We start from the raw sequence: 282,963 nt of genomic DNA on the forward strand, positions 1-282,963 counted from the left end.
TACATTGGAGCTAGTAACAGTGGGAGCCATTGCCAACATTATGTCCACAGCACAAGGGGAAGAAGCAAACAGGAGAGTCTGGAAAGAGCTGATGGGGGGCGCATTTGATGAGAGCGGCTACATGTATGTACACAATCACCCACCAATCCGTGGCAGCGTAGACTGAGAGCCAGCTCACGATTTCCGGTCTGGCGCGTTCCCTGTTAGCTTGGTTTCCCAGGGTTGCTGTAGCCAAGTACGGCAGCCTGCGTGGCTTAAAGCAACAGAATGTTATTCTCAGCGCTGGAGGCTAGAAGTCTGAAATCAAGGTGTCTGCAGGTTGGTTTCTTCTTGGAGAGGCTCAGAGGGAGAATGTGTTCCATGTGTCTCTCCTAGTTTCTGGCGATCGCAGGAGTCCTTGGCATCCCTTGGCTTGTCGCCACGTAACTCCAGTCTCTGCCTTCATCGTCCCCCAGCCATCTTCCCCTGTATCTGCCTGCCTCCATATTTCTTCTCCTCTTATAAGGACACCAGTCATCTTGGATTTAGGGCTCCCCTTATCCAGTATGATCTAATCTTAACCTATACCATCAGCCGTGAACCTCTTTCTAAATCAGGTCACATTCTGAGGTTCCGGGAAGGACGTCAGTAGGGTAGGGGGCACTATTCAAGCCAGGATACCTACTTCTTTGCAAAGCATTAACTTTGCAAAGTGTCTTTGTCATCTTCTCTTTCAGGGTGCCCTTCATTCCATTTGAATCCCCCACTCCTGCTGTATTATGGATTTGGAACATACGATTGAGCAGTATAATCACTTGAAGAAGCTAGGATTATCTTAATGAGACGCCATGACACACGGATCAGATTGGCAACAATTTTAGAGTGTAATTGACAATCAGCTGCTGGGGAGGATGTGGAGTAACGGGAATGGTCATGCATTGCTGGTGAGGATGTAAACTGGTACCATCACCTTAGGATAAAGTCGTTAGTATCTAGTAAAGCTGAAGAGGAGCATGTCCTATTGCCCTCCTTGGTTACATATGCTATAAAATGTATGCTAGCGTGCATCAGGATACATGCACAAGAATGAGAAGCCCTGTTGATAATAATCCCCAAACGAAAACAACTCAAATATCCATGGACAGTAGAATAAGTAAACAAGTTATGGGTAAAATATAATAGAGTACTGTATAGCAATGAAACCAGAATGAATTATACACACAACACAGGTGAATCTTAAAGCATAATAATGAACAAAAGAAGCCAAATACCATAAATAGAGACAATTCCATTTATATGAAGTTCAAAACCAGGCAAAATTAAACCATACTATTTAAGGATGTGTGATCAGGTAACAATGCTTACAGAAAAGCAAGGAATGAGTAACGTGAAAGTCGGGATAGTGTTTATACTTGCAGGGAAGGAAAGGATGTGATTGGGCAAAGGACTCACCCAGGCGTGGGCTTCTGAGACGCTAGTAATTTTCATTTTACAACAATTTATTTGTTACGTTGTATTTAGACTTTTAGCACTTTTCTGTACGCTTGTTACATTTCACACACACACACACACACACACACACACACACACACACGTGAAATATGGAGGAGGAGCACCTGGGCTTTAGAACCAGACAAAGAGGCTACTTAGTAGCTGTTTGACTCTGGACACACTGCTAAAGGGGTAAAACCATCTAAGACCCTCTAGGGGAAAAGAGATATGAAACAAACAAACAACAACAACAAAAAAGTGTATCTCCTTTTAAGAAAGGAATTCATTTTTAATTGAAGGGAAATTGAAAAAAAAAAAACTTCCTGGAATCTGAAAGACCTTATTTATGCAGGTGCTGTGCTATAAAATATTCTAATCTGCGTTGTTAATGAAGCTGGATTTAGAACCTAGCAAACTAAATAAAGAGCTTATGTTTAGCTGAGTAACCGGTTGAGGGTGACATCTGACTACTTAAGTGACAGCTTTCACTTTTTCATTTTTCTTCTATTTAGTGTAAAAAGATGCTAGCTCCCTTGCTGTGAAATTGCTTTATTACAAGATTCTGTCTTTACCCATTTGAAGTGCAAACTTCATGTTTGTAAAACCTGTTCCATGCAGTGGGAAGTCCCAGCCGTAATGACAGTGACTTACAGAAAGAGTTCCAGTTAGGAACCAAGTGCTACTTTAGGCAGTTTGGAGTCACAAAAACATTTTGACATGACATTGTTAACCTCTGAGGACTTCCTTACTCTGTGACACAAGAAGACGTTCCAGGGTCATCTCCTATTTGCCTGATCCAGCCCTGGAGCCTCGGTCATTTTTCTCAGGAGTCCTGGTATTTAGAAGCCAAAAGCTAGGCTTGCTTATTGCTACTGATGTGTCGTTGTTGATTGGTTGATTGATTGATTGATTGATTAATAGGTTTCACGTCCAGTGTGGAGCCCAACATGGGGCTTGAACTCACAACCCTGAAATCAAGACCTGGGCTGAGATCTAGAGTCGGACAGTTAACCAGCTGAGCCCCCCAGGTGCCTGGTGTCGTTGTTTTAGACCCTCTCCTCAGACAGAATCAGGAAATACATGCACATATATTCATATTTATCTCTATTATATTAAATACCATGAGCTCATACCAATACATTCAATTCCAATCCAACAGCAATGGGTTCTTGCAAGGCTTCCCCCATTCCATGTTTGTAACTCCCTTCTCCAGCATTGGGACATCTATTTTTAATCTTTTCAAGCATTAACTAAGTTTACAATGAATGTATTGCTGTTTTTCTTTAATGTATGTGTTCCACATTTGTATTGGTCTTTGTTCTCTGAGAGCTATAAAAAACTCCAGAGTTTTCATTTCTTTTATTCATTCAACCAACACGTATTTATCAAGCCAACATTATGTGTCAAATAATGTTCTAGCAGTGGGGATACAGCAGTGAATAAAACACCGTGTTGGGAAAGGAACCATGGAAAGAGAGAAAAATAGATACAAGGCTAGGAAATGGCAAAGCTGGGATCTGAACCCAGACAGCTTGGCTCCAGAATTCATGCTATTCCCATCTGCCTCTGGTTGCTTTTGTAAGTTGCTCTCTGCCTTCTACAAAAGTTTACAACTCTCTGGAAACCAATCAAAATGCCTCTGTCAGTTTCTAAATCTACACGACGTGGAGACTTCTGCATCTTCCCATACGACTTCTCTGAGACTCCGTTTCCAAATTTGTGAAAGTGAAGATACTAATTTCAACCTGCTATGAGGATAAATGGAATTATATGAGATGACTGGTGCTATTTGTGACACATCATAGGTATTTAGTGAAGTTAATTTTTTTTTTCTTTTCAACACAAATGCTACACTATACAATACCCCCAGAATGGTTTTTTGTTTTGTTTTAAGTAGGCTCCACACCCAACATGGGGCTTGAACTCATGACCCTGAGATCAAGAGTCCCAGGTTTACTGACTAAGCCAGCCAGGTGCTCTGAGAGATTTTTTTCTCTAATTCATTCAATCAGTCATCCATTTGTACACTAATTCATTCTTACATCCATGCGAAAAGCATTTATTGAGAATCCGACATATACCAGGCTCTCTGCTAGTCATTGGGGATACAAAAATGGCACAGGCCTCATTCTCAAAGAGCTCCCAGTCACATCTAAGAGATACACAGAGAATTACAATACAATCTGATATGTAGCTCAGGATAGAGCTAGAAGAAGGGGTGGTCATGGAAGGAAGCCCTCCTGAAGGAAGGGGCTCTGTCATGGCAAGGATCGGTACAGCAGTTCTGTTAAAGTTGCCAAGAATAAATGAATAAATTAACGGGTGAATGAATTCAATTCAGTTCAACAAGCACTTGGTAGAAGATCATACCGTCCAAGGCGTTGTGCTCTCAACAGGGAGCGTGCCGATGAAGAAGGGGCAGCTCAGGCCCATAATGAGCTTCTAGCTTTACTGGCAGATACAAACATCTATAAAGAGATGTTTCAATAGAATGGAGAGAATTCTATGGTGTAGGCAGGCTACTTGGACAGTAAGGAGATAGAGGGGGCTCTACCCTCTATTAGTGGATGAAGGGGGGCTCTAAGATCTATTAGTGTGGGCTTCCTAGAATGAACTCCTCGAGTCCTGGATATATATGGAATGTCATTGACAGCTCCTAATTAGGATTGATATGGTCAAATTTGTATTTGTTGGTAGGATAGGGAATGCAAACGGGGAAGGAAGGCTAAAACCAACGCCACCAGCAAGGAGGCTGAACTATGAATAGGAGGCGTGAGGTAGACGTTTGATCTGGAGATAGAATTTGTAACTGGTTGCAATTACGCAGAGAGATTATGTAGAGGAAAAAGAGGATTGGTGGACTCCTTGGAACCCACACTCTTTAAGCATTTGGCAGAGAAAAAGCAACCCTGGAAGGGCACTTCAAGACTGGAGTCGGGAGCAGAACTAGGAAACATTGTGTCCTGGGAGTCCGATGAATAAAGAGAAGGCAGAGGCAAGGCGGACCAGGAAGGAGGGGGCAGCTGTGTCCAGCGCTGTGCAGAGGTCCGAAAGCATCCCTTTGATCTGGCCTAGGTGACCTTCGCCAGAGCAGTTTCCGTGGTAGTGGTGCAGGCGGGAGTCCCACTGCAATCAACGAGTGAATGAGGGAGTAGAAACAGTGAAGTGAGTACATGAATGAATAAATCAAGCGCTCTGCCCTCACTTGCCCTGGGAATTTCCAGGGCCAACGTCAGGAGCTGGTGCGGAGGAAGGGCCTTCCCGACAGAGCTCTGGATGCCGCCCGGGAAGTCATCAGCCTTGCAGCCCTCAGGTAGGCGCGGCTCCAAGGTCAGGGTCACCTCGGGCCTCCAGGCAACCCGTCACCCTGACGACCAACTAAAAAAAAAAAAAAAACCACCCGGAAAGGGCGGAAGCATTCAGATCATCCCGCGATATCTGGCAGGCCGGCGCCGGCCTTCCGGGCATGGAACCCGCGGCCGGCTCTCGCGAGATTTGCCTGGAGTCGGAGCGCGGGGCCCGACCTTAAGGAAAGCGGGAGCTGCGGGTGGGGAACATGTCGGATTCAGAGCTCGGCAGGAAGTGGGACCGGTGCATGGCGGATGCGGTCGTGAAGATAGGTAAGGGGCCTCTCGCCCCTGGCATTCCCCGCCCGAAGGCGGGCGGCCGGCTCCAGGCCCCGCTGACCAGGCGGGCGGAAGGGAAGCCCCGGGGGAGGTCAGGCCGACCGGCCTGATCCAGCCCCTCGGGCCAGGGCGAGCTGCCCGAGCCGGGCGGGAGGTCACTCGGGCGGCGGTGGGGGACGGGCCGGCGGACCCTGGGCCCCCGCGCGAGGTGGGGGGGAAGGAGTCGCCGCTCTGGGGGCGGGGGGCGGTCGGGCTGGCAGGTGGCAGGAGAGGTGCAGAGCACCTCGAGTAGAAAGCGGTCTGCAGGGGCGCCTGGGTGGCACAGCGGTTAAGCCTCTGCCTTTGGCTCAGGGCGTGATCCCGGCGTTATGGGATCGAGCCCCACGTCGGGCTCCTCCGCTGGGAGCCTGCTTCTTCCTCTCCCACTCCCCCTGCTTGTGTTCCCTCTCTCGCTGGCTGTCTCTATCTCTGTTGAATAAATAAATAAAATCTTAAAAAAAAAAAAAAAGAAAGAAAGAAAGCGGTCTGCAGGGCACAACCTCGTGCCAGAGGCTGGACATTCTCCTCCCCGGTGCCACATTTCCCGCACGGGGCGTTGAGCCCGGTCAGGGGTCACAGTGCTTGCCGGCTGAAACAAGTGCCTTCTAAAGAAGGTCATGGGGAGCGTTTTATAGGCCCTGCCAGGCCCCAGCGAGCGTTGCTGTCATTCCCGAGTCGTAACTCGATTTATTGGCCTCAGCGTAGTCTGCGGCCTGAAATTGGAGACACAGTGATCCGAAATGAGAATTAACCAGGGAAGTAAGAGACCGGACACTTTTTGTTCCTTAGTATAACTCCGCGGAGCCTTTTAACACGTGCTCAGTGACGACACAAATTATGAAGTCACTGCATGGAGGGGAGCGGAGAGATGGAAGCTCATTTCTGGAGCGTATACTAAGTGCCAGACACTGTGTTAGGTGTGCAGCTCAATACATTCTCATTCAGGTCGTGAAATTGAGAGTCAGGTGAACGGATTTGTGCAGGATCGAATAAGTGACAAAAGTTGCTCAGAAATGGCACAGTTGGAAATTTAACTCAGGTTTTCTGGCTTCCACCCCCATGCTTTTTCTTTGATACTAATTCTTATCCAAATTTAATAGTTTAGTATGGAAAACGTGAGTATTCAGGGGTATTTAGAATTGTGCCCATTGAATGATGGTGTTGGAAAAGAATGAAGATTGGAAACACCGTGAGAGCGGGGATGCTTTTTGGTGTATTCACTGCTGTATCCCCAGGCCCTTTCTCCGTTTTCTTGTGCTTAATAAAAATTGTTGAGAAGGAGTTAATAAGAGGAATACTTACTTGATCACAGCCGTAGCTTCACTCTTGAATTTACTTACCAGCTGTGTGATTTGGGGCAAGTTGTTGAACCCCTCCATCCCTCTGTTTCCTCATTTGTAAATTGACAGTAGTAATTATTATCTCACAGAGTTGTTAGGATTACCAGTTAAAGTAAAGGCTTGGGTATGACTTACTTCTTAAGAATGGGTTATTCTGTAAGTGAGCGAAGAAATACAGGTTTTGTTATTGTAAACAGCTCACATTTAGGAGAGAAGATTTAACATGTCCATATTAAATGACCACAGTAAGTACTAAGCAACATGGTGGCAGTAGTTAAGAGTGGGAGGCAGAGGGCTGAGTTTGAAGTCACCACTCTGGCTCTTCACCCCCATCCTCACTAGCTTTGTAGCTTTGGGTAGGCTGTCTTCCATTACTCTGAAATGGGGACGAAAAGACAGATTTACCTAAAAGGGTTAGGAAGATTGAAGGATAGTAAAACACATAGGAACCTGAGCACTGTGACTGGTAGTTACGTGGTTAGCAAATGGTGGTCATGATAATTGTTGATATTAATATTGTGCCACTGAGGATCACCTGAGGGAGTGAGTAGCGTGGCTGTCGTTCGTGAGTGGACATTGGTGTGGGGGGGGTATACGGGAAATAATGAAATGAGGCACAATGAATACATGATTACAGATAAAAGTTGAAATGAGTGATTCCGGCTGCTTCCGTTGTAGAGTTGTTATAAATGCAGTCAGTGTGGTGATGGGCTAAGGTCATCCAGTGGGAGTTTGCAAGGAAAATGGGCCTTCATCTGACCTTTGGAGAATGACTTGGACTTGGATAGTCAGGGAGGGTGGGAAGACTGGAATGAGGCCCATTTGAACTTTTGTAGAACAGGAGATTGAGGCATGGAGAGGTTAAGAAGCTAGACATGGAGGAGCATGGGTTAGAACCCAGACATTCTAAATCCAGTACCCCTACTCTCTGAAGAAGGCTGGTTTGGGTGGAGTCAGAATTGTGAAATGTCTTAGAGAAATTCCGCGTTATCTTAATGGCTCTTGAGTTGCCTTTGGCTTTTACTCATGCATGGTGCATATTCAACGTGGCTGTCCTAAAGACCTATTTCTGCTTCTCAGGCTCATTAGGTCTAAACTGGTGGGGAATCATGGGATGGTTTTAAGCAACAAATATTTATTGAATTCTGGGCCAGTCCGTGGGCAAATAGAGAAGCAGAAGGCATTTCATTTCCCTCAACAGGGAACTGATGTGATATAAATGGAATTTTGGTATGATTGTTCTGGCAGTGTTTTATACAGAACAGGTCAGGAGTCGGGGAGGCCAGCGGTGCTGTGAATGTGAAGTGATGAAAGCCTGCTCTGTTAGACTAGAGAGGAATGGGTGTATTTGAGAAACGTCCAGCTTTGTTCCCCATTTATAAAATGGAGATAGTAATTCCCACCTCCTAGGCTAGAACAGTGCCAAGTTCATAGTAGAAACTCAGTAAATGCAATTTTCTTCATCTTTCTCTCCAGCTGGTTAACTTTGCTTCATTCCATTTCTTACAGAGATGACCCCAAGGTTAGAATGTGGTTATAAGGGGTGATTCACTGGTGGGAACTTGGACATAAAACAGGAGGGGGGGGTGTGCACCTCGTTTACACGAAGTACGGAAAGACTAGAAACTGATCATGGGGGATGGCGGGAGAAAGACCAAGGAGAACAGTGATCATGATTTTGGTCACTTTGCTGCTTACGTGATTGAATTGTTTGAGAGTGATAATGAAGTTGAGTAGGGAGTTTTAATTTTGTGGGAGAAGCTGACTTCAGACTTGGAGGGCGTTGTCCCTTTAGTAGTGGACTTAGAGAAAGGGCATAAGAGTGATGAAGCCCAGAAGTGTTATTCGGGGAGCCTTTAGTCTTTGAGACAGTGAAGAGGGGCACACTCTGTAGTGAGCGTATTGGTTCCCATTCCCGTCGGCGGAGAGGTTAATGGGACTCTTCAGACCTCCTTGGCCGCCTGCTGCCTGGTGCTTCAGAATGGAGGTGGAGACAGAGTGGCTGCCTGCCAGAAGATAGATAGAGGTTTTGTCGAGATGTAGGCGGGGAAGAAGGGACCAGCGCAGGCTTTCAGCTACGTATTGGTAATTTCATTCCCTGGCTTGACAGAGACCGAAGGGAAGCCAAGGTGAGTGGACAGCTCCCTTTGTGAGCTCTTCTCTGCGTTTGACTGCCTTAAACCTGAAGTGTGTGTTTGTTCTTTTCCCACTGGCTTGCTGAAAAATGACTTATTTTCATTGCTCATGTTTAGCTAGAGGTAGTACAGCTGAGTTAACGAGCATATGAGCTTGTGCTTAGACAGTAGTTCTTTAAAAACAACAACGACTGCTCTTCATGGATCTCTTACTCCGAAGCTTGAGCAATGTGTCAATAGAAAATTCTCCTGTGATTTTTGTCCTGTAGGAAGAGCTACATTTATCCATAAATACCTTTTCCCTGCCCTTCGCTGTCATAAGAAAAGCAGTTTTATTTCCCTCATTAATTTTGGTTTTAAAATATCTATTTATTTTGTGTGTAATAGCGTGGTAGGATAGGTGGTTTCTAATATGGTTTGACCTAATATATCAAGCCCATGAATCAAACAAAACAAAACAAAACACATGCCTCCCTGTAATAGACACAATAGGCCATTGTTCCTAACACATCTGTTTCTCTCTTTCAGCTCCTGGGCCTTTCTTTCCCTTTCTCCCCCTCACATTCTTACCCTTCTCTTTGGCCTGTGTTCTTATGCCTGCCACTCATATGCATTTGCTTAGTTTCTCTGTAAAGTTTGAGATTAATGTAGCTTAAAAAAAAAAAAAAAAAACTTGTTAGCATTGTGTAAGTTCCTAGGTGTTCTGTTTATTGTCCATCACATCACTAATTTTTCTTAATAGCACATGGCATCATCTGAAATTCGCGATTTGTTTCTTTACTTGCTTGTCCCTCCTCGCTAGAATGTGAACTCTTGAGACCCAGAGGCTTCTGTTCACTGTTGATCCCCTAGCCCCTGGCACAGAGGAGGCATACGATAATTACTGATTAATGAATGAATGACATGTATTGCTGAGAATTTTGCAGACTACATTCTCTGCCCATATTTGCTCTTCAGTGTGTGTTTATTAACGGAATGAATTAGCATTTAAATTAAAAAGCCTAGTCAGGTAGATTTCATGTGAATGTCTGCCAGCTCACGTGTTTGATCCTGTGTCCCTGTAATCTTGGGACTTTTACCAACTTTTTATTTCATCTGGGGACGTAAATTGTTGTCAGTAGATATTCATAATAAAGTAGTATTAGAAATGTTTGGGAGTAGTCAGCTAAGAAACATGAACCAGAGAGCACTTTTGTGTTTAAACAAGTAGAGGGTGATGTTGGTTTAAGTGGTAGTGCCAAAGCCTTATTGCAGGAAATTAAAAAGGAGTGAAGAATATTACATTTTATGAATGGCATGTTCCATTAGTTTTTATGTGAATGCGTCATTAATGGTTTTTTGCTAATTTTATGGATTTACTTTTAAGTTTTATCAGATTTATTGAATGCTCTGGTTTTCTTTCTGCACTCAGTTCACGGGCTGTGCCATTCGTTTTCCTTGTACATACCGAATAATTTGTCTTGTGTGTACCCACATGAATAAATAACACCTTCTTGTTAATGAGAATAGAAGGCAAGGTATCTTGCCAAAATAGAAGGCTTAAAAGCTCTGGGACAGAGCTGGTGCCCTCAGCTTGTGCTTGTCGCTCTGGACTGGATAGGCGGTTATATCTGCGTTCTATTTCCCTGGAAAATAAGATTCCAGGAGATGAGAAAAACCCAGCTAAGACTTCAGGAGGTGCTTGCCTGTGATTTGAGAATTTCTAAGCTGTGCAAGTGTGGGTCATGGAAGCACTGCCATTGTTCTCAGAGCCTTATTATAACTCCCTCTTGAATGCTGGAGGTCCATGCTGGCTGGCTCTGACCTCATGACCAAGTCGGTGTCTGTGACAGTGTCCAGGGCCTAGAGTTGCAGATTTGCCCAAGGAGGCTTAAGAGGAAAATCTGATCCCAGTACCTCCTGGATTCATGCTAGGGTCCTGGAATCCCTAATGTGACTTTCAAAGTGGTGCAATGGACTGTGTCCCTTTTCCCGGCATTTTGCTCCCACTGGGATGCCAGAGTCCAGAATATCTAGTCTTACTATCTTGTGAATTGGCCAGGAGATCCAAAAGAGGGGAAGAAGATGTCATGGTTGGGGCTTGGGCTACCCAAAGCTGTGGTGCTTTCCAGAAAAAAGGCTGTCTCTGCAAGCCAGGTATATTCAGCACAGCATGGTTTTTCATTTTCTTGGAAACAAGGAAAAGTGCAAGCCATGAACATTGGGAAGCAGCCCTATCAGTGTGTTGCATTCATTGGGCTCCGGGGCATTCACAGTGCTTTCCTTTTCTTTTCCCTGGCTCAGTTGGTAGAGTGTGTGACTCTTGATCTCGGGGTCCTGAGTTTGAGCCCCACATTAGGCATGGAGTTTACTTGGAAGAAAATCAGTCAATCAATCAATCAATCAATAAGTACCTCTTTGTGCCTCAGTTTCCTCATCTATAGAATGGTAGTATCTTCCTCAAGGGGTTGTTACAAGTAAGGATAAAATGAGATATTCTCTACAGAGCAATCAGGGCATTACCTGTACGTGGTAAATATTAGCTGCAGGCATGTGAATGAAAGCTGGCCGTCATAAGTTAAAATAATTATCACATTTGCTTTTGTCTTGCTGCTGTGGGTAGTATGGAAGCCTGATGATCAGTATTCCAGTTGATACATGTAATAGTAATCGTTAATGTATACTCCTCCCCCCCAAATTTAATGCCAGGCATTATGGAGAGCCTGGGGGGTGCAGTGCACAAATAATCGGCACTAGCCTTACCCTGGAGGGCCTTACTTCTGGAGGAATGTGCAAAGAAGGTGGTGATGTTGAAGTTCCACCTTGGAGAATGTGTAGGCGGACCAGGTGGAGGACTGCATTCTGGACCTTGGAAACTGTCCAGATGGTGTCCCAGAGGACAGAGAGGCTTTGGCTTCTGCAGGGAATGATGATAGTGGCTGCCATTTATCGAGCACTTAGTGTGTGCTGCCAGATACTGGCATTTTCCATTTTATATACATTATTGCATTTAAGCCCTATAGCCTTATGGGGTATTTCCCCAATTTTTTTTTATTGCGATAAAATACACATAACAAAATTTACCATCTGAACCATTTAAAAATGTACAGGTAAATGACAGTACGTTCGTAGTGCTGGCGGTTACTGCCACCATCCATCTCCGTAACTCTTCGTCTTGTGAAACTGAAACTCTGTACCCATTTAACACTAACTCCCCATTCCTGCCTCCCCCCCAGCCCCTGGCAACCTCTGTTCTACTTTCTGTCTCTGATTTTGACTTCTCTAAGTACCTTCTGGAAGTAGAGTCCTACAGTCCTTGTCTTTTTGAAACTGACTTATTTCAGTTTGCGTAATGCCCTCAAGGTTCATCTGTGTTATAGCATATATCAGAATTTCCTCCGCTTTAAATCTGTGTGTGTACATGTGTGTGTAACACGTTTTGCTTATTCGTTCACCTGTGGACAGTTGATGCTATTGCGAATAGCGCTGCTGTGAACACAGGTACGCACCTGTCTTTTGGAGACCTTGCTTCTGGTTCTTTTGGGTTCATACCCAGAAGTGACATTGTTGGATCATATTGTAAATCAATGTTTAACATTTTGAGGATCTGCCACACCGTTTTCCACAGCAGCTGGACGTTTTACATTTTACATTCCCACCTGGAGTGCACCAGAGTCTGTCCCCATTATTTCACATCCTCACCAACAATTGTTATTTCCTTCCTGCCTTTTTTTGGTAGTAGCCATCCCAGGGGGTGTAAGCTAGTATCTCATTGTAGTTTTGATTTGCATATTCCTAATGATTAGTGATGTTGAACATCTTTTCATGTGCTCGCTGGCCATTTGTATATCTTCTTTGGAGAAATGTGTGGTCAAGTCCTTTGTCCATTTTTGAAGTGGTTTATTGCTGTGTTTTAGGAATTCTATCTATAGTCTGGATATGAACCTCTTGTCAGATATATGATTTGCAAATATTTTCATTTATTTATTTGAGAGAGAGAGAGCAAGGGGAGAGGCAGAGGGAGAGGGAGAGAGAGTATTCCAGGCAGACTCCCTGCTGAGCACGGAGCCCAATTTGGGACTTGATCCTGTGATGCTGAGATCATGACCTGAGCCGAAACCAATAGTTGGACACTTAACCAACTGAGCCACCCAGGCTCTCCTATCATGGGATTTTGGTAAGGATTGCACTGAATTTGTAGATTGTTTTGGATAGTATTGACCTGTATTAACAAATAGAATACGGTTAATTAGTTTCTAATACTATTTATATTAATGATATTTATATTAACAGTTAGTATTAATACTGTTTGTTCTGTTACCATAGAATACTACAATATGGATATACCACATTTTGTTTATCCATTTACTAGTTGATGGACATTTAGAGAGAGCACAAGCGGCGAGGGCAGGGTAATGGGGGCTCGATCCCAGGACCCTGGGATCATGACCTGAGCCGAAGGCAAACGCTTAACCAACTGAGCCACCCAGGTGCTCAGTCGTTTGTACTTTTTGGCCATTATGAATAATGCTGCTATGATCATATATACAAGTTTTTATGTGGAGGCCTGTTTTCGTTTCTCTTGGGTACATATATACCTAGGGGTGGAATTGCTGGGTTGTGTGGCGACTCATTGGGGATCATTGAGAAAAACCATGGAGTGTGAAGGTGAAGAGTGACATGGTTGGATGTCTGACTTCAGAAAGATCACTGAAGTAGCATGAGGAGAATGAACTAGAAAGGACCAGGATGAAGACAGGGAGGTTGGTTAGTATGTTATTGCAAATTCATGCTAAAGATGAGGTGATCTGATTAGAGGAAACCAAAACTAAGATGGGGGCAGAGGAGTGGAATGGAGACAGATGTCATGGTGCTGTGCAGTGGTCCTATTTATGGAACTTGAAATGCTCACGAGTGGGAGGGTCGGGATGATGCCACGTCTATGTAAATGGAGAATGGTGTTGCCCTTGACAAATAGGAGAGGCAGGAGGGGAGTCCAAGCAACATTTTGCAGTTTATTAATTTCTGGTACGTCTTGGGATAGGTCGCTGGTTATATGCAGCTCAGTCAACAGAGATGAAATTGCTTTGCCATGCATTCATTTTCATGAAAAGAAAGGGTTTGTCCTTGTTTCTTCCTTGTTTAGAAAGTAGGACGGTAAATGACTTAGCAGGTGACCTGCCTTAGAATTAACCAGCAGATTTTGTATATTCATCCAATAATCAATTACGTGTTGTTAAATTAATTGTGAAGGCCATTTTCATGTCAAAAAAATACTATACTGAAAGAGGCCATTGAATAAGGTCATGGAAAAAGAAAGCAAATTATTGTTTGTCTTTAAATATCAGTTCATCTGATCAGTGTGGGTTACCACAAAGTATTGGTGGCTCACCAAAAATTGGCTTTTGGTAGCCTGTGTTTGCAAACTGATACGTCTCCATTTTATGGAGTGATATCACTTAGGCTAAACTAAAATACTTCAAAGGTTTTTGGCTGTTTATAGGTTTGGGTTTCAAATTAGTACATGTTAATTGTTGAATTAGTAGCCATATTTGTTTGTTATATGTATTTCTAAACAGTTTTTGAGAGCAAAAATACTTTTTCCATCTGCGGGCAGCGATATGAATAATGGAACATTGTGATCTTGCTAGAGGAGAATTTTGTTAGTATTATAGAATAATGTAATTAGGCACTCTATGGAACTTGAAAACATATTTAAATTTTTGTTCTGGCTGTGGTTTTATGCTTTCCTAAAATGTGGCCTGAAACAGTTTATTAGTAAATATGCTGAGTTGCTTTCTCTGGCAAGTGCATTTCAGTATTGAATCCAAGTGGAAATACAAATATTTACTTATAAAAGTCTTTTTGGTGTGGTAATATTTTCACTGTGGCCGTTGACCCACTAGTAAAATGTGAGGGCATTGCTAGATTGGATCTTGTTTATTTAAAGACCAAGAGAGGGAAAGAGAGAGGAAGCTAACTTTAAGTGAGTGCCTGGTATCTGCCACCGTACTTGGTACACGAGTATCCCCTTTTTACCCTCCTAGCGACTCAGTGAGGAAGTTTATAGTCTCTCTCTTTTTCTAGCATAACAATGCTCAGAGATATTTATAGAAATTGAGAAGCTGATTTTTAAATCTGTATTAAAGTGTAAACAATCCAAAGTCACGAGAGCAGTTTTTAAAATGAAAAACATAATTGGAAAAGTAACATTACCTGACATCAAGACTTCTAGTAAAGCTACAGTAAATGAGACAGTGGTATTGGAGAAGGGGGACACATCTAGATCGGTGTCTAGAAATAGACCCATCAGGGGTGCCTGGGTGGCTCAGTCGTTAAGCGTCTGCCTTTTGCTCAGGTCATGATTTCAGGGTCTGGGATCGAGCCCGGCATCGGGCTCCCTGCTCAGCGGGAAGCCTGCTTCTCCCTCTCCCACTCCCCCTGCTTGTGTTCCCTCTCTCACTGTGTCTCTCTCTGTCAAATAAATAAAATCTTTAAAAAGAAATAAAAAAAAAAGGCCCATCAGTAGATAGTCAGTTAAAGATGCCAAGGCAGTTTAATGGGGAACGGAAAATCTTTCCAACAAATTGTGCTAGAATAGCTGGGTATCCATATAGAGAAAAAAAAATAAACCTCATTATTGTGCATAAAAATTAACTCGAAAGAATCGCAGACCTAAATGTAAAAGCTAAAATTATAAAACCTCAAGAAGAAAACATAGAAAAATCTCTGCGACCTTGAGTTCAGGAAAGATTTCTTAGGTCACAGCAAAAGTCACAAAGGAAAAAATTGGTATACGGGATTTGATCAAAATCTAAAACTTTACTCTTTGAAAGACACCATTAAAAGCACGAAAAGGCAAGACACAGAATGGGAGAAAATATTTGCAGTACATATATCTGACAAAGGACTTGTTTCCGTAATAAATAAAGAACTCTTGGGGTGCCTGGGTGGCTCAGTCAGTTGAGCATCTGCCTTGGTGAGCCCAGGATCCAGCCCTGTGTCAGGCTCCCTGCTCAGTGGGGAGTCTGCTGCTTCCTTGGCTTCTGCCCTTCCCCCCCCCCACCCCCCATGTGCTCTTGTGTGCTCTCTCTCTCTCTCAGATAAATAAATGAAATCTTAAAAAAAAAAAATAAAGAACTCTTAAACTTAATGGTAAGAAGACAACCCATTTGAGAAAATGGGTGAGGGCGCCTGGGTGGCTCAGTTGGTTAAACATCTGCCTTTGACTCAGGTCATGATCCCATGGTCCTGGGATTGAGCCTGAGTCCGGCTCCCTGCTCAGTGGGGAGTCTGCTTCTCCCTCTCCCTCTACCCCTTCCCCCTGCTCATGCTTTCTCTCTCTCTCCCTCTCAGATAAAGAAATAAAATCTCAAAAAAAGGGTAAAATGTTTGATTCTTCACAAAAGAAATTATACTAATGGCAAAGAAGCATATGAAAGGATGTTCAATATTATTGGTCATTAGGGAAATGCAAATTTCAATCATAATGAGAATACCCTTCCACACCTATTAAAATAGTTAAAAAGACAGAGCATGCTGAAGTTCCACTAGGATGTGGAGCAGCTGGAATTCTCCTGTTCATGGGGTTGTGTAATAGTACAACCACTTTGTAAAACTGTTTAGTAGTTTTTTATAAATATACAATCTCGTCATTCCACTCATAGGTATCCACCCAAGAGAAACGAAAACATTTGTTCACATCAAGTCTTATATATGAATATTCATAGCAGCTCTACTCACAATGCCCCCAGACTGGAAAGAACCCAGAAGTCCATGAATAGGTGAATGCATAAACAAAATCTAGACTGTCCATAAAGTGGACTATTCATTAATAAAAGCAAATTCTAATACATACAACCACATATGTACATTTCAAAATCATTATGTTGAGTAGCAAGCTAGACACAAAAGAGTGTATACTGTATTCCATTAAAAAATGTTTTTTTTAAGTAGGGTCCACACCCAGTGTGGGGCTTGAACTCACAACGCTGAAATTAAGAGTCACATGCTCTACTGACTGAGCCAGCCAGGCGCCCCTACTGTATTCCATTTATATGATGCCATTTGTATATAAAATTCTAGAAAATGCAAACCAGTCTGTAATGACAAAGTAGAGAAGTGGTTGCCTGGGGCAAAGGGTGGAGGGAATGGTGGACTGCAAAAGAACACAAGGAAACTTCTAGGGGTGACAGCAGTGTTCTGTTTCACTATTGGAGTGGTGGTTTCACAGGTATATACACTTGTCAAACACGTTAAGTGGCTGCAGTTTATTCTACAGAAATTATACTTCCAAAAGTTACTTAAAACCAAAAATACTCCGTGTTGGTGAGAATAAAAGCAACCAGAAGCCTCAGACTGCCTGTGGGAGTATTAATCGGTGAACCGCTTTGGAAAACTGGCAGTACCGACTAAAGCTAACCGTATGTGTGCCGTGTGACACAACAGTTTCATGCCTTGGTATCTACCCAGCAGACATGCATCCATGTGTTCACCAGATGACTTACACCGGACTGTTCATAGAACACGGTTCATACTTGCACCGACGGGAAGCTACCCAAGTGCCCGTCCGCACAGAAGGGCTGAGTGGATGGTGGTGCGCTGCTGTGATGGACTGCTCTGCGGCAGTGATAATGAACGACCTACAACTGTTCCCAGGTGTTCGGCTGACGGACTCACTGTGTGATTCCATTTATAGGAGCTGAGAAGCAGGCAGAACTACTCTGTATTTGTAGAAGTCAGAAAGAAGACGATTGCCCTCGGATGGAGAGCTTTGAAAAAGGGAGCCCAAGGCAGGCTTCTGCGGATGTTGGTCATCCTCTGCGTCTTGCTCTGGCTGCTGGTACCGTGGGTGTTTTAAGTCTGAAAATACACCTCGTGGTGCACGTAATTGTGCAGCTTTCTGTCTGTAGGTTGTATTTCAAAAAGTTTTTAAAAGACGTGCTGTTGGGCCGCCTAGGTGGCTTAGTCGGTTCAGTGTCCGCCTCTTGATTTCGGCTCTGGTCATGGTCTCAGGGTCATGGGACCGAGCCCGTGTGGGGCTCCGCACTCAGTGGGGAATCTGCTTGGGATTCTCCATCCTTCTCTCCTTCTGCCCCTCCCCTTGTGCGCACGCGTGCTCTCTCTCGCTCTCTCTCTCTCTCTCTCGTGCGTGCATGCACGCTCTCTCCAAAATAATAAATAAATCTTAGAAAAAAAGACGTACTGTCACAGAATGGTGTCCTTGATAATTATAAAGTGAGAAAAGCAAGTTGTAAAACATGCATGATGTGTGATCCCATTTATATAAATGGAATGATAAACAATAAACTTAATCCAAATTATCTCTTGGGAATGCTGATGATGCTAGGTGGGGAGGATCATTAACTTTGCTGTTTTTATAGTGTAAGCAAATAAACACATAAGAACAGTTTCTGTTTAAAAAAGTTATCTAGGGGCAGGCTGCTCAGCTGGTGGAGCGTGAGACTTGATCGCGGGGTTGTAAGTTTGAGCCCCATGTTGAGTGTAGAGATTACTTAAAAAGAAAATCTTTGAAAAAATGTTTTTAAGTTATTTAGGGAGTCCATTTGGTTCCTGTACTTGAGGATTATGAATAATCTTTAAATGAATATGTTAAGTCTAGTTTTGTTATTTAACAGGTTAGTACTTTAAAGTGAAAATCTTTTTAAGCTTGTTGCCAACTTTGAAATTATATTTGTGTCTATTAATGGAGTTTCTCATTGGGTGACCTGTTAAGGGGTTTGCTTTTGGTGGATGTGATGGTCCATTGTTGCCTTGGACGTCTCTGAATTCATAAACTTAAGGGTGTGGAAGCTGAGGGCCTTTAGCTGGAGAAGCAGTGCAGGATAGTGAAAAGCCAAATGGGCTTGGGACAGTTACGGGCTGTCTCTGAGCCTCAATTTCCTAGTCTGTAAACTTGGTTGTCTTTTTTTTTTTTTTTTTTTTTAAGTAGGCTCCACACTCAGTGTGGGGCTCAGACTCAACCCTGAGATCAAGAGTCACATGCTGTACTCACTGACCCAGCCAGATGCCCCTCCTTGTCTGTACGCTTGGGATGCTAGTCCCTACATGGTTTTGATGAGGCTCAGGATAAGATAATGATCTGAATGGACGTGAAAGCACTTTATAAATTGTAAACTCCTAGACCAGTGGTTCTCCACCGGGAGTTATTTACCGCTACCTCCTACCCCCTGGGGACATTTGGCAATGTCTGGCGACTTGCATGGTTGCCAAATAGGGGATGGGAGAGTGGGAACGCTACTGACATCTAGTAGGTAGGGGACAGGAACGCTGCCAGACATCCTACAATGTGCAGAACAGCACCAAAGGATTGTACACCCTAAATGTCAGTAGTAGAGGTTGAAAAACCTTGCCCTAGGCTTATGTAACTTCCCTCAAGTTCATACTCCCCGTGGCTCCCCTGCCACAGTCTTTCAGACTAATACTCGCATGACACAGGCCATATATTCATATATCTATATATGCACATACTTTTTCAGCAACTGAAATCGAGGTGAGAAATGAAGTGAAGAAAAAAAAAGGAACACACAGAATAAAATGATTTTAAAGAAGCATAGGCCATTATTTTTAGGGCCTTAAAAAAAACCCACCACATGCATGCATATGAGAAGGATATGGGATATGAGAATATGAGTCAGTATTAATGAATGACAACGGGGAGCCGAGTAGCAAAATGGTGTGAGGCACAGCTGTTGAGAGCGGGCAGATCGCAGTGCTTTTTGGAAACTATACAGACTTTCCAAAGTTGCTTCAGTTGGGTATCTTAGGTAGAATTTAGAGCTATTTGAGTCATAGTTAACGGTGTATATGGGAGGAATTGAAATCCACTACGTTTATGTCAAGTTTCTTTATCCAACCTAAAGCTGCATTAGAATGCTTAGGATAATTTATAATTATTGTAACACTCTGACATAATTGTTGACAGATTTGTAGACTTACTTTGACAAATGTTTACGAGTTAGAACAAATGTTTCTGATTGTCAGAACCTGCACGTGTAAACCACTCACAATTTCTGTCTGATAGATTTTAAATGATTAACTGAAGCGAATGACTTAAGCAACGTAACTGAGCTTTTACCAGGAAGCGGTCCTAAGAAAGCTGCCACTTTCTTGGCATCATCTCAGATGATTAAATCGAAATCCATGAGTTGTAGGGTTTTTTTTTTTAACCATTTTAGTATAGGCCTGTATGTGACAAACCCTGAATTAATGAGCTCATCAATATCCCATTCTGATTAAAGCAAAAATACAGTATATTACTGCTCTTGTCATGCATTGTCTTGACTTTAGAATATATGCTACTAATCTGACCAGTTCCCAGAAAAGATTGGCTGTGACCATCAAAAACTCACAACTTATTTTTCTTCTTGTTCCCACTACAACTTGAAATTCATTTTATTTCAGCTCATAACTTCTGTTTTAGAAGACTTTTTTTTTTCTTTACTCAGTTTATGAAAATTGAATTCTTGGTTTCTTTATGTGTGCAAGTCCAGTGATTTGGAGAGGTTTGTTCTTGGGGCTTTGTAGAGTAATGATGCCTTTCAGAAAGACTGTGGGCTTCTACGGGAACATACAGTCAGCTGGGTGCTGTCGCCTCTCTGGGGCCCCTTATTAGAGCCAGATTTGAGTAGCAGAGAAAAAGTCGCTTGCTCACAGAGGCCCTGAAATTCAGGTGAATCCTTCTAACACCTTTGCAAATGCTGATTTGGGATATTCCCCATTTGCACCAACAATAATGCAAATGGTTTTAAATGCAAAACCATTGGTATAGTTTTCAAATATTTGAGCCCCTTTTCTATCTCTGTTTAGCTTTGTCCGTGACTGTGTCTTAAGGACGCCGTACTTTAGAGTCGTCCCTGAGCATGGTCGCTCCCACTGCTCACAAGTTCCTAACCCCTGACCAGAGTCACGCTGTAACGTGTGCTGCTCACCTTTCGGTTCTGCCTAGCAGGGGGTACAGGGGAGGCAGAGGCGGGGCTGTTGAGGAGAGACCCCAGTATGTAAGATACCATTTTGCAGTCAGATGGACAGAAGAGAGTCTGTGGTCTGGACCTGTCTCCCACTTGGGCTACTGTGATGGCTTTCTCCTTCACCCCCATCTCTGATGAGGGCCTCTTCACATCTGTCCCCATTGCTGCCAGAGCAAGCCCGTTGTCAAGTGCTCATTGGATGTTGTTTCCCCGATTAATTCCCCCCCCCTTTTTTTAAAGATTTTATTTATTTATTTGACGGAGACAGAGACAGCCAGCGAGAGAGGGAACACAAGCAGGGGGAGTGGGAGAGGAAGAAGCAGGCTCCCAGCGGAGGAGCCTGATGTGGGGCTCGATCCCATAACGCCGGGACCACACCCTGAGCCGAAAGCAGACGCTTAACCGCTGTGCCACCCCGGCGCCCCTAATTCCCTTTTTTGCTTCCCTCCTGCTTACAGTAGAGGCCTGGGGCCCTTTGTGTGTCATGAGAGACTTGCTCCATCTGCCTCAGACTCATAATTTGGCACCAAGGAGCTCCTGGGAGCCCCTTTCCTTTGCCCCTTCTCTAGCCCTCCCGAATGGTTTGGGTATCCTCCCAGTGCTTTTCGTGCATCCTGTTTCCGTCATTGTACCTCGCACCTCGAGTTTCTGGTTACAGTCAGTTCCAGCACTGGACCGGGAACTTACCGGCTGCCCGGCCTAGCACAGCCGCCGCCCAGGGCAGGTCCTCAGCTCCTCTGATTAAGGGAATGCTCACGCATGGTGTTGGCCAGGATGAATTTGGGAAAGTATTCCGTTTCCTTTGGGGAGTCAAAATTATTATAATAGCTTTGTGTATCTGTGAGGGGGGTGATCAAGGACCAGGCCTTTGGAGTCAGGCTGCCTGGGTTCAAATCCCAGATGTGTGACCTGGGGCAAGGTACGTAACCATTCTGTGTCTCCATTTCTTGGCCTGTAAGATGGGGCTAATAAAAGAAGTTTATCGTCAGGATTAAATGAGATAATGGGCTCCTGAAGCTTAAGTGTTTAGTGAATGCTTTTCACTTAATGCCATACAGTGTTCCTGAAAACATTGTAGAGGCTCCTTTTTTTTTTTAAGGATCTTATTTATTTATTTTAGACAGCATGAGTGGGGGGGAGGAGCAGAGGGAGAGGGACAAGCAGACTCCATGCTGAGCTCAGAGCCTGACATGGGGCTCGGTCCCATGACCCCGAGATCATGACCTGAGCCGAAATCAAGAGTCTGAGCCTCAACTGATGGAGCCACCTAGGCGCCCCTGGATGTTGCAGTTTTATAAACCCAGTTGTATTTTAGATAAAGGGAATTTGGTATTAAAAGGTTATTTGATGAATGTTCTAAATAGCACCCATGTTTTTCTAGTTATCCAGATAGGTGTTCTCAGCATTTTCTTTGACAGCCTGCCCCACTACAGCCCCCAAACCCCAGACCCGCATACACATAGTCAGTTGTTACGTCCTGTAAATTCTGCCAACAGAATGTCTCTTCCTTTCCAAGGGATCCTACATACCTTAGATGAATCTTACTAAAGCAGAGCTTCGGTCAGGTGACATACTTTAGAATACTCTTTAGGACGGCCTCCTGCCTGCTAGATTAAGTGCCGTCATGTTTTGGGGCCTTCAGAATGGCCCCATCCCTTTCTAGCCTTATCTCCTGCTCTCCCGGACATGCCTCATGCTTCAGACAGGCTGCCCCCTCCCCCGCCCCACAGTTTCCCTGCACGAGCCTTGGGTGGAGCACGTGCCCCTCAGTAGCTGTTGAGTCTACTCTTTAGCACAACTCAGATGACCCCTCTTTCTTATTTTTTTTTAAGATTTTATTTATTTATTAGACAGAGATAGAGACAGCCGGCGAGAGAGGGAACACAAGCAGGGGGAGTGGGAGAGGAAGAAGCAGGCTCATAGCGGAGGAGCCTGATGTGGGGCTCGATCCCATAACGCCGGGATCACGCCCTGAGCCGAAGGCAGACGCTCAACAACTGCGCCACCCAGGCGCCCCTCTTGAGTATTTTAAAAAAATCTTCCCAGCTAAGTGTGTCCCTCTTCCTCTGGACCAGCAGAACATGGTCCCTCCGAGTTTTCTGGATACCTGACTTATTCTCCTTTCCTGATCACAAGCTCCCCAGGGAAGAGGCTCTGTCTTATTTATTTCTGACCTGTGTTGAGCCCCGGACTCTTGTAAATATTTGAACTTTTGATTTGTTCTTGAACAATCTTCCCACCTTCTCCCCGCTCCCTTCTCTAACCCGCCAGGATGGTTTGGCTGGTTGGGAGAGGAAGGGGACGGCAGTTACAGTGTGTGGTGCACTGTTCTTCCGGGCTTTTTACACTTGTTCTGCTGTGTCATCCTCACTGTTTCCCAGTCGGGCACAGGTACTTTTAGTATTCCTGATTTCCATATGAAGAAACGGATGCTGGGAGGAGTTCTATCATTTGCCCAAGGACTGAGACACACAACTAATAAGAAACCTACTGGTATTCTCCTTCACATTTAACCCGTCTTACCCCCAAGTCCACACAACCTTATCACTGAAGTAGAACGCCGTGTAACAATTCCCACCTTCAAAGAAGAAACACCTGTGCCTTCTACTTAATAAATGCTCATAAATGTAGCTCGAGTAAATGTATAAGGAAGAGAAATTATTGGTTCTTGTTTCTCCATTGAGTTTTTCATTTGAATCCGGAGTAGATGACAACATAATCTCTGTAATGATAGACATGTCTATCATTAGACACGATATCCCAGGTTCTTATATTTCCTTTCCCAAAGGCGAGAATCCAGTTATTATATTGATGGGGATGGGCTAGAAGGTTTGGGGCTATGGGGAGGGAAGGGACTCACTGGAAGATATCCTTCTGAGCAGTTTGGATGAATTTGGATTCGTTTTATCAGCTCTCAGCCCATTTGGATTCATCTGATGTCCAGCCAGTGCACAGAGGGAAGTACTTCCCAGTTTGGGTTGTGGACTCTTTCTCATTGATTCTGAGTAATTTCAGGTTTTTGTTACCACTCCTGAAAAGTCAGACTTCCGTGGTTTCTGTTGTTTTCTTGAGGGACTGAAGAGTAACATAGCCATAAACTACCTGCCACAATGCAGAAAACACTTTGTTCTCATATGTAACATTAGACCAGTTGCCCTGCTGTTCTGCTCAACCCTCCATGAAGTTTACCCCTGTGTCTGGGAAAGAGCCTTGACTTTGGAGTCAGACAGCCTGGGTTTGAATTCTACTTTTTTAGTTGTGTGTACTTGGGTAAGTCAGGTCCACTAAATTGTTTCCTCTTCTGGGAGACAGGATCATAGTACACCTTACAAGGTGGTTCTGTGGATCAAATGAAATAATGCATAGAAACAATATGCAGGGCCTGACAGCGTAAATGTTAGTACGTCCACTGCACCCGCCCCCCCAGTAAGTGTAATGCGTTGTGTCTTACTGTGTTTATTGAGACTTAGCAATTCTGCTTTTTTTTTCAGTCACCCTTAAATTACTCTTCAGAGCGTTTTCTCCTTTTCCTACATGCTCTGCCCGCATGTGAATTTATTAGCTAATTATATGTTAGTACAACGTGTACCAAACCTGTTTCTTCCTTTGTACCTTCTTGGAAAGTCGTGTGGCTGTCAGAATTCCGGAAGTTGGATCACGTGCTACACGCACTCATTTAAAAGGACCCTTGTAGTGAGTTTGGCTTTTCTTGAAGCGGAGCACCCCAGTAATGACTCGGCATTTCCCTTCCCTGTCTTCACTGTTTTCTGCTGGCTGGCTGGCTTGTTCTGAGCAGGATCCCGGGAATTGATGTCCACCCGAGAAATCCCTGCTGACGTTCCAGCCTGCGTCTAGTCCGGGTAGCCGCAGGAGGGTGGAGGTCTCGCACAGTAGCCACCTTCTGCGTCCGCTTCCTCCGTACCCCCAGCGATGCTGACTTTTGAGAGGCTGGAGAACACAGACTGAATTTACAGTCTCTGGGTCTTTGGTCCGGCCCACTTTCTTGGGTAGTTCACATGACTTGGCATTTACACGTGGACACCTGGACAGTCTGTCTTTGCCTCAGAGCATTAAGTAACACACTTTGGAGCTGACTTAAAACTTTTTTTTTCCCTCCTAAATTGGGCCCTGAGCATCTTTCATAAATCAGGAATGTTTCTTGGAAATGTAACTCTCACTAAACTCAGTCCCAAGGGTACTTCTCTATAAAAGCGCATTCGTGTTTGTTCTGTCATAACAAATGCATTTGATGATTGTAATAGCATTGATCGAAACCTGATTGAACAAGAACGTGTGCCCATTATAAATAGATCAGTTTGATATTAATCCATGTTCAAAGCATGAATAGAGCTTTATGAAACACCAGATAGCCCCAGGAAAATTTTTATCATATTTTAAACGTTCTAGTCAGCCATGAGTCTGAGGGAATCCCCTGTTTTTAAGAAGAACGTCTGTCAAAACCTGAGGTGTTCCTATAAACAGTTGCTGATCCCCACACAGAGTTGGGGGGGAGGTCGTGACTTTCAGCCATGGTTCACGCACAGTGTGATCCTAGGCAAGCCAGTGGGTTGTATTTTAATAGAGGAATAACTATTACATGACACTTTTGACCTATTTTGAGTTTGATTAGAGAAATAACAGAACTTACGACCACTTGAGTTCTTTCCCAGACACTGCCAGATGCCTTCCGTTTTCCTGAAACAGCAACCCTGTGAGATTGTGTTTACTCTATAGCCTAGCGGGCTGAGGCCAGGTGACCTCAGTAATGGACGTGCGGTCAGAGAGCTAGCGGCCGAACAGTGGTTGACATAGGCCCATCTCGTGATGACACCAGTCCTCTTGCCATGCCACTTGGTGGGAGACTAAAGCCCTCCTTGCTTTAGAACTTTTCTGTTTTCTTTCAGACATTTATGAATAAAGTTGCTTGGCACGTGGCTTCTAGGGATCTGAAAGACTTGCTTGGAATTCCTGAAGCTTCTCATATTCACAAAATTGCCAGTGCAGTGGTACTTAAGTTTTTACTCCTACATTTCGATATAAGTTATAGAAATTAAAATGGAGTTGCTTTGCATTTTTACTTAATTTTTAGATACAGGTCAGATTTTAGCGTTGATAACTATACATTAGGCTCATAAATTTATTAGGAGCTTTGTTTAACGTGTGAAATATAAGTCCACTTCTCATGGCAAGCACTGAGTAATGTAGAGAATTGTTGAAACCACTGTATTGTGCACCTGAAACTAATATGACATCTGTTAACTATACTGGAATTAAAATTAAAAACTTAATAAAAATGAAAAATCAAAAATAAATAAAAATAAAATGGTAAACATAAGCTGGAAGGAGAACTTAATATTGTATAATAAAGTTATTAATAAAATGGGCCCATGGTCTCCCCCCCCCCCCCGTGATCTTTCCTGGAAATGTTAGTTCTAAGTGACTTGATGAGGATTTTTTTTCTGTGCCCCTCTAAACAGTGAGTGCCGCCTCCTGGCCCTACAAGTCCGTTGGCAAGTGCAGCTTTTACCAAGTCGGTTCCGCAAGAGCGTGGATTGCTCCAACTTGTTCTGCGTAGGGGCTCACGTCCAAAGTACACTTCTACCCCGAGACTGCAATCCGACTGTGTAGCCTGCTTGTTAAATCTTGCCGATTATGCTTGCTTCTTAATGATCAGCAGTGAAGTAAAGCGTTATGCTGGGTGGCATGGCAAGAGCTAAGATTTTTCTAAATAAAGTTGGAACCGGAAGTTGTCCACATGTCACAGTAATGGCCGTCAACATATATTTATTTCCTCCCCTTCCTTACACAGAACGTGGCTTAAGGCGTACACGGATGGACTGCTTTGGGTTGCTATTCTTTTAAATCTGTTACAAAACCCGCTTGGGCATAAGCTACGGCAATATTGTACATGTATTTTATGTGTCGCTAGTGGGAGTGAGTGAGTTCTTGTTTTCTTATTAAAATAGTATCAGATGAACTGCTAAGGAATTGGTCCTTCCTAAAAATTTGTGTTTCTGTCCTAGCCAGCTTTATGATGTCCTTTTGGGCACTAAGCGTGCACTGAAGTGCAGGATTAGATTGATTTGGAGTCCTTTCTTTTTGAAAGAGTTTGTGCCAATTCTTTTTCCTTTCCAAAAGAAATGGTTTCAGAGCATGGGCTCCTTGCCTAATGTCAATTCCATAAGGCTCCTCTGGGTGTGTGTGTGTGTGTGTGTGTGTGTGTGTGTGCTTGCCTTGCCCCCTCCTTCCCCTCATAACTGTGGACTTTGCCATGGGGAAGATGTGTACCTATCATCAGGCATTTCTTTCCTTTAGGGTGATTTGTCATTCCAGACAGAGCAAAAGAACAGGCTTGAGTGGGGGGAAGGCGAAGTTATATAAACTTTATTCATAGTTAAATATTTGCTTCCAGGGAAGGTGAAAAATGCTTTGTACTTTTTCCTTTGGCTTTTTTCCTCTAAGAGAGCTTGTCATGCAACAACACAAAAAAGTGGCCAAAGGCGGAGAAAGCTCTTCTCTTTTCCATGTTGGTTTGTTTTTATTGTAAGACAAACCTTTCATGTTTTATTGTTACGAAGTTTAAATGTGGCCTAGAGGTGCCAATCTTTAGTGGAAACAGCTGCAGAGTGGGTGTCCCCGGATCAGGTGGGACTTTCTTTGAAGCAGCATGTTGCCTTTTAAAAGAAATCCAGCATGTGAGAACTTGAGCCTGTAAAACTCATCAGCGGCTCCGCCGTTGCTAATCTCTCAAATAACCGAGATAGCTAAGTTTAAATAAAACATGGGCATTGAAAAAATCAGTTTCTGTATTACTTTTTTCTGAGGAGAACAGTCTTGTTATTTTGTGTCTTAAAAACACAGAAATGGAGGGGGGAAAATCACTCTTAAGAATTGAAGAGGTAGCAGCCCAGTTGAAGGCCGTCGAGCACCCTCCATCTTTTGCTCAGTCTGAACTGGGATTTGGAGCTCAGATGTGCGGGTAGGTGCCTTTGCTGGGAGCAGAACTCGGTGTTGGGCATATACCTGAGCTTAAGTGTCTGGGGTAAAGCTTTCCTGTGTTGCATTGATTGATGCCGAGACATTTCTCGTCTCTGTGGTGAGTGATGCTGGTAACAGTGGGTTACCATCATTCTTGGTCTACTACTTGGAAAAGTTGAGCTTCTGAGAGCTTTCTTTCCTTGGGGAAAAATAGGAGAGACAGGCATGGAGTCAGAAGGATAAGAAAAATGCTGAAATATTTTCCTTTTGGGCTTTTGATTTGTTTGCCAAAAAATTGCCTTCCAGATGGAGAAGACCAAAAGCTCTGATTGTAAGCCATTATGTTTTTACTGGCCTACCTCCCCATCCCATTGCCTGGTTTGAAATCTGTAAGCCAGTCCAAATCCTTTACCTCATTTTCTACTACCAATTTACTGTCTTACTCATCTTCCAGCTGCAAGGGGGTGAGGCAAGTTGCTTTGAAATAGAACCCAGTGCCATTTTATAAGCTGGGCGACAGCAGATTCTCGCCAAGGAGTATCAATCGTGATAGCTTTCATTTCTCTGAAGCTCTTTTTTTTTTTTTAAGATTTTTTTTTTAATTTATTTATTCGACAGAGATAGAGACAGCCAGCGAGAGAGGGAACACAAGCAGGGGGAGTGGGAGAGGAAGAAGCAGGCTCCCAGCGGAGGAGCCTGATGCGGGGCTCGATCCCAGAACGCCGGGATCACGCCCTGAGCCGAAGGCAGACGCTTAACCGCTGTGCCACCCAGGCGCCCCTAATTTCTCTGAAGCTCTTGAATCTCACCTACCAGGTGGACTTCTGTCTGTGACGTGTGCAGTAGGATTAGTCTGGGAATGGATCTGAACAAGCCCTTTGGCCTTGTGCAGACTTGTTACTGCCCCGGTTGCTGAGCGTTCTGGGCTGTTGCATGGGAAGCACAATTTGGTTTTTGGCTGTATCTTACTTCAGTGGCAGTAGAAATCTTGACACTCCAGTTTTCCCTTGGAAGCTAGTGATTGTGTCAGGGTTGAAATTGTAGGGGACTCCAGTGTCAAGACATAGCGGGTAGAGTGGCTTTGGAGTCTGGCAGACCTGGGCCCCGTTCACTGCTCTACCACTAACTGAACAGAGTACCCTTGAGCAGATTATTTTTTGCATCTGAAAAATGGGGGATGATACTGTATCAGATTGTCGTTTGGTTTGAAAGAGAATTTGGGGGCAGGGAGGGGGAGAGAATGGTGGGTAGTCATGGGAAGTACCAAAATGTTAATTCCTTTTTCTTCAGATGATGTCAGCCTTGAACAGGTTTAACTATTGTGGTCTATCTGGCTTCCCACCATGTTATAAATTATATGGACATTGGGGTGACACGAGTGATTTTGAGATACTGCATTTTGTTTGTTTTTTTAAAGATTTTATTTATTCATCTGACAGAGAGAGCCAGCGAGAGAGGGAACACAAGCAGGGGGAGCGGGAGAGGAAGAAGCAGGCTCATAGCAGAGGAGCCTGATGTGGGGCTCGATCCCAGAACGCTGGGATCACGCCCTGAGCCGAAGGCAGATGCTTAACGACTGCGCCACCCAGGCGCCCCTGAGATACTGCATTTTGAAGTTGAGCACTAAACCTAATGCAGGGTCTGTTGGACGGGGCTAAGTCATGATTTTTAATGAAAAGTCACATTTGTATAGGATGCAATCATAGGAGAGAAACCTGTACACCATGGCCGCATATGTGTGGGGAGTGGTCAGAAATCATTCTGAGTAAGTGGCCTTAATACTTTCTTCAGGCCTCCTTCAGCTGGCTGGTTGCATGGGTGGATGAAAACTGGTGTTTTAGCTTGCTTGTGCCGAAGTTCTGTGTCTAGAGCAGAGAGGTCAGGCTGCTGACCGGGGAAGGACTTCGAGTGTTTACACTGCAGTAGCCTAAAATCATGGTTAGACGGAGAAGCTCTCAGAATTCCAACAGCCAAAATTGGAAAAGTATTAAGGCAAAGTGAGACTCGGGACTTTTTTGTGGTGCTTAATTGTAAAGAGGTTGGCTGGACCCTGGAGTAGACACTTCGTGAAGAGCCTCAGAATACTCTGAAAGGTCTGAAAACAATTGTCAAGTCTCAAAAACAAATATAAAATCAGACCTTGGCACTCTTTCTTGGTGTGTATAACTTTTTCGATAATGGAAAAATGACTTCAGAGTTTGGGACATGTATCACTATAGTTCGGGGGTGGTGATTTTTTTCCCCCTAAAATGGTACCACAGACCAAAAAAAAAAATTCTTTTAATGGTTTTACATTCATTTTAACACATTTTTAAAAAGATTTTATGTATGTATTCACACGAGATAGAGAGAGAGAGGCAGAGGGAGAGGGAGAAGCAGACTGCCCACTGAGCAAGGAGCCCGATGTGGGGCTCGATCCCAGAACCCTGGGATCATGACCCAAGCCGAAGGCAGGCGCTTAACCAACTGAGCCACCCAGGCGCCCCTCATTTTAACACATCTTATGAAAAAGATATAACTAGCACTCAAAGCTATGATTACACCAATATTATTTAAGTTCAGGCCAAATTCATTTAATGAAATATGTGCATTGATTTTCTTGTCTTTTTTTTTTTTTAATGATTAAGTAATTGTGAAGGTAATGTAGATTTAGCAAAAATTGTGATGGCAGCACTAGAATAACCAAGGTTTGAGAAATACTGGTAAAAATGAGGATCTAGTCTTTTTCCCCCACAAGCTTAGGTTCCTGTGAGGTTTGATTGAAAATTAGGTATTTAATTTTTTTTTTCCTACCAGACCATTAAAATAGGCTTGCATTTGTTCTTTTATTTTGAAAGATAGTGGTTGAAGATGCCCTATGAGTGAAAACAAGGGAAGGAGACTAATCTTCACATTCGGGGCTTTTGAGGGAACACTTTCCCTCTGAGGACTCTGACTTGTGTCTGACCTGTGACAGCCTTTGCGAACTTTCTGGATCACTCCTTTCCCTATTCCTCAAAAAGTTGCCATCACGCAAAGTGCGAAAATGACAAGGGGAGCTTCCAGCTGACGTTGCTTCCAGTCTGACGTCCCGGCCCCGGCACCCTACGGAAGAGGGCTCGGAGTGCCCGAGATGCCGGACACTGTTTGCGAGTGGGGCCCAGAGCATCGACTCAAGAACTGTCTCTTGGCTCGCTCCCCTACCCCGCCAGACTTGTCTAGACGGAATTGGGAATAAAGTTTCCCTCCCCTGTTGCAGGCAGAAGGACCAAAGGCATCTGTACAGCCTCTGAGATGAGAAAATCAACTCAATACCAAATTATTTAAGACAAAATTTGTTTTCTAGATGTTCACATTTATGAAATATTCATTTTGTTTTTGTTAAGTTACTGTTAATAAGATTTAACCTGTTTTTCCTCCCTCTTTGTAGGTACTGGTTTTGGATTAGGACTTGTTTTCTCACTTACGTTCTTTAAAAGTAAGTGTGACTTTACTACCTTTTCAGCATAATGTCCTCATGCGCGTGCACACACACACACACACACACACACCCAGAGCAGCCGCACTTCTGGAGGGCACAGCTACGTGGTTGCCACCCCATCCGTTTATGGGTGTAGGTAGGCCACTGTCGAAGGTGCTAGACAGACAGTGTGGACTCAGAGAAGGTCAAAGTGGGTTGGGCATCTCCAGAGTTCCCCCTGGGCGTTGAGTCAGGGTGCTTGATATCTTCAATATGATATCATCTGAAAAGCCTGTACTTTATGCCAGTGAGTCATTTGGCCAAATCTGCATGCTCCGATAGTTCTAATTAATTATAATTTTTTCTAAAGGAACTTGAAAGTGAGTCTTGCTGGTCATAAAAACAAGTGGACGAGAAATACACATGCTTTTTGGCCAGAAATTCTCCTGAGCAAAGGGCGAGCAATGTCCCTTTCATTCTGTGGAAGAAATTCTGAAGTTTGGTTATTGAATAGAAGCCAGAGGGGTCGCTTTGACCCCTCTCTGTGAAGAATGGGTAGGGCATACATTACCAGAGAATCATATTATACAGCGTTGATACCAAATAATCACTTACCGTATTGGCATAAAGAAGCTTTATGACTTACCGCAGTCAGAATTCACTTGATTCCATTTAAAATTCAAGCACCTTCCTGAAAGTGCTGTTTCTGATAGGGCTAAGACATTAGTTAAAATGAGCAAATGATGAAAATAGAAGTATGAAAATTAAAACGTTCAGCCGTGTCTGCTGTTTTCATATGCACCACTTGTTAAGACCTCGCACCTAGCAGGATAGGTACTTAATAAGTATTTGCTGAATTAATAAATTCAGTAGTAGACTCCCTTTGCTCGTCTTTCACTGTGGATTAAACATCGATAGAAATGTGTGGCATGTTGCAGTCATCAGTAGGGTGTATGTTGAATATTTATTGAATCCTAAGCAAATGTATTTGAGCCAAAGAAAAAGCTTTTATCTTCTCTCATTGGTTCCCTATTGGGATTTTCCTTTTTGTGCTCACTAGGAAGAATGTGGCCATTAGCCTTCGGTTCTGGCATGGGATTGGGAATGGCCTACTCCAACTGTCAGCATGATTTCCAGGCTCCATATCTTCTACACGGAAAATATGTCAAAGTACGTACAGAATTGATATTTGTCCCCCTTTTAAAAGACAAAGAATTTCTCCAGAGTCCCTGAGGAATTCTTTGGAGCTCATTTGATTAGTAAATGGTGTGTGTCGTCGTGGCACCACTGAGCTCCTCGTCGCTCTTTGGCCTGTAGTGGTGTTGACACCGCTTCGGTGCCAGAAGCCTGTCCCTTCCGCTGTAGCTTGAGGCGCAGCTGTGCTCTCGCGGGTACACTCCCACGTTAGCGGGTGGGACTGACGCTGCCTGGGGAGGCCTGTTGTAGGACAGCAGGTCTGTCTCAAGTATCTGGAAGCAGCGCTTACGTTCACGATCGCAGAGTGCCCCGTCGACCTCTCACACGTGCTCCAGCTGGGCCTCAGCATTCTTCTGCTTTTTGTTGAAGAGGGTACGTTCTGGACTCTTAAGTCCCATGTGATTCTGCTGGTGTCCTTGTCTGCAGATGGGTTTGTAGTAATGTGGACGGGATGAGACCCTGCGGCCCACGCCTCAGCGGGGAGCAGGTAGCCCACATCTCCTGGGGTTCTTCCCGTGGCCTTACTTTAGATGATTGATTACCGTGGGGTTTGGGGGAAAGGATCGTGGGAGGCTGGGTGCTCAAGGACAAGGGTGGTATTTATATTTGTATGCCCAGGGCCAGGAACAAAGTAGACACTCAAATAAATAGGAAATGACCGAGTGAAGTACACTGTCTACCCTGCTAGGTGTGTTTGTGGCCTCGGGCTCGCTGAGGCAAGGTCTTTGTAGCGACACCAGCTTCAGGGCCGAGCGTCCCGTTGCCAAGAGGTGCAGAACCCTCTCCTTTCTGGGTCACCCTTGAGCTAGAGTCACTGTGATCTGGGCAGCAGCAGCAGCAGGGGACGAGGGGGAAGAGCCCAGAAGCCAGGAGACCGGAGGGTGGGTCCTGGGCCACCCACCACTTGCCTCCCGTGTGATCTTGAGTTTTTCACTTCTGAGGTTCTGGCTTCTGTCTGTAAAATGAGGGTAAGAATTCCCGCCTGCATGGTTGCTGTGGGAGTTCAGTGTGAAGATGATTTTACGCTGCGAGGTGCTAGATCGATAGGAACGTTGGCGGTCATAGTCGAGGCCAGCCCGGAAAGGGTGATTGACTCCCCCATCTTGCCACCGAAATCACAAGTAGAGCAGAAGATGTGCTACTGTCAAGCGTCCCCATTCTGGTCAAAAGCTGGAGCCACAAGGGTCACCAAATCTCAAACGATGGTCCCCACCACAGCTCAGTAGCCTCTCTCTTAGAACCCGCTCAGACCGCCCGCTGCCTGCCGGGCCCCCCGCCCGCGCGTGCCCGAGAGGCCTGGGAGCAGGGGGAGCTGTCCGGCCCAGGAGCCGGGCCACCCTCCCGCCGCCGTCCGCGCTAGTGACCGTCCCTGCGCCGGAGCCCGAGAGGCCCTCACAGGGACAAGAAGAGGCACAGCCGCGTGGCACCAGAGCTGGCGACGGGCAGTTTCCGCCGCTCCCTGGTCCTTTGCTTTCTTGGCACCGCGGCTGGATTTGGGGAGAGGAGCTTCAGGTCTTCTAATTGCTCAGAATGTTTTCATTGTTCCAGACTGAGTTGTCGCGGACAGTGGCTCAGGGGTGACTCTGTGCGTGTTCTGCATTTCATGGCTGGGAGCTGCTGTGGAAAATACCGTTCCTTTTTAACAGCCGTGTGTGTACTGCTCCAGAGTGGCCTTGTAACCGTGTGTGGACTTGAGTCTGTGCCTCTGTGTGGTCACCCTCCATTCTCTGCGGAGAGCAGCACAGCGCAGGGCTCTTCCAAGGTAGTCGTCGCACGGTCGTTGCCTGCCGAGGGCCTGCTGCGCTCTGGGGGCCCTCCTGGGTGCCTTGCCTTCCTGTTCTTTCTCGAGACCTCCCTCCCAGTACGTGAGCGGGAGAGCTTTTCCTTGCCCTCCTTCAGCAGGCGAGGACGCGGTCGTACCGGCGGTGGTCGGCTGTTGGGTCCCAGAGCCGCGCCGCGTCCTCTCACCTGTGAGACAGCCGTTTTCTGAGTTTTAGGAACAGTGGTCCGGATACTGACTGTCGAGTGCTCCCCCCAAGATTAGGGAGCCACTCTTGAGGCCCTGGGTGGGGGGTGTTCACAGCTCTCCCGGGAGACTGTCGTAAAGGAAACAGGGCGTCAAGGTTTGGGGCGCATGGGTTCGGTGGGTCGGAGATGGTTGTCCAAGTGCCGTGTGCACACTTCTCACCAGAGTGTCCTCACTTCGCAGGAGCCGGAGCAGTGACTTACACCCGAGAACATCCCAGTGGGAGGAGAAGAGAACTCACGTTTATTCCTCAGGAATACTGCCGTGCCCTGGAGTAAGCCGACATTCTTCTGTAACAATGTTATCAGTATCGCTTTAAACTCCAGCGCACTGTTTATGTATTGGAAACGAAGTCTGTTTCTTGTTTTGTATTTTCTCTCTGGAAATTGCAAGGAGGTGGTCTTAAAAGAAATAAATTAAAAATAGGCAGCCCAGTGCATCGCCTGCGTTTCTTTGCCTTGGGTCTTTGAGCCTCAGGAAGACTGTGTTTGAACTGCCAGTCGCTGTAACCTCCTGGTCCCCGCCTCACAGAGCCTTCCCGAAACCACAGCCGTTGCGCGTCCCGCCCCCTCGTCCCCTGACGGGGCGTGTTCGGAGCTGCTTCCACGTCCCTCAGGTAGTGTCGGAGGCGGCTGCCGTGTTGTGAGCTGACGGTGACAGACGCCTTGAGGAGCCTTGTCTTGCCGTAACAGCTCTGTAAGATCCGCGTGTCGCCCTTACCATAGCCCCGGTGGGACACGTTTCAGCCGTGCCTGCTGCACAAGGCCGGCCGGCCGGCTGTGTGGACGGGGGAACACATGAGCTGCGTCGAGGGCTCACTCCACCCGCGTCACGGTTCCCTGCAGCTTCGTGGGGCCGGACACAGCCCAGGCTTCACCTCGGGGGGCTTCGTGTTGGGGGGGAGAGCTCGTGGCATACCCACCCAGCTGGCTGGAAGGCCACGTTTGGGGTGATTTTATCTTCACGCAGCAGCTGAAGGTGCACACCCCTCTGTGAGTTTATTCCTTCGGCTTCACTGGGGAGTGAAACATGTGAGACCAAAGGAAGAATTCCACTACACTTGGAACCAGGGAGGCTGGACGCAGAAGTAATAGTGTGGCAATTTCTCCTGAAAGTGTACGGAAACCTGCAGGAGGCTCAGTCTTTCCTGTGGTGTTTCTCTCTCTGTAATAACATGAGGATGGGCAGAGCTTGATTCCACTGGGCCCTTTATCCTGTGCATGTGGGTTGAGCATCTCATGTGAGCCAGGCACTGTTCCAGGCCACAGAGAAAGACGGAAAGGTAAGACACAGCCCCTGCCCTCGAGCTGCTTAGAGTGTGCTGGAAAGCTGGGCCTGCAGACTCTTGACACCGAAGCGGAGGGGGAAGCGGAGGGGTGTAGGAGACGTGCAGTGAGAACCAAGGAGAAGGAGCAGATGGCCTGGTGGAGGAGGGATACCATGGACCGGTACTTGAAGTTGACAGGGACACTCGAGCCAGACGAGGAAGAGCCGGAAGGTGCTTATGTGAAGGCACAGGGTCACGCAGTGCATGTGGTCATTGGGGAATGACAAGGAGGTCCACAGGGGCCAGGAGAGGTGTGGAGGGTGAGGCCAGGCACTGGGGAGGAATAGTGTCTGACTCCAGTTCTGGAACATTGATTAGACGGTTCCTGCAAGTATCGTAATGAGTAGATTCTGGGTAGAAGTCCTCTTTTTTCCCTCCGTCATCCTTCACCCCACCCCTCTTTCCAGAAAGGGTTGCTCAGCTCTGGACCAGAACAGACAGCAGTGGCTCTCTGCCCTGCAAACTGTCCAGACTCTTCTGCTCTCTGGGCCTTTTTGTTGATTTGAATCCCTTAAAACCCAAAGTGGGCCTGATCCCAGGACTAGAAGTCACAGCCGTGGCTCCCCAGAGCCATTCTGCTGTTTTTCACTCTGCCCCCTTCATTCTGTGATCAAGACAACCCGTATCATTAAAAGAAAAAATACCTTTGCAACCTGTTTCATCCCTTACTCTCGTCTTCATATTTGCTTTAAAAGTTATTATTTCCCTCCAATTTTTCTGTCTTTATTCAGGCAGAGAGAAGAATAACAGGTCCCTTTCCAAAAAAGAAAACAGAAAACACAGCGTGCGCTCTGCTTCTCTGGGTAGTGTCCGAAGACTACGGAGTGGAAATGGACACTGGAAGCAGGCTTCCCTATCTCGCTTTGGTTACTGGCTTGGGCATGATGTGTGGAGGGTCCCTTTGCCCAGCAACTTTGAAACGCCACTTCTGTGTTTGAGAAACTGGTCGGCTCTGTGAGGGAATGATTCGGGCAAAGGCCAGCCAAAGGAAGCATTGGCTGTTTGCTTTAATTCCAGAGCACTTTGTATTCCTGCCTTGTAGCTCTTAGCAGAGACTGGCCCGAAGCACAGTGCTCAGTCTTGTCCCCACTCCCTGCCCCCATCTCAAATCAACCTTCAGAAAGTTCCAGCTCGTTGGCAAAGACACACATTCTGTTCTACTTTAAGTTTCATTAGAAATTCAAGTCCTCCGGGGCTCTTTTCCCTTGTGGGGCTGTGAAACTTTGACTTTGCCTCTTGTCTGCCCTTCTGGAACCAAATACAAGGAAATTCGTGGGTTTGGGGAGAGAGTGATGGGAACCCAACTGGGCACAGGATACTAGGAGAAGGCTGTGGCGCCCCGAAAGTGGCCTGCTCTGCCAACATATATAAATTCATACAGTCTGAGCTTGACACTGTATAATTTGGCCCAGAACAATATGTATTTTGAACTCATTTAGGTGAATGGCTTTGGCATTCCAAGCACCCACTGGGGGAGCCTTTATCAGGCTGCGTTCGCCTTATGCAGAAGTAGGCATTTGTTCTGAGAAATGGCCTCAGAACGCACTCTGTTGAGCTGTCTCCTTAACTGAGTGTCATCCCCTCTCATCCATTTCAGAAGATCCCAGGGCGCAGTCTTGAAATCATGCTTAGAGGAAACGCAGAGATTGGGAATGAAGGAGATATCTATGTAGATTTGCTTTTAGTTTTCCCAAGCCTCACTGTTTACATTTTTTTTTTTATGTAACCAAGCCATAATTACATTTTACTTGTCGTGGTTCAATCTGATTGTATTGTTGAAGGACTATTTTTGAACCTGTCCAAATAAACTCTGCAAAGTATTTCCGCAAGGATGTGCTCCATGGGGCTGGAACAGCCTTCATCCTGAGTGGTCCGGAGACACAAACAAGTTGCCTGTTGCATGCTTTCTAATTACATAAATGCGAAAGGGTGGAAGGGAGAAAGTGGAAATTCTAAGTACCAAAATGAATGTTAAGTTTAGAATAACAAGCTCATCTGGAAGCTATCGCCACTTTTTTCTTTAAGTGTGCTGCAAGCCCCGCTTCCCCTCAGACACCAAAGGATGAGGTCGGGGTGAACACCGACCTGGGCAGGAGTGGGCTGGAGGCTCCTGCGTTCGCTGAGCAGCCCCTGTGTGGAGCCTGTGTGAGAGGCAGTGATCACCTTTACAGCCAGAAAGTTCCTCGAAGGAAGAGGACCGGTGGGGAGCAAGGAAGAGGTCGGAAGACTATACGGGAAAGAGCATGGGATTTGGAGTCAGAGGAGCTGGGCCCAAGTTCCCATTCCACCACTTACTCGCTGAATAACTCCCTTCTCTGTAGAGGGGGGAAAAAAGAATTCCTACCTTTATAGGCTTCGAGAGTCAAATATATGCGCTAACACAAGTATTAAAAAGGGGTTGTTGCTCTTTGAATCGGAATGGAGTATGTGGTATTACTAAGGGGGGGGTAGAGGACTGTTCTAGAACAGAAAGGGCATGATCCTTGGGCTCAAGGAGTCTGGTTCTTAGAGTCTAAATGAGCAAGAGCTGAGCGAGAGAGCATGGATGTCTCAAAGGAGTTTTTTGTAATAAACTAGAAGTAGTTAGCAAACACTGCATCTTCATGAGTATGAACGCCATTTGTTTTCTCTCTGCTCCATTGAGATGCGCACGCGTACAGCCACTGTGGCATCTCCCCTTCCGACACGACCCGAGCTAAAACTCAGTTACTCGCTGAGCACACAGTACGCAGCAGGGGCAGGGGGACAGGGGACACGAAGGAGATAGAACGGGAACGTGACCTCCTCGCGGAGCTTCGGGCATGGTGGGAAACAGCACCACTAGTGAACGTTTGTATTCAGGATAATTGGCTTCAATTGTGCGATCCTCACTTCGGAGCTCGGAGCCAGGAGATGTAAGTGGGGGAAGGCGATGTCAAGAATTCTTGGAGGAATTCGCGAGTGGGCAGAAGAGTCTTTAATAGGGAAGAAACTGGGACGAGAAAAAGGAGCTCATTATCAACTGCCAGCCACGTCATCTTTCCCTCTTCCTGGTCCAGCCAGTCTGAGTCAGGCAGAACTTAATTTGATCACTTCGAGTGAATATATAATAAATAGGATTTATGGGGCACATGCTTGTTGCCGGTTACTGTTCTTAGGCTTTATGTATGTCGTGATGCTTCATTTTTGTAACTCTCTATGAGAGAAGTACTCTTATCCTCTTTTATAGATGAGGAAACAGATTGGGAAAGGATAAATTAACATGCCCAAGGACAAACAGCTAAGAAGTGATACAGGCAGGGTTTTTATCTGATTCCAGAACCCAAGCTCTTAACTACTCAGTTGAAAACTGTTGAAACTGGGAAGGGTCATTCAAAGGAGCTTGACCCACTTTACGTCTGATTTGACGCCCTTGAACTTGTTGAAATTGATCAGTTTCATTGAGTTTAAACTGATACGAACTGGGGCACCTGGGTGGTTCAGTCGGTGGGTGTGTCTGTCTTTGGCTTGGATCGCGATCCTGGGGTCCTGGGATTGAGCCCCACGTCGGGCTGCTCAGGGAGCCTGCTTCTCCCCCTCCCTCCGCCTACACCCCCTGCTTGTGCTCTCTCTCTGTGTCAAATAAATAAAGATGAAATCTTAAAAAAAAAAAAAAAACTCATAAGAACAAGTTGATTCAATTTCAAATCAGCTGTATTTATCTAAAAAACATTTCTTACGTTTATTAATCAGAAACATAATTGTCCATCAGAGCTTCAGGTCAGTGTTAACTGACGTGTTTTGCTAAATCCTTGCACATGTGATAGATAAAGCATCATGACACTTTATTGACCTCTGCATCTGAAAAACTACACTTTTCGATTAGGTTTTTTTCTAAAGACACAATTTACAAATACTAAAATGCACCCATCCCCTAGTTCAAAAATGAAAACCCTTTTATAATGTATACCTTTATATTTTACTTTTCAGAGGCTAAATATTTTTGTAACTTGATTTGATATAATTTTACATTTACAGAAAAGTTGTGAAAATAAGCCCCTTCGGAGCCTTACCCATGCTTATTACTCACACTTTACCCCATCTGCTATACCACTCTTCGTATCTCTCGGTGTGTGTATGGTATTTTTGAGCCGTACGAGAGTAAGATGGAGACGTCATGTCCACTGACACAAATATTTCAGTGTATGTTTTCTAAGAATAAGGACATTCTTAGATAAACACAGTACAGTTACCTAACTCAGGGAATTAACGGGCGCCTGGCTGGTTTCGTCAGTAGAGCATGTGACTCGATCTCAAGAGTCCTGAGTTTGAGCCCCACATTGGGTGTAGAGATGATTTAAAAATAGAATCTTTAAAAACAATTGGGGGTGCTTGGGTGGCTCAGTCGGTTAAACACCCGACTCTTGATTTCAGCTCAGGTGGTGATCTCAGAGTTATGAGATAAAGCCCTGTGTGAGGCTCCGTGCTGAGCATGGGGTCTGCTTGAGATTCTCTCCCTCTACCCCTCCCCCTGCTCCCATGCATGCATGTGCTCTCTCTCTCTCAAATAAATAAATGCAATCTTTTTTTTTTTTTAAGATTTTATTTATTAGAGACACAGTGAGAGAGGGAACACAAGCAGGGGGAGTGGGGGAGGGAGAAGCAGGCTTTCCGCTGAGCAAGAAGCCCAATGCGGGGCTGGATCCCAGGATCCCGGGATCATGACGTGAGCCGAAGGCAGACACTTAACGGCTGAGCCCCCCGGGCACCCCAGAAATAAATGCAATCTTCAAATAAAAGCAGTAAGTTAGGGAATTAACACTGATAGAATAGTATCATCTAATCCAGGTACATATGCCAGTTTTGTTGGTTGTTGGAACAGTACGCCGCCCTGCTCTTTGCCCGTCCAGGCTCACGCACGGTCGTTAGTTATCAAGTCTCTTCCTTTAATCCAGAACCGTGCACTGGCCTTTCCTCTTGCTCTTGACATTTGCGAGGCGTACAAGCCAGTGATTCTGTAGGGGGTTTCTCAGTTTGGGTTTGTCTGGTATGTTTACTCACGGTTACATTCAGGTTTTGCAGTTTGGGGGGAGATGAGTCTGTTTCAGTGCCCAGGAGGTCCATGTGTGTCAGCGGTAGTGGTGTGAACTTTGGTGACCTGGTGTGAGTGCTGCTTGCCCGGTTTCTCCAGTGTACATTGTGCTAATTTTTCTTTGTAATTAATAAACAAATTGTGGGAAGATGCTTCTGAGACTGTGACTATCTTGTTCCTTATCAAGCCATGGTGAGTTTTAGCATCTGGTGCCGATTTTCAGAATTCATTATTCCTTTTGACTTGGCGTCACTATGAGGAAGAACTTTGCCCTCCTCCCAACATGTTTGTTCCTTTATTTCTGTCATTATGGACTCAGGGATTCTCATTTTATGAAATTGATTCTAATCCATGATTGTCAATATTTATTACTCAGATTGTCCAGATATGCCTGTTAGGAGCTCTTCCCAGCTGACACCTAGTTTCCTTAAGATGCACCCATTCCATTCTTTAAGGACAAGATAGTCCAGACCCTTCCAGTGTTTTCTTTACCCCAGCCTTAGAATCCTGCCATTTCTCCGGGGAGCCCTCTTTCCTTTTAGAGGAGAGTGGTAGTCCAAAACCAAGATTCGCAAGTTCATGCATTGCTGTCCACGGCATTGCTCAGCAGAACTAGCAAACAGGTGTGTGTGTCCACACACTTGCGTGCATGTCTGTAACCTTGAGTTCGTACTGATAACCGAAGCCCAAAACCTAGGGTTTTGTCTGGCTTTAGCCCATCCTGGTTTGTAACTCCCGTATCGAACAGTGAGAAACCTGGCTTGGGGATTTAATTTCTAGAGAGCAGTATTATCGGTGAGATCCACTTGGCTCCTGTGTGCAGGTGTAAAGATGAGTGGACATACGCTGCAGTTCTTTGGGAGGGAGTCGGAGCGTGAGTGCCCCCTGGCCTCTCGGCCTGTCTTCCGGTTCCTCTTTCCCTCCTCCTACCTCTTCTGCTGTCTACACCCCTGGGTGCCGTCAAGGCCCAGGGCGCATTTTTCCTGTCGTGGTGTTTATGAAGCAGTTTCATCCTTACTAGCTTTCAGTTAGGTAGTTGAGTTTAATATTTCGTGTATTTTCAAAACCCCTAAATTAACTTGCTTTTTAAGTGGGTGGCCCTGACTGATCATTTGTATGGGTCAGTGGCTTTGAATGGGAAGAAAGGCTTTCCCCAAATAGGGTGTCCTCTGTTCTCTTCTGAGCTGCTTCCCTGGGTCACTGTGTCATCATGAGAAGGTCACTCGATTTCTCTGGGGCTCATTGTAAGACGGTTGTAATGATCCCTTCCTGCCACACTGTACAAAATGTGAGGTCGCACACCCTGTGATTTTGGAGAAAAGTGGAACGGTCAGCTGAATATTATTTTATGGTATAATCAACATGTAACAAATTATGAGCAAATGAATCATTTTCCCACTTAAAATGGAGGTCTATCAATTGTGACATCACACGACAGACTCTTACAGCACAGAAAGAAAGAAAAGGCCCACCCCAGTTGCAGACTTCACTTCCTTTTCTCTCTATGGAGGACTTTGTGCATAAAATTCAAAGTCCCACTTACTCTACCAGGAAAAGTCCTCCTGCCGAGGGGTATAATTACAGATCCTTCCTCGATCCGTTTAGATACCCTTCTTAAGGACCAGGAGATAGAGCCATAGAAGGAGAACGTTAGAACATGGCAGGCGGTAGTCACATCCCTCCAGGTTTCTTGGCTCCTCTCCCTGGGCCCTAGAAACCAGCCATAAAGCTGCTTTTTGGGCCCAAAGCTGTGATCTGCGAAGCCTTGTTCAGTCAAGGCAGGGGAGTCTTGGGGATTTCTTTTACCTCACCAGAATCTCTCTAACACTTTCGGTGGCCTCTCAGCCTCCAGCCTCACCTTCTCCCCCGCTCCAGCTTTTTTAGTTTTTGTTTTTGTTTTTGTTTTTTTTTTTTAAGATTTTATTTTTGAGTAATCTCTACACCCAACATGGGGTTCACAATTACAACCCCGAGGAGGTGCTGGGTGGCTCAGTGGGAAGAGGGCGCCACTCTTGACCTCAGGGCTGTGAGTTCAAGCCCTGGAGGTTACTCTGGCCAAGTCTTGCTTTCCTTTTTTTTTTTTTAAAGATTTTATTTATTTATTTGACAGAGATAGAGACAGCCAGCGAGAGAGGGAACACAAGCAGGGGGAGTGGGAGAGGAAGAAGCAGGCTCATAGCGGAGGAGCCTGATGTGGGGCTCGATCCCATGACGCCGGGACCACGCCCTGAGCCGAAGGCAGACGCTCAACGACTGCGCCACCCAGGCGTCCCATGCCTTGCTTCCTCATCTGTAAATGGGAACGATGATGATTCCTTCAGAAGGTTATTATGAGAATAAATTCATCCACATACGACTTCATTTCTATAAAAGAAACCTTTTACCACGGTGCCTGATCTGTAGTAACGTTGGATTACATCATTATTTCCCCCCTTTATGCCCCACACAGCAGCCAGTGTTAAAACATAAATTGCATATGTCAGTCATCTGCTCAAAACCTTCCAGTGGCCTTTTGTCCCATTTTGGAGAAAAAGCCAAAGTCAATCCAGTGGACTCCAAAGACCTTGCGAGTTCTGGCCCTCCCCGTACCTGTCTGCCCTTGACTCTTCCCACCCTCTCCCTGGCTCCCCTGCTCCAGTCCTCCTGTCCTCGCTGTGGCCAAACACACTGGCACTTTCCCACCTTGGGGCCTTTAGACTGGCTGTCCTCAGCTTGTGACCTCTGACCTCTCCTCGCCCAGGTAACCCCAACGCTCACACCCTCGTCTCCTTCCAGTCTCTACTCAGTGTCTCCTGCTCAGTGAGATCTTCCTTGACCACTCTGGTCTTTCTAACCCTACACCCACTCTAACCCCCCTCTCTGCATGATTTTTCTCTCCGGCATTCCCCACAATCTTGCCACGGTCCGTATCTTTACCCGCATGTTCTGTTGGTTGACTGTGTCCTCTCACTAGAATGTAAGCTCCCTGAGGGCAGGGGTTGCAATTCGTTTGCTTTACTGTCGTATCCTGAGCACCGGAACAGAGCCGGCACACGGTGGGTACTCAATAAACGTTTGCTGACTAAGTGAATAGTAGTCTACGGACTCTGTTTCAGTCAAACTGGTTATTTATTCCTGAGTCACATTTTCCGAAGGGGTGATACGTTCATTGAACCAAGGTTCATCTCACAAGCGCAGTGTATCCATTAGGTGGTGACTGTCCAGAGCGGCTGTGTTAAGGAGGGTTCTGGGGCCATGTCTTGCCCATCCAGCCGCGTCATGTTACTGTTGTCCGCTGGAGCGCTGGGGAGGCCCGCGGGCCACGTGTTGGTCGAATATAAACCCCTTCCCCTCGCTCTTTCTTTCTTTCTTTCTTTCTTTCTCTTTCTTTCTTTCTTTTTTTTATTTATTTTTTTTTTTTAAAGATTTTATTTATTTATGTGACAGAGAGACAGCCAGCGAGAGAGGGAACACAGCAGGGGGAGTGGGAGAGGAAGAAGCAGGCTCATAGCGGAAGAGCCTGATGTGGGACTCGATCCCGGATCACCAGGATCACGCCCTGAGCCGAAGGCAGACGCTTTAACGACTGCGCTACCCAGGCGCCCCTCTTTCTTTCTTTCCTTTCTTTCTTTCTTTCTTTCTTTCTTTCTTTCTTTCTTTCTTTCTTTCTTTCTTCTTTCTCTTTCTTTCTTTCAAGATCTTATTTATTTATTTGACAGAGAGAGAGACAGGCAACGAGAGAGGGAACACAAGCAGGGGGAGTGGGAGTGGAAGAAGCAGGCTCCAGCAGAGCAGAGAGCCCGATGCGGGGCTCGATCCCAGGACCCTGGGATCACACCCTGAGCTGAAGGCAGACGCTTAACGACTGAGCCACCCAGGTGCCCCATCGCTTTTTCTTTCTTAGTATGGACAGCTGTCCTGACTTGCTCAAGTCTTGCTCGTATCTCAAGGCCCTGTTCAAGTCCTGTCTCCTCCAGCGACCCTCTCCTAGGCTCATCAGCTCCCTGGGACTTTGCTTCTTCTCATTGCCTATGTGTCTGCCCTTTTCCCTTCCCTTTCCGCCTTATTCTGTCCCTAGTGCCTGCCACTGTGCTGGACACTTAGGAAGGGGTCGCAGAAAGGCATCGTTTCAATCAGACTTTGGGGGAGGTAAATGGTAAACTTCTGCAAATTAGCTTAAGATGGTAAGACACTTGAGAAACTCAGAGATTCCAAGGACAGGTGACTGTCAAGGATGTACAAGAACCAAGCCCTTGTCGGCCTCTTCAGGAGCCCAGAGTTCTCTAGAATCCCCCTCTGACTGGGATTCAACTGCCCAGCACGGCCCCCGGGCCTTACAGTTCAGATTCCTCAGAGAGCATTTGATTGGCACAGCCTGGGCCAGCTGTCCACTCCGGTCCCACCGCTCTGGCCAGGAGGGCAGGTTCCAGGAGAACCGCTCACTGCCAGAGAACCCTGTTTATTTGTAGGTTTGGTCGGAGGCCGTCGCCTTGGTAGAGGGGCTGGACAGACACTCACCCAGATGATAGTCTTTTGTGTCTTTTTCTCCCCCAATCCCCACGTTCCTAAAAAGGGGATTTTTCCTTTTTTAAAAAAATTAATTTATTTGAGAGAGAGACAGAGAGAGCACAATCGGGGGAGAGGGAGAAGTAGGCTCCCCACTGAGCAGGGAGCCCACCGTGGGGCTCCATCCCAGGACCCTGGGATCATGAGCTGAACCGAAGGCAGACACTTCACCGACTGAGCCACCCAGGCTCCCCAAAAGGGGATTTTTCAAGGGATTTATCTAGAGCACAAAAACCTTAAGAAAAAAAAGCTGTTGTGTGGGATATGAAATATGCATCAACACTTGAGGAGGGAGAAGAGCTCTGTTCTCTGCGGATATGTGTGGCCACTGGGTGCTGAGCAGCGGAAGAAACACTGTAAGATAACAATGGACAGGTGACACTGTCAAGGAGTTGACGCGCCTAGTGTGCCCCCCCCCCCCCCCCCCGGCAACCTTGTTCAGTGCTTAGCGTGAGCAGCAGGCTGAGACTCGCAGGCCCCTTTCCGGACAGCCCAGCTCTTGTGCTGCCACAGGGGGGTGGCGGTTTGGGGAAGGGGGTGAAGGGAGGGAGGAAGCAGACAAAAGAGGGGCAAGGGGATGGTTGGGGACAGCCCCTGGCACCCCACCGCTGGCAACATCAGGGTGCTCACTGTTCGAGCTGAGTGAACAGCATGACCGCCATGCTAGGCCGGCCCTCCCGCGTGGAAAGGGACAACCATGGGGGTCAGATGGGTGTGGGCTGAAATTTCTACTCCAACATTCCCAGAATTCAGTTCTCGTCTCTCACTCTCTTCTCTCCCCTCCTCTCCCCCAGCCTTGGCCCTTGATCCCTCTTTTTGATTCTGGGCCTCCCACCCCTGCCTACAAAGGGTATTTCAGATTTGTCCCCCGGGGCCTCATCCATGCTCTCCAGGCCAGCCAAGGCCACACCTCCGCACCGGACAGTCGTGCATCGCCACCTTCTCCTCCCGCTTTCTCTGAACCCAGGTGGGGCCCAGAGCCCTCCTGAGCCTCTGGAGACAGGGTGAGGAAGAGGCAAGCGGACACAGCCCAGGGGGCGGGCTCAGAGTCAGAATATCCGACTCTGCTCAAACTTAGGCAAATCCTTTTCCTCCACGGGAGAGAAGAACACCCGAGCAGCTCCCACTTCCCGGGAGGGGAGCGCGTGCCAGGCTCTGTGCCTCGTGTGCACGGCTCAGTAAGCCTGCGGTTGGGCACGGTTGGAAGTCCTATTTCACAGATGAAGAAACTGAGGCTCAGGAAGTCAGACGGGAGGAAGCTTTGTGCTCAAGCTAAGATGTGGTCCAGGGACGCGGACCCCCGCCTCTCCTCTGCTATATACGAACCTTCCTAAGATAGCTTTCAATTTCTGGAGCGCGCGCGCTGTTTTCCAGAAACCGTGCCAAGCACTTTGCATCCATTTATCTCCTTGAGTCCTGGCTCCTCACCACAGCCTTACCTTCGACATCCCCTCTGAGCCGTCTTCTGCGGCTCCTCTCATTCCCATCCCTCCCTCTGGCTTACTTTGCTCCTTCAGACCACTTGATGGTGAGAAACCCATTCATCTGTTCACTCGGACTCTGCTCCCTGTTCCGGAACACACGCATGTCAAGGGCTGGGACCTTATCGGTCTAGGCTGCTGTTGCGTCCTGACACTCTGCGCCTGTCTGGCACGCACAGTAGGCACGATCAGTACCTGTTGAATAAATGAATGCATCCTGACCAACAACCCTGTGGAGTACCATGACCAGCCGCACCTTGCAGAGAATGAAACCGAGGCCCAGGCAGGAAACAGCTTGCACGGAGTCTCAGAGTCAGCGGGGATGGAGCAAGGATTCTGACCCAAGCAGGAAGACTCTAGAACCTTCTGTGATGAGCCCTAGTGGCCCCTCCCAACTGCAAACGTGGACGTGTGGAAATGCTTGGTCTTTATCTCATTGAAGAGGGAGGGACAGTGCTGCTCCCTGGGGGCCCCAGTACCAACCGTCTGATTGAGTGGGCTGGACTGGGAAGGAAGGCCTTTTGCTTGTTTTCACTCTCCAGGGGAGTGCAGAGGTTTGCACCCCTGTCGAGGCCGAGCTGACGGGATTAGAGGAAACAGCTGGCCCGAGCCTGTGCCCTGCGGGAGGGAGCTCACATTCCCGTGGCTCAGGGAGGGAGCAGCTCCCCACAGCCCAGCCACATTCCAGGTCGGTCATTTTCTTGAGCCCAGATGTTTGCTAATGAGCTGGGGAGAGAGGCTTTCAGCCCTCTACCCCAGCTCTGGGCCCCACATTACTCGGCCCCAAGAGGCTGGCCCGGGGCCAGCAGGCTCTGGCTTCAGGCCCGTGCCCTGTGCCAGCCAGGCCTGTCGGGGCGACTGGTGCGCCGCTGCCAACCAGGTGCATCTCCGTGAGCTTGGGGACTCCGGCGTGAAAGGTCCTGCCTTTCCTGCAGGGGCTCTGGCACCCTGGCTCCCAGTGGGGTAGCATCCTCCCGACAGCCTGATGGGGAGAGGCCCTGAGGCAGCCAAGAGGGTGTGGCGGGCGAAGGAGCCCAGGCTTCGGACTTGTCGGGTCTGGGTTCAAGTTCGACTCCGTCAGTCACTAGTTTTGTGATCTTGGGCAGGTCACTCCACTTTTTGAGGCCTCGATTTTTCTCACCTCTAAAAGAGGGATGATGAGGAGACTGCGGTGAGGATTCGATACGATAAAGCGGGCCCAGTGCTCGGCATGATACCTGCCACATAATGGGAGCTGTGGGTGTTATTGACAAGTCACTTTCCAGACCCTCTGCCCGCACTGCAGTCCTTCTGTGATGACCAGTCTTCCCCAGACAGGGGTGACTCAACACCAAGCCCCGTGTCCTTGATTAGGTGGGTTGGGATTGTTCTAGAACCTCCCCGTGTTGGAGAGGGTCATGGCCCAACTGTCAAGGGCTACTAGCCCCGGCATGTCTATGATCTGACAAGCTATGAGGCTACACAGTTAGCTTCCGATAGGGCTGGAGTGGCTTCTTTCCGAATGCACACGTCCACCACCTACGCCGCCCAGAGTCTGCATGGACAATGGTCAGCACAGCGGTAGAGATTGCCTGGTGCCTAGGCTTTGCGGGACTCAGTCATCCAACAGACAGTAGCTGGCTTCATCTGCTGTGCGTGACTTTAGGCCAGTTCCTTAACCTCTCTGTAGGTTTTGCTTCCTTCCGTTATACAATGGGGACAACAGTACAGTTTATCTTACAGAATTATTGTGCCGGTGGCAAGTGCCTGGAATGGGAGTAGCACCCACTGAGGTGCTCAGGAGGCGTGAGCTATTCGGATTGTTATTATCCACACAAATACACGTCGTGAGATAACATATATTGGACGATTGTTATTCTTGTCATTCTCCTGGGAACACTTATCTATGGCGCTTAATAATTACTTCCCTTCAGCCAAATGCATCCTACACGTCCTTCGGCCCTGGGGACACTGAAATAGACAGGTTATCGCTGCCCTCAAGGAGCTGTCGGTCTAATGGAGGAAAGAGAGGTGCACAAGCAGCTTAGAGGGAAATTGGCACTGCCAGAGGTCTGTGTTCATGCTCCAGGATCCCATCCGAGAAGAGAGAGGTTTATGGTACCCGAGAGTCTTGGGAAGTCTTTCCAATCTGGTGCTTAAAGAACGCCTTTACCAGGAGAGGAAAGGAGAAGGGAACTCCAGGCAGAGGGAACAGCATGAACAGGAGCTAGGAGGCACGGGGACACGTCTGGGTTTGGAGCCGTGGGAGCACACCTTGGAGTTAGCAGCAGGCCACTAGGAGCCCCCCCAGGTTGCTCAGCCACCAGGCACACGGATCCTTCCGGGGTAAAACACACGGACACGCACAACTCTGATAGAAAGCAAAATCTACAAGTCCCCCGATTGTGTCTACTACTTTCCAGGAGCAAAGCTGTTTCCTCATTCCACCGAGAGCACGCAGAACAGAGAGGGCGCAGCCGCCACCCACCCCAGTGCGGACTGCTCAGCGGGACCGCCGAGGCGACGCGGGGCGCAGGGCCTGCCTTCTGCCCTTCCCGAGAGCCAGAGAAGTGAGTCCGTGGGCCGGCGCGCCCGTCCTGTAGAGTCCTTCCGGGGCTCTCACACCCATCTCCGGATGCCGAGACCCGTGCCTGAGCTGAGAGGAGGCTGGGCGGAGGGCGAGGCACACGGGGGTCCCAAGAGCCGGACCTGACCCGGGTCGTGCCCCAGAGCGCATAGGTTGCGCGCACCGCGGGCCTGCGGAGCCGGTACGGTCGCCTGGTGCCGGGACTCGGTGGACTGGAGCGCCACAGCCTCGGAGCAAGCCCGCGGCGCCCGCGGCGCCCGGTCCCCACAAAAGGGAAGACCTCCATCTTTGTCACCCCGAGGCCTGGCCAGTGTCGAGAAAAGTTAGGCGGAGGGGAGTTCGAAGCGCGGAGAAAGCCGGCGGAGGGCGCTTTAGAACCGCCCGGGGCGCCGGGCTCTCTGCCCGATGCCCGGGGCGCCGGCCGGGGCGGCCCCGCAGCTCCGCTGCGCCGTCGGATCGCCGCGAAGGCCGGCCCGAGCCTCGCAGGCGGGGAGAAGGGCCGGGCCGGGCGGCCGGGGCGCCCCCTCCCGCGAGCCCGGAGGGAGCGGCCGTGCGCGCCCGCCCGCTCTTTCTTTTTCGCGTCCCTCCCTCCGCTGCCCCCGCCCTCGCTCCCTATTTGGAGCGGAGACACCCCTGACGTCGGAGCAGCTCGGCTCGCCGCTCCCCCGCACCGCGCGCCCGCCCGGGGCCGCAGACGGCGCGCAGCGCAGCCCAGCCGAGCCTCGCGGGGCCGCCGCCAGCCCTGCCGGCCGCCTCCCGAGCCTCCCGGGGGCACCGGGCCTGCCGCCCCCGCGGCCCGCAGACAGCTCCGCAGGAACCGGCGGGCGCGCCGCGCTCCCCGCCGCCGCTGCCGCCGCGCGCGCGGTAAGTCCCGCCCGGGCCGGCACGCGGGCGCCCGGCTTCCAGAGGCTTCGGCCGCAGGGGCAGCGCCGCGCCCCCGGCCCGTCCCGCGGCCCCGGGGCACGGTGCGGAGGCGCCTCCGGACGCTGGGGCTGGGGACGTGGGCGCGGTGCGGGGTGGCTGGGCGCACCGCTGCGCCCCGAGCCCGTCCCGGGACTCGCCCGGGGGTTTCCATCGCTCGGTGAGAGTTTCGGCGGCCGGGAGAGAAAGGGAGGGAGGTGCGTGGCTAGCGCACGCCGGGCGGGTCGAGGGCGGGTCGGGCCGCGCGGGCGCCGGGGCAGCGGCCGCAGCTCGGCCGCGGGGCTCGCGCGTCTCCCCGGCTCTGCCCGGGCCTCGCCGCGCTGCGAGCCGCTCCGGTCGGGTACGTTTCTGCCTCCTTTTTGTCTCGCCCCCTGTCTTTCTGTCTCCCCATCCGACTGCCCGTGTCTCTCGTCTCTCTGTTTCCGTCCCCCTCTGTGTTCGGTCCCTTTCTTTCTGTTTCTTCTCCCCTTTGCCTTCGTGTTCAGTCTCCCTGGGTTTGTGCCTCTGCCTTTATGTTCTCTCTGTCTCTCCGTTCTGCCCCTCTGGGGGAGTCCCTCTGTGTCTTTGCATCTCCCTGACCCCCCCCCAAATTTAGACAATCCCCCAGTGTCGGAGGCACGAGCCCCCCCATTGGGGTTCATGAATAGTTTCCTAGACCCGGTAAAAGAAGCGAAACCCTCCCCCTACCTTCCGCCTGCCCCCGGGGCCTGGCCCGGGTCATCCCCCTGGAATTGAGTCTGGGGCAGGGGGAGCCAGCCTTTCCGGGGGCTCAGTTTTCTTAAGAATTCCACCCCCGCGAGGCGGCCTGGACAACGGGGCCCCGCTGCCGGCCACCTGCCCGCCCCGCTGCCTGGGCGGGGCGATTCTGATCTTTTACAAGCGGCAGTAAAGGGGGCAGCTGCCTGCCTTGGCGTGGCCAGGGGGTTGGCAGGCATCAGGGGAGAAGGGCACATTTTCAGGCTTTCTGAGGCCCTCGCCCAGCTGGAGGACACCAGCCTGTAACTACGGGAACCCCAGGAAAACAGAGGTCAGGGCTGGAGGCCAAAGGCTGGGCGCTGCCTGGGGAGGGGGGTGGGGAAGCAATTTGTCAACAAGGAGCCCCTCACCCTTTGTTACTGTGGAAACCACCAGCCTCCAGAAACTCCCCCAGATGCTGGAACTGCTTGGGTGTGGTTTGCCTTTAGTTGGCGGCCAAAGAAAAGGCGAGACTGGAGCATTTCCTTGGTGACCCTTGCCCCTCCCCCCCACCCCTGCAAGCTGCACCTCTTTCTCCTGGGCCTGCACCGTTGGAGGCGTGGTTGGGGGGACTAGGTGGTCTACATTAGCCACGGGTATATCCTCATTCTTTTAAAGTGAGATTTCAGACTGTGTGGCTCTTTCTCCCCACCCCCAGCGCCAAGGGTCGGAGGCTGCAGAGTGGGCAGGGATGCTGGTGAGGTCTGCAGCGGGACTTCTGCTGAGCAGATGTGCGGCGGGCCCTGCAGCAGCTCATTAGCATAGATTTGTTTTGGAGACAGTTTTTGGTCTGGGGGCAGGAGGGTCTGCAGGTGGGAGAGCCATGGCCTGGGTCTGGGGGCCGGAGCCCGGACGCTGGACCCGCCTGGCAGAGGCAGGCAGGCCTTTGGCGCACGGGCCTGGCCCTGTGTGTCTGCCCCCCGGACACTTAGTTCATGCTCTGCCAGCGCTGACGGCCGAGGGGAGGAAGGAAGCCACCCTGCGGTGAGACTGGGGTCATGGAATCACAGTGGCCTTAAGCCACACACTGGAGCCAGACTGCCCTTGAGGGAATCCGCTGAAACGGACATTCCCAGGCCATGCTCCGTCTTCTAGAAGGGGCAAACGTGAGGCTCAGGGAGACAAAGCAAATGTTCAGCGGCTCTGTCTGTGACTATAGGCTCTCCCGAGCCCAGGCACACAGTGAGTCAGTGGATGAGCTTGGGCCTGAACTTGTCCTTGGACCCCAGAGTGGGCCCGGGAGAGCCTGCCGAGCAGAGCAGGGCTGGGGTCTGATGCCTCCTGGCCTGCGTCCCAGAGCGACCTTTCCAGCTGTACCATTCAAGGAAGTCCCTGCGCTCATTCCAGGACCTGCAGGGACTGCCCCACCCCGGCTGAGCCCAAGCCTGGGGCTGCGGCCACGGTGGCCACGCCCTCCACACCCGCAGCGGGGACAGCCTGGCAGCCAGGCCCAGCCTGTTTTCTCCAGGCTGGGTCCTGGGGGCTGATCACTCCAAGACCCTGTCCCTCAGTCAGGGGCCCCAGGGTGAGGGGCTGAGTGGGTTCTTCCTCTCGGCACCCACCCTGGCAAGTCCGTGTGTGGGGCAACCCTCGACAGTTGATAAAACCCTTTCTGAGCCATCATCTCATATGGTTGGGTTTGCCCTAAATCCACTTTGATCAGGGCAGTCGCAGACCCAGATTTAGATATTTTCAGGACCCGCCCAGGATCTGGTGGGAGGAGGTGAGGGAGAGGGGAGGGCGAGGGGCATCGTGTGGAAGGCGGGGGTGGGGGGTGGGGGCAGAGTTCGGGGACCCCAGGCTGGCCCTAGGGGTGACATTACTGAGGCTTTATCCCGTAGCAGCTGCCCTCTGCAGACCTTTCCACGCACTCCGTGTGCCCACCTTACAGATGAGGAAATTGAGGCACGGAAAATTTAAGTTGGCTGAAGGAGGATGTGAGCCTGGGTCTGTGGCAGTCAGTGGTGGGGAACCCAGAGCTTGCCCTGTGTGTATGTGGACAGGAAAAGCGGGAGAGGGGGGCTGGGGTCGTGTGGTCTGATCAGTTCGAGAACAACACACCACAAAGGCCACGTACTTGCTGTGCCGGGACGCCGGGCCCCCAGCAGGTCTCCATCCGATTCCGGTGGGGCCCTACGTGGGAAGGGCGCCCAGGGGGGGTTACGGAAGCAGGAGCTGAAGTTGGGGAGAGGCTGCCTTTGCCACCTAAGATTTCCAGCCCTCCCTCACCTGCTTCCACACCAGGCTGGTTGGGTGATGCCACAGGCCTGGGTATATGTGTGACTGCTGGTGAGTGGACCATTCTAGCAAGCCAATCCTGGTGAACGTGGCCTGAATATTCAGCTTTGCCCCAAAGAGGAAACGGGCCACGTTTGTTCACTTCTTACACAAAACAGACTCTGCTCTACGCAGGGTTTCATGGTGGGGGTGGGTGGGCTGGAGGTCTCCCTTGAGATCAAAGCCCCTCCCGTGACTCGAAGACTTCATTCCGGGCCCTAGAATCCAGGCAGTGGGATGGGTGGCTCCCGTCAGCAGTGCTGTTATGAGGACCCCTTCCCTGGGGAGTCTGGGGGGCCTCAGAATCATGTGGGAGTGCTGGTAGCTGATGCCCAGGCCACAGCCTGGACCTACACGGTCTGAATTTCCAGGGCTGGGGCCCGGGCGTCTGGGTTTTGGCAAGCATCTCCTGGAAGATGCTAGGGTCTGGGAGGTGTGCAAACAGAGAGAGAGGACCCCGAAGGCCCAGCCATGACGCCTGTTCTTGCTGCCCCACCCCTAAGCCTCCCCAGGGACCTTCTGAACCAAGGATCCCAAGAAAGCCCCCCAGCGGCTCTCCTGTGTTTGTCCCCTGCCCTCTTCGCTGATGTGAGAGAGCTGGGTGTTCACCTCCTTGGTCTGTGCCTCAGTTTCCATGGTGCTGGCAAGGGTCAGCCAGCATCCCCTCCCCTCCCCCAGGGAACTTTCTTGCTGTGTTGTTGGCAGCCTCAGGATGTGTCTGATGTTCACATGAGGCCTCTGAGGATCTGGGGGGTTTGGATTTGGGAGTGGCCATGGGGTGGTGAGAAGGCACCCACCCCGTGCTGAGGATGCCCCCACTGAAATCTTTCCAGGACTCTGAGGCAGAGCTGTATCGGACCTTTCCCGAGGCTCCAAGGACCCAGGGGTTGGCCTTGGCTGCATGTTTGTCAGTGTGTGGGAGGGGGATTGGGGGATGGGGTGGGGGATGGTGTCTCATGAGCAGAGGGGTCTCGTGGGCAGTGGAGTCAGGAGTGAGACTTGAACTCTGCTCCCAGGTAGTGTGACTAAGGATAAGAGACGCAGGCTGCTGGCGTAGGGAGCCCCAGGCCTCTTGCCAACTCTGGACCCTTCCCTGGATTCCCTGGACACCTTCTCTTTCTCCGTTACTGGCTTTTTCCTCTGGGAGCCTTAACATCTGCAAAGGTAGCTGGTGCTTACCTTGCGACTGTCCATGTTCAAATCGTGAGGCTAGTCAGTCCGAATTTTGTAAGCTTGAACAAAACTCTTAAGCTCCCCATGCCTCAGTTTCTTCATCTGTAGAATGGAGGAGAGAGTAGTGTCTATCTCATGGGGTTGTTGTAAGGACCGCATAAGTGCATCTATGTAAAGCACCCAGAATAGCGCCTAGTCCGCGGTGAGCACGAGCTCTTGCTCCGGTGAGACAGGCAGGGAATGTGCTGGGCTTTGAGCGTTGAAGCCCCTCTCCTTGCCTTTGCCCATGTGGTCCCTTCAGCCAGGAGCTCCCTCCTCTCCCCATCATTGGTAACTCACTGCAGTCCTGAATTAAATCCAGAATTAAGGGGGTGCCTGGGTGGCTCAGTCCGTGAAGCCTCTGCCTTTGGCTCAGATCATGATCCCAGGGTCCTGGGTTCGAGCCCTGCTTCAGGCTCCCTGCTTAGAGGGGAGCCTGCTTTTCCCTCTTCCTCTGCTGCTCTCTCTGCTTGTGCGCTCTCCCTCTCAAATGAATAAATAAATTCTTAAAAAAAAAAAAAATCCAGGATTAAGACTCTCATCCTTCCCCACACCCCAGGCACTCCTACCCCGCAACCCATCTGATAGCTGCTTCCTCGAAACCCACCTCCTTTGACCTCCCCCTCTAGACTCTGAGCTCTGAGTGGGCATAGGGTCTGGGGCCCCAGCTCCCCTGCCCTCACCCTCGCCTCTGTCTCCCCCACCGCCTAGAAGGTGCTCAGGGGACCAAGGGTTACAAAGAAGAGCATTGCTTGGCCTGACTTGCCGGGGTGGGGGGCATTGGGGATGACCCTGTTTGCAAAGCAAGGGGGGTTGTTGGCCTGGGGGGAATCCCTCTTCCCACCTGGCATTCTAGGAGTCAGTCCCATGACTTGTGCTGTGACCTCCAGGAAGGGAGGAAGAGATGAGAATCCGTGGGTGAGGTGCTAGTCTGAGGAAGGAAGGGCGCTTCTGTCTAAAAAAATTAGCTGAGTTGCTGCTTGAAACACAAAAAAAGCATAAACCAACAAACAAGAAAACCTGCCGGCAAAGAGCCCACCCTAGTGCGAGGGAGCAGCAGGGATTCTTGGGGGGTGGGTATGAGGGCGGCCAGAACCTGGGTGCATCCTGATGTCAAGTGTGTGTGGGAGAGACTAGCCTGGAGTCCCCCCCCCCCCCCCCCCGGTCTCTTGCTCCCTCGGTCTGAGGCCTGCCCTCCCTTCCCCACGCTCTCCCAGGGGTGAGGGCTGGCCTGAGCTGGGGGCCTGCTGACTGCATCCTCCCAGTCCTTCTCCCCAGCAGTGCCGTACTCCCCATCTTAGGGTTGGGGCAAGTAGGTGCAGAGAGAGAGCTTTGTTTCTGGAAGTCACACAGCTTCCAGGTGGGAAGGCCAGACTTGAACCAGGGGACTGCAGGGGCCGTGCTTGTGGCAGGAGCAGGGCCGTTGGCTGGAACTTAGGGCCGCTGGCCTGGAGAAGCAGACTGTGGTTCCAGCCCCCTCTGGGGTCCCGGCCGGACCTGGCGGGTTGGCTTACAGGACCCCCTCCTCCCCCATGGGCACAGCTGGTTTAGCTCTGGGCTGTGGACGGGGGAAGAAGACTCCCCTTGAGCTATCACCTGACCCTAATAACCAGTCCCCATACTCCAGGCCTATGACTCCCCTAAAACCTCACCACTACCCTGTCTCTCAATAAGCCTTGTTATTAACCCCACCCCCGGTCTCAGGTCTTCCCCCTTTAGCCTGGTCCCGGCCCATGGCTGCCATTCCACCCCCTCCCCCCCTCCCCCGGCCCCAAAGCAGACCCCGCGGGGTTCTAGGCTACTTCCATATCATCCCAGTCTCAACTCCCACTCATCTCCACCCCACCCGATCTCCCTGAGGAATCGCACAGGGTCAGCTAGAGGACAAAGTCCCCAGACCCGTCTGAGGGCTCTGAGGGAGCTCTGGCCTCCGGTGGTCCCTGCAGGGCCCCTCGTGGTGTGCTGTGTGGTCAGACCCTGACTCAGAGCCTAATTCCCTAGGCACGGAAGAGGACTCGCTGGGGTCGGGGAGCCTCCTGGATGCCCAGCTTGTTGAAAAATTAGTTAGGCTGCCAGTTAGGAACGAGTCCGTTCTGTTTTGTTAGGATGTGGTTGTACTGAAAACATAGGCTTCGCTGTCCATCTTGTGAGTGAGACCGGAAATATGTGGGTGAGAGCCAGGGTCATGACACAAATGCATTTGGGATGGGGCAGGCTGGCCCGACTCACCTCCTACTGCTCTCCCTGCTTCACCCCTCCCCGCTGGCTGGGAGCAGGGGTCACCCAGGCGTTGGGTCCAGTGAGATCGGACTCGTCTCTGCTTCTGGACACCTCCTGCACAGAGGAGGGGCTGAGCAGAACTTTCTAGGTGGAGAGAACAGAACACAGGGCTGTGGAGGTGGTCACAGCCCTGCAGGCTGGCCCGGGCCCTCTCCTAGAGCCCAGCTGAGCCAGCCCCCCTAGGTTATCCCTGGAGCAGCAGCAGGCAGGACCCCCCCAACACCTCCCCCTTCCTGGACACTTCAGCAAGGAGGTGGGCCCAGGGTAGGATCGTTCAGAACGGGAATGTTCCCACTGCAGTGCTGGGCGTCTGTGGGACAGCACCTGGCCCCTGATCCCAACTCGGCCCTGCCCAGGCCCCTCTTGGGACTGTCCCAAGGCACGGAATCCCACACTGACTGAGCTGGGCCAGTGCTCGAGCCATGTCAGAAGCACCTTGGAAGCTTGCTAGAAATTTGCAGTCCCACTCCACCCTAGAACCTCACTCCCCAAGTCCCCAGGGGACTCAGGGGCTTCTCAGGGGTTTGGAAATCAGTGGTCCAGGGTACCTCACTCATTGTAGAGGCGGGGACAGTGAGGCCTGGGTGTCCAGCAGGTGCAGACTCCTGGCTCCTGGTCCAGCGCCCTTTCCTGTGCCCTGTCCCCAGAGGACCCCCTTGCAGGCGTTGCCCTCATTTCCACGTCGCTCTGAAGCCTCCCTTCTCCACACGTTTGGAGGTGGGGAGAGGGCGGAGCCTACAGAGGCTGAAGTTGGGGAACACTGGGAGAGCCCCCTCTGAGAGCCGTCCTTCAGACACACGCTGCCCTGCGGCGCCATCTTCTGGCAAATTCTGGTATTACTGTCTCCTATCCAGAGGGTCAAGCGCTTGGCTTGGCTTGTCTCGGAGGTTGGGATGGAACTGGGGACAGATAAGGATGTATGCGTAGACTCAGGGCTTGCGGCTCTAATGGGGCATCCAAAAAAGAAATAGCCTGGGGTTAGCTTTTTCACCTGACGCCTAGCCAGCCGAGGTGGCCCCGGAAGTCACCGTGCTGGACGGAGGAGGTTAGCTTTCCGGGTGGCCGAGCCGCGGGCAGGACGCCCAGGAGACACGCTGGGTGGCCAGCCCCTCGAGGGCAGCCCTGTGGTTCCCGGGCAAAGCTTTTGTGTTCCCCGGAGGGCCTGAAGCATCTCCACCAGCCCCGTTTCTTAGATGAAGAAACCGAGGCACAGACATAAAAAATAACTTGCTCAAAGCTGCCCAGTAGGTTATCAGAGTAACACCCACAGAGCGTGCCTTATCTGCTGGCCTCACCGCCGGGGGCTCTCACCCAGCCTTCCCGACGCCCGTCCCACATGTGTATGCTAGCAGCCCCGCCGTCCAGGTTCGGAAAGGAGAAACGACTTGTCCAAGGTCGTGCATTGCTGGTAAGCGGTGGAGCGAGGATTCGAACCCAGGCAGTCAGGTGTCAGAGCCCACACCCGTCACACCACCGTCCCCTCTGTCCACAGCCCCCTGTGCCCCGCCAGGCTCACCCGCAGTCTGTGCTCAGTTCTAGGGCTCTAGAGGCCACGGGCACAATGCTTCGGGTCCTGGTTGGGGCCGTCTTCCCCGCCATGCTGCTGACCGCCCCGCCGCCCATCAACAAGCTGGCGCTGTTCCCGGACAAGAGCGCCTGGTGCGAGGCCAAGAACATCACGCAGATCGTGGGCCACAGCGGCTGCGAGGCCAAGTCCATCCAGAACAGGTGGGACGCAGGGGCGGCAGGCGGAGGGGCTGAGGGCAGGGGCCAGGAGGGAGGCAGAGGCCCGGGGGCCCATCCCCGCCGCCACCGCCTCGGTGTCACGGGCACAGTGACCTCTCCTCCCACAGGGCGTGCCTGGGACAGTGCTTCAGCTACAGCGTTCCCAACACGTTCCCGCAGTCTACGGAGTCGCTGGTGCACTGTGACTCCTGCATGCCGGCCCAGTCCATGTGGGAGATCGTGAGTACCGCTGCCCGCCCCTGCCGGCCCGGCCTCCGCCCACAGCCTCGGCCTCGGCCGCCGCGCTTACCAGTCAGGCCCCACCGTGTGCAGGGGCCGAGCCTTGTGCTGGGGATCCAGACGTGCTCCTTGCCGCGTGATGGCTTATGTGTCTGATGCCAGTGTGTAAGGGCAAGAGATATCTCTGCAGCTCCATTCTGATGTCAGTCACATGATGAAATCCTTTCAGTGGTTTCACATTGTTTTAAGATGAGACCCGAATCGTTGCCGTGTCGCTCAGTGCCCAGCGTGGTCTGGCTCACCAGGCTCTGGAGCTCTGTCTTGCCTCTCTCATCTTTTTTACTTGCTTTACACTTGACATCAATGTGCTTTCTTTCCATCTCTCATACCTGCTCTGCTTGCTGCCACCACAGGGCCTTTGCACATGCTCTTTCCCCTGTTTGGAATACCTTTCTTCTCCTCACCCAGTTAACGTCTATTCATTCTTCTGCTCTTGGCTCAGCACCATTCACAGGGCCCTTTCCCACCCCTGAGCACTGTGTGCCTCTGCTTTGACATCTGTCCCCTCACAATTTTCCATCTGCATTTGGGTGATCGTGAGACGTCTGTTTCCCCTGCTAGACTCTGAATTTGTTGAGGGACCATGCCTATCCTGTGTCCCCAGCGCTGGCAGGGAGTAGGTGCTCTGTGGAAGGAAGGAGGGAGAGAAAAGGAAGGAAGGATGGGAAAAAGGAAGAGCTGTCGGAAAAGTGTGAATTAGGGAAAGAGCAAGACCCTGCAGCATCCAGTAGGGCAGACCTGGGCCGGGCTCGGCTTCGGGATGGGGCTCTGAGGAAGTGACGTCTGAGCGCAGACCCAAAGCTGAGGTAGAAGTTAGCTGGGCCGGTTTGGGGCAGGTGCTCCGGGGTGGATTAGGTGAGGACCTTTCAGGCAGAGGGAACAGCATGGGCAAAGTCTTGGGCAAATCAGGCAGCTCCGAGTTGGTGGGAGCGGCGCAAGGTCAGGGGTGGAGAGGTCCGCCAGAGGCCTCCTGAAGGTCCTGGGGGGGCCTTGGTAAGGAGTCTGGACTTTTCTTCAAGTGCAGTGGGGAGCACTGAGGGGGTTGTGGGCAGGGGCAGGCCCCGCTGGATTTCTCCCCTCAGGCTGCTGCGGGGATGGGTAGGGAGGTGGCAGGACTGGCTGTGAGGAGACAAGTCGGGCGGCTCCTGCAGGGGCTCCCCCTCCTCCCTGTGGAGGGGCCCGCAGAGCTAACTGGGGTACCCCCAGGTGGGTTCAGGCATTCTGGGGTCTCTGGGATTGTCGGTCCTGTGTGGAGTGTAGTTGCCCTTGGGGCCTCTGGAAACATGTCTCCCCTTCTCTCCTGGCCTCCGCAGGTGACCTTAGAGTGCCCCGGCCACGAGGAGGTGCCCCGGGTGGACAAGCTGGTGGAGAAGATCCTGCACTGTAGCTGCCAGGCCTGCGGCAAGGAGCCCAGCCACGGGCTGAGCGTCTACGTGCAGGGCGAGGACGCGCCGGGCTCCCAGCCGGGCACCCGTCCCCACCCCCACCCTGGCGGGCAGACCCCCGAGCCCGAGGATCCCCCCGGGGCCCCCCATGCAGAGGAAGAGGGGGCTGAGGACTGAGGCCCCAACTCTTCCTCCCCTCTCGTCCCCTGTGGAATGTGGGGTCTCACCCTTGGGGGAACGGTGGGGAGAGAGGCTGGAGCCCCCCTTTGGCACTGGATGGACTTGGATTCAGACTTGGACTTGGAATGCTTTCCGGTTGCCATGGAGATCTGAAGGGAGGGGTTGGGGCCAAGCTGCACAATTTAATATATTCAAGAGTGACGGGAGGTAGCAAAGGTCTTCAGGGTTCTTTTTTGGAGGCGGGGGGGGGGGGTGTTCTCTTCCTTTCTGCCTCCTAGAGACGTGCCTTTGGGAGGGGGAGATGGTTGGTTAAGCTGCTGAGGTGGGTGTGAGGTCCTCACAGCCCCTGGTGGGGCAGGGCCCCTGGGGGGCAGATGGTGGAGTGGGGGCCCTGAGCTGAGGATGGGTGCCTTGCCAGTAGCAGCCTTGGGGGGGGGGGGGCTGGGTCCAGGCTAGGAAGACCACTGGCAGAAGCGCTAGCCCCATAATCTTCCCCGAAGACCTCCCATCCCCAGGACGGCTTCTCCCCAGTGGCACCAAAATGGCCCTCCCTCGATGGCATGCTTGGGAGTCAGGTCTGGGCAGGACCCTGCTGACTCATGGCCCTGGAGCCGGGAGCCAGGCTCTCCGGGGCCTCTCTGGCTTCCTTGGCTTTCCAGGGGGTGGAGGAAGGCAAGGGAGGAGCCTACCTGGGCCAGGGGGAGGGGAGGACTCCGGGACCATCAGCCGAGTATCCCTCCCTCTCCGAGATGGTTGTGCCTCCCACTGCCCCCCAAGTTTTGGGCCCCTCGGAAAGCTGATGGAGCCAGCCTTCCTCTGCTGGGGAGCTCTTTCTAATATCTGATGGTGGGCAGGCTCCAGGGAGGGACCTGGGTGGCATGGACTCTGGCTGAACCTCGAGAAACCAGGAAGAGGAGGGGGGAGGGCTCACGGCAGCCAGTGTCCCCACAGCTCTCCAGCACCCAGTTCCACCCGCCACCTCCCTCCCAGCTGCACTTTAACCCAGAGGGGGAGTGGGGTCCTGGGGACAGGGCGGGTGGGCAGCAAAGAACGCCTCTTGGTGCCACACCTGCCTGTGTCTGCTCTTGTGTCCCCAGGGCGGCTGTCCGCTCCCCCCACCCCTGCCCGGGGCGCCCCGCCCGCCCTCACGGCTGTTCTGACGAGAACTTCTGGAGCTTCTAACCAGAACATTGTTTCCCTGAGTTTCTCCTGAATAAATTTGTTCAATGCTTGTGTTCTCTTCCTCACTGGGTGGCTCTGCCGACCCATGGTCCCCCAAGGGGCCCTCAGCAAGGCCTGGGGGAGGGGGTCAGGCTGCATGGTGCACCCCAAGCAGACTCTCCCTGTGGCCAAGTGGCTGCTGCCTCCTTTCAGCCCCCACCTCTTTCCTCGGGCGCCCATTTCTGGCCTTGTATATACCTTGCGTGGGCCGCCAGACCAGGCACTTCTCATCTTGACCCCTGGGCCCCTTGGCTTGCCTCTTGCCACCTCTTCCCCCTCCCAGTGACCCAGCCTCAGCCCTTCCCTGGACCCCAGTCTAGCCCAGCCCAGAAGAAGGGGAAAGAGACAAAACCAGTGGTTATAAAGGAATATACGAGGTGGGGTGCTGTGCTAAGTACTTTACATAAAGTCACTCACTTAAACCTCAGCACCACCCCGTGATGCAGCTGCTGCCCGCACTGTACAGATGGGGCATCGGAAGTGGGGAGGGATTACGTCATCTGTCTGGGGCCAGGCGGTGGAGAGGTGGCAGCCACAGACCTCGAGCCCAGGCTCACTGCTGTCAGCATACCCTGAGCGGTTGTCATTTGTCCGTCTCCTGCTCTGTGCCACGTGGGTGCTTGACCACCTGACAGTGATACTGCGGCCTTGGGATCATTACCCCCATGCCTTTTGCTCCTCCCCCTCCCCCCCAGCTTTCCCATCGAGACCCAGCGGGGCTGGTGGGGTGGGTGAGGGCCCCGACCCTTTCTTCCTCAGCCACATTGCTGTAAACACCACGTACCAGGCAATTCGCGTATATTACTTCTAATCCATTGAAAAACCCTCCTTTTGCAATTGAGCGCGTTTTTGCCCTGGGAGTGCTGTGCCCGGGCCTGGCAGTAGCCAGGCCCGGATTCTAATCTTGCGCCCTCTAGCGACAACGGTTGTATACCACACGCACGATTTCCTCCACGGACTCAGCCTTCCCTTCTTGGCTGCCCTGTGCTGCTGTGCAGGTTGTGTACTTTCCAGCTCCAGAATGGCGGTTTCTTGCAGTTGCGCGGACATAACCATCCACGGCGGCCCTGCGGCCCCGACGTGGAGTTGGACTGGAAAGAAGTATACCTCCTGCATGCAGACTTGAGGGACGCCTACCCTAGTCTGGTCGGGACAAGCCCTGGTCGTATTAACAGCCATTCTATATGGCGGGAGGTGAGGCCTGACCCAGGGGCTCAGAGAAGAGGCTGCGGGGCTTCAAGGACTCAGAGACCAGGTTCAAATGCAGGACTTCCTGAGGCCGTGTCGCCGGTGCTGGACCTGACAACCAAGCACTGTATTGGCAGGATGAATCTTGGCCAGGAGCCGCTGTCAGTCTGTATGGCACCAGAAAGGGTAGACATATAAACAAATTCAGAGGCTCGTTGGAAAGAAAGCAGGAGGGTAGGTTGGCGGGGCTGGTGGCAGGTCTGGAATGCTAGCCAGAGTTCAGATTTCATTCTCTTTGCAGTAAGAGCCCTGGAGGGCTCTGCACAGAGCTGGGTTTCCGGGAGAGTGGAGACGGGCGGCGGTGACTGCAATGGTCCGGGCAGGAGACAGAGACCGGAGGTGGTAAAGGCCAGAATTGGGTGGGGGCAAGGGCACTGGGGAAGCAGGGCCAGGCAGGAGAGGCGCAGCAAATGGGAGGAGCCAGATTGGAGTGCTGACAGAAGCGTCACTTGTGCCAACCTGCCAGGGGGCATGAGATGGGGAATAATGACTTCGCTTTGCTTTTCCAGCCTCAAGCTGAACCACCAAGAGAGCCCAGCCAAACCATTTCAGGTCTTCCTCTGCCCTTCGCTCCCCCCCCCCCCCCACAGCAATGGTGGCAGGATCTAAAATCTTTACAAGGGATTGACACCGAGAGCAAGGCCCTTCTTGGCAAGGGCGGGTCGCGTAATTAGCACCAGCTTCCCCGCCTTGTTTGCCTACATGGAGCCTACACCCCCCCAGCTCGTTTTCTTCCCCTGCTCCAAGCCTCTGGGAATATCCAGTCAGCCTGGGTTTAAATTCTGGCTGGGCCACTTCCTAGCTGGGTAATCTTGAGCAGGTCAGTTAAACTCCTTGAGGCTCAGTTTGCCCATCTGCAAAATGGGGACTAATGATCACACCTCTCTTACTCCCAGGGTCATGGTGAGCTTTACATAAATCAATGTACAGTGGATCTTGGAACAGTGCCTGGCATGTCGTAGGACCTTGAAAAATGCCAGCTGTCGAGGCACCTGGCTGGCTCAGTCCGTAGAGCATGTGACTCTTTTTTTTTTTTTTAAAGGTTTTTTATTTATTTATTCGACAGAGATAGAGACAGCCAGCGAGAGAGGGAACACAAGCAGGGGGAGTGGGAGAGGAAGAAGCAGGCTCCCAGCAGAGGAGCCTGATGTGGGGCTCGATCCCACAACGCCGGGATCACGCCCTGAGCCGAAGGCAGACGCTTGACCGCTGTGCCACCCAGGCGCCCCAGAGCATGTGACTCTTGATCTCAGGGTCCTGAGTTCAAGCCCCACACTCAGTGTAGAGCTTACATCATAGAACAAGACACATACACAAGGAAAATGCTGGCTGTCATTATAATTACTGAGAATGAAAGATTGGGTCACAACTGCTGGTGGCTGGGCTGAAAGGTTTGTTCATTCATTCATTGAACAGATGTTTATTGAGAGCTTATTATGGGCTGAGGATACAGCAGCGAACAAAACAGACAAATCCCCAGCCTCATGGAGTTTATCCAGTTAACCAGCGCCTTCCGGGAGAGCAGCTTTGAGCAGACTTCACAGCCTCTCTGGATCTCGGTTTCTCCATTCCCATGATGCAGAGCTCTGGCCGGCATGGGGTCTGGGGCTGAGGACTTCTGAAGAGTCCGCTGTTCCATCATGGTACCAGCCTTTTCCTCCAGAGAGGGAGCTCCCCATGGCTAGAAGTAATCAAGCAAAGGCTGAGCATCCCTGAAGATCCCTTTCTACCCTGAAAAGTTAAGGAAGTCTGGGGCTTTATTATTCCATGACAGATATGATAAACTTAAGAGCACACATATGGAACTTTCGAAAAAGTTCTTAAATTCAAGATAATAGTCTGGCCACAAGGTGGCACCACCGTCCAGGCCCAATCTTGAAAAAAAATTTTCAAAAAAATCATAGTTAAGGGGCGTCCAGGAGGCACAGCGGGTTAAGCATCTGATGCTTGGTTTTGGCTCAGGTGGTGATCTCAGGGTCATGAGATCGAGCCCCTGTTGGGCTCCACGTTCAGCGTAGAGTCTGCTTAAGACTCTCTCCCTCTCTCTCTCTCTGCCCTTCCCTCCCAATCCTGTGCGCACTCTCTCTCTCAAATAAATAAATAAATAAATCTTAAAAAAAATTACAGTTAAGTACAGATCACGGTATAACAAACGTCTGTGAACCTGTCACTGAGAATGAACAAATATTAACAAATTTGTCATGTTTTCTTTAGGCCTTTTTAAAAAAAAAAGGCCCCGAGTCCACAGCTGGTAAGCAACAGCAATGGGATCCCAAGTCCGGTCTGTATGATTTTCAGCCTAGTGCCTGGTATCCTGTCCTCTGGGGCATGGCAGAAAGCGTCACAGGGATGTCACATGGGAGGGAGAACACACCTCCTTTTCCTGCTACGTAGACCCGTCTGTGGGCACGCCTGGGACTCTGGGCCCCAAACAGTGGCTTGGGGGGTGGGTAGGACGCTGCAGGATCTTGAGGTTTTTCTGTCTTGGGTGTTGGGCAGTCCTGAGTTTCAGTTCTACTTGGTCTCTTGTGCTGGTGACCTTGCATGAGGCCCTTGGCCTCTCTGAGCCCCCGTTGAACACCTACCTATCCACATTATTACAGCATTATTGCTGCAAGTTGTAGGAATAAGAGAATAAGGCCTCTGTACATAGCAGGAGTCTTATACATGGGGGGTATGGCTTTTCTGCTTCTGTGGAGGGAAAAAGACCCCCTTCCCCCTCAGATTCCCTTTATGTTGCTCTTCATTTTCTTTTTTTCTATAGCAGTGATCCCTTTATGGTGACTTTAAGAGATTATGATGCTTACTTTGTATTGTCTGTCTCCTTCCACTAGAACGGGGGCTCCATACAGCTGCAACTTTGCTGGGGTGATTGTAGCGGACCAGCGCCCAACATCCAGTCGGTGCTCAGTAAATGTTTGTTGAATGAATGAATGAATGAATGAATGGAATCCACAGGATTGATCTGTGAAGCGCCTGGTAGAGGCTCTCCTTAGCTGGGGGGAGAGATACCCAGCGGGGTCACCTTCAGAGGGCGCTACATCTCTACCTGCAGTGTCTCTACCCCGTCTGGCCTAGGGATCCCCAAATCTGTGCACATTCTTTGTTAGACTAGGAGTACCAGCACATCAGGGACGTCATCCTTCGCGCCTGGTGCTGTCGGGGAGGGAGTGCTGGGTTTCTGCACAAAGGACCCCAGGAGGAGGACGTAACCTGCTGTTTAAAGGTTTGAAGGAAGCATTATATGGGTTACTATGTATTGCGTATATTATTATATACATGTATATGTGCATATACATGTGTGTGCACACAACTGGGTGTCCAGCGAGCTCCCTAGTAGCTCGCAACGGGCTCCCCCTGCTAGCGCGGCGACCCCCGCTGCGGGTAGGCAGCCCCCCCATTGGGGAGCAGTCCTATATAAACGCGGCCACAGCCCCTCCTCTGTGTTCCTCCTGTGCCGCAGCCACGTCAGGTGGGAGAGGGGTGTGGGGGGCGGGGGGGCGGAGGCGGCGACCCGGAGGTGCTGAGGACCCAGCGCGCTGCGGGGCGGGGGCTCGGCTGTCCCCGCCCACCGCGGGGCGGGGCGCAGGCTCCGCGGCTCGGGGACCGCGCGCTTCTGGAAGCGCCACCGCTCCTCCGCGCGCGCCGGCCCCTCGCAGTGCCTCCCGGGCTCCCTGGGCGCCTGCCCGGCCCGCGGCCGCCTCTTCCTTCCCCAGCCCCGCGGCGCCTGCCGCAGTAGCCGGCCGTGGAGCAGCGCCGAGCGCCCAGGTACCAAGCGCGGGCGGGAGCGGGGCCGGGGACCGGCGGCGGCGCGGCCGCTGCTGCTGCTCCTGCCCCCGAGGGCCGGCCGGGCGTCCTCCCGCACGCCGCAGGGGACCGTGGCCGCCCAAGCCCTGGCTGCCACTGCGTCGGATCAGAGACCTGTCTTCCCCACCGGGGGGCCCCGCCCCGCCACCCCAAGTGGCCGCGGCTCCCGACCTAGCGCCCTGGTACGCCCACCTGCGGCGGAGGGGGCTGCTCGCTGCTGAGCGCGTATGTTCGGTCCCCGCTCCCAGCTCCTCAGGTCCCCGCCCCAGAGCAGGCGTCCCCGCCCGGAGTTTCCCGCTCGCCCCCTCTAGGGGTCTCTGCTCCCACCCGTCCAACCTCCCAGTCGCCTGGCGTCCCGGTCCTCCTGACTTCCCTCCCGCTCCCTCTCGGGGACTCTGCGCCTCACCAGGTGCCCCCTCCCAAACTCCATACCCGTTTGCTCCGGGTCCCCACCTCACACCACATAACCCCTCTCCATCTTCCTTGGGTCTTTGCCCCTTAACCTAGTGCCACTGTCCCTATCATCCCACCTGACCCCTGGTGGCGCGTCTGTTTTCACCGACGACGCCCATCCAGCCTCCGCTCCTCCAGGTCCCTCACCCAGGCCTCCCGCCCATCCTTCCTCGTCCTCCGGACCCCTCTCGGGCCTGACGTCCTCGCCCCCGCCCCCATGGTCCCAGAGCCCGGCCCTGCCAACAACAGCACCCCGGACTGGGGGTCGGGGCCGCCGTCGGAGCCGGCGGGCAGCGGCTGGGTGGCGGCCGCGCTGTGCGTGGTCATCGCGCTGACGGCGGCGGCCAACTCACTGCTCATCGCGCTCATCTGCACGCAACCCGCGCTGCGCAACACGTCCAACTTCTTCCTGGTGTCGCTCTTCACATCGGACCTGATGGTGGGGCTGGTAGTGATGCCGCCCGCCATGCTGAACGCGCTGTACGGGCGCTGGGTGCTGGCGCGCGGCCTCTGCCTGCTCTGGGCCGCCTTCGACGTGATGTGCTGCAGCGCCTCCATCCTCAACCTCTGCCTCATCAGCCTGGACCGCTATCTGCTCATCCTCTCCCCGCTGAGCTACAAGCTGCGCATGACGCCCCCGCGCGCCCTGGGGCTCGTCCTGGGCGCCTGGAGCCTGGCCGCGCTCGCGTCCTTCCTGCCCCTGCTGCTGGGCTGGCACCAGCTGGGCCGCGCACGAGCCCCGGCCCCGGGCCAGTGCCGCCTGCTGGCCAGCCTGCCCTTCGTCCTCGTGGCGTCGGGACTCACCTTCTTCCTGCCCTCGGGCGCCATCTGCTACACCTACTGCAGGATCCTGCTGGCCGCCCGCAAGCAGGCCGTGCAGGTGGCCTCCCTCACCACCGGCACCACCGGCACCGCCGGCCAGGCCTTGGAGACGCTGCAGGTACCTGAGGCGCGCAGGGAGACCTGGGCCTGTGGGATGGAGAGGAATGAGCAGCCGCGGGGTGCCCACCGGGCATCCATCACTTAATATATGCACTTGCTGATGACCTCCAAGTGGCCATTTCCAGCACACACGACTCTTTAGCACTCTAGACTCAGTGCGGACTGTCCACAGGACAGCTCTGTCAGCGCGCAGGGCAGGCTGGGAGAAGGTAACGTGAGCCAAGGGAATTGAGGGTGTCCCCACCCTCCCTACCTTTCCTGTCATGGCAAACGTCACCATCATGGCATTGCCCCACGGAAACTTAGGAATCATTTTTTTCCCTCATGCCCATGGGGGCCATTATCAAGGCCTGTCCGTGCTGTCCCCTGAGGGCAGACCACCTCCCATGCCACCCTCCTCAGCCAGACCACCATGGCTTCTATCCCGGAAGCCCTCACTAGTCTCCTACTGGCTTGCCCTACTTCCTCTCCACTCCTGTCTGTCCTCTGCCCAGGAGCCAGAGTAATGAACAGAACAAAGTCACTCCTCCTAAAAGAGGAGACCCATGTCTGGGTCTGGCCTGGGAAAGTGGTCCTGCCAGCCTCTCCAGCTTCACCTCCTCCCCTAGCCCTCTCTCCTTCTGCACTGGCCCTTCTGATGTTTCTCGAAGGCACCAGACTGCGGTGTCCAGGCCTTGGCATTGCTGTTTCCTCTGCCTGGACGGCTCTTCCCCTGGCGCTGCTCTGCCTGACTCCTTTTCAGCTCACAGGTCCCCTCTTTCCGGAGTCTGTCCCTGACCACTGTGTCTGCAGACCCACCTGCGCTCCCTCACCCTGTTAGCCTCTATCCTAACCGCAGGCTTATATGTTGACTTGTTCATGGCCTCTCTCCCCCACGAGAGTGTAAGCTGTGCACATCTGGGGTAGTTTTGGTCCACACTGTACATCCTGGGTGCTTACTAATGACTCGTGAGTGCTAAGGCCCTGCCGTGTCTGGAGTGGAGTGGCTGCTCTTGTCACTCAGGCCATACGGCACCCGACTCTTGCTGTCTGTTGTCCTAAACCCCCAAGGAATGGGAGTTTAGGTTGACCGGGCCTGAGGCCCAGAGAATTCGGTCACAGGCCTCGAGGAAGGTCCTGACAGGGCTCTCTAGTCTTGAGGTAGCCCCAGGTGGAGGAGGCTCCTGTAGGATGGGGGGTCCCTGGAGGTTTGGGTGGATGGGGGCTGAAAGGCAGGCCCTCCGAGCGGCTTGCCTGACCCACCCCGGCGGTGCGGCTGGGAGCTGTAGCTGCCCCGTCGGCCAGGGTGGACAGGAGGTCCTCCCCCCTCCATCTGTTCTCACTGGAGGACATTCCTGAATTGCGGTAGGTGGCCGTGACCCTGACTTGGTTCTCCAGCCGTAGGAAGGCTGCCCTGGGCCATCCCCACTGTCCCTGGGTTCTCGTAAAGGAGCGTTTCCCAAACTCGAGGCATGTGGGACCACCTTGGACTAGCGGCCTTCTTCCCACCCACACACACCTCAGGCGTCTTCTTTCTTCTGTAATTTGCGTTTTCCTCTTCATCACCTCACTTATCTTTTTACTTCCATGCATTTGTTTAGAAAGGAAACTTCTTATCTCTTCTGGAAATGGAAACTCCGTACCTTTGCGGTAAACAGAAGGTGGTCCCAAAGGCGGAGTCAGTGCGAGGCAGGAATCCCAGCAGTGCTGCTGATGTCCTGAGGGGAAGTCAAAGCCGCCCAGCCCCAGGCCCGCTTCCTCTCTGGTGCCAGCGGGTTGTTAAAGACAGAGAGGCATCGACACCCACTTTTTCTCGACACAACCAGAAAGGGAGCTGGGAGAGTGCTGGGAAAGGCTGATGTGCTCACTCTGTCATTTAGTTCTGTTATGGGTCATCGTCCACTTCCACACCTTGGGGAGCTCCGCGCCAGTGACTAAGGATGCGAGGAGGTGGCTGGTGGTGGGACGGGTCTGGATTCTCCGTGCCAGTGGTACCTGTGACACCCTTTTCTGTCCCTGAGGCTTCCTGGCTGGGGCCAGGCTTAAACCTGAGCCTGTGGCCGCCAAAGCTAGGCAGGAGCCCCGGGGTGCTGACTGCTGCAGCCCCACAGTTTCTGAGTGCCCACTGTGTGCCGGCTCCTGGCTAAGCTCATCCCCCAAACACCCACCCAGGCGAGGACTACCATCATCCCTGTTTGACAGATAGGGAGCCTGGGGTTCAGAGAGAGCGGGGAGCTGTCAGACCCCACCACTTCCCAAACCACTCAGCTCTAAGCCAGCCTCTCGCATGCCTGTTGTCCTTGTTGTCTGCACAGTTCCCTGCATTTTGGGAATTTGTTTCTGGGACATGGCCTCTACTCCATCTTCCCGGGTCACGAGCCCTTTCCTCCCACCCAAGCTGGCCTGCCCCTGAGACTCAGCTTCCTGCTGGGCAGTGGAACTCTCAGTGCCTGGACCTAGAGGAACTGATGAGAATGAACAAAATTTGGGGTGCATTGGACCCCTTTCCTCCTGTCCTCAGCCCTACTTAGCCCTTAGCTCCCTTCCCCAATCCAGCCACTAGCTTCTCCACGGAGGGTGGGGGAGTGGAGCGGGACATGGGTTTCTGAAGCCCCAGCTCCTCTGGGTTTGAGGACATGGTAACTGCGCAGGCTTGAGTATTTTAATCTCTCCTCCCACCCCCCACATCTGCCTAGTTATGTGAACAGGCTTTTCAGAAGCCACTGGTCAGCTCGGTGGTTTCAGCCAGGCTTTCTTGGCCCCGCGGCTGTGAGGTAGGGGTCTCGCTCACAGCTGAGGCAGACACCGGGCTAGGGATGAAGAGTGGGGCATGGCGAGAGTGGTTTCAGAGTGAGTAGATGCTGCCAGCATAGGGGAGAGAGGGAGAGAGACAGAGAGAGATCTGTGCCAGGGTGGGATGGTGCTCGTTGCCGGGAGGGACCAGTGTGGGAGCTCAGCGTTGGAGAGCGGCAGGGGGAAGCAGGTCTGCCGGGGCGTTTGCCTCCCCAGGCTCTTGGTCTCTGTGCCAGGACCTGTGCTGTGCCTTTGGTGTGGAGCCCCCCCCCCCCGGTGTCTTCCTCTGCACCTCGTCTTCCTCCCCTTCACCCACCCCTGTCTCCTCCCGGTCCATCTCGCCCCCTTCTCTGCCTTCTACGTCCTCCCATCTGCCTCTCCCCCTTCTCTCCCATCAGTTTCTCCCCCTCTCCTCCTCCGCCAGCCTTTTCCACCCTCCCTCACCCAACTCTGCATCACTTTGTGTTAGCGATCTGTCTTCCCTTCCATCGCTGTCCTTCCTCCTCAGAGGAGGAGGCTGTGATCACAGAAATATCTCGGAGGAGGAGGAGGGGGCTGAGCTGGGGAGAGGCTGACAGAGGAGCAGTGCTGAGCATGGCAGCCTTGGCTGGTGCTGGGAACAAGGTGGCCTGGGGCAGCCAGAGCTGGCTGCAGGCGCTTGTGCACCTGGCTGGTCAGGGGTTCAAATCCTGCCTCCTTCCTATCCCTGCTGATGACTTTGGACAAGTCATTCAGCTCCCACTACGCCAGGGTAATGTCACTCATCACATGAGGCTGTTTGAAGAGTCGGTGAGATAACATATGTCAGCCTGGCACAAACTAGGTGCTCAGCACGTGTTAGTTCCTCCCCTTTCCTCTTGGTGGTAAGATACGTGGTTCTGGAGAAATCATCCCTTTGAGCCTCTTTGGGGGAAAAATCCGCCATTGCTGCCAATAACAGCATCATCACCATAATCAGAGCTGAGCTGGACTCTAACAGCAGAAACGCTGGCTGACACTTACATGGGGCTTACTGTGTGCGAGGCACTGATCAAGTGACTTTGTGCGTATTATCTTCATTAGTCCTTACTACAACCCTGCCAGGTAGATGCCACTGTAATTTCCATTTTACAGATGAGAAAGCTGAGGCACAGAGAAGTGGATCTCCCTGCCTGAGGTCACACAGCCTGTTAGTAACAGAGCCACGATTTGAAACTAGACTGTCTGGCTCCAGAGTCTGTCTTAGAACCCTCACGCTAGGAGTAGGTGATCATAAAAGTTTTAAATTACAGGAGGGAATACATAAATACACTTTAAAATAAAAATCCAGGGGGTGCCTGACTGGCTCAGTTGGTAGAGCATGCAGCTCTTGATCTTGGGGTCGTGAGTTTGAGCCCCATGTTGGGTGTAGAGCCAGCTTAAAAAAAATAGATAAAACATTAAAAAATATCCAGCCATAGAGATGAAGTGAAAGACCTTCCCAAGTCCCACCCAGTCACCTTCCATTCCCAGGGACACTCATCGATTTAGGATATGTCTTTCCTCTCCTTTTTCTTTGTGTTTTCGTGTTTGTCTATGCACCCAAAGGGACTTAATGCTTCGTTTTGTGTATTTTTTTATTTGTATTTTTTTATTTAAAAAACTTTTTAAAGATTTTATTTACTTATTTGAGAGAGAGAGAAAGAGACCACAAGCAGGGGAGAAGGAGAAGCAGGCTCCCCACCGAGCAGGGAGCCTGATGTGGGGTTCGATCCCAGGACCCTGAGATCATGATCCAAGATGAACCCAGATGCCCCTGTTGTGTGTATTTTTTAAGGAAATGGAGTCCTGTTGTGCCTATTATTTTGCAACTTGCCATTATCACTTATATATTGATATGTCTTGGAGATCTTGTCATTTGACCAATTACATTCTGTTAAACATCTGTGTCGTCGTCTGTAGTGTACGTATATGCCGAGTGTACAGACCTCCTCGGGTATTTACTGCACGGGGGAACCTGTCTGTGGGACTGCCTCCTGGAAGGGCACCTCCAGACTGTTGTCCAGGCGGCTGTCCTCGGTGGCGATAGGGGCATGCAGACAACAGCACTCGGCCGTGAGGGCAGAGAGAAGTGGGCAGGTGCAGCTGGCATCAGCTAGACCTCAGGGTGAGGCCAGTGGCTTCCACGGGCCTCTGCTCCATGAGGGCCTCTGGTGACAGTATTGGGGGTTTCTGTAGCCCCCTCCCCCCACATGGAAGCAGTATGATGAAGTAGAAAAGTGCAATTTCTGGAGCTAGAAATGACTTTGAATCCCTGACTCAACCCTTATCTGCTTGTGTGACTGCTGGCAGGTTCTTTTGCCTCTCTGACCCTCATCGGCAAAATGGGGATCATAATACCTACCCCATGTCAAGGCTGAATGGCATGATGAGTATTAGATGCTGACACATAGTAAGTGCCCCCTAAATGCTGATGATGGTGCTGATTGGGGTCACTTGGGGTGCTTTGCTTTGAGGCCTTGTACCCGGACAGTGTGACCTGGGGAACGGCCCCTATCCTCTCGGTGCTTTGGTTTCCTTCTCTCTTCCCTTTTGCCTGTGTTCTTGGGTCAACTCTTTGGGGAAAAGAAGAGAAAGAAAAACCCAGGGTTTTCCCAGGAAGATTCCTAGAGAGGGAATCTGAGGCCATCTTTAATTCCTTCTCTGGAGCTCCCTTCCCAGTGATTGCTTCCCACCCAGATCTCTCTCCAGTGTCTCAGTTTCCCAGTGCCCTAGAGCCCTGACAAGATCAGGGCTGTCTCTTGCCCTGTCCAGGTTGCCAGAGGTCAGGGGGGGTACCTGTGTGGGTGTCTCTTCTGGAGATGGTAGCTCCCTCCCTCCCTAGTGTCTATCCCCATTGATGGCAGCAGTTTGAAGGCATGGCAGATCTTTGGGGGAAGCAGGAGCCTCGCCTCCAGGCTGACCATGGTGGGGCCACAGAAGCCATATAGAGTCTACCCTGGAACAGAGAAAAGGAGAGAGACAAAAGAGAAGAGCAGAGGCCTTTCCCCTCCCTTGCTACAGCATGGCGAGCATTTGTCCTGACATCTGTGCTGCTTTGGGGAGCCTGAGCTGCTGGCAGAAGGTGCTCAGAATTTCCCCAATCTCCAGCACATACCGCTGAACCGACCTCAGGGCTACCGCGTATGTAGCACTTAACTCTATGTCAGGCACTGTGCATGCATTTATTATCCACAGCCTCGCAACGACTCCACAAGCTGAGTATTGTTTTTCCCATTTTACAGATGTGGAAACAGAGACTGTCTCAAGATCACAGAGCGAGTAAGTGGTGGAGGCATGACTTGAAGCCAGATCACTTGTCTTACAAGTCCATCTCTTACCTCTGCACAATGCTGCCCCACCAAGACAGAGGGGAGCAATCAAGGGCTTCTCTTAGGCTGCTTTTTGTGAATTTGTGCTTGGTATTCATATAACCAGATTTCACCTGGATAAACTGAGCGGTGGGAGTTACAGTGTGCTTTATCTCCCCTCTCCTGCCCGTCACCATTCTAGACTCCGACCCCTTGATCCTATAGAAAGAGAGCATATACTTGGGGTTTCAGCACCATGGACAGGACACTAAATCTGGATACCCTGAGGAGGCACGAAGAGCAGGGCTGAAAGGGGGCCCCTGAGCCTGAGAGCGGGGTGGGGGTTCGGCTTTGGTGCTCCCTGGGACTGACACATCCTCTTGGCTTTGCCTCCTCCGCCCCCTTTCCATCTGCGAAGGTTGCCTGGGAATCTGGTTCCCTTCCTGCCTCCTTCTGACTCTTCCAATTACCCTATACTCAACCCACCTCTGGCTCCCTCAAGAGCTAAGCTGGGCTCTCCTGCAGTTTAGGAAATGTTGGAGGAGGGGCACCTGGCTGGCTCAGTCGGAGAAGCTTACAACTCTTCATCTCGGGGCTGTGAGTTTGAGCTCCACGTTGGGTGTAAAGATTACTTACAGATAAAGTCTTAAAAAAAAAAAAAAAAAGAAAGAAAGAAACATTGGAGGAATCCCTTGGTCCCAAAGGCCAGGCATGTTCCCAGGCAGCACACACAACCTTTACACAGCTCAATGAACTGTGCATACCTTGGCGTACTGGGATTTACTTAAATTATAAATGTAAGTTGGTCTCACTTTGTGTAAAACTGAGGTATGAAAATCCAAATTGATTACAACACGCACTTTAGACGGGGGCTTCCTGTCCCAGGTTCCGTGGGCCTTGGGGCTTTTGTGGCTGGACCTCAAGGTGGTCTCTGAATCCGCTGGAAATGTGGGATGTTTTCTCCTTCTCTGGGTGCCTGTGCAACAGTTTATAAGCTTTTTGTTTTCTGGGGAAAGGTTTTATAGATTGCAGCGGGTTCTTGATGAGCTCAGGAGGTGGAAATAGTTAAGAGAACAGCAGGGCTAAAGGATTGTCCAGTGCAGAGCTTTTTAATGTTTTGGGACTGCTGGTCGCCAGTTTGCAGAGTCTGATTCTAACCTCCTCATGCCTGTTTCCTTCGATGGCTGCTGCGGGCAACTCCTTTCTCCTTTTCTTCCCCGCGCTCCAGCTCTTGAGGTCAGTGTTGGGGGGTAAAGATGTCTGTCGGTCCACAGTGTAGTTTGAGTTGTAAAATGCTGAGGTCACTAGCACCCCTAGTAGTCTAAAATCGATTTCATTGTAATCATTTGCTCTGTGCACATGTGTTCAGAAAAGCACTATATTTTGCACAGCACTAGGGTAATGGTGCAGGCAAAGTCATTACTCCCAAACAGGAGGAGAATCTGTTTATGAAGAGAGGGCCATGCCCTGGGCAGCAGCAGGACCTCTTTTGTCAAGTACTGTTTAATTGCAACTCATTCTTGTAGGGCCAAAGGCTTTGTGTGGTGCTGGGGCTCGCAGTCACGTGTGTTGACTTGGGCTGACTGTTGTCCTTTGCGAGGTGGGATCTTCTGAACTGTGTGACTGTGTGGCTGTCTCACTGCCCTTCCTAGAGCTCCTTGTGTCAGGGTCAGGGCTCAGTGCAGGGCCAGGATCGGGGCTCAGTCTACTGTTGAGCTCAGGGTAAGGTTGGGCTCAGTCCAGTCCAGGGTTGAGGCTCTGTTTGAGACCTTGGTTATGTAGGTCTCAATCTATGGTAACTATCTGGGCTCAGTCTGGGACCATGAGCAGCGCGTGGTTTATTGCTGATGTCAGGGCTTGGTCTTGAGCCAGGATCAAGGTCAGGTCTACTGTTGGGGAATCTGAGACTATAGTTGGGGCTCAGCCAAGGATCAGGAGGGCTCAGTTTATTGCTGGTACTAAGGCTCAGTCTAGAATTAGGATCGAGGCTGTCTGTGGTTGGGATCAGGGTCAGACTGGGGCTCTTTCTCAGGTGACTTATGTATGTGGCCTTCTGTTCCACAGGTACCCAGGACCCCACGCCCAGGGATGGAGTCAGCTGATAGCAGGCGTCTGGCCACCAAGCACAGCAGGAAGGCCTTGAAGGCCAGTCTGACACTGGGCATCCTGCTGGGCATGTTCTTTGTGACCTGGCTGCCCTTCTTCGTGGCCAACATAGCCCAGGTAATGCCACTACAGGGGGCAGGTGAGTCCAGGCCCCTCTGGGGAGGCCCTGAACTGCACCCCAGCCCAGACATGGGGATGGAGGAGGGGGGCTGCCTCTCATGGCATATGTGTTTGTGGGTGCCTGTCCCATCCGTGCTGGCTGGGGTGGTCGGTGAGCCTGCTCCGGGACCGAGCATGACGTACCCCGTCTCTCCAGGCTGTGTGCGACTGCGTCTCCCCAGACCTCTTCGATGTCCTCACGTGGCTCGGTTACTGTAACAGCACCATGAACCCCATCATCTACCCACTCTTCATGCGGGACTTCAAACGGGCCCTGGGCAGGTTCCTGCCATGCCCCCGCTGCCCTGGGGAGCGCCGGGCCAGCCTCGCCTCGCCCTCTATGCGAACCTCTCACAGCGGCCCCCGGCCGGGCCTGAGCCTGCAGCACGTGCAGCCACTGGCCCTGCCACCTGACTCCAATTCTGACTCCGGCTCGGGTTCCGGTGGCTCCTCAGGCCTACAGCGCACAGCCCAGCCCCTGCTGCCTCGAGAGGCCCCCCGGGAGCCCCCGCCCTCTGCCAGGGTTGCTACGGTGGTCAATTTCTTCAACATCGATCCTGTGGAGCCCCAGCTGCAGCTGCACCCACTTGGCGCCCCCACGACCTGACCCGGGCTTGGAGCCGGTCAGTGGGGAGCTGGACCGGATGGGACGGAATCCCCAAGGCCTTGGACCAGCTCTCGGCTAAGGCTGGAAGGCTGCAGGCCTCTTGGGAGCCCTCGGAGTGCCAGTGGGGTGCACTGAGCCAGCCCCCACTGCCCACCCCCCTGGGGAAAACAGCTGGCTCCGATACAGTTTTCTCCAGGATGCCCCCACTGCCGAGTGTAACCCGTGGGTGTGTGTGGAGGTGGCTGGAGGACTCTGGCAGAGGGGAAAAGGACTTCTCGGTTCAGGTTAGGGTGAAGACAATCATCTTTGACATTTGATGAGACTGCAGGGGAGGGATGCCTGTCTACAGAGGCGGGTGAGTGCGGGGCTGAATCCCTCACTCCTCCAAGTGTCGTCCTCGGGCCACCAGCATTCGTGTCACCTCCCTGGTGTTTGTTAAAAATGCACCCCCCTCCCCATACCCCTCCCGAGCCCTGCTGAGTCAGAACCTGCATGTTTGCAGAAGCCCCAGGTGAACTGTGTGCACAGTGTAGTTTGAGAAGCGCGGGCTTGGATGATCGTTAACCGCAAGGATGATTTGTTTTCAGCCTGGACAGCGCCTCAGGATGTGTGTGGGGCTGCACAGAAAAACATCTGACCTGGCAGTCAGGAAGGCAGAAATTTGAATTTCTGCTCCACTACTCACTAGCTCTGGCACAGGTCCCTTAACCTTTCTGAGCCTAGGATTCCATGTACAAAGTGGAGGGAACAATGCCTGCTTCATAGGGTGTCACGAGAATTACGAGAGCATGTGTAGAGGACCCAGGACCCACAGGTGGTGCTGCTGTAGGTGGTACCTGCTGTTGTCACCACTCTGGGGCATCCAGCCCCCTTGGCCTCTCGCTGTGGGCCAGGAAGGGCTGTTTGTTCCTGCTATTTTTCCCATCTCCCTCCTCCTCTTCAGGCCTGGCCAGATCCCACCACCTGACTGACCATGGCTCCCCAACTTTTTGCTCTGGGTGCTGGGCGGGGCTCCCATCCCCGCTTCCAGGCTGCTGCACCGCCTCTCCTGGGGAACAAAGCAGGAGCTGGTGGTTTCTTGCTCAACACCAGAAGTAGGTCTCCCTCGACCCTGGACTTCCTTGGATGTGGAGGGGAACCAACTGATGGGGCTAGACCAGCCCATGGCCCCACCTCTTCCTGGCATTGCCTGGGTCAGCCAGGGAAACAGGAGTGGCGGCCACTCGAGTCCTCACAGCAGAGTGCAAGAGCTGTCCCGGGTGTGGGTTGCTGCCCTCAGGCAGGTCGGTGGACCCTGGCACAGGGACCTGGGTTGTTTTTCAGGGGGGATTCTTGGTTCCCACAGTTTACCTGCCATAAGGTCCTTTTCAGTCTGAGGCCCCCCAGATCCATCACCCCAAACTCCCAGGGAGCCCTCCACTAGTGGCCTGGCGCTCTCCTTGGTGCTGATTAGATTCAACTCTGGCCCCGCCACTGGCCACAGAGGGGTCATGGTGCTTCTTGGGGTTTCCCCTCTGCCCCCAGGCCTGCCCGAGTGGACTCTCAATAAACACCAGCTGAGGCAGTGACCGTGGTGTGGACTGGATTTGCTTGAGGGTCCCCTGGGGTTGGAGAAGCAGCTGGTGAGGTGGGATGAGACCCTGGGCAACAAGAGCAGTTCTGTAAGTATTTGTCGAATGGACAAGCAAACTCACATACGTGCGGACCCATTCAGCTCTAATATTCTAGTTCCTTCTGCTGTCCTCCTCCAGGCTGCCTCCCCCCCAGAGCTTGTCAATACTTTCTCTGCCTGGGTCTTGGTTTCCCCATCTGCACAATGGAGGAGAACCATCTCTGGCCCCCTCATTCAGGGACAGCAGAACACAGGAGGAGGCTCCCGTGGAGACAGATAACAGTGGCCGAGAGCTCAGGCTCTGGAGTCTGACTGGAGTTTAAGACTGACCAGCTGTGTGACCTTGAGCAGGTTACCTAACCTCTCTGGGTCTCAAGAACCTTCAGTAACATGAAGATAATAATAGTAGCTACCTCATAGGGTTATTGCTGGGTCAGCCGAGACAACCCACGTAAGCACTCTGTCCTTGCTAAATTCTCAATGAGTGGTACCTATTATTTTTATTATAATCGTTATCTCCCCCTTCCTGCTATAGGAAATCCTTCCCCCATGTAATTCATTCTTGTCACCGGGTCCACTTCCCACCCACAGTGCATGCGGATTCAGCATATGTCACACCACGCTGTGACACTTACGGGGCCACCATGTCGCACAACCGGGTGACCCTTCACATCACGTCCATGTGACCCAAGCTCCTGGGGTTCTGCAGTGCACAGCCTGCGCGACTGTACAGGCACATATGATTGCACCTCCCCAGAGCAGAGAGTCCGCTGCTGGCTCCCCATCTGCCCCTCTCTGTAGGGGCATCATGTGCCTGTGGGCTGGCGGGCAGCCCTGGCGTGTGCATGGATGAACAGGCATCCACCTGGATTTACTGGGGCCGGGGGAGCCCCCAGGGCCCCCAGATGGCCACCCAGCCCCCACAACTGTGGCCTGAAATACAGGAAGCCCAAGGCTGGTAGAGTCCTGGGGCTCTAAACCATGCTCGGTTGTCTCTGCAGGGCTCCAGCCTTGCTTCCTCGGGGAGGGAACACTGTCTTCCTGTGAATCCCCTCCTTCCAATTCCTTTCTTTTCAGTCCCAGTGCCTTCCACTTGGGAAAGGCACTGGTGGAAATTCGGAGGTCACGTGAGGCAGCTGGTGGAGGGGTAAGGAAGGGCTACATGGAGGAACCTCGAAAGGCAGCTCAAGGCCCCTTCCGCGGTTCGTCCAGCCCTGGGCAGGGCCCCTGGGCCTCCCTGGCACAATCGGGGCAGCCCCGTGGGTTGGGGCCCATGCCGTGGCTGCAGATCTGAGGGCTCTCAGCCGGGCTGGCAGTGGCAGGAAGGGAGGCTCCTTCAGACTGGTCCAGCCCTGTGGGCAGCTGGGCTCGGCCTGGCTCATTGGGTGTGGCCACTCTGGGGTTGTGTCCGGGTGTGGTGGTGTCTGATGAGGAAGTGGCTGCTGCCTGGTGAGGCTCCTCTGGGGCCAGACTGCCCGGGGCCAGCAGGAGCCCCTTTTCATCCCAGCCTGGCTTGGTTTGGATGCCCACAGTCTTCAGGATGACGTCCATCTGCTTGGCGTAGTCCAAGTGGCCGCTGACCTGTGGGAGGACAGTGAGTGAGGGCCACGGGGGGTGGTCAGAGCCCTGCCCTCCCCAGGGCCCCCAGCTGAGCCCTTTGGGCCTCACCCTCTCCCTCAGCAGCCTCAGCCACCCGATCACCAACGCCAGGACTCTAGCTCTCAATGACTCTCAAACCCAGAGGGGGGTGGGAAGCCTCTGAGTTCACGGCCACTCTAGAATTTATTACATAAAGATGAAGAATGTTTCTCTATACAGTCTGGGTCCTTTGGGAGCAGAAATCGTCACTAAGACAAAGGTTGAGAACTCAGAAGAAGTGCCCACCTTCTTCTGCAGAGAATAGAGATATCCCCACTTTTGTGTTGGGCTGTGTCGGTGAGTGAAAAGTAGGGGTGACTGAGAACGCCCGATGCCTCACGGGGATCATGGACAATGCCCAATGCGTCGCATGTCCTTCATACACTGTGGACGAGTTTATTGGATACAGGCCATTGACAGGTATTGGCTGCTGACTCTAGATGAAGGACTGGAGCCACGGAGAGGTAAGGTGACTTGCCCAAACTCATAGAGCTAGGACGTGTCAGAGGTGGGTTTTGAATCTGGGCCGGTTTTCTTCATAGAAGACGAGTTGGAGAGGGGAACCTGGAAAATCATGGCCATTTTACCAAAGAGGAAAGCAGTGTCCAGAGAGGGACGGTGGTTTGCTTAATGACACATGACACGTGAACAGCAAGGCCGCATGGGGCTTGAGATGCTGCATGTATAGTCTACTGGGCTCAGATCTGCTCCGGAAATGCAGCCGCGCGCTCTCCCCCCTCCCCCTACACCCAGTCCAGGGGGGTCTGCTTCAGTGCCAGAGGCAAGCGCAAGACAGAACATTCCTTTTTGTTTAGAAAGAAGACAGGAAAAACACTGGGGACACTTAGGGAACCACACAAAGGCTCAGTTGATAACATCTGCATTTCCATTTGAATCACAAATCACACTGAGCTATTCAAATGAGTTTTCAAGAACACAAGAAGACAATTCCCTGTAGGGTTTGGTTACTTTCTCATAACCAGAACCTGCTGACTTCTCCTTCCTTCCTTCCTTCCTCCCTTCCTCCTCCCTCCCTCCCTTCCTTCCTTCCTTCCTTCCTTCCTTCCTTCCTTCCTTCCTTCCCCCCTTTCTTCCTTCCTTCCTTCCTTCCTTCCTTCCTTCCTTCCTCCCTTCTTCTTCTTCTTCTTTTTTTTTTTTTAAAGATTTTGTTTATTTATTTGGGAGAGAGAGAAAGAGAAAGACAGCACAAGCAGGAGGGGCAGAGGAAGAGGGACAGAGAGAATCCAAAGGAGACGACACACTAAGCATGGAGCCTGACATGGGGCTCGATCCCACGACCCTGAGGTCATGACCAGAGCTGGAACCAAGGGTCAGATGCTCAAGGAACTGCACCACCCAGGCGCCCCTCATTCCTTTCTTTACAAATGCTTCTGAACAGTGTTCAGTGAACACACACACACACACACACACACACACACACAACACATGTATACATGCATACAAGGGGCGTTTTCGATCCCTGGGTTCAGGGTGGAGGTCAAGGTGGGGCAGTGTCCTCCCACAGACAGTGGAGGTTACTGGCTGCCAGGCACTAGAAAGAACCTAAGTTTGGCATCACAGAAACAGAGGTCCCAGCCTCAGCTTCTCTTACTAGTAACTGGGTGAGTCCCTACAATGTCCTGAACTCCAGCTTCTCTTCTGTAAAATGAGGATCACGACACCTACCTTGAAAGTCTACACAGAGTTCAAGGGCCTGGCACTTTGTAGGAACTGGCATACGTGACCTCTAACTATCATGATCCATATATGGTCCAAAACACTTTCATAGGGACATTACCCAATTAGAGTTTGTGCTACCTACCTCCTGGGGTGGGTGGGAAGAAATAATACACACAAACCACGAGGTATAGCCCCTGGTACATTGACAGTGCTGCATAAAAATGAGCTCCCTTGCCTTAGTGTCCTTGGAAGGGGTGATGGGGGACAGAGGGCAGGGCCTTAGCGGGGCTGATCCATTTGGGAACCCAAAATGGCTGCTGAAGCTCTAGCCATCACACCTCAATTCCAGCCAGCAGAAACCCAGACCCACAGGGACAAACAAGAACTGTTGAAGGGCTGGTGCTGGGCCTGGTGGAGGCAGACAGCCACTGGCTGTAGCTGATTTCAGGTGGAAATCCCACCATGCAGCTCTTCTAGAATGCACAGCTCTGGCCTTCCTTGGCTCCACAATGGCCCAGGTTTCAGCCGACCCCAGTCTCTGAGCTGCCACTCTGCAAAGACCCAGGGGGACCACTCGCTGGCAGAGTCCCAATTTTACGGTTAGCCAAAGGGATGGGAGAGCCAAGGTGAGGTGGGCGGGAAAAGAATGTCTTCCTGGTGGCGGGAAGGTCTGCTGTGGCTGGTGTAGGACCCTCTCCCAGGCCGTCTTGATGGAACTGGGCCACCCATCGAGATTCACACTGAGTGTCGCTGGTGCGGACAAGCCCTCCCTGACCTTCCCACGCTGGCTGGGGACCGTCCCTGGGGCTCCCCTGTGACAGTGTTCGCTGCACCCCATCATCTTCATCTGCTCACACGTTTGTGTTCTCTGACGGACGGTGAGCCTAGGGAGCGCAGGGGCCACTTCCCGCTCACTCGGTGCCCACGGCCGCCCTGCGCGGTGGTGCGCTCAGTGCTGCCTGATCCGCGCCATGTGGATGGGCCTCCACACCGCCTGTCTGCTGCCTTGCAGGGCACCGTGGGACCTACCCGACCGGGGGCTGCTGTCCCCGCCTCTGCCTGCCAACGACTCCTTCCCAGCCCTTCCCTCCTGGGCCTCCGTGTCCTCATCTGTAAAACGGGGCCCGCGAAGGCACCTGCGACGCGTGCGTAGGTGTGAGGCGTCAGGGAGCTGAGGCACGGGGCAAACTGCGTGACCTGGAGCCGGAGGTCACCGATGGGACACGTGAGCACAGTGGTGACGAGCCCAGGCTCTGGTGGGTTCCCCGGGCTCCACCCCTTGCACACCTGTACCGCGGGGCTGCGGTCCCTCCCCCACCACGACGCTGTGAGGCCTGATGACACAAGATCTCGAACGCACGCGGAGCAGCTCCTGGCACATGCTGGCTTTGCTACCGTCCGTTCCTGCCCCGCCCTGGGCTCCGTTCTAGAAGTCGGCGGGCATTTCCTGGGGGACATGAAGAGTCCAGAGGCTCCTGTGCTGGCTCTCTCGTCCCCCAGAAACCTCATGAGTTGGCCCCTCGGGTGGCGGAATCCCCCACCCTCTGCACCCCTGTCCCCACATGGGAGAGGCCGAAGGACAGGTGGGCGGCCCCGCCTTCGTCTGCTTCAATCGCCCCCACAGGAGACGCCCCTGCCCGCCCGCCGCAGGGCCAGCTCCTCACGCCCTGGCGGCTCAGGCTCATCTGAGACCAGAAGCCACCGCAGACCATGTCCGGGTCGGTAGCCGGTGCGGGGCTGGTTCACAAAGGCTCTGCCCGCGTCGGGCCAGCAGGGACAAGGCAGACCGTGCCAGCCTGGGCTCTGAGCACCGGGCAGCGGTGCGTCCCCCACAGCGGTAACGGCAACTGCACTTCCAGCAGCCTCTCCTCCAGCAAGAATTCTCAAGAAAAACAGGAGAGCGGCACAAAGGCAATGCTAATTACCTCCAATTACCCAGAAGAGAAAGGCCCTGCTCTTCGTGCTGCGCTCCTGGTCTGGTAAAGAGTGAGGGTCAGGTAAGAGCCGGAAGCCGCCTCAATGACGGTCTGAGGAGACAGAGAGGTCTCGGGGGCAAAAGAACCAAAGGGGGTGGCACGGGCAGGAGAGGAGGGAACTAGTATTGAAATGAAGGCCCACAACGGGCCAAGCATCTTACATTACCTGTCTGCTTTCAGGCCAGCCTTATGTGGAACTGGGGGGAAGGGGATACACTGGGAAGTGCTTGGCACTTGACCGCTGTCAGCCAACAATGTAGCACCTGGAAACCAGCGCTCTTGCTCTCATGCCCCGCCCCCCCGCCCCGCACTGCAAGAGGCTGCCTGGGGACGTAACTGCAGCTTAGCGCCCTCGAGGTGGCTCCTGTCCCACTGTCGGCCATATCTCCCTGAGCAGGAGCGATGCCCACTGGCCTCAGACCTGGGTTTGAGTCCTGCTTGGCCATGTGCCCCTCTGTGTGACCCTGGGCAAGTCCCTTAGCCTCTCTGATCCTCAGTGTCCTCATCTGTACAAAGGGGATGCTGGTGCCTGCAAAGGCTCAGGGCGGCGCTGGACATGGAGACTGTCCCACATGAAGCTCTTAGCTCCCTGTGACAGGCGAGTGCAGGGGGAGCCCGAGAGACGGCTCTAGAACCTCAAGTTTGGTGTGTCCCACCCCGTCCCCAGCAAGCATTCTCTTGCACCATCTGCACCCCCTGACCTAAGCCTAGTTTTTGATGTCCAGGACCACTGGGGGGTAGTGGGGCCTGTTTAATCGGCAGGCTCTGCTCCCAGAGGCTGATCCAAAGGTCTGTGCACGGGGCCCTGGGGTCTGCATTTTATTTATTTATTTATTTATTTATTTATTTATTTATATTATTATTTTGTCCCCAGGGTCCCTGGGGGGGCAGTGTCTTGCATTTTAAATAAACCCCCAGGTGATTCCAAGGTGGGGGTTTTTGGAACACTTTCCCTGCTCTGCATTCCACAGTGTCACAGCCTGGCCGTCAGGGTCCGGCCCCAATCCCTCCACCTGCATTCTCTGGGGGCTCTTGGTACTTCCGCGGGAACCGGACCGTCCTGACGAGTAACGGGCAGGGCACGAGGGAAGGCACTAATGTAGGGTGCACATCGGGGCTGCTGATGGGCAGTTGTGTGACAGGAACTTTCCTAAGCCTCAATTTCCTAGTCTGAGAAATGGGTATAATCACGGCTGCCCCCGGGGCTGGGTGAGGATTAGAGATAAATGTGTGTAAAGGACGTGGTGACAGAGCGCCAGCACAGAGACGGTGCCTGAACAGCAATTAGTTACACTCCCCCCCAAGTAAATTCTCATGACCTCCCTCCTCCGGGGTGAAACAGGCCGGTGTCCCTGGGGTGGGGGTGGGGGGGTGGCTGGGCTGGAGTCATGAAGCACCCCTGCGGGCAAATGCAGAGCCCTCAGTGGGACAGGCGATACTCACGACAGATGACAGGTCCACGTTCTCCACCCTCCTGTCCTGCAACAGCACGGGCTGCAGGCCGGCCACGCGGAGCTGCACGGAGGATGTGCGGTACACGAAGCTCAGCAGCCAGTCCCCCCTGCGGGCAGACAAGAGGGAGATGTCAGCCTCGGGAGCCGCCCCTGGCCCCAGGAAGCCCGGCCGGACCCGTGCACCTGTGGGCAGCCAGGGCCCCGGCCGCTCCGTGGAGCAGGATGGTGGAGCAGCGGCTGCTTCTCTGGGGATGCTGCCCGGGCCACGGCAGCTCCAGAAGGCTGTCCGTTTTGTCCCCCGCTGGGTCCCCAGAACTGAGAACAGTGCCAGGCATGCAACAGATGAGTGCCTGTTGGATGCATGCATGGGGACCCTGGATTACATCTCACAAGTCAGCATGTGTCTTCGGAGGGGTTTCCGGCTCCCAGGGTGGGGAGGGGGGTGCTGCTCTGGGGCTCCATGGGAAGAGAAAGGCAGTAGGGGTCCTCCTGGGGTGAGGGGACCATGGGGACTGGGGGCTTCCGTGCTCTGGGGGACGGAACTCAGGGGCCTGGTTTCCTGTCTGTGAGCTGGGGGGCCCTGCTCGCGCTCTGAGTCAGGTCCAGACCAGCCTCCAGGCCTCCCTGTCCTCAGGCATCTCGGAGGCGGCGAGGCTCGCTGCCCAGGCAGGTCACGTGCTGGGAACACTCCTCCACTTGCACAGGTGCAGTGAAACCCACTCCCGGCACCCTCATCCCTAGCCAGCCACACCCCTATGGTATCGAGAGAAAATAACCTTGGACTGCATGCTAACTTTTTTCAGGTACCGTGAGCATTGTCCATGGAGGACACGGTCTGAGGGGCCCACGAGATAGCCCTCCTCCTTGAACACTTGACTTTGTCCGGTTGAAGCTGGGCCAGCCAAGAGGGGTGCACATGGCTTTACCGCTCAGCAGGTCCGCACGAGCGGACACGCCTCGTCTCCCCTCTGCGGCCAGGACTGGCATCCAGCTTTGCACATCTGGTTGTCTTTTATTGAGACCGATTCTGACTCTGGTGTGCATGGCAACGTGAGACGATGTTTGCGTGCCCGTGTGGAAGAAGGGCCCCTCTCACAGTGCCGCGTGAGCCAGGAAGGGGCTCAGAGTCGGGGTCCCTGCCCTGTCTCCCTGACTGCTGTCTGGGGCCCGGGGTGTGGGGGTGCTCTCCAGACCCCCTTGCAGCTGGGCTTTGACCACAAGGGAGCTCCGGTGTTTATCACCCCAGAAGCCCCTGGAAGGACTGGGGCGCAGAGCTGAGGGGCCCTCTACAGGCCCTCTGGTTGTGTCCCACACAGAGCTCACCAGCCCTGACTCCCTCTCCACGGTCATCCGCCCTGTCCCCCAGGCAGAAACCAGTGGGGCAATGTCAGGCCCCCTTTTCCCCAACGGCCAACCCACCAGAGTCCTGCTGATTCTTATTACCTGCACCCACACCGGTCCCTTTGGCCGCAGCCCTGAGATCAGGCAATCCAGCCTCCAGGGACCAATGCAGCGGCCTCCTCCCGCTCTCCCTGCTCCTGGCCTCACCTCCCACATGCCACCATGGCTTTCCTGAAACGCCCATCTGACCACGGTCCTTCTCTCTTAGAAGCTGACCATGCCTCCCCACTGCCTGTAGGCTTTCTCTTCTAGAAAATTCCTTTACTCTCTCCAGAGAGCAATGCTTGCAAGTCCCAGCGATTATCTTAATATTGAGGGCCCAAGAAGCACGGTCTCTAAGAACGGACGGCTAAGTGGAGAAGAAAGACTCACTCGAGTCGTTGTACTGCACTAACCGTGACTTACGTGCGTCAGACACTGGCTACGAGGGTGGTCCGTAAACATTTCTGATAGAGACAGTTATAAATGAGCAAAGTCAGCGTCGCCCCTTCCACATTGTTTCTGTCTCCATTATGACAACGCTCTACTTAAAATGCTAATTGCTTCTGGCCTGCAATGTGTCTGCTGAGAAAAAAAAAGTTAATTGCACTTCCTTGTGTGCATGTACGGACAGAACAGGAACATATGTTAGAAGGTTCCATATCCTCTAAACTGTGCTGAGTAAACCACAGGGTCTTCCCCGGCATTCGAGACCCTTCTCCATCTGGCATCTGTCTCTCTTGCCCCGGGTGGGCCATGATCCCACACACGGGACCACACAGAGCCAGGCCCAAGTGCTGCCTTGTCAATTACTAGCTGTGTGAGCTGGGGCGAGTTGCTTGGCCCCTCTGGGCTTCTCCTCACTGCCTCTTACCGCCCAGCGTGGGCAGGAGCGTGCACCGAGATGGCACATCACAGACATGGTGCTCACGCATGTGAATATTCAGGAAGCATCTGGTCGGATTATGCTTCTGGCTCTGGGCCCGCTTGTCTGGCCCAGTCTTCCCGTGTCTGATGGGCTCTTATCTGTCCCCTCAAAATTCAGCTTGGACATCACCTCCCCCAGGGAGTGCCCCTGAGCCTCTCCACCTGATATGATTAATAATCTGCCCCTTGTGTGCCTGGAATACATGCTCTTTTGGGGACATGAGTCCCATGTCCTCCGTGTGTCCATTCTTGAGTCTTTTTCCTTTCTTAGGCAGAGAGCTTTTTTAAAAAAAGATTTTATCCATTTATTTGACAGAGAGAGCACAAGCAGGGGGAGCGGGAGAAGCAGACTCCCCACTGAATAGGGAGCCTGATGTGGGACTGGATCCCAGGACTCTGGGATCATGACCTGAGCTGAAGGCTGACGCTTAACCATCTGAGCCACCCAGGTGCCCCTCTAGGCAGAGAGCTTATTGACGGCAAGCTTGTGCCTTAGTCCCGTATCCTGAGTTGGATCAGCGCTCCCTGGTGGGGGCCCAGCAAGCCAGGCTTCCGTGGCCCTCCAATCGCAAGTAAGCTCTTGGCTGCCGTGGTTACTCACAGGCCTGGAGATCACGTGCAGGCAGGGGTCCTTCCTGCTCCTTTTACCGTCGTCCCCTCCCCACAGGGTACTTGGAGCAGAGACCACGGGCGTGCCCCACGAGGCTCTGAATGACACCCTCTCACCACGGAGGGAGACGGGCCGGCCTCAGTTCACATCCTGGCTGTGCTGTGTGACCTTGGCGAGGCCCCTGACCCTCTCTGGGTACAACGGGGAGCAGTACCACTTGCCCCACTAGCTTCCAGGGGGTTCACGAAAGCCCAAGTAAGTGGACGTGTTTGGAAAGAGCTTTATTAATGTATATTATACATTTATATATGTCTATTTTTTGGTAGTTTTGGCATGAAGCTCCCCCCCCCCCCACCCTCCGCCCCCCACGTTTAAGGAGGTTCGAAGCATGTAAAACACCTTCGGGGCCCAGAATATGAAATCGTGGTTGGTGCTTAGTTTGACCAAGAAACTACAATCACTGTTGGTCTGTGTTCCTTCCCCCTACTCTCCCTGCTTTCCTCCTCCTCCTCCTTTCTCTCTCTAGAGAGACGGCTCGGGATCTCACAAAATAATTGAAAACCAAGCTTATTAGCCTCAGGTTTGCAGCAGAACAGATGGGTTTAATAAGTTTTTGCTGTTTTCATATTGCACCCATGCAATTTTAATTCTTTCCCTTTGCTGTTTATGAAAAGCACCAAAAAAATCACGTGCTATGTGACCGGGCCCAGTTATTATAACAGCTATAGATTATTGGGCACCTACGAAGTGCCCGCCCTTTTCCGAAATAAGGTCGTTTAATCTCCCCAGAACCCCTCTGCAGGACGGACTATTATTCAGTAAGTAACTGGCAGAGCCAAGATTTTAACTGAGGACGGTTTTTTTTTTCCTTTTTTCCTTTTTTTTTTTTAAGAGAAAGATTAAGAGCATGAGCAGGGCTTTGTGGGGGGATGGAGACGGGCAGAGGCAGAGGGAGAGAGAGAATCCTCAAGCAGACTCCCCACTGAGCTCAGAGCCCGACCCGGGGCTTGACCTCACGACCCTGAGATCCTGACCTGAGCCGAAATCAAGAGTCAGATGCTTAACTGACCAAGCCACCCAGGTGCCCCGACTGAGGACCATTTGACATCAAAGCTTCCATGTTTCTCTTTGTACATCCATTTCTGGGCATGTGTGTCTTAGTCCAGCAGGATCACAGAAGTCAGAATGTGTGCGATCAGAAAACTGGCACATTAAAAATTTGGGTGGATGTGTCCACTTGTTCTCCAAAAAGTATTTACTAAATTCAACTGTCACCAGCAGTGGACGGCCCTGCCCATTTCTCCACATCTTTACCAACACTGCATGTTATTCAAGTTTCAGATGATTAAGTGTCTGGCTCTTGATTTTGGCTCAGATAGTGATCTTGGGGTCATGAGATCGAGCCTGCATTAGCCTCCAAGCTCAGTGGGGAGTCTGCTTGAGATTCTCTCTCTCTCTCTCTCTCCCTCTGTCTCCCCCCATGCTCTCTCTCTCAAATAAATAATCTTTAAAAAAATTACTGACTGTTTATTCTGTGAGTTCATGTGTAGATATCCTCTGAATAGTTTCTTAGATTTTTTTATTGATTTGCACGAGCTTTTTATATATTATGGCTCTTTTGTTTCTTTGTTCTTCCTACCATATCCTAATTCTAAAAACTCAGCTTAGAGTATAAGTGAGAGAGCCAGACTGAGGGTCAGAACTCCTGTGTCCTGGCTAATGTCCTCTGTCTGTGGCTAAAAATCATCTTTATCTTTAGCTCTGAACGATACAGCTGTTGCTGTGGGCTAAATCATCAAATGAGAAGGACTTTCCAAATCTGTTCCATTTCGTTTGGGTCCTACTTAGGATGGTTGGGCTTAGATCAAAATTAAATTTCACTGGCCTTCGTTTTCTCTTTTGTAAACGGGGATTAAAGTGCTACCACCACAGGGTTTGGGGGAGGATTAAAGGAGATCGTGATCACAAAGACAGGGGAGCAGGCGGTAAGAGCCTAATACTCCTGATATCCTTCCCCTCACATTGTGGCGTTGGTGTGTTTTCAGCTTTGACTTTTTAATAATTGTCTATTTCCGTGTGTGTCCTTTCGACTAGACGCGAGTCTTTCTCATCGTGCCCCTCTTTGCATTCTCGTGCCCAGCTACGGTCTCGTAGCTGCATTCCCCAACCTCAGCTGGGAGCCTCTTCCTCCCCGCAAACCTGAAACATACTCTTCAGGCTTGGGAATCCAGCACCTCCTCGTTTTCTAAATTGTCATATTTTAAGTTGTGTTCATGGAGCCCACAACGAGTCCGCCAACCTTCCCGTTTTCTAAACTCCAAGCCTGCTCTTCGGATCTGGGCTTCGAATGTCACCTTCTCGTCCATACCCTGTGCTTCGGGTTGCGACCATAAAATGCGGATCCCTTATCTAAAATCCGGGAGGCTGACCGCGCTTCAGAATTCAGACCCAGGTCTATGCGGTTCTAACTGACCGCTGCTCAACACCGCCGCCCCTTCCTTTGCCTCCTCTGGAGGCTGATGGGCCCGAGCACCTTCTCAGGCTGCCCTCCTGCGGTCTCAGGGCTGGGCTTCATCTTTTCTTCCCCAAAGCCCCCAGATGGCCTTGGCCAAAGCTCCTGAGTCCCCCTTCTCCGAGCCCAAACACGGGGTGCCTCCTTTCCAGCCTCACAGTCGCCAGCCTTCACAGGCTCGCCGCATCTTGCCGAGGGGTGTCTCACAGTGTGGGTCCTGACTCCTCCGTTGTCGGCTGACTGTTCCGTCACCCCGCCTGAAACGGCGCTGAGAGCTCGGCCCACACACTCGCCCACCCCTTCCCGCGCTGCCAAACGGCGCCCACAGGAGCTCCTCAGCCGGCATTCGCAGACCTCCCGCTGGGGCCCAAGCTTTGTTTTTCAGTCCATCCCACTCTCCCACATCCCCTTCCCCCCCGATCATGGTGGCCAGCCTGGTCTCGCCTGTCACCCTGTAAGCTGGCCTCACACCTGACACAGGGAGCCCCTCTTCCTTCATCCTATGGGGACAGAGGCCTCCCAGGCCAGAACACCTTGCTCCAAACAGGCCAGAATCCCACTGGTCCCTGGGATCCTCTAGGACAGGGGCCAGGCCTTGAACGTCCGCGTCCCCAGCACAGGGCTCGGGCGCAGTACTGTCACCCCCGGCGCAAGACTGGGACAGACCTGCAGTAGCCGTTAATGATCCTCCCAGACACCACCTTCCGGAAAGGTTCCCAGTGCTTGGCTTCTCCTTCCACGGGCGCACCCAGCAGGACGACGTCCTCGATGATCCCTTGGCAATCTGGGGAGAGACCCCAGAAAAGGTGGTCAGTGTCCCTGGCTACAGTGGGTCCTGGAATGGATGCCCCAACAGTGGGGGAGGAGACAGATGTCACACCCACCCACCCACACCCACACACACACACACGTGCAAGCACGCCTGCTCACACCCACACACGTTCACACACAGATGTGCACGCGCAGTAGCGGGGCCCTCGCACACAGAGTCACAGGCCAGGGGACTGAGCTCTTCCTGCAAAGCACCACTACCCCTGTTTTAGAGGTAAGGAAAATCACAGGCATTCTCAAGATCACGTGGCTCGGCAGTGACGCAGCCTGAGTTCGGACCCAGATCTATTCTCAGCATCCGTGAAGCTCCCAACCAGCCATGAACTTGGGGGGGGGACATCTTTAGAAGGGACCAGTGGGCCCGGATCATCGTGCACGCCGGGAGGGAGAGGCCCAGCCCTCCTTGGCAGCAGTTCCCCGGGGCCTGGCGGCACGGCAGGAAGGCGGGAGGGAAGGGAAGGTGGGGGCCGATGGGCCCTGGGGCCGGGGGTACATCCATCGGCTGTACTGATGGCTCGGATATATTTTGGGCAGGGTTATTCAAAGTGCGGTTCAACAGACCAGGGCGGGCCCATGGACGGTTTGTCCTGTAAACACAGAGAGAGGCCAGCAGCCTTTCTTCCCTCTCGGGGCAGACTACCATGCAGCAGTTCGCAGACGGGCACCGGGCACACCCTGAGACACGCCGCTCGTGATTGGTGAGAGGGGCGCACGCCCCCCCCCCATCACTCTCTGTTCCCTCCTCTGCTGTGGTTTTCCTCTTGTCATGTACCGCTTGTTTCTGTCGGTCTAGGTGCAGTGAGGGCCGGGCCCTGGCTGCCTCCGTCCCAGCCATACGGCCGGGGCTAGAACAGCGCCTGGCCTGTGGCTGATACCCAGTGAAGATGTGAATGAATGAATGAAGGGGAAGTCAAGTGCCATCTCCCAGGGGAGCTGGTACGTGTACTTTGCAAAACCTTTGTAAAGCCCTGGCTTCAAATGACTTCTGAGTATGGGACTTGGGCCGGATCACTGAACTTCTCTGAGTCCACAAGTGGGCGACGACACTGGCCTTGAGGGTCTTTTAGGAGAGCTGAGTCACGGCGTGGGAAGAGCCCAGCATAGGCGATGCGCAGGGGAAGCGAGGGTGGCCTCCCCGCTGCCCTGCTCCCCCGCCTCCCCAAGGATGGCTCTTTCTTATGATTCTGGGTGTCTGCATGTCCCGGGAAGCTGCATGCTCCGTGTCACTCCTGGGGAACGCGCCCAAGAGGGACCGCTCTGCTCTGCCTCCCGCGAAGCCCCCTGGTGGCTTCCTCTCTCTGGGTCCCAGTTTCTAAGCAGAGTGCTTCCAACTGTTCTCTGTCTGGGATTCCAGCTCAGCGCTGCTCTGGATAAAGGGTTCCGGGCTAACAGGTGTCTGAGAACCCCCATAGTATCACGCGTTCTCAGGGCTCCCCTGTCTTGATGCTCAAAGATGCCATGGCACAGAATTCGGACTTCACTCCTTTTGCTTCCAGGGAGACGATAACCTGGCAGAAGGATTTAAAACTTCAGGAGGCTGGCCGTGTGTGTGCTGAACAGCAAGGATGACCCAGGGGCCCCTCGAGAGAAGGGCTATTTCACGTGCTTCTGTGGCTGGCCAGGCTGCAGAGAATGGGACTTTATCCTAACCCCTGCTATTGGCAGGTGAGGAAACTGGGTCTCAGAGGGGATGGGACATGTCCAAGGTCACACAGATAGGGAGAATAAAGTGGAGACCAGAACACAGACTGCTTGGACGGGGTGGGGCGGGGTCCTTGGGATCATGCTCTCTGCTGTTTGCCCTAACAACATGAAGCACCGTGATCACATGTGGGTCACCATTGCTCGCAGAGTCCCAAAAGGTTGCTGACCCAGGGCCAGTGATGGGAGCTCAGCAGCTCTCTCTGGGGGCTGGCGGCTCAAGGCCCCTGCTCCGCCCCACATGATCTCGCCTTCTCCGGAGGGCAGGGACCCCTTGTGGCCAGCAGTGGCAATGCAGCATTCCTGATCGGTTACCCCGAGCCACTGCCAGGATCCTGGAAGTGTCTACAAAAAAGATGTTAGGAAATGCCAGAAAGGTAGTTGCCTGTGACATTGAACTGAGAGCAGTAGTTGAACCTCACAAAATGGTCCAGAACGCAGCCAAATCAAGTCAGGGTGGGCAGTGAGCTGGAAACACATTAACCCATAATGATGCCTGGCTGGCCCTTCCTCAAGCCGTTTGCCACACTCAGACACGTGTCTTAAAGAGGGTTTGCCCTCTGCGAGGTTGCAAACCCGGAGGCAAGCCACGTGGCAGGCTCTTGGTAATGCACAGGCGTTAGCTGAGGGAAGTCAGCGAGAATGACTTTAGACCCACCCAAGGCAGGCTCCTCTATGGTCGGTCATCACCACCTGCCCGTTCCTGGGAATGGGATGGTCCAGGAGGGAAATCTGGGGTCAGGACAAAGAGGACGCCGGCTGCTGTCATAGATGTTGGAAAGGAACAAAGATCAAATTTCACTGTTTGGTCCCAAACCTCACAATACCAGAAGATTTCACTCTTCCGGGTAAAATAGAGAAAATCCTTGCTCAGGTCTTGCTTTACTATCAAACACTGTCCTCACTGCCTTTTTGCTGCAGGGACAATGAATGTTTGCTGAGACATGGTTGGCTTTACTCCTATTGTTACCATCGACTTTTCTTCTTGCGAATTTTTTTTTTTTTTGAGAGAGAGAGAGAATGTGTGCATCTGTGGGGGCAGGGGAGGGGCAGAGGGAGAGGGAGAGGGAGAGAGAGAATCTTTTTTTTTTTTTAAGATTTTATTTATTTATTTAACAGAGAGAGAGAGAGAGAGAGACAGCCAGCGAGAGAGGGAACACAGCAGGGGGAGTGGGAGAGGAAAAAGCAGGCTCCCAGGGGAAGAGCCTGACGTGGGGCTTGATCCCAGAACTCCGGGATCACGCCCTGAGCCGAAGGCAGACGCTTAACAACTGAGCCACCCAGGTGCCCCGGGAGAGAGAGAATCTTAAGCAGAGCCCAACTCAGGGCTCGATCTCATAGCCCTGAGATCGTGACCTGAGCTGAAATCAAGAGTCAGATGCTTAACCGACGGAGCCATCCAGGCGCCCCTCTTCTCGTGAATTTTTAAGGTATGAAGATAGTTCTATAGCTTTACAAACTGACTTTTGATGGAAAGGGAAGCAGGGATCCAACATGGGTTCAGTCACCTTCAAGTCAGGAGACGTGGCCTTTAAGGCTCGGATTTCTCACTTTAAAGATCTGTTTATTTATTTTGTAGACAGAGAGCGAGCGAGGGAAGGGACAGAAGGAGAGGGGGAGAGTGAGTCCCAAGCAGACTCTGTGTTAAGCACGGAGCCCAACGCGGGGCTCGATCTCACAACCTCGAGATCATGACCTGAGCCGTCAAGTGTCGGATGCTCAACTGACCGAGCCAACCAGGTGCCCCAGATTTCTCTTTTTAAAGATTTATTTTTTTATTTATTAGACAGAGAGAGACATCCAGGGAGAGAGGGAACACAGCAGGGGGAGTGGGAGAGGAAGAAGCAGGCTCCCAGCAGAGGAGCCCGATGTGGGACTCGATCCCGGAACGCCAGGATCACGCCCTGAGCCGAAGGCAGACGCTCTAACGACTGCGCTACCCAGGTGCCCCCCAGATTTCTCTTTTTAAAACAACCCTTTGTGTGTTATTAATATCGTGCTTTGTGGGGGCGCCTGGGTGGCTCGGTCAGTTAAGCGACTGACTCTTGGTTTCAGCTCAAGTCATGATCTCAGGGTTGTGAGATCGAGCCCCTCATTGGGCTCTGTGTGTGTGGAGTTTGCTTGGGATTCTCTCTTCCTCTCCTTCTGCCCCCCTCCCCTGCTCTCTCACTCTTTAATAAAAATTTAAAAATCTTAATTTTTTTATTAAAAATTTTTATTTATTTATCAGAGAGAGAGTGTGAGTGAGCGAGTGTGCACAAGCAGGGGGAGTGGCAGGCAGAGGGAGAAACAGGCTCCCTGCTGAGCAAGGAGCCCTACACGGGGCTCCATCCCAGGACCCTGGGATCATGACCTGAGCCGAAGGCAGACACTTAACCCACTGAGCCACCCAGGTATCCCCCAAATAAATAAATCTTTAAAAAATATCCTGCTTTGTTAAAGCTGGAGGCCCTCCACCCTGTTATAACTTTGGTGGAAAGGAGGCTCTGAGCCCCCAGGAGTTAAAGAAAAGCTTTGCCAGTCACATCTTTACCTCTCCAGTTCTAGTCTTTTCTGTCGTTCACACGTGTGGTGAAAAACATTTCTTTCCGACGCTCTCTTTGCTTCTACCTCTTGTTTTTATTCTTTTTTTTTTTTAAAGATTTTATTTATTTATTTTGACAGAGAGAGACAGCCAGCGAGAGAGGGAACACAGCAGGGGAGTGGGAGAGGAAGAAGCAGGCTCCCAGAGGAGGAGCCCGATGTGGGACTCGATCCTGGAACGCCGGGATCACGCCCTGAGCCGAAAGCAGCCGCCTAACGACTGCGCTACCCAGGCGCCCCTCTTGTTTTTATTCTTGACACAGGAGCCCAAGCGATCCCTTTCCAATGCAAGTCGTAGGCACGTGGCATCTTTGGGGGGTGATGGGAACGGTCCGAAATTGGGTCACAGTGATGGCCGCACAACTCTGGGTATTGACTAAATATCACTGAATTGTACATTCAGAATGGGGGATTTTGTGGTATGTAAATTAGGCTGCAGGAGAGTCAAATCCTTTCACTCCTGGGCTGAAAACTCTCCCGTGGATCCCACGTCCCCTGGAGTACGAGTCAGCCACCGTGACAGCCCTCAAAGGCCCACGTGACCTTTCCCTGCTTTCTCCTTGCTCCCTCTGCTCCGGCCACAGGGGCCTTGCTGTTCCCTCTTTCTGAACGCTCTCTCCTCTGATTTCCACACCTCCACCCTCCCTCACCTCTTGGCTTAACTGCCACCCTCCCAGGGAGGACAAAGGCACCCCACCGCGTGCCTCACCTCCCTTCTTCGATTTTTCTCCATTGCCCTTACGACTACCTGACTTCCTGTTTTGCTTTTTAAAAGCTTCATTTATAGTCTGTCTCCTACTAGCATGTGGGCTCCCCAGGGGCTGAGATTGTTTTTTTTTTATGTTTTCTAGCGAATCCCCAGTGCCTGCAACAGCACCTGGCCCAGATGCTGGGCTTGACAGCTATTTGTGGAATGAATGAAAGCAAGCAAAGTAACCACTGTTCTCAGCTCTCCAGTTGCTCATTTCTAGAGCTCTCTTCCGGGGGAACAGGCGCTACTGAGCACAACCGCAGTCTGCAAGGGGCAGAAGAGTGAGGGTCCTTCTGAAGCTAACACTGGTCCCGTCTCCTCCCCCCGCCTCAGACGACGTGATCCAAAGGCCCACAGTAGCCCTCCCAAGAAGAACCAGATGTCAGCTGTATTTCTTGACTCCCTTGCGTCTAGCCTACCTAAGAAGACTTAGGGTCGCCAGCCCCTTTAGCCGATTCATGGTGCAGCTCAGGGGTGCCTGATCTCCAGGGGTGGGGGGCAAAGATCTGGGGCGACTCTGAGGGCCTAAGAAACTGCACAAACACCAACTGCTGTCGGCCAATCAAATGCCTCCAGTGACTCACACATCAGGTGTCATAATTTCCAGACTACGAGGATGCCGTGCTGACTCACAGGATTCCCGGTCAAGGTCGCTGTCTTCTCAACCAGGAGACCCTGAAAATAGGACTGCCGTCAGGGGTAGGTCTGTGAAGATGGTTGCCCTTCGAAAGGGCCCACGTGCTCAGGAAGGCTGGGAATCACGGGTCCAGGGAAAGCGGCCTGGCCCGTGGCCTGAGAAAAACGTGGGTTCGAATCCCAGCATTGCCGCGGTCTGAACGGAGGTCGGTTATTCAATCATGTGGCTTCTCAGCTGCCTCATCTGGCAGATGGAGAGAACAGAAGAATAGCAATTCCCCAGGGCCGGAGTGAGGCCGTGTGTTTGTCTCTTTGCAGACTGCCCGGCCGCTGATGGAGACAGGGCTGTCTGTAGCCGGCTGCTGGCTGCGGGCGCTGCTGTGGCTCTGCCGAGGGGACAGCGGTGACGCTGGGTAGATGGTGGCATGAGAACACAGTCACTGCGGAGAAGCAGCTGAAGAGCTGTCAACGGGGGTTCAACACCTCCTCACTTACTTCGCTTTAAACACAACTTGAAATTGTGATAAAATGCACGTAACATAAAATTGACCATCGAACCATCTTTCAGCGTGCGGTCAGTCGAATTAAGTATGCTCCCGGAATCTCGATAAATCAGTGTATGTCTTGTCCAGCATGCTTCTCAGGCTTCCCACAGTTCCCATGGCTTGCTTGATGGGATCCTTTTACCACTTGACCCTCTGAAGATTGTCTTAGCTTTTCAAAAAAAAAAAAAAAAATCAAGAGCTGGGGCCACCTGGGGGCTCAGTCAGTGAAGTGTCTGACTCTTGATTTCGGCTCAGGTCATGGTCTCAGGGTCATGAGATCAAGCCCCACATTGGGCTCTGCGCTGGGCATGGAGTCTGCTTGAGATTCTCTCTCTCTCTCCCTCCGTCTGCCCCTCCCCCTCCTCTCTCCCTCTTGTAAAAAAAAAAATCAAGAGCCGAGAACAGACAGCTTCTGTGTGACAGCAAACTTTCGTTTTCACTATAGTGTTGGTCTTGAAAACCGTATACAAATTTAAGTTTTTGTGAAACTAAACATTCCTACAACATACCAAGTAGGGTCGGTTCTTCCAAAGAGCCCTGTGGAGAATCTTCCTGTACAATGAGGGGACTCTTTGTCACTGGGAACGGCCCCTCCTAGCTTCCCCTTTGTCATTGTGTCTTGTCCATACAATGGGCTTTCTTCAAGTGAGGCAGCCCTGTGCAGAGCTTTCCAGGTGTTTCCAAACAACCCCCCCCCCCCCCCGGAGTTCACAGAAATCTCATCAAACGGCTGGAAAGGCGACATCACACACTCCCACATGCCTATCACGTTGTCGATAATGAGATTCCCCTGGTTTGCAAAGACCAAAGGATCTCAAACTTGAGAAGCAAAAAAAGCAGCATTTTCTCCCTCCTGGCAGGGGGCCATGTGTGCGGGGAGCGATAAGGCGGGAAACCAAAGAGGAAATTATCTCCTGACTGCGGGTCCAGAAAACAAACCTTGAAGGAAATGATATGAACTGCATCTAACACAAACAAAATCCACTCCAAAGATACACACACACACACACACACACACACACACACACACACACACACACTAAATACACGGCCAGAGGTGGCCAGACAGGGAGGGAGGCTGGTGGCAGGGCAGGAAGGGAGTTGGAGAAAGGGAGGCTCTGACTGTCCCCTGCCCCCCCAGGAATGAGGTTCACACTGGAAAGAAGCGCCTCAGGGAGCCCGTCTGGATAGACTGTAAGGATCTGGGAAATGAGTAAGCCTTTATCCCCCCCTTCGATTCCCGTCTCTTTGATTTGGCGGGGCAAAGCGGTAAGGCTGACACCAGCACCCCAGGACCCTGGAAATTCATCTGCATGCCCGGCCTCTCCTCGCTCTCATCCAGGGCACAAAAGCCTGGTCTGTCTGAGGACAAGGCAACTGGTGAGGGCAGTTCCATGTGAGGGAAATAAATCACATCCAATGCGATGTCCGCTATCACGGAGATGAAAGGGCCAGCTGACCGAACGGCCGTCTGTTCTGCATGTCAGCTGGCATCTAGTTGCAGCCCGAAATAGTTTTCAGCCAAGGGGCAGCTTAGGGATTCAAGGGCCAGGAGGCTGAAACATAGCTGTGTGAGCGCATTCACAAGCTCTCTTGGCTTGGGTTTCTCTTGCAGACATCAGGGGTGGTAATGTTGGTCCAACTTCGTAGGGGCTGGGAATGAAACTGGAGAGAGAGATCTGGCTGCAAAGGTTTTATTGTTTTTGTTTTTTTTTGGTTTTGGTAAACAAAATTCTAGAATTTGATTTTATAATCCCCCTCCTTTGTTTATCATTATTGTCCTCACAGCTCACCTTGGGAGAGGCTAAGTGCTTTCTACGCATATTATTTCATTACTCCTCATAAGGGTCCCAGGAGTTGAGCAGGACTACTCCCACTCCACGACGGGAAAAGCGTACCTCAGAGACACGGAGTAGTTTGTCCCGGCTCACACAGCAGGTGGCATCAGGGCATTTGATTAATCCGACACTATCTCTCCTACTCTCCCGTCCCTTTCCCCTTGGCTATCCAACAGAACCTTGAACCCAAACCCATGTTTATGGACAACCGTGAGATCTTCCAAAATTGTATATTAAACACAGGACACATACAACCAGCCAAGACGAACGTTTCCAATTTGGCTGATTCGGGAGACACATTAGCAGGTTAAAAACTTTGCTAAAAGGTTCATATCCTGATGTGTGCACCAGGCCAAGGGTACGTGACCTTTCCGTTTTGGTAATCTCTGGAACATTTGCCGAACCAAGTGGGTGAACAGATACTGCTGCGAGAGAGAAAGTGCGGTCCTGGGTTCTGGGCACTGTGCTAGATGTTCTCTCTCTTGTCGCAGTAATTGTCACTGCTTTTCGTTTTTGTTGTTGTTTTGAAGATTTTTTTTAAGTCATCTCTACACTAACGTGGGGCTTGAACTCACAACCCCGAGGTCAAGAGTCGCTCGCTCCACCGACGGGGCCGCTGGCCAGGGACCCATCCACTGCATTTTGAATAGCTCCTCACTGGTTATTGCAGCAAAGGTCTGTTTGAAAACAGCTGTATTTTGTCCTTTATCTTGAACAATAGTTTCACCAAATATAGAATTTTAGATCGACTGTTCTTTTTCTTTTTCCTCTGGCTTCTATTGTTGTTTTGAGAAGTCTCACCAGTCTAGTTGAGCTTTCTTTGTAAGTGATCTTTTCTACCTGACCTTGTCCCCAACCTTTTAAAATCTTCTCTTCATCTTGGCAGTTCTACAATCTCACTATGGTGGGCGTGGGGGTAAAATAGGTGTCCTGCTCAAGGCTCATGCTCCTTGAATCTCAGGAATCAATTCTGGAAAATGCTCAGTCAATAAACTGAACCTCTCTCCCACTGTCTTCTTTCAGAGCTCATATGAGGCAACCTTTAAGCTCCGAACTTCTCTCCATATCCTGGCTCCTTACCTTTCCCTGGTGCATCTTGGGTAACTTCTTCACATCAATCTTCCGACTCATGATCTCTCTCTCTCCCTTTGTCTAATCTGCCGTTTAACACATCCACTAAGGTTTTCATTCCAATGACTTTGTTTTTTCACTTCTAGAAGTTTCATTTGATTTATTTTCAGATCTCCCTGTGTTTTTCCCCCCTGGTGTCTTCTACTTTCAACTTATTGATAATGTTTTAATTTAGGTCTTTAATAATTGTAAACCTACTTATTTTTTTTGGGGGGGGGGCTCCTTCCAGACCGTTCTATCAATGACTCAGGGTCTATTCCTGATGCTTGTTTTTCTGTAACTGTCCCACAGGGTGGTTTTTAACTTATGTGTTTTAGAAGTCTGGATTATGAGCTCATCTTTAAACCTGGTCTTATATGGGATCCATCTGTGTGGTCTGGATTGAGGACCTATTTTCTCCAGAGTAGTCTGGTGTCAATTTTTTCACGTGGGGATTCCTGAATCCTGCAGGTGGTATACATTTGAACCCTAAATCCAAGTGAAGCATGGTCCTGTGTCTCTGAATTCCCCCAATTTCCTTTCCCCCTCCCTCTAGCCAGGGAACATGCTTACAGGTCTCATTTTCTGCTTTCTCCTTGCTTCTCATCTCTGAATGATTTCCTTTAATTTGGGGAGTGCTGCTTTACAACTCTTTATTCCACTTGAAACGGACGGGGCAGTGATCCCTGGCGAAGGACAGTCAGGGCAGAGAGCACGGATCGACCTGCTGGTGGTAAGAAGTCTGTAGGACAAACTCTGCATCTCCCTGCATGAGCAGCCCCGCCAAACAGCAGAGCCCCAGACTCTGGAATGGCCAAGATCCAGCAGCAGCCAGCATCTTTGAATGTCCCTGTGAGCATGGGCGTGCATCTATGGACCTCTGGGCCTAAGCCCAGGTCACCGGGCACACATCATGAACTTGGCCATTGCTTGTCCACCTCTCTGCCAACGACTTTCTCCACATGGGTCTCTCACCCGGCAGGGGCCTCCTGGTGTCCTCTGGGATGCTGTGGAATTCTCAAAAACAACCCCACCTGAGTTCCCCTTCATTTTTTGAAATGTGCCACACAACCCTGCTTTTGTAGAATTTTGGTCGTTTACAAAAAAGGTGGCTCGTCACCGATGGGATTCGATTTTTCTTTGTATTTTCTTATAAGTAATTCTTTTTTTTTTTAAGATTTTATTTATTTATTTGACAGAGAGACAGTGAGAGAGGGAACACAAGCAGGGGGAGTGGGAGAGGGAGAAGCAGACTTCCCGCTGAGCAGGGAGCCCGATGTGGGGCTCGATCCCAGGACCCTGGGATCATGACCTGAGCTGAAGGCAGACGCTTAACGACTGAGCCGCCCAGGCTCCCCTAAGCAATTCTTGATCAGACCATTTCCTCCTGATTTTCCTCTGCAAAAACATGAGGTCACTGAAATGGCAGCCCACTTTGGGCAGTCGTGCTTGGACAGGAAGCGCTTCTGCTCCAAGCAGTGTAAGCAGAGGTCTGAGCCACCTGGCTGGGGGAGTCGGGACCAGAGGGCACCTCTCCGTGTCCTCGTCTGGAATGTGGCCCAAGAATCCCTAATTTGTAGGGCTGCTGGGAAGGTTCCACGGGACAAGGTCTGGAAACACCTGTTACAGTGGGGACTGGATAAATACCAGTTCCTTCCCCTCTCTGTATCTTCGGTGCCTAATAAATGCATACAGGAAGGCTATAACTGGGTGGCATGGGAATTTCTCGGGAAGTAGGAGCAGCTGTTAGGCTCCGCACAAGCCCTCAATGAGGGCAGCCCGTAGACCCTTCCCAGTCAGCACTCGCTGGAAACTAGCCCACGCTGGGCTTGGAGGAGCCCTTTCCCACCACAAGGTGGTGCTGTGGCGACCACAAATGCTCCAGCTGCCTCCAGGGCCGGGCACTACCTTAGGGGCTTCCTGAATACCATTCAGGTTGGGGGGGTTGCCCTGCCAGAGGGTGGGCTGACCACATTGCCGGGCACCTGTCCCCCCGGGGACCCCTGAGAGGAGCCATAAGAAGAGGGGTCTGGCCCTGGCCCTGCCTTTATCAGCTGTGCAGTCTGGGCAGGTTGGGTAAACTCTCCGATAAAAAAATTAACGGGTGGCTCAGTCAGTTAAGCGTCCTGCCCGACTCTGGGTTTTAACTCAGGTTATGATCTCATGGGTCGTAAGATCGAGAACTGACTCAGGCTCCATGCTCAGTGGGGAGTCGGCTCAACGATTCTCTCCCTCTGCCCCTTCCCCCAGTCATGCTCGCTCTCTCTCTCAATAAATCTTTAAAAATGAAAGGGAGAAGTCGAGGGTCCCTGTGGGCAGTAGACAGAGGCCTGCTGTGGGAGTCTCCACTTACATCTGTGTGACGGTGGACAAGTTCCCCGGGCTCTCTGAGCCTGTTCTCTTCAGCACCAGGGATAGCACAGCTCTCCCTCCCAGGCCACCTGTGATGGCTGATGACACTACGTGGGAAGGGCAGTCAGCGCCTTTGTGCGGTGCGGTTCACCCAGCCCCAATCCTGGGGAAGCACAGAGTGTGCAGCCGCAGGCGGGGATGCCGAAGGATGGACAGGGAGTGCGGTGGCAAGGGAGGTCCCGTCGCCTCTGAGATCTCCCCAGGTGGGGTTGGAGTCTGGCTAACCTCTGGCCCCTGAGCCCTGCACGGGTCCTGGCACGTGGGAGGTCCTGCTGATGGATAAATCAACACAGCGAGACAAAGAGGTGCTAATATCGAAGACTCGAGACAGCGCCTGCATCCGAGTCTCTGTGCTCCATTCGACAGGTCAGGCTTCTGAGTTCTGCACCCAGCTCACCTCTCCAACCTTACTTCTCCCAACTTCCCAGAGAAACCTGGGTTCTGGTCGCCTGGCCTCTGCAGACTGTTCACCTTCCTCCCTCTGGATCTTCGCTATTGCCCATGCTGGGCTCAGAGGCATCCTGTCTTCCTCCCAGCCTGTCAAGGCTCATCTTATCTTCCAAGCCTGCCTCCTCCTCCCTGAAGCCATCCCTGCCTTCTGGAAGGAAAGGCTCTCTCCTCTGAACCGCTTCTTGTCTAGGCCTAGGCGATGTAGCATTTGGTACTGTTATTTATGTCTTAAAGCTAGTATCTACCCTCTTAACTAGATTATAGACAACCTGAGGGTGGCGAGCTTATCATGAGATACAACATAAGAGAAGGGTTCACAGGAAATGGTTTGGAGTCAGACGTGCCTGCATTAGCACTCCAGATGTACCGTGTGTAATCCCAGATTACTAGCTGTGTGCCCTTGGACAAGTCACTTAACCTCTCTGGGCTTCTGGCTCCCCATCGGTAAAAATGGAAAATGCAACACCTGCTTCCAGGTGTAATAATGCCCACACCTTCCAAGGTGGAGATGGGTCCTGTTCCTGCCCGGCACACAGCAGGTGCTCAACGAACATCCATCCCCGTCCCCACCCTCCACCTTGGAAAGTTGGTTTCTTGTTTTGGAGATGAGCCGTTGTTCTCTATCAAACTTCAGGAGAGTATAGCAGGGCGAACTAAAAACCATGCTTTCCATTGTTGTCTGAGCCTGTGATCCAGGCTCAACCACGGTCTCTGCAGCCTTAACCTCCAGCAACCGCTAAATGACAAAATGTAAAATCACCCAAATGGAAATGCAACTGGGGACTTGTCACCTAATTAGCAGTCTCCCAAGTACCCGGCTGCTCCTGACAGCTCGAGATCATTACCTGCCGCCTAAGTGTCCAAAGAAGCCCCTGCGCCAACCTTCCTGATAATTAGGAGGCACCCTGGGGAGATCGTTCCCAGCCACCACACGGTCCTTGCAGTTCCAGGCTGGCAACTTCCAGTCGAGACCTGTCTAGCTTGCCGAAGCGAGAGACATTTGAGGCTCTGAGTCTGAGCGCTCAGCTCCGAAAGGGCGAGGGGGTGCGCTCTCGGGCCGAGCAAGGCGGGGGGGGGGGGGGAGAGGGGGAAACGGAGCCTCTCGCCCCCCTGGGGACCCGGCATCTCCACGCCCCCTCCCGGAAGTGAGAACTCTGCCGTCGTGGCTTTCCGCAGCTTTGACGGCTGGGAAGCTGAGAGCGAAACGCACAGCTCGGTTATCACAACTGGGTAAACGCAGAACATATGATAACAGCGACAGTGACAAACCTAGTGGTTGCCGAATGCCAACTACTTGCTAGCCATTCTGCTGTGTGCTGGACCTACATTATCCCCCTTGCGTAGCCTCTGGAGAAAGCACTACCAGACCCATTTCACAGGCGAGGAGACTGAGGCACAGGGACTAAATGCCTGTACTGGTTTGCCGAGCGAGTGAGCTGGAATTCGGAGCCAGGCCTGGCTGCGGGGTCCGAGCTCCTCCTGCTCCGGGCCCTGCTCCCCTGCATCTGAGCTTCCCGATCAGCTCAGGCCTCTACTCACACACATGTTCTTTCTGCTCCTGATGTTTATGTTTACCCATAAGTTGTTGCATTCGAGGTTGTATTCCCTGAGAAGTCCTGCAAGGCCTTGGAGGAAGGAGATGGGGCTTTGCACAAATTAATAAACAGACGTTTGAGAAGGTGAGTGAAAAAAAGGCAGAAGAAATAAACTATAATGAAGAACGTTCTAGAGACCTGAAAGGTTAGCGTTCACACGGGGACATCCTGTGCTTGGGTGGCAGGGACAGGGGCCCCAAATCTCAGACCCTGTCATTAAAATGCCAAGTATGGGGGACACACTGACCCACAGGTGGGAACATTTTTATCTTCTGTTGCAAAACAGGCCAGGCCATGTTCTGTAATGCGACAGTTTGATGATACTGCTAAGCAGGCTTGATGACCGCGGGCACCTTAGCTACAGGGAAAAACCCCAACAGGTTCCGTTACAGAATGCTGTGAACTGAGATGGTTAATTAATATGTAAATCAATGGGACTTGCGGTGTTTTCTTTCCTGGTTGGAATCTACCCAACTCCCATGGGAGCGGTCCTTCACTGCAGTGTCTGGATTCTTCCACGCTTATCAGCTGGGACTCAAACAGACAACCTACTTACACAAAATTCTGAGTAAGGGGAGGCCCAGGAGGGAAGGAAACCGAGAATGGCCATGAGAGGTGGGATCTGTCCAGGAGCCTGGGGGTGGTCATCAGGGCCGAGCATGGCCAGGAAAAGGAACACTCCTAGAGACCATCCCCTCCCTAGCTCTGTGCTCACCACGGAAATTCTGGCAGATGATCTGCTTCCCCAGGAGCTTGGGCTGTGAGCAGGGACATCTGCTCCATCTGCTGTCATTGGAAGGTGACAATTATTGGTGACCTAATGAATCAGCATTCAGTTCCCAGCACTGTTTCTTTGAGTCTGCTTGATGGGACTCTGATCAGCTCTGGGTGCAAAACAGACAGAATCATGTGTCAGAAAATCCCAGGAGCAGACCTGGGGACGTGCTGGCCGCCCAGGGGCTGTTGGGCTTGGGGCTCTGTTGCCGTGCCAGCGCCCTGCCCGCACAACATCTGAACATGAACAGCCTCAGCAGATGCCCTAGACAGAGCCTGACGTTCCCCAGGCCACAAGCCATTGATGCGCAGATGAAACCGACCTGTTCCTAAATTCCTAACCACCCCGGGGCAGAGTCGTAAGCTTCCTGTCACCAGGAGCAATTAGGCAGCGGTGGGTAGACACGCGGTCGGTAGACACCCTGACGGATAAGGCCAAGGGGATCCTGTATGCATGGACGCCTGAACCAGGGGATTCCGAACAAGCCCTTGGAACTTGCGTACGGCGTCTTTACTTCCTGGTGTTCATGGGATGGGAGAATGAACTGACGCCCTTGCTGACCGACCCCACGGATGTTGTGAAATGCCCCTGGATCATCAAACTGTGGTTAGACTGAGTGTTGAGCGGCCCTGCCAATGTTCTAATGCTTTCAAGACTCAAACCACCTGCTGTATGTATCATAGCCAGTGAGCAAGCATTTCCTACGGGTCAGGCTGGTGCAAGGTGCCTACTCTGTGCTGTTTTCTTTATCCTTATTGCATCTCCACGAGGCGGGTATCATTAGCTCTACTTCACCCGTGAGGAAGGCTTGAAAAACGTATGTCACCCGCACAGGGTCACAGACTTGGCAGTGGAGCCAGGATTTCAACCCAGGGCTCTCTGACCCTGAGCCCATCATCTTAACCCTGTGGCATGGAGATCTGTGGCCTTCTGGGTAGTTATTGGCAGACTCTTCTATGACTTTTCAGAGTTAACCCTCCTATATTTCAGTTAGGAGGAGGAAGCACGTCTACAAGTGGCTAGATGGGGTGGTAGGAAAGACAGGCCAGGAAGACAGTTTGATTTCTGGAGGTAAGTGGACTCATCCAGCAGGCACTGGGGGCTCTGCCCTGCGGTTGACGGTGTAGCAGAAAGGCCAGGCCCCAGAGGCCAGGTGAGACAAGCCCTCCAATCCTTGCTTTCTTCATACAACTGAGACAACCCAGGATCCCCGTGTGAATAAATGCATGTCAGCAGGTGGCAACTGCCAAAGTCAAGGGTGTCTGCGTCCCCAAGAGGATGCAAGTGCCTTTCAAGGGAGTCAGTGGCCTAATCACAGCCACGCCTGGTAGAAAGACCCCGTTAGTTTAGACGAACAGAGCAAATGGATCCCACATTCTGCTGAATCATTCCTCCCCTGGGAGCTGGCATCTGAAGGTCTTCCTGTCTTACAGCGAGCTCAGAAGCATGCGCATTACGGTCTCGGAGACATCTGCCTGGATACGCTAACGGAGGAGAAGGGAGAAAGGAGTTCTTACTTCCTGAGGGTCCGCTGCCTGGCAAGCACTGTGTTGTCACATCCGCGATAGGGAAAGGGGCTAGAGTTGAACCCCGGGTCGCCATACATCCGTGATCGCACCTGGGACCATGTCCCAGGTCCCGTCCCAGGGGCTGGTGACACAGGGGAGAAGGGAATGGCAGAGTCCCTGCCTTCAACCTCCTCACAGGAAAGCAGGAGTATCAGTACCTATATCTTAGCGCTGTTTGTACGTTATGCAAAGTGCTTAGCACCGCGCCTGGTACGTGGTAAGTGTTCGGTAAAGAGAAGTTACTAAATCCAGACCAGCTTGACACGCATCAGTATTCTGACTTTGCCAACTAGCCTGAAGCTCAGAGGTGGAGTGACTTGCCTTCAGGGCACCCAGAGAGTAACGAGCAGAGCCTGGATTTGAACTCGGGTTTCTAGACTCCAGGTCCAGTGCTCCTTCTTGATGTCATCTGCTTTAGTTGCCACAATCCCTTGCATCTTGAAGATACAGGAAAAGTGACCAGGCAGCGCCTGCTTACAGATAGAGCGGGGATGGGGGTGCCCAGGACCCACTTCACGAACGCACTCCAGGGCCCAGAGCGCAGCACGCCCGGCAGGCTTTCATTCGCGGAGTGAATGTGCCGACAGGAGGGCTGGCGCATCTCAGGTGTCTCGCTGACTACGTGGACAGGGCCAATACGTAATGCCTCTAATTAATTCCCGTCAAATCCTTTTGGAACGAAGAGGAGAATAAATGCATCAATAAACTGAAACAGGGCTGATTTTTTCGTTCACGCAGCCATTTCCTGGCTCAGTTGGCTAACATGAGTCAGTCTGAATTGGGCTCGCTTTCCAACTACTTAATTTTTGAAACCTTTTAGAGCAAACACATAGAAAAATGAACAATCCGTTACGATCTGGGGCCCAGAGCCTCTCAGCGAGTACTTGGACGGTGGCTCTTCCTGGCACCAGGCGCCGTTCCCCTACCCCTGCCACCTGCCAGAGCCAGAAATACCCTTGGTTGGAGGGTCCGTCACTCCCAAAGCACATTCATCCCGTGAGCTGGCAGATGGGCCATCGGAAGGGGCCCGTTCATCTCTGGGAATTCTGGCTCCATGCATTTCCTGCCCAAAGGCAAACACTGGTTGGCAGGTGCACATTCTGTCTCAGTTCGCAGTGGGCAGGATCATCGCACGGGGTGGGAGTGTGTTGGCGGGTCACACCTGCTGGGCAGTCTGGAAGCGGAGGGGCCCAGGGGCCCAGGGTCACTGGGAGGCTGGCCCAGGTCATGGAGGGCTGTGCACTGCCCTCTGTAGGCAGCGCTCAGGGTGGACTTCCTGCCTCCATTCACGGGCCTCCTTGAATCAACTACCAACACGTGTCGGGCGCCTCCTATGGGCCAAGTCCTGGGGAAGAGCTGAACCCAACCGGCAGGTCCTCCATGAGGCTGACCACCCTCTGGTCGAGGAGGGAGACCTGTAGGCCACCCAGGCAGAATGCCCCCCACTTAGGGCTTGGGTACTGGGCAGGAATCTCTGCTCTGCTGCCTCCCGGCTCTGCCTTCGGGCAAATCCCTTCGGCCCTCTGGGTCTCTGCCTCCTTCTCTGCCCTTCTGTAAAATGGGACAAAGAATACTGGCCTTGTGAGGCTGTCTCGAGGATCCGCTAATAACACTGAACCACTAGGCCTAAGCACGACGTCGCGTCCTGTCGTGGCCAACACGGCACACAGAAGCAAGCCCACGCCGTATCCTCTGAGAGAAAGCCAAAACGAGAGGGTCACCTCATCAGTTCTAGTTCCCAAAGTGAACGAGCACCTCCCACCGTCTGCGGACTGCCCCATGAGAACAACTCCGTCCCCAGCATCTGGTGCGCTGAGGGCTGAAGACCCAGACGCCCCATGTGGCTTCCAGAGCCTCCTGAAAACATGGCTGTTTGTCTACCAAGAACAAGCCGATGAACATGGGTAACCTTGGGACTCATGAGTGTGTGTCTTCCCTTTAAGAGCCTGCCGTGTGTGTGTGTGTGTGTGTGTGTGTGTGTGTGTGTACGCAATTTGGTAAGCCTGGCCTTCTGAAGTTTGACTAGTTTGCACCTTTTTGCAAGAAACACCTGTTGTTGTTTTTTAAAGATTTATTTACTTATTTGAGAGAGACGGAGTGAGTGTGTGGGAGGGGAGGGGCAGAGAGAGAATCGCAAGCAGACTCCCCACTGAGTGTGGAACCCAACGCGGGCTCGATCCCACGACCCTGAGATCACGACCTGAGCCGAAATCAAGAGCCGGATGCTCACCTGACTAAACCACTCAGGTGCCCCAAGAAACACCTTTTCTTTTCTAACTGCTCCGGAGACTTCCTTCCACGAGGAGCATGGAGGACGGGGTTTTGGAGCCGTGTCTTGAAAAGGTTGTGTCTGAGCTGGCGCCAGGCCTGGGGTGGGGGGACGACGAGAGCCTTCTGGGCAGCAGGACAGGGACACAGCACAGGATGCCCTGACCCAAACAGACAGGGGTCGCCCTGAACGTGCAGTTTTCTTTCTTGGGCACGGGTGGCTCGGAGGGAAGGGCAGCTGATGGCCCTGCAACCAAAAAATCCTAATGGACGCACCTGGAAACATCGCTTTGTCTCACACTGAACCTTCGCTGCAAAATGGAGATAATTATCCGGACCTTAGGTTGCTGTAAGGCTCAGCGACCAAAGTCACGAGTAGGAGCACGGGCCAGCCACGGTGGGGGCAAGCTCCTGCCGCATCACTACCAGCCCTGCAACCGTGGGCTAGGTGCTTTATCTCTGCAAGCCTCCGTTTCTTCATCTGTAAAATGGGGCTAGGGAGAGTCTCGCAGGATTATCATGAGGATTGAATAAAATACGGTATGTATGGTATTTAGCTGTGCCTGGCACGGCGTAAGTACCCGCGAACCGTCAGCTGGTGAGAGGCCCAGGATGAGGAGGAGGACTGCAATGAGTCAGCTGCGCAGACAGGGAGCAGGGGGCTCGGCAAAGCCCAGGTGAACCCGGGTTTATTGCTCTCTGAAGAGGGGATTCCTCGGCCACATGAAGCATGCAGAATACTCATCCGGGGCGCCTGGGTGGCTCAGTTGATTAAGTGTCCGACTCTTGGTTTCGGCTCCGGTCTTGATCTCAGGGTCATGAGATGGAGCCCCGAGTCAGGATCCAAGCTTAGCGGGGAGTCTGCTTCTCACTCTCCACCCCCCACCCCTTCCCCCTACTCACACACATGCTCTGTCTCCCTCTCTAATAAAGAAATAAAAAAATCTTAAAAACAAATATCCAGAAGCCAAGAGATTCTCAGGGGGAGTTGATCCTTCTCGTTCCACCGGGGCACATCTGAGTATGCTGTACGGCCGCTCTGAGAATCGGGATGCAGAGGGAGAAGACTCTGTGGGTAGAGTGTGGGTCAGCCCCCAAGCACCTGCAAACTCCAGCCACCTGCCCGGAGCCGAGGGAGGAGCACAGCAGCCCTGGAAGCCCTGCTAAGCATCTGACTATGTCCGGGAGGGGGAGGGGAGCTGGATTCTTGTGGTTCCTTCTGTTTTCTCAGCCAAGTACTTACGGGAGACCGTGGTCCCCCTATAAGGGCAGGACACTCAGATTAAGGATGTCAGCCCCAGGGGCGCCTGGGTGGCACAGTGGTTAAGCGTCTGCCTTCGGCTCAGGGTGTGATCCTGGCGTTATGGGATTGAGCCCCACATCAGGCTCCTCTGCTATGAGCCTGCTTCTTCTTCTCCCACTCCCCCTGCTTGTGTTCTCCCTCTCGCTGGCTGTCTCTATCTCTGTCAAATAAATCAATAAAATCTTTAAAAAACAAAAAAAGGATGTCAGCCCCAACCAGGCGGCCGCCCTAGAAGCTGGGATAGTAGGACAGTAAGAACTTCCCATACCGAGTACCTACTATGTGCCATGTGCTTTTCACATCACTGCTGACCTCCACAGCCATCCTGCAAGACCCCAACTCGAGTCTCCGACGGCAGGTTATTTGGGCAGACTGGCCTCTAAGCTCCACGGGGAGAGGGGCTGTACTGGCTTACTCACTGCCACCCCCCTGGGGCCCAGCATAGTGCCCGGCACACAGCAGGTGCCGAACGTGTAGGGGCCGATGGAGTGACTTTAATTTAGAGTGCTTCCGTGTGGCAGGTCTGAGCTGAGCTGCTGCTTTGAGTGAAAACATCCAACCAGGAGGGGCCCCAAATAACAACAGAAATAGGAGCTCTGGAGTCAGAGAGAGGTTTCAAGATCTTGGTTCTAGGGCACATACTCCTCCTTCACCAAATCTCTTGTCATCTGAAAAACGGAGGCAGAATTACCTGTCTCATCGGGTTGCTGGGGGGTTGAAGAGCATGATGCAAATCTCCCGGTGCAAGCCAGGCCGGGAGCTGGGCCTCCGTGACGGCACCTGTCACTCCCAGCGCTATCATGATCCCCAGAGTCCTTCCCATTTGTGGGCAGCTCTATATTTTCAAGGCATTTTCACCAGGTCCTCACCTCTGATTCTCTGGGCCCAGCACGTGCACGCAGCCTGGAGCCAATGGCCATCAACAGAACTCAGAGCTTTGGCCAGGATCTCCCTGGGCCCCACCCCTGCCAGACTGGACCCAGCTCCATACTGGCCTCAGCTCTGTCCCTTAGGTGGTTAACTCCCGACCCCGAGATCAAGACCTGAGCCGAGATCAAGAGACAGACACTTTGACCGAGCCACCCCGGCACCCCTCCAGGGAAAAGCATTTTAAAAGCCAGTGCGTGACTCAATATGCTCCTTGTCTCTTGCTGAGGAAGTGGGTGTTGAGATGGGATTTCCATCGGCCTGGGTCTCAGAGTGATGGCAGAGATCGGAGCCCCTGCCTACCCACGGTGGACAGGTAGCATGAGTGAGCAGTGAACCTTTGTCATGTTATACCTCTAAGATCTGGGGAATGTTTGTTACTGTGGCATAACCTAGCCCATCCTGACTGATACAGTGTGAATGCTTATAACGCTATACTTCAAGTTCAAGTCACTTAAAGAGCTGACACTCTGGTGGTGTCATCCCAGGTACAGGAGGCACGGAGGCCAGTCAGACATGGTGCCTGCCCTCAAGGGGCTTGTAGTCTAGACACCTCTTCGAAAGGAAGCTGAACACACCAGGCCCGAGAGTAAGGCAGGCCCTGTGGTGAGCGGTACCTTATGAACAGTGGCATGTCCCCTTCTGTGTGTGACATCACCCAAAAGGGGAGAGGAAGCCGTGAAGAGGTTAATTCTGCAGGCAGCTTTTCTTGGGCGAGAGAGAAGGAAGAATGAGCTGCAGCGAGGAGGCCGTGGGGAGGAGGGGGAGGCCGGCCGAAGCATTATGGGCTCCGGGTGACTCTGGATTTATTGCTACATTTCATTACTAGGGGTCAAGGGACTCCAGAAAACAATGAGCGGATTCAAATGCGTTACAGCAATCCCTTTTTTACACCCGCTCCCTCAGAAAATGACGGCTTTCCCGCCACCAGGACAGGGCCTCCTCAGTGCGCAGATGAATTGGGTGTCAAGCAAGCAGGGCTGCAGGAAACCAGACAGCCACGCTGCAAGGAATTCGACGTGAAGCAGCAGCTCCAGGCCGAGGCGGAAGAATTCTTTCACGATCCCGGCCAGCTGGGGACTTGAAGATGCCCCGTGAGTCACACAAGGCCTGCTGTGGGAAGGCGCTGTGGAGAAGAGGGGAGAAGGTGGGCACCAAAACCAGAGGCCAGCTATTCCTGGGCTAGGTCCGCGATGCAGGCGGTACTTCCTCGGACGGGCCCCTGCATAGTAGGAATGGGGCTCCCCCGGGCTGGCATTTTACACACGCTGTTGTGTCTAACCCCACAACCACCTCGCTGAGGTACTATTATTTCTTTTTTTTTTTTTTTTTAAAGATGTTATTTATTTATTCAACAGAGATAGAGACAGCCAGCGAGAGAGGTAACACAAGCAGGGGGAGTGGGAGAGGAAGAAGCAGGCTCATAGCAGAGGAGCCTGATGTGGGGCTCGATCCCATAACGCCAGGATCACGCCCTGAGCCGAAGGCAGACGCTTAACCGCTGTGCCACCCAGGCGCCCCAAAGGTACTATTATTTCTTAAAAAAGAAATTTTAGAGAGAGTGCACCCACATGGGATGGGGGAAGGGGCAGAGAGAGAGCGAGAGAGAGAGTCTTAAGCAGACTCTGCGCTGAGGATGGAGCCCAAGGCAGGTCTCGATCTCACGACCCCGAGATCGGGACCTGAGCCGAAATCAAGAATCAGACACGCAACAACTGTGCCCCCCAGGTACCCTGGAGATACCATCATTATCCCGTGTGTCACATACATCAGTGCAGTGGGGACAGGTCAGGCGACCTGCAGAGTGTTGGGTCCGGGACTCCAAGCAGACGCTCTAAGTGCAGAGCCCACAGGCACGCGGCCCCTAGGCTGGCAGCTCCTCAGTGGGGAACAGCCGAGCCTCCTGTCACCGCGTGACCGCCCAGACCGGCATCTTGCTCCCCTCCCCCCTGCCCTGCCCGGTCTGCTGAATGACTGGGGACCGGAGGGTAGGTTGTGGAGCCCCGGAGGCTAGGCGCTTGCCGGACTGCTGGTAAGAGGGCTGCACAGATGGGCTTTGAGGGCCTCCCTGGAGGCCGTGTGTGTAAACACGCACGTGTGTGAGCACGTGTGTATTTTGTGAGCATGTGTGCGTCTGCGTTTCTGTTTTACTGTCTGCTGTGGGTTAAGGAAGTTTGGCCCGCAAGATGCTGCTAGAGTCCCCGTCTGCTTCCTCCACCCCCCCCGCCCCCCCAAGGCTGTCGGGGAGTCCTGTCCTCCGGATTCAGGACCTTTCAGCTCCCCTTTGCAGGTTGGTGTGTTTTGTTCTCAGCTTCCCACTTCTGGGAGCCATCAGGAGTTCCCTCACTTCCTCTCCAGAAAGAGAAAGGGCCATGGGGGAGGGTGGTTATAAGTGGCTCTGAGGCCTAGCTTTGGAGAGATCGCCCCTCCACGTGGAGTTGCTGAGAAGGCCAAGGGCGTGAAGCAGCCTGCACACCCCGGGCTCGGGAGGAGCCATCTGTCTGAGACTGACAGGTGACAGGCCACGTCGCCACTGAGGTGCACGCAGCTGCCGCTACTCTGGGAATAAGCCGGGGCTAACCAAGGGACAGACCCCCTGGAGTGTCCATGACCAAGGTCAAGGGAGAGGGTTACCAGAGCCCTCTCGCCTCCCGTCCAGATACAGGGTGGGATGGGACGTTATTAACGGGGGGAAATGATCAGAACGATCAGGAATAAAGACTTGTTCAGGGGCGCCTGGGTGGCTCAGTCAGTTAAGCCTCTGCCTCTGGCTCAGGTCATGATCACAGGGTCCTGGGATCCAGCCCCGCGTCGGGCTCCCTGCTCAGCAGGGAGTCTGCTTCTCCCTCTGCCTCTGCCCTTACTCCCCCCTTTCCCGCTCATGTTCTCTCTTTCATGCTGTGTCTCAAATAAATACAATCTTTCAAATAAATAAATAAAAATAAAACTCAGAAGTTTTCTCAAAAAATGCAGACGAGCTACGCTACCAACATAAAGAGGCCTCCCTTTCTCCTGCAAAACTTACAAGCATCTGTGCTCGGCGCAGGCAGGGCACAAAGCTGAGCAGGACATGGTCCTTCCCTGCAAGGAGCTCCAAGAATGAGGGAGGCTGAGTTGCAGACCCCTGCCCCCGACACGTGGTGGGGCTCATCGCTCTTTGGTTCACTCATCACGGGACCACTGAGTACCTAGTACGTGCCAGATGTGAGCAGGTGACAGGCTCAGGAGGCAGGGATGAGAAAGAGAAGCAGTGCCCCTGCCGCCGTCTGTGCTGTGGTTCCCGGCCAGGGCTGCACATCACGGCTGCCCAGGGGAGCTACTGCCATGACAGGGGGTGACTGACCCCTTCCGCGTCGGGCCCTGGCATTTATGTTTTGGGAAAAGAATTGCCCAGGTAGTTCGGCTGTGCACTCCTAGGTTAGTGGGCCGGCGGGGCTGACGCGTAAACAGTCGGTTAGCAGTGACTCCAGTGCTGGGAAAGAAGCTGAGGCAAGAAGGGAACGGTGGCTTGGACAGATGGTCTGGCGTTGGGGTGGGGATCTCACAGCCTCTAGTCGGACTGCTGGCTCTGCCACCCGCTAGCCATGTGATTTGGGCAAGGTACCTAAGGTCCGTATTTCAGTCTGCTCATCTGTACAATGGGCACGACACCGGCATCAACCTGATGGAGCTGCTGGGGGGGATGACATGAGATGACAGCGGAGGAGAGTGTCAGACTGTGCGCGCGCACACAGGCACGTGGGTGAATGACGGGCGGCTCAGCTCGGACTCCGTTCACAGGACCCGTTCAGCTAGTCATTTCCTTCATGATTCAGAGGCTAAGCATCTAACCAGTCAGTTCCAGCTGCTTAGCCTGGCATTCGAGACCTTATACCAGGTTCCTGTCCTAACCATCTCCTGCTGTCCCACCTTGGTCCCTTTTCAAGGCTACAGAAACGCTGGACACCCCAAGAACCCCTCCTTTGCTATGCTGGCCTCTCTGGAATTCTCTTCCCTTTAGCCCCATTGGATGACCCCTGCCTGCCGTTCAAGGTCAAGGTCCTCTGCAAAGTATAGCATAGGGGTTGAGAGTGAGGCTTCTGGAGCCAGGTGACCTTCCTCACCCCAGCGGCCCGGCTGAGCAGAGGCAGGACTCAGATCCAGGTCTCAGCGGACTGCAAAGACAGGCTCCCTTTACTCTGGCACAGTCTGGATTGCCCTTTGGCGAATATTTGCTCCCCTCCCCTCCATGGTGGGAGGAGTGCCCTGCCCCACCCCGACCACCCAGGGCTTGGCCATCACTTGCTTTGGCCAAGGGAATGTGCGGAGATTAAAGATTGCCAAAAACTCTTTGCCACTCCTCCCGTTCTGGGGAACAGATTTCCCCTCTGGTCCCTTGAATCTGATCCTGCTTGTGACTTGTTCTGACCAACAGAATGTGGCGGAAGTGATATGTTCTGGAACCTGGTCTTAAGAGGCCTTGCCGCGTTCACTCCTGCCCACCTGAGACGCTGCCCAGAGAGAACCACGTCCGGACGTCAGGCGAGCCTGGGGGAGGATGCGTGGTCCGCCGGGAAGGTCTGAGGCATGCCAGCCAGCGGCCAGTCAGTGAGGGAGGCCAGCTCGCATGTTCCAAGCACTCCAGCTCTGACCGCCACCCCACGAGCGAGCCCGGGCACGAGGAGGAGAGGAACTTTTCCTAGCCAACCCACAGAACTATGAGAAATACCCAGTTATTGCTGTTTCAAGCCACTAAGTTTGGAGAGGTTGTTTGCAGCAATGAATAGCTGATACAGATTATTAGTAAACGTGGCAGGACCAGAGGTCTAAAACGTGCACGCGGGTTTGCCTTGGCTCTGGCACTCTAGTGACCTACCCTGAGAGGAACATGCCCCGGGGGGCCGCTGCCCCTTCAACCCCACCATGACGAACGCACCCGGGGCAGATGTGAGCCCAGCCCGCAGCCTGGGGGCCAAGCCCGTCCAACCCATGGCCAGAAACAGAGTCTGTTCCAGAGCAACCAAACCAGAGCCTGAGCATGGAAATATTTGGTGCGTTTGTAACCCTCTGAGTTTGGGGGAGATGCTTGTTATGCAATATCACTGGAGCAAAAGCTCACTGGTACACCCATCCTGCCTCTCTCTAACCCACATATTTTTCACAAAGGTCCTGTGTCCTGTATGAGAAATGCCATCCCCCCAATCTTCCTGAGAGATTCTGATGGTGCAGTTTTCATTTGCACAAAGTCATCGGAGCACAGAACATGGCATTATGCAGGGGGAGCCAATGGCACTGCTGCGGTCCAACAAAGCCCTTTACCGCAGGGGAGAAGAGTTGAGGGCGGGGAGACACAGTGGGAGGGGGTTCCTCCCAGCCGGCCAGAAGGTCCCAGGTGGATTATTTGTACCAGGCAGAGCAGGAAAGGTAGGTAAGGGATGTCTTTTTGACTTGCTCTGCTCTGGTGATGTCTAGTTAGGAGAAGAACTTATACAGAAAGTACGATGTTCTCTATGGTGGAAGTGGAAACTCACCTTCAGCAGAGCCCCAGATTCAGCCCGGCTTCCTGGGTGGTTTTTGCTTGACCTCTGACCCCAGCCTGGATTTTCCTGGTGAACACAGCTCCAAGCTGGCTCCCCAGGCCCTTCTGTGTGGTGGTCCCAGGGTAACCAAAGCTACTGGAAATAGGACAGAGGTGCCTCTCCATTGCTTAGTGACACAGACAAAACCAAGTGACAAGGGGGCTGCTGAAAGCTATGAGGGAGTGGGGTGGGGGTCGGGGTCCTCCAAAATGACACAGAGAAGATGTGAGGCCCTTCTGCAGGGCTCACCCCCAGGGGCTTGGCCCTTCCATGGTAAATGCCAAGGACAGCACACCCACCTTGCACCTGTGCAACCGGGAAAACAGCTCTGGTCCTCAGCCCAAGAAGGGAGACATTTTAGCAAAACAGAAAGAACATGAATGAACGAGGCCCCTAAGCTCCAGAGTCTCTCCCACGCCCTCCGGGGAGGCCAACGCTGAAGATAACACCAGTCAGCCCCAACTCGTCCGACCCCCCTCAGGTCCAGGCAACGGCAGACATTCCCACGCCTCCTCGCTTGTTGGCAATGGGTCAGCAATCAGGTCACACGCTTGGGCTGACCAAGGAGTGGCCGGAGGCCGTCTACAGGGCTAGCGTCAGGCTGGCAGCAGCTCTGAGAGCGGAAGCTGCAAGCGGACATCCCGGAGCTGAGTTTGGGCAACACGGCGTTTACAGTGTACAGAAATCCTACACGCAGGGCACCTCAACGCAAGCACACAGGCTGGGTATTACAACTCCATTCCAGAAGTCGGGAAGCCAAGGACCAGAGAGGAGTTTCAGGAAATCCCCTGTGAGCCCGCTGGGTGAACTCCGGCCCTCTGTGCTTCCCACCCTCTGCTCCCAGGCCCAGGGGTCACCGAGTCAGCTCCTTCTCTTGCCTCAGGGGCCTGCTGCTGCTGTGTTCCCCCAGGAGACGGGTGAGACTGGTCCCGCAGATCGTGGGCCACTCGCAGGGCCCCAAGCTCTGCACTTCCCTCCCCCAGCTATGCCCCGCTGACAGATCTGTCCCAAACCGGCACTTTGTCCTGGGGACCTTTCCCACCCAAGGTCCAAGCAATGGCATTCAAGCTTTCCACTGCCCCAACACTCAAAGCATGTCATTAGACAGCAAGACACACACCCAGAGGTGTTTGTCATGGCCTGAATGGTGGGTCCCCCAGAAGGTACGACCACCCAGAACCTGTGGATGAGAACTTCTTTGGAAAAGGTATCTTCAGATGTAATTGAATTATGCAAATGTAAGAAAGTCAAGGATCCTGAGATGAGATCATGCTGGATTGGGGGGGCGGGCCCTAAATCCAACGACACTGTCCTTAGAAGAGAAGAGAAGACAGGAAGGAGAGGATGACGTGAGGATGGCGGCAGAGAATGGAGGGGTGCGTCTACAAGCCAAGGGGGGTCAGGGACTGCCGGCCACCCCCAGGAGCTGGAAGAGACAAGGAAGGATCGTCCCCTAGGACCGTCAGAGGAAACGTGGCCTTGCCGATACCTCAATTTCAGACTTCTCATCCGACTCCTTTCCCTCTCGCTCAAGGACGCAGGTGAGAACATCAAGGCCGATGTCATTATTATAGGACCGTTTCACATCCACTTGAATTTACGTACGGAAAACATAAAACCATTTTCCAAGTGACTCAACCATTTTGTCTATTTTCAAACTATTTTTAACTTCTAACTACTATCACAAGAACTGGGAACACATTCACAAGGCTCATGATCCCCCGCCCAGAACCCTCTGCCTGGGGGATGAACTTGGGAAGGGTTTTCATCTGTGACAATAAGCCAGACTCACCTTTCTCCTGAGCCATCTCTTGCAGACAGAAGTAGATGACCCTGGCTCCCAGGCTGAAGCCGATCAAGGTGACAGGTCTCCGGCCCTGTGGGAGACAGGACACAGGTGTCTGCCGGGGTACACTTGCCAGTTCTAGCAAAGCATCAGCCCCGACGAGGACGGCCCTCACACTTTCCTCACCGCTTGCCTCACGCTTTGTGAATCATGCGTCTGCTACCCCCGGTTGGTCCCGGAGCTCTGAGGTCTTACTCAGGACAGGCAGGGCCCTCATTCACACAGAAATCCACCTGCCGCTGGAATTGCTTCCTCCGGGCCAACAGGCAGCCTCTGGCTCGGTTAATTCCCTTTCATCTCGAACCATTACCCAGCCACCGTCTCTTCTTGCCCAGGGCACAGGACGCATCTATCAGGTGGCAGACGACTACAGTGAAGTGGGGTGCCAGGGAGAGGAGGCGGAAGGTACCCCCGGGTATGATGATGGGTACACAGGCAGGGACACGTGGGGGACAACTGTTCCATTTCTAGATAGGAAGGTGGGACTGAAATATTGGCTTTAAATCAGAGAAGGTAGTAAGTTAGACATGGAGAGGGGTCTTCTGACTAAAGAACTTGTAGGAAAGGCAATTCCTAAGAAGAAGAAAGTTACGTGGAGTGCCAGCTCTACATGGAAGGAGGGGACAGGAGCTCCAAAAGACCGGTCTGGTCCTGCCAGTCTCTTCCTTTTCCTTGTTTTTGTGCCAGTACGTGCGTTATCGACCCTCCCTCCCCCCACCCCATCCACGGCGACAGGAAACCCTTGATCAAACAGCAGCCCAGTTCTGCAGGAACTGTGTGCGACAGCTGCTTGTTACCCCCCACCACCCGCTCAACCCCCTTGGTCCCTGGTAACAGAACTCCTGAGTTTTGCTGGCGCACAGCTCTCCAGCTCCCTGGCAGCTAGGGAGGGCCTAGGCATGAGAAGCGAGGCAACAGTGTGACTTCCATGCCCCTCACTCCGCTTTCCTGCCTCTGACTGTCTGGAATGGGGAGGTCGTGCCAGCGGAGTGGTCTTGGACCAAAAGAGACACCGAACGCTGAGGACGCGTGATCATGACGCTGAAGGAGTCTGGGCTCCTGGTACTGTAAAGCCGCCCATGTGGGAGGCAGGGTAACAGCCCCCCCAAGGATGGTCCCATCCGAACCCTGGGCCCCGTGAGTGCCACTTTATGTGACAGAGAGGGAGGCAGGAGGGTCAGAATCAGACAGCTGACATGTTGGCAGAAGCAAGGGACAGAGAGAAAGATTTGCAGATGGCACAGTGCTGGCTCGGAAGCTGGAGGAAGGGGGCTACCAGCCGAAGAAAGTAGGTGGCCTCTGGCAGCTGGCAAGGGCAGGGCCGCGGATGCTCCCTGGAGCGTCTGTAAGGAACGCAGCCCTGCAGACCCATGGTAGATTTCTGACCGCAGAGCTGTAAGTTAATAATAGATTTGTGTTGTTTGAAGCCTGTAAGTCTGTGGCCATGAGGAAACGAAGACACATCGCATTGCCCTGGATGCTGACATCCAGGCTGTTCCACGGGAGAAGATAAACGCCCACCTTGTTTAAGCCAGTACTGCTCTGCTGGTCTTTGCCTTACCGTCAAACCTGGCACAGAACTTCTCTATTTCTTCTGGCAAAGACACAGAAATCCAAGGGGAGTTTGGTTTCTTTCCTTTCCTTTTTTTTTTTTTTTTAAAGATTATATTTATTTGACAGAGAGACACAGCGAGAGAGGGAACACAAGCAGGGGGAGCGGGAGAAGGAGAAGCAGGCTTCCCACCGAGCAGGGAGCCCAATGCGGGGCTCGATCCCAGGACCCCAGGATCATGACCCGAGCCAAAGGCAGATGCTTAACGACTGAGCCACCCAGGCGCCCCTAGGGGGTTTGGTTTCTCAAGCAGTTTGCCCACTGTGGCAGAAACTGCTGTTGTCCCTCAATATTCATCCTCTCCTTTTCCCATAGCTAAACTTCAGCCGGGTTCACTGACACTCAGAAGGAAGACGACCTTCCCCAGCTTCTGCGCTAGTAGGGATGGTCTAGGACCAGGGTCTGGCCAATGAGACATCGGTGGAAATGCCACCAGGCCTTTGCTCTTTCTTCTTCGGCCCTTCCTTTTTCCTGCTGGCTGGAGCTCAGATGCTGACATCTGGGACCACAAGGTCAAGACCATGGACAACAAAGCAACAAGCCAGAAGGCACCGGGCCTCTTCACCACGGCAAGCATTCTAGTGCAAGACTGCCTTCCTTGGCCTCTCCTCGAGAAATGACCTTCTGCCTTGTGTAAGCCACTGTGCTTCACAGTTTTCTCTCACTTGCAGCTCAAACTAATCCTAACCATACAGTCATCTCTGAAACTTTTCCCCAAACTTCTGTCTCCGTTTACTGAAGTTTATTTTGAAGGGGGCAGTTTCCTTTTCCTGGTAAGTACTGGATTCAAATTTTAAAAGTTGTTTTTTTTTTTTTTTTTTAAGATTTTTTATTTATTTATGTGACAGAGAGACAGCCAGCGAGAGAGGGAACACAAGCAGGGGGAGTGGGAGAGGAAGAAGCTGGCTCCTAGCCGAGGAGCCCGATGTGGGACTCGATCCCGGAATGCCGGGATCACGCCCTGAGCCGAAGGCAGACGCTTAACGACTGCGCTACCCAGGCGCCCCCAAAAGTTGTTTTTTTTTAAATAAAGATTTATTTATTTGAGAGAGAGAGAAAGAGAGCGTGAGTGCGAGCGTGTGCACGACGGGGAGGGACAGAGGAAGAGGGACAGAGAATTTTTAAATAGATTTCCCGCTGAGCACAGAGCCTGATGCAGGGGTCAATCCCAGGACCTTGAGATCATGATCTGAGCTGAAGTCAAGAGCCAGACGCTTAACTGAATGAGCCACCCAGGTCCCCCCACATTTTAAAAGTCTGATGGTCATTTATCTTCCTGACCATCATACATGGTATCTGGACCACTGAAGATCCGCTCAGATGGTAGCTCCATGCTTGTAGGAAGCAGCTCCTGGCCTTGTCCATCCCCCCAGATGTCCATTATTCAGTGCTTACCTAACTACCTGATGGAAATGCACAATCTCAAATTCTCATTGGTCCATCCTGGGATACTTTTGTGACTTGAACTAATGGGCAGTGAAGACTGTCCAGCCCCCCAAAGCCACTAGACTGTCTCCATGTGGGCTTGGCATCTGTGCACAAGTCCGCTCGCTCACTTCCCCTCTTGCCCCATGCCCCGCACCCCACAGCCAGTCCCACGCACCTGCTGCCGGGAGAGCAGGATGTGGGCCAGGTGCTTGCCAACCTCTGCTGACCGGTGGAGACACACACCCCAGGGGTTGTCGATGACGTTGGCGACAGTGAGGAGTGAGGCTGGCCACGTCAGGGCAGCCACGATGCCTGGGGAGGTGGGATATCAGTGAAGAAAGCAGCGCAGGGAGGCCGTTCTAGGGAAGTGACAGGCTGGCTAGTGGATGCCCAGGTAAACGCAGAGTCTTGAACTTGGAACCCGTAAGTTTTCCAAGTGCTGCCAAACTGCTAAATAGCCATGAACAAAACTGAAGCTCATGCACTTTTGATTCATGGATTCCTTCTGTTCAAGCATCTGTCATGGCTGGGATTCCAAAGATGGCCTCGATGTGTCACTCCAGCCCGTGTCCTCCCACTTTGTGCCATACTCAGCAGTGCCCAGCCCTGCCCTGCCATCCACGCCAGGCTCAGCCACGGGACTTGCTTTGGCCAACGAGATAGGAGTCAATGTGAGACTTGAAACGGTTTTGTGCAGCCTCTCGTGCACTTCCACAGCTGCTGTGGGCTAGCTCCTGATCCCAGGGGTAGGGTGGAGACGAGCTGCCCTCGTGGCCCCAGACAGGCCAGCCTAGATCACTGGACAGTCAGCTGATCCACAGATGTGGGGCAGGCCCAGCTAAGATCAGGCAAATGAAGCCTCACGACTTCTCCGCTGTTACAATTTAAGCTACTGGGTTTTGGGGTTGCTTGTTACGCAGCAATAGCTAATTGATACGCTGTGTGACAATGGGGTTGGCTGTTTACCTGTCCCCTCCCCATAAAAACCATAAACTTCATGGACAGGAATGCAGCCTTAACCTCTCCGTGTTCCTCAGGCCCAGCACAGTGCCTGGCTCACTGGGAGCCTCGGGCGTGCAAAGACATGTAGCAGTGTGGGCTGGGAGCAGTGGGCATGCTGCTAGCGGCGGGGCAGGGGGCGGGGTAGGGGGGCTCACCGGACAACACTGTGTATTTCAGGGCCTCCTGGGCCACCATGTTGGCAAGACCACTAAGGATGGTCTCCAGGGCATTGCCGAGCTCCATCAGGTACTTGGCCTCCCAGGCCAGGCAGTACTGCTCGCGGCTGCGGGCCAAGGCCGCCCACGGGGCACTGAAGGTACCTAGGGGACAACACAGGTAGGTGGGTCTCTCCTGTCTGTGACAGAGGGTGCCCCACCCCAGCTTCCCAGACAGGCAGTGACAGGGGACCATGTGCCCTTGTGGGGAGACAGAGGCCCACCCCTGCTGATGCGCGGCTGCTGTCAGTGGAGCAGTTGGAGCACCCGACGGAGCTCAGCGCCACCCCGGGAGTCCGCAGGCTGGGGTTCGAGTCCCAACTCTGCATTCACTAGTAGCGGGGTGACCCTGGGCACACCACTATCCCACCCTGAGCCTTTACTGTGCTTCTCTGTGCAGCGGGGAGATGAATATTTAGCTCCCTTTATAGTGTAGTCGTAGGAATGAAATGTTGGAACTTCTGTGTGTGTGAAGTGCTACTCTCTCTCACCCTGCGGCCATTCTGGCATCAGCTGCTGAGGACGGATGATAGGAACGTGCACTGCACCGAACAGTTGACTCTGGGAATTAGCGAGAAGTCATTCTATAAACTGGGGCTGGGAAATGATCTGGAAGTTTGGGGCAGAGGCACCTGAGCCCAGCTCGGCCACAATCTCACTGGGTCACGCAATGCTCCCAAGCTTCAGTGTTCTCACTTCGGGACTAGAAATGGGGGGATGAGGACAGCACCACCACGGTGACCAATGTCAGACAGAGGTCTAACCCCGACCGTCTGCCTCCTTCTCTCCCCTGCTCCGTCCCCTCCCTCTGCCCTGAGTGAGGATGGTGTCACCTCTCCAGCATGACACTGAGGCCCTGGGTGAGCTGGCCCCTGCCTCCTTCCCAGCCCCATTGCTCCCTAATTTCTCACTTACACTCTGCCCCCCCAGAAACACACTGCATCTTCTCACGGCCTCTGAAATAGGGTGCCACTATGCGCCCCGCTTCGTAGCTGAGGACACTGAGCCATCTCGGCTCAGTCAGCAGGAACAGGGCCATGCACACATCACACAGTCACTCTATTCTGTGAGCAGGACAAGGGGGCACAGCAGGGTGCCGAATCTGGACCCCCCCCCCGGCCCCATGCCTTTCTGCCTGTTCTCATCAGTGTGCAATTGTACGGTTCGTTGTGCCCCCGTGTGTTCAATGCACGTCCCCCACAGTCTGTTTGCCACGGACTAGACTCCCGAAGCCCGGTGACGTGGCAACGGAGTAAACACTCATCAAAATACGATCATGAGTGAACGCGTGGCATCACCTTCCCTGAGGCTTTGGGTTCTAGACATCAGCTCCCTGCCCGACTCAAAGGCCTCATCCCTACTGGAGGCTGACGCAGGCACCACCCTGGGGCTGCGTCCCAGCTCGGCAGCTTCCTGGTTGCTTGGCTCACAGCCAGGTGTGCCCCCTCGGGTCCCACATCTGTAAGAACGGAACAATAACATCTGACTCCTGAGTGTCGCGGGGATCCCGTGAGAGGTCACGTGCACTGCATTATATAAACTGTAAAGCATTGTACCCCACTGCATCACCCGGGGCCCCAAACATGAGCTATGGAGCCAGACAGAACGGTGGTGAGTCCTGCCCCAGGCCCTGGCAGCCCTTATGAACCTCAGTTTCCCTATCTATAAAATGGGGGTGACAATAATGCCCCCCCCCGGCCTGGAGTGAGGGACTCAGTGAACAAGGCCCCCGAGATGCTTGGAATAGTGCCTGGTTGGCGGCAAAGCTGTTGTCGTTATCGTGCATCATCCTACGTAACCACGGGGTGGGCTGCAGAGTCCAGCCATTCCTATCACACACAGAAGCAAGCGTGCGATGACGCAAAGGCTTCTCTCCTGGCAGAGGCAGGCAAAGGGGCCTTATCTCCCTCCTGAACTTAATCTAGCTTGCTCCGTTTCTTCAACCGCCCCCCTTGCCGGGAGAGCACGCTGCACAGGCTGGAGGAGAACACTGAAGAGGGTTTCCTCCCTCTACACTGAGCCTGGCCTTGGACCTGGGACCAACAGCAAACGGGGGTAAGACAAAGGGAAGGATTTTGCTTTCCAGATTGGTCAGAATCGCAAATTCCTTAACTTAGATACTTGCTCTCGTGCCTTCCCTCCTGTCTCGGTCCTGCCTGCAGCGCGGTGGGGAAGGAGTGAACAGAGACACCCATGAACTTTGGGTCAGGACACATGGGTTCAAATCCTGCATCTGCCACTCCCCTGACCTCAGGCAACCCCTCTGGGCCTCCTCTTCTGCCAGATCAGGCCAGGAACAGCCCCCACCTCAGCGGGTAGACACGAGGATCCTGTAAGGTGATGGATATCAAGTTCCCATCGCGAGGGTAAAACGCCTGACTCGGGGAAAGCACAGACTAGGTGCTCAGTCAACAGCAGAGGCCCACTGTGTGGGGACCGGGCCTGACCACCACACACCAATAAGACTCTGGCACCTGACCACGCCTCCACACACAGCCTGGAAATTTCCTCACTCGCTTCTTCTGTGTCATTTAGAAGAGCTGTGGCTTCTACCTTCAGACCCCAGAGGGCTGGCAACTCAGGAGGCTGTCAGCACGGGTCTGCTTGGGATGCTCCGGGTGCCCTGACCCACCCTGCTCGCTCTCATTCTCTCTCTCTCAGTGAAAAATTGTTTGCTGAGCCTCACACTGAGCACTGGCAACGGTGAACCAGGCAGTGGGTGGACCACGGTGTTAGTCCTTGATGCCACCCTGGTTAGAATCTCCCCGAAACACATGTTCAAATTAGAGCAGCGAAGGGGACGAATGTTTGTGGAATGTCAATGAGAAACCAGGTGCCTTCCGTGTGTTAGCTTGCGTAATTTAAGCTTTGCAAATATCTCAAAAGGCTGGGATAATTTATTCTACTTTACAAATGAAGCAGCCGAGGCACAGAGAGGTTAAGTAATTTGCTTGAGGTCACACAGTCAAGATGTACAGATCTCTCACCTACTTCACGTCCTTTCAACTTTAAGTCACGTGCTTAAAGTCCTTTGCTCTCTCCCACTTGCTCTGAGGATAAATTCAAGCTCCTTGCCACACCTCACATGCTCCAGCATGATCTGACCCTGTCAACACCCCTGCCTTCTAGTCCCCCGTTCCAACCATCCTGTGCTTCTTCCGCACCCCTGGGCCTTGGTATATGCTGCTCCTTTGCTTGGTTTATACTTCTTGTTCCTTCTTTACCCAGGTAACCCCCAGTCTTTAGCCTAAAAGTCACTTTCTCCAGGAACCTTTCCTTCATTCCCCAGAAACACTCTGTATTGTGCCATCCATAAAACTTCCCTGTAATTATTGCTCAATCGTCTGTCTTCTGTCTTGGACCACATGTTCCATGGGAGCTAGGCCATGATGGCGCTGCTCACCACTGAATTCCTAGGGTCTGGCTGTGTCTGGTGTGTGCTGTGTACGATACTCCATATAAATACTGCTCAACAGATCAATTACTAGGTGAACGGGTGGAGGAACGGATGGGTGAATGGATGGATGGGTAGATGGATGGTTGAGTGGATAGGTGGATAGATGGATGCATGCATCGGTGAATGAACGGGTGGGTGGAGAGGTAGACAAATGGACTGATAGTTGGATGGACAGATAGGTAATGGATGGATGGAAGCACAGATGGATGGATATACGGATGAGTGGGTGGACAGATGAATGAGTGGATAGGTGAGTGGGTGGACGATGATGGATGGATGGAAGGGTGGATGGATGGGTGGGTGGATGGATGGATGATGGATGGGTGGGTGGATGGATGGATGCGTGGACAGATCAACAGATAGATGAAAGGTGGATGGGTGGATGGGTATGGGATGAAGTCATCTCAATTCTTGAGCCTCAGTTTCCTCTTCTGCAAAATGGGGCTCACCCCTCCCAGAGGTATACACAGGCAAGAGTCTAGACCAGGGTTTGTCCTACAGCAGCAGTCCCAGATCAGTCAACACCTCCCTCACCTCCCCCCGCCCCACCCTTCTCTGCTCTGCCCCTGGTCCTCACGGTATCTGCCGGACGCCAGCCACCCGGTGACGGCGATGGTGACATGCAGCTGCCTGCCTTCTGTTAGAGGCAGAAACGTGAACTCTTCAATGGCCCCGACACGCTTCTTCATCTTGTACCCTGAAGACCCAGATACCAAAATGAGGGTGGAGATGACTGGGGACCCCAGGAATGTTAGAGTGGCTCTCTGTGCTCACACTCTCACAGTGAGTGCCAACTGTGTGCCCTGCCCCTGGACAAATGTCCCATTTTCTAAGTCATTAAAGGTAGGTGCCATTATTGTCCCCAATCACAGCCAAGGCTAAGAGGCTTCCGAAGGCCGGCTGGCTCCCAACGGCAGAGCCGGGGCTGGAACTCACGGCTCCATCCTGACACCATTGGTTCTAGACCTACATCACGGATGTAACACACTCCTCTCAAAAAAGTGGATCAAACTGGCCCTGATTCTCCATGTGGGGAGGGATGGACCCCACGTGGGGAGTGGAACAGGGATCGCTGTGTGTGACTGGGGGGCTGCTGGCACCTATGATTTAGACCCCCCTCTCCCCCTGTGATACTGGTAAACTCAGGAACCCTGCTGTGAGTTCCTGCAGGGCTGGGACCCAGCGTGAGAAGAGCCGTGTCCTCTTCTGTCCCCTGGGGAGCCACCTTGGGTGAGAATCTGGGCGTGCCCTGTAAGAGTCAGGCCTCCCTGGCTGAACATCCCCCCTGGGCCGCCACTCCTCTGGAACCTTACCTGTCAGGCCGGCTCCAGCCGCCCCAAACAGCGAGGTCATGACAGCGATGCCGGCCACCGAGCCCAGAGCCGCTGCCCCAGCACTGCCAATGATTGTGGCCGCACTAGCGGCCACGAGCGGGGCAGCTAGACCCCCAGTCACGCCTGCAAGGAAAACAGCCCATGGTAGGTAAAGGGGGGAAGATGCGGCCTACCCGGTTCTTCCCCTACTGGCTGCCCACTGCCTTCCATGGATGCTTCTAAGAATGCACTTGCTGCTGACCAAGCACCTGGTGCGCACTGGGGGCCACCTCCCAGCTGACCCCCTTACTCTCTCCTCTCTAGCTTCAAGCCTGGCATCATCCCTCACTCCATACCGCCCTGGCCCAGGTTCACCCGCCCCGGCCCAACCCGGGCTGGCCTTACCAATCACGGTCCCGCCCCCGACGGTTGCCAGGCCTATCAGGAGATAGCGCTTCCATTTCCTCCGGTTTTCTTTCTTCTTCCGGGACGCCTCAGCCGTTCTGGGGGGAAAGAGGTTGGTCTTTAGAGCTGAGACCCCTTGAGACCACCCAGCCTCACTGAACCCCCAAACTAGGATCAATGCTGGGTATGCTGCCATGCAGAGCAAGGTATCAAAGTCACCCTGAGCCCGTCGATGGTTTTGAGAAGCTGAGAAGTTTTTAAAACCCAGCTGGGAAATCCCAGAGTGGGGGATGTGCTACTCACCCAGTGGATCCATCCTAACAGGGTTGCAAGTTGAATAATAAAAAGACAAAAATAATAATAATAGCAGAAGCAGCACAAAAAATATCTTTGAGCATATGGACCCAGAACAAGTACAAATACAATCCCAGACTCCATCGCCCCCGTCTGCCCTTCCCCTCCCTGCTCCGCACCATCTGACCCATCTGCCTCTGGAAGTGTCTGCCATCACAGACCGTGGCCTTGGGGCAATAGCTAGAATCGGCCAGACCTGACCTTTCAAAGTTATAAAATTGAGCAGAAAGGAAGCATTTGGGGTGACCTGGGTTAGGTGAGGCTCAGGATGGCCGCCGTGAGGGCGCTGAGAGTCACCAGGCCCAGCCCCGGTGGCAGGTGGGCAGCCCCCGTGCAATCAGGAGCAGGATGAGGGACCAAGGGCAGGTCGGTGCAGTCGTCCCGAGCACGAACTCTGCTGAGGTTGGAGTTTGGACAACAACTCAGTGAATAGCGTGACAGCATGACGACCAAGAGGGAAAATGGTTAATATTTACTGAGGAATTCCTTCTCGCCAGCCGCCGTGCTTAGTACTTCATATGGTTTCTCTTATCCTGGAAGCAGTTTTATTATTGTGCCTGAATGACAGGCCAGTTAAGGGACAACAGCAACCCCCTCCTAAAGGGCTGTGGGCATTCAGCGTGATGGCACACTGCCAGGGGCGACCAAAATGGTGGCCGTTATTATCACACGCATTTCCCCCGAGCCTCAGCTTCCTCTTCTGTAAAATGGGATTCATAACAGCTGTCCTGTCGGGTTGTGGGCTGTAAAGACGAAACGCATTCCTTTTTCATCCATCCAACCAACAACCTGTCCCCGAGGCTGGGCTTCGTGTCGGCACTTCTGGATGTTGTTTATCTGTGAGCAGAACCACGCAGCCCTCGACCAAAACTCGTTTTGTTGCCATCTCGTTCCCCCTGAACCGTGTGTTGCGTGGGGAAGTAGCTCGCCCCCCAGTCGTCGGAGAGAAGTGGGACTGGAGCTGGGCGCTCGGGAGCTGCTGTGCCGATTGGTTCTCTGCTGGCTCGCCTCGACAGGTTCCTTTCCCACGCCCCTCCTGGGTGACGAGTACCGCCCTTCACAGCTAACTTCACTAAAGGGAAGCGGAAACCGAACTTGAGCGCCCCCACGCACACCGCAGGTGCTGGTTCTCCAAGACCAAAATGCATGCCGTTGGACGTGGGGTGAGGCTGAACTGGGCATCCGGCGAAGCGGAAGGCAGGATGGCGACAGAGCGTGGGTTCTGCCGTCAGGATCTGACCCTGCGAACTTGACCTCGACCGCTGCTGTGTGGCTGTGGGGCACCACCCACCAGGTTCAGCTGTCCCTCCCTATGCTGGTCCTTCCTGCACAAACAGGACACCTCCCTGCCCTGTTGCACTGAGGGACCCCATGACCCACTCTCGCCAATGAAAGGTCAGTGGAAGGGGTGTGTGCCATTTCTGGAACAATCTTTAAGCGTCAGCGCAGGGGTCTGATGAGTCTCCTTCTGCTCCGCCACGAGCCAGCGACGTTCCAGACAGGGTCCCTCCGTCACCCTGGGGCCCAGAACCAAGACAGTGCAGTGTGGCCTAAAGCCACCGCCAGTGTGCAATGGACACAGTGCACAAGAAGTGCCCCTTTGTGGCTGGAAGCCATTGAGATTCAGAGGTCATTTGTGACGTAGCAAAAGCCAGTCTATCCTGTTAGTTGAGCCACTTACTGCTGTGACAAAGCACCAGTTATTGACACGGAGGCCAAGGTGACTTGCCTCACCCCACAACTGGGGATGATAATAGCACTTCATCCCCAGGGGCATCGTGAGGGCAAGTGAGATAATCCACATACAGGGCCCGGCATATCGTCATCAGTCAGTAAGTCTGCTGCTATTATCGTTCCTTTCGTTATTATGGTAACTTCCTCCTACACGCAGGCTGGAGATATACTTTGGCCCTTGGTTGCTAGCATCATTCCGTGCAAACAGGAAGGCTGGGAATTAGTTGCTTTTGGCCGAGTTCAAGGTCTGAGGAAAAGACTCCCGCGGCTGAGGACTTGCAACAGGAACGCGCACTGCACTGAGCAGCCGGCTCTCAATCCGCGGCATCTCATTGAACAGACTCGGGCTGGGCAACAGTGTGGACATTTGGGGCAGAGGTATCCGAGCCCCGCCCCGATCTCATGGGGTCACCCAATGCTCCTGAGCTCCAGTGTTCTCACGTAGGGATTGGAAATGGGGGGGTGAGGACAGCCCCAAGACAGTGACGGCTAGTAGAACCCTGGTCGTCTGCTTCCCTCCCTCCCGGCCTCCGTGTCCCCTCCCTCTGCCCTGAGTGAGGATAGTGGCACCTCTTTGGCATGACACTGAGGCCCCCGGTGACCTGGCCCCTGCCTCCTTTCTAGCCTCGTCGCTCATTATTTCCTCACTCACACCCTGCCCTCCAGAAACACTGTACCGCCCCCAGGCACGCTGCCGGGACCTCAGTCCCTGTGCTCCTGCTGGACCTCGGCTGTCAAGGACCTTCTCACCTGCCTCCAGCTGGCTACACATTAGTCATCATTCAAGAGTCACCTCCTCCAGGAAGCCTGCCTGAGCCCCAGGGCTGCCCAAATGCCCCGACTCTGGGGTCCCTAACCCTCCGTACTCAGCATGACATTCTAGACCATTGGTTTTCAAAGGGTGGGGCTTGGTATCCACTGCATCACAAGCCCCCAGGGTAGCTGTTAAAATCACGGCTTCCTTGGCCAGAAGCTCTGGCCATGAGGGTCAGGAGCTGTACCCTGGCAAGCCCTCCAGGGACCCGCTGTATCTTCAGTTGGACAATTGCCCAGACAGGGCCTTTCTTGCTCTCTACCCTCAGCAGCTTGTCCTGGGCTTGGGACCTGGAGGGTGCTCAGAAAACGTTTCTTGAACAGAACCTGATCATTCCAACAAGGACTGGACGTGAACACACTGCTACAGTATCTACCCCCCACGCACTGCCCACATCTATAAAACCAGCAGGGCACTTTGGCTAAATCAAATATTTAGCCAGAGAACAGGCCAATCGCCATCAAGGATAAAACTTCTGAGATAACCAGGACCAATCCGGAATGTTGTAAAGTTTTATAAATTTCTGCTTCTAGAGTCTTCCTGCAGCGACATCTGCACAACCGTGATACTAGATAATCTTTCCCTTTAGTGGAGTTTATGCAGAGTGGGGGGGGGGAGCTCATACCCTAAAGGGAATAAAATACCTAAACAGTAAATATGGTTCTGGAAGCTGTTTTACTTCGATGTATGAATGCTAGTGTATCAAATCCATTTAACAAAGATGAGAGGGATGATACACTCTAAGCTCTACTATTAGTATTTAAATGTGTATAAAAATTTGCTGAATAATGAGCAAAGAGAATACAATATTTCCCCCCAAGTTATTTAGGTAAGGACCTCTCTCTCAATGTTAACCCGAACTGATTTCCTTACTCATTTAAGTACTCGAACGTTCTTAATAGCTGTTTTGTACATAAAACGAAGGGCCTTGCCAATCATCATTAACTAACACAGCATTGTACTCCTGCAATGAATTCCATTGTCTGAATTCCAACATCTAAAGCACCCAGGAGATGCTGGCTGGGGGTGATGTCTATGATGCTTTCTATGTTTGGCAGTGGGAATTCCTAAATCCAAGCGGAGCCCCGTTCCCATTACTGACTGCCCACAGGTCAGATACCATGGAAATCTCTGCCATCATCCGGTCCCGGCCACGCTCCTGAGCTGGGATGCCAGAAATGACCTTGAGTTGGCCTTCCAGGTCCGCCTTCCAAGGACAGAGGCTGAAGCCACAGATACACAGTGAAGAGTGAGACACCCACGCTGCCTATCTCACGGCTCCACAGAGAGATGTCACTCACGGCCACCTCATCTCCCATGAGAGGGTGTTTCTTATCCTTATCATCATCATCATCGCCACCTTGTTTTTCTTTTCTTTCCTTTTTTTTTTTTTTAATCACCTTCTCCAGTTGATAGAGGGAGAGCTTATTTTCTGGGAGGTCTAGAGACACTTTCCTAAGTAAAAGTGCAGAAAGCCTGATTAAGAAAAATTTTTACTGGGCGCCTGGGTGGCCTAGTCGGTGAAGCGTCTGACTCCTGATTTTGGCTCAGGTCTCGATCTCAGGGTCATGAGTTCAAGCCCCACAGTGGGCGCCGCAATGGGTGTGGAGCCTACTTAAAAAAAAAAAAGAAAAGAAGAATTATCTTTACTGGTTCCTTCAAAATTGAGATGGGAACCTGGGCGTGTCAACCGTGCCATGAAGGATGCAGAGTGCTGTTCGGATGGGTATGGTGGATGAATCTGATGGTGTCACTTGGCCGAGGTACGTCACCACTCTGACCTTCTGTTTCTTCCTCGGCTGCACTGTCACGGGACTGTCTGTGCATCAGATGAGATGGCGTCCTGTCCCACATCTACTGAGCGCTCAGGGACAGCTACGTGTTGACGACGTCATTCTGATGTGATCAGTGTCAAGGGCAGGCAGGATATTAGCCGACATTTATGGGCACCTAGTATGTGCTACAGGCGCTGGTCCAAGCTTCTGACCTGCATCTGTTCGTTTAATCCTCCCAACAGCCCGGTGACGGAGATACGACCATCACCCCCCTGCTGGAGGTGAAGGAGCTGAGGCACAGAGAAGTGAAGTCACCGAACACGCGGGGGAAGCTCGGCTGGCCTCCGGGCCCAGGTGGAGACCCAAGAACAGAAATGTCATACATCACCCTCTGAACCCGAGCGGCCAAGGATCGCCTCAGGGCGTCGAGTGATATGCTCGCCTTGCAGAAACACAAACCGGGGAGCTAAAAGAAGCCTGCACAGAATTCGATCCTCTACTTGTCTAGGTGAAAAAAACTGGTGCTGTTGCCCAGAGAGGGAAAGCAACGTGCCCAGGGCCACACAGACATTTAGTAGCAGAATCACCCTGGGAACTAGGTCTCCTGTCCCAATAGTCTCCAGGCCTTTCCTGGCTCTCAGACCCTTCCCGAGACCACAGGAGGTTTCCAGAGTCCCTAAAGCAGAATTTAAAAATTACACATGTGGAGTATTTTTCCGAGCAAAGGGCCCATATGGAGGAATGTCAACGATGATGCTTGTACTACAGCAGATAATGGAATTTTTCAACTGGTTACTCTGCAAAGCCTGCTCGAAGCACTTCACATGTATGAACTCATGTGAGCCCTCCCTCAAGGACCCCATAAGGAGGGTGCTACTGTCGTCCCATTTTGCAGATGAGGAAAACGGAAGCCCAGAGAGGTTAAATAACTTCCCCAATATCACACGCCGAGCTGGGCTGTCCTAGAATGTCTGCTTTGCATCATCCCTGATCTGGCATTACGAGTATCAGCAGAACAAATCCTCCCGATAACTTGGTTTTTTTTTTTTTTCCTGATAATAAGATTTCCAAACGCATAGCTAAGATTTTCCTTCATTTCCAAGCATACACATACGAGCGTGTGTATCTGTGTGCGACAAGACGAGACTCTGGGCCGTGCTCCTGATTATGGTCATGGGCCTGGGTCCAGGTGTTTCTTTACTGACCCGGCTCTGGGAAGCAACACAAGCCTGTGTTCAGGTTATTTCAACAGATCAAGTCGCTTCCTTTCTCCGGCAAACAACCCCTTCCGGGGCCCTGCTAACCCAGGCAGGCGGGCGGCTCTAGCGCTGAAGCTGGCTTCAAAGCTGCATTCCCGGCTGGGTGGAACTGTGCAAACTGGCTGCTCCAAGACAGCCCATCGTGCCGGCCGAAGAGGACGCTGGGAGACGTGCCCGGTGCAAAGAGCCTGCCAGTAGGCCGTGAGTGGGACTGACTGATGGCTCTGGCATCAGATCCTGTGTATGGTGTTCCGCCAAGAGCTGAGCTCCGGCCAAGCGACCAGGATAATACACGCCTGACCACGCGGGGACAGCAAAGCCGCTCTGCAGCTGGAAGGTACAAGGGCCTGTGGGGGAAGGAAGGACTCCTACCTACTGAGCACCTGCTACGGGCCAGCCGCGGGCTGAGCCCTCTGCAGGACCACGTTCGTTTTTCAGGGACCCTGGGAAGACGTTATCCTGACTCCCGTTTCACAGATAAGAATATTGTGGTTTAGGGAAGTGCGGGGGGCAGGGGGAGGACCCTGTCCAAGGTCAACAAGTAGAAGGGTGTCAGAGATAGGATTTTAATCCAGGCCACTCCGGCCCACGGACCAGGTGTCACGAGAACCTGAGGCGGAGTGAGGTGTCGGGGTCACGGACTGTGGAAGTCACAGACTCATGCCCCCGCCATAATCTATTCAATCCCCACTTTGTATAACTGAGGACTAGGGCCCGGAGAGGGGAAGTGACTTGCTAAGGCCACACAGCAAGTCAGGGCTGCATTGGGACTCTCGGTCCAGTGCACCTTCCATCTCCCTGCGCCAGCTCTCAATGGCAGGGGGGTGGGGGAAGAGGGGAGCATCTGTTATCTGAACAGTGCACTCAAGTGGAAATCCTCGATTCCTAGCAGGCAGAGCTGGGGTCACGGGGCTCCCTTACTCAGATTCCTCCTCTTTGGTGTCCTTCAGGCTCTCAAGGAACGTCTCTTCAAGGAGATCCAGCTCCCCCAAGGGCACTCGGAAGAGGGAGGTCATGTGGCAAATGAGGACGCGGGCCCGCGCATCATAGCGCCCTCGAAAGAGAGAAACAAGGACAGAGAATCAGTTTAGCTTTTAAGCACAGAGCCCTGTTAACAGCAGTGTCACGGACACAGCCCCAGGCCTGGAAACACGCCCAACATGCACAACCCCACCGGAGGCGGTCAGCTAAACCACAGGCCAGCCTCCCGGATGCGATACGGTGCAACACCGAAATCCACCGATCAGAGGCAAGGTGGTATTTTTCAGCAAATTAGCAAAGATCAATTTTTTCAACCCCAAAGCTGTGAACGAGGTGATGAAAACAGGTGGGTGCTTGAGGACATCGCTGGTGGGAGTGTGCATTGATTTAAAGCGCCCAGAGGGTCACTTGAGAACGGCGTGCCCCCCCAAATCATAGAGACACGAAGTAGAACAGCGACCGAGGGCTGGGGGAGGGGGACAGGGGGAGTTAGCGTGTAGGGGGACAGAGTTTCAGTTTCGCAAGATGAAAAGAGCTCTGCAGGGGCCCCTGGGGGGCTCAGATAGTGGAGCGGCCGACACTGGGTTTTGGCTTAGGTCACGATCTCGGGGTTGTGGGATCAAGCCTCGTGTCGGGCTCCGCACTCAGCAGGGAGTCAGCTTGAGGATTTCTCTCTCTCTTCCTCTGCCCCTCCCCCTGCTCGTGCTCTCTCTCTTTCTCTAAAATAAATAAGTCTTAAAAAAAAAAAAAGAAAAGAGCTCTGGAGACGGACAGTGGTGGTGGCAGACACGGTGACTGTGCTTAATGCTACTGAACTGTACACTTGAAAATGCCTAAAATACTACATTTTATGTTACGAGTATTTTACCCCAATAAAAAAAAAGATGTGCAGCCCTGCTGGCCCAGGAATTCCATTTCTGAAATGCTAATCTTAAGAAAACAATCCTGAATGTGGACACTGGTAAGTAAAGAGCCTACCGCTGCCTTTATAACGTGGAAGTGACAGCAATCTGGAGATTTCTAACATCAGGGGATCCGTTACATAAACAACACATCCACCCCATGGAGAATAAGCCATAGAAAAAAGATTCTTGAGAAACGTTGTAAATCTGAAAAAGACGCTTATGTAATGAAACCAAATTTTTAAAATGGATAGATTTACTTGAGAATAAACCATAGGGTTCCAACTAAGGAAAAAAAAAAGCCCACTGTAGAGGAAAAAGGGAGAGAAAGATGTCACACAAGACTTTTAAAAATTTTTTTGGTCTTTTCAAAATTATCCATAATGAACTTGGGTTAATTTTATAATTGGAAAAATTAATCAAACAAAATTTAACCAAAGGTGGTCTGTCCAAGCTCTATTTCTCAAGCCCAGAAGCTTGTACGAATGCATTACTACCTGGTTAGTGAGGCACGAGGGACGTGAGGGTGCCCCACCTCCGGACATGACATCACTCAGCTGCCAAGGCTGGAGACGAGGAATTCGCCCATCCTCCTCCTTCACCCCGCACACCCAAAGTCCCCAAGACCATTAGTTTATCTAGAAACATCTCCATTGGGGGGGGGGAATCTCCACTGCATCCCTGTCCCTGCTTCCCACCCCCCGCTGGGAGGGCGGCCTCTCTGACTGGGACCAGTCTGGGGGTCCCTGTTCTCTGCAGAGAACGTGCGCACTCCACCACACGGTGGGCATAGCAGGGCAGCGAGGCCCTCGGGGTGCAGCACGTCAGCACCTCAAGCCCCCAAAACTCCACCATCGTCTCCAATCATCCAGTGACACTGGGGCTCCCCTCTGCCTCACTCAACTGGCTCCAAACTCTGGTGGGGACAAGAGGGGTGCCCGCCCCCAAAGATTCCAGTTCTGCAGTGTGGGATGGGGCCTGGGAGTCTGTCTCTGCAGGTGACAGCCAGGTTTCAGGACCACGGGTCTGAGGGCTGGGAGGAGGAGGAACAGAGCTGCTGTTACTCCTGACCGCTCTCGGGTTTCCCTCCCTCAGACCCCCACTCACCCTCCCAGCCTAGAAACATCTCCAGGCCCGGGCTCCTGGCACTCCGCTTCCTTCTTTCTTTGGTGGTAATGCAGAAATGTCATGATTAGAACCAAATCCAAACCCTACCATGACCTACAAGGCCACTGGTCAAAGTCCCTGACCTCGACTTCTGGAATGTTCCTGCTCCAAGGGCCTTTGCACTTGCTGTTTCCACCACCTAAAAGGCTCATTCCTCAGCTCTTCACGTGGGCCTTCTCCTCATCATTCAGGTCTCTGTTCAAAGCCTCCTGCCTAGAGAGGCCTTCCTGACCACCTACCCTTCTCCCTGCCTTTCGCTCCTCACAGAGCTCACCATCTCTGATACATTCGTGTACTTTCGTTTGTCTCGCCTCCTGAAATACAAACTTTATAAAGGCAATTTTATAAGAGTCGTCATTGCTTTGTCTTTAGTTCTCAGAATAGTGCTTTGCCACAAAGAACAAATGTTCAACGAATAACTTGACGGATGGGGAGGGATCCTGTTTGCGTGTCTAACCCTGGGCAAACAGCTCATCCTTGCTCAGGTGGAAAACAGAAATGGTGAGAGTCACCTCACAAAGGTTTGAGGAAGAGGACTCCCGGCCCACAAGAGGTCCCTGATGAACGTGACAGAATTAGACTCCTCTGCTGGGCGCCCGCGATGTGGGCAATTATATTATACTAAAGTAGTCTTCACCATGCATGGCCCTCCAAAGTCCTGAAGTTTGAGGTTTCAGCTTCTGCAGAATAAACCCGTTCCTTCCTAGCACGAGGGCACTCAGAGCGAGCGGCACGAACTGGCAGCGTCTGCCCCGCTGCCCTTGACTGCAACTGTCTACGTGCTGGGGAACAGACATGTCGTGTCCTGGGGTTACTGGGTCAATTAAAGCTTCACAAAGGAGCTCCCCGCTCTCATAGACTACTGCACCCAGGTGATAGTTGAGCTGTGGAAAGTGAGCCAGCCTTGGCCATGGTGATTAATTGGTAGTAATTATAATTAGCTGCGAATTCATACTCCACTGGTTAAGGCTCCAGTGACTTAGCTTCTAGAATACGGGTTGCCAGGTGCACAGGTGATTAGCTCCCTAAGTATACTACGGCATGGGGTTCTGGAATATCAGCCTTGTGTAAAGGTCACTGGCGGCCAGGCTGCTGGACTTGGAGCTGAGGTCCCATGTAAGGCCGATGGTAGGTGGTGGGGGAAGGGCACGAGTCCCAGGCTACCCCAACACTGGGGTTGTCTGGTCCTGGCTCTACTGCCAACGTGCCAGGTTGGCCAACTCACTCCTCAAGAGTCTGACCATCCTGTTGTGAAGCTCAGGTCAGAAGCCTGGGCATTGTTCCTGGTTTTTCTGGTTGCCCTACCCTGACATCCAATCCGCCGGCTAATGCTGTCAGCTGCACCTTCAAAATATATCCTGAGTCGGACCCCGGCTCTCCACTACCATTGCCTGCCGCTGCCACTGGGCCCACCTTCCCTCTTCAACTACCGGCCATCACGCTGGTTCTCATCGTTCACGCACACCAGCACACTCTTTGCCGCACAACAGCCAGAGGGGGCAAAGTCATACAACTGATTGTGCTCTCTCCCCAACTAAAAACTTCCCCAATACGCTCAGAATAAAATCCACATTTCTTCCCATGGTCCACAAGGCTGGACATTACCTGGCCCCTTCCCACCAGCCTCTCCCACATCACTTTCCACTGATCCCTGTTTCACGCACTAGTATCTGGCCCACCAAGAAGCCAAGCTCTTTCCCAGCCCAGGGCCTTTGCACTTGCTGTTCTAACTAGAAGGCTCCGCCCCCAGAGCTCTGCCTGGCTGGTCACTTCTCATCAGTCGGGTCACAAATATTATATCCTTACAGAAGCCATCAGCCTCTAAAGGACAGCAGCCCACCGCTGGTCACGCTGTCCCCGTCCCTTGTTCCTACCACTGTTGTATCTGTGGATAGCTTAACTGTCTGGCTCTCCCCACCAGACTGTCAGTCCCACGAGGGCAGAAACTTTGGCTTTGTCTCTTGTTGTCTCCCAGCGCCCAGAATGATACCCAGCAATTAGTAAGACGTGTTGGCTCATTAACTAACTGAAGCTTTCCCTTGTCTGCCAGGGTTTTCTGATGTGCCCACCCACTTCTGCCTCTCACCTCCAGCTGACTTATTCTCTCTTTCCAGTACCCTCTGAGCCCTGCATTCCCAGGGGACAAGGGAGACAGTGGGTTTGCTGGGTAAGGCCTCTCTCCTCTTCTGGGTAGGGTCATCTCTTGCAGTGATGAGTACCCTTAAATGTCAAAGTCTTGACAATGCCTCGAATACTCTCTCTTGGATCTGCTCATCACTCAGTTCCTCAAACGTCACCTCCTCTGAGAAGTCCTCCCTGACTCTACTTCACTGCTTTCTATTCCCTTATCAGGAGGTATTTTCTTATCCCCCTTTAAAACTTGATTTTTACATTGGCTGACTTGTTTATGACGCTTCCCCCTCTGGAATAGAAGCTCCAAATTCACTGTATATCCTTAGCATCCAGGCCTGTGCCCCAAACAGAGCAGATGTGTAATTATCTTTGTAAGAGTAAAGAATAAGACTATTTGTAGAAATGAATGAATGAACGGATCTCTGTTGGGAGAGGTCCAAAATAGGGGAGAATAATTATGCTGGATAAGATCTGTATCTCCTTCCAGCAGAAACACCCTATGGTTAATACTCAATTAACACTGGAAGCTTCATTTTCTGCACTGCTTCCTCGAAACCAGACTTGGTGCTACCCTCTGCATTGAGCCCCTGAATCCTCACAGTCACCCGAGCAGGCAGCTGCTGTAGTATCTCCATTAAATTCGAAGAGGACACGGAGACAGCTGGGCCACTTGCCCTGGGTCACCCAGCTGGTAGGTGGTGAAGTGGATGGTCCGACCGCAGAGGCTGTGCCCTTGGCCCCGCCCAGGACACGGGAACCATGGCTGAGGCAGCAAAACCCTGTCTTTACACATTTCCTAAGCCCACATACTGCCTTTGGCTTCTGCTCCGCCCTCCTGGCCTCCCGTTGAATCTCAGTCAAGCCTTGATCTTGCCCAGCCTGCCCGGCAGGGGGCAGTAACCATGCAAGATGGCCCCGCTGCTCCTGAGGGCGGCTCAGGTCCCAGTCCAGCACCTGGGCTGGCATTTCTGGAAACCCACCCGAAGGACCAAGGCCAGAGAAACTGGTCTCCTAAGGTCCCTTCCAGCTCAGAGATCTAAGGGTCAGCCTCTGGGTGCCTGTTCTCCATCCCAGCCCCTGGGAGGAAACTTCAGAGGTCCAAGGTCACTTGGACGTGAAACAGTTCCCGAGCAGCCTTGGCCCTATCTTTCATCGACCTCCGGAGACCAGAGTCTGCAAGTCACTGAACACGTGAATCCAGATGATGTGATGTGGGGTGATGGGAGGCCACAGGGGAGCTCGTGCAAATTCAGATTCTCCCGCCCCGCACTCAGGTCTGGCATGGGGCTCGGGAACGAGTACTTTTCACAAGCTCCCCACGTGATTCTGAAGCAGGTGGTCCCCACTCGGAGAAATACGGCAGTGGGCAAGCAGGTGAGTGCTTCCTGGTCTGAGAAGGTCTGGGCGCCCTCATGCCCGGAGGCGGGGGTGTGATCGAGATCCCCTGTGCTGTCTCTGCGGGAAGGAAAACCATGGTCCATGGCGCTCCTACTAAGGGCCGGGCATCACCGAGGGGCTGGCACTTGTGACTGATTGCTCATCCTCCCAATGGTCTTAGGAGCTTGGTAGGACGATGCTCGGCTTTGCACAAGAGGGAAAACAGGTGCATTGAAACCTTCTAAGTCACTCAGCTGAGAGAGTGGTGGAGCTTGGATAACAAGCCAGGATTATCTGTCCGGTCCAATGTGGCTGTCTCTTAAAGGTAAATCGACACTTGAGTGAGCTTGTGGTCAGCGGCGAATCCTATTTTCTGGGTTCAGGGGTATCTGGTGTGCACCCACAATCCCAGCCACAGCCCTAGCCCATGGGCCACAAGCACATATAAAGGTGAGGACAGGTCACCCTGTTCTTTGGAAAATCTTGGTGGTGTTGATGGTGATGAGGGGGGAACCGAGGGATCTCAGCTCTGCCACCAGGGGGCAGGAGTGCGCCAGACCCGCACAACCGCTGAGCAGCCTGGGTGCCCACCCCAGACACACAACCACGTATCGCAGAAGCCCTTGGTGCCCAAGGGTCCCTCTGGCTTAGGAAGAGCAAGAGGCGTGTCTGAAGTCACCCAGTACGTTCATGACAGAGTGGGGGCCAGAACCCACACTTCTGGGCTCTTCCTTCCACCAGCATCTCCCACTAGCGAAGCTATGGCATCCCGTCCTTCACTGTCCAGGGCTGTCCTATGCGTTGAAGGATGCAAGGCACCCCTGGAGCTTGGCCTGTTGCACCCCAGGTGTTGTGATAACAACCCCACTCTCCCCACTTTTTCAAATGCACCCCCCTGGAAGGGGGTGATGTAATCTTCATTGCAAGGCACCGAACCAGCCTCTGTTCTCAGCACAGCCCCCTCTCCAAGTACAGAGCCGGCCTGGCGGGCCCAGGGTTGACCTTCTACTTCCGGTACAGCAGCAGGATCCCTGACCTTTGGGAAGAGATCATGGTCACGGCCTTCCCTGTGGGGGCTGCCCCTCCCAGACCAAAGAAAGGGAGCCCAGAGGCAGAAGCTTCTCCTTTGTTGTCACACAGATTGGGTTTGAATTCTCAGCTACCTAGCTGAATAGCTTCAAGCCAGTTTCTTGACCTCTCTGAGCCTCAGTTTCTTTGTCTGTAAAATGGAGACAAGAATACCTTTTTAATCTGGCTTTTGTTGAGATGAAATAGGAGGCCCATGAGAGCCTGGCCAGCACTTGCGATGCCGGACCTGTTCAGTAAAGGACGGCTAATACAGTGGGTTCTGACACCTCCTTGATCCTTAGGCTAAGACCCTGGGGAAGAAGCCCAGGCTGCTGGTCCCACCCTGCTAGTGTCAGGCAGGCCAGGGACTCTTTTCACTTCTCCCCCTAGGGTCTGAGGACACACTTCTCAGGTTGTGTTCACACAACTGTCACCCACCACCCCTCAACGGACCAACTTGAAGAAAGTTTACAAGATCTATCCCCATTTTCACTCGAAGTGAACTTTTCTGCACATGAAGAATCTACGCCTTACTTCAATCCCATCCCAGCCTGTCCACCCCTCGGCACGGGGTTTAAGCTTTCACGTCGGCTGGTGTCTTCGCTTTGCAAGGCCGAACACAGCTGGGGGGATGGGCCTCTGAGGACGGACCCCCTCACAGTGCAGGAATTGAACTCAGACTGTTTCACACGTGACTCCTGCCTTTTCTTCCACTGGCTTATACTTTAGGGGGCCAATTAAGGGCATGGGGGTGGTGACAAGGTTCCTTCAGGACCAATGGTCATGGGAGTAGAGGGGCTACATGCGGGACTCTCCTTCAGCTCCACCTTCTCGCTCCTCCACTCCTGCCAGCTGGGGCACCCACTCTTTGTTCTTTTTTTTTTTTTTTTTAAGATTTTATTTATCTATTCAACAGAGATAGAGACAGCCAGCGAGAGAGGGAACACAAGCAGGGAGAGTGGGAGAGGAAGAAGCAGGCTCATAGCGGAGGAGCCTGATGTGGGGCTCGATCCCAGAATGCCGGGATTACGCCCTGAGCCGAAGGCAGACGCCCAACCGCTGTGCCACCCAGGCGCCCCCCCACTCTTTGTTCTGACCTTGTCAAATCTCCTTAAAGTCAGCTACAAGGAAGAGGTCTTTCATCGCTTTCTATCCACATAGGAAGCATATCAGTAGTTAAGAGAAGATTCTGGAACCACACTACCTGCATTTGCATCCTGGCCCCACCACTTTGTAGCTGTGTGACCTTGGGCACGTCATCTCCCTCTCTGTGCTACGGTTACTTCTTTCGTAAAATGGAAACAGTAATGGCATCTGCGTACTAGGGTCACTGTGGGGTTTAAATGAGTGAGTATAAAGCACTTGGCTCAGGGCCTGCACACAGTGGGCTCTCCATGAGTATCAGCTATGATGAGAATTACTCCCAGGGCCTCGTACAGGATCTGGCGCACACAGTGGGTGCTCGGTTCTGGCTGAGGGATGAACCAGTCAGTTTTGATACTGATAACAGGCTGTATGAGTCTCAGTGATGCTGACAGAAAACCCAGTGTGTGCAATTGCACCACGTCCAAACACCAATATCTCAAACTTCTGATTCATCGGGAAGGTTGGGTTTGCAGTTCAGTAATAAAGCCCAGGTCGCGAAGTAGAGACAAGCTCGCGGGGAAGACAGCTGTCCCATGTGGCATGCACCTCTTTCGGTTCCGTGGCCTGGAGCTGATGTTATCTTTGGATTCAGAGTCCAGAGGGCGAACCCCGTGATTCGGGTGAAGGTGCCCGGGCACCCGTGCAGAGCTCACAGTGACATTCACTTTGCCTTACATGGAATTTTGAAACTTACTTCGAAAGGCAACCCTGGGCTACTTATTCAACCTCCTGAACCTGACTTCCTTCCCTGTCTGTGGGGGTAATATTACCTTCCTTCGCAGTTGACCTGAGGACTATATACCATGCAGCAATTCACAATCTATGGGCAGGACCCAGGAGGGCAACTAGAATAACTTATAAAGATTACCAACTACAAATAAACCGGCCCCACGGGACATGGACAGATGCTGTGTCCTAGAACAGTGGTTCTCGGCCGGGGACGTTTTTGCTCCCCAGACGACATCTGGCAATTATGGAGACATTTTTGGTTGTCACAGCTCAGGAAGTGCTACTAGAGGCTGGTGAGTGCAGGTTGGGAGACCGCTAAACATCGTCAGTGCACAGATGGCCCCACAACGAAGAATGATCGGGGCCCAAACACCAAGAGTGCCGAGCTTGAGGAACCTGGTTTAGAGTTATCAGCTTAGATTCAGTTTAACCTTCGGCGAGTAAAAGAATTATTTTTTCAGTTGCGTGGGAAAAGAGCTTCGTGGTTGTTACTGGATGAGACCATGATTATCACCCACAGAAGTCCACCCAGCTGCCAAGATGGCACCGTCTGGTGACTAAGATTCCAACGCTGTCAGTAAAGGTCAACGTTCCAGGAAGTTCCGAGAAATGCAGCCTTTCATATTGACTTCCTGGGCTGATTCCATGACTAATCACCCTACCTCACACTCAGAGAGAAACCCAGCAGCAGAGAAGGCCTTCTCCTACCCTATCAATCTCTGTAGAACATGGGTTAGCCTTCAAGTTCGGACAAACCACCCAGCTAGTATCTAAGCTCATTCTCTAAAGGCCATCCGTCCATCCATCCATCCATCCATCCATCCATCCATCCATCCATCTTTCCATCCATTCATCCATTTTTCCATCCATCCACCCTTCCATCTAACCATCCATCCATCCATCCATCCATCCATCCATCCATCCATCCATTCTTCCATTCATCTCTCCATCCTTCTATCCATCCATCCATCCATCCATCCATCCATCCATCCATCCATCCATTCTTCCATTCTTCTATCCATCTCTCCATCCTTCTATTTATCCATCCATCCATCCGTCCATCCATCCATTCTTCCATCCATCTCTCCATCCTTCTATCTATTTATCCATCCTTCCTTCCTTCCTTCCTTCCTTCCTTCCTTCCTTCCTTCCTTCCTTCCATCTATCCATCCAATAACTACTAACTGCCCACCATGTGCCCATCAGTATGGTAGATATTGGGGTGCAATGGTGAACAAGCCAGACCAGGGCCCTGTCCTCATGGAGTTTATGGGGGAAGCACCTGAACCAATGGGCCAACTATGACACTGACCTTCTCCTTATAAGATCCCTAACCATGCTCTTAGAACCAAAGACAGGTTTTTTGTTTTGTTTTGTTTTTAAAGAGTATCTGTCTGTTGCCCCTTATTTGTATTTGATGGGGCAGTTCAGAGAGCTTAAGTGACTTGATCAAGGTCACACGAGAGAGTCTCAGAGACAGGATGAGTATCCAGGTTTCTCGATTCCCAGGGCTTTGCCGCTTTACCTCTAACCACCATCACACGCGAGCAGCACTCGTAGCCGTCTGGAGCACTGTGCATGGTGTATCTCATTTAATCCCCACCACTGCCCTCTAATCCCATTTGATATGTGAGGAACTGAGGCACAGGACCATTCAGTAACTGGCCAACGTGGAGTTTGAATTTTAACACCCAGGCAGGCTGATTCCCCAGATGCCCCCACTTCTTGGTCCCTGGTTCTTCATGAATATGGATAAAGAGTTGCACACAACAATTACTGGCAAGCCAGGCCCACCTCTGGGCCTCATTTTCCCAACTATGCGCTGAAAAGAGTGGTCTAGATAGTTTGAGAATCCACCCACCTCTGACCTCTGTAGATCTTTGGAGCCCTAGCACCTGCCCCTGTGGGGTCCCCGTGTGCCGCTGAAGCCGCAGGGACCTGGGGAGGCTATCAGATAATAACGGTTTTGATGCCGCTCCGAGAATGTCTCTGGGAGGGCATGAAGTACCAGGTGGTGACATTGGACACGCTGTTTTAAACCCACTCCAACTGTTCTGCGAGAACCAGGCCAAAGTCACCCACAGCAGAGAAGGCCAGGTTGTGTCCTAGTTGCTCAGGGGGCTCAGGAGGATTTGTGGTTTGCGGGTGGGGGGCAGAAAGAGGGGTAAGATAAACATGGCTCTCCAGGTAAGGACAGGGAGAAACTGAGGCAGAGGCAGGAGCACTGGGGACACCTGCTCCTCCTACCTGGTGATAAGGCAATGGGACAAAGTGCTGGCCCTGGAGGCCAGAGACACGGTTCTGACTCCCAGTCTGCTTTTAGCGCTGTGTGTCTCGGAGAAAGCCCCTCCCCCTCTCTGGGCCTTCATCTCTCCACCTGGAAAAACGAGAGGCTCATCCAAGATGCCCTTGAGACCATGTGTCTCAGATCTATAGCTTCACTGTCCCTCGGGGGGCTGAGTGGGCTCCCTGCCTCTGCGGCCCTCAGCTGCAGGCCAGGCCCATGGCGAGCGCTCGGCAATGGGTGGCTTTGTTGTTACACGATTATAACGTGAGGGTGTGTGGGCTCTAGCTACTGGAGTCTCAGACCTCCATGTAAACTCAACCCCTGACTCTACGAGAGTCCAGGAGCATCAGACCCGATTACTCCTCCTTTACTTCTGTTAAAAAAAAAAAAAAAAAGTGATACAATTGGGCAATGTTCTCAGAGCATCTCTGCCACTTCCCGGAGCAAGCCCACTGGCAACGGGAGTATTACTTAAGACCATGCTGGGCTGCTGCCCCGGGGACCTGGCCCTGTGGGCTCTTTCCTGCCTCTGTCCCTGCACCTGCTCTTCCTGTTCCTCCCCTCCCACCCTCCACTCCCCCATGAGCTGGGGTTCCCACAGGGGGGTTGGTGCAACTTTCCCTATGTAATTTTTCATAAAGGTGTAACTTCTTCCCACGCGATGGTCTGGAGGCTGTCGGGCGTTCACTTGCAATTCCGTGCCTCTCCTCCCTGCTCGCCATCAGAATAAACATCGGGGGGTGTTTGCGCCAAAACCTCTCACCAGTGCAGGGAACAGAGGAAGCCACACACACAATCATGGGGCGCCCGGGCAGGGAGGAGATGGGGAGAAACGGATGCGGGGCCACGGGGGCAGGGAGGCGGCGAGGCAGCCCTGTAGCAATCTGATGCGGGACACCCTGGGTGCTGCGGTGGGTTGCATGGTGACCCCCCACACGACACAGCCACGTCCCGGAACCCGGGGAGGTGACTTTATTTGGAACAAGGGTCTTTGCAGATACACTTAAATTAAAGAGCTCCGGATGAGGCCGCCCTGTACAAAGTCCCTGCAGGAGGCACAGAGATGAGAGGAAAGGGAGGAGCAGACCACGGGACAATGAAGGCAGAGACTGCATAGACGCGGCCGCTGTCTCTGCCCGGGGAATGCCTGGAGCTAGCAGAAGGTACGAGAGGCAAGAGGGATTCTCCCTACAGCCTTCGGAGGGAGCGAGACCCTGCTGACACCTTGCTTTCCGAATCGGGGCCTCCTGAGCTGTGAGGGGAATATCTTTCCGCAGCTTCAAGCTTCCCTGCGTTCGGTCATGTGTTATGACAGCCTGAGGCGAGAATGTAGGTGGAATCCCACACTGCTACTCACTGTGCAGCCTTGGGTAAATCGCTTAACCTCTCTGAGCCGACTTCCTCATCCACAAAACGGGGCAATAAGCTCCATCTCATGAACTCGTTCATCAGATATCCACTGAGTACATACTCCGTTGCAGGGGCTGGGTTAGGGACTAGACACATGTGGTGAAGGGAGCCCCATGTGGCTCTGCCCGCCTGGAGCTACAGACTGGAGGGGAAGCCCGCAAAGAATCCCGTTAACTGGTCAACCACAGCCACGGCCACGTGGTGCTGGGAGGAGCAATCCAGACTCGAGGCCAGAGGCTTCCCCAGGGGAGTGACGCTGAGCGGAGGGAGGAGGGCAAGGTAGGGAGGAACGGGGCGAGAGGGGCAGGATGATCTGTGGGCAGGGGAAGGGCACGTGTGAAGTCCATGGTGCCGGAAGCACAGGCACTTGGGGAGGGAGGCCGGTGTGGAGAGCAGGAAGGGGTGCACTGAGAGATGAGGTGGGGCCGGGGCCAGCCCACCCAGGGCCACTCCCCTGAGGGCAGGGGGAGTCCCATGGGGACAGAGCCGGGAGGCAGTGCGGGGGCAGGAAGACTAGTAAGGACATCCCTGCTGTCATCCAGGATGGGGTGTTAGTGGCTCAGACCAGGGTGGTGACTGGATACCAGGAAGGAACCAGATTCAAGAGCTAATTAGCAGGTAAAACCACGGGGGCTTGTGAGGGGAAAGGACACAACCGCTCCTGAGCCCCCACAGTGTTTGGCATGAACAAGGTGCTCACTGGCTCCCCAACTATGCAGGGTTCCCTTTCCTTCCCTGCACCAAAAAGACGACGGGGGACGGGTCCACAGGGGGCAACACCCATCCCTGGCTTTACTGGCCAATTGTGAAGATGAGCACCCAAAATTTACGAACTTAAAAAAAAAAATTATAGAACTTAGAAAATCAACTCACCATCCTTGAGTGAGAAGCTCAGAAGGTCCTGGGGAAAAAAAATAACAGGAATTAGCAATACGTTGATAGATAATTAGCCTGCTCTTTTGACCAACACTTATTGACTTTTACTACGTGGGAGAACAAGGCCGACGGAGTACTTCTGCCCTGTGTTCTAGTGCTGAGCCAGCCATACGGGTAACAAATGCACAGACGTGCGAGAACTGCAAGGAGTGAACTCTGCTCATTTGCCAACAGCACTGTCACAAGCTGCCCGCTCTAGCGGCACACAGAGCCAGTTAGCCACCTGCCCAGGGCACACAGCAAAGCTGCTGCTTCCAAAAAGAGGCACCGCGGCTCAGCACTCAGGAGCCCGGACTCTGGAGTCAGACTGCCAAGGTTCAAATCCTGGCTGAGCCACCTGTCGGCTGCGTGACTCCGGACAAGTCACTTACCCTCTCTGTGGCTCAGTTTTCTCATTTATAACAAGGGGAGCATCCTACTACCTACCTCATAAAGTGGCTTGGAGAATTAAATGGGTTCATGCTGGTAATGAGCACCATGTAAGTATTACATTAAATCAATGGTAAATATTCAATAATGATAATTTGCTATTAGCTCTGATCATCATCCTGTGATATGATGCTGAGATATTTTATTTTCTTATTTATTTAAAAATTTTAATGTATTTATATGAGAGAGATAGAGACAGAGAGCGTGAGTGAATGGAGGGGGAGAAGAGGGGGAGGGAGAGGGACAAGTAGACTTTGCCCCGAGCACAGAGCCCAATGCGGGGCCCGATCCCAGGACCCTGAGATCTTGACCTGAGCCAAAACCAGGAGTCAGACCCTCCACCAACTGAGCCATGCAGGTGCCCCAAAATATTTCATCTTTCAACTACACCACCCCACTAGCAGCGACTTTCAGACTGACTTTGAAAGGGAAGACTTTGTTCTACTTTCCCCAGCAGCTGCCCCCTGGGCGGTGGGTGTACCTGAATGATCACCAACGGGTCATCCTTCAAGATGGGGTCCTTCAATAAAATCGGAGCAAACACGTCCGCTCCTTCGCCTCCCAGGCCGTTGGCAAAGGCACTCATGGTTGGCAGGACGGCTTCGGGCAACTCCAGCCACTTCACGAGGCCCGTCACAAACTCTGTGCAGAAGGAGCTGAAAGACAGACGTGGCTTAGAGCCCAAGGCTTCCAGAACGGGTCTCAGAAGGCTGCTGGGAAGTTGAGGTCAGACGCGGTCATGGGTGTGAAAGGCTGACATGTACAGAAACCGCAGTGACTGCGGTCCACAGAAGGAGACGGACAGCCAAACACCTAATTTCAGGTGATTTGGACCTTAGCTTCTTTTCCCAACAGCACTTTTACCAAAGCAGCTGACAAATCACAGGAAGGAGGGCGAGGAGCAGGTACTGACAGGTGCCCTGGGCCCAGCGTGGGCCCGGCGTGAGCCCGGGGCTGTGCTGGGTGGGGGCTGAGGAACCAGAGGAGCAAGATGTCACCTCTGGCCAGAAGCTCACGGCAGGGTGGAGACGGGCACAGGAGTCACACCCTCGTGCCTCGTGACACACAGGGACAGAGGCAGGGATGGAGCCCCGCTGAGCCCACAGAGGCAGTGCCTGAGGCCACCTGCGGAGGACAGGGGCCACTGCCGGAAGAGGCACCCTACGGAGGGTGACTGGCCGCTGTCACAAAACAGAAAGGACATGCTTCCAGGAAACAAGTCGGCCGCTGCAGAAGCGGCTAAGTGCACAGGAAGGGTCTGTCTCCCCACGGTGCCTGAGGATGCTGTTCGCTTCGGTGTCACAGGAGTCCCCGGACAGAGGACAGTCGGGTGCTTGCAGGGAGACGGAGCCCATGAACTGTGGGAAGCACACAACATTTGGGAGATGGGGGCAGAATCCACATCAGGCTTTGCTCCAGAGCCACCATTCCCAGCAGTGACAGCAGTGAACCCACGAGGTGGCGGGGGTGGGGATGCAGAGCAGGGGCGTCAATTAGGAGGTGATGACACCAGTCCAGAAAAAGGGCTGAGGCCTAGAGGCCACACCTATCTGCAAACCCTCGTCCCAGCCTGCCTCAACCGCACTGTCCCGGGGCTCCGTGCACTTGGCTCCTGCACCCCGGTGGAATCAGGCTCCCCGAGAAACAAAGAGAGCTCCCTGGTGGTGCGGGCAACCTCGGGAGGACCCCGTGGGCCGCAGGCAGTCCGCCCACCCCCTCCCTAGAGCCTCCAGTGCCAAAGCCCAGTGGAGAGGTCGCTGCGGGCCACCTGTAATCCTGCCCCACCATGTCATTGGTTTGGGTCCCCAAGAAGCAGCTCTGAAAGGGAGATGATTAGGGGTCCCCGTGAGGGGGAAGGAGGAAGCAGGACTGGGCAGGGGGGACAGTCAAGTTGCAATGCAGCCTCGACGGGACGCTCAGCCAGCCCCACAGGGAGTTCTGGAGATGGGTGACCCTTCAGAGCGGCCCAGTGGGGCCTTTACACCCCTCTCCCCTCTCAGGCAATCATCGAGCAAAGGCTGCCAGGGGAGGGGGGCGGAAGCATGGGCAACGTGGCTCTCTTTACCCGAGGCAGCCGTCTCTGCAGTGGCGGGAGAAGGCCACTGCCAAAGGGACATCTGAGCAAGGCAGCACATTGCCAGGGAAACTGACATCCCTGTGTCTCAGTTTCCCTATCTGTAAAAAGACCAACTTCACTAGGCTGTTTGAAGATTCAACAAGACAGTACATACGAAGCCCCCAGAGCAGAGCCTGGCATGTAGGAGATGCCCAAGGAATGTCAGCTGGCCTCACGACTTATTTCTAAGGTGACCAAGGGAGGCAGCGGAGAAGAGGTTTCAGAGTTGGGCTCTGACATCCAGGGCCCTGGGGAGTCCTGGCTCCCTCGCTGACGGGCTTCATGCCCGTACTTCACCTCTCTTAGCTTGGTTTTCCTCTGCTATAAAATGCGGATGATAACAGGCTTATGCCTCAGAGATTGGATAGAAAGATTAAGTGACATCGTAATAGGGCCTGGCACCTGATAACGCTCAATAAATGTTAGCTACTGCTACTACAATTATCATTTGCCCCGCTGCAATAGACTGGGGTAACCCCAGGGCAGTTACGTGGGTGTGTACAGAGGCAGGGAGTGACTTAGCGAGCTGAACATTACTTATAGGTCAACGAAGCATGGCCTGGCCCTGCGTCCAAGAAGAAAGTCTTGGATGCAGAGAAGCATCTCATCGTAAGAGCGGAGAGGTCAAGAGCACAGACTCTGGCTCCAATCCCAGCACTGCCACTAGCTGTGTGATCTTGGACAAGTTACTCGACCTCTCTGTGCCTCAGTTTCTTCATCTATAAAATAGTGGCAATCATGAAGAAACCCGTTTCACAGGGTTGCTGAAAGGATTACCTTAACATCTGCCCTCATGCTTAGAACTAAATCTGGCCCATATAAAGCGCTATATATGTGTTTCTTTCAACGAAGAAATGAGGGGTGCCCAGGTGGCTCAGTCAGTTGAGCGTCTGCCTTCGGCTCAGGTCGTGATCTCAGGGTCCAGGGATTGAGCCCCACACTGGGCTCCTTGCTCAGCGGGGAGCCTGCTTCCCCCTCTCCCTCTGCAGCTCCCTGTACTTGTGAGCACGTGCTCTCTCTCTCACTCAAATAAATAAATAAAATCTTAAAAAACCACAAATGAATGGATGAATTAATGAATACGTACGGAAAGTGGCAATACAGCAGTGGATTACGTAACAAACAGCGTTCTAGATTGGCAGGGCTTTGGGAATTTCGTAGGGCTTCTAATGTGCTTGTTGGTTTGGCCAAAACGGGTGAAAATCAGCAGCAACAAGGATAACAAATCGCGGAGCAACGATCTGTCAGTCCCTGTGCCGGGTAAGTGCTTTATTCACACCGACTGGTTTACTTCTCGCCACACCCCCACCAGGGAGGAAGGTGTTATTTTACCCCCAGTCTAGAGATAAGGAAAGGCCCAGAGAGGGGAAGGGACGGGTCTAGGGTCTAGGGTTCAAACCCCTACCTATCTCCACGACACCAGCGGTCTTGCTTAACCACTGCAGAGACTGCCCCAGTGATTACATGCCTGGGCGCTCACCAGCGCCGGGCACTGGCTCAGCAGGTGCACTAAACACCCCCTTGCAGCCTGGCCCCCACCTGCTGATGGAGCCCGTGGCTGCAGAGGTTAAATCAAGGGTCTCAGTGCTGGGAAGGGGCAAAACCTTACTCGAAATCCAGTTTCTCATCCTGAGTCCAAAACTCCTCCTCACCAGGGGCTGGCAAACTACCCACGTGGGCCAGAGCGGGTCTGCAGCCTGCTTTTGTCAATAAAGTTTTATTGGAACACAGCCGCACCCACCCTCTGAGTACTGTCTTCCGCTGCTTTCAGGCTACGACAAGCAAAGTGGAGTGACTGCCACAGGAGCTACATGGCCTGCGAGCCTAAGGTACCTGGCCCTTCAGAGAACACCTGGGCCGCCCCCTGCTCCACCCCACAATTTCTCCACATTCAAGACACAGAGTTAATTGTAGGGAACGGCATCTGCGACGTTTATGGCTCAGATACGAAATACACAAGAAAGGCTTGCTTTTATGTCCCGTGTGGACCAAAAACTTCCTGAAACCAATGGCGTATCTAGGTTGTAACATGATTGAAATTTTCAAAATATGTTTTGGGCTTAAGAACACGGAGCTCAACCACGTGGAATGAATTGGCCTTCTGAAAGGGAAACTTTCAGGAAGGAAACACCCCAGGGCAAATGCTTCCAGCCGAGCAGAAGCACGTGTGGTTACAGCGGTACCTGGATGTGTGTGTGTGTTTGCCGGGGCGGGGGGCACACAGGACGGTAACTCGCTTCTCCCTGTGCCCTCCCAGGAGGTGCCCAGCACAGGCCTGGCACACAGAGCAGGCTTATAAATATTTGTTTATGGGAACGAAATACACAAAGGTCTTCCCCCACCATGGCTTGTCGGGTACACCCAGCTGTATAGGACGCTCTGGGGGCTCACAGGTGAACAAGGCAGCTCCCACCCTCCAGGAGCCCAAACTGGAGGGGTGGAGGGTGTGGGAAGAGCTGCAGGGGAGCATGGTGGCTGCAGGGCTGGGTCGCTGAACATACGGCCGGAGAAACACCCTGGTCTGGGGCTTGGGGAAGGTCTGGGAAGGCTTCCTGGGGGACGCCCCACGAGATGAATATGCTCAAGTATTCAGTCCAGTGGGAGAGATGAAGGGAACAGACAAACAAAACAAATAAAAACCCAGCTAGGACCTAAGGCATGGGGAAGTTCAACCATGGGGGACGTTTTGGGGGTAAGTCTTGAAAATACCACAGACCCCAAAACTTCCTGTCATTTCCTGCCCCCATCTGTGTTTCCTGTCTCAGTAATGGTATTTCTGTCCTTCTAGCTCCGCCCACCACCTGGAGTCTTGGGGCCACACTTAGCTCCTCCCTCTGCTCCATGCACAGCATCCAACCTGTCCCTAAGTCAACTCCATTCTCCCCAAGGAAAGTCTATCTCACCTGTGTGACCCACCGCCTCCTGGTGTCATTCAACCTGTCCATCTTCTGTTCCTATGACACCTGGTTTAAACCCATTCAGGCACTTAACCCCATTTGTCTAGTATAATGGTAGTCAGTTATTTGGGTGCCCTACCCCAGACTGTAAGCCCCTAGAGGGCAGGAGCCAGGCCTTGTTTCTCTCCTAGCACTACACCTCGCATACAGTAGGTGCTCAATAAATGCATGTTGCATGCATGAATAAATATCTTTTCTCCCATTAGACTGTGTCCTATTTGAGGGCAGGGATAGTGTCTGTCTTGTTCATCTCATTCATGTATACTTCCCATTTACTCTAAATCATGCCTGGCACACAGTAAGTGCTCAGAAAATGCTGGGTGTTGGTAAATGAGTGAGGACTGAATGAGGTATGTCTTATCCCCCAGACTGTGAACTCCTTAAGGTAAGGACAATGACTTTCTCCTCTTTGCCAGTAACACCCGGTAGGTGGCCTGGCTCTCAGTAATTGCCTCCCTGGGGAAGCATGACGTTCCTTCTGTGAGACAAAAGCACTCACCTTTGCTCAGGTTCTGGAAATAGCTGGGACAGGGAGACGCCACAGAGGGCAGCATAGGCAAAGCGGTTCGCCTCGGCCAGCTCCCGGCCTGTGGGCAGATGCGGCTCCCCCTCCACAGCCGGCTCGGCCACCACAGGCAGCCTCTGGCTCGATCTGTCCCGTGTGGCCATTTCCAACCCTGCAGGAAAAAAAAAATCTCAGTGAAAAAATGCAACCAGGAGGTAGGTGAAAGTTACTTAAATGGGACACAAAACTATCAATCATGAGAGAAAAGGCTGATAAATGAAACGTCGTTCAAATTAAGAACTGCTATTCATCTTCAAGAGAGTGAAAACACACACTATGGACAGGGAGCAGATATTTTCAATGTGTCTCAACAAAGGATTTATACCTAGACTATATAAACAATCCCTATAAATCATGAAGAAAAAGAAGTAAGGCAAATTTAAAAATGGGCAAAACACTTGAACAGGTACTTCATAAAAGATAGCCAATGGCCAATAAGCACATGAATTTCAACATCGTTAGTCATCAGAGAAATAAATTAACGCTCCAAGGAGGCACTGCTACTTACTCGTCAGAATGGCTAAAATTAAAAGTCTGACAATACTAAGTGTTGGAAAGGAAAGGGACACATGGAACTTCCACATGCTGCCGGTGGGAGTGTTTGTGGTACAACCTTTTGGAAAATGGTTTGACATTTTCCACTAAAGCTAAACGTATGTCTTTTCTATGTCCCAGGAATTCTACTCCTCAGAAACGAGGACTTATGTCCACCAGAGGGCATGTACGTGAACGCTCACAGAAGCTTCATTCACAATAGTCCCAAACTAGAAGCAAGTCACATGTTTGTCCACAGTGGGATGGAAAAACTGTGTCATATTCAGGCCACGGAATATTACAAAGCAATGATAAAGGATGAAGTCTGGCTAACCACAACAACATGAGTAAACCTCACAGGCACAATGATAAGCAGACATACTTACCTGTGAAATTGTGTTCATATGAACTTGAAGAACCAAGTTGGTCGAACCAATCTAAGGTGAAAGAAGACCGAAGAGAGGTTGCCCATGGAAGGCAGTGAGTACTGGCTTAGAGGGGGCACAGTAAGGCTTCTGGATGAATGGAAATGTTCTGTGTCTATATCATCCAGTGGTGATTATATGGGTATAAATATATTTAAAAATTCATCAAGCTGCAGACTTAAGATTTGTATACTCTATATATGTTATACTTCTATGAAAGAAAGGAAGGAGGGAAGGAAGGGATGGGGGGAGGTCTCCTTTCCCTCCCTCCCTTTATTCTTTCTTTTCTTCCCAGGGACAGAAGGGGAAGCAGGGAAGGCAGGGGAGGAGACAGACCAAGTCAAATCAGGCATCCAAGGGATAAGGAAGTTGTCCTGGGAGTGAGTACCAGGAAGGGAACCTGCCTTGACCATGGGGCATTGTGGATATGAATGCAGGCTCAGGACCAGACAGACCTGGGCATGAATCCAAGCACCTCCATGCGATAGATATGGAGCCTTGGGCAACTCAACCTCTCTGCACCTACATTTCTTCACCTGACAATGGGACTATAACAGTATCTGCCTGGAGGAGCCCTGTTAGCAGTAAGAGACATAGCTATGTGGGTTAGTATTTGTAAAGCACTTAGAACAAAGCCTGGCATTGGACTCACGCCACATAAATGTTTTTAAAGAAATAAATGCATGAAAAAAATCAACAAATGGGCACCTGGGTGGCTCAGTTGGTTAAGCATCTGACTCTTGGTTTTGGCTCAGGTCACGATCTCAGGGTCGTGGGATCAAGCCCCGAGCTGGGCTCCATGCTCAGTGGGGAGTATGCTTGGGATTCTCTCTCTCCCTCTGCCCCTCCCCCCAGTTTGTGTTCGCTCGTGTGCGCACACACTCTCTCTCAAATAAATAATAAATCTTTTAAAAAAAATCAACAAACAAATCAATAAAATGCTCAGCACAGTGCCTGGCACACAGCAGAGGTGCCCACGTAATGGCAAGAGCTAATATCAGGTGCCTGTTGCTGGGGGCCAGGCCCTGGGGCTGCAGTGTTAACGTGCCCAGTCTCAGCTAACTCTACGAGCCAGGCACTACCACCATGTCCAGTGTGCAAACAGAGCAGAAGTAACTGGGCCCACGTCCCACAGCCAGTAAATGGCAGACTGGAGCCCAAAGCCAGAGCTCCTGGCCACCACTCTGCTTAAACACTCACCGTATTACCCAGAGCTTTCCAGTCTAATACACACACTCTGCACTGACTTTCTTCCATAAATTCCTTCTCATCCGGCTGAACAATACAAATTTCGTCCTCAAAATATGATTTCCACAGAAGACTTATTTTTAAGTCTGTGCACAACTACTATTTCATTAGCTTTTCAAAGTAATCCTGAAATGGTTAAAGGCAGCAAACCAACACCTGTACCGCACGTAACAGTTTACAAAGCACTTTCCAATGCAATGAAGTCTGACAACTATCATGTAAGGTCAAGTACGACATGAGCCATTATGATTCCCTCCTACAGCTGAGAAACCGGCTCAGAGAGGCTAAGTGCTTTTCCCAAAGTTACACAGTAAGTAAGTGATGAAAGTCAAACCAGACTTTTGGCTCTGAACCCTGGGCTCTTTCCTCTACATATGCACACGGATCCCCCTTCCCTTGTTTCGGATGGAGAAATCGAGGCTCAGAGAGGTTAAGACCTTGGCCAATGTCACCCAGCAAGACTGGCCTCCAAGGGTTGCTCCAGGAACTCAAGTTTGAGACTCACAGCAGATTTTCCTGGCTTGCAGGATCAGCCCAGATGGTGGTGGAGGACAAAGGAGACAGCAACAAGTCACAAGTGAAGGACAGCTCCCGGGGCAGCACCCAGGCCTGATGCCGGCAGGCTTAGTGATGCCTACATTTAAGCTACTCCACCTGCCATCTGGAGGCTGCAGGAATTCTGCTGACCACCCAGAGGAGCCCAAGATGGTATTTGATTGGGCTGGTCCTTGCAGAGCCCATGTTGGTTCCCAGTTCAAGAAGAAACAGCCTTCTAATCACAGAAGCATGAGCTGGCCTGTCTCTATCCACAGGGGAGAGGGAATAGGCTTAGCGCACAAAAAGCTCAGATCAGGCCACACTGATTCGTTTGTTCAACAAAATACACTCTTGATGCCCTATAATCCATTGTCTACACAGCAGCTGGAGTGGCCTTTTTGTCATATATACCAAACATGTCACTTGCCTGCTTAAAAGCCTCCAAAGGCTTCCCTCACACCAGGATGAACACTGATCCCCTAATGATGGCCCCTGCCTGCCCCTAAACTCTGTCTCATGCCCCCAAACCTGGCTTGCTCACTGTGCTACAGCCACACTGGCTGTCGCTGTGCTTTCGGATATACAAGCGGGTCCGTCCTCCAGGCCTTCGCACCTGCTGTTCCCCCTGGCTGGGACACTCTTCCTCTGACCTTCACACCATTCTGCCTCAGTCTGAATGTCACCTCCTCTGAGAGGCCCTCCCTGATTTCCCAGGCTAAAATACTTCTGCCCCTCTATCCCAGCACTCTGCTCTATTTTCATAATACTTATTCCCATCTTAAATAATATATATATATATATATATATATATATATATATATATATATTTTTTTTTTTGTTAAAGATTTTATTTGTATGAGAGAGAGAGAGCTCAAACACAAGCAGGAGGAGCAGCAGGCAGAGGGAAAAGCAAGCTCCCCGCAGAGCAGGGAGCCTGATGCAGGGCTCAATCCCAGGACCCGGAGATCATGACCTGAGCCGAAGGCAGATGCTTAACTGACTAAGCCACCCAGGCGCCCTTAAATAATATATATTTAAAGTATTTGTTTACCCGTGTATACCAACAGAATTTAAGCTTCTTGAGAGAGGCCCCTGGTTGTGCTGTTTACTCCTATGCCCCTAGCTCTCTGAACAGGCCCTGGAATACTGCAGGCATTCAGTAAGTACCTGCTGGATGAAAGAAGAAGGGAAAATGACGTGTGACATCCTGGTCTGGGTCTTGGGGCAGATCAGGTGACTAACAAATTCCCTGCTTGCATTCTGGTGGGAGACAGGGGACGCCTGGGTGACTCCAGTCGGTGAAGCGTCCGACTCTTGGTTTTGGCTCAGGTCAGGAGCTCAGGGTCATGAGATCGAGCCCCACATTGGGCTACGTGCTTAGCACAGAGTCTGTTTGAGACTCCCTCTCCCTCTGCCCCTCCCCCTGCTCACGCTCTTTCTTTCTCTAAATAACTAAACAAAATCTTTTCTTTTTTTAAGATTTTATTTATTTATTTGACAGAGAGAGGGACAGCAAGAGAGAGAACACAGGCAGGGGGAGTGCGAGAGGGAGAAGCAGGCTCCCCACTGAGCAGGAAGCCTGATGTGGGGCTCGATCCCAGGACCCCGGGGTCATGACCTGAGTCGAAGGCAGACACCTAACGACTAAGCCACACAGGCGCCCCAATAAATAAAATCTTAAAAAAAAGAATACAGCAATACATGATAATAATCTAAGTAATCTGCCCAAGATCACGTAGCTAGTTAGTGGTGGAACCAAGATTCACACTCAGGTCTCATTGTAGGATCCGTGCCCTTAACAATTGGGTCAGGAAGCCATCATCTGGGAAGAACAATTAGGGTGAAGGGCAGTGAAGTGAATGGGTAGGAGGGGGTGACGACGGTATGTGGTTGAAACGTGCTGTCGCAGCAGAGGCCCGCAGGAAACAAGGGGCACAGCCCTGCGGGTGGATGGGAGAGGGTATTCCGCAGAAGAAACAATGCCGTGGTAGAGACAGATAAGCAAACAGACGATGACAAGCCAGCAGGACAAACACTGGGGTGGTGGGGTGGGAAACACAGATGGAGGGATACAAACAGGGGCCTGCAGCCCAGAACTGGCTTCCAAGAGAAGGGGACACCAGACAGGGGTGGGGTGGTAGGAAGGAGCACGTTCTGGGCACAGGGGACAGCACGTGTCAAGACCCAGAGGTGGAAGAGAGAAGATGCTTTTGAAGAACCAAAAAGATGCTCAGTATAGCTGGCCCTTGGACAGGGGGTGGGCACGGAGGGGTGGGAGGGAAGAAATAAGCTGGCGGTGATGCTGCGGGGGGTGGGGGGGGGCACACCGTGCTGGACCAAGTTCTTCCAGCTCAGGAGTCAGACTTCCCTGTAAAGGCAGCAGTCATGGGGATGCTGAGTAAGGGTTTGTGGGACCTCTCGGTACTAATTTTGCAACTGCCTGTGAGACTATAATTATTTTAAGACAGAAAGATTTTAAAAAGCAGCAGGATGTCTCTACAGAATTTTAGGGACCTTTTCTCAAGTTCTAAGTAAATGAAAAATAAATGTCCACCTCCCCGCAAATGAACTAGTTCATGTAATAAATCCTATATGCACTGGGCGCCACCCCACACGCCGTGGGCACAGCGGAGATGACAGAGAGCAGCCCCCCATCATCGAGGTACCCTCCAGCGAAGGCGACAGACCATATGCAAACTCGTAATATTTAAAATAAGACAGTCTTAAATAATGGCAAGGATGTGAAGAAAAAGAAACCTGAAATAACACTTACCCAGATTTCAGGAAACAGTTGTGGACCTCCCCTCTCTAAGTCTGAAAACAGGCTGTTCAGCTTCCTGCAGGTTCTTGGAGAAATATGCAAATTGCTCTGGGGGAAGCAAACCAGAAAAACCAGCCTGTGGGTCCATAGGGTGTGGGATCTGGAGGAGGAGAGACGGAGGAGGATCGGGTTAGCCCCGGGGCTCAGGGGAGCCTCACTACTAGTTAAACTCCTCTGGCCCGGGCCCCAGCAGGTCCTCTCCCTGGGATGCTTTTCTCAGCAGGGCGGCAGGCAGCGGCCACTGACGGAGCACAGCCCGGGCACCTGGCATGGGCCGCCTCATTTAATATTCCTGTTCGAACTCCTCATAACCCGAGATGAGGTGATAGCGCCCAGCTCCACGTAGCCTGCCGTAGCTGGCAGGCATGGGGTTTCCTCCTACCTGGGGTTTCCTCTTACCCCTAGCTGGTGCCCCAAGCACTTCCCTGCCACAGAGTGAGTGCTCAGAAGATACCCGTTACAAGGGCACCTGAATGGCTCAGACAGTTAAGAGTCTGCCTTCAGCTCAGGTCATGATCCCAGGGTCCTGGGATCGAGTCCGGCATCACATCATTGGGCTCCCTGCTCAGTGGGGAGTCTGCTTCTCCCTCTCCCTCTGCCCCTCCCCAATGCTCATGCTCTCGCTCTCTAATAAAAAAAAAATCTTTAATAAAAAAAAAGATGTCTGTTACAGGAACAAATGAATGAACTAGCTTTTAGGCTTAAGCAGGAGCCAGATCTTCCTGCTAATTCTCTCGCCAAAGGCACTCCTGTTCTTACACATAAATGGAGCATCAGATGAGGAAGGGAGATGGGGCAGGGGCCAAGCATCTGGAATTACCCAGGGTCCCCCAAAACTTCAAACAGTCTGAGTTTCATCCTAATAGCCATTGTCCATGCCAAAGAACCAGAATATTATTTTCTGCCTCTTCAATCCTTTTTAAAGGAATTAACAGGGATAAGGCCCTGTTCCTCGATAGCCCCTTCCCGGGGGCGTGAGAATGTGTCTGTACCATGCTACAAACGACGAGATTCAAGCTATCAGTCCAACCACGTCAAAAAGACACAGAGAAGACAAAATGGCTGGAAGGTATTCTCCCAAATTCTCTATGAAAGGCGAGATACCAGAGACTTCTCTGGATTTCCCCAATTTTCTGCCATAAGTATGTATTGATTCTGAACTGTGAAGAAAGTTCTCTAGTATATGAGGACTAGACCTGGGGCTCGATCCCAGAACCATGGGGTCATGACCTGAGCCAAAGGCAGACGCTTAACCGACTGAGCCGCCCACGTGCCCCAATTTTCTGTATTTTTAACATTTTCCATCCTGAGTGCATTGGTGCTTTTATAATGACAAAAATTTTTAAATTAAAAACAGTTTTGTTCTCGATCCCCAGAAGAGGAATGCCCGGGCCCCATGAGGCCCACCAAGCCCATGGGGCTGAGGTCACAATGAAGTCCCATTCCACGGACCAACAAACAGGTCTTATAATCAGCGAAACGGACAAGGGGTGGTATGACAAGCTGAGGCGATCCCCAGCTGTCCACGATGTGATGGCGGAGCCTTGGTTCCAACCCTGCGGACTGTCCGCTTGGCTGGGGTGGGAGGGAGAGTGCTGGCAGCCGTGGGGCTGGGAGATCCATCACCTGAACTGTGTACACGGGTCGTCAGGGGACTCTACCCCTTGCTTGGTGTGATTTGGGATCAGGGTCCGGTCCGTGTGGAGCTCAGAGTCTCCAGTCTGTCCGAGAAGCTAAACTAGTTTCAAGAGGGAGTACTGGATTCCCGCAGCGAGAAAAAGACCAGTGGTCAGGGCCACTGGTGACTCCAAGCCCTGGGGCCACCTGGTGTGCAGGGAGCTGGTCCAGCAGCACCCAGGGCCTAGGAGGTCACTGATGGACAGAGTAGCTTTCGGATATCACAGATCTCCTGGGATCCGTCCCAGTCCAGGTGCTGTGAAGACACCAAGAGACTCTGAGAAAGGCCTGCACTTGACCCAGAAGAGCACCGACTGGCCGGGAGAGAACACATACATAGCGAGAACCAGCAGGGCGAACGTGCACCCGTGGCTGGACGGCAATGTGCAGGCCCAGGATGCTGGCATTAAGCCAGCGTGGCCGTGGCACAATGGTCTACGATTATGAGCTTTATCTAGCCAGCTACATTACCTACCGCCAAAGAAAATGCTGGCTGAGCTATTATTGCCGGTAGGGAGGGAAGAGAGCCATTCCAAGACAGCTGTGCTCAGCTCTGCAAGCACCCACAGTCGGTGCTCAACCCGTATTTGTTAAGTAACGCCATAAACGACACAGCAGGATTTCTTCTTGGGGAGGTGAAAAATCCCCAAGTCAGCACCAAGGAGAAAACAAATATGATCGATATCATCCTGGGACATCCTTTAAATCGTCCTTAAAACTCCATGACCTGGGCCTTTAGGAGATCAGATGCTAGAATGAACTTCTTTTGTCTTTCTTTCTTTTCTTTCTTTCTTTCTTTCTTTCTTTCTTTCTTTCTTTCTTTCTTTCTTTCTATAAAGATTTTACTTATTTATTTATTTGAGAGAGAGAGAGAAAGAAGCGTGTGCATAGGAGTGGTGGGAGGAGCAGAGGGAGAGGGAGAAGGAGAGCCCCCACTGAGCAGGGAGCCCAATGCGGGGCTTGATCCCAGGACTCTGACATCATGACCTGAGCCGAAGGCAGATGCTTAATGGACTGAGCCACCCACATGCCCATAGCCATACCCACACACGCAACCTTGAGATGGTCCTAGAAGGGAAGATTCTAGGCAGTCCCAGTTCACTCCCCCACCCTGCCCCCCTCCAGCATTTTAGGAGAGAGAAACCCATTCGTTCTGTACCTCTCTCTGGAAGTTAAGCTGGAAGGCACTGGAACATGTAGCATCTCAGGAGGTCTCCATGGCAATAGTTCCAACACAGAAGAATCCAGAGCGTTTCGGACAATCCCACTACAGACCAGAAGAAGAAAGGGATGTTGACACAGAGGGAAAGCTCCTATCCCAACTCACTTCAGCAGCATGGAGGACGGGCAGGTGGTGGGTGGGTAGACAGCGTGCCATTGGGATGGACACTCAGGTTGTATGACATTCTGTCCACGGTATGGTTGCTCCACTCCTCCCCCACTAGCGTCCTGGTACAAGCCAACATCATCTCAGGTGGATCCCGGCAGGAGCCTCCCCACCGGTCTCCCTCCCACTAGCTGCCCACCACACTGCGGCCAGAGAGCTCCATCTTCACTGAAGTCAGATCATGTCCTTCTCTGCTCCAAACCTCCACTAGTCCCCTTTTCAGAGTCACAGTTCTTCCAGTGGTGCCTGCGCCATATGCAATCTGGCCCCTGGCCTCTCCGCCCTCCTCCCCTCTCCCCTTCACTTGCTCTGCACCGTTTGCACATCCTCCTCACTGTTCCTGGAGCCCACCAGGCATGTTCTCACCTCAAGGACTTTGCATGGTCTGTTCCCGCTGCCTGGAATGCTCTTCCCACAGACAACCACATGGCCAGCTCCCTCACTTCCCTTCTGTCTCTGCTCAAATCTCACGGCTCAGTGAGACCACCCTGCCCCTGCCTTTCATCCCAATCCCCTTTCCCTGGCTCCCCTGCTTGGCCCCCAGCACGAATCACTGTCTCACATACCAGATCATTTACTTGTCTACACCGTTGCTTATTGTCTATCTCTTTCTGCCCTCATGCAAGCACCACAGGCATTTATAAACATCTCTTGAATGAATGGTGCTTTCTGCTTGGGAATAACTAAAACATAATGGGAGGCACATTTGCCGAGGGAGGAGGTGGGGGAAATGGCAAAGTTTGTGATGGTTCACTTGATCCGCTGGTTTTTTAAACGGCCCCATGGGGCCCCAGGGACTTCTCGTACTCTGGTGGGCAAGAGGAGAGACGGTGGGGCTCACCTTCAAACATAGCAGTAAATTATCCAGCCAGACCACTTTGGGGTATTATGCCTCCAAAAGAACTGAAAGCAGGGTCTCAAAAAGATATCTGTGTACCGCGTTCATATCAGCATGAGTCACAAGAGCTCAGAGGTAGAAGGAACCCACGTGTCCATCCATGGGTGAATGGTTGAACAACAAAAAAGCAATATATCCATACAATGGAATATTATTCAGCTTTTTAAAAAGGAAGGGAATTCTGACATATTACACCACGGAAGAACTTTGAGGACGCTGTGCTAAGTGAAATAAGCCAGTCACAGAAAGACAAATGCTGTCTGATTCCACTTATGTGAGGTACCCAGAGTAGTCAAAATTATAGAGACCCAAAGCAGAATGCTGGGTGCCAGGGGCTGGGGAGGGGGGAACGGGCAGTTGCTGAATGCACACGGAGTTTCAGATCTGCAAGTGGAAAAGTTCTGGAGATGGGTTGCAGGGCGATGTGAATACGCTTAACACTACCGACCCGCCCACTTAAAAATGGCTAAGATGGTAAATTTTATGCTATTTTTTTTCCAAAATATTTTATTTTTAAATACTCTCTACTCCCAAGGCGGGGCTTGAACTCACAACCCGGAGATCAAGAGTCTCATGCTGTACCGACGGAGCCAGCAGGGCGCCCCAGTAAATTTTATGTTATTTTATCACAATTCAATTTTTATAAATTATAACAGTGAACGCTTGGTAAATGTTAGCCGTGGGCCTCCCCTTCCCCCCACCATTTCATTTCTTCCCAGTAGTCCTCCGGCGTAGGTGCCATTATCCCCAATTTACAGCCCTTTACTAAGGGGGCCCGGGGACTGCCATGAGCCTCCCTGCATTTACTCAGCGGCTCACTCCCTTTGTGCTGAGTGGGTGAACGAAGGGATGAGTGCATGAACACCTACCCCTACAACTGCAAAATGACTTCAGCCTCAGATAGTTTTTTCACTCAGCCCTCCTGCCTCCCGCCTATATATATAAGATTTATTTATTCATTTGAGAGAGAGAGATTGTGTGCGTGCATGAGTGGGGGAAGGGGCAGAAGGAAAAGAGGGAGCGGGAGAAGCAGACTCCCTGCTGAGTACGGAGCCCCACCTGGGGCTCGATCCCAGGATCCCGAGATCATGACCTGAGCCAAAGGCAGACACTTAACGGACTAAGCCACCCAGGCGCCCCTCAGCCTTACATTTCTGAAGAAGGACAGTTCAGTTTTACATAAAGCAAGGTTCCCATATTTGCTCAAGAGGTACTCCTAAATGTAGATTTCATCCCTGAGCACCTCTCAGCAGTCTCAGTCCAGTCCTGGAAGTCAGAAGGGTTGCAGTTGGGGTGGTGGACAGGGTACAGGCAGAAACTACCCCCCCCCCCCCCAATGAGTATGCAACTCCCTCCTGGGCTAAAACTCCCACACAACTGGGGCGATCTTGTGGTCTGGGGTTGGGCTCAGATCTGAAGGATAAGGACGTGTTAACCTGGGAAAAGGGAGATAAGCGGGAACGGTGGTCTAGAAGAGCATGTGCAAAGGCCCTGAGGCGGGAGGGGGCAGCAGGCCGCAAACACAGAGGGCTATGGATAAAATGGTCTGAGATGTGGCTGGAGGTGTAGGCCAGACTGTGCAGCGCCTTAAGGCCCACATTCATGGTTTGGTTCTTTGGCCTAAAACGAACAGGAAGCCACAGCAGAATTTCAAGCAGAGAGTGGTTCAACTGAATGGGCCTGACTGCCCAAGTGGAGGGTGGCTAAGTAGAAAGTGGACTGGGGTCTCCCCTTCGACCCCCTTCTGCTCACTAGAACACATTCAAGGCAGCAAGCCCCCCCCCCCCCGCCCATCTCATCCACGGCCCCGGTTTATAACGTATAGCAGTGTTTACAAAACACACAGGCCATAAAGGACCCCGTGATTAATCACCTCATGACATTTCTCAGGTCTCACATGTGTGGGCCCATGTAGCCAATCCCGCCTTTGCAGCCAGGAGCACCAGCCTGGAGCACCTACGCAGGCTCAGGAGAAATTCTCTAGGCTCCCACCTTCACGAGCTTTCCATGCTGAGCCATGGCAACCTACTTGGTCAACGGTGCCCAACCAATCGCTCCTGGGCCTTTGGTCGAAATTCAAAAAGGCTCCCAGAGTGCCAGACACGGGGCCTTTGTGGTTTCAGCTACTTTCATCCTCATGACAACCTCAGAGACAGTAGTTCACAAATGAGGAAACTGAGGCACAGAGAGGTCATGTGGCTCGTCCAAGATGACTCAGGAGGCTACTGAGCTAGGACCTGAGCCCACATCTGTCTGCTCCCACACACGTGACAGCAAGCGTTGTAGAAACTGAAATGCTGTGTGGCAAACATTCTGTTTCTCCACGCTGGCAGGAAGAAGCCTCAGCCTCCTTGCCGGGAACTCAGCCCCCCCCCCACCTCTGCCTCTTACATTTCTCTACTGAGTGGTAACAGGTTACCAACAGGGTCGCTGGAGCCTCTGAATAAATAAATACACCCTTGCTTATGCCTGATTTGGCAAGGCCTCTGCTAGAGACCACACTTTGGACCATGTTTCATTTAAGAAGCATTCAGACGCGATATTACCAACGCCATGCACTTTTATGACCCCCGTGGCATGAAAATGAAACAGAGGCCCACAGCGGTGATGTGACATAGCCAAGGTCACACAGCGAGGAAGGGCAATGCCAGGTTTCCAGACTCTGACATTAGCTGAGGGCTTCCTCTGGACCACCGTCTACCCACCTAGCTCCTCCCCACCAAATCCCTGGGGAGTTGGGAGAAAGCTCAGGCTGGCTGGGCATCTCAGACAAGGCCCCCGAGGGTTTGATGCTATGAGGTTCAATCTCTCTCTGTCCTCTTCCCATACTTCACAGTTGGTAAGATTCCAATGGTCAGTCCTCTCAGACCAGCCCTCCCCACCCCTCCATCCCCCGAATGGAGAGCAGTGTTTTATTCCACTCTTCCCAGTGTACTTGTCCCCAAGGGCAACACTTCTTTTCTTCACTGCTGTATTTTCAGTGCCTAAACAGTGCACACACTGGCACACAGTAGGTACTCAATACGTGTCTAATAAATGAATGGATGCCCCTAAAACTTAAAGGGGTTTCATATTTTCTGCAGCAAAATGAATACTGAGTCAGGGAAAAGAGAACTAACATGTTAACTCCTACTTTGTGTTAGGCAGTGGTCTCTAGGCCAAGACCCAGAGTCTAGCCCCACTGCGTTCCTAACTCTGACTCCAGGGCAGAGCAGAGAAAGGCCACGGTGAAAGCCTGCTCTGTCTCTGTGCCAGGCACTGGGTCAGGCTCCGGAGTCAGGTAACCCAGGTTCTTAAAATGTTCTCCTTCCTAGGGGTGCTGTCTTGGGGAAGTCATCTCTCTGAGTCTGTTTACCTCGCTGTATAGCTCCCCCAAAAGTTAGTAGCAGTTCTTTCCGGCTATACCAACAGGGGGCAGGGTGAAAAACATGGCCCATCTCTAAGTGGGGACCTGGGCTTTTTTCCAGAAGGAATTTCCAGCCCCCTCTTGGAATTCTCCGTTTGAATGTGTGCTATGAGCTCATAGGGCTGTGGGCGCAAGGAGAGGGGGTGAGGGGTGCCGGACGCCTTGCTCACTGGTCCGTGGAGGGGCCTCGTGGGACACGGGTAAGCCCAGTGACCCTGTGTAACCTTGGGCAAGTTCCTTCCTCGCCCCGGACCACAGCAGCGTCCTCACTTATCCAGGGAGGTGCTGGGCGACCTTTACCGGCTTAGAGCACCGAGCTGGGAGGCAGAAGATGCCTGGGTGCTCCGTCCGGCCTCAGTTTCCCCATGGGCCGCCCTACGTAATTTCTAAAGGCACTTTCCGCTCTAAAAGCAACCAAGCAACAACTACGCAGCCCGGACTCCCGGCAGTTAGCGTGCGGCCACTCCTCCGGAGGCCCGGCGTCCACGAGGGGCGGAGGGCGCGGTGGGGGGCAAAGGCCCGCCGGGGCAGGGTCAGGCCTTGCGGGAGCAACCCTCGTGAGGCCACTGGTGGGGAGTGGCCCCGGCCTGAGCGAACTCCGCCCGCGGCCCATTTGAACCCGCGTTTCTTACCTGGCGGCGGCGGCAGCGGCGGCAAAGGCTGGGACTCCTCCGCCCTGCTCGCCCCTCGGCCCCGCCCCCGCCCCCGCCCCTCCCCCTCGGTCCCTCCTGGCCAATTCCGCAGCCTGAGCCTCCCGGAGCTCCTGGCCGTCCCGCCCCTCCCGCTCGGCCCCGCCCCTCCTGCCCGGCTGGTCCCGCCTCCTGCGTAGACCTTCTCCGGCGCGTGGGCCGGCTTTCCGGGCCGGGTCTTCCTTGCTGCGCGTCCCAACAGGGCTCTTCTCGGCGCCACCCCCGCGGCAGGGGTGCAGGCGTCAGGAAGTGACGGGCCAGCCTGGGCGCGGTGTGTGGGCCTGTTTGCCTTGCGGGAAGCAGCAGGACCTCAGGGCCAGAGAGGGCCCTGCAAGGTGTCGTGTTCCCCGCCCCCCCCCCCCCCCCCGCGACACTGCTAGCCTGGGGCTTGGTCCCAGAGTGGAGGGCCAGAAAGCGACTTGGATGGAAACCTTCAAAAGTAAAGGGTGTAAAATCAAGGAGCCAGCCACAGATACAACCTTCCTGCATGTATGTGCAGTTCTTTGGAGTTTCCAGAGTATTGAGATAGCTATGCTCTCTCTGATTCTTTTAGTTTGTCTAATGCTAAGTTTGGGCCAGTCTCGGGGCCTTCGCGTTTGAGGTTCCTTTGCCTGGCACTCTGCCCCGAGACCTTCCTTTTCCTACACCTGTTTCCAGCTTTCCCTTAGGGTCTCCACTCAGGGTGGCATCTGTGAATCTTCAATGATTGAAGGTTTCCTGTTTGCAGTTTACTTTCTGCCATCCCCACTAGAATTTAAAAATTCTGAGTGTGGGGGTCTCGGCTGCCTTGTCCTCTGCTGTGTGCCCAGCCCCAGGGACTGTGCTGGGCACTCGGTAGGTGTTTAGAATTTTATGAATGCAAAAATTATTCGTTGTGTATCTGAAATTCACATTTAACTGGGTGTCCTGTTTTTTATCTGGCCATCCAACTTGAGCCCCACCCCCAGAGATTCTGATTCTGTTGGTCTGGGGTCTGGCCATGCATAGGCATTGTTCCCAAGCTCACCAGGTATTTCTAATGTGTCCTTAGCTTCAGGAACCACTGTTGTAGGACCTGGTCCATGGATTTTATTCTGCATGAGATGGCGAGTTGTAGAAGGTCCTGGGCAGTGGTGTGACGTAATCTCACCTTTTAAAAGGGTCCCACTGGGGGCGCCTGGGTGACACAGCGGTTAAAGCGTCTGCCTTCGGCTCAGGGCGTGATCCCGGCGTTATGGAATCGAGCCCCACGTCAGGCTCTTCCGCTATGAGCCTGCTTCTTCCTCTCCCACTCCCCCTGCTTGTGTTCCCTCTCTCGCTGGCTGTCTCTATCTCTGTCAAATAAATAAATAAAATCTTTAAAAACAAACAAACAAACAAATAAATAAATAAATAAATAAATAAAAGGGTCCCACTGTCTCCTTGCAAGGACAGAGGGATAAGAATGGACACAGGCAACCGGTTAGGAAGCTGTGACAATATCGAAGCCAGGGAAGGGGCTTGTATTTGTTGAGTGCCTACTACAAGCTAGGCACAAATAAAGTGTATAATGGAGGCATAGACTCTAGAGCCGAACCCCAGACCTACCCAAGGTCGAATTTTTCAGGGGTGTGGAAGCCTAAACATTTATGTTTTTAACAAGTCCCCTTGGTGATTCTGATGATCAGTCAGGTTTGGACCAACTAAATGGTTGGATTTGATTCTCCCAGAAATTATGGAAATAAGCGTGAATACTGTTTCGGGAATATTACCCTGTGGCTGGCTCTACATGATTCCCATCCTTACTTTATATCATTCAGTCGTATGCAGTTGATATTATGATTAGCCCCAGTTCGAAAAGGAAGGAACTGAGGCTCAGAGTGGTTAAATAACTTGAACAGTGTCACCGAACTACCAGAATGGCAGAGTAAGGACTTGATGTCAGACCTGGCTGATTCTGCCCTGCCCTTCCACAGGCTTAAGTATCAACACGGGTTCAGATAAGAGTTTCAGATCATGAGTTCTCAACAGGAGAAGGGTTCTTTATTATGTCTCTTAGATGTCTGTCCTTCCAGGATGTAGGTGGCACTGGCCTGGCATTGGTGTTCGTTGAATGGAACTGAATTACGGGGGTGATGTTACTGAAAGCAGCCCCACATCCCTTCCTGTAGAGTATCCTTATGATGCCCTCATGCTGACCTTGAGACTGAAGGACCCAGGAGATTGTTTATGGTTCCTTCTTTCCTAACGATGTTCAGAAATAAACAACTGCCATGGGGTAGGACGGGACACACTCAGAGCGGGCCCAGAGTGGAGGGCGCTGCACACGGTTTGTGGTTACCTTGCATATTGTGATATTGCTGAGCAATCTCTTGTTTGTGTTTCCAAGGCATCTTTGACCTGGAGAACTGAACATCTTTTTGTTAATTGGACCATCAACTGGCCCGATTAATCGGAATTGGCGAAACTAAGTAGCTGGGGCTTGGGGTCAAAGCCATATGGGTTAATATTTCCCCCCATTGTACTTGAGCATTAGGTGATAATTTTGTAGTTACCTGCATTATCTCTTACACAGAGACCTGGGTGACGACCTCTGCTTGCTTCTTATCTAAGAATGCTTTGTACTTGCCCCTGGTCTCATATTTTCCAGTGGATAATGAGACCTACATCATCAATGATATGTGTTATCATTTAGCTCGCACGTGAACTTGCATTAAATCCCCTTGGATCAGGGGCGCCTGGGTGGCACAGCAGTTAAGCGTCTGCCTTCGGCTCAGGGCGTGATCCCGGCGATCTGGGATTGAGCCCCACATCAGACTCCTCTGCTGGGAGACTGCTTCTTCCTCTCCCACTCCCCCTGCTTGTGTTCCCTCTCTTGCTGGCTGTCTCTATCTCTGTCAAATAAATAAATAAAATCTTAAAAAAAAAAATCCCCTTGGATCATACATGAGAAAGTTATTCCCTTCAAGCCTTATTCCACTGAGAACACAGTTTAATGCTATCGAATCTTTGTGGGTTTTTTTTGAGGTACAATTTTTATTCGTTTCCTATAAACTAATCAAGGCCATTAATTAAACTCCTATTTAAGCCATTTTTCTTTGACTTACAGGTTTACAAACAGAAAGGATATATATATATATATATACACACACACACACATATATATATATATACTTTCTTTCTCTTTAGAAACGTTATTGAGATATCTTTCCTGTATAAAATTATATGTATTTAAGGTATACAATTTAAAATTTTGATACATGTATACCTTGCGAAAAGTTCACCTCGATCAAGCTAAAAAAACTTAATCCATCTCCTTGACATAGTTACCATTTGTGGTGTGTGTGTGTGTGTGTTGAGAAAATTTACTGTAAGATCTATCCTCTAAACCAGTATGGAGGTTCCTCAAAAAGTTGAGGAAGAGTAGGGTAGAGCTACCCTAAGACCCAGCAATTACACTACTAGGTATTTACCCCAAAGATACAAATGTGATCCGAAGGGGCACCTGCACGCCGATGTTTAGAGCAGCAATGTCCACAATAGCCAAACTGTGGAAAGAGCCCAGATGTCCATTGACAGATGAATGGCTAAAGAAGATGTGGTGTATATACACAATGGAATACTACTCAGCCATCAAAAATTGAAATCTTGCCATTTGCAATGATGTGGATGGAACTAGAGGGTATTGTGCTAAACAAAATAAGTCAATCAGAGAAAGACAATTATCCAATGACCTCAGTCATATGTGGAATTTAAGAAACAAAACAGGGTCATAGGGGAAAGGAGGGAAAAATAAAACAAGACGAAATCAGAGAGGGACACAAACCATAAGAGACTCTTAACCATAGGAAACAAACCGATGGTTGCTGGAGGGGAAGGGGGGGAAGGGGGGTTAACTGGGGGATGGGCATGAAGGAAGGCACGTGAGGTGATGAGCATTGGGTATTATATAAGACTGATGAATCACTGAACTCTAAGTCTGAAACTAATAATACACTATATGTTAATTAACTGAATTTAAATTAAAAAAAAATCTATCCTCTTAGGAAATTTCAAGTCTCTGATAGGGTATTGTTACCCATGGTCGCCACGGTGTCCATTAGATCTCCGGAGCTCATTCATCCGGCTTAACTAAACCTTTGACCTTTGATCAACACTCCTCACTTCTCCCTTCCCGTGCCCCCAGGCCCTGACAACCACCATTCTGCTCTCTGCTTCTACTGCGTTTGACTATTTTAGATTCCACACACGAGTGAGATCAGGCACTATTTGTCTTTCTGTATCTGGCTTATTTCACTTCCGACAACGTCCTCCAAGTGCATTCATGTTGTCGCAAATTGGAGGATTTCCTTCTTTTCTACAGCTGAGCAATATTACTGTCCTCCTCGAACATTTGCTGATCTTCCTTTTTAACAAAGGGGAACAGGCCTCTGCTCAGAGCCTTTGGCTCTCCAAGATGCCGAGTTAGGATTTGATCCTTCTGTTATTCATTTATTTCATAAACTTTCTATTTTGGAATGAGCTCAGATAGACAGAAAAGTTACAAGGGTAGTACAGAATTCTTATCTAAGAACCATGTATCCTTCACACTGTTTCCCCAGTGTTAGCACCTTGCATAATCGTGTTACATTTGTCAAGACTGAGACACCGATATTGGTAAATTACTATTAACAAAAGTATGGACTTGATTCGCTGGTTTTTCTCCTAAGGTCCTTTTCCTGTTCCAGAATCTGGTCCAGGATACCACCCCATACTTAGCATTATTTATTTTTTATTTTCAGGCTTTTCTGTTTATTGAAGTGTAATTAACATGGAGTACTTAGTTTCAAGCGTACAGTGTGGGGATTCAGCAATTCTATACACTACTCAGTGCTCACTACAATAAGTGTACTCTTCATCCCCTATATCTGTGCCGCCCGTCCCCCACTCACCTCCCCTCTGGGAACCATCCGTTCGTTCTCTGTATTCAATAGTCTGTTTTTTGCTTTGTCTCTTTTTCAGTCTTGATTTCATTTTTTAAGGCTTTTTAAATTACTTTTTATAATGCAAATGGTTTTTTATGTGTGACAGTGATCTATTTCCTTTTAAAACATTAAGCAAAGAATAATGGGATTATTTTCAAAAAACTATAATAGTAAAAGTGGTATGTAGACATGGAAAAAAATTTTCAATTTCCTCTGGGTCAACTTCACCATGGGCTGGCATGATGGTCACCAGCCAGAAGGGTGGTCTTCCAGCCAGGCTGGTTTCTCTCGCTTGTCTTGAGAACGTACGTTTCCCTTAGGATGGTCGGCCACTGCTGTGACTATCAGATACTAACCAGCACAGCGGCCCAAATCACGACACTGAGGACTTATAGAACAGAAAATCCAGAGAGACGTGGTTCCAGACTTGGCCCAATAGCTCAGTGATGTCGGCAAGGACCTGTACTCTTTCCACTGTACATCAGCCTCAGCATGTTGGACCACTCTGTCCTGTGGTCCAAAGACAGCTGTCTCAGCTGCATGCATCCTTCAGCAGTTACCTTCAAAAGCAGAAGAGAAAAGAGGAAAAAGGGAACTCTCCCCATGGTTAGGGTGGAAATGATTTCCCAGAAGCCCCCTTGCTGGGATCACATGTCTGCATCACATGACCATCCCTGACTGCAAAGGAGTCTGGGAAAGTGAGGCTCTGGCAAGGAGACTGGCTCAGATCCTTGTAGGTGGGAACAAGCCCGTCCTAACATTTGTGGCGCTCAGGGCAAGAACATGAAATGAGAAATAAAACATGTCCTGACCTTCCAGCCCTGCAGATACACCTTGAAAATCACGTGGGGATCAGGCGTGCATTTAGAATCCTTCAGCTTATCAGAGTTCCTTGCCAGGATGTGGTTCCTGGCTCACTGCCCATCTTCCTTCACTCCCATCCCCAGTTCCATCCCATACCACATGAGGTCTTGCACATAGGTGTGTGGACACTCCAGCCCGCACATCTGAGCTGTCTCCCCTCCCACAAACGGCCATTCCTCAAACCTAGGAATGCGGGTACTGGCTGCACTCTTGGGGGAATGGGTCAGGGAAGAGGCTCATTCCTGCAGACTGGAAGTGGGCTTGGGGGTGCTTGGACAGGGAATGTTGGGATATTAGGTATCCAGAGTGTGGACTTAGGTGGGCACATCCTCTTGGTTTGGTAGACTCCTCTCTCCATGGGGATGGGCATGGCTGGAGGAGGGTCAGAGTGGGGCTCTCTACAGGATGGGGCCCAGAGCAGAGACTGCTCTTGCCAGTGTGGATTGGGCACCTTGCTGCCCAGAAAAAATCAGGTTTCTCTTAAAGCAGGGGGTGGATGGGCGGTTGAGCAGGCAGCCCTCAATGTCTGCCCCAGGGCAAGGTCAGTGATCTTAAGTCTTATTGACCCCTGCCTCTCTAGGACCTAACTCCATGTATGGTATATGGTAGGTGCTCAATAAATACTTACTGAATGATTGAGCGCATGGATGAATGAATGGATATCACTATTAGTGCTGTTTGAAACCACAGGGATGGATGCTGTTGGAGGCCAGGAGCTAGAAGGGAAACCCCAAGGGAGCCTGTCCAAGGTCCATGGTGGAGCAACAGCCCAGGACTCCTGCCACCTTGTGTGGTGTACCCCCCTCCACACCATGCTCACCTCCAGTGCACACATCTTTTTCATGCTCACGGCCACAGCCTTCTCCCTGGGGTCTGCCAACAAGGGTCCACTGTTGCCATTTCAGAGTTTCAGGGCTGCTAGGAGCTCTGAGCGCTCCCACACCAAGTCCTCCCTGTCCATGAGTGGACCTCCGCCACCTGGCATATGGGACCCCATCAGGCCCGCCTTCCTCCCCCTGACCAATCCCTAGCTCAGAAAGGTCTGCTTTCTGCCCCTGACTATGCTGTGTACTGGCCAGCTTCCTGTGGCCTGCAGTGGTCTCGTTCAGCCCATTCTTTCTGGCTATTCAAATCAAATCCTTGGTTCAAGGCCCAGCCAGTTCCTGTAACCTTCCTGAGGCTTGCCTTGGCTGCCCCGACCCCGTTCCTCAGGTCTGCCGTAGGAATTCACATATGCCAAGTCCTGCCCCAGACACTCCTCCGTTTAACCGAGATCGCAGGCCTCACCAGGCACCAGATCTTCCACTGGGGAAGGGAGAAGGAGGTATCAGAATTCTCTGGGTAGTGAGCTTATTTAAAGAGAGATATGAGAGTATATGACAGGGGTCTCACGGACAGGCAGGAGAGGAATGGCAAAGAGCAAGGACCCACCAAGACGGGCGGTTGGGGAAATCAGGGCAGGAGGCTTCTCCCTGCCTCTCTCTGCGAGCTTCAGCTCCATGAGTCATTTGCACCCAGCTGCCCACCTTTGACATGTACCTGACTCCATATCGGCTCCTTAACTTTCACTGCACGTGACCTTATCCCTCAAGCATGCGCGAATGAGTCAGGGTTCCCTTGGGTTACAAGAGAAACAACCCAGTCAAAATGCTGTAAGCAAAGAAAGGGCATTTACTGACTTACGTAACTACTGAAAACTCCAGAGGAACATCAGGTTTTAGGCATGCCCAATCCGGGTACCCAAATAATATGATCAGGAACTTCTCTCTATTAGAGAGAAAGCTGGGCTCAGCTTCCCTCTGGGTTGACTTTACCAGTAGAAAAATCTTTCCCTTGGGAGTGGCAAGACTGCCACCGGAAAGTCCAGCCAAACATTCTACCAGCTTAGAAAACACTCCCTCCAGGTAGCTCCAGCAAGCTTCCTGGGTAAAGCTTAGCAAGCAAGCAAGATTCCTGGGTAAAGCTGTCACTGGCTTAGCCTTGAACCAGACACTGTGGCCAGGGCACACGATGCTGTGATTGGCAGGTTTGGGACACAAACTCTACCCTCAAAAGACCAATATGGTATTACCATGAGAACCCACCGGGACAGAGATTGGGTGGGGAAGAGGCCAGCTGCTCAAAGAGAACTCACATCAGGGTGGAAGGTCACCTCTCCTTAGCTGGGGTCACAGTGGGGGATTGGCACAGACACCTATGTTCTCTGTAGGGCCATCAACTACTGTCCATCAGCTCAGTGCCCCTCATTCTTCTGCAAACAGCAGAATGTTCCAGGTCCTCCTCCTTCGCACCCCAAGATTCTATTGGGGCTGCCAGTCACAGGCCTGCTAGCCACAGAGGAGGGCATGTGACCCAGGAGGACTCATCAGAGTCCTTCCTTGGGATTTATCATCATTTACCCAAGGAAGAAACTTAGTCTCTTTCTTTCTGGAGGTGAAGCCAGGAAGATGTCAGCAGGAGATGGTCAAGTTTCCAAGCTATTGGAAAAAGCTGGTCGGAGAGAACAAAACCCAAATGCAAAGAGAAAAGGAGGCAGATATGAGGAGAAACAGTCTGAATGGAGAAGGCCCGGCCCCAGCGTCATCCTTACCAAGGTTCACCAGGAAACTGACTGCCTTTGGCACCACTTGGTTAAACGAGCCTGTACACTCAACTTTTTGCCTAACTAGAGTAGTTAGTGTTTGGGTAATTGGCACATCCTCTGTGGTCTCTACAGGTGCTCCAGTTTGATGCTTACAATTCTGTGAGTGTGATGATTTCCCCTTTCCGTAGATGTGAGAACCGAGGTTCGGACAGTTTGAGATTAGGAACTCATTCATACAGCCAGCAAGTAGAGTCAGGACTCCCACTGGGCTGTCTCCAGAGTAACCCAAAGCTCTGCAAGCCTGGGGCGGACAGCTCAGCACGGGATTAGCCCTGGGCACCAGTTTCACACTGAGTCTGTCCTCCAGCTGCTTAGACTCCACGGCATTGTTATGTGGGGCTTAAATTGTTTTTAAACTGTGAAATATGTACAGACACTCCGGGGTGTGAGTCTTTAATGTGTGAAACAGGGATAATAATTCAGTAATTCTCAGGTGGCTGTTGCCAAGATTAAGGGTATTTAGGGAATGTGGATGATGAACGTAACTCCATCTCTAACATGTTGGGCACTTTTTGGGGGGAAGTCCCTGGGCTTCTCTAAGCCTCCTTTTCCCATCCATAAGTGGAAGAGGTAGGACGTAGTCTTAGAAGCCACTGGGACGTGACTTGAGCTGACGGTGCCACTTACGTGCCACAAGACTCTGGGCGAGTTACAGACTGAACTTGAAGCAGCCCAGCTGAGGGGCACCGTGCAAGGAAAGGCACAGAATCAGGGAGGTAGGGTTTCCTAGGGCTGTCCTAACAAGATGCCGCCAGCTGAGAGACTTAAACAACAGAAATTGTCCCTTGCATTTCTGGAGGCTGGAAGTCCAAGAATCTGGTGTTGGCGGGGTTGGTGCCTGCTGAGACATCTGGGGGAGAATCCCTTTCAAGGCTTTCTCCCAGCTTCTGGCGCTTTGCTGGCCACCTTTGGCATCCCTTGGCTTGTAGAAACATGGCCTCGGCCCGCCTTCATCCCCACATGGCGTTCTCCCCGTGTGTCTTCACCTTGTCTTCCCTCCATGCATGTCTCTCTCCATGTCCACACATCCCCTTTCTAGAAGAACACCAGTCATATTGGATTGGGGTCCATCCCAAGGACCTCATTTTACATTGATTATCTTTATGAAAACCCTATTTCCAAAAAAGGTCACATTCTGAGGTAGTGGGGGTTAGGGCTCCAACATATTTTCTTTTTGAGAGGGAGACAATTCAAGCACTATCAGGTGCTCGACATACAGTAGTTTTCCTTTCTCATCAAACTTCCTAATGGAATGAGATTAAATACCTGGCATAGAGCAGGTCCTCAATAAATGTTTGTTGAATAAATGCATGGATGGATCCTAGGTTCCAGAGTGTTCTGAATTCTTCAGAGAGTTCTCTAATGACCCAGGAAATATTCCCCCCCCACCTTTAAAAAGGTGATTTCAATATATTCAGACAAGAATATAAAGTTCCTAAGAACAGCCCCAGGCAGGTGCAAAAACTTGGATCTGATGTCTCTTTGAATGTGTTCTATGCTGTTCCTACAGCCTGAGAAATGGCAGGCAGGTCCCTCATTCCTGGAAACGCTTTCCTCTGCCACTAAGAATTCATTGCTTTAACAAAGGCTAAAAAACTTCCCGAAAAAAAGTTGAAAAGAGGTTCCAACAGTGAACGCGAGATGAGAAAGTGCCTGTGGGTCATGGGACGGGGGATTCCCACAACCCTGTGTCCCAAGACCCACTAAGTCAGGAAGCTGTAACCAAATGGAGGAACCCTATCTCTTGTTAATTCTTTGGGTGGGTGGGGGCACCCACATACCATGAACACTCATGATATGCCGGGAATGTTCCATCAGATACAGCTCAGTGACTCAAAGTCCAAACTCTGGAGGTGGACTTCTGCGGTGCACTCTTGGCTCCAGCGCTGCCTCACTGCGTGCCCTTGAGCCACTTACTTAACCTCTCTGTGCTTCAGCAGCCCTGTTGGTGATTTGGGGGATAATAATAATACCTACCTTATAGCATATGTGATAACGTATGAAACACGCTTTGCGTGGTGCATTCAGGTCACGTTTGCAATTATTTTATTAATTATTGTTGAAGATCTTGCTGATGCCGAGGGTGATAACAGAAGAGATGAAGTCTAGTGTCCAGGCTTTGGTAGACTTCCTTATCAATAAGATTAATAAATTAAGATGAGCCTGTCCTCATCATTCCTGTTAGAGCTTTCTAGAACTCAACCCATCTCTTTCTCCTTGTCTTCTCCCTCCCTTCTTTAACTCCTTGTGATCCCAAGGGCTCGGCCACGGGCTATTTCATCACGCCCCACCAAGCCCTGTGAGATATGCACTATAACCTCTACTTCATGCATAGGGAACCTGAGCCCCAGGCAGGCGAGGTGGCTTGTGAATGGGGATGCTAGAACCAAGCCAGCTAAGTCTAACTCCAAAGCCACAGAATAGGGAGCCGGTCTGATAAGGATGAAATGTGTCCTCTCCCTGCAATTCCTCTTCATCCTTAGGACCTAAGCGCCAAGTTCTCTACCAGATTGGTCTGAACGGTGCTCCCCCTCTGCACTGGCTTCACCCCACCATCAAGGCCAGCCCCCTGCCCACTATCACACTGAACAGGCCCCAAGAAGCCCGTTCACCCACGAGGGTCACTGATTGGTGGGAAAAAGTAGCCTGTTAGGGCCTGGGATTCTCATCCAGTCACTCTGTGAATCCTCGTGGGGCCTGGGAGGGCTGTGGCACCCTCCTCCGCTTTGTAGGTGAGCAAAGGGAGGCTCAGAGAGGTTCTGTAAGCTTCTACTGGGCACACACTGGATCACAGCTTAGCTTTGGGCTTAGGCCTGCCTCTCTGGTTGCTTCCACATGCATCCTTTCACAGAGCTGGCTGTGTCTCTGTTCTCTCCCCGCCCTCCAGGACAGCCCACACCAACAGTGGCCTCTAGTGCCCTCCACGCGCAGATGGCCAGGGGCCAGAAGGTTCTTGGGACTAGCTGGCTTCCAAGGGGGTGAAGACAGCAACGTCAGGACGTCTTCGCCCCGGGGAGATGGAGGGCCCACTGGTTGGGAGCCATGTGCCAATGCAGCTTCCTGCAGAGGAGGGTTGGGGCTGGGTAGTAAAAGTCTATATAGGGAAGCCATTCCATTTCTATAATTCTCTTTTCTTTTCTTTTTTTCCCTCTTTTTTGTAAAGATTTTATTTATTTATTTATTTAAAAGATTTTATTTATTTATTTGAGAGAGAGCGAGAGTGAGGGAACACAAGCAGTGAGGGGAGCAGCAGAGAGAGAGGGAGAAGCAGACTCCCCACTGAGAAGGGAGCCCAATGTGGGGCTAGATCCCAGGACCCTGGGAACATGACCTGAGCTGAAGGCAGATGCTTAACTGACTGAGCCACCCAGGTGCCCCTATTTATTTCTTTTTACAGAGAGAGAGAGTGCACAGGAGGAGGGGCAGAGGGAGAGACGGAGAGAGAGAGAATCTCGAGCAGACTCCATGCTTAGTGGGAAGGCGGCATGGGGCTGGATCTCACCACCCTGAGATCATGACCTGAGCTGAAATCAAGAGCTGGACCGCTTATGACTCAGCCACACAGGTGCCCCTTTTCTTTTTCTTTAGTGTAGACCATAGGTTCTGGAATTCTGTGGCCTCTATGGGTACCTGACCACTGGAAGTCAGAGCCTCCCGAGGTTAGTTCCCTGTTCTCTCTTGCAAGCCCACCGGCGGCAACCAGCTTCCTGGTCATTTTGGAACAGCACGCAAAGGAGGCAGCTTGATGGAACAGAAAGAGCTCTGGATTAATTCCTTGGGGAGCTCTGGAAGTGTTCGGCTGTGTGACCTTAGGCAGGTGAATTTACCTCTCTGATCCTCAGTCTCTTCATTGGCAAGATTATTTCTACTTCATAAGTCTGTTAGGAAGACTCAGCGAGAGACTTCATGTAAAGCAGTTAGCGTGGAGCTTGTCATGTCATAAGTACTCAGTAAATACGTGCCCGCCATTATGATGGTACAAATGGGGTTGTCATTGGCAACTAAAACCTGGGTGGAGGTTTTTTCCTTGGTGGAGGGCCCAAGAACTAGACGGAATGTGAGTGGAGGTGAGTGGGGAGAGAATGTTCTTTCCCTATCCTACTGGCAACTGTCCCAAGCGGCGCATGCCCGAGGCCAGCTCGGAAATGCTGAACGATTTCCATTGTTTGCTCATCCTGGGAAGACAGGGTGTTCTTCCAGCCCACCTGGCCTTGGCTTAAGAGCGGGCACAGGCATTTGTGCACACACTCACGCACACTCTCATCGTGAGGAGTAACAATAGCATGGGTAACCCAGAGTTGCCCTGGAAATACCTTTACAAGAAACGAAGGCAGGCACCCAGATTTCAAGAACAGCTATTTGCATACATCCTTCTGTTTTGAGTTTTCTCCGTGTGAGCTCGGAGGGGATGTGACTCTGGTCCCCTGCTCAGGGGCCCAGCAGTGCCCCAGTTCCTGGGCTTCGGGGTCTTAGGAATAATCCCACCCAATCAGCTCATTCCAGGGAAAATGAAACGCAGAGAGGCAAAGCATCTTGCTGGGCCACACATACCCATGGGGCCAGGATCATGCCTTTGGGCCCCAGCGGCTGACTTCTCTCATCACTCTCTGACAGAGGTACAATTTCCATGAATGAGTGCCCAACCTGCACCTGTCATCCTCCCAGGAGGCCAGGCGGGGCGGGGAAAGGACAACAGATTGAGCCCAGGTAGCCCCTCTGAGGTTTCAAGTCTGCTTCCCAATTATGAGGCCTTTGGAGGGAAACAAGGTGTCATCTCCCAACCTCCACTCCCCTGCACCCCAAAGTCCCCCCTCTGGCTGAGACCCAATCCTGGCAACCATGGAAAGTCATTCCCTCCAGCAGAAGCATTTCAGACAACTGTGACTGTCAGGGCAAGGCAGGAGATGGGTTATTGTCAAGAACCGTTGGATTTATGGGGCCTCTTATCTTTATGACAAAAGCTCAGATGGCAATTGAAATGCAATCATACAGGAAAAGCAACACCCGTAGAGAGCTGGTTCTGTAGTGGGACCGCACATCCGATGGGCACTGGGACCTGCTGTTGGGTGGGGGCGGGGCGGGAGTCCTTGTAACCCTGAGATTCTCTGTGAAGCCAGAGCCCAATGACATGGGGCTGGGCAATCTGGTGGGGGTGCTGGGAGCATTTCCCAGACTCCCCTACATCCTCTCCACCCCTCCCCAACTATGCTGACTCAATGTGGGACCCCCGGCAGCCTCAGAACCGCTCCTTCACACAAATTCTCTCCCTATAACCCTGGGGGTGACTCAGGCGACAGCCAAACCACCAGGACCTTTGTCGAGGTGGACGAGCATGAGGCGGGCCGCACAGGACTTGCCACGGGCTCTGACTTCCCAGGAGGAAAAATGTGTCACAGCCACAGATCTGAACAGACTGCCCCAAACACAAAAGACCAAACCAAAACAAAGCGAGAGAATAAAACCAGCTCCATAAATTGCAGAAAGGGCGCCTTGGTTCTATTTGCTCTGCAATAAGTTCATCAACGTATATAAAGAAAAGCCAGGAGCATTAGAGTAAGAGGAATAGGAAGCCCCTTGTGACGTCCAAGTAATCTGTCCGCTGTCCCCGACCCCGCGCGGTTTAGACGTGCTGCGCCCTGGGCAGACGTAAGTCTATCATCCGGGTACCTAGTTCTTGACCCAGCACAGCCACCCGGCTGTGGCTTGCAAGTCCCGCTGGCATGTAATCCCCCAGGGCAACCAGCCTTCGTTCAGAGCCCCTTCACCTGTTCACTGTCAGCCTAATGGGGCCCAACAGGCAGCAGGTGCCGTCCACTCGGAGCGCACTCAGGCAATGGAAGAGATCTCGCTGTGTTTCCGTCCTCTGCAGAAAAGAGTCCTGGGGGAGGGCCAGCAGCTGCCCTGGCTGCCAGGATGACAGCAGAAGAGGGAGGACATTAACAGGGCCAAGGTGATAATGAAGGCGAGTGCCCACCGGATGATGCCCAGGTGGATGAAGGGCAGGATGAGGAAGACGAGCAAGACCAGGAGGAGCAATTGCGCGGCCAGGTGCCGGGCCGCCACGCGGTTGGCTTCTGCCACGTCCTGCCCATCCTCTCCCACCAAGCCGGGGTGCCCTGCCGCCGAGGTGGCCGAATCTGCCAGTCCCTGAGGACAGAGCCGCACCTCTGGGCATGGCCGGCCCAGCCACCCCACCACGGCCTCGTGGTCACGCAGGCTGCAGATGAGGCCCCCGGGGACAGAGGTGGCCTGGCGGCACAGCGGGCAGGTGATGGACCAGGTGTTGTCCTGTACGTACAGCAGGAGCTTGAGGCAGACGGCACAGAAGGAGTGCTGGCAGCCCAGCAGCTTGGCAGGCCGGGTACAGCTGTAGGGCTCCCGGCACACCAAGCACTCCATGTCGCCCTCTGCCGAGCCGCAGTGCCCGCCAGCAGGGCCCGCGACCTTGGGGGTGGTGGCGGTGGCTGTGGTGGCGGTGGCTCTTGCGGAGGTGGGCTGGGGCTGCTCCGGGGCTGGCTGCTGCGGGACCTCGGCGCAGGCCATTCTGGGCACGGAGTCAGCGGGACGTGGCAGGTCAGGGCCTGGATGTGGACAAGGGGTGTCCGCCAGCGCCACCGGGACCTGGATGCAGTCTGGCCTCAGGCCGGGCGTCTCAGCCGCCCTCTCCTCCTCGTCAGGCGCCTGGTGACAGTGACCGTCTAGCATCCCTCTCCTGGGGGTGCTCGGCTTGGTTCTTGGCTTATGTCTTCTCTCGAGTTATTATTATTTCTTTTCTCGAAACCTAGGGTTAATCAGTAACTCGCGAACCTGGAGACCTGGAGTTGCCCGATAGGAAGGCCGAAGGGGGCAGGGCCCGCGCTGTGAGTCAGGACTTTCCTCTTGGGACCATGTCCCTCAGGAGCACCAGCAAGATGGGGGCTGATGAGCTTTGAGATGCATTAGGATCCCCACCCCCCGCCCCTGGAGCCTTTAAAAATGCAGATCCCTAGGCCCCAAACTCAAAGACGGTGATCTGCCGGCAGGTCTGGATGGGATCTAAGAATCTCTGGGCACAGTGAACAGACATCTCATCATGATGCTGAGGCCGGTGGCCGGGGGAACCCACTTGGAGAAACCCCACCCTAGCCAGGTTTCAGACAAAACTCTCCAGATGTCAAGATGGGTGGGAAACGGTTTTGCGCTTTGAGCACATATGCCAACAGGTGGCCTTGTGAAAAAGAGAGAAATGAAGGGAAAGAAAACTCTGGGTGGCGGGCTGTAGGGTGAGGGGAAGAAAGCCCAGGCCAACACGGAAAAACCCAAACCCAAACTGCTCGCGGGTCTTCAGTGCACCTGCTACTATAGCCAGTTCCTTTTTCGTCCCGGCAGCTGGATGGACAGCGACAGATTCACGAGCGTCACACTCGGGGCCCACTTTGCCTCCAAATGCCTAACTATAGGTGCCATTTGTTGTACGCTAGGCACATACATCTTCGGGGTTGTAATAGCCGCTGCCCTTTATTTGGGATTACTTTGAGCCAAGCCCCGTGCCAGGGACCCTCCTCTGCCGTCTCCTGGGGTCCCGGCACAGCCTGCAAGGGAGGCACTGTGAGGCCCAGGAGCAAAGACAGGGTGTGGTCCAGGCAGGCCAGCTGGCAGCCTCCCAAGTGGACTTCCATGGGGCCAGGGCCCTGTGGAATCTACCAGGACCCAAGGTCAGGTTCCCAGGAACTCAATCTCGCCAGCTCACACGGCCTCCCGGCAGCCGGCTCCACCTACCAGGACTCAGGTGGGATGGACGGACGTAAGCAGCGTGTAGTTAAGAAAATGTAATTCCCCCTACTTTGCCCTGAACATCAGAGGGTGGGGTGGCACAATCCACTCCCTCACGTAGGCTGCATCGACTCCAGGAGGACCTGCCTGATGGTCCTTCACTGCTCATGTCACCTGCTGAGGTCCACACAGAGTCTAGCTCTTTTGATTCAACTCTTCCCTCCACCCCAAGGGGCAGGCCCTGCACTCCTGCTTCACCCTGCCCCACTGCCACACCCCAGGCTTCTGTCTCCAAAATCCAATCCCCAAATTCGACTTCTGCCAAGGTATTTCTTCTTGGCCTTCAGCTTGACAATTGGTTGTTTCTTTCCACTAATGTTTTCCCCCAGATCAAGCTGAAGGGGGCCCTGGATCTGACGCTGGGTGTCTTGTTGTAACCCCATGCCCGGCATCCATTTTCCCTTCTCCAGGGGCCTGTTTTTCTTTGAGGCAACCCCTGCGGACCACTGTCATTCTGTATGGTTCCCACTCTGCGGAAGGGGGAAGGGGATGTGATTCCGGGCAGACCGATCAGTGTATTCCATCCTATTGGCTGCAGGTGATTTCAGACACCGGCATGCGATCTTAACCCAAGCCAATGAGATTCACCTCCGGAACTTCTGTTGAGAAGCTTCTCTTACTGCTAGGTCTCCAAACTGGAGGATGGAACCCTGGGGCCGCTAAGAACACAGGGTGCAGAGAACCTGCCTGAGAGTAAGGCCAGCACAAAAGAAAGACGAGAAGAGAATCAGAAACCCTGATGACAATTGTTTGAATGCCTGGATCCAGCCATACCTGCTGCATAAAGATAGTGCTCTATCTTTGGATTTTTTAAGTTATATTAACCTATAAAATCCACCCCTATTTTTATTCTTCAACCAGCTCAAGTAGGATTTCTGTCCCTTGCGTGAGAAAGACTTCTGAGTAACATAGCAACAGATGAAGAAAAGAAGCCTTTACTTGCTGTCTGACCCAGGGTCAAGCGTCGTAAGACAATCAGCCTGTACGTGGCCAAGAGTGAACTAATGCCTGTGTGTTTCTAAGCTCAAAGGGACTCTGTCTTTTCGCTGCTTTGACTCACGTCGTATACTACTCCTTTGTGTTTGCTAGACCCTAGGAAGGGTCAGGGATGGAGGAGGAAAAATTTGTTGAGCTGCATTATTTATAATGAGAAATAGAAAATCGGGTGGACAACACAATGATGTCAGTGTGGCTAGTGCCCCCCCACCCTGGCTAGCCAGCTCTACAGAAAGCCAGATAATCAAGAAGGTCCCTGGGTGACCTTGATATCAGACCAAGGGAAGCTATTTACGGGTAGTGTCTAAAGAAGAACCTTTTTTTTTTTTTAAGATTTTATTTATTTATTTGACAGAGAGAGAGACACCCAGTGAGAGAGGGAACACAAGCAGGGGGAGTGGGAGAGGAAGAAGCAGGCTTCCAGCGGAGGAGCCTGATGTGGGGCTCGATCCCACAACGCCGGGATCACGCCCTGAGCCGAAGGCAGATGCCTAACGACTGAGCCACCCAGGCGCCCCTACAGAAGAACCTTTTGATACCAATGGGCAACCGCCTTTAAGAAAGTATATTAGGGGACACCTGGGTGGCTCAGTTGGTTAAGCGTCTGCCTTTGGCTCAGGTCGTGATCCCAGAGTCCTGGGATCGAGCCCCATGTGGGGCTCCCTTGCTCAGTGGACAGCCTGCTTCTTCCTCTGCCCCTCACCCCACTCGTGCTCTCTCTCTTGCTTGCTCTCTCTCAAATAAATCAATAAATAATGTTAAAAAGAAGAAAATATATTGGTTACAACAGCCCAAATATTACAGGAAAGTAGAAAGTAGAAGAGGAAAGCTCCTTTGACTCTCGCCCCTGAGAATGACAGCTTTTAACAGCACATTCTGTCATGGTTCCTGCACCCTACCATTGCAGCTTGGGAGACACTTTTTTTTCTTTTCTTTTTAGTAGGCCAACACAGGGCTTGAACTCATGACCCTGAGATCAAGATCTGGGCTGAGATCAAGAGTCGGACGCTTAACCCACCGAGCCACCTGGGCGCCCCAACCCTTTGTTTCTTAAAGGTGTTTTGGCTTATCTATCATCTGCACTGGCTTTAAGTTGGACATCCAGGGCTTGTCTCTTTACTAGCTGTGTGACCTTAGGCAAGTCATTTCAACTTCATCGGGGCTCCAATTTTAAGTTGATCAACTGGAGACATTAACATTGTAGGAAATTGTGGGAGACTACTTAAGGCCCCCACCTCCATCCAACTCTGCTCAGGGAAGACTCAGTAATGTATACACCTTGCTTTGTAACCGACCTCGACCTCCGTGTCATTGATCTCGCCCAGGGACATGGAGATAAGGCACTCGGGTGATCTGTTCAGCCAGTGGTTCGCAAGGAGGAGTGAATGTGTGCAGGGACCTGGAGCGTAGCCTGAAGCCGCGCTGTCTCAGGGCAAGTACAAAGTGTCCCTAGAGACTTAACGTGAGAATTCATCTAGGATTCTCATTCTGCTCCGTGTTATGTTTGTGCTTGCTGTAATACGAGAATTTGAAAGCTTCGAGTCCTTCCAACTCTTCAAAGAAAATATGTTTGTTTTTTTTAATTGCTGTACAAATATGAACTCATTTGTTCTTTGTGAAACTTCTTTTTTTTTTTTCCTTTGAAGTGCAGTTTCTTGCATCTGGTGACTTCATACAACCCCGGGGCTCTAGGGAGTGTGAGCGGTATGGCCTCAAGGGAGGTTAGGCTTTCACAGCCCACTGCGAGTGGGGAAGCCAGAGCCAGTTCTCCCAATGGACCACCTGGGCTCGCCATGCTGGTCACCACGGACCCATGCCCTACAAAAACACTGCTGATCTGAGCTTTAGGCCCTGTCTCAAGTTCACTGGGGAAGGAGTGAGAAAACAGCCATGTCATGAGGTCAAACTGCCTGATCCATGCCTGGCCTCTGATCTTGGCCAACCCACTCTCACTCTGCATTCCAGCGGCCACAGAGGGCTGTGCCCCAGCCAGACGCCCCATCGTCCCTGTTCCTCTCTGCCCTGAGCTGACTCAGCTCACACCCTTATTCCCGGATTCCTGCCTCTGTGCTCATCAGGACCCCGCCGCCTACACCCCCACCTCACTCAGAGCATCTGTGGGTCTGAGGATGGGCTGCTGGGGGAGACAGAGGAGTGGCATTTGGAACAAAGTGACAGTATGAGGATAAGGAAGATCAAGTACGGAGGAGAGGGAGAGATGAAGCAAGAGAGACAGCATGTGCCTTGGGCACCAACTGCAGGAAGTTCGAAACTGTGCTTTGCTTTCTTTTCCTGTTTTTTAAAAAAATAATTATGTAAAAAAAATCGTGTTTATTTATAGACAATGAAATTGCTGATGACCAAAAAGAAAAAGAATATCAGTAATCAGCAGTCTCGCAGCCCACAGAGAACCCGTTTTAATTTTGAGATCTCCTTGCAGACTTCTTTTGTTGCATACTTAACACGAAAAAAATGTTTGCCCGTTACAATGGGACGCTGCTATTTATATTTTGATAATCTGTATTTTTACCTACTAGTTTATCGTACGTTTCTTTCCATATTAATACACCTACTTCAAATCATTTGTTAAGGTGGTAGGGTGTTCTGTCACACGAATACATCATATTGTCGTGAATTCAGTTCCCATGAGGACCATGTCTAGGCTTTTCCATTTTCCAACACTACAAGCAGTCCTGGGATGTGCGTCCCCGGACATGCGTTTTTCATATCTGGCCCTTTCAAAGTTTTGATGTGCACATTATCTCTCTAGCTGCCATTTCGGCTGGGGAGCGTGCGGTGGTTCAGATCCCAAACCTGGATCTAGACCGAGTCGTTGATGACTTTGCTTTAAGCCACAAAGGTTACAACTGTCAGCCGGTGAGCAGATGAAGCCACTTTTGACCAACTCAGAATCATCACTGCGCGTCTCTCCCCGAGATTTCAGAAATCAGGTAGTGATCCCCTAAGGCCACATTTTCTTTGAATTCACAGGGATGCTAGGCTCTGGACCCATTTCCCGCTGCCACCTCCAAACTTACTTTCTTGCCCCTCCTACCTCTTATCTCTTTGGCTAGCTCTAGTTCAGACTTCAACTTGGGATTCTTCCTTGATCCCCTCTGTCTACCTCCAGAGATCTAGTCCCGAGACCCCATCCCCCTCAGTGCTCCCTCCGCTCCGTGGAGCTGAGCCATGGGCAAAGGGAACCCCACCTTTGCACCTGGCCCAGGCCCCGAGGGGAGCACACCTTTCCCCTCATGGTGGGGATGGAGCATCTCGTGGGTTCTGAGAGGTCCTTGTCTTCGTCTTCTGTAACCTCTTTCCTGTGTCCTCCAGTTGTGTGGACTAAGAATGTGAGCCCTGGAAAAGAGGGATTTGAGGAAGAGGTGTTCTTATTACATCACCAGAGTAGCAGAGCACCGGAAGCCTGGTCCCCATCAGACGTCATGGCCTTAGACCATATCAGTTGGCCAACTCTATTAAATGCCTGGTGGAGAGAGGTTTTACTTGGAGTTTAGCTCACCCATTCTTCCAGATCTTAATTTCTCAAACTGTGTCCATGCATCTCTAGCTTTCTGTGAGCTTCTTAAAAGGTCCTCCTGAAAAAATGGGGGTGGGTGGAGAGGAGCGTTCCAGAGACAAACATGGGAAAGAATGTATCCTTCACCTGAGCTTGGGAGATTCACATGGATGCTGGAGTGTTAAAAGCTCTTGGAAATCCCATTGTTAGAAAACCTACTTGATTATGTTTAATCCTGATTTTATCTTGACCTTCTCTGCCTGTGGAACCCATTTCCCACAGAATACTTTCGAATGCCACATGAAACTCTGGGGTACCGAGAAACAGTTTGGGAAGTGCCGTGGGATCAAGCTAAATGATCAGAAAGTTGCATTTGCCTCCATGTTTTTGAAAGGCTCTCACTGAGTTGTATTTGGGACTATTTTGTTGGCTTTTTTTTCAAAGGGCACTCTAACAAGTAGGCTTATAAAATCCATTACTGCATGTACTTTCAGGGACGTGGCTAGGGACACCTGTGCATGACACTACTCAGTATCACCTCTACACACACACACACACACACACACGCACACGTGAAATTTTTCCTTTTGGGCTAAGTGCTGGAAAAAGCTTTGTTTCCTCTGAGGGCAGATTGTGTCTGTCCACACTGCTTAGATATTCCGAACTACATATTGTAGCTTCCCACTTTTGCTTTGGCCACCAGGAAGCTCAACCATAGCCATTGTGAAATATCCCATTTAGCATTTGGTGCTGCAGTCCATCCCCATCCCCTTAGTGTACAGTTCCTATTCTAGTTTATGGTTTACTGAGTCTTGCGGTCTGATGCTCCATTTTTGGATTTATATTTCATTTGTATATATTTTTTGTAAATAATTCCAAAATGTTTGTATGAAGAGATGTAGAAAAAAAGAAGAAAAGACATGAAGATAGAATAATTGAAGAAAAATTGGTAAATACAGTGGGGAGGGTGTGTGTGTGTCACGTGGCATTCTTTGCTTGAAATGAAGCCTCAGGGCTCTCCTCCTTCGACTCATGCTGTCCTGGATCCAGGAGCCTGGAGACAACGTGTGCCTGTCTGGGAACACCTCTCCACTTGTCCTTGGTTCACCACATTCCAGGGAGCACAGACCTGGGATCTGGACCACTGGGCCATGTTAAAATTAATCCTCCCAAGTGTGGCCTGTGACCCATTAAACTGTTCTGCAGAATGGTCAGCCCAAGGTCAGGAGGCAGCCAAACTAGCCTCTCTTTGCTCCATAATGTCCAGTCCTGGCCTTTGCAGAGTCTTCCTCCCAGGAAGACACTCTACTACAAATATTAGAGGCTCCTGGGGACCTGGGCTTTGAGTCACGGTGGGATGACTACTTTTGAGCAGACTGGCAGGTCAGACAGACCTGTGTTTATTTTTTTAATTTTTTAAATTTAAATTCAGTTAGCCAACATCATTAGTTTTTGATATAATGTTCAATGATTCATTAAGTTGCATATAAATTGCTATTAGTTGCGTATAAATCAGAGCTGTGGATCTTTGAGTAGCCAAGTTAACCTCTCTGATTCTTAGCTTCCTCGTCTACGTAATGCGGATGAAAATAGTGTCTGTGCCAGGAATCTTTTGGTCATAAGAGTCAGAAAACTCAACTCAAGCTGGCATAACCCACAAGGAAAGGGCATTTCTTGGCTCACGTGACTGGGAAGTTAAGGTGGTCTGGCTTTAGGTGAGCTACCGTTTGGTGAATGCTTTCAATGGATTAGTCACTTGCTCCCCACCACACGCTGAGGAAATAGAGTGTATTTCTACTCTGTGGGTGAGGAAAGTAGGTCACGGAGATGTTAGGTGGCAATACATGGCTAGCAGGAGACAGCCAGGGAGGGAGGGAGTCTGGCTCCTGCACCGATGCTCCAGCCACTTAGATTCCTCCTTTGCTAGCAACGAATGTGTGTGTGTGTGTGGTGGTGGTGGTGGAACATGCACATTTAAGGGTAAAGAAGGAGCCCTTAATACCCAGCCCTCCCTACCCCAGCACTCCCACCTCACCACCGCGATCTGTTTCGAGCTCCATGACTGATCTTATGAGCCCCTCTGTCCTGATGTTCATCATTAGCCGCGTGGACTCCAGACTCCCAGGTCGCTCCTCATCTTGGGTTGCTAATCTCCAAAAGGCTCTATCATGCCCTCTTCTGTTCCCTTCTCCCACCCATCCCTGACTCCTGAAAACCTTCCACTGTGCCCTCTGGGATTGGGTTATCTGCAAAAAATCTCCATATCTTGACTTCTTCTCTGGATAGTCCCTTTGCCCACATGTGCTACCAGGAACCCAGCTCCCCCTTGGGATTCTGCTGCTCCTACTGCCCTCTCAGGTGGCAGCTGTGGCTCCTCTCACCACCCTTGTACTGAAGGGTCTGGAGGTGGGCAGGTGTCCTCTTTGCTCCTTATTGCCACATGTAAACCCTTCTCCCTCTCCTCTTCCTAAAACCTCTCAGCTTTTGACTTCTTGTCATCAAATTCTACTTTCTACTGTCTTCCACTGACTTCTGGCTCATGCCCCTCATTTTCCAGTGATCTGAGCTCCTGGCTCACTGTTGCTTTCCCCCCCGAACTCCACTCTGAATTTGTGATGACTCCAACATATTTGTGGATGATCCTTCCGAGCACGGGCCCCTCAATTCTTTGACCATCCTTCTTCCTGTGATCTTGACTCCCACCCAATCCAGCCTCTCACTCCCCTGACCATGTTTTGCTTTTACTAATAAGCCACGATATCAGTTTTGTGCATCCAACTCTCTACCTACCACTTCCTGTCTTTCTAGTTCACTTTCTTTAATACCCAAACTCTGACAATCCTTGGACATTGGAACCTTCAGTGCTATCAGCATTTTATGGCCCCTTGTCTTTTAGTGTCCTCACCCCTCTTCTTCCCCAGCTACAATTCCATGGTCCCTTATAACAACCACTTGACTTCTTGATAAAATCCAACTCTCCACGTGTTCTGTGCCTGCCCCAGTGAAGCTAAACAAGGCTGGAAAAAACACACAACCATGCTGACCATGATGTTCCAATGGGGCTTTAATGCTTCCAGGCAAGGACCCACCATGTCTTTAGTCCATTGATTCTTCCCTCTCCAGAATGGCTAGTTTGTATCTTCTGCTCTCTCCTTAAAGTCCCACTTCTTCCCCAAACTTACTCTCACCTGTTGACCTTGTTGCCCATTTATTGACATATTGAAATAATCAGAAGAGAACTTCCCTAGTCAGCCCGTCCCCACCTGCCCACCCACCGGGATCTGCTTCCACATTCTCTGCCTCCCCTCTTGTTCCCATAGGTAAACTGTGCTTCTGGCTAAAGCCAGTCCCTCCACTTGTGAACTCCACTCCCTCTCCTTGGGTCTGGCCAAGGACATTGCACAGACAACTCTCTCCTGTCTTTTGTACAACATCACTTCTCTTGCTTCCTTCAGGATCATTCCCAAAAGCATGAAAACATCTATTATTTTTCTTATAAATTCTTCTCAAGTGCACATGGAACGTTTTCCAAAATAGACCATGTATTAGGCCATCAAGTAAGTCTCAATAAATATAAAAGGACTGAAGTCATATAAGGTATGTTCTCTGACCACAATGGAATAAAATTAGAAATCAATAATGGAAGGAAATCTGGGAAATTCACAAATATGTGCTAATTAAACAGCATACTCCTAAATAATTACTTGGTCAAAAAAGAAATCACAGGAGAAACTAGAAAATACCTTGACATGAATGAAAACAAAACCACAGTATACTAAAAGTGGTGGTATGCAGCTAAAGCAGTGCTTAGTGGGAAAGTTATAAAGGTATAACTGTAAACATCCATATTAATAAAGAAAAAAGATTCCAAATGATTTACCTGAAATTCTACTTCAAAAAACAACAGAAGAAGAAGAAAAAGAAGGAGGAGGAGGGTTGGAGGGAAAGGAGGAGGAGAAAGGGAAACTAAACCTGAAGAAAACAGAAGGAAGAAAATAATGATTAAATGAAACACAAGATAGAAAAATAATAGAAAAAAATCAATAGAACAATAAGACATTTCTTTGGAAAGATCAATAAGTTGACAAACCTTTAGTTAAACTAACCAAGAACAGAAGAGAGAAAACTTAAATCACAAAAGTAATGAATAAAAAGGGGATATTACTACTCACTATAAAGAAATAACAAGGATTATAAGGCAATACTATGAACAATTGTATGTCAATAAATCATATAACCTAGATGAAATGGGCAAATTCCTAGAAAGACACACATTACTGAAACTGATTCAAGAAGAAATAGAAAACCTGAACAGACTTATAACAAGAATGGAGATTGAATTAATAATAAAAAAATTCTCACAGAGAAAAGTACAGGACTAGATGGTTTCACTGATGAGTTCTATCAAATGTTTAAAGAAGAATTAAAACCAGCTCTTCCAAAAAAATAGAAGGGGAGGGAACACTTCCAAGCTTATTCTCTGAGGACATATATTCTCCTAATACCGAAACTAGACAAAGACATCATAAAGAAAAAAAATAATAAACTAGAGACCAACATTACTTATGGATATAGATGCAAAAATCCTTGACAAAATCTAGCAAACCAAATCCAGCAGAATATAAAAAGAATTATACCATAACTAGATGGGATTCATCCCAAAAATGCAAGATTGGTTCAATATAAAAAAATCAATTAATGTAATACACAATTTTAATAAAATAAATGAGAAAAACCATATGATCATCCCAATAGTTGCAGAAAAAGCATTTGGCAAAATTCAACACACTTTCATTATGAAAACACTTAGGAAGCTAGGAAAGGAAAGGAATTTCCTCAATTTGATAAAGGGCACCCACAAAAAACCCTATTGAAAACTTAGCTGTCTACTTTTTTTTTTTTTTACAGAAATTGACAAGCTGATTTTAAAATTCATATGGAAATGGAAGGGACCCAAAATAGCCAAAACAGTTTTTAAAAAGAAAAACAAAGTTATAGGGCTCAGTTCTCGATTTCAAAACTTACCACAAAGCTGCAGCAATCAATACTATGTGTGCTAGCAGAAATGTAGATGTCGAGTTCAGTGGAGTTGAGAGTCTAGAAGTGAAATCATACATTTATGGCCAATTGAATTTCTTTGCTTTTTATTTTTAAGATTTTATTTATTTATTTGAGAGAGAGAGTGCAGAAAGAGAGAGGGAGAGTGAACATGAGTAGGGGGGAGGGGCAGAGGGAGAGGGAAGGGAGGAAACATAGGCTTGATCCTAGGACCCTGGGATCAGGACCTGAGCCGAAGGCAGACGTTTACCAACTAAGCCACCCAGGCACCCCTATGGCCAACTGATTTTCAATGAGGATGCTAAAACAACTCAATGGGGAGAAATTGTCTTTTCAACAAATGATGCTTGTTCAACTGGATATCCATGTACGGAAGAATGAAGTTGGACATACTTTAAGAAAATTAACTTAAAATTGATCAAACCTAAATGTAAGAGCTAAGGCTATTAGAATTCAGAAGAACACGTAGATGGGAATCCTAATGACTTTGGATTAAGCAACAGTCCCTTGGGTAGGACACATAGAACACAAGCAACCAAAGGGAAAAAATAGATAACCTCATCAAAATTGGCAAAGACCCTCTCACCAATGTGACAAGAAAAGCTACAGAATGAAAGAAAATACTTAAAAATTCTATGTCTGATAAGGGTTTAGTATCCAGAACACATAACAAACTCTTATGACTCAACAGTAAAAAGAAAACCCAATTAAAAAGTGGGCAAAGGATTGGGGTGCCTGGGTGGCACAGCGGTTAAGCATCTGCCTTTGGCTCAGGGCGTGATCCTGGCGTTGTGGGATCGAGCCCCACATTAGGCTCCTCCGCTGGGTGCCTGCTTCTTCCTCTCCCACTCCCCCTGCTTGTGTTCCCTCTCTCGCTGGCTGTCTCTATCTCTGTCGAATAAATAAATAAAATCTTTTTAAAAAAAAGGGCAAAGGAGTAGACGTTTCTCCAAAGAAGATATGTATACAGTGATTGAAAAGCATAAGAAAAATGCTCGGTATCATTACTCATTAGCAACATGCAAAGCAAACCCACAATGAGATACCACTTCACACCTGCTAGAATGACTATAATAAAACAGGCAAACAGTAACTGGTGTGGGGGAAATTGAAATCCTCATAACTGCTAGTGGGAATGTAAATCATGCAAATACTTTGAAAAACATTTTGGCAGTTTCTCAAAAAGTAAAACAGGATTACCCCATGACTCAGCAATTGCACTCCTAGGTATATATACTCAAGAGAATCAAAAACATATTCACATAAAAACTTGTGAATGAATGTTCATTGCAGTATTATTCATAATAGCCAAAAAAAATGAAAATAACCCAAGTCCATTAACCAATGGAGAGACAAAATGTGGTTTATCTGTACGATGGCATATTATTCAGCTATAAAAATGAATAAAGTCATGACACATGCAGCAACATGGATGGACCCTGAAAACTGTGCTGAATTAAAGAAGTCAGGTAGAAAAGGTCACATATTGTTTGATCCCGTTTATAATGTCCCCAACAGGCAAATCTGTAGAGTCAGAACCAGACTATTGGTGATAGGGGATAGAAGGAGGAGATTTGGGGAGTGACTCCTAAGGGGCTTGGAGTTTCTTTTTGGGGTGATGAAAATATTCTGGAATTAGACAATGATGATGTTTGCACAACCTTGTGAATATCCTAAAAGACAATAAATTGTGCACTTAAAAATATATATTTCATTTATTTGTCAGAGAGAGAGTGCACGCACAAGCAGGGGGAGCAGCAGGCAGAGGGAGAAGCAATCTTTCCGCTGAGCAGGGAGCCTGATGCGGGACTGCATCCCAAGATCCTGGGATCATGACCTGAGCTGAAGGCGGATGCTTAACCAACTGAGCCACCCAGACGTCCCTAAATTGTGCGCTTTAAACCAACGAATGTTATAGGATGTGAGTTATATCTCAATAACTCGCAGGACCTAAGTTTTCACTATTGGAGAAGGAAGATACAAATATTGAAGGGGAGAAAACTGAATAAACTCTGAGGTTTTGAATCAGAATTAGGATTGGTGTGAACTCATGGCTTTCAGTAAAAGAAAAAGATAGGTTCAGAAATAAACATAGGTGTGCGTGTGTATGCACCGGCATGTGTATCCTTATCGCTCTGCCAAAGGGGTGTGGGAGCAGTGACACCCCCACAGCGATCCTCAGAGACAACTAGCCAACTCAGCTCTTGGTCTCTGAATACCATTCTCCATTAAGGACTCTGCTAAGGAGTCCATGGAAGCAGAACACCTTGGAGAAACGGTTGATTCCAAGGCCGGGGTGGAGACTGTATACAGTGAGCCCGGAACACCATGTGGTTGCCAAAAAAAGAGAGAGAGAATGTTCAAAGAACAATGTCTCACTGTCTAAACGAGGGACAATTTGGCAATAAAATAATTAATAACAGTAATAGATTAAAACTCATGAAATGAAATAAGAAACCGTGAGTCCATAAGATAGAAATCAAGAAAGGGATGAATTGAAAATGTCATGAAGAAAAGGACCGTTACAGAGTTTCAAAGTACCTCCCCACACAATACTTACTAATTACAAAAGGAAAGACAATAACCTATAGTGTTGGTAGACACCACCTTACTCAAGAGATAAAAATGAACCACAATAATGGGATAGATCTGAACAATGTTCCTCCTGATAGGACGCAGTGAGAACTCGGCACTGCACCTCTAGCTTTCCTGCCGATGATGCAAAGCTTCAATAGAATCATGAGGAAGTATCAGCCAAACCCACATCGAGGGACGTTCTATAAAATTATTGGCCTGAAATCTTAAAAAATGTCAAGATCATGAAAGTCAAGGAAAAGCCAAGGAACTGTTCTGGATTAAATGAGTTGCAGCATGTGATTCTGAACCGGATCTTTTTGCTATAAAAGACATTGTTGGGACAATCCGTGAAACTTGCAGGGGGTCTCTGCATCTGATTTTTATAGTTTTAATGTGGGTGGATGACAGAATGTCTGAATTTGGGGGAAATACATACTGTTGTATTTGGGGATGATGCATCAGGTTGGCAATTTTTTCTCAAACGGTCCAGGAAGAAAAGTTCTTTGTGTCAGTGGTTGTGCTGGAGTCCACCATGTTTCTATCTTCCCAACTATGCATTCAGGAACCCTATGTTGGCAGCTTGGAACTGGCTGTGGTGGGAGTATTTACACCATGGAAATTAGCAAATGTTGCAACTCAGGCCATTTTTTGCACTGGAGAGCCAATCGTGGATCATTTACCAGGACGCCATTCTTTGTAGTATCTTTCCAACATTTTGGTACATTTTTGGTTATTGCAAAGGTTTATGAAGTTAAAAAAAGAGGAAAAGATTTATTGACAAGTTCCTGTTTCGAACCCTCCTTTGAACAAGGCGTGCAACAAACACATAAAGAGCATTTGTATTTTTTTACTCAAGTATAATTAAATACAGTATTGTATTGTCTCAGGTGTACAAATAATGATTCAGCAATTCTGTACATTTCTCAGTGTTCATCATGGTAAGGGTAGTCTTTTTTTTTTTTTTAAGATTTTATTTATTTATTCGACAGAGATAGAGACAGCCAGCGAGAGAGGGAACACAAGCAGGGGGAGTGGGAGAGGAAGAAGCAGGCTCATAGCGGAAGAGCCTGATGTGGGGCTCGATCCCATAACGCCGGGATCACGCCCTGAGCTGAAGGCAGACGCTTAACGACTGAGCCACCCAGGTGCCCCCATGATAAGTGTAGTCTTAATCTCCTTTAGCTACTTCCCCTGTCCGCTCACCTACCTCCCCTCTGGCAACCACCAGTTTGTTCTCTATAGTTAAGAGTTTGTTTTTGGTTTTTCTTTTTTTTCTTTGTTCATTTGTTTTGTTTCTTAAATTCCACATGTGAGTGAAATTACATGGTATTTGTCTTTCTCTGGCTGACTTATTTCACTCGGTGTTCATACCCTCTAGGTCAATCCATGCTGTTGCAAATAGCAAGATTTCATTTTTTTTATGGTTGAGTAATATTCCATTATATATTATATGTAATATAATATATAGACTATATATAAAATATATACACAATATTATATATTATATATCACATATAATATTTCAATATTATTTATATATATGTATAATATATAATATTTTAATATTATATATATATACCCCCCAACATATACCTCATTTTCTTTATCCATTCATCTATCAATGGACACTTGGGCTGCTTCCATGTCTTGGTTATTGTAAATAATGTTGCAATAAACACAGGGATGCATATATCTTTTCAAATTAGTGTTTTTATTTTCTTGGGATAAGTACTCAGTAGTGGAATTACTGGATCGTATGGTAATTCTATTTTTAATTTTTTTGAGGAACCTCCATACTGTTTCCATAGTGGCTGCGAAAAAAGGAGCATTTGTATAGTTTTATAGTTATAGTTTATAGTTTTATAGTTAACAGAGGTATACTTCTATACTTTCATTTAAGATTCTTGACAACCCTGTGAAGTAGAAATTATCATACCCATTATAGAGACAAATAAACTGAGACCGAGCTAAGTTAAGTTGGGATCTTAAATTTTAGAATAAAGGCTCTTTTTTTTTTAAAGATTTATTTATTTATTTGACAGAGAGACAGCCAGCGAGAGAGGGAACACAAGCAGGGGGAGTGGGAGAGGAAGAAGCAGGCTCACAGCGGAGGAGGGAGCCCAATGCAGGGACTCGATCCCAGAGCCCTGGGATCACGCCCTGAGCCAAAGGCAGACGCTTAACGACTGAGCCACCCAGGCGCCCCAAGAATAATGGCTCTTTTTATAACATCTTTGTGCCCTCAGTCCCTGGCATATTCCTTGGCGTATATTAGTTCCTCCATAAATAATAACCAAGTATCTCCAAGTGGAAAAGCTAAGTCTCCAATCCAGAACTTACAACTGTATGTATTCATCCTAAAATTGAATGCACCCCAGGTTGAGTCGAACTTCTCCCTGACCACCTTTACCAATCCCCAGGGCCCCAATCCCAGGCCTCTCTGTCAGTTTGGTCTTCTCCACACCTGTTCTATGCATTTGTGTTTTCCTCTGGGCCACACTGGGTGGCAAGTTCGTGGCCAACTCTGACAGCCCTGAAGCATTACTGTTTTCCCTGAGAATGAACTCCACCTGCCTTCTTTCTCTCTTCTCTCTGTTGACCTTAGTTTTCCTTCTCTCTTTGATAAAAAAAACATGAAGTCATCTTGCTAGCAATTGAGGCATGCTCCTCCACACAGAGACCTCCTTAAGAGTAATGTCATGTCAGAGTAAAATCCTGGTTTTATAGCTTTGGTCCCACGTCACAGGAAAAATCACCAGGGTTGTCTGGCTGTTTCTTGACAGTGAACTTGGGCTCTAAAATAAACAGCTGTGACCTGAAAAGAGGAGGAAGGAGAGACAGAATATTTTCCTCATGTCGGAGGGGTATGAGGGTGAGGGCATGAAGGGGGGCAAGGGTGGGGCTTGGAATTTCTTTTTCTTTCTTTGGTCGCCTTCTGGGGAACTGTCTTCACCCTACAGAATCAGCATTACCTATTCGTCCTCAAGAAATTTGTCTGCCTCCTCATATAACTGGACCAGCACCTAGGGAGGTCACCCAGTTGCCGTCAGGCCCGCAGCCCAAGCATGTGGTTGGCGTTCTAAGTTTTCTGCCGATGACACAGTTTGCTCACAAATGGATCTCTCATCACAGATAAAAAGGAACTCATTTCAAACAGCTCGCTTTATTTCTTTTTTAAAGATTGTATTTATATATTTGAGAGAAGAGACAGAAAGAGCATGAGCTGTGGGGGGCGGGGGCAGAGGCAGAGGGAGAAGCAGACTCCCCGCTGAGCAGGGAGCCCGATGTGGGGCTCGATCCCAGGACCCTGAGACCATGACCCGAGCCCAAGGCTGATGCTTAACGCACTAAACCACCCAGACACCCCTAAACAGCTCACTTTATTTATTTAAAAAAATTTTTTTTAATTTAAATTCAATTAGCCAACATATAGCACATCATTAGGTTTTTGTTTTTGTTTTTGTTTTTTTTTCAGTTTTTACTTTCTTTTTTGTTTAGGGAGAGTGAAGAACATACTACTTGTGTCTATGTGATCATTTGCTGACATATTATTAATTTGTATTTTTGTTCTCATAATGATAGATAGTTTCCTGTTTTTCATCCCAAGAAGGTAGCCAGAAGCAGAAGTTTCCAGGCCCCCTTAAATCAGAGCCCCCAGGACTTGAGCTCCTCTGGGTGACCAGAGCGGGATTGTCTGAGAGAAGGTGGGGCTCCAAGGGTTGGCAGAAGCAGCTCCTAGTAGGGAGGGGACAGAGGAAGAACTGGGGAAGCTCTCCCAGAGAATAGGAAGGGTGGGATAGAAAAATTTAATAGGTTCCAGAAAAGCAGAACTGGCAGGACCTCTGATGGGCATGGCTGTGGGCTGAGCAGAGGGAGTTCTGACTCCAGGCAGAGAGATCCCCCTACATTGGCCAGGGCAAAGATGTCCTGTACTCAAGCTTGGCTCCAAGGCGACAGAAATGCTACCTTCAAGGTAGGCTGGGATGCTGGGCCAGCAAGTCCAGGGTGGGCTGATGGTTGGAGGGTCTCTCCTGGAATGGTCCGGACTGTACAAGTTCCTGAGGACTTTTGCAAAATTCTCGGGAGAGGAGTGTTTTGCAGAACATGACTGAGATGGAATTTTCTGGCAGCCAGGCGGGTGAGGGCTCATTAGCTGATTTATAAAATGAGCATTTCTTATGCCACATCGTTAGGGAGTTTAATGTACACACATTACACCCATTATATAAACACTGACTTTGATCCATGTAATGATCTTTATACTTCTTTTACTATCAAATTGTATCTATCTGGGTGTATTCCACTGAATACTCTATGAGATTCAATAAAGCTCTGTCACATACAAAATCCCATGTTATCCACACATTACACTTTGATGGTGAATAAGGGAGGTATTGTCTAATTTGTTGAACGGAGAGAAGCCTGATCTTTAAAGGGGTCTTTTGTGGTTCTTTCCTGTGTCCTGGGAGGGTTAGGTTGGGCCCCATGCTGTTCCACCCAGCCTTGAGATTGGCCACCAGCACTTCGGTCCTCTTGGTTTTTACTGGCCTTGAAATTTGTCAACATTTTGCTTCTCTAATACTCATTGCCTTGGGCAATGCATACGAGACTACCCCGTGCCCCGTTTCTGTCCCCTATCAACACTCCATGCCTATCCATTCTCCCCAACAATTCCAATCTTCCCAGAGTGGTACACTTCTGTTTCTTCGCTTCAACAACTGGCTCGGATCTAACAGACATCTAATGAACACCTCCTACGCGCCAGGCATCGCACGAGGTGTTCTCATACAGTAACTCATTTACTCTTTATGTGGGAGGTAGAACATGCCTGGTTTTTAGACACGGAATTTAAGGCTCAGAAACTTTAAGGAATGCGTCCAAGGTCACCAAGCTAGGAAGTGGTAGAACAGGAATTCATACCTTCCTTTTCTGGGTCTGAGTCTCTGTTCTGTGCCTAACTAATCCCACTTGGTTGCCTTACACAGTTTCTGGGTTCTCAGTACACTTTCAAAAAAAAATAAGATCAATGTTAAAAGGACATCTACTCTGTATTTCCCTGAATCCCAACTTGAATGTTTGTACCTGTCCTGATTTAAAGTCACCCCCGGAGTAGGAACTCCATTTTGACTATTACCTGAGACGCACTAACATAATAGCAACCCTCATTCTTGTAGCTCGGTGCCTCAAAGTGTGTCCCATGGGACACCTATTGCGTGGGACATTTTGCAAACAAGCTTGGGAAGTGGGGTGTTAAGTAGAGTTAAACAGGATTCGCTTTCGCATTCCTTCTTATGGAAATATGTGCATTTGAATTGCCAAGGATTGTATGGGGTGGACATATATAACATTGTTTTCCAAACTTATTTAATCATAAAACTGCCTCTCCCCTTTTCAGGTAGAACGTTTCCCTGGATGAGGATTCAGTAGAACACAGTTTCAGAAACTTGGCTAAGGTTCTATTCAACTGAAGACATTTTAGCTTTCTGCCATGTGGGTCTTGACAGCCACCAAAGTGATTTTGGTCTCTGAAAACAGCCAAAGGGGAAACGGAGCTGCTGTGCCTTCCCTAGCAAGAAAAGTCCCTTGAACTTGTAGTTGGCAGGCCAACACTGGACACTGCCCCTTTGGGGTCCTGAGCAATGATTGGAGCAGCCCCTCACCTTACAGAAGGGGAAACTGAGCCCAGAGAGAGAAATCAACTTGTCCTAGATACAGCCAAGAGCACAGTCCCTGCAATGCTAATGCCCAGCACCGAGAGGTTCAATCTCACTGAGTGACATGGCACCTTTCATACTTTATCTTGTTTAATGTTTAAGGACACTATGTGCACAGAATTTATAACTCTTCATTCCACGGCACCTATAACTACCTATAAATGTAGGACTGGCAGATAAAATTCAGGACAGTCATTTGAGTTTGAACTTCAGACAAACAACAAATAATACTTACATCGAAGAACTATTCATTACTTACTTGTATTTTGATTTGCTAAATCTTAACAATCTTGTGTAAGTCCAAAGCCCCACGGGAGTTTTTAACCAAAATGCAGTGGAAAGCATGGAAAGGTCTGACATTAGGTTGACATTCTAATTTGGCCACTTACAGACTGTGTGACCTTGGACAAGTTACTTAAGCCCTTCGAGCTGCAAAGAGTTGGAGTAAGAAAACGTATGGGAAACCTGGCATGTAGCTGGCACTCAAAAATGGCCACTATCACTGTTCTCTTTTACTTAGAATATCATTTTTACTTGGGCCCTTGTTCTGGTCAAAAAAAGCATGGTTGTGGATCCTGGGGGCATTAGTTGGAAATGTGTACCTGACTTGGGCAACCTCAAGCACATCCTTCACCCTCTCACCTACTACAACCAGAAAAATGCGAAGCAATCAGCAGAATGTGGGCTTTGGCACATGTGGCAGGCACTGGTAGATGCCCATGAGGGGTGGATCTAGGTTTTGTAGAACCTGAAGGTTATGCAATTGGGGGTGGGTGTTAAGAGAAAGAATATGAAACTAAGTATACATAGTTAAACATAGGGCAGGGGCTCCTGGGTGGCTCAGTTGGTTGGGCATCCGACTCTTGATTTTGGCTCAGGTTGTGGTCTCAGGGTAGTGGGATCGAGCTCTGTACTGGGCTCTGTGCTCAGTGTGGAGTCTGCTTGTCCCTCTCCCTCTGCTACTTCCTCCCTCCCTGCTCCGCCTGTAAAAGAAATTTTAAAAAATTAAATATAGGGCCTTGGAGGAGGATGGATAAATGAGTTACCTTGAAGCTTAAGCTTTATTAGCTTTTCAGTAAACCTGTTCTGATGACAGTCCAGTAGCCACTCTCCGTTTCTTAATTTTTAAAAAAGATTTTATTTATTTGAGAGAGAGAGAGAATGAGAGAGAAAGCATGAGCGGGAAGAGGGAGAAGGAGACTCCCCACTGAGCAGGGAGCCCGAAGCGGGGCTTGATCCCAGTGTCCTGGGATCAGGACCCGAGCTGAAGGCAGATGCTTAACTGACTGAGCCACTCAGGCGCCCCTCTACTTCTTAATTTTTAACAGAAACCAAGTTTTATTTGGGTGGTGCTATGGACTGAATGTTTGTGTCCCTTCAAAATTCATATGCTGCAAGGTAATCCCCAGTGTGATGGTATTTGAAGGGGGTCCATTGGGAGGTGATTGGGTCATGAGGTGGCATCTTCATGAATGAGGTAGGTGCTCTTATGAAATGGCCTCAGCCCTTCTTCCATGTGAGGTTGCTTGTGAACAGGAAAGTGGGGTCTCACCAGACACTGAATATGCCACTGCCTTGATCTTGGGCTTCCCAGCTTCCAGAACTGTGAGAAATAAATTTCTGATGTTTTAAAGTCATCAGTCTATGGTATTTTGTTATAATAGTCCAAACAAACTAAAACAGGTGGCAATCATCCCAGAGAAAAAAAATAACACTCCCCCCCATTTTCCAGATACCCTTGCTACATGTGCATGTGGCCTATCTTGCCAAAGAGATGTTAGCAGAAATCTCTTGGTCATACCTGCAGAAAAACAATTGTTTCCTTAATTAAAAGGCACAGATTCAGCTGGTGCACTTTTGTCTGTGTTCTTTCCCTTCCCCCTTCTTCCTTCTTGAAATGAGAACATATTCTAGGGGGTGCAGCAGCTATCTTGCAACCATGAGGACAAAAACCACACATTAATATGGCTGGTTGGAAAGATAGAAGGCTGCTGGATCCTGGGTGGTATCATGGAGCCACTACTCCTGTACTAGGTGGTCTATCTCCAGAATTCTTGGTATGTAAGAAAAAGAAATCCCTTTGTTCCAGCCACTGTAATCTGGTTTCTGCTACATGGAGCGAAATACAATTCTAATGGAACAGCATTAGAAATATCTGGGTTCAAATCATAAGTCTAACACTTACTGTTTGGATGACTTTGGGCCATTTACCCCAATTCTCTGCAATTAACGAAAAGATTTTATTTATTTATTTGAGGGGGAGAGAGAGAGAGAGAGAGAGAGAGAATGTGCATGAATAGGGGGAGGGGCAGAGAGAGGGAGAAGCAGACTCCCCACTGAGCACGGAGCCCGACACAGGGCTCAATCCTAAGAACCTGAGATCATGACCTGAGCCGAAGTCAGATGCTTAACCAACTGAGCCACCCAGGCATCCCCCAATTCTCTACAATTTAATCATCATATTTAAAACACAAGGGTTATGGTGATGATTACGTATCAGAATAGAGAACTCAGAAACAGACTACATATATAGGAGGCTGATGTATGACAGACATGGCTTCGCAAATGAGTTGAGAGAGGACAGATTATTTAGCAGATGGTGTTGGGAAAACCACTCATTCTATAAAAAAGAAGTTTCCTTTTTTATTTCCTACAATATGAATATTTCCTGCAATATGAAAAAAAATCCCCCATGAACTTAAGACCTACCTGCAAAAGATAAAAACCATAAAGCTAATAGAAGAAAAGTGTAAGATTATATCTTGGACATATTGGCATGGGTATGGATTTCAAAAACAAGAGTTTGAAAACAACTTTTTGGAAAAAAAATGGACTTAGCTACATATAAACCAGCATTTTTTTTTAAACAAAGGAGGCCATAGACAAAGTTAACAGATGGATGGACCAGAAGGAGATATTTTCAGACTAAACCAACAGAGAATTATTATCTCAAGTATAGGTTCTAGGCCTACACTGTTCAGTATACCACTAACCACAATTGAATACTTTATATGTGACTAGTACAAATTGAACTGCATTGTAAGTGTAAAATAGATGACAGATTTCAAAGTCTTAGCATGCATACAGGAATGTAATGTGTCTGAATAATTTTAAATTGATTATGTGTTGAAATGATATTTTAGATATATTGAATTAAATAAATTTATTGTCAAAATTAATTTCACCTGTTTCACTTTACTGTTTAAATGTGGCTATTAGAAAAATTTTCATTACGTATGTGGCTCACAATGTATTTCTATTGGACAGTGCTGCTCTTTGGCAATACAAGAAACTCTTATACATCTGCAGGAAAAAAAGAGTAGAGACTCAATAGAATAATGGGCAAAAAGCATGAACAGGCAACTGATAGATAAAAGGGGGCAACCCATATGGCTAAAAAGGAGATGAAGAAAAAGAACCAACAACCAGAGAAATATGAATAAATACAACGAGAGTAACTCGACCCATCAATTTAGCAAAAATGAAAAATTAGCAGTTCCAAATGGTGACAACATTTGGAAAAAAGGGGATCGTCATGCACTGCTGGTGGACTGCAGACTGGCAGAGCCATTCCTGAGTAACTCTAGTTGCACTAATGAAACTGTGTTTGTGCATATGCAAGGTAGATGTCCAGCTTGTGGGTACAATCTAGCTCATGGGCAGTGACTATTCTGAGTGGGCAGTGCCTGCATCTTGATGGTTTTTAAATAGTTTGAATATCATGTATGGGTATATCCTAGAAAAAGCTACCCCACTCCTAAGAATGATCCTCTGAGAAACTCTTACACACATCTGTAAGGTAGAGAAATACAAATAAATACAAGATTGATTTGACACCCATCAGACGTGCACAAAATCTGACCCAGATTGGAGCCAAGAGGTAGAAATTTCCTTGGTGTCTACCACTGGGGAACCATTAGGTAAAACCTGGTCTATACATTCAGTGAAATGTTATGTAGACTCCAGAACTAATGGTTCAGATATGTAGCAACACGGGTAGATCTCAAGAAGAAAGTGTTGAGGAAAAAAGAAGGAACAGAATGAGATTTATAGTGCAATTCCACTGTGTGAATTAGAAAAAAAATCCATACAATTTCCATTTGTGTATATATCAAAATAAACAAATGAAAGGTAAATTAGATGGACTTATATTAATTAAAATCAATTTGGATGCTTATGGTGGGAGAGAACAGGAGTGGAAGTGGAAGATGAAGGGGAGGGGAAAAATAAACAAAATAAAACCAAAGGGGGCCTCTTTCTAGGGCTGCCATATTTAACAAATAAAAATACAGGACACCCATTAAATTTGAATTTCAGATAAAGAACAGATAATATACATTTTTTATTTTTTAAAGATTTATCTGTGTGTGTGTGAGAGAGAGAAAACACGAGTTAGGGGAGGGGCAGAGGGAGAGAATCTTCAAGCAGACTCCCCTCTGACTGTGGAGCCCAACAGAGGGCTCAATCCCACCAGCCATGAGATCATGACCTGAGCTGAAACTGAGTCAGATGCCCAACCGACTGAGTCACTCAGGCTCCCAGAACAGATATTTTAGTGTAACCATGTCTCCGTACTTACACATATAACTGTAATGTTCACCATGGCTGAGCAATTGGCAAAATTTAAATTTAACTGGATATTCTGGATTTTGTGTGGCAATCCTAGGCTCAGGATTTGGTAAATTCTCTCCTTTATCTGGCTGAACTGGCTAAGGCAATGATAAGAGTGATGTTCACCAGTTTACAGTTCTTGGGACCTCAGTCCCTGCTTACTACAGTGACAGCCTGAATGGTCCTTGGCACTGACCATACCTTTCCGGTTGGGTCACTGGGTATCAGAAAGCTATTCCCTTGGATATATGGGTGGTATGAATTAGGTCTCTTTGGCCATTTACAGTAACACCCAAACCTTACACATGTTTAACCCTTGTTCTGTGTCAAAGGCTTGTCACTAGGACCCCCTGGGAACATTCAGCCCATCGCTCCTCTTTTACGTCCTACAGGGAAGAACAGGAAGCTGAGAGAGAGAGAGAGAGAGAGAGAGAGAGAGCAAGCAGGTAATGGACAAAATCATGAACATTACTGCCAGTTCAATCTTATTTCAAAATCCCAGCCCTGCCAACTATTAGTTCTGTAACCTTAGGTCACTGATCTCCAGAGTCTTGGTGATTTCATCTATAAAATAGGAGAAAAAACAGATACCTCCCAAGTCTGTTGTGAGGATTATAAGAAATAGCAGTGAGAAGCATGGTAATAAAACATATGTAAAGGACTTAGCACAACCACCTAAAATATTTATCTTGTATTAAGAAAAAAAGCCTGGGAGGAAATCTGAAATATTAGCAGTGGTTAAGTACATGACTAAATGAGGCAGAGCATATGAAGTGCTCAGCACATGATAATCCCTCAATAAATAGGACTTATCTTTTTCTATTAGTATTTCTTGGTGATTCTTGGTGATTCATGATCTTGGGTTCATGAATGATGGTTATTCTTTTCTTTATACTTTTTGGTTATTTCCCCCCTTATTTTCTAAAATGAAAGCATAATTATGTTTGAGCCAACCAACATTTGTGGGGCACCTACCATGTCCCGGGCACCATGTCGGTTGCTTGACATAGATTTGGAAGAGACGAGGTTGTAGTGGGAAATCCGGCTGAGATGACAGGATGATAGCTCTACAGTTGCTGTTCTCCCTCTTGCTCTTTGTGTTGTGGGATCTGTACACTAGTTACAATAAATGAGATAAGCAACATAGCCCTCAGGGGCTCGGCACCTTCCTTTAGCCTTTCAGACCACTCCTTTCCAACATGGACCCTCTTTTTTCTCTACTACTCTCCCATCCCAGAGTACTAGAAAGGGGCACTAAAAATCACTTAGCAGTGCCCATCGATTTTACAGAGGGAGCACCAACCTGTGGCTTCTCTCCTCTCTCACATTCTGCTCCATCAGTGTTCTTCCTCTTAAGAGACAGAATGAGGTGGTATTAAATATTCTAGATCAAATGTTAAAAAGTCTCCAAGTTCAAGTCCCCAAATACCAAAAATATCAGTTGCAATATATTCTGAGCTTACATTCTGATGCCAGGGTGCGTGCTGAGCCCTTTCCATATGCTTTCTTGCTTATGCTGAGACACCCAGAAAGGTGTTTGAAGAAAGACAGCTTTATAAAATCGTTTATTCTAAAGTATTAATGAATGCTAGCAGGGCCAGTCCCCTGAATCCAGTGATTTAAAAAATTGCTCAGGTGCAGAAGTACCTTTCATCACAGTACTTTTTGTGGAACACCATAAAACTCATATATGTCCCCCCGAAGAACAACTAATGCAACTCTGCTATCTGTTCAACTTCATTAAAAAAAGAGAAAGAGAAAGACTGGAGGAAGCATGGATCTCTTTGAGCTTCCTCTCTAATTTTAGGCTGCTACTTATCTGTTTAGTCATTTTTGAGCATTCATCAGATAGCAAACAGATACTATATTTATTGGGGACCTTTTATGGGTCAGACTCTCAGCAGACAGATGGTAGTAAGTTTCAAAAGTCTGGGAAAAGAAATATTTATGTGAGAAAAAATAAAGATTGACAGAAATTCAGGAGGCTTTCTGGGAACGTTTACATTTTGAAAGAGGTTTCACTGTTTTTCCAGCAAAAGAGGACAACTCTGATGGTGGAATTCCAGCCAGTGTGATATGTCAAGATAAGAGATGTATTTGGGGGGTGGGGTTCTCTTCCAAAGCCACTCAGCTCATGCACCTGTGGCAACGCTTTCCTTGTCATGGCAGGGGCCTTCCCAGTGGGTGGGCCTCATTGCCAAAATGTATTTGAAGCTTCATCCTCAGATAAGATGGGGATAGGGATCCTTGGGAGCTCCTTTGATGGGACTTGGCCTTTGCACAACTCTGAAGAAATGAGAGGAGAATAACTGGAAGAGCATGACTGGGTGGCACTTGCCCCATTAGTGGCCATCTGGGTGGTGGAGTAGGTGTTTCTAGGTGTGTCCAGATTGTCATGTTGACAAACACGTCAGTCTGCACCCACCCTGCTGTTTTCAGAGAAACCCTCTCCTCTTCCTGGTGTCCTTTGTTCTGGGGTTCAGCTCCCTCAGCTGTGACTCTGAGTGAACCTGGGCCCTAAGGAAGCCCTATGTCCCCACTCTGTCTCTCTGTCTAGAAACATGTCTGTAGGTGGGGAAGGAAAGGCAATAGAAGATCACTGATTTCAGAGTGTCAAACCACAGAGTGACTTCCTCCTAACTAGGTGGCCACAGCAGGTTGTCATAAGGTCCTTCCTGGGCCTCGGTTTCCTAATCTGAAAGTGAGAAAAAGAATAGAATCTTCATTAGAGGGTTGTCCGAGGATTTAAAAAATGCATACAGGTGCTTTAGCCCAGTGGTGAACGCTCAATTAATAGTAATTTGGGTGGTTATTAATGTCCTAAAAATTCAGGATATGGGATCACCTAATCCTTAGGGAGACTCATGGCTCTTGCATGCATCTGTCTCTCACTACCCTCTCCTTGGTCATCCAGAGTCTACTTTGCATATTTCTTGGGAAAGAAGTGGCTTTCTTTATGGGAGAAAGTCCCCCATTGCAGGAGGGAATTCAGAGGGGTGGAACAGACCCGGGTGTTGGATTCTGATCTCTGTGGATGACTCACCCACTTTGGCTTGGAATCTGCCTTCACAAAATGGAGACAATAAAACATTTTCCCCTTTACTGCCTCACTCTTTTTTCAATTTATGAGGTTGGTGGGAGCACTGATTAGCCTGTGAACTCTCCTGGCCTCCCTTGGAGAATACCATCTGATGGTTGTCACTTATAGAATCGAAAATTTGTTTTCAAAGCAACCCTTCCTGATACCTGGAAGTGAAGACGTTATTCTATATTGACTTAGGCAGATGTAGGTGGAAATAGTATGAAACTCAATCTTGGAGAAACCAATAGTCCTAGAATTGATATTTGTGCCTGAATCCATGCAGTGGGATATGTGATTCTCAGGTTCTTGGCACTGGACAGTTTTGTTTAAAACTCTGTAGTTAGGAGCACAGGCTCTGGAGTTGGACTTAGGTTTGAATTCCAGCTCAATTCTTGCTAGCTGTGTGACTTTGGATGAGTTTACTTAATTGCTTTGTGTCTCAATTTCCTCATCTGTAAAATGGGAATAATGGTAGTACCTAACTCATGAGATTGTGAAGATTGAATGAGTTAAAAAATCTAAAGCTTGTGGAACAGAGTGCCTTACAGACTGAGGGTTTAGTAAGTGTTTGTTTTATCTATCTATCTATCTATCTATCTATCATCTATCTATCATCTATCTATCTATCTATCTATCTATCATCGATCATCTATCAATAGCCTCATCATTTGGATTGAGCATTGCAGTGTAGAAGAAAGAATCTAGGATTTGAAACAGATCTTTCCAAGCCTGCCTGTACGACTCAGAAAATTTGAGATCTCTGGGCAAATACTATTCTTAAGTTTTCTTATTCAGTAATGGCTGAAAGCTGAAGATACTTAAATGGGCTGTATAAAATACAAAAACATCTTAAAAGTCTCAAAGACCTAAAAAGATAGGGTACCGGCTGAGATCTGGGAACAGATAGGAGCTCAGAGAAGTGAGCCATACATTCAGGGCCACTTTTTGCTCAGGAATGCTTGCTGGTATCAAATAAACAGCTGAAATATTGAGCTGTCTTTTGGCAACCGGTCAGAGCTAGGAGAACTAAAGTAGGATTTGGAATTCCATCAAGGGTGGTGGTCCTGGTAAACCATTTCCATTTTTAGCTGGGACTCAAAAGTGCTGTGCCCGAGGAGAAAAGGTGAAGTGGAACTAAGTCAGCTCTAGCTCAGACTATAGCTGGCTAGTCTTTGAGTCATTAGAATGGCCCAGAAAACCACAGTCTTTTGAATTTGATTAAAATGTCCTGACTGGTTAGTACCCTCAGGTATTTGATAGAAGCTAGTGAGCTAATGAAAAAAAAATTTTTTTTGAAGAACATAACATCATTCTAGGCCTCAAATTATTTTAACAAATATGTTTAAAAATACAATATTCAACAAGACAACATGAGCAAGTGTCTACAGAAACAACAGACAACAGAAACAGACCCATATGGACTACCATTGTAAGAATGATCAGAGACCAACAATAAAACAACAATACTTATGATGTTCAGGGAGATACAACCTAAGCTGGAAAATTTGGTTAGGAAACAGGAAGTGATAAAAAGTGACATAGCAGGGGCGTCTGAGTGGCGCAGTCATTAAGCATCTGCCTTCGGCTCAGGGCGTGATCCCGGCGTTCTGGGATCGAGCCCCACATCAGGCTCCTCCCCTGGGAGCCTGCTTCTTCCTCTCCCACTCCCCCTGCTTGTGTTGCCTTCTCGCTGGCTGTCTCTCTCTCTGTCAAATAAATAAATAAATAAAAGCTTTAAAAAAAAGTGACATAGCAGAGTTTAGAAAGAACCAAATGGAAATTCTAGAACTAAAAAATATAAGAACCCAAACTAGGAATACAATGGATAGGTGTAACATCAGATTAGGCACAGCTAAAGAAAGGATTAACAGCATATAGTATAAGACAGGTAAAGAAAATCTCCAGAAAAAAAGGATAGAAAATCAAAAAGGTATGAACTACAGAAGAGGTAAGTGGAATAGAATGTCCAATTTGGGATTAATTAGAGCCTCAGAAGGAAAAACAGAATGGAATGGAGGTTGTATTAGAAGAAAAATGATTGAAAAATTTCCATAGATGAGGGCACATATCTCCACAGACACACGAAGCCCAGAAATGTCCAGACAGAATGAATAGAAAGAAATCAGACTCAGGATGCCTAATGGCGAAATTGCCCCAGTGGTTCCCTATTTCTGGAACATTCTTCCACAGTGCCCATTCTAGCTAAATCCTACCCACAAGTCACATCTTAATTTACATCTAACCTAAATTAAAATGCTTCATGTCTCACCTCCTCTCCCCAGTTCTGCGTTAGGTGGCTCTCCCTCTGTGCTCCTATAAGATCCCAAGCTTACTCGGATTTTTAGACTTAACCGCACTAGAAATTGCCACTTCATTTGGCTACATCGCACACCAGCCTGTGAGCTCTACAAGAGCGAGGAATGTGTCTTAATTGCTTATTGTTGATTTCTAGCACCCCAGCACAGAGGCTGGCACACACAAAAGCAGTAAAAAGTGTCAAAGAATGGAAGTCGCCTATACTCTTTAACCCTCAGTTTTCTCATCTGGAAAATGGGTACAATAATACTAATTTCCTGCATTCTTATATGGTTGTTAGAATTAAATGAGATAAAACATGTACCAGACATGTATTGACATAATAATGTTATGTATTTGGGGTGCCTGCGTGTCATAGTCGGTTGGGTGCCCGACTCTCGGTTTCAGCTCAGGTGATGATCTCAGGGTTGTCAGATTCAGTCCTGTGTTGGGCTCCACGCTCAGCATGGAGTCTGCTTGAGTTTCTCTCTCCCTCTCCCTCTGCCCTGCTCACTCGTGCTCTCTCTCTCTCAAATAAATAAATAAATCTTTAAAAAAACATAATGCTATGTATTTGACCTTCCTGAGCCTCTGTTTTCGTATTTACCCAATGGGGAAAATCATACCGGTAAAGTCATTTTTATTATGGCTAATATAAACTATCAGTCAGGTCATAGTTGACAGTGAGCAAACGGGAGTTCAATGGGCTTAAGGGAGACCAGGCTGATTTGTCATATTTCTACAGCCTGTCATTTCCTGTGCTGGGAACTGTATATTCATTACTTCATTTTGAAGTGGATGAGGGGCCCCTGGGTGGCGGAGTCATTAAGCGTCTGCCGTCAGCTCAGGGCGTGATCCCGGAGTTCTGGGATCGGGACCCACGTCAGGCTCCTCTGCTAAGAGCCTGGTTCTTCCTCTCCCACTCCCCCTGCCTGTGTTCCCTGTCTCACTGGCTGTCTCTCTCTCTCTGTCAAATAAATAAATAAAATCTTTAATAAATAAATAAATAAATAAATAAATAATAAATAAAGTGGATGAAAGCGCGAGGCGTATAGTTCTTTTCTTTCCTGTTAGATGCCTGAGAGCTGAAAGCCTTGCAGGGACCCTATCACAGAAGAATTGTCCTGGGGGAAGAGGAAGTAAAAACAGAAAAGATGTTTTATATTCTGGGCGAAGCTCTTGATTTCCAAGCTCCACTGCAAACTCTGAGCCCAAGGAGGAGAGAGATTACATTGCTGAGCAAGCTTCTTTACTTCTGTACCCCCAGCAATTTAAAAAAAATATTTTTTTGGACAATACAAATCTGCTATGTCCAAGGAGCCTAATATCCCTCTTCCTATAGTTTCTGATCTTCCCAGAAATAAACATCCAGTGCAGTAAAAAATCAGCATTTCTGGAAGGGTGAGAAGGGGCAGGGGGTCAAAATCTCATGAGGCTCATTTGATAGGATTCAAAGCCCCGTCCTCAGTTACGTTCAGCCAGAGACCACTTCGAGTTGGCCCTGCGGGACACATTGACTTCTCATAACACTGTCGGGCTGGGTTAGCAAGTGCGGTAGCGCTGGATGCCATCATGAATACACCCTCCAACTTCAGACGTTGCCCACAATCAAAGCTTGAGTTTCCCGACTTAGTCTGTGAAGGGGTGCTCCTGGGCAATGGGTGCTTTTCCTCCTTAAGGCGACTCAGAGTCCCAGGCCTGGCAGTGACACACATCACTTCCGTCCACATCTCAGTGGCAAAAATTTGTTTTTGGCTGCATCTGGGTGCAGGAGGGACTGGGAACTGTGTTCCATGGTAGGTCCGTTGCCTATTAGGAACAGCTTCCTGCTCTGGAAGAGGAATTGTGGATTTTCGGTGGGCAGCTGGTCACCCCTTTTGTAAAAATCTTCTTAATCGTCATCATAATCCTCATTGTTCTCATTTCTGGGTGGGGCCACAGAGGCCCCCGTGCTTAGGTAACTTATCCCAAGTCTGTGGCTAGGAAGTGGTGGAGGCAGGATTTGAACCCAGGTAGTGCGCTTGCAAATCCCACGTGCTTGCCACCACATCCTGCCAGCTCACAGTGATGAAGGAGACCTAGGGCCCACTGAAGTCAGGGGAGCCTGGGTGGCTCATTCGGTTAGACATCTGCTTTCAACTCAGGTTGTGATCCCAGGGTCCTGGGGTCAAGCCCCGTGTATGCAGTGTATGCACGTGCTCGCTCGCTCTCTTTCAGAGAAATAAATAAAATCTTTGGAAAAAAAAAAAAGGAAAAGGTGACATCAGACACGTCCCTGAAATTTTATTTTCAGGAACAAAGCCTTTGAAAAAAAGCTAAAAAAGTACTTGAAAACGAGTACTTTCACAGTGCTCCAAAGTCGAAGCTCAAATGCCACCTTCTCGGAGGGGACTTCCCTGCTCCCCTTGCCTTCCAGCCACCCTGAACCCCAAGGCCCTCTGTTTTGTATGCCTTTATAACCTCTGTCGTTTCGTCATAGTCACCTTCTGAGATCAGACACACATTTGTTTCCTGGTGGATTGACGATCTCCCCAGCCAGCATATCAGCTCCCGGAAAGCGGTTTACTATTTTCCCATGATAAATGCATAATTAATTTTTTTTTGAGGTTAGGCATCAAGTCAAGTGGTGTGTATGTTTTTAAAGTATAACTTAAAATGACAGGCAAATGGGGACATCCCAGTGGCTCTAGCTGTTGCAAAATAAAGACTAATTTAAATAAAGTGTGTGTCTATGCGTGTGTAAGATGTTATGATTAACTAAATACAAAATACAGAAATTAGACACTCACTTCTTTGCATAAATCTACTCCAAGGGGGTCAATTTGACCTCAATTTCTTTTCCTCTAACTGAAAAAAAAAAAAAAAAGAGTGATGTTTGCCTGGGGAGCTGTAGGTGTGGTGGAATCATCAGATGTCCCCTCCTCTCAGGATACTTCTGGGTCGTACTTTTGCAGCTGGAGATTTTACAGGGGACACTTAGGGGCTTGGGATCCATTTTACTTCCGAGATCTTATCTCTAGGTCTGGGTCTCTCCTGAACTTCGCTGATACGTACAGTTTTATTCCTTCCATCTTCTCAAAAAAGAGAATGAATCCAGAACCCCAGGCAGCTTCCTGGGACATCAGAGCAGTACCTCGTTCAAAGCACAGACGTGCTCTCGAGGAGGGCTGAGAGCCATGCTTCCCAGCTGCTATACAGGGGCGCCAGCTTGCAACAGCAGTCACGGCAACGTTCTGGGTCTTGTTAACTGTGAGGAGTTTCGTTCTTTCTCAACGACCTTGGCCAGCTTCAGTAATCAATGGTCGCTCCCTGCCAACCCAGCTTTGCTAATAAAAGTTGCTCCCATTTATAGAATGTGCATCAGGCCGTAAACTGGGTAGTTTATACCCATCACCTTGCCAGGTGGTGTCTCTGTGTTTTGCAGATAAAGAGAACTCGGACGAGGTGAGCTCTCTCGCCCAGGGTCACACATTCGGGAAGCAGAAGAGTCAGGATTCTAACCCAGCTCTGTCTGATTCCAGAGCCCCTTCACTTGGGTCGCTATGCCTCGTTGTCCCTATGGTTTATGGTTATCTGTCTGTTTTGTAGTTCTGTTTACAGGCAAACTTTAAACTCATCAGGGTCAGGAAGATTTTCACCATCAAAGGAATTGGGTGTTTTTGTTTGTTTGTTTTCTTGGTGTGTGTTTGTTTTTGGTTTTGGTTGCCTGCGTTCTAGGGCTCCTGCCATGTCGTTTTCTACCACTCATAAATTAGAATTGTCCGAAAAACTTGGAGATGAATATAACCAGAGAATCCTGAGACCATGTCATTGCCTTTATCTGAAAATGTGGGCTTTTTGTTGTGATGGTGGAAGGGATGGAGGCTCAGGACCCTCTAGAAGCTTTTCTTTTTTTTTCTTTTTCTTTTTTTTTTAAAGATTTTATTTATTTATTTGACAGAGACAGCCAGCGAGAGAAGGAACACAAGCAGGGGGAGTGGGAGAGGAAGAAGCAGGCTCCCAGCAGAGGAGCCCGATGTGGGGCTCGATCCCAGCACTCTGGGATCACACCCTGAGCTGAAGGCAGACGCTTAACGACTGTGCCACCCAGGCGCCCCATCTAGAAGCTTTTCTTGATGCTCCTGCCCCTCCCCCAAAGTTCTGGACAGAACTAGCGCCCTGTGTCTGGCACCAGGGAGCTGACAGCGGATGAAGTGTTCTGTTCAGCCTTGACGTCTGCCTGTCCAGATACGAGAGCCGTCTTGTCATCAGGGTGCTCTGCCTTGGGTCCCCAACAAAGGAGTCTGGGTTTTTCTAGCACCATGGTTCTTCCTCTGTTGCTTCCTACATTTATCCATTTATCCAGGACCCATTTGTGGGACCTCTCCAGCCACAGGTAACGGAGAGAGTGACAGCACAGAGACGCCCAGCCTAGCGCACAGAGGCAGATAGTGAGTCTGCATATTTAATAGCAAGAAACTGAAAATGTATGAACAAAAGCCATATGTATCAACAGGGATGCATTTTCAAAAATAGAATGTTTTTTTTTTTAAAGATTTTATTTATTTATTTGACAGAGATAGAGACAGCCAGCGAGAGAGGGAACACAGGCAGGGGGAGTGGGAGAGGAAGAAGCAGGCTCATAGCAGAGGAGCCTGATGTGGGGCTCGATCCCAGATCGCCGGGATCACGCCCTGAGCCGAAGGCAGACGCTTAACCGCTGTGCCACCCAGGCGCCCCCCAAAATAGAATGTTTAATAAGGTATACAAGTCACAGGATGAGAAAGCCAGTTTGGTGTCATTTATTATAAAGCTAAAAATGCTAAATAATCCTGCATACTGTGTGATCTAAACCTAGCTACGATAACCACCAGATTTACGAGAATGGCTACCTCAAGGAGACAGGGCGCCCACTGGGGAGGGGCGTACTCGGGGCTTCAGTTGCATACGTGACATTTCATGTCTCGAGGCCGCAGTGGTAGGCAGGCTAGTGTACGTGCACATGTTTGTTATCATTAATATTTCATTTTAAAAGACAGGCTTAAAAAATACACATATGTGTATATAATCCCATCTTGAATTTGTATTTAAAAGTGCAGTTATGGGGCGCCTGGGTGGCTCGGTCGTTAAGCGTCTGCCTTCGGCTCAGGGCGTGATCCCAGAGTGCTGGGATCGAGCCCCACATTGGGCTCCTCTGCTGGGAGTCTGCTTCTTCCTCTCCCACTCCCCCTGCTTGTGTTCCCTCTCTCACTGGCTGTCTCTCTCTCTCTGTCAAATAAATAAATAAAATCTTTAAAAAAAATAAAAGTGCGGTTATGTTTGTCAGACAGAAAAGGTGGGAGGAAATATTAGGTTAAACCACATGGGATTGTCCCTTTCGTAGATTAGAAAGGGCTAGTTATCAGCAATCTCATATGGTTCAAGCCCATACGCACGAACATGGCTACAATCGCTACCTCTGAGAGGGATCGTGGATGATTTTTTTCCTCTGCTATTTTTTAATGTCAACATTTTCTCCCATGCGCATGCTGTATTTTTCACGTCTGAAACATCACCACGTGCACTGTTTGAGAGGCAAGAGAGAAAGCTGTCTTTCTGCTGCCCCCTTGTGTGCCTCCAGCACAGGGCTCCTCTTCCCTTCCCCGGCGGGGCTGATGGGGCTGCGGGGCACAGGCCTCGTGCAGGTGCTGATGCTGTAGGTAGATCACGCAAGGGTCACTCGAACAACAGACCCTGTGGGCAGTTAGGATCTCTGGCACAGAGACACCAAACAAAGAAATTGTCATGGAACCGTAAAGATAAATCCCGCCCCTCAAAGGCTGGCAAAGTCATCGAATGAATGTGACCATCTAAAATCTAGCCCTGGTATAGAAGCCCCCATTCCCACACTCTTCTCTCCCCATCAAGGGCCATTGATAAAACAAGAAATCCAGCAAGGGTCACACAAAACCGGAAACTGATGCCTTTCATTCCCCACGAGAGCAGTGAATGTTCTATTTCGTTGCTAGAAAAAAAAAAAAAGCCCGGAGGATATTAACTACTCCTTTTACATAGATAAATAATTTAGTATATATGTTTCAGTATGTTGTAGTACATATTAGAGAGTCATTTAAGGGAAAGCGGACAGATTGGACAGTGGGGAGGTAGGACAAAAGAGAAGTAAGGGAGAGAGGGGGAAAGGAAACCGGTATTTACTGAATTAGGTAACTACCTGTTAGGGTCACGATCACAATGTCTCAGAACAACTCTGCGAGGAAGCCGTGACAACCTTCATTTTCCAGAGGAAGCTGGAGCTTTGGAAAGATGACAGAAAACACCGCTGGTCGCACGGGTCTAAGAGCAGCAGAAATGGAATTGGGATTTATTTCAATCTGACCACTCCCAAACTCTTTTCCTTTTGGTCCACCAGATGCTAAGTGGGTGAGACAAAGGGGCCCTCGCCGGAAGTCCAGAGGAAGAGGATAAGGTCCGGGAGGGGGAGCAGGACAGACAGAGGGAGACAGCGGGACCAACCAGCACTGGAAGCAGGAGCCACAAATGGAAAAAGAGACAAAGGAGTGACAAAGCCCCCCATCCCCACCGCCCCGTGTGCGTGCACATATGTGCGTGTATACACACACACACACACACACACGGACAACAACATAAAATAAAAGATGCAGAAATAAAGAATGACCGAGAGAAAAGAAATTTGAAGGAAAGAATAGATTTTGTTAGTCCAGTAAAAATAATTTAATTAATGTAATTATATACATCGTACACAATTACACTGCCCTCATTTTAAAAAAAATAACCTATAAAAATAAGTTCTCTTTCACTCTTCCCTCCTTCCTTACTCTTACCAATTTGGCATTTATCTTTCCAGACCATTTTTTTTTTTTACATGTTTCAGTCCATATATATATCTGCAGAAAACATAGTTCTTCTCTTTTGTTTTATGTTATTTTTGTGTGTCAGGTAAAAGCTACTTGGAACGCATTGTTCTGCCTTTGCTTCAACCACGTGTCCAAGGAGAGCTGTGTATGTGAGTTTCTAGACCAACCTCATTTCCCTCCCCCTCATCCTTTTAAACCGTTGCAAAGTATTTAATAAACGGCTGCTTCGTAATTTTAAGAAGCCGTTTTCCTATGGATGGGTATTTACGTTGTTTCTAATTATTGGCTTTTACATACCATCCTGCCTTAAACATCCGTGGGTATATAACTCCTGGCCCATGGTGCAAGATTTGTTTTAGAATGGGTAATGAGATGTGGTATCAGGGTCATGAGGCATTTGAAACGCTACCAGGGACTGTCCCATTGCCTCCAAAGGGGCCAGACCAGTTTTCCTCCAAACTGCAGTGTGTGAGAGTTCTCATACCCTTCGTGGTATGTTCTGACAACTCCTAAAGCTGCATTTCTTCACTAAAATTCTGCTAATCACCCTTTAAAAAAACCTAATTTGCAAGTAGTCCCCCTTATCGATGGTTTTGCTTTTGGCAATTTCAGTTACCTGCAATCAACCCCAGTCCAGAAGCAGGTGATCCTCCTGATGATGTTAATGGATTGTCAGAAGGTCAACAGCCGACTAAGGATACGTCATACGCCTGATCATTCACCTTCACCTCACTACATCCCATCACACGGGTATCTTATCATCTCGCGTCATCACGAGAAGAAGGGCGAGTACAAGCTATTTTGAGAGAGAGAGAGAGGAACCACATTCACATAATTTTTCAAAAAAGATTTTATTTATTTATTTGAGAGAGCGCGCACAAGTGGGGCGGGGGGGGGGAGCAGCGGAGGGAGAGGGACAAGCAGACTCCCCCAGCTGAGCAGGGAGCTCGATGTGGGGCTCGATCCCAGGACCCTGAGATCATGACCTGAGCTGAAAGCAGAAGCTTAACTGATTGAGCCAGCCAGGCACCCCTCACATCACTTTTATTACAGTATTTTTTATAATTGTTCTATTGCATTATACGTTATTATTGCTGATCTCTTTCTGTGTCTAATTTATAAATTAAACTTTACCATACGTTTGTGTGTATAGGGACAAACATAGTATATATAGGGTTTGGTACTATCTGTGGTTTCAGGCACTTGCTGGGGTCTTAGAATGTGTGCCCCCAGCAGAGAAGGGGGGACTCCTCTACTGTGTGCCACCCAGTAAGGTTTCATGAGTCTTCGAATCAAGTCTGATGAAGTTGGTAGAGCGTCCGTGTCGCACCCAAGTCCTCTTTCCCTTTGGCCTTTCGATGTAACATATAAGCAGTCTTCCTTTGCACTCAAAGGGAGACATTGTCTAATACACTTGTCTGCTGAGAGAAGACCAACTAGCTCGTTCAAAATGCTAGGCGTGGGCCGAAAGGCCACGGGCCTCTGGAAGAAACGAATTTTACGAGAAGGGCAAGTGTTTGCATTTCGGTCACTATTTCTACATGCTCTGCATTTCCATATGTTTCGTGAAGACAAGCCGTCGTCCTCTTCTGGTTTTGGCAGTTTGCAATGCCAGGCTTTTTGCCTCGTTCTCACGAGCTTTCCGTCACAGAGGAACGATCAAGCAACTTCGTGAAGCTGATGGGCCTGGGGCTTTAGGTTTCGATTACTGTTTACAGCTCTCCCTCCCATCCCCACGCTAGTGTGGCCGTTCGACAGAGTAGCAAACTGAGGTTCAGAAGTTCAGTCACTCACCTAAGTGAACCCAAGGTGGAGATCCAGGCCTAGCAGGCTCTAAATCGTTGTGATCCACTTTAACACAGAAAAACTTAAATAGAAAATCGGACAGCAGTGGTATGCGACAACACGGCCGGTAGAAAGACCGCCTCAGCAATGAATGTGGGACGCATAAGAGAGTTAACAACGAAATGAATGCATGTGTTATGCAGAGTTTTGTGCAGTTCATGAGAAGTTATGTGTACTGTGGTCTAATACAGCGATTAAGAGCATATAGTCCTGGGACACCCAGCCGACCCAGACGGTCGAGTGTGTAACTCTTGATCTCGGGGTTGTGAGTTCAAGCCCCATGGTAGGTGTGAGGCCGACTTAAAAAAAAAAAAAAAAAAAAGAACATATAGTCTGGAGTGAAATGGCCTGGCTTCGAATCCTGGCTCTGTCACTTTGTGACTTTGGGCAAGTTACTTAACCTCTCTGTGCCTCAGACAGTACATACTTCAATGGGTTGTCGTAATGATTAAACAAGATAGTATTTGTAAAGCAATGAGAACAATGCCGGGCATACGGTAACAACACAGAAGTTTGTCATTTCTGTCCTGCTGTTGCATTTGGTCTTTGCTGTTATTGCTGCTATTTTACAGAGAAGCAAAAGGAACTTGGGAGGTGGAGGAACTAACCCAAGATCACGGCATCTGTCGGTGATAGACCCGGGCCAGAACCTGGGTCTCTGCCATCCTGTTCAGGGGGTTTGCACTCCCAGCACTGCCTCCAACCCTTACTAAACACGGCAGAGGGGGTCATCTAAGACCTCGGAATGTCTGTGCAAGAAAAGGCAGGTCCAGGCACAATTCACACTCTTTCTTCCTGAGAACAAAAGAAGGATCTGTAGTGGAAGAATTTCAGGAACTTCACTGAAGCATGTGAAACATTCCAAGACAAGTCAGTCCAGTTCCCTTCTGTGTGCTTTCACTAGCATGTGAATCTATCTTTCCCATCTCCCTCACTTCCCCTCCATCCTAGACGAGCGTCATGTCCTAGACCCAGAATCAGATCACCGTTATCCGTCTTTGGAGCGTCCTATATGACATCCGCCCTCTGACCCATTCTCTTCACCAAAGCCAAAGACAGATTTCTAGACATACACCCGATCATGTCTGTCCCCAGGATGGCCCCTCACGGCTCTAAGGACTTGGGCTGAGCCCCTTCCTAGGCCTTATGAGATTGGGCTGGAGCTGGGCTTTCCTTCCACTTCCTGCTCAAGCCCTCGTCCTGCCATTAGACAGAATTTCCTTCAGTTCTCAAAACTGAGCACACTGTCCCTTCCCTCTGAACTCTTTCAGTCTGCCCAAGTCCTTCTCACCCTTTCAGCTTCAGCCTGGCACTCAGCTCTTCCCAGAAGCCTTTTCGCATCTTTCACTCTACTTTTTCCCCTGATGGCATCTATACCTCCTCCTTGATAGCATTTCTCATACAGTATTATAATTGCTGTGTCCTTGTCTATATGTCCCATTGGAACCTAGGCTTCCTGGGGGCAATCCCCCTGTCTCTTTGGTTTGGGGTTCCACCGGGCACCTGGCACAGGGCCTGAGATGAGAGTTACTGATGGAAGAAAAATACTGATGCTGGTTGAAACTGGGCATGCAGATGCTACTTTTGGCCATGACCCAAGAAGAGCTTGTAGGTAGAGTGAGAAGATAATTATTACGGACAGAAACATTAGGAACATTCCCAGGGATGGCGAGATTGGTTTAGAGGGCCACGAGAAGAAGGCAGTAGCATGACTATGGGAAGGGAAGGAGTTAAGAAGAGGGGCTGAGATGAGGGACGAGAGGGTGTTAAGGTCACGGAACAAGGAGGCCATTAGACCGAGGTGGCTGTAATGCCTTGTAACTATATAAGCGAACCTAAGCCAGTGTCAATGCACTCAAATCCCAGAGAATGAAACTGAAGAACCAAGCACAGTCAAATAGGTTTTCCCAAATAAGTCAAGGGCTCACGCTATAGCCAATCAAATAATTTCCTTGCTTAGCTTCCTGTCTTCTTCCTGTCTATAAAATCCTCTCCCCTAGCTCCTGTTGGAGGAGCGCCCCCAGCCACCTTTGGTTTGGGACTGCTCCATTCCAATGATGTATGCTCAAAATAAATCCTCGAAAATGTTGATGTGTCTCAGTTTGCCTTTTAACAAAGGGATTATTGCAGGAGACAGGAGGTTACAGATGGGGTTAGGTACCAGAGTAGATGGGTGTGAATTGGAGTGATCGACAATCCAGGTTTACCCAGGACTGTCTCGGTTTTAAAATTGCAAGCCCTACGTTTCAGGGAACCCTTAGTTCAAGGCAACCCTAGGTGGGTCACCCTAGATTGGAATTCAGATTCCCGTAGTTGCCAGAAGTTTTGCATAAGGGCAACCTCTCCCTTGAGTTATGAGAACGGTAGAGAGGGGAAGGATTAAATAAACAAAACGTATGGGCTTTGGAACCAGGGCAAAGCTCTGCTTCTTTGCTGTGTGATCTTCTTGAAATTACTTAACCTCTCGGTTCCAGTTTCCCGTAATATGGGGAATAATTAAACACGAGTGAGTCATATGAACGGGCCTACCCCAACTGTAGGCTCATAAGTAGAGTTAAAAGTTTTTAGTTTCCTTTCTTTCCTTACTTTAGTCACTGCTCTGGTCTCCCACTTTTCAATCCTCGGTTTCTCTCCTTGACCTTTCCCTGCCTCGTTCTCGGCTGTCACCTGCTCCTCACTAAAAGCACCACCCACCGCCGGGGGGAAGAGCGGAGCCAACAAAGGTGGGTGCCCCTCTGGCTCTCCCAGGCGAGCTCTCTATGGTGCCTGCCAACAGAGCCGCGCGGAGCTGGAGGTGGGAGGGGGCGGGGCCCGTCACGTGAACCTGGCGCCCGGCGCGCGCGCAGGCGCGGTGTCTGCGTCGCCGTCGCCGGGCTTCGTCGCCCGCGGCGCTTCGCCTTCTTGGCACCTGAGACGGCCCTCCGGCGGTCAGGCTTTCCCTCTTGCAGCTGCGGGCCGCGAGTCGCGGCCATGTCCCGAAAGCAGGCGGCGAAGGGCCGGCCGGGCAGCGGCAGCCGGAAAGCCGAGACCGAGCGCAAGCGCGACGAGCGGGCGGCGCGCCGGGCCCTGGCCAAGGAGCGGCGGAACCGGCCGGAGTCCGGCGGCGGCGGCGGCTGCGAGGAGGAGTTCGTCAGCTTCGCCAACCAGCTGCAGGCCCTGGGGCTGAAGCTGCGGGAGGTGCCGGGGGACGGGTGAGGCGGGCCCGGGAGCGCGGGAGGCGGCGCCGGGGGACGCGCCGGGCATGGCGACCGTCGCCCGTTCTCATCCACTCATTCATTCAGGCGGCGCCAAGCGCCACCGCTTCCCAGTGCGAGCGAGGGGGGGGGGGTCCCTCCCCTCGGGACGCTCGAGTAATCCCAAATTGTCCTAATGATGGTAGAGGCCGCTAGGAAACTGTGCAGTGTTCCTAAGAGACAGCACTGGAGCAGGTCTCCTTTAGATCGGTGCCCAGGAAGGCCTCTTTGAAAGGTGACATTTAAGCTGAGACCTGGAGGAATGAGATGGAGCCGGTCCCTCGAAGAGCAGGACAGCACTTACGGCAGTCAGAATGACGCTGAGACAAGGAGAAAGAGGCGAAGCCCTACTTCGTATAACACTCTGTCCCTTTCGAGTTCTTACTGTTGGGTGTTGACCTCCTTTTCCACTTGGGAAATTAGGTCTTTGAGGGCCTGTTGTTTACTGAGCTGAAGGTAACTTCTCTAGTTCTGACTTCTGTGGGCCTCAGTTTCTCCTCTGATGCTTGCCCGAGCTTGTTTGGGGCTTAGACTGGAATCTAGGGCCAGCTTTTTTTAGGGAACACGAGCTAAATAAGTGGGATGGGAGGGGGAAAATGGGGAAAGGGAAGGGGATATGGATCCAGAATCATGGATGACAGAAGGAAAAAGAGGAGAGGGGAGAACAGTTAGCGTCCTCATTGCAGGGGTAGGTCAGAGGGAGTCTGGTTCCCAGGGTGTGTCACTCTGAAAGAGACTGTATTAATAACAGCCTGGCTGCTGCTGTTCTTCGCTTCATTTGAAGGCTCAGAAAGGGCAGAGGAAGGACTAAGATTAAGTTAAAGACCATATAGAATTGCCTTACTTACTAAGTGTGGAAAAGAGGGAAGAGAGTGGGTTTTTTTTTGGATTTCACATTACATTGTAGCTTATTCATCGAGACTGTTTATGAACTGGCCCTAATTTATCTTTCCCATCTTTCCCACATATGTTCAGTGCTTAGACACTTGGCTTTAGAGCTTGGTTGCATTTTACTCACCATCACCTAGCATAGTGCCTAATACATAGAGGGCATTCAGTGCATTTTTGTTGTATGAGTGAATGATAAAAATATCATGGAGGCCAACTACAACCTCAGCAGGGCCTCTCAAAGGGACGTTTTCTTAGTGGAGTCACTCCCATTAAAGACTTGCTTTGCTGTGTCTTGGTTTTAGCCTGGTACTTTGCTTTCATCAAATGTAGTTGATTAACTATTCTGGGCCTTACTTATCTTAATCAAACTTACAAGCACAAGACACTGCTGTATAAACCAGAATACCTTACAGTTGAATATTTTACACTGGGATTGTGGTGGGGCTGTTCCGTGGAAATGATTGGATTGCTTGTGTCTGTTTGACTGGACATGGTATTCCCAGTGTCAGGGTGTCCAGGAAACTGAAGTACTCAACAGAAGGTTGCTTCTGAGCAGGAATTGTAGCACGGGGAACTATAAAATCTTGAGGGAGCTTTCATAATGCTATGGGAAGCTTTGAGGATACTACCTCCACTCCGCTCCTCCCCCAAGAGAGTTAATTCAGCAAACATTCGTTGAACAAGAGCTGGGAATCCATTAATAACTAAGATACTTAAGGAGTTCACAGCCTAGTAAGAGGTAAATGAATAAGCGAGCTCAAACATTTTGGCCTAGGGGCTCCTTTCCACTCCTAAAAGTTACTGAGAACTCCAAAGAGCTTTTGTTTATGTGCGTTATAGCTATCAATATTTGCTGTATTTGAAAGTAAAACAGAAAAATTAGAAACACAAGACTACACAAACACACATTCCATTAACTGTCAGAGTGATAACCTTATGTATCAGGTAGGCTCTGGAAATCACAGTATACGTGTGAGAGAGTGAGAGTGCGCAAGGTAAGTAACATCTTAGTTTTGATCTCAAGAATACCCTGAAAGGGGCCCAGAGCTACCTTCCCCTCCCCCAAACTGGGCCCCACTTTGAGAATGGATGATATAAATAATTACGGTTTGGTCTGTTTTTAACAGTGACTGATTATGGTACTATGGAGAAGGAAGTGGCCGGCACTCCCTGAAGCGATCAGAGAGGCCTTCTCATTCATTCAGCCAATGTTCAGTGAAACTTACACTGTGCCAGACGCCTCTCAAAGGAGGTCATACTCAGACTGGGTCATAAAGGACCAATAGGAATATGCCAGGAGAACATTCCAGGCTGAGGAGTAATATAATACCTATAAAGGCACAGGAACGCATTAATTTTGAGAGACCTGCGAGTTGTTTAGGATGCAGGAGTATCAGGGTCCAGGGTGAAACACTGGCAGAGAGGCTGCAGAGGCCAGAGGCCAGCTTGACTGGAATGTTCATGTCTCTCCCTTCTGAGGTCCCTATTCTTGAGACAATGTTAGATAAAATGATAATGATAATTCCTTGTGTGTGGGTTCCATGAAGCCCACCCCTTTCTGTTCACACATTCTTTCCATGGGGACCATGAGACGGGCTGTGGCTCAGCCCTCTAGTATTGTGGCGCTTTTGGACGTGATGACGACAGGCTTTATCACTGTGCAGTGGATGGTGTTCCCTGTGTATGTGATGGCTTAGTAGGTATCAGCAGATTCTTTATTAATATTTATTGAGTACTCTTGGTGAAATATAATAAAGTTAAGGTAATATTGAAAAGTTGACAGCCTCCATTCTTCTGTCTTTCCATTCTGGTCTGATTACAATATTGAGTAGCCTTGCATAGCATCTTGCTTTGGAGGCGTATCCATTGTAGGCGGTATGGTACTGTGGCATCCTGGAACCTCTGGGCGCTTGGGGATAAGTTAGCTGGTATCCTCTAATGTAGCCTTTACGTGAGTTGAGTCAATTTAGCATAGATTAATCACAGAGCTACTTATGGGGTTTTGTCATGCGTCATAGGCCACCTTCGGATTGTCATGTTGTCTGGAGGGTGGACCCACATAAATTAGATTCAATTTCAAAACAAGAAAGAAATATTTTAACCTTGGTGTTGTCCTTAAAAACATGATTGGCTGTAGTGCGAAAAGAATCTCTAATTGGATTAGGCAGTACAATGTTAGCATCTGTCTGAACTGTATCTAGTTGCATCTTACTAAATGTCGCCCGCGATTCCATTACTAATTAGTAGTGTTCTACAGTTAAAACACTAAAGAATCACTAATTTTAACCATTTATCTCTGTGCTAAACAAGTTATTTTATTTTTTAATTTTTATTTTGCTTTTAGAATCCTAGGATTTTGGTGATGGAAGGGTACTCACACATCACCTTGTGTAGTTATCCATTAGTACCTGCATCCTGTGTACAGCAGCTCTGTGTCCGGCTCACTGGTTTTCAACCTTGCTGGCACAGCAGAATCACTTAGGGAACTTTGGAAAAAGTACAGTGTCTGGGCGTCTCCTAGGTCAGCTGTACCAGAGTCTCAGGCAGTGGGACCTGGTTATTGAGAACCTTTAAGATGTCCACAGGTGGTTCTGATGTGCAGCCATGATCTCAAACCACTGAGTTAGAGTCTAGATTTCTAGATTCTAGGCTAGTGTCTCTCAAACTTTAGAATGCAACAGAATCATTTGGAGGAGCCAGATTGCTGGGTTTTAACCCAGAATGTTTGACTCGGTAGGCCTGGGGTGAGGCCTGAGAATTTTCATTTCAAACAAGTTTTCAAGTAGTTAGGGATCACACTTTGAGAATCAGTGATCTAGACCAGTGCTGGTCCAATAGAAATAAAACAGGAACCAATATGTAATTTAAAATTTTTCCATTAGTCATATTAAAAAGAAACAGGTGAAACTACTTTATATATATATGTCACTATATGTTAAAATATTATCATTTTGACATATAATCAATATAAACATTTTTAATGAGATATTTTATATCTTTAAAACGCTATTTAAAATCCAGTATCTTATCCTTACAATGCGCCTCAGTTTCAATTAACCACATTTCACGTGCTCGGTAGTCACACGTGGCTAGTGGCTACCATTGTGTACAGCACATATGTAGACAGTTACTGTAGATTGCCAACAGGTAGGAATTTTCAAGATCCTTTGTTTATAACCTATTTTCTTAGAGCTAAAATTTCCTTTCATTTGCCCGAATCTGTGTCTGTGGAGCCCCCATGTTTTAGCGTTGTACAAATAACAGCATCCCTTTCACCATGACACACAGTTGGAGGTAGCTCTCATGTCCTGCTGAGCCCGCTTTAGGCTCAGCACTAGTTCTTCATGTTCTTCATATTACATAGTTTAAAGCCACTTCTCATCGGAGCATGTCTGTCTTACAGTGTGGTACCCAGAATCGTATCTAGTAGTAGCTGTGGTCTGACCTCAAAGAGGACAAGACCTGTCCCTCCCCCACCCCCACCCCGCCCTTTCTGCCCATTTACTACTATGATTGCAGCCTCGGAGGCCATTAGTTCTTTCAGTGGCTGTTACAATACTGTCTCCTCCTAAACTATTATCCAGCACTCAGAACTCTTACACGCTACTTACATAATTGCTTATTTTTGTGAACTCATATGCAAGACCTTGCGTATATCCTGATAGTGCAGTGGTTCTCACGTGGAAATGATTTTGACGCCCCCAGGGGACATTTGGCGATGTCTGGAGACAGTTTTGGTTGTCCCAATAGACAGGGAGGATGGCAGCGGGGGTGCCACTGTCACCCAGTGGGTAGAGGCCAGGGATGCCCCTAAACATCCTACGGCGTACAGTGCAGCCCCCACAACAAGGACTCACCCCCAAATGTCGATAGTGTGGGTGTCGAGAAGCCCTGCTGTAGTGTAATGGGGAGGGGGTGGGCTCAGGAAACAGTCGGGAATCTCCTAGAGGGCCTCTGGGGACTGGTCACATTGTTCTTGTGGGTATCAGGAGTGCTCTTGCTGGGCTCCTGGAGGCTGCCCACTGCACTAAGGGTGTAGTGTTTGTTCACTTTTCTTATGTCACTCTCGTGTAACTGTCAGAAAAGAAAGCGATTTGTCTATCTTGATTTTTCATTTTGACTACTTATTTTTAGTAAGGTCAAGGAGAGTTTGGCTAATATAGACAAATATATTAAAATATGTTTAATAGTTACTCCTAATTCTACTATTTAGGGGTAACTACGGCTAACCTTTTGGTGCCCGGGTTTGACTCCTGGGCCCACCATCCACTGACTTTGTGACCATGGGTAAGTTACGCAAGGGGGATAGTAATAGCACCTGTCCCAAAGAGTAGTGAGGACTAAACACATCTAATACATATCAAGTGCTTAGAACAGTCCGTGGCACCTCGTAAGAACTATGTAAGTGATGGTTTTAGTGTTCACATACATATATAGTGTGCAGATGGACATGGTCAAGCTCACGCAGCGTATGTAGTTCTGTCCCTGTTTTTTGGTTGTATGGAGAGTCAGATGCCCAACCGACTGAACCACCCAGGCCCCCCCAAATCACAGCTCTTAAACTAGATTCAAGAATAGACTGACTAGTGGTGGCAGATACTAAGGGTTTGAAGAAGTTTGAGAGAAAAGCTTAAAATTGAGAACATCTTATCCATTAGCTTACTTTTTTCCCTGTGGGTGAAAAAAGATGGCTATTGTTATATTTTAACAAAAGACACCTCAGTGTAGTATATATAAATGCTATATTCCAGTTGGTTCTAGAATCTTGCCCCAAATTGATGCATAGTTTCTTGGTTTCTAATTTATAGAATCTGCATTCTTTAAATACTCTCCTCCCCCTTTGCAAAAAAAAAAAAAAAGTATACATCCTTATATGTTTGAAGAGATTTCTGCCTTCTCCATAACTTTCTGTTGAAAACTCAATTTCGTGAGTTGAAAACAAAAAACCTCTTTCTCCTGAACATTTGGGTCTGAAGTTCTGGAAGTGATAAGTTTATATTTGGCAATGAGTTTACTCTTCATTTGGAAGAGCGAACAGTTTGGTGTGAAACTAGGCAACTGTTGGGCTTCAGAATGGCTTTTATTGCCTTAGTTTTAAGGATACTAGATGATGTTTGTCTTCTTTCAGTTTCCGTGTGTCTGGGCTCTGTGTTTGTGATACAGTTTGGATTTTTAGAAGCCTTTGAGGGGTTTCCAAATAAAGATAGCTCTTAGAGTTTATCACCAGCATTTTAATTTGAGAAACAAAAACTGGTGTTTAAAGTTTCCATTTGGCAGGAATAACAATGGCATTGTGGCTCCCTGGGTGGGAGGAGAGGAGCCAAGGAGGGCGAGTGTCCTTGCACAGTACAACCCATAGGCTTTCCTTCTCGTAGTCTTCTCCACTATGTTTGTAGGACTCAAACAGGATGTAGAGTTCAATTGCTTGTATTAGGAGCTTGGCAAATTGCTATCTTTTGGGTACTCTTTGTTAGATGAATGATTAGTTAGCTGGGCAGCTGTAGCTGAGCTCGTTTCAGAAAGAGGCAGTAGATACGTTACTACTTTGGAAGGGGCTCTGGGAATCGTAGTCCTTAGGTGTGGAACGGCCTGTCTGGACCTTGCCTGCAGGTGGTTAGTGTATCACCACCTCCATGTGTTGACGCAGCTGAGGCCTGGCGAGTTTACTGTCCGTCCTGAATCAGCCAGCTGCTGATGGTGGGGAACGAGGTCCTAGTTTGTTGCCTCTCAGGAACGCGATGTGCTTGAACGCCTGCCCTGGTGCTCTCCCCACGGTGTTCACGAAGAATCCTGGACTGAGTTGAGGCTTTATCTCCAGGGGAAGGACTTCCATAGGTGGCCTCGCACGAAGCATCATTGTTTCAGATGAACTGAGTTCATTTTTAAAAGGTCTTGACCAACATTTTTGTTTTGATAGCAATTGCCTGTTTAGAGCACTTGGTGACCAGTTGGAGGGACACTCACGAAATCATCTCAAGCACCGACAAGAGACAGTGGATTACATGATAAAGCAGCGGGAAGATTTTGAACCCTTTGTAGAAGATGACATTCCTTTTGAGAAACATGGTAAGTTCACCGTGGGACACTGGATCCTCCAGGAGTAATGCGTTGGGTAATTAAATCCATCAGCATTTCCCACCCTCTCAGTCAGGGGTTTGATTACATAAATTATGGCATTCATTTATTCAACAAATACTTGTCTGCTCTGTAATAGGCAGCATGCTAGGCAGTTGGGAATCAATAGGTGTAGGTGTCTGTATACTTAATAAAAATGATGGTGTTAATTAACCTGAAAAGCTATTTATGACTTCTTAGTCGGGGGGTGTGTGTGTTAAAAGCAGCCTATAAAATGTATATAGACTGATCTTCATTTTGAAAGGTATATACACACAGAAACACACTAGGAGAAGTGTGTAGGTACTAACATTTTATGGTTGTTAATTCTTGGCTCCACTTATTTTTCAGAAACCACTCACTTTCAACAATTTGGTGATAATAACAACACCAGTTTATAGGGTGTTTGGTAAAGATTAAATTACGTAATACAATTAAAATAAGTTCTTAACGTCAGCCATCTGGGGATGGCGGGACTGTGACAATTTTAAATGATCTGTGTATTTTTCTGATTTTCAGAATGACCACGTGTTGCTTTTATAATCAGAGAAAGCAGTAGTCATTTTAATTTCTCACCAAAAACCCAAACACAACCACTTTTCTTTGAGGCATGTCAGTGATTTAAATTAGCTCAGATCTAGTAAGAAAGTACATATGAGCTTCCCCCCCTTTTATTTAAAAGATTTTTATTTATTTATTTTAAGGAGAGAGAGCGCACGCACAGGGAGGAGCAGAGGGAGAGGGAGAAGCGGATTCCTTGCTCAGCGTAGAGCCTGACACGGCTCAATCCCAGGACCCCGAGATCATGACCTGAGCTGAAATCAAGAGTCGGATGCTTAACTGACTGAGTCACCCAGGAGCCCTAGTACGTTTGAGCTTTTAAACTTTAAGGTTCGGGGAACCTGGATGGCTGAGTTGGTTAAGCATCTGCGTTTGGCTCAGGTCATCATCTCAGGGTCATGAGATAGAGCCCTGCCCTGCATCGGGCTCCCTGCTCAGTGGGGTGTCTGCTTCTCCTTCTGTCTCTCCCCCTGTTCATGCTTGCTCTCTCCCTTTCAAATAAATAAATAAAATCTTTAAAAAAAATAAAAAAAACTTCAAGGATCTACTAAACGAGGTGTTGATATATTTGTATTTTACAACTAACATTTTCATCACAGGGCTCACATAATACCCTTATTAAAGAAGAGACAGAATCATTCTGTGTTTTAGAGAACTGATTCTGGAAACCATGTCAAGAATGGACGGAGAGAGACTGAGAAGGAGGATGAATTAGAAGGTTGTCCGCATTGGCCAGATGAAACAATAAGAGGGTCTCCACCAGCTATCGGGGGGAATGAATAGAGTCCAGGCCAAGACACAGTTTGGTAGTGTAATTGACAGGCCTCATCGGAGGTGGGGAGGAGGGGAGGAGAAAAAGGTGATTCTGAAGGTTCTAGGGAACGTCTGGGTAGCTGTATCCTTGTACCCTCTGTCAAGATAGAGGGCAGCAGGAGGAAGACCTTTGGGAGGGAAACTATCCATGACCCCAAAGCCTTTCTCATTCCTCAACTAGGAAAGGACTCATTCATTAGGCACCAGTGGCAAAGGGACACAGCAGCAAACCACCCCTCCCCCCATGAGTAGTTTATACCAGTCACCGTGTTCTTATGGTTCCTCTCCCTGGCTCAGTTTTTGTCTAGCAGATACTAGGTTACCAGATGGTCAGCTGTTAACAAGTGTGGGTCTACCGGGCCAGTTTTGTAGTTTAGTGCTATATAAAATGAATGGTGTCATTCGTCCAATTAAAATATCATTTTGGGTGAAGAGAGTTTTCAGTTTGTGACTGGAGATTCCGCTGTGAGTATCTGCAGTGGAGGTCACGTGGTAGATTGGGGGTGTGAGGACAAGGGACTCAAGCCTGCAGTCGCCAGCAGGATGGTCCCTGTAGAAGTACGACAGGAAGGTGTGTTTTGAAATGCCCCTGTGTTTGCCTGGTGTTTGGTTGGTGCTCTGTAAGAATCGGAGCATCAGAGGTGTGAGAGGTGGCTCTGACTGCCGTAGTGGAATGAGAGGAAACCGAGAAGTCTGCACATTCCATTTGCGGGTCACTGAAAGACCAGACTTACTGCATTTATCACTCTCCTACTTAATGTGTTTTTAATGCCTGTCTGCCTTTTTACACTGTGAGATTCTTGAGGGCAAGGACTGTGGTTGTTCCCCAAAGTGGCACTGCCTGGCACGTGGTAGGCACTCGGGAGACATTTGTTAAGTGAATAAATCAGTGGCTCACCTAACTGTTTAGGGCCTGGTTACCCTGGCATATGGCTGTGTTGTTCAGGATTGTTCCTTTCCTTTAGACTCTGGCTTCTCCAACTATACAGAGACCTGAATCTGCTCAGTGCTTTCTGCCCCTCTCTCCTCATGCCCAGTCGTTCATTAAGTTTTGTCCCTTCTACCTCAGTGTTTTTTTCTTTCACTGCTTCTCCCTTATAAAATCAAACCTTGGTGGCCATTTGCTTAGATGTCTTCGATACTTTTTGGACTGATTCTTTCGCCTCTTGACCCCTTGAGTTTGTCTTCCACGTTGCAGCCAGAGTAGTGATCTAAGTGTACATCTAAGACCTCTTTTCCCCTCTCTAAAACCTGCTGGCACCTCCCCACGGACCTGAGGATAAAGTCTAAACTCTTCAGCTTTTGTTACTTCTCTACCCTTGTCTCTTGCTGTTTCCCGCTCTGTCTTCTGCTCCCCCTTCCCCTTTCCCCCGCTCTCAGCAGTCCCAAGTTCCCACCATACCGTACAGCACGCAAGCTCATCCTTTCGCCTCTCCTTGGAACATCATCCGTTCCTCTTCTGTCTGTCTCCTGCTCACACGTTGGGAGTGCAGTTGTCTCAGCTGAAAAGGTTGTCTGATACACCTTACCTCCCCCTCCCACTACCAGACTGCGTTGTGGTCCCGATCTGGAGTCAGCCAGATGGCAGGGTTTAGGGGGCACAGTCTTCCACGAGACTTCCCTCTCTTCTGATACCAACTGCAAACTGGGGGTTTCCCAGAACCACTCTCAGGTTTGACAGGTCTTGTTAGAAGGACTCAGAGAACTCACCAAAGGCTGTTAATATCACAGTTCTAGTTTATTACAAGGAAAGGATATGGATCAAAATTAGACAAGGGGTAGAGAGTCTGGGAAGATTACACAATCACGGAATATTATCAGCCAAGGAACTCATACAAACTTCAGTCCTTGGATTATTGGGGCTTCATTATATAGATAATGTTATAGACTCCGTGATTGATTGCCTAAGTGGTTGCACTCAGTATCCAGCTCCGAATCCCCCAGGTCTTCCTAACATCATGTGGCCAGAGAGGCCCACCATGAGTCAGCTCATTAGCATAAACTGTCAGGTATGGCCAAGGCGCCCATCATCCTTTCACCTGGGAAATTTCAAGGGTTTAGAGGTTATATTGCCTAGGAGCGAGGAACAAAGGCCAGATCTCTCTGGGTAAGGCCAAGTTCTTTATTATACATCCCTTTCCTACAGCACTTAGGCATCAGTGGTGCCTGTTTTCTTCTTGTCTGCCCACCACTGGTTGTAGACTCCTTGAGCTCAAACTGTGACCGCCTGCGTAATGGAGTGGCTGAGAGCCAGGTCTTGGAGGCAGGCTGCCTGGGATGCAGTCTCAGCTCTGCTGTGTACTGGCTCTGTGACCTTGGGCCCAGCTGTAAACTACTCTGTGCCTTGGTTTCCTTATCTGGAAAGATGGTGTGCATGATGATACCTCTTTCAGAGAGTTTTGAGGATTAAAAGTAATAATCCAGAAGTGAGTAGAGCCGTGCTTAACACATAATAACACTCATTAATGCAAACTGAAAGTTACTCTGGTGGTTGGTCCGTTTCCAGTGTCTCTTACAGAGTTAGGCATGTAGGAAGCAGTCAGTCAGTATTTAATGAAGGAGGAAATGACTCCTTTCTTTATGAATAGTTGATACTCTTCTGAGTAGCAGTTGACATACTGTTCAACCAGCTGGATTCCTAGTTCTGACAAAGCTAGTGGACTTCTCAGATGTACCCTTCTGTTTCTTATCCTTTGGAACTAAGCAAATACCGAAGCATGTTTGCACTTGGATTTTTCCATTCTAAAGAGTTCATTTTTCTCTCTCTCCTATTTCTGTGCAGTGGCCAGTTTGGCAAAGCCTGGCACCTTTGCTGGCAATGATGCAATCGTAGCCTTTGCAAGAAATCATCAGTTGAATGTGGTGATTCATCAACTTAATGCCCCTTTGTGGCAGGTAGGTCACCTACTGAGGGACTTATCTTAAGCTCTTATTTATAAATTAGAACTGGGGGCCTTGGGGTGTCCGAAGATGGTGATATTGAACTGTACAGGGTCACTTGGACCGAAGGCCTCACCACGGACGGGAAGGTGCTGGTGGCTTGGAATTCAGCCCTGTGCTGTGTATACCCGGAGTCTGAGGTGTAAGTCAGAGACCTTTAGAAGGTTGGCAGTATTATTCAGCAAGGTGATGGGGATGCAGGAGGGCACTTGTGATGAGTACTGGGTGCCCTCCAGAAGTGTGGAGTCACTAAATTGTACACCTGAATCTTATACTACACTGTTAACTAACTTGACTTTAAATAGAAACTTAAAAAAATATATATTATTTAGCAGTCAGTTACCTGGGTAATTTGAGGGCAGAGAGCTTAGTGTGGAAATACTTGAGAGAATGTTGTAGAAAATACTGAAGTGGGAATCTAGAGGATTAGTGCCTACAGATTCTGGTTGAAGGTGCGCCTATTCCATGTGTATGTTTTGTTTTTTTGTGTGGAGGGAGACAAAAACCAAATGCACTTAGTAAGCATTGCTAAAAAGTGTGTTCAGAACCGCAGAACGTATTTCATGGCCTAGGAGGTCAGGCTCTGTTCTGTGCTCTGCCCAGCCATACAGAATGGTTTTAGTGGTTTTTCTACGGCAAAGAAAGGATTTCATGACACAGGTTCAGGATGGTCCCCCAGTCCCTGTCATGAAGTACCTGTGTGTGCAACTGTTTTCGCCTTTCTTCGGTACCCTCATCTCCCCTAAACAGTCCGTCAAACCAGACATTCTGGAATATGGAAAGCCACAGGTCAGGGGGAAAGTGTTTGTAGGCTACCACTGCCTTCCTCTTCATCCTTGCATTCGGAACACTGCTTTTCACGTCGTGGCTCAGTTCCCAAAGCTGTGTGTAGGATTTCCATTCGTCCTCTCTTCCTCCCATCACTTTCCCATTTCTGAGTTTTGTTTTTTTTTTTTAATTAGCTGAAACGTGGTAATCATAGAAAAATTTGAAAATTCAGAAAAGCCCATGAAAGCAAATAAAAATCACCCAGAGTCACATTACGCAAAGATTATTATGGTTAACATGTTAGTGTGTGTCCCTGGCATTCACACACACCGTTAGCTGAAAACATTCATATGTAATTGGGAAGAGACGTATCACGGTGGTTTCATACCTGTTTGAGGCACATCTGCGCCCGTGTAGACGCATCCAGGTGCGTGTGTACCCATACGTACAGATCTCTGTTATTTTCATAAAGGCAACGATGACCTTTCTTTCCTCATTTTTTAAATATACCACCTGCACATATATATTCCTTTGTAAATTGTTTATTTCTAGCCTTTGCTCATTAAACATAAAGTTTATAGAGACACAATTTACATATAGCAAAATTCACCCTTCTCTAATGTATACTTCTGTGTGTTTTGACAAACAGTCATGTCACTACCACCACCATCAACATACAGAATATTTCCACGACTTCAAAGTCACCTGTGCCCCTCTGGAGTCACAGTTCCCTCTCCCCATCCCTCACTTCTGGTAACCACTAATACTATTTATTTTCTACAGTTTTGCCTTTTCAGAATGTCCTAGAAATGGAAGTATATAGTCTTCTGCGTCTGTCATAATATCCTTTAACAAAATTCTCTTACAACAGAATAAATGAGATACTGCATGGGTTGGTGGAAGATGCAGGGACAGAAGGGGACAGCGACTGGACGTGTTGTGTTTTGGGGCAGTGTTGTCAGGTGTGCTGACACCAGGGAATGCGATCATATTTCCTGAGACTCTCTTTGTGGGGATGGTCTTCGAGCCAAGGATACTGGTTACTGCTTCCGTTGTCCCAGTTTTTGTCATTCAAGTTTTACTGTTTAGCAGAAGTCATCAAGATCATTTGAATATATAGCATAATGACCCTATTCTTGAAGAAAAATGCTCCGTGCCAACTTAGTAACACAGCCTGCCTTTCCCTCCATTGATAACTATTTTCTACAGATTTTATTTACTTATTTATTTGAGAGAGAGAGAGTGGGGGCGCGGAGCAGAGGGAGAGGGACAAGCAGACTCCGCACTGAGTGCAGAGGCTCGATCCCAGAACCCCGAGACCGTGACCTGAGCCGGAATCAAGAGTCAGACCCGTAACTGACTGTGCCACCCAGGTGCCCTGATAACTGTTTTTTAAAGTTTATTGATTATCCAGGTAGTTGTGGAAGATAATTCTGCACAGTTAGAATTTTTTTTGCAAATACGTTTCTGTAGTATTCTTTTTCATGGATTGCTAAACATTGAAAATATATGTTTTTAAAATAAATGTAATTGCTATATGATGGAACTATGCACTGGGTCTCCTCCATCTTCCCTCTCCCCTTTGAAGCATCTTATAAAATTTAAGAATTGAAACTGCATTGGTTGCTGCTGTCTGGGGTAAGAGCTCTTGCATGAATAACAAGTAGACTTGCACTCACAGCATGGAGATCCTGAAACCTGCATTTTTTTCCTGCTTACAAATGGGGGATGTGCTTCTGTGAACAGTGTAGACATGTGTAGCGTAGAAAGTGAAAGTCCTCTGTAATCTCTTTCCCCATGAACATCACAGTTAACAATTTGGTGACTATTCCAGTTATTTTTTCCTATCCATAATGTGTATATAGTACTATTATTTAAATATGTACCTGCTTTAGGGATAATGTCATTCAAAGATTCTAATCAGCTAGTTTCCTTTTCCACTACTCTTCCTGGGGGATAAATGGTACTCGCTCTATTATGTGTCAAAACCAGACTTTCTGTACTTTGAGACCTAAGTATTCCACCTGGAGGAAATTTCCGTGGTTCTGACCTCTAGACTTGAGTGGTTCCTGCTTGTTCCATGGCTTTTGCCATGTTGTAGACCACAGTTTGAATTGATGGTAGTATCTGAACGTATGATTTTCAGTAAAAACAAGAAGGATGTGCTGATGTTTTGGAGTTTTGACAAGAAACAGTTACTGGGCTTTTTAAGGGACAGATTCAGAATTACTTCGGAGTTTCTGTGGAGGTGGTGGTTTCTTGGGGGCGTACCCAGGCCCGCCCTTAGGGCTTCTGTGCGGCACGACTCCAGGGAACAGAATTCTTGTCGGGCTGTGCTCCACGGGTACCGTTCGCATAGACTGCCTTGGGAGCAGTGCCCTCAGCCTTGTGTCCTGCGGTAGTCCTGCTTGACTCCATCTAATTTTGTTTTGAAATTGGGAGATTTTTGAGTTTGTTCTTTTTAATGTTTCTTAGTATGTGGTTGATGGAAAACGCGAGTTCTGGTTTAACGATGGTTGGATTTACTGTGAAGCTAATAAAGCATGAGTGTCAGGTCCCTCATTTTTATAGTCCCCTCTGAAGGTCTTGGGAGGGCTTTGAGCAGTTTAATATTTGTAATTTTGTATTTTTCTCAAAGAGGGCCCCAGGTAGTTTGAGCTTCAAGCCGAACAAATCTGTCTGGGCCCCTGGGCCTTCCACCCCGCGAAGGACCTGTGCCTGGAGGGGCTGAGGGGCGCAGCTGCCTCGGAAACGTGAGCTGCTCTAACTTCCTCGTAAATCTGCTCTGGCTTTTGACTGTGTTTTTTCCTGTGGATGAATTTCCGTAAAGTTACATGTTAAGCATATCAAAGCCTACATAACATGGATGGGAGAAAGAGAATTCAGAAGTTACCTAAGCATTTTTTTTCTTTAAGAGAAAGTCTTTATTTTTTCCCCACAAATTCAATCAGAGGCTAAAAACATCGGGCCCAGAGTCCAGGTGCATAGCATCAAATCTCTCATCGTAGCAGATGCTTGTCAGATACCTGTTCTTCGGCCCAGCCTTCTGGCACATCCTGGCCGGCCCGAGTTTGTGTCTGCATAGAGTCTGCTCACTGGGCTTCCTGGACAACCCAGGGGGCGTTTCCCTCCTGCAACTGACACCATCCAGATCCTCGCTGGCATCTGTCTCCCCTTCTTTTGCCTGCAGATTCGTGGCACGGAGAAGAGCAGTGTGCGGGAGTTACACATCGCCTATCGGTGCGGGGAGCATTATGACAGCGTTCGGAGGCTCAATGACAACTCGGAAGCCCCCGCACACCTCCAGACGGATGTGAGTGAGGCCCCTGTTTTCTTCGTGTTCTCAGCCCTGGAGGAACCGGGTCAAGAGCTGTATGCCCTGGAGCTAAAAACCAGTGATTTTTTTTTTTTTTTTTAAGATTTTACTTATTTATTTGAGAGAGAGCGAGAGCATGAGTGGTGGAGAGGGGCAGAGGGAGAGGGAGAGAGAATCTAAAGCAGACTCCATGCTGAGTGCGGAGCCCGACCTGGGGCTCGATCCCGCAACCCTGAGATCACGACCTGAGCTGAAACCAAGAGTCGGACGCTCAGCTGACTGAGCCATGCAGGCATCCCCAAAACCAGTGATGTTTTTATGGAAAGTTGTCTTTATGAATCTGTGGGCTTGATTTTTAATTTTTTTTTTAGCCTCAGTGAGCACGATAGATAAAATTGCTTGTCATTCTTTTGCTCTTCCTAATAGCTGATGACTGTGATTACATGAATAGAATTTATATAAAATTCTGAAATTACTTGTGTGCTTTAAAGTTAATCCATACTTCATATCTGAAGTTTGGAAAGTATAGAAAAAGGGAAGAAAATGAAAAGTATACGAACCACAGGGCACAATTTTTGTTATTGTTTTGGTGCTTATCCAGCGGTGTTTCCCGCTTTGTTCAGTTAACATTATTTCATGAGCCTGTTCTCGCTTCACTACAAGCTTTCTTCGTAAGTGACATCGCTCTTCCAGCCTTGTTCCCAGCCTCAACGCAAACCGTGTTATCAGTGTGTCATAAAATCTGGAGGTACTTCCCACACCAAGCAAGTGTGCGTGTCTGTGTGTGTATTCTGCTTTTGCTGTCTTTACACGCTTTCTGGCCCTGGTTGTAGCATCCCGCACGCACTGCTGTGTGCTGTGCTTTTCACGTTGTTCCTAGCTTGGGGTCTCGCGCACAGGGTCCAGAAGGCCACGTAGTCTTCCGTCTGGTTCGTGCGCTGGCGTGTGTTTGGCCAGTGTCTCTGCTGCCCTTTGAGGCGGTTTTCATGCTTTTGCTTTTAGAAACAACATGTGGTGTCTTATATTTACATCTTCTCACACTCGTGTGAGTGCGTCTGTGGGATAGATTCCTAGAAAGTCCTTCCTGCATCAAAGGACATGTGCATTTATGATTGTGACAGGTATGGCCGAACCGCTGTCTGGAAGGCTTCGCTGGTCTGCACTCCCGCTCTCGGCCGCGTCTCTTCCTGCATCTTGGCCATCTGGGCGCGGCGCCGCATTCCCTAACCTTTGTCAGTGCCGTGGGAGAAGTTGTTTTCTTAACAGGTTTAATTTGTGGTTCTCTTATTAGTGAGTTTATGCATCTTATCCTGGGTTTATGACCTATTTGTATTTCCTTTTTGTGTGTGTGTGTGAGCTGTATTCATTTTCTTTGCCCATTTTTTCCCCTATTTTATTTTAGTGATTTTTCAGGAGCCTTTATATATTAGGGAGATTAGCCCCTGTCTGTGGTGGAACCTGCCAGTATTTTTTTGCGGTCTGTCTTTTTATTCTTTCCCCAACAGTCTTTGCTGTGGTGGAGTTTTAGATTTTTATGAGGTTAAATTTATCAAGTTTTTTTTTACATGTGTTCTGGGCTTGGGGTCATAATTAGGAAGGTCTTTCATACCCTGAGGTTAAAAAGAATTCTCCCATCGTTTATTTTAGCACTTTTGTGGTTTAGTTTTTCAAAGAAAATTGAATCTTGTCTCTCTTTGGAATTTATATTCCTATAAATGTATGAGGGTAGGGACCCAACTTTATAATTTTCCTTGTAGTTACTTAGTTGTACCCAAACCATTTATTATGTATCTCTTCTCCACTGATTTAAAATGCCACTTTTTTCGCATATAAAATTCCCATATGTAGTTGGTCTGTTTCTAGATGTTGGTTCTGTCTCACTGGTTTCTCTGTTCATGTGTTTTTTGTTTTTTTTTTAAAGATTTTATTTATTTATTTGACAGAGAGAGAGACAGCCAGCGAGAGAGGGAACACAAGCAGGGGGAGTGGGAGAGGAAGAAGCAGGCTCATAGCAGAGGAGCCTGATGTGGGGCTCGATCCCAGAGCGCCGGGATCACGCCCTGAGCCGAAGGCAGACGCTTAATGACTGCGCCACCCAGGCGCCCCGCTCTGTTCATGTGTTGTGTTCGTTGTTTTGATTGAGTATATTTTAAAATCTGGTAGAATTTTTCACTTACTCCTTTTCTTTCTTTATAATTTCCTGCATGTTCTTGCTTTTTTTGTTTTATGTATGAATATTAGAATAGGGTTGTCAAGTTAGAAAGAAGTCCTCTTGATTTCGTTTTTATTGGGATCTCATTAAATGAATAGATTAACTTCAGGAACAGTGACGTCTTTATGGCATTGAGTCCTCCTAGCCAAGAACCTGAAAGGCTTTTTTTTCCCTCCCGTTTAATTGACTTTTTGTTGCTCCTCAGGAGCATTTCCTGCATATAGATCTTGCCCATTTTTCGCAGAGTTTGTTCTTAAGTGTTTTGTGTTTTTATTTCTGTTGTAAGGAAAGGATCTTTCTTTTCTTTATATTTCTTAGCTGGTTATCATTTATATAAATGAGAGTTGTTAGTGAAATGTTAATTGTATGCACACCCAGCTATCCTGCAGAATTCTGTCTTTTTTAAAAAATTCAGGTAAAATTCATGTAACATAAAATTAACCATTTTAAAGATTTTTTTTTTTTTTTAAGTAGGCTCCATGCCCAGCATGGAGCCCAGTGTAGGGCTTGAACTCAGGACCCTGAGATCAAGACCTGAGCTGAGTTTGAGAGTCGGACCGTTAACCAGCTGAGCCACCCGAGCACCCCCAAATTAACCATTTTAAAGCGTACAGGTTAGTGCCACTGAGTATACCCACAAAGCTGTGCAACTCCTTCCTCCATCCAGTGCCAAAACATTTCCTCAACCCAAAACGAAACCACGTGCCCATGAAGCAGTCACTCCCCATTCCTTTTCTCCCTCAGCCACCCCCAATCTGCTTTATGTCCCCATGGATTTACCGGTTCTGGACCTTTTATATAAATGGGATCATACGATATGTGGGCTTTTGTGACTGGCTTATGTCACTTAGCACCATGTTCTCAAGGTTCGTCCCTGTTGTGGCAGGTGTCCATCCTTCATTCCTTTCTAAGACTGAATAATATCCCGTTGTGTGGATAGAGCCCCTTCATTTATCCCTTCATCTGTCGGTAGGGATTTGGGTTATTTCCACTGTAGGCTCTTGTAAATAGTGCTGCCATGAGTATTTGCCGATAGTATTTGAGTCCCTGTCTTCAGTCGTTTGGATACATACCCAGGAGTAGAATTGCTAGGTCATATGTTTAATTTCTTGGGGAGCTGCCCCTGTTTTCCACAGCAGCCGCGCTGACATTGCTACCAGCAACGCGTCAGGGTTCCACTTTCTCCACACTCTTACCAACACTTGTTTTCTTCCTTCTTTCTTTTTTAAATTGTGGCCATCCTACTAGGTAAGAAATGCTGTCTCGTGGTTTTGATTTGCATTTCTGTAATGACTGTTGAGGTTGAGCATCTTTTCATGTGTTTTTTGACCATTTGTATGTGTTTGGAGAAATGTCTGTTCAAGGCCTTTGCCCATGTTCTAACTGTGGTATTTGTGCTTTTGTTGTTGAATTATAAGAGTTCTTTATACATTTTGGATACCAGATTCTTGTAAGTATATGATTTGCCAGAATTCTTTTTGTTTGTGGTAGTTTTTGGTTGATTCTCTTGGGATTTTTTTTATGTATAGAATTGTATCAACTGCAGATAGTGGTAATCTTTCTTCCTCCTTTTCAATTTCATACTTCTGGTTTTTTGTTTTTGTTTTTTTTTGAGGGGGAGGGCTAATTGCATTGGCTATTACCTCCAAAACATTGTTAAATAATAACGTAGTGAAAATGTTTACCGAGCTCCACTTTAATGGAAATGAAGTATCATTGTATGGATTTACCGTGGTTATTTAACCATATATACACTGTGAAACCCTCAGGTTTCTTATTCACCATTATTAGTAGTGCTGTGCTGAGCACTTTCACATAAATACTTTCTGTAGTTGACATTATTTGACATTATTTCCTTTGGATACATTTTAAAGACTTGTTACAGGTTGCCAAGTCGTTCGGGTACGATTTTATAATAGATTGCTTTGTATTGTAAAGAATGGACTGCACACTGCTGGATTCCACTTACACTTTTACATGCAAACAAGTAGGAATTTGTCCTTGCCGATTTCCCATCTCCCTGTGTTAGTAGGAAGTGAAGAGAGAAGGTGATCGAGCAGCCACAGAGGGATGATTTTAGCTATTCCGAAATAGGCTTAGGTTGGAAAGGCCTCGTGGATACCAAGTGAACTGCTCTTTGTGTTTTTAGGATTTGGATTGCCAGGTTCTCTTGCGTGTGGTGGTATGCACGTGGCTAGATGAGGTCAGATGAGGTCAGATGAGTCACGCTCACCTGTGACTGTCCAGCTGGGACAGGAACTTCACGCCACAGCTTGCTGATGATCAGATAGGGCCTCGGGACCCAGATGAGGGATGTACGAATGTTTCTTCCAGGACACCTTGTCCTGCTGTAGAAGCTCATCGGGTGAGCTTCTGTGACTAAAGCTCCCAGCTCCGGAAATCAACTGAGACGAATGTGCGCTGTTCAAGTCAGCAGTCGTTGCTGGCATGTTGGTGTCCGGGAACTGCATAGGAGCGCTAATGCCATTCTTTCGGAACTGTTTATCCTATACCTTCGGCCTTTCTTTTTAACACTCCTGTTGTGGTGTGGAATCTCCGTGTCTGGGTGCAATTTAGCCTAGTCATTGCTGTTCTCTTAAGATGTTCCTGAAATCTTATCCCCATCAATATTAGAATGATTTTGTGATGAGAGTGTTTTTCTGTGTTGAAGATTCTGAATGTAATTTGCGTGTTCCACGATGATTACTCTTTATATTTCCTTTAGTTTCAGATGCTTCATCAAGATGAATCAAATAAAAGGGAAAAAATCAAAATGAAGGGCGTTGACTCTGAGGATGACTTGAGAGATGAAGTGGAAGATGCTGTCCAGAAAGTCTGCAACGCCACTGGATGTTCAGTGAGTGTTTCTGTCCTTAGCAGTAACGGTGCATGAGCAGGCATTGCTGGGCCCAGTTCGTGTGCCGGTTTCGTAGCCCCAGTCTAGGCTGCCCACACCTGATGGGCCAAACAAGGTTCGTGATGTTTGTGGTTCATTAGATCGAGTGAGAAAACTTAATGAGAGCTGTTTATTCATTTTTCTCCTGTTTGCTCTACTTTTCCCAGTACTGGGAAGTGTGTGGGTTTGTTTTTTTTTTTTCCTAACTAGCGTTTAGACTAGTAAGAGTGCAGTTTTATAAAGGAATTCATTTACATTAAATGCTTATTTCAGATGACCAGCCTTTGCTCAATGGAAAAGGTCTCGAAACCATGCCCCGATTCTCACCATTATCTCTTATTGTGTGTCAGGTTGTTGACGGAGAGGTAGGGAGAAGAGTAGACCCAGTCTTGAAGTGTTCCTTTGTTTCTTGGATAGGATTTTAATTTGATAGTCCAGAACCTGGAAGCTGAAAATTATAATATTGAATCTGCAATAATTGCCATGCTTCAGATGAACCAGGGGAAAAGAAATAGTAAGTCCATGATTGATATTTATATGCTTTCAAAGTGACTGTATTGGTGATTTTCCAAATGTTTCTTTTTCAAGGGACAGGTAGTGATTATATTGTCATTTATCACTTTCTGCATGTAGGCCTGTTTTACAAGGCCCTAGCCCTGCCTCGGGGAGAAGATAATCTGGAGTCGAGGGGAGGGGGGCTGAGGGGAGACAGGTAAGGAAACTGGTATAATTATATGTGCTAGTGTCGGGGAGTACAGGGAACTGGGGGGCGCATGGAAAGGCCGCCTAAGCTGGTCTTGGAGGGATGGAGAGTGTCAGAGAAGACTTTGTTCTTCTCAAAAGAAGAATCTCATATAAAACCAAATGATAACTGAAATAGAATGGCGAGAGAAATAACTGATTTTTCTAACGGAAATATGTAGGTGACTGGCATCCATCAACTGGTGATAAATTAGAATTTTTTTACTTGAACTGGGTTTAATTCTGTGACTCAGAAGATGGAAAAAAGAGACAGAGTCTTACTGTTTTTACAAATTGTTTAAAATGATTTCAGTACATATTGACAGATACGTGCCATATACTGTTCCCGGCATTACCGTTTTCTGTGTGTTCGGGTATTTTCTGATCCTCTTTATATATTTGCTGTGCTTTCTCAGAAAGCTGTGAGTAACTTGGTCTTTGTGACGTTAAAACAGCACCGCCCAGTGTCCATGCCGTCCAGTATAGTGTGAACTCAACACGTGTGGCTAAGTGAGAGTAAGGAACTCAAGTTTAAATTTTATTTAACTGTAATTATTTTTTTTTTAAAGATTTTATTTGTTTATTTGACAGAGATAGAGACAGCCAGCGAGAGAGGGAACACAAGCAGAGGGAGTGGGAGAGGAAGAAGCAGGCTCATAGCAGAGGAGCCTGATGCGGGGCTCGATCCCACAATGCTGGGATCACGCCCTGAGCCGAAGGCAGCCGTCTAACCGCTGTGCCACCCAGGCGCCCCTTAACTGTAATTATTTTTAATTTAAATGGCTACACGTGCCTGGTGGCTCCTGTATTGGACAGAGCCTGTTTTGTTTCTGGGTTTTGGGTGCAAATGAAAGATTTCCTCCTAAAAATGCATGTTAAAAAGGGGTTTAATAAAACACTGTGCAGGTGGGAAGCCGAGGATTAGGCTGGTCAGCAGGTTATTTTTGAATTTATTTTCCAGGTATTACCAGTTATCCACGCCCCCCCCCCCCCGCATTCCCCATTGTTTGACTTGATATTAGAATTTTGCTTCGAGGAAACGTGCTCTCCATATGACAGGTGATTTTGGAGTTAGGCATTGTTAGGTTGTGTAACTATCGTAGGTTCTCAATTTTAATAAAATACCTTTCTTTGGAAGATGCAGAGGAGAACGTCGAGTCCAGCGGCCGAAGTCTGCAGCAGTGTGGCCCTTTATGGGAGGAGGGCGGCAGTGGCACCAGACTCTTTGGAAATCAGGGCTTAAATGAAGGCAGAACTGAAAACAATAAAGAGCGGGCCAGCCCTAGTGAAGAAAATAAAACAAACAAAAACCAGCTCCCAAAGGTATGGAAGATGGGCTCGCAAGGGCAAGTGGTGGGCGGCTGTGATTCAGTGGGCGGCTGTGGGAACTTGGAGCTCATTTTAGTGCGTCATTGTTTTCTGATGTTTTTAAAGTAGTTGTAAGAAAATACGGGGAGTGCATAAAGGGATATCAAGAAGCAGAATGAGAGCCTTGCTTGTGCAGTTTGCTGTGCAGTGACGAACAGAAGTGTGCCCGGACGTCCTTCTCTGTGTGCACACATACAGCTGCCTTTCCTGCCCGGTGTTACTGTGTGTCCGGGTCTTCCATGTTAATCCGTGTTACAAAATCCCCATAAATGCCATCCTCGTCATTGAAGAACTGTGTATAAATCTTTGTATTTTGCGTTATTTTTTTTGCGGCTAGAGTCCTAGAAGAGGAATGGAGAGGTGCAAGGGTATGGATATTTGAATCTTTTTAAGGCTTTTTGGTAAACTGTCAGATGCTTCCCAGAAGGGTTGTCCGTCTCCCTCCCCACCGCTGACTCCGCAAGTAGTATATGAGTCCATTCTTTTTACTGAATTTGGAATTCATTTTAAAGACTTCGGCCAGGCAGTTTGAGCCCCAAATGCAGCATCATGTAAAAAGGCAGAGGCAGAGGTAAAGATGCAATAAGCTTCTGAGGATTTTACTAGGATTAGCTGGGGCATTCAGTTTTGTAGAGAAGGGTGTCCTATGGCGAGTTTGAGCATCGTCGCGTGCGGGACTGGGGTTAATGTTTCTTAGGTCCTTGTCTGTTGGATTACGAGGAGAATGGGATTGATTCCGTTTGCTAGCTCAGCACGGGGATAGAAGTTTAAATGTAAACTTGAGCCGTGATGCGAAAGACATCACTCTGGTCTGTCAGGTGGGTTTTCTCTGTTCCTGCTGAGAAGCAGTCCGTGCCCCTCGGATCCGCCCGCCCCGTGTCTCCCTTCGGCAGGCCGCACCTGAGTCCGCCGCCGTGCGCGCATCTCACCTGGCGGCCTTCTCTTTCAGGTCACCAACAAACAGAGGCGGGAGCAGCAGCGACTGGAGAAGAAGAAGCGACAGGAGGAGAGGCACCGTCACAAAGCGCTGGAGAGCAGGAGTGGCCACAGGGACAGCAACCGAAGTGAAGCGGATGCGAACACGCAGGTCACCTTGGTGAAGACCTTTGCCGCTCTCAACATCTGACTCTGGCCTTCTGGGAGCTGCAAGGTGCGAATGGAAAACGGAGCGCTGTGTAGCAGGCTCTCCCCTGAGGCCGTCCTCTCACAACATGACAACCCACAACACTCACCCACAAGCTCACACACCGAGTTAGTCTCCTTCAAGCTGCCTCTGTTTCGCTCAAACTTTTGTTAGTGTTGTGTTTTATTTTATGGAAGTTCCGTGAAGCCATTCATGTTCCGTCAGTAAAATATCAAGTTCTAGGGTTGGATGGTTAGTTCAGACAAAACCTTTTAAGTGTGGTTTTATTTGCCTTGAAAATCCGAGTTCAGCGACCCTGGGATTTTTCCTGAACACTTCGGATGAGTTTTGCCGTAATTGTTCATGAAGTAGTTTAGATTAATTGCTAGAAATTCAGAATGACAAGTTTCCTTTGTGCCTCTTTCATTTTCAAGCAGATATTCACATATGAGATAGTTTATAAAACGGTTTTCAACTCAGGAACATGTTTAGATTTAATTTTCTACTAATTCAACTTCATTAGAAAATAATTCAGGAAGTATTTTTCCCAAAGTCATAGGATATGAGGGTTGTGGCCTATGGTCAGGGTGGAAATTCAACAGCTACGTGTTTCTCCTTCCTCGTTCTGACGCTGTTTCAGGTGGGGTGCAGGTCGTGAGAGTTCACTTGCGCTCAAGCCATACGATAAACACGCCGATTGGTCATTAGGCCTGGACTTGCCTGGAGAAGTGGTGGTGGTGTTGAGGTTTTGGTACTTGTTTCCGACATGGAGAAGGTGGCATATTACTGCTTGTAATTCTGAGCTGCTGATCGTCGGGAGAGCAGAACCGCAGTTATAAAGGGAGAAATGAAGAGATTCCTGAGTCTTTGTCTAGGGAGAGTCTAAAGAGTTACTTGATCTTGCAGGGGCAGAGGTCTGGAAGAGTAACTAAGGCTTTTCAGGTTCACATTCTATGTAATTAACTGTATTTTCTTCCTTGCGGTTCTAGACTCAGATGCCTTCAGAGAAGTAGTTTGACCTGTTGCTCTGTTTTCTTAGTGTTGTGAGAATGGAATCCCATAAAATGCTGCATTTCTTTCTTTCTGTTCCAGCCCTGTCTGGGATTTGGTGTTGGAAAAATTCTTCCGCACTCAGCACTTGTCAGTGACTTAGGTTAGACCAACAGGGCAGATGCCATGGAGTGACTCCACAGTTCGGACATGGATTTGGGAGGTGGAGAGGGGTCGTTCCTAAGACTGGTAGGTGGGTGTGAACTTCCAACCTGGAATGTATGAAGTGGACAGGCGTGGACAGTCTTGGCCTTTTGGGGACCCAGTATTCGGCCAAATAAATTCTGCTGAATCAAAAGGTAAATTAGTTACTTCTCCACCTCAGATTTCAAAAGTATAACCGTTCCAAGGAGAAGGGAAAACCGTAAAAAAAGTTTTGACTGAATGGGTGTACCCTTGTCCGGGCTGGCCCCGGATTCATTGGATTGCTTTCATCAGCAGATGATTTGCTTTCTTCAGTTTTAATGATGTGTTTTACTTTTTTGTTCGGTGACTTCGGTGACTTTATGTAGTTGGAGCGTCTGTCGTTTCTCGGAACTGCTCTCAGGCTGTTGGTTTGGGCTCCTTCCTGGTAGCGTGCTTTGTAGTAGCGGATGTGGGAAGTGCAGAACATGTCCTCTCGGCACGTTGTGGAGTCCTGAGTCGGAGGCCCTAGTACCCAGTTCCTGCAGGTGCAGGGTCTCCGTTGCCTTACTGTTCCCAAGGGAGTGAGATCCAGTGCTTAAGGATCAGTCATTCTCTTGGCTTTTGACTCTGGGCACTTTCCTGACTGTGGCTGGTCTTTTCTGAGTGAACACTCTTGTCTATCTGGTAGGACGAGAGGGCAGGAGACCAGATGCTCTCAGGAAGGTCAAGGTTGTGTATCAGAAACTCAGCAGAACTAGGAGTCAGAAATAGCGTAAGGGATACCCCTTGTCAGGAGCAATAGAATTGCTTTATTGACCTGGTTAATGGAGGTGGCCTTGGGCCCTGTTGGGTTTTAGAAGTTTAACTAGAAGCTGCTAAAAAGTTATGAAAGAATATTGTGCACACTTGTTAACAAAGTACCAAATTCTGATAATAGACCAGCATTTCTGGGGTAAAATAACAGTGGTTTTAAAAACCAATCTGGCTTTGGTAATTTTCTCTTATTCTATTTCATAGTTTTCCAGTTAAAATTGGTGTGCGTTTAATATGTTAATTATTAGGAATGGGGTACACGTACCCGACCTTAGTGATCTCTTCTTGCTAAGGGTGTGAATTTAGACTTCACTGCCTCAGTCTCACTGAAGTATGAAGATGGGAGCCATGGACTTAGCTGCCCTCTGGGCGTTTGAAGATTACTTTATAGGCAGCCAGCGTGGAGGTCCCGTGTGTTTGGCTCCGCGATGACTGTTGTCAGTAACTCTTGTCCCCGTACGGTGACTCACATGCACTCTGTGGTAGGAGGCACGTCTTGCTTGGCCTCTGTGCTGCGTCTCGGCCGTCAGAGGGTTCTGTTACATGGGTTTGTCTCGGGAGCTTCTAGTGAGGTCAGGAGAAAGGGGATGGGGCAGTGGTCTGTAGCTGCTTATTAGTCTTATAAACTGTATGTAAAGGTTTTATGGATTAAAAAACCAAGATTTTTTAAAGGTCAAAATAAGAAATAAAATTTTAGTGGCAACAGCTTTGTACTAGAAAGGTAGACGTATATTAAAACCACCTAGAACCACACTTTCTAAATAACATAGCTGCCGTCAGGAGATATTAGGGAGCTAGAACGCATATGTATATTTAATTTTTCACTAGCTTTCTGGAGCAGAGCCTCGTTGAGGGATGGTGGCAGAAAGAAAGATCTTGAATATCAGCTGAGGTGGTTGTCTGTAGTTTCTTTTATAAGCTCTGAAAACACTTACAAACCCGTTTTGATCCCGAGGGCTTGTGAAGTGGGGTCTCCCTTGTGGGGCGGCTTGAGTGGGCGTCACGGGAACCTTGGAGTAGGTCATCGGTAGCGCCCTGCCTTGTCTCCCTGGGGTTTACAATGTGAAGTGACGTGGCCCTGGGGGAGGAGGGCCGTGCGACGTGGGGGAGAGCCGCTCACTTGCTGAGTAGGTAGGCACCCGAGGGACTTCGGCACCGGCCTGTCCTCGTGGTGAGTCCCTGTCGTCAATGTGCAATTTCTCTCATTCTGAGAAACTTTAGACTCTGCCTGGGTTTTACTGGGTCAACAGAGAATGCTATCAGTTTACCTCTGTGAAATGGTCAGCTCGAATGTGCAGTCGGTTACCGGAAACTGGGATTTCTAGTCGGCGCTGACTAACGGTCTCCCTGAGTAAAGGGATGAAAATGGAGCTCTTGGTCTCTGTGGATCACAGCTGGGGCCCTCTGACTCCCATTTCGGGCAGACACGTGGCTCTTCACCTTTTTACCTTTTTACCTCAAGGCTCTGTCTGTAGCAGACGTCTGGATTCAGAGTCTGCTGCTGTTTTCCCATCTGGTCATTTCCACTCTTCAGCGTCCGTTCACCTCCGCTTTCAGAACAGGCGCGGCTGGAACTCTGGGCCTTCCGACAGTGCGGAGGTGACGTAATAAAGCACTCTTTTACAAGGTGTGTTCTCCTGACTCTAAAGCAGCTTGTGTTTTTCCGCTGACGTTGAAGCGACGATCTTCCAGATGGACTGTTCGGGGAAGTCTTCTGCCGTCACATATTAGAGGGAGAACGGGTAACTGCTGTGGAGCGGAGATGGGGACCCCCAGTCACAAAGTGCTGGCACGGCGTGGGGCGCTCCGCCTGCACCCCGGAGCCCAGCTTCCTTGCGGGCTGCCTGCCCCTGCTCGGGCCCCCAGGTGACGCTCCCGGTGACCTCAGGCTCTTAGCCTTGTCTTCAAAGCTTTCTAGTCTCTCTCTCCTAGTTAGGGGTGCTTTGTAGCTTGGTTGAAATGGTTAGCATCCCTGCACAGTTACTGGAGAAGGGGCTGCTGTCATGAAGAATGTTTAAAGCACGAACTTCTGCACGATGGCTTTATTTTCAGCAGGGCAGCCCCGGGCTCCCTGTGCTGCTCCAGGTGGGCGACGATCCCCGGACCAAGCGTCTGAGGGCTGCCCCCGCCCTTGCGCATGTCAGCCGCCAGCAGGTCACCAGGGCCAGCCGTCTGGGACAATCACTGGAGCTCAGTCAGAAACCTCAGCCTGCAGTTTGAGCCCCTGGCAGGTCCCTTGACCACAACTTGAAGAACACTGGTGTGGGGCTGCCCACATCTTCCCACCCTCATTATTCGTTTTCCACGGCGGAAAGGGCCCTCGGCCTCCCCGGCCACCCTTCCGGCAAGCTCCAGGAACACTGAGCTCAGTGAGAAGAAGGAAGGAGCCGGGAATTAGACTCGAGCCCTGCGTGTTCCCCTTGCTGACGCAGATGTGCCGGTGGGCGTGAACCCCTTGGGGAGGAGGGCGGGGGTGTCTGTGGAGAGCGCGGGCCTTCGCAGGCGCAGGAACCTTCTCTCTTCTAATTGCACTGTACTTGTTCTAGCTTCAGTCTGGGGATATGTAAGACCTCCATGGGGTCACGATCCACAGACTTAGCAAGTCTTGCCTTATTTCTGAAGCTCGACGGAGAAATGTGACCATCGTCTGACGTCCATAGTTCATTTCCTCTCAGTGGTTTCTTTTCACAGATGGTGTTCATCTGAACCATTTTATTTTTTATTTACCAAAGTACTGTACTCGGCTATTTGCAGTGTTTTCAAAACCAAATGTTTCTTTTTTTGTGTTTTTAATCTTCCATACTTGGTGCAATAGAAGCTGCAAAGATGTGCCACTTTATCTAGGAAATGGAGTTTTGTATACCAATAAATTCTAGTTTAAAGACAGAGCTTCGTGGTGTTTTTGCCAGTGTGAGCGCCATTCGAGTGCGTGAGACTGAGAGAACTTGCCAGCAAGTGGCCTTTTTAGAGGCCTTTGCATGGAGGGGGGCGGGTACTGTCATTTGGGGCCTCACCGGGCTTGGAGGAGCCGAGGAGCTGTGGTGCAGGGGAGGTCCGCTGCTCGCTGGCAGAGCCGCCCTTAAGGACTGGACGCTGATTTCTGCTGGAACCTCGGAGCAGCTCTGAGAATTTGCTGTTGTCTAAATACGGAGCGGCTGTCTGTTGGCTGGCACGTGGGGGTTTCTCCAGAACTCTGAGGGTCGTTTTGACCCCATTCTAGGAGGAGGCACAGTCCTCCAAACATGCGTGGACAGCTGTGACTGGAGCACAGACACCTGGAGAGGGCTCAGAAGGGGACAGGGCCGGGAGAAGGGCAGCCGCAGAAACCCAGTAGGTAGGGAAGTCCTCTGCGCTCGCAGGGCCCAGCCCACATGAGGGCTCGGGCCAGTCATGAGGTCAAGGCCCGTGTGGTCTCACCAGGCTTGCCACGTCCTTGGGATTTTGGCCTCGAGACTCCCACTCTCTTGTTCTAATTTTGTACTCACTAAGCAGCCTTTGGATTGGCTGTACCTTGATACCAGAAGGTGTCCAGTACTGTACACCCTGCATGAAAGAAAATGTGGCTACTGGCAAGGACGTGTCCCCTCGGCCACTATCCTCATGTGATTTTCACCTCAGTCCATGACTGAGACCTCTGGGTTCACGTCCCTGGGCCCACAAGGCCTGGGGTCTGGACCCTGTCAACCCAATTGAGAATCTTTCTGAAAGACCCTACTAGAATCAAAGTGATGCCCCAATTCAGGTGCTCCTTCAGCTGGAAGCCTTTCCCTGGCCTCCATTCCAACCTGCAATGAGTCACCAGGGGCCAGGGTGCACCTGCTAGCTCGGGCGGGGGTCAAGGGGCTTCCTGCCAGGGCCCAGGTGACCGGTAAGGTCCTGCGAGGCGGGCTGAGCCTGTGAGGACAGAGAAGTATTCTTGGGCCAAGTAGGGAATGATCAGAGTACCCGAAGTTTGTTATTTACATTTGCCTCCAGGCTCTACAGCACTGCTGACTGGCGGGAATGACAGCAGGATGCTGAAGACTGAAACACCACAAGGGGGAAAGTGGCTGTTCTGTGTCCCTATTCAGGAACTTCATGGTTGCCTAGGAGAAAGCTAGGTTAGAAACCCAGGTTTAAAGTTTGCCATTTAGCAGACACCCCACGAGCCCTTACCGCCGCCCCCCCAAATGCACAGAAGGTGTATGCGTGCCTTGAGATACAATAAACAGTTGTCATAGGGTGCTCTGCGCCAGCGTGGGTTTTGTCAGCTGCTGGACAACGTGGGCACTCAGATCCTAGTGATTCAGTGATTGAGAACTTGTTTGATTGTAAAGGATCAAGATTTAGAACTTGTTTGTTTGTAAGGGGCCGAGACGCATCCTGCCACTTCGTAGGATCTGGCTTGGTAGAAGAAAAGCTTTCCCACCTTGGAGAATCTTGTCTGAACCTCCCAATGCAGAGGGACGTAGGTACCTGAAGGTACTCTGTTTTTATTCCATTTATTCACCCATCCAAGCATCCAAGAGTCCATCCCATGTTTATTGAACCTGTATGGTCCAGCGGTTCTTATTTCTGGGCATAGAATCAGACATGGACCCTGTCCTCCAAGTTTCCAGGAGTGAAAGAGGACACATACACACACATGATGTAAAAGGAAGTACTATGGTAGGAAGGCTGTGAACTCAGAGGGAAATCAAGGAAGGCTTGGTGGAGGAAGCGACATTTGGACTGGGCTGAAAGGGGAGATAGAGGGGGGTGTCCCATGTGCTGAGGACAGAGTTTATCAAGGATATACAGTTTGGGGAAAGACCGGGCACTTCTTCAAACATGTGCCCTGCGGCTTTTGCTACTGGAAGACCAATGTCGTGCTTGCTGAGCCAATCCCCGAGATGAGGCGGACTTTGCCCATCCTGACTGTTCGGCAGAGTCCGGAGCTGACCCCTGGGTGCATCTTGACTTTGGAGCTCCGCACAGGTAGCAGCCCTCCAATAACGGGGCTGCGCACGCTCTCCCCAGCCAGGGGTGCCTCATTTCCTCCGTGGGACCTCTGCTCGGGGCACTGACGGTGAGTGGTTTTCAAACATGTGTCCGCTCAAGATCAGTGAGCACTCAGAGTAGTGAGCCCAGGGGCTCTTCGAATAAGCGAGCATAGGATTTATCCTATGCATGATGCCGCTTCCCTAAAATAATTCTGAATATCAAGTGTCCGTGGAGTCAACTGAATATTTATCTGGCGTGTATCGTGATGGATGCCGTAGGGGAGGCAAAAATACATAGAGCGGCCCGGCCAAGATGGAACTTCCAGAATGCTCCAGGCACCCTGATTGTGCTGTCTCATTGAACCTTTCCACCACCGTGTGAGGCTGGTGATTGTATCCCCAGGTTACACGGAAGGGAATACATAACCGGCCCAAGATCACAGATCAGCAGGATTTGAATCTGCGGCTGTCTGCCTCCTCCACATAGGAACCACAAACAAGGACCCCAGTGACGGGCGTAACTGGCCCAGGAAAGGTACAAACACGTTGCCTGGCAGTTCAGAGCAGGGTGAAATCTCCAGCTGGAAAAGCATCATGGAAAAAGTGGCATTTGAAATGCACCTCAAGTGCGTGGATTTTCACCTGTGAGCAGGGAAGCTTCCAGGCTGAAGGCAGCTTTGTACAGAGGGGTGAAGGCTGGAAGGCAGGGGGCGGGGCGGGGTATAAAGAAATATCTATGGCTGGATCTCCGAGGCTGGAAAAGCAGATGACACCAAGTTTGAACGCCAGGGGTTGGTGGACAATGGGAGCTATTGGTGGTTCGGGGGCAGAGGAGGGAGCGACGTGATGGAAATCAGACTGGGGGAAGATGAAGCCGGCATTGGTGGGCAGGATGGTGACCGACTGGAAGAGGGAGGTCCTGATGGTCTAGTCTTGCTCTGGGAAAGCACTTACTGGTATAGAATGACGTGTCTGTCTGCCGGTTGGCCACATCGGATGCGTCTCTATCTCCGGCATTCAGTGAGGGACCGGCAGTGTCGCCTGCATACACGCTTACTGAAGGTTGGATTCTCCCGCAGTGACACCGCGAAGAACCCCAAAGAAGCAGATGGAGGTCTGTGAAGTCCTAATCGGAAATTCCAATGTGCTTTAGTTTCTAATCACTAACCCAGCAGGCACTTGTTCAAACATTTCTTTGATAGGTTTTGTTAGGGGTTAAGTGGGAAGGAAACACATCAATCCAAATCGTGTCATCAAAATTGGAGAGGCCATCTCTGAACATTCAGGAACCGGAGTCCCTCCCGCAGCCTTGAGGCAGCCCCCAGGCCTCATGCATTCCTTCCTTCATTCAGTGAATTAATCAACACTTAGAACAGTGAACAGTGAAAGCACTTAGAGTAGTGCCTGGTAAATGCCAAGACTTGATGAAGTGTCAGCTATTATTACGGCCGTCATTCATTCACAACACAAACGCTTCTTATGTGCTAGGCTTTGCTGTGTACCTTCACAAACGCTAACTGGTCTAAACCTTGCCACAACCAGCCTGCCAGGGGCACGTCCTTGTTCCATTTGGCCCCATGTTAGGGCTTTTTGGATTTTAATAGGCACACAAATCACCCAGGGCGGGGGAGAGGTCTGCCTCCGGGGGCCTGGGGTCAGGTCCGAGATTCTGCATCTCTAACAATCTCCCCAAGGATGCTGCCGCTGGTGTCCACGGGCTACACGGAACAGCTGGTCTAGAACAGTTGCTAACTGGCTGAGCAGAGAGGTCCTGGCCTGGAAACTGTGACCTCAAGTTCAGGGATTTTTCAGTCCTTTCCACAAGTCTGCAGCCAGCAATGAAGTGTGTGCACCCCAGACATGTACGCAGAATCCAGACCCATTGATTCACTCACCGAACTTTATTGATCACTGGGAAGACAGGCTGCGCCGGGTCTAATGTGTCAATTCCAGTGCTCACTCTGCGGGATGCTGCACACCTTTCGGGTGAGCAGGTGCCCGTCCCGTGCCTGCCTTATGTCCAGCGCGCCCAGAGCATGACCTCTCTCCGTCTCTCCAAGCCCGTTCCCTCTTCCCGTGCGGCTCACTTATGCAGTGGCGTCTATCACTCTAAGATGTTCGTAAGGGCTTCGCGGTTATTTCTCAGCGTATTTATGATCGACAATGCCAAGGCACCGATTTCACTAGCCCAGAAGCCGCTTTGCCCCCTGATGGAGGGAGATCCAGGTGTAAGGGGAGTTTAGGTGTCCTCCTCGTGACCTAAACCAAGTGGACACCAGAGGGCGCCTCAGGACCACTCTTCCCACACAGGCGCTCGCTGGCTTCCCCAGTCCCTGTGTTGCTAAGACCTGACTCTACCAGGGATCCGCATCCTTCACAGAGGCAAAGTGCGCTCACCTGCCCCCCACTTTGTTTTGGCCAACACAGAACTTCTTCACCTTCAGAGTTCATGATGGCCATCCTTTAGATTTCTTCCTGCTCTTTCCTGCCCTCAAAGTCCTGAAAGTTGCACACATGCATGAAAAGGACCAAGGACGTGAACATTTACTGCGTGTCTGCTGTGAGCTTTGTCCCCTCCAGGTAGCACCTTTCCCATGCTTGTCTCATGGAGCGGGCTCATCCCCATCCTGGCAGGTTTTATCCGCATACTGTAGATAGTGGAGAGAATTCTGTCCGTAGCGAGGATTAGAATCTGCTAAAGTACATTGTTTCCAGGATAGGCTGCGTCCCACGTGGGGGGACGCCTTCGGTGCGTTAAATTCTTCGTGACTCCAGAGTTAGAGGCTGGAGGCTGACATCTTTCCTCTTCCCCTCCCTGTATCAGGAGGCCGACCTGGCCTGGGCACCCTCGCCTTCTCTGGGCACTCTGGGCACTCTGGGCTGTCCGAGATGACAACAGAGGGTTGGGTTGACATGGCCGTACATGGCCATACGGAGTGTCACTGGTTGATACCAACTTGTGAAGACACGGAGGCACACCGGCTGGGAGTGAGGACACCCCCTGAGGTAGTACTTCCCCTCTCCAACCCCTGCACACCTCTCTGTCGGAGGAGGGATTTGGATAGACTGATTCTACAGCTTTGTTTCACACTTAGCCAGTCTGCTAATGGGGAGGGATTTGAGGCCTGATGACATGGTGGGGACAATATTTGTAGGTTGGTATTTTTCATGCTTCTCACATGACACCATATGGCCAGAGAGATTCCTTCTGGAGATTGCCATTATTGTTTTGCAGAAGATTGTAGAATGTTAGAAAAACAGAATCACAAAAACTTACTATAAGGGGAAATGGAAAGGACAGAATATTAGAATTGCACGCCCGGGCCACGATGTCAGATTGGTTCCTGCCGTATCCCCAGTGCTTAGCGCGTTGCTGGCACGTGGTAGAGACTCAAAAAAAAAAAAAAAAAAGTGAATGAATGCAACTGTAGACTAATGAAATCCTGTAATGATAGAATCTGAGAATCAGAGAATATTAGAATTAGGGGACAACATTATTCACTTGTTCAGAAGAGGGAACGGAGATCTCAGGACTGGGTTATAGAATCTTCTGGGTGCTAAAGGGTCCCTTGTCTCTTCCTAGGGGGACCAGCGATGGTCCAGGCCACAGTCTGGGAGGTCTCAGGGAGGGATGGGTGTGCAGGAAAGGAATTTTCTGGAAGGAGCGCCTTTGGTGTCAGTGCTGCCCAGGCCTGGGGCCACTGGAGGCCGGGTGCAGAGCGGAGGCGGGGCCCAGGCCTAGCAGGGCGGTGTGGGGCCACTGCACAGCTTGTTGGGGTAACGGACGAAGTTGCGGTTGTAGGTACCCAAGTTGTGGCGGAAGCAGAGGGCGGCCGTCCGGTCACACTCGCAGGTCTGACGCTGGCAGGCGGTTCTGCCGGCTGATGGGACAAGGTGAGTCAGGGACCCTGTGGCTTGGGCCCCCCGCTCTCTGGGGTCCACGTCTCTGCCCCATTCTGCTGGAAGCCCACTGCTGCATGGGTGTGTCGGGTGTGGGGGAGAGATGGGGAGTCTGAGGGGGGTGCCAGGACGCTGGAAGCTGGGGGAGGTCTGCCTTCGCTGTTCTTCCTTCCTCTCCCAAGCCCATGCACCCCACCTTGGCCCTCTGGCTGGCCCGGGGACAGACCATCTGGTTCTCTAAGGAACCTGCTCCAGCCCCGGGGAGGATTTTAGACTACCCCCTCCCCAGGTGAGGCAGGGCTGCTGGTGGAGTGCAGGCACCAAGCTGACCGGGGAGCAAGAAATGCCAGCGACTCAGTCCCGGTGGCCTGCGCGCCCCCGAGCAGCCTGGGCCCAGACTGGAGCCCGTCGGAACTGAAGCCTGGCGCCTGCTCGGGCCCTGGGCCTGTGTCCACCCGAGGGGACAGAGCCTGTTTTTCTGGCATTTATCTCAGGGACCCCCTCACACCCGGCCTGGGCTTGGAGCTGGCTTCGGCTCTGCAAGCCCCGGGGCCCCAGAACCTCCCCTTCTCTCTTCTGCCTCTGTCTGCCCTAAGTGGCTCTGGCTCCTCCCTGGCCCTGAGAGTACATCTCCCGGAGATGTCCTGGGCTCCTCATTTCCCCTCAAAGGTCAGCCTCCACTTCCCATCAGGGTTCTGCCTGCACCTGCTATTCCAGCAAAACTCAGGGGTTTATCAACCACATTGGTTCTTTTGGGTGGTTCTTGCTAGGAGCTGGAGGAAGCAGGGGAAATGAATGTGATGGGCTCCATTTTATAGATGAGGAAACAGGCTTTTGAGAGGTTCTGTCTCTTGCCCAAAGTCACCCAGTGGGGAGGAGGGGAAGCCCTGAGCCTCTGACCCTATTCTCCTGACACCTCTCCTCAATCATCCCCTCAGTGCCATCCGGACAGGTGACTTGTTCCTACCTTGCATAAACCTGCAGTGACAGGGAGCTCACTACCTGACAAAGCTGCCTTGCTGAGTAGATAGGTAGCTGCAGGAGCAAGAGACTGAGCTAAATCTGCCTCCAGTGGTTCTGGTCCTGGCTCTGCCCCCTTCCCCAGGACAGATCTTAGCATCTGAGCTGGCCTCTTTGACCCTCCTGGGTTCTTCTGCTGCCCCCTCACTCGGCCCCACCCTCCCTCCAGGCTGCTCTCAGCTTTGCGGTGGGGAGGCTTGGTGCTCTGATATCTGGGCCCCCTCCACTGGGACCGGTGGCGTGGAGCCCCCCACACTGTCACTTGGTCCAGGCCACTTCCCTGGGGCTGGGGACCAGAGGAAAACTAATTGGCTCAAGTGGGCATTGGATCTGGCAAAACTGAGCAAATAGGTCCCTCCTGACAGCTCACTGGGGGGAGTCAGCCTTTGGCCATGGGGTCTGCTGTCCCAAATTGTAGCCCCAGCTCTGTCTGGGACTGTGCCCTTGAGGTTCGTCCTGGGGACCTTGCTGCCCAGGCCAGGGAGGGGGTGTGTGGGTACAGCTCCTCTGGGCCTGGCTCAGCTCTGCCCCCTTTGCACCTCTTCCCAGAGGCTGGAGCTGGTGGGCCTCTGGTGGGGAGAAGCGCCTGGGGCCAGGGCGGGAGCACACAGGTCCCGGGATCTTTAGACTGGGTGCCCGGCGACCATCTGGGTGCATGGCCAGGCCTCTCTACAATTCCCTGGTGATGGAAGACCCACCTCGCCCATCTCCCCAACCCAGGCTCCGGTCCTGATGAGGAACCCGGGGCCGCCATCAGCAGGGGGTTCCCATCTGAAGCTGCCCCTCCACCCCCCCGACCCGGTGTCTGGGGCACTCCAGAGCTGTTCGCTTACCACAGAAGATGTTGTGCCTGCTGGCCGAGAAGAGATACCTTTCCAGTTTGGGTTCACAGCCCAGCTTCTCCAGACGCCCGTAGCAGCAGTCGTGAGCATGGCAACACCTGGAAGGGTCACGGGCAACCTGAAGGGGCCCGTGAGCCAGGCTGGGCTGGGCCAGGGGCTGCCGGGGGGCCCAGGGCTCAAAGGGGCTTAAAGGAGAGGTCAGCCTCCACTTGCTGGGTGTCCCAGCTCCTCCCCGCTCCCAAGAGGTCTCCCTACTGGGCCGTCCGCTCACCAGTCCGTCTGGTCCACGGGCCAGTGGGAACCACCAACGCCACAGTAGCAGCCATAGTCGTTGTACTGCAGGGCCGGCCTCCCCGTCATCCTCTCGATCATCACCCCAAACTGGACCAGGTTCCCACCAGCCAGGGCCACTGTGGGGACGGGGGCAGAGGCTGGCAGACTGGTCAGGGCTCTACTGTCTGCAGCCAGCTTCCCCCATGTCCCGTCCAGTCTGAGTCCAGACCCCTCCCCGACTGTCCAGTTAACCCCACCTCCCCAAGCACCTTGCTCCCAGCAACAATGACGCTAATCAGTAATAATATTCCCACGCCATCTGGCCCACCTCGATGCCTAGTGCTCACCCCATTGTGACAACGCTCCCAGTGCCCCTCCCGCTCTCCTCCCTCCTCTCCAGAATACCACCCACTCATCCTCCTGCTTGCCCTGCACTGCTCCCCCAAAGTCCTGGGTCATTGGGTCCTGATCATTTCCCCAGGCATCAGCTCCGTGCTCCAGAGCACTCTGTCCCCACCAAGTCCCATCAGATGGTACTGGATCGGCTTCATGACCACCCGGGGTTCCCCAAATGCCTCCAGCTCCTGCTAGTTCAGCAATGGGGGCCTGCCCACCCAGGCAGGATGGAGCCCAAAATGGAAGCTAATGGGGAGGGGGTGGGGCGTGGGTGGCAGGAGCCTCGTGTGTGCTCTCTTGGATCCCCACTAGCCTCTTTCCTGTGCCCTCCCAGGCCACCTGGGCTGCATTCCCCCCCATGCCCCTCCCTTCTTCCCTGGCCAGTGCTGCCTCAGGCACAACTGGCCTCGTGATGACCCCTCACACCTTCCCTAGAGACTCCGGGGAGCTCTCGGTTCCCAGCTGGGGAGGAAGAAGAGGAAAAGTCACATAGGCCACTTACCCAGGAGGCAAAGGAAGGTCAGAAGAGGGGGAGGCTTCATCCTGAGGGAAGGGGAGGTGATCAGGGGGCAGAGGATCTGGGCTGCAGGAGAAGGAAGTGAGCGGGGTGCCTCTGATCTCTGGGCACCTCCCCAATTAGTTAAATACTGGATCCTGTCCACTCCCCATCATTAACCCCCAAATGCCCAGTGATGCAACTATACTTCCAGGTCTTTGGTCAAGTCCCCAGGGGAGGGGCCAGCCTGGGGACCGTGGACTTGGTTCCCAGGTGGTTTTCGGGGAGCAGTGTGTGGCTCTCTCTTTTCCCTGCCTCTCCCTTCACCTACCCCTTTCCGAAAATCACGGTGCTAGCTCCCACTGGCTGGGCTGTGAGCCAGGGGCTGCACCAAGGGCTTTTCATTCTTGGCATCTTTTTCTCATCCCCATTTTACTGATGTAGCAACTGAGGCCTGGAGAAGTGGAGAAACTTATGTCCACGCAGCCATGTCTGCCCTGTTGCCATGCTGTTAGCTACTGCAACATGCCCTCTGCGCCCTGTCCCCCACCCCAGACTCCGCGTTACCCAGAGGGGGAGCACTGAGGGCAGCTTGACCACGAGGCAGGACCCTGGGGACCCGGAGGACCATTTATCCAAGATCAAACAGGCCGGAGGCTGGGAGCTCAGCCAGCTGAGCTTAGGGATTTTTCTTCATTGTTCTTTTCTGGGCAGGCTGCTGCTTGTTTGACAAGCAGTGGAAATGCTCCCAGATGTGACTTCTGTCTCCCTAGATCCCCCAGACAGTGGTGCAGTGTGGCAGCCGTAGAAAGAGGCTCGGCCTGAGTCAGCTGGAAAACCCACATTCCAGCATGGACTGGAAACTTCCATCCTTTTGATGTTATCTTAAGGGGATAGGTTGGGGAGACCATAGCCCCTGACCCAGCTTGTCTCCCAGCGTGAGCTGCCATCCCCAATGTCAGGCCAGAACACGGAGGCCAGGCTTCAGGGCTTGGCTAGAGGTTGGGGGGATGGAAGAAAGGCCCCAGCTCTGTTGTGGTAGGAGACTGTGAAGTCCCACCGGACATGAGCGCACAGTGGCCTCGCTGGCTGGCTGCCGCCCACGCCCCTGAGTCCATGCCGGCAGAAGTGGAAGCAAAAGGCACCCCTTGTCCTAGCCTGCGACTTCCTCCTGCCCTGCCCTCCCTGTTCCTGGTCTGGAGTGGGTATAAACTTGACCAGCCACTTCCATCAGCACAGGACCTGGGAGCTGCATGATCTATAGGCTTGTGGTCCTGTTTCCACCACTTAGGTGGGTCCTTTGCCTTGCTCATCTCCTTAGTTTTCCTGTCTGTATAATGGGCATAGAAGGCATCCCACCTTGCCTCCTGGGTGGCTAGCCCCTCTGAGTATTTACCATGCACCAGGACGGTGCCAAAAGCCCTTCTCAGGCAAGATCTCAAGGAGCCTTCCGGCAGCCCCACGACGCCGTAGCTCTGATCATCCCCACTTTACGGAGAAGCAAACGGAGGCACCCACCTAAGTCCACGGTGAGCCAGAATTTGGGTCCAGGCAGTTCAAAGGACTTACCTCGTGCCTCTAGTAGGCCTGGTGCCTAGCATGCGTGATATTTTTAGGGTCTCCCAAAATATTTTAATTTCTTTAAAATTAGAATGACTACAATCCAGCCTGGATTCTATTGGTCTTCCTACCAATAGGGTCATAACATTTGCTTTCCACTTTTTTTTTTTTTTTTCTATTTTAATGGAGGGAAGTACCCGTGAAAGCAAAAGTCATATCACCACCTGAGACTGATACCTGGCAGAAGGCCTGCCCCTCAGGAGCTGGTCTGGTGCGGACGCGGGGTCTCACACCGCAGAGGGGAAGGACTCCCCCACACCAGATCCGTGACACCATAGTTAGGGGTACAGGCCCTTGGGCGGGTGCCACCCGCGGAGGGGAAGAGACCGGCTGGGTGGCGGGATCTCTGCCAGTGATTTGGGATTAGAAGTTTGTAAGGCAGGGTAAAGCTGGGTGAGCACAGCCCTGCCACGTGCCCCTCCCATTTCCTGCTCCTGACTCCTCCTGGAACTCACCCCCCCCCCCCAGACCAGACTCAAGACTCTAGACTGGGGGGGTGGGGAGGGAAGCAGGCCAGGGAGGTGAGTGCCCCTGGCCAGGATCACCCAGCAGCCATGAGTCACGGTCTCCAGAGAGGGGGCTCCCCTTTGCTCACCACTGCCTTTTGATTTTAACGAGGGCACCTGGCAGCCCCTGGCTCCTGGCCTGGGTCACGAGAGCCCAAACAGTGAGTCACTGAGGAACTAAGTCTAAACAACTGAAAAGGAGCTTTGATTCCTGGGAGGTTCGGCCCCTGCCCTTCCTGCAGCGGCGTAAGGGTGTTTCCCCGGAAGGGCTGGGTTTCGGAGGCAGTCCCTTTGGTGAGCCATTTGGACTCCCAGGCTGGCCAGGATGGGGCCCCTGCCAGCTCCTCCCATGTGCACCTGGGGCAGACAACCAAGGCCTGTGGGGCCAGAGTCAGGCAGGGAAATCTAGGCAGGCTTGCAGGCAGAGGTGTCCCCAGCTGAGGTTTTTGGGGGGAGGGGCGGGCGTTTGGGGAGGACTTGGACGTGTAGGAGAGTTTCAGGCATTCGGGACCTGTGTCTGGTGTTATAGTTTTCACACAGTGACACAATGTGGTCACTGCATCAGGAAGATTGGGACTGGAGTGTCTGCTCTGCCACTTAGGGGCTGGGTGAACTTGGCCAGACCTGTCACCTCTCTGAGCTTAGCTTTGTCATCCGTAATAGGGGGATAATTGGGACCGGACAGAAAGCAAATGAAGGGTGTAGAGTTCTCTGCGGGGTGCTGCGCCCAGGGGAGGCCCCCACAGATGTTGGGCCCCTCCTTCCCTTCCTCCTTACCTGGCCACAGGGGAGCCAGCTGCTGTCCCGGGAGCTCCGAGCACTTATGCCCGCCGGGGTGGAGCCTATGCGGCTGGGCCAGGGCCCCCGGCGCTCCAGCAGGATGATGGCCTCCACTTGACAGATTTTAACTTCCTTGACAAAGGGTGGTCGGGCGGGAGGTGAGTAGAAGGAACAGAGCCCAGTCTTGAAGCAACGTCTTCTTTCTCCTGGCGTAAACGTGTTCCTTGCAGCGTAGAAGCTATTGCCACCACCATCATCCTCAACTCACCATTTCCTTAGCGCCGGGCGGGCCGCATGCACCAGGCTGAGAGCTTGATCTCGTCCCTTCTGTGGCTTCCCTCGGAGCCCGACGACGCCTGCAGACGTCTCCCAGCAAAGTGGGGTCACCTGATTCCTGAAAGGACTCGTTGCCTCTTCAGTCAGTCACCTGTACTGGGGACTTCCTACGTGCGGGGCAGACACCGAAGAGCCATACGTTGTGATTCTGGCCCTCATGGAGCTCACAGTCCGTAGGGAGACAGACGTTAGTAATTACATACTGAAGGGAAACTGACAAATAGGCCTAAGTGGTTTGACAGGATGTTCCATGGGCCTATGGGAGCAATTATGGGGGTGTCTGATCCGGGAAGGGGGCCAGTGAGGGCTCCTCTGTGGAAGAAATGGTTTAGCAGGGATCTCAAGAAATTAATCGGGTGAAGGGGAAGGCAGAGAGAGTTTAGTTAGAGAGACAGCCTGTGCAAAGGCCCTGTGGTCCGAGGGACATGCATCCAGGAGGGGCTGAGAGGTGGCGGCGGTAGCTGTGCTACTTACTGGTGGGCAGGCCTCAAAGGACATGATTCAGTGGGAAGCTGACCCCGGGAACTTGACCTCCTGTTCACCCCACGGTATGCCTTTTGCTTGAGCCTGATGGGCAGGTGGTCTGGAGCTTGCAGAATGCTGGAGAGGGCCCTGGAGTCCCCCATGAGGATGAGGCCCCTCTCCGAAGGAGATCTGTGGTATTCTCCTCCCAATGGGGAGACGCCATGGGCACCCGAAGTCCAGGAAGACTCGTCCCTCCGCTGGGAACTGGCTTTGTACGGCTGTCATCACACAGCTGGGCTCTCCCCTTTGTGATGGGGAGGAAAGAACAAGAATCCTCGGTGTGGGCCTGTTGTCATCTTTTACAAGGTCGCCAACGTCCTTGTAAAACGGCACAGCTACGCCTTGTTGGTCTTCGTCCAGGGAATAATGGAACGCCAATGAAGAGTTTTACACCAGGAGGCGTCCTGCTCGTATCCGTGTTTGGACAAGATGGAGCTGGCTGCCAAGGGAACCAACAGGAGGGACAGCGGCCAGGAAGAGAAGCCCAGTTCGCAGGTACCCCGCCAGCTCCAGGATGGCGTGGGCCTCACGCACCGGGTGACGGGAGGGGCTGTGCTGGGCCATACTAGGTGGGTGGTGGCCATGGAGAGATGGTGTGAGTGTATTGGGCCACCACTGTGTTCACTGAGGCTTGATGGGTGCGGGGGTTGTGGGGAGGGACAGGAAACAGCGGCTAGTTCCACGCTGACCCAAGGAGGGAGAGGGAGGGGGGACTCAGGGGAGTAGGGACACCCGCACAGGTGCAGGCGGGTGCGTGGGGCGGCACAAGCGTCTGTGTGTTTTGCTGGGATGCCTGTGTCTCTGAGCACCTGTGTGTGTGTGTTGGGGTGGGGGACACATAGGCCCCCGCCCACTGTGAGGGACCCCTTTGCTCCTGAGTGTGGTAGTGTCCCGATTGAGAGGACGTTCTGGGCTCTGGGATCAGGCTGCCTGGCTTTACCATTGGCTAACTGGATACTCTTGGGCAAATGACTTCACTTCCCATGGTCTCAGTGTCGCCACCTGTACAATGGGGACAATAATGGCACCTGATCCTGGTATGGTTGGGAGTTAATCCAACAGTACCTGCAAAGTGCTTAGAAGAGGAACTTATAAAAAGCACAGTGGTTATGCCTATTGTCTCTGCTAGGAGCAGTCGTACTAGTTAACACAGATTAACTAGCAGGCCTCCCCTGCAAAGCCCCTTCCTGCTTGGAGCCCCCTCCCCACCCCTTCTTTCCCAGAAGACTCCAGGATCCCCATGTCTTGTGTCTAAATATTTAGAAGTTATCAATCAAGCCACCAAGGTGGGAAATAACGTATGTTTTATTCTTCTATCTAAATACACTTTCGTAACAACAGGTTCAAGAATATATTGAAAACCACAGTGTTTATATGACTGAAAGTCAGATGTTATGTCCAAGTTGCTCGAGTTTAATGATTATTGTGTGTGTCTGGTGCTCTGTTGATGGGCTGGCCATGTGTGAGTGACTTAGAGAATACAGACATACGTACTTCATAAATGATTGTACCTTTGTTCCGTAAAGTTTTCTTGTTTTCATTTCAGCAAAATCTCCAATTACGTGATAGTCAAATTTTTACATAATTTTTGCTCCTCTGACTGTAATGATCTAAATGATTTTTTTTAAAGATTTTATTTATTTATTTGACAGAGAGACAGCCAGCGAGAGAGGGAACACAGCAGGGGGAGTGGGAGAGGAAGAAGCAGGCTCACAGCGGAGGAGCCTGATGTGGGGCTCGATCCCATAATGCTGGGATCACGCCCTGAGCCGAAGGCAGACGCTTAACCGCTGTGCCACCCAGGCGTCCCTAAATGATTTTTAAAACGTAATTGTATTCAAAGTGTATAAAATGTGTTTCATAAAAAACAAAGTAAATCTAAAGAGAAAAGTTAAAAATATTTTGATATGTTTGCAAGAAAGATTTTTCTTCTAAAATACTCTAAACTCTCTATTACAATTAAGAGGCAAACTATAAATTATAGCCAATGGATATGTAACATTTAAAATGATTTGAATAAAGCTGACTCTTGGGAAGCATTTTTGTTGGAAGGTAGTCACAGCTTGCCAAATATTTTTTAAAAATGAAACTACTTGCCATCGAGGAGTTCAGTGTCACGCAGCTGCCACCGTGAAGTTCTGCTACCACCGGACAGTGTTCGCGTCCCCCCGCGTTATGTACATTTCCCAGTGATAACGCATTGTTTGATATGGCCCAGTGCTCCTTAGTGACCCTGTGAACCTGTGGCCCATGAGCGGCTCGACCCCACGAACCGGAAATGACCAGGCACAAGAACATGGGTGTTTGGAATGAGTGGAAGTGATCTTTGTTAAGCAAGACCTGGTGTGTCTTCCAGAGGAAGGGTCTGACGAGGTCAGCCATCCCGGGGCTCCCGCTGCCCACCCATGGCCCCCAACGACCGCGCGACCACATGGCAGCAGTGCGGCTCATAACCTTCTGAGATTTCGAGGTGGGTGCCTTGTGTTGCCAGGACACAGGGCAGGAGGTGCCAGGAAGTGGGTCACCAGGCTGAACGGTGTTAATTACGAGACCAGAGGAGAGAATTGCAAACGAGGAGCCAAGAGGCCAAGAACGGTGCTGACCCAGTGCTGGGTGCTGGCAAGGGCCAGAGGCACTCAGGGCCTTCCAACAAATTTGGGGTGTGTGTGTGTGTGTGTGTGTGTGTGCATGACTCTGTGTGTACATGCACGTGTGTGTACGTATGCACGTGTGTCTTTGTGTGTCTGCATGCGTGTGCACGCATGTATGCATGTACACGTCTGTGTGTATGTGTGCCTGTGTGTCTGTGTGTGCTTGTGTGCCTGTCTGTGTGAAGTGCGGGTCCTCGAGGGCACGGGAGGTGCTGGAAGTAGTGATGTCACCATCCGTTTAGCACCTCCTGTGTGTTCTAGGGGCTTTACATTTAACCTTCACCCCAACGCTGTGAAGTGGGCATTGTTGTTTCTGTTTTACAGATGGTGAGACTTAGGCTCAGAGACCTGCCAAGGAATTAACCAGCCAAGGCCACAGCCTGCCCAAGTCACAGGATGGCTTCCAAGCCAGTCTCAGGCTGTTGCTCCATGCTGCCTCCCAGTGGTGAGTTTAGGAACAGGCCTGCCGTCCTTGCCGGGGTCCTAGGACCTGGGTCCTGGAAGCTGGTGTCTAGTTCCATGGAAGCACTGAAGCTGACCTCGGTGGCCTCCTCGGACCATTTGTGCTTTGGTTCTCCACAGTCTGCTGCTCTGCCCTCCCTCGAGGTACCCAGGTACCCAGAACCCAATCCTTACGGTTTCTTTGGCTCCTGACCTGGATTGCTTGAAACAGAGCTTCCTCCTCTGACTGAGATCCACCATCTGACATCACCAGTGCCCCAGTGCTCGGGGATACTGCTCCTCAGAACTTGAGAAGCCTGGGGCAGAGGCTAGAGGAAAAAATTCCGAACAAGGAGGTGAGAGCTCAGGCTTCGGGCTCTGCCGCTAACCCACTGCACCGAATCCAAACCAGTTCAGTAAAATGGTGGAGCTGAACTCCTCCTAGAGAAAATCCAGAAGCACCCCGGGCTGGGGCTGGGCAATTCTGGAGGTGTTTTCTCTAAGCCCCAGAGTCTTCATCCAAGGATATGAATCTTGCTGTCGCAAGTCGTTGGAAGATGTGCGTGTGATACCCAGGAAGGCCACACACTCAGAAACCCAGAGGCTGGGGTGCCTCCCTGACAACCGCATTCCCTTAAAGGGAAACGCTGGCCCTAGGAAGACAGCCCAGCAAGATAAAACGCGAGCACAAAGAGCACATCTCAGAAACAAAGCAAAGGAGCTCGGAGGCTCCCAGGGAGGCTTACAACAGAAACGAAGCAGCTGCCAGCAGTCAGAGAAACTGCCCCACTGTTGCCTGGAGATCCCCGAACAGGTGCCCGTGAATGGTAACCAAGTCCCCGCAAAGAGCGAAAAGAATCCAACAGCTTCAACTTGGCAACCGCGTGGGGCCCTGGCACGTGTGCACACTGCGGACGCCAGCGCACAGAAGAGCAGAAGTGCGCGCGGCCCCAGCAGCAGGGTGGTGGAGAGCGCCAGGGAGCCACTGAGGACGGAGGGGCCAGTTCGCTCTGCATGCGCGGAGGGGAGCTGTCACCTGAGCTGGGCCTTGGAGTGCGAACAGGGTCCAGCTGATCATAGTCCCGAGGAGGGAAATGTGGTGAGAGCCGTGGGTACAGACGCGCAGGGGCTCGGAAGGCTCGTGGACGCCTTTGCTTTACTCTGCTCAGAACCCCTTCTACCAGTCATCCCATGTTCCGCCTCAAATTCTGGGTGGTCCTGGTGGAACTGCCAATCACAATGAGGCCCCACCCCCGAAAACAGGCACATGGCTCGAGCCGACCAATCAGACAGGGACTCCACTTCTTCAGCGGAACCGCGCACTAGCTTGAGGCCGATGGACAGAGCCATTCCGTCCTTAATGTCTTTTGTTTTTAAATTTTATTTATTTATTTATTTATTTATTTATTTATTTATTTATTTATTTATTTATCTATTTGTTTGTTTATTTATTTGAGATAGAGGGAGAGCGCCAGGGGTGGGGAGGAACAGTGGGGGAAGTAGAGGGAGGAGGAGAGAATCTCAGACTCATGCTGAGCTGACCCGGGGCTTGACCCCACAACGCTGAGATGGTGACCTGAGCCCGAGAGAAGGATGCTCAACTGCCTGAGCCACCCAGGCGCCCCTGTCTGTAGCATCCTAAAGACACTAACGAGGGCTTGCTGGAGACTCCTTGCCTTCTGTCTCTCCCAAGTCCTGCTGGATCAGCTTTTCCTTCTATTTCACGAGACACCCAACTTCTTTTTTGGCTTTGGCTGGGCAGAAGTTTCTGCAGCTTGCAAACAAAGGTATTTAATTGATCCCAGGAAGAAGGTTGTAGGCCACAGGCCGGGAGGGGAGAGGTGGAAGCGGATAGAGGTGGGACCGTGATTTGGCACATGAGTGGCCTGTGATACCCAGAGTCGCCAAACAGCCACCTGCTCACCAAGGGCAAAGCTTGGAGGCCTGGGTGGTTGCTGACGTACAGCAATTTAAAGTGGGTGAGGAATGGGGAGGCCTCGTGATGGGACGGTTGCTTTGACAAAATAAGGGTAATTAAAGGGGGAGATATTTATCATACCGGGCACCACCTTACACGATATATGTCCGGTTTCTTTGTTTATTTCGCCTGCTTTCCCTGAAGAGAATGTGAGTTCCAGTACTTGGTCTTGAGCGCAGCTCTATCCCCAGCTCTAGAACAATCCCCGGCACGCGGGCACTTAGGTATATGATGGGCAAATGCACGTGTGAATGAACAGCTTCGGATCCTCAAGCTTCGGATTTCCAGAGTAAGAAGCAGAAGGGTAACCCCAGGAAGAATCGAAGGGGTTTGCTAATTCATGTTGTCCAAAATCTGGGGAGAAATTGCGAGCATAGATATTGGGGCTCCTCCATCAAGAATGAAATGTTGGGTCAGGTCGGACATATTACTCTGGGTGCCCTGGCCATGGTTCTGTAACTCGGGGTGCTAATTTGGGCAGCCCTCTGAGTCTAATGTTGCCAAGTTGGCAAGTTCAAATGCGGGTATGCACCACACAGCATGGAAAGCCAGATTCATTGTCTTAATGTGTGGAGAGGAGACATGAATTTCTGGTTGTTCTCTATCCCTTGCACCCTGGCACTACCCACTCTCTCACTTATCACCCCCCTGAGCCCCCCAGGGTACAGATTCCTCCTCCATCACTCTCACTTTGAGAACCAGAGTGGGGAGGGGAGCATAATAATTTTAAGAAAGCTTATCCTGGGCTTTTCTTTCTCGGCCAGTGATGTTGGTGGAGGGCGTGCAGTTAAAATTATTTTGGAGGGGTTGAGGGATGCCCAGGGATGCCTGGCCAGGAGGCAGCAGGCAATCACTGGGACAAATGAGTGGGGTCATCATGACAGGTAGTCAGTGGGTCCGAGGTGATGAGATCTCAGAGCATGGGCTGATCCACATGGGAATCATCAGAGATGAAATGGGCTGGTGACGCTCTGCGTCACACCTGAACGACCAGAATGAAGTCCCCTAGGGTCCAGGAGCCCGTCAGAAGGAAAGCCAGACGGGCCTTGGATTTCCATCGCACATAGTTGTCATTCATTGTAGGACTTCCTTTTAGTATCTTTGTGAGTTTGAGGCACTGTTTTTCAGACTTTATGTCTTCGACTTAGCTTACCTTCTTATTTTGCTGAAATATATCCTCAGATAATTTTCCGGGAAAAAGAAGCAAACTTCTAAATCTTTCTGTATCCCAAAGTATCTTGGCTCCTTCATACTTCCTCTGGACGTAGAAGTCCAGCCCAGGGGTGGCAGACTAGCGCCCAGGGACCAAACCCAGCCTTGTGCCCGATGCTTCTTCTTTTGTAGATAATCTGTTTATTTCCCCCTCTTTCATGGACGCTTTTAGGATCCCTTCTCTGTCGTTAGTGTTCTAAAATCTTACAGTGATGGGACTGGGCGTAAGTGTTTTTTCCCACCTGAGTGGCTCGCACTCGGTGGGGTCATTCAGTCTGAGGACTGTTATTCTGCTCTGGCAAATACTCACGTTTCTTGGAGAATTCCTATTGCTCTGTTTTCTCTTTTTGGATTTCCTTACAGTTGACTGTTGGGCTTCCTGGATTGATTCTCTGAGTCTCTTTTCTGTAACATTTTCTTTTTTTAACAGTCTTTTTGTTCCACTTTATGAGAAATTTCTTGACTTCCTCTTCCAACCCTTTCTTGATTTAAAGAATTCCAGCAGTTATATATTTTCTTAAAATTTCTAAGCCCTCTTTCTTGTTATTTAATTACCGTTTTAACATAACTTCCTGATGGTTTATGAACTCATTGTTCTCTTGACTCTTCTGAGAGTAACAGTAAGAGATTTAAAAAAAATTGTTTTCTGTTTCCTGAATTATCTCTGTTTCTTCCAGGTCATTTCCCTACCTTGTTTGATTATGTTGGCCTCCTTCAAGTTGCGGGGTTTTTTTCCCCCACATTTCTGTTGGTCCTTGATTGTTCACATTTACAAACAAGGCAGTAAACATCTCCGTGCGTGGGAGTGGGGCTTATCATCCATGGTTTCTGCTTCCAGATAAAAGGGAGCGAACCTTTATGCCACCATAAAAAGCTCTTTTTATTGTGGCCACTGAAGTCCAGAGTAGGTGCCCTAATTAGTCCCAGACAGCTTGTTGAAATAGAGAAAAGTCCTCTGATTTTTTGCTAGGAGTGTGGTGGTACAGCAGGGAGGGGGGAGACTGGCTTCCCAGGCACTAGGCATTTTGTTTCGGGGGGGGAGGGAGCGTCGTGGGGGCAATTTGTGTCAGTACCTTCTGTCCATCTTTTGGTAATAACCATTTTTTACTTTGAAAAACCATCACTCTGCTCCATTGCATGGGATCCTACAGGGTTCTATCTGTCATGGGGTCCTCCACTTGCCACAAGGATGGACTTGTGACCCACAATGTCCTAACACACATTTCATTTCTCCTGGCTGCAGGGATATTTCCAGGGGTAGGCATCCAAACCATACCACTCAGAATGTTCCATCAGATTTTGATTATGAGTCTCCTTTCTCTCTGGGGCCTTGTGCTCTAAAGACCATGCAAGTCTGGAGTGGCCAGTGACCATCTTTCTGACCTACCTGGAGAAAGACACCTCTCTGCTCTCTACGGAGCAGAGAGATTGAGAGAGATGGAGACCCCTGGATCCAGCATTGTTTGACTTCCACTCTGAACCTTCAAATCATGTGATCCAATAAATTCTCTTTGTGACTTAGGCTAGCTTGACTTGGGTCTGTTATTTGAAACTGATTAGGATCCAGACTGATGTGGGAGTTTTCCACGGGTGGCAGAAATCTAGTCTACTCGTAGTCGGGAGATCCCCGGGTAGTATATGGAGGTAAGGCTGAACACCAGGTGCTGTGGTTGGAAACCTCAACAAAGATCTGTGGCCCAACCTTAGCTTATAGAGGGTATAGCCCCCGCCTTCCAGAACGGCTGCCTGACCACCAGGAAGGGCCCCCATAGTATACCAACCTGGGCTAGGTGAGCCAAATTGATTTGGTCTGGACATTCTTTATACTTGGGTATCACGGAAGAAATCATCCTGGTGACTCCCCCTTCCATCCTGTCATCATCCTCATCCTCATCACCACCATCCTCTTCACGTTCCCACACGCCCGCGAGGGAGATACCAACAGCCAAGCTCAGGCCCATTCCTGTCTCATTTTTCCTCACCAAGGACGAAACCAGCATTGAGTCTTTTCCTACCCGGAGTCCCCTTGTTATAGTTTGATGTTAGGCAGAGCACATTTTCAGATCTAGATCTGAAATAATTTGTTAATCACATCCTTAGCTGCCTAGGTAATGGAGCAAAGGTGATCCGAGAACAGATGAAAACAGACAAGGGACTTCAAACATTAACTAAAGGCTGGCAGCGAAAGATACAAGGAGAAATCAACCAGCAAATTAGACGGCACAGCATGTGATCTGCAAGATGGAAATAATGTCAGACTTCCCGTGTGTGGGAGAGGATCCGTTCGGGGTGGGCTAACCCGGACAACTAGGCTCGATGTCACATTTGGAAGGAGTTGAAGAAGTACTTAATTCATAAGTAAGATGGACCAAGGGGCTTAGTGAAGACAGTCATGATCGTTCACGAGACAAATGTTTATTGAGCGTCTCTTACGTGCAAGCTTTTGCCTGGCTGCAAGAATGAATCAAATATGTAGCCTGTCTTCCAAGTATGTTTGTCCCAAAGAGGAGATAAGCGGTGCAGAAATAACTTTAACTCTCAGTAGAAAGTGATAAGCGGCATAAGAGAGGTAGAGACATAATTCTTTTTTTTTTTCGATTTGTATTTATTTATTTGACAGAGAGAGAGAGAGAGAGAGCACAAGCAGGGGAGAGGCAGAGAGAGAGGGAGAAGCAGACTCCTTGCTGATCGATGTGGGGTTCCACCCCAGGACCCTGGGATCATGACCTGAGCTGAAGGCAGACGCTTAAGTGACTGAGCCACCCAGGTGCCCCTAGAGATATAATTCTGTAGTATTTGTGTTAAAATGGTAAAAAAGATAAGATGATCTTCTGGAATGGGTTAACGAGAGAGTTTAAGGTCCACTACAAAACACGGGGAGGGGAAATATATTACTTAATATTACCTCCAAAACCCAGATCGGATGTTGGCTAGGAATTTAAGAAATGTATAAGGAGTAGAACTAGGGGAGTAAACTGCGAGTGGCATTTGTGACAAGCTGCTGTTCGCCTAGAGCTTCAGGGGGGGACAGTCTTAGCAGACGCGGGCAGGTTCCTGGGAGGGACTTAGCAGGAGCGTGGGCCGTTCAGGTCTTGGGGTGTAAGCTACTTCGACTTGACTTTGAACTGGAAGAGGCCGGCCCTAGCACAGTGCAAAGGAGAGTAGGGGTCTTAAGCGGATGCCTCAGGGCCGTGGGGGCTTCGGGGGAACCTGCGCAGCTGAGTCGTGGATCCTTTAAGAGGGGGGTGGGGTGGGGGAAAGAGGCTTTCCTAGGCAAGTCCTGCAGAGGCTGGAGGCAGAAGGATGACTGGCTGCATTTCCTGTTTCTTCTGCCAGGTGTGCAAGCCAGGACTCCAGCGTCAGCTAACTTCGAGTGTGGTTTTATACAGCAGGGCTTCTGATACTGCAATGTGCATATGAATCACCAGGGGATGGTGCTGAAATCCGTAGGTCCCGCCCAGACCTTGGAATCAGGATCTGCATTGTCACGAGATTCCCTGTGACTTGGGGGCAGGTTAAATTTGGAGAAATGCTGCTCTGGAGCAGGAGGCTTTCAGCTTTTAGCATAAAGGCCTGGGTGGCTGGTGTAGATGGACTGCCCGAATTCCTTTCCGTTTGCGTTGTTGAGACTGGCCTCAGAGCCAAGGGACAGAACGGTGGAGGACTGTTCTCACAGAGGGGGATCTGGGCTCCCAGGGGGTGTTTGGCAATGTCTGGAGATGTATTTGATTGTCACCACTGGAAGCAGCTGGGATCCAGCGGGGGCAGGACAGGCGTGCCGTAAATATCCCACGGTGCCCAGAACAGAGAATGAGCCCCCACCCCCAAATGTTAATAGTGCTGAGGTTGAAAAACCCTCCCGTGGAAGGATCAGCCTTGAATTTAGATGGCTTGTCCAATGTGGTCAGTCCCATTGGAAGTCTCAAGTTAGCTTTTATTATTTGTAATTTAGTACAGAAATCAGATCGTGGCCAAACACTGGATTCACCCATGGACAGATGGCAGGCTCTATAACGGAAAAAAATGAGAAAGGAGCAGGCACCCTTGTTATAAACATAACACACCCTCCACGTGCACTGAGTGTAGAAAGGTTGCAACTACTCGGGAAACAGTGTGGAGCTTCCTCAAAAAGTTAAAATAGAGCTACCCTATGATCTAGCAATTGCACTACTAGGTATTTACCCAAAGGATACAAACATAGTGATTGGAAGGGGCACCTGCACCCCAATGTTTATAATAGTAACATCCACAATAGCCAAACTATGGAAAGAGCCCAGATGTCCACTGACAGATGAATGGATAAAGAAGATGTGGTACATATATACAGTGGAATATTACTCAGCCATCAAAAAGAATGAAATCTTGCCATTTGCAACGATGTGGCTGGAACTAGAGGGTATTACGCTAAGCGAAATAAGTCAGTCAGAGAAAGACAATTACCATATGATTTCATCACACGTGGAATTTAAGAAACAAAACAGCTGAACGTAGGTAGGGGAAGGGAAGGAAAGATAAAATAAGACAAACACAGAGAGGGAGACAAATCGTAAGAGACTCTTAACTACAGGAAACAAATTGAGGGTTGCTGGGGGGGGTGGGAGGATGGGGTCACTGGGGATGAGCATTAAAGAGGCCACTTGAAGAAATGAGCACTGGGTGTTGTATGCAACTGATGAATCACTAAATTCTACACTATATGTTAATTAAATGGAATTTAAATTTAAAAAAAGAAATAATGAAACTGAATTCTTGTCCACTTGAGGGGTAAGAAGGCAGTTCAAGTGGCCTGCGTTTATAATACTCCATTGTTAGGGGTCAAAATGGTTCAGGAAATGTTTCAGAGTCAAAATGATTTGAGAAGTTACCTCGGTTTTGTTTGTTTTTTAATCTGAACAGGGGCATCTCCTTGGAATTGTGGTTCTCAGCAGCAGCAGCACCTGGGAACCTACTGGAAATGCAAATTCTCAGGCCCTAACCCAAACCTTCTGAACTAGAAACTCTAGGGGCAAGGCCCTGGAACTCCTTTTTAGAAGTTTTTCAGGTAATTCTGCTGCTCACTCTGGTTGGAGAACCACTGCCTTGGGAGAAAGGCTGAGACGTCAGGGGGCCAGCTAGAAAGCTAGAACCATACTGGGGAAGTTGAGATCTCCCAGTGAGACTGAGCCAATGAGGAGTTGGGGAGGACACATTCTGAACCATAATTCCCTTGGACTTCAGTGTGCAAGGCAAAATCGTACTCTCTTTAATCTAATATGCTTTGATGCTGGTTCTTCTTTGCTCTTATGTGAAGTGGTCAACAGAAGGGTTTTACACAACTAAGTCAAGAAATGCTCCCTGTCAGTCAATTGTCATTGACTTTTTTTTATGTTATTTTTAAGATGTGTCTGGATTGCATTAATGCATCAAGTCTGGAGGCATTAAAATGAGGGGAGAAATGTGCATTTTAGAATAAGTGTATCAGGGTAATTTTCAGACTTCACTTTCGTCCTGGGAGTTTGAGAACAGGAGAGGGTTCGTAGTCAACTGAGGAATTTGTTCCTGGAGTATCTTTCTGACGTCATCTGAACTCCTTATAGAACCTCTCTAATAGGCTAGCTGGGCAACGAGGCTGACCATGAAACGGGAAACAGCATGTGGAATGGATTTTCAGCTTTGGGTTCGACGTGGTGTATCAGGACTAGGTTCAGTGAATGATAGAAACCCCAGATAATGATGGCTTAAATAAGATGGAAGTTTAGTTCCCTCTCACAGAAAAGAAGTCTGGAAGTAGGTGCTTTTGAGTGTAAAAGTGAGTTCACAAGCATCGAGGACTGGGTGTCCTCTGTCCTGCTGCTCTGCTGTTCTAAGCGTAGGACCTCATGGTTCAATATGGTTGCTTGAGTGCCAGCCATCATGTTCACATTCCACTTAGGGAGAGGGCCGAGGTCCAAGCTCGGGGGAACTCTGGTCAAATAAAGGATGATGCCTGCCGTGGAGATAGAGAAAGTGGACAGTGAGGTGAAGGAAAAGTCAGGAGACTGGATGGAAAGGAGGAGAGAGTTTGAGAAAGCAGCATGAGGGCTTCTCATTTTCATTCTGATCAGAGCCACTGTGGTTTTTTTCTTGTCACATGATTCACTCTGTGTTCTTTAGAAACATTCTGTTGAAAGATCCATCTCACAAAAACATGTAACATTTCTCATGACCTCATCGTTTCGACTTTAAAAACTTTCCTTTCAGTGAGTCCTGACCGTGTACTTTCTCGCACAACTCTGTTGATCATATCGGACACCAGGGAATTAAAAATGCAGGGAAGACGCCCCAGAACACCGCAAACACCATTTTCTGAAACCTACTCTGGCCTGGATGTTGTCCGTTCGCCCTTCGGGCCCTGTTCCCACCCTGCCTGCCCTGGGGAGGCTGACTTCTGCGGCTGCATGGCAGGGTCCCGAGCCCTCTGTCTCCCTGGTAGGTTTGATCCAGGGAGCACCAGCAGGAGAGTCAGAGGAGAGAGGAGAGCGAGGTCAGGAGTCTCTTCCCCTGGGGCCGGGTGTGTCCCTTGAGTCAAGGTCTCAGCTCCTGGGTCCCTCTCCTCACTACTCTTTCTGGGTTCCAAGGGCTGCTTCTTTTCTTTGACTTTTCAGGTGTGGGGATGGTGACAGGTACCCACCTTATATATTCCTTGGGATTTCCCGACACCTGTCCACGCTTTTACCAAAAGTCCCTTTAGTCAAGTCTCCTTGAGTTACCTGGTTTGGAGGGACCTTTCCTTCCCTTCGGGATCTTGATGGGCACACACTCTGCTCAATCAGCCTCCCTCCCAGGGCTTCACACAGCCCTTCCCAGGTCGCCGAGGACCACCACATTGCTGGTCGTGGCTCACTCTCAACTCTCATCTTAGTGGCCCTGTCCCGGCATTGAACACGCGGATCCTTCCCCGCCTGCCAAGCCCAGGCTCATCCTTGCCAAAAGGACCTCCCCTCTCCAGGTCTCGCTCCCAACTCCTGGTCACCCCCAATCCCCTTTGCTGGCTGCTGTGACTCTTCCTTCCCAGTCCCTTCCACTGGGATGTCCCAGGCTGTCTTTGAACCTTTCCTCTTCTCCGTACTGGCAAGCAAACCCAAGTCCGTCTGCCCGATGCAGCGCAGAGCCAGTCACTGAGACATCAGGTTTGCAGCAAGGAAAGGGTTTATTCCAGAGGAAGCCGAAGGAGGGGGCCGGAGGATGAGACTCAAATCTGCCTCCCCAGAGGGGGAGGGAACAAGATTTTATTATCACAGGGGTTGTGATTACACACATATTGATGAAAAGGGCCGGGAAACTTAGGAGTATTCGTGAGGAAGGACGGAGCATGCCCATTGAGTGACATAGATGTAACGTTCTGCGTTCACGGGGCGGGTGGAGACTTGGCATCAGAACCAGGCCCCATTCAGCCCTGTCTTGCGGAGGTTATCTCAGGATGAGCGGGAAGGCTGTGGGCACAAACTGGGAGGAGTCTTGGGCTCGTTATCTCGGGGGTGGGGTGGGGTGGGAGGGAAGGCAGGGCCTTGCTCGTTCCCAGGTGGGGACCTTATCCGCTGACCCTGAGTTGAGTCTTCCGCGGAGACAGCTAGTGAGTGGGGTCTGCAAAGACCCAGTAGCTGATTAGGGAGAGACAGTTCTATGAAAAACACGCTTTTAACCTTCTGCTGGTTTCAGCCTCAGTAACCACAGGGGGCACGGATTCCTATTCCCTCTTGTGGCGGCACGCCCAACTCGCACAGCTTCGCAATCCTCTCCCAGCCTCTCGCCAGCGCCGCTCTGCTTGGCTGGTGATTCCCAAATTTATCCCTGCAGCCCCGCCACTCGAGACGCATTTATTGAACTGTCTGCTCGACATCCCCACGCGGATGTCCAGTGGGCATCTCAAACTCCACGCGCCCGGGCGCTAACTCCTGACCTGCCCGCGGAGAACCACTCCCCTCACCCTTTCCCGTCCCAGCAATGCCTCCTTGCAGGTGCTCGGGCTCGACACCGGGAGTCACCCCCAGACTCCAGCGATCCAGCCTGCCAGGAAGTCCTGCTGGCTCTGCTGTCCAGTGATATTCAGCCACTAAGCGCTTCTTACCGCCTCCTCGGCTACCGCCTTGTCCGTGCCATCACCACACCCTTCACCTGGACCGCGGCAACAAGCTCCTTCCTCCCTGTTCCTACAGGCTCTGCTCCACGCATGGACCAGAGCGATCACGTCACGTCCCCTCACTGTCTCAGAGTGAAAGGCAAAGGCTCATGGTGGCGGAGGGGGCCCCCCCGCATGGTCCAACCCCCTGTTCCCGATCCCTGGGATGCTTTCTTGCTCACTCTGCTCTGGCCACCCTGATGTCCTGGCTGGTCCCCCTGCCTTGGGGCCTTGGCCTTGCTGGTTCCCTCTCCCTGGCAGGTTTCCCCTCCCAGATATCTGCATGGTCCACACGCTCTTCTATTTCAGTTCTACGTCACTTTCTCAATGAGGTCCCCCACCCCACCCTATTTACAGTGACAACCCTTTCCCCTGACCCGATTTCCTCTTAATCTGCTGTTCTTTCTCTATTTTCACAGCACTTGTCACTTTCTAACATACTATATAACTTACTTGTTGATTATGCTTGTTGGGCATTGATTGTCTCCCTCGTCCTCCTCACTCCCCACCGCCACCCCAGGACCTTGGTCAGACATTTGGTTTTGTTGTTGTTGTTGTTGTTGTTTTTGTGTGTTTGTTTTTGTGATGTGCTCTGAGAATATGGAACAGTGCTGGAACATAGTCAATGCTTGATCGATGTTTATTAGATCACGGTATAAAGAATCTAATTGGTCTAATTCTGTGCCCCATTAATTAAAAAAAAAAGTAAAAAGAGGATGGATTTGGTCTCTAAGGCACTAAGAAGCAAAAATGATTAACAGAAGACAAAAGAAAAGTCCTCACCTGGACAGGTAATTCTTCTAAATGACTGGTACAGGCATGAAGACAGTTTTAGTCTTGCGGAATAGTGAAAAATGTTAACAATGAAAATACACACATTTCACATTTTGGGGTTACAGCTCAAACTGTACACAGAAAACTTACTGCCTTCGATGCATTTATAAGCCAGGAAGACTATGATAAGTGGATGAATTATTCAATGCAGGAAGTCAGAAAAAGGACAAAATAAACAGAAAGGAGTGTAGGAAGGAAGCAGGAGAGACAAGAACAGATGATAATAGAGAACAGAAAAAAAGCAGAACTGACAAATCAAAGAGCTGATTCAAGAGGGAAAGATCTGAAATAATATAATCTGTGGCCAGTCTGATCACAAAAAAGGGGGAACAGCACAAATGTGCAGCATTAGGAAAGAGGACAAGAAATCACGATGGAGGCAGTGGTGGTATTAGCATCCATGCTGTTTCCTCCCAGGGTGGGGGGATGGGCACCGTTTTCCCAAAGACCAACTGAGCCACAGCCAAACCACTGAGATGAAGTTGCCAAGCTCCTTGCAGGTTAGCAGCAACACCGGGTGGACCTCCCAAGCTGTGCCTGCTTGGCTCTTCCCCTTTCAACACCAAAACTGCCCATTCGCTGTGCCCCTCCTTCCATGGTCTCTATTGGTCTTATTTTGGTCCTCTACATGGGCTCAAAGCCTGAGTCCTCCACCTTCAGGTCTGAGGGAGGGGACTTCCAGATTCCCAGAACCACTGAGCAGGCTCCTTAAGTCATCAAGAGACGTCACTGGGTTTCCACCCCTCCGCCAGCAGCCAGCATCCATCCACCTGCCACTGTCTCCTTGTCTCTGAGTGAGGGGGCAGGTGGAGGTCCTCTCTGGCATGGCTTGGTTCACCTGCTTCTCTGATCCTGGTTGTTCCTGCCTTGGGAGCGGGTCGATTTCCCCCAGTCCTTCGAGGAGGTGGTGGAGGATGAATGAACTGGTCTGTGGCGTGGGGGAGAGAGATAAAATGTCTGAGAAGGGGAACCCAGTGAGATTCACCTGCTTTGGGGTATTCAGGACGTGTTCAGTGGTTCTGGGAATCAGGAAGTCCCCTTCTCAGCCCTTAAGGCAGAGGACTCAGAACTGGAACTCTTGTCCAAGACCAGAATGAGGCTATTAATGACAGAGGAAGAAGAGGCAAAGCAGGGGCAGGTCCAGTGTCTTCCAGGTGGCAAGGTTATTGGTCAGTGTGTCACCAGTCTTGGTGGGGCTACTTCCAAAGTCCTCTGCAAGGTCCTAGCTCTGAGCTGTCAATCCAGGAACCTGCTCAGGTGTCAGCACACCTTCCCTCACACGTGTTATTCTGGGTGGCAAAGCCATCTGGAGTTGGCCATCTGTTGGAGTGCCCAAGCCAGCCCCAGCCTCAGCTGCCAATCAAGCACAGGCTCCGCCCATTTCCTTCCTGGTGATCCAGGCCCTCCACAATCCACTCGTGCTTACCAAAGTCTCTGTTTTAGCTTCCTATGCCTGCTCTAAACTTACCACAAACCCAGTGGCTTGAAAGAACACACTGGATTCTCTTACAGCACAGGAGGCAGAAGTCCCAAATCAGCCTTGTGGGGAAATGGAGGTGTAGTCAGGGCTGTGGTCCCTTCTGGAGCGCTGGGCAGAATCTGTCTCCTGGCCTTTTCCAGCCTCTGGAGCCACATTCCTTGGCTCCTGGTGCCTCCTTCCATCTGCAAAGAAGATGTGTCCCCGCAGTGGTCACTCTGCTTTCTTCTTCTGTGGTATAGCCCCCCGGCTTTGCCTTCCTCTTGTAATGAAGGACACCGTGATTCCATTTAGGGCCCACCTGGGTAATTCAGGAT

At 50.3% G+C, this 282,963-nt stretch overlaps 7 protein-coding genes across 12 annotated transcripts; 4 read left to right on the forward strand and 3 right to left on the reverse strand.

The window, feature by feature from the left end:
• The first annotated feature begins 4,908 nt into the window (after window positions 1–4,908).
• On the forward strand, window positions 4,909–34,653 carry MICOS10 (mitochondrial contact site and cristae organizing system subunit 10). 2 transcript variants are annotated; one of them, XM_026517187.3, is made up of 4 exons: window positions 4,909–5,090; window positions 30,967–31,014; window positions 32,057–32,166; window positions 34,403–34,653. In XM_026517187.3, exons 1-4 carry the CDS (start codon window positions 5,027–5,029, stop codon window positions 34,415–34,417), a joined length of 237 nt encoding a protein of 78 aa, XP_026372972.1. In that variant the 5' UTR covers window positions 4,909–5,026; the 3' UTR covers window positions 34,418–34,653. The 2 variants fall into 2 exon arrangements, with proteins under 2 accessions (XP_026372972.1, XP_057161236.1); XM_057305253.1 differs by having other exon boundaries at window positions 4,924–5,090; window positions 32,057–34,653.
• A 14,493-nt stretch (window positions 34,654–49,146) lies between these two features.
• NBL1 (NBL1, DAN family BMP antagonist) lies at window positions 49,147–61,434 on the forward strand. Of its 3 annotated transcripts, none has more exons than XM_057305252.1 (4): window positions 49,147–49,171; window positions 58,147–58,341; window positions 58,467–58,578; window positions 59,952–61,434. In XM_057305252.1, exons 2-4 carry the CDS (start codon window positions 58,175–58,177, stop codon window positions 60,198–60,200), a joined length of 528 nt encoding a protein of 175 aa, XP_057161235.1. In that variant the 5' UTR covers window positions 49,147–49,171; window positions 58,147–58,174; the 3' UTR covers window positions 60,201–61,434. The 3 variants fall into 3 exon arrangements, with proteins under 3 accessions (XP_057161235.1, XP_044246459.1, XP_026372971.1); XM_044390524.3 differs by lacking the exon at window positions 49,147–49,171 and adding an exon at window positions 49,275–49,369; XM_026517186.4 differs by lacking the exon at window positions 49,147–49,171 and adding an exon at window positions 49,882–50,052.
• A 5,715-nt stretch (window positions 61,435–67,149) lies between these two features.
• On the forward strand, window positions 67,150–78,477 carry HTR6 (5-hydroxytryptamine receptor 6). Its single transcript, XM_026517184.4, has 3 exons — window positions 67,150–67,872; window positions 76,019–76,177; window positions 76,377–78,477. The coding sequence occupies exons 1-3, from the start codon at window positions 67,150–67,152 to the stop codon at window positions 76,824–76,826; spliced, it is 1,332 nt and encodes a 443-aa protein (XP_026372969.1). The 3' UTR covers window positions 76,827–78,477.
• Window positions 78,478–78,915: 438 nt separating this feature from the next.
• TMCO4 (transmembrane and coiled-coil domains 4) lies at window positions 78,916–168,527 on the reverse strand. 3 transcript variants are annotated; one of them, XM_026517177.4, is made up of 16 exons: window positions 168,449–168,527; window positions 163,285–163,392; window positions 160,401–160,548; window positions 154,818–154,995; window positions 149,727–149,901; window positions 148,754–148,781; window positions 135,602–135,734; window positions 128,745–128,842; window positions 128,340–128,483; window positions 127,604–127,723; window positions 123,510–123,674; window positions 122,528–122,664; window positions 119,259–119,343; window positions 91,282–91,399; window positions 85,176–85,293; window positions 78,916–80,019 (listed from the first exon to the last, which is right to left on the reverse strand). In XM_026517177.4, exons 4-16 carry the CDS (start codon window positions 154,985–154,987, stop codon window positions 79,624–79,626), a joined length of 1,887 nt encoding a protein of 628 aa, XP_026372962.1. In that variant the 5' UTR covers window positions 154,988–154,995; window positions 160,401–160,548; window positions 163,285–163,392; window positions 168,449–168,527; the 3' UTR covers window positions 78,916–79,623. The 3 variants fall into 3 exon arrangements, with proteins under 3 accessions (XP_026372962.1, XP_057161296.1, XP_048077895.1); XM_057305313.1 differs by lacking the exons at window positions 78,916–80,019; window positions 85,176–85,293; window positions 91,282–91,399 and adding an exon at window positions 95,764–97,831 and having other exon boundaries at window positions 168,449–168,521; XM_048221938.2 differs by lacking the exons at window positions 78,916–80,019; window positions 85,176–85,293; window positions 91,282–91,399 and adding an exon at window positions 112,698–113,034 and having other exon boundaries at window positions 168,449–168,521.
• Window positions 168,528–182,502: 13,975 nt separating this feature from the next.
• Window positions 182,503–183,396, reverse strand: RNF186 (ring finger protein 186). Its single transcript, XM_026517176.4, has one exon. It carries the CDS (start codon window positions 183,332–183,334, stop codon window positions 182,762–182,764), a length of 573 nt encoding a protein of 190 aa, XP_026372961.3. The 5' UTR covers window positions 183,335–183,396; the 3' UTR covers window positions 182,503–182,761.
• Window positions 183,397–224,161: 40,765 nt separating this feature from the next.
• OTUD3 (OTU deubiquitinase 3) lies at window positions 224,162–253,147 on the forward strand. Its single transcript, XM_026517174.4, has 8 exons — window positions 224,162–224,487; window positions 231,338–231,486; window positions 235,691–235,803; window positions 239,807–239,929; window positions 244,870–245,001; window positions 245,458–245,554; window positions 246,920–247,104; window positions 248,099–253,147. Exons 1-8 carry the CDS (start codon window positions 224,267–224,269, stop codon window positions 248,273–248,275), a joined length of 1,197 nt encoding a protein of 398 aa, XP_026372959.1. The 5' UTR covers window positions 224,162–224,266; the 3' UTR covers window positions 248,276–253,147.
• A 5,526-nt stretch (window positions 253,148–258,673) lies between these two features.
• LOC113268622 (group IIE secretory phospholipase A2) lies at window positions 258,674–262,253 on the reverse strand. The gene is made up of 4 exons (XM_026517216.2): window positions 262,156–262,253; window positions 261,256–261,394; window positions 260,976–261,082; window positions 258,674–259,103 (listed from the first exon to the last, which is right to left on the reverse strand). Exons 1-4 carry the CDS (start codon window positions 262,193–262,195, stop codon window positions 258,961–258,963), a joined length of 429 nt encoding a protein of 142 aa, XP_026373001.1. The 5' UTR covers window positions 262,196–262,253; the 3' UTR covers window positions 258,674–258,960.
• Window positions 262,254–282,963: the final 20,710 nt, after the last annotated feature.

The sequence above is a fragment of the Ursus arctos genome, unplaced genomic scaffold (genome assembly GCF_023065955.2).
Source record: "Ursus arctos isolate Adak ecotype North America unplaced genomic scaffold, UrsArc2.0 scaffold_32, whole genome shotgun sequence".
Lineage (NCBI taxonomy): Eukaryota > Metazoa > Chordata > Mammalia > Carnivora > Ursidae > Ursus > Ursus arctos.

What these genes read in the sequence shown, in the direction of transcription:
- HTR6 (XM_026517184.4), top strand. Translation starts at nt 67,150, where the DNA reads ATGGTCCCAGAGCCCGGCCCTGCCAACAACAGCACCCCGGACTGGGGG. An exon ending in AGGCCTTGGAGACGCTGCAG is followed by an intron (nt 67,873 to 76,018) that starts GTACCTGAGGCG and finishes TCTGTTCCACAG; the next exon opens with GTACCCAGGACCCCACGCCC. An exon ending in TCGTGGCCAACATAGCCCAG is followed by an intron (nt 76,178 to 76,376) that starts GTAATGCCACTA and finishes CCGTCTCTCCAG; the next exon opens with GCTGTGTGCGACTGCGTCTC.
- OTUD3 (XM_026517174.4), top strand. Translation starts at nt 224,267, where the DNA reads ATGTCCCGAAAGCAGGCGGCGAAGGGCCGGCCGGGCAGCGGCAGCCGG. An exon ending in TTAATGCCCCTTTGTGGCAG is followed by an intron (nt 235,804 to 239,806) that starts GTAGGTCACCTA and finishes TTTTGCCTGCAG; the next exon opens with ATTCGTGGCACGGAGAAGAG. An exon ending in GCAACGCCACTGGATGTTCA is followed by an intron (nt 245,002 to 245,457) that starts GTGAGTGTTTCT and finishes TTTCTTGGATAG; the next exon opens with GATTTTAATTTGATAGTCCA.
- LOC113268622 (XM_026517216.2), bottom strand. Translation starts at nt 262,195, where the DNA reads ATGAAGCCTCCCCCTCTTCTGACCTTCCTTTGCCTCCTGG. An exon ending in GACCTTCCTTTGCCTCCTGG is followed by an intron (nt 261,395 to 262,155) that starts GTAAGTGGCCTA and finishes CCGTCCCCACAG; the next exon opens with TGGCCCTGGCTGGTGGGAAC. An exon ending in CCCGTGGACCAGACGGACTG is followed by an intron (nt 261,083 to 261,255) that starts GTGAGCGGACGG and finishes TGACCCTTCCAG; the next exon opens with GTGTTGCCATGCTCACGACT.
- RNF186 (XM_026517176.4), bottom strand. Translation starts at nt 183,334, where the DNA reads ATGGAGTGCTTGGTGTGCCGGGAGCCCTACAGCTGTACCCGGCCTGCC.
- TMCO4 (XM_026517177.4), bottom strand. Translation starts at nt 154,987, where the DNA reads ATGGCCACACGGGACAGATCGAGCCAGAGGCTGCCTGTGGTGGCCGAG. An exon ending in GCTGGCGTCCGGCAGATACC is followed by an intron (nt 123,675 to 127,603) that starts GTGAGGACCAGG and finishes GTTGTCCCCTAG; the next exon opens with GTACCTTCAGTGCCCCGTGG. An exon ending in ATCATTAACGGCTACTGCAG is followed by an intron (nt 85,294 to 91,281) that starts GTCTGTCCCAGT and finishes GTCTGCCCGCAG; the next exon opens with GGGGGACTGGCTGCTGAGCT.
- NBL1 (XM_057305252.1), top strand. Translation starts at nt 58,175, where the DNA reads ATGCTTCGGGTCCTGGTTGGGGCCGTCTTCCCCGCCATGCTGCTGACC. An exon ending in GCCAAGTCCATCCAGAACAG is followed by an intron (nt 58,342 to 58,466) that starts GTGGGACGCAGG and finishes CTCCTCCCACAG; the next exon opens with GGCGTGCCTGGGACAGTGCT. An exon ending in CCCAGTCCATGTGGGAGATC is followed by an intron (nt 58,579 to 59,951) that starts GTGAGTACCGCT and finishes TGGCCTCCGCAG; the next exon opens with GTGACCTTAGAGTGCCCCGG.
- MICOS10 (XM_057305253.1), top strand. Translation starts at nt 5,027, where the DNA reads ATGTCGGATTCAGAGCTCGGCAGGAAGTGGGACCGGTGCATGGCGGAT. An exon ending in GGATGCGGTCGTGAAGATAG is followed by an intron (nt 5,091 to 30,966) that starts GTAAGGGGCCTC and finishes CCCTCTTTGTAG; the next exon opens with GTACTGGTTTTGGATTAGGA. An exon ending in CTCACTTACGTTCTTTAAAA is followed by an intron (nt 31,015 to 32,056) that starts GTAAGTGTGACT and finishes TGTGCTCACTAG; the next exon opens with GAAGAATGTGGCCATTAGCC.